The sequence below is a fragment of the Macaca mulatta genome, chromosome 15, assembly GCF_049350105.2.
Source record: "Macaca mulatta isolate MMU2019108-1 chromosome 15, T2T-MMU8v2.0, whole genome shotgun sequence".
NCBI classification, from domain to species: domain Eukaryota; kingdom Metazoa; phylum Chordata; class Mammalia; order Primates; family Cercopithecidae; genus Macaca; species Macaca mulatta.
Window position 1 is genome coordinate 92,594,191 of NC_133420.1, and position 235,337 is coordinate 92,829,527.

Genomic DNA, 235,337 nt, shown 5'->3' on the forward strand with positions numbered 1-235,337 from the left:
AAAAAAAGAGGTTTAATGAACTTACAGTTCCAAATGGCTAAGGAGGCCTCGCAGTCTTGGCAGAAGGCAAGGAGGAGCAAGTCACGTCTCACGTGGATGGCGGCATGAAAAATGAGAGAGCTTGTGCAGGAAAACTCTGGTTTTTAAAACCATCAGATCTCATGAGAGTCATTCACTATCAGGAGAACAGTGCAGGAAAGCCCTGATCCATAATTCAATCACCTCCCAACAGGTTCCCCCCATGACATGTGGGAATTATGGGAGTTACAATTCAAGATGAGATTTGGGTGGGGACACAGCCAAAGTATATCACTGCTGTCAAACAAAGCTGAGAGATTTAATTGATAAAGAAACAACAAGCCCTTTTTAGATTCAGGCAGTTTATTACTGACAGAAATAGCAGATTGGCAAAGGTGCCAGCGCCCTGTGCCCATTTTCCCACCAGACAACACCAAAACAAAAGAGACCAGGTGATAATGCAACATGGGTGATGGGAGCTCTGTTTCTGCAGAGCCAGTTTCACACTAAGCAGTTTGATGGGTTGCTGGGGGTGGGGTAGGGACAGATATAGCCTCTTTGCCTAATTGTGCCCTAGCATTGCCCAGTCATTGCATAGGCTGCTGGAGCCATGAAGATTTGAACTTTAGAGCATCTCTTTGACCACCCATGAGAAACTGTTACAATAGCTGCAATGCAGAAATACCCAAACCCTATGAACTTGAGTGTAGTTGGAGTTGATGTATTAGACAGACATACAGATCCCTCTGAAAAGTTGCGCAGCCACAGACTTAGCACAAATTGGGAACTACCTTCCATTGTGAAGTTTCTTATTGGTGCAAGAAACAACACATTTGTGTAAGAACATTTGGTAGTTGATCCTGTAGAGAAAACAGTGGAACAGAAATCTACCAATATTTCATTTACAAACATATTTTAAGTAGGTGAGAGGCTTATATACAAGTCACATCCTCAGGACCCAGAAAAAATCCTATTTTGACTCAGGAAGCCATAAGCACTGTGAAAGGAGTCAGCCTCGGCAATTACTTTGCAGGACTGATGGCAAGTATGTTATCTCCAAATGCTAATAAAGGGCAAGAAACAGAGGAATGCAGGCCAGGCGTGGTGGCTCACGCCTGTAATCCCAGCATTTTGGGAGGCCGAGGCAGGTGGATCACCTGAAATCAGGAGTTGAAGACCAGCTTGGCCAACATGGTGAAACCTCGTCTCTAATAAAAAGACAAAAATCTGCCAGGCGTGGCAGAACATGCCTGTAATCCCAGCTACTCAGGAAGCTGAGGCAGGAGAATCACTTGAACCCAGGAGGCGGAGGTTGTAGTGAGCCAAGATCATGCCATTGCACTCCAGCCTGGGCAACAGAGTGAGACTCCATCTCAAAAACAAACAAACAAACAAAAAAGGGCGGGTGCAGTGGCTCACACCTGTAATCCCAGCACTTTGGGAGGCTGAGACGGGCGAGTCACCTGAGGTCGGGAGTTTGAGACCAGCCTGGCCAACATGGAGAAACCCCATGTCTACCAAAAATACAAGCCGGGCGTGGTGGCCGGTGCCTGTCGTCCCAGCGACTCGGGAGGCTGAGGCAGGAGAATGCCGTGAACCCAAGAGGCAGAACTTGCAGTGAGCTGAGATCACACCACTGCACTCCAGCCTGGGTGACAGAGTGAGACTCCATCTCAAAAAAAAAAAAAGAAGAAGAAGAAGAAGCAGCAGCAGAAGAAGCAGCAGCAGCAGAGGAAGGACTGGGTAATATATAAATTAAATTCTGAGACTGGTCAGGCTGGCTGGGCACAGTGGCTCACACCTGTAATCCCATCAGTTTGGGAGGCTGAGGCGGGTGGATCACCTGAGGTCAGGAGTTTGACACCAGCCTGGCTAACATGGAGAAACCCCATCTCTACTAACAATAGAAAATCAACTGGGTATGGTGGCACATGCCTGTAATCTCAACTATTTGGGAGGCTGAGGCAGGAGAATCGCTTGAACCTGGGAGGCGGAGGTTGCAGTGAGCTTAGATCGTGCATTGCACTCCAGCCTGGGCGACAAGAGCAAAACTCCATCTCAAAAAAAAAAAAAAAAAAATTCTGAGACTGAAGAATCGATGGCCTTAGCAAGAGGAAGCATAAGGACTCTGATGGCAGCAGCAGCATATGTGGAGAAATGATAATGAAAGTTGCCCAGCAGTTTGAGGATTTCATGCTAAACGGTTTTATAGTAGTTTTATACCTTCAAGTATCAGAAAGAGGGGCATTTCAGGGTAGAAACTCTTCCATCTCACCATAGCCTCTGAGGAAGACAGGGAGATGGGAGAAATGGCCTCGCAGTATCTCCTCACAAGCCTCTCACTGTCTCATGTGCTGGGAGCATCATGAGGCAGTTTACCAAGACTTAGATCAACCTAGGTTAAGTCCTTTCTATGCGGTCTATATGGATACATGCAAGGTCATTAGGACACCTCACAGAGCAGTTTCCCTACTACTGCACTTCCTGACCTTTCTAAAAAAAATTAATTTATTTTTTTCTTTGAGATGGAGTCTTGCTGTGTCACCCAGGCTGGAACGTAGTGACACGATCTCGGCTCACTGCAACCTCCACCTCCCAGGTGCAAGTGATTCTCCTGCCTTAGCCTACGGAGTAGCTGAGATTACAGGCATGCGCCACCACACCTTGCTAATTTTTGTATTCTTAGTGGAGGGGGCGTTTCACCATGTTGGCCAGACTGGTTTTGAACTCCTGACCTCAGGCCAACCTCAGCCTCCCTAAGTGCTGGGATTATAGATATGAGCCACCGTGCCCAGCGTGACCTTTTTTTTTTTGAGATGGAATGTCACTCTGTTGCCCAGGCTGGAGTGCAGTGGCATGATCTCGGGTCACTGCAAGCTCTGCCTCCCAGGTTCATGCCATTCTTCTGCCTCAACCTCCCAAGTAGCTGGGACTACAGGCGCCTGCCACCACGCCCAGCTAATTTTTTTGTATTTTTAGTAGAGATGGGGTTTCACCATGTTAGCCAGGATGGTCTCGATCTCCTGACCTCATGATCCGCCTGCCTCAGCCTGCCAAAGTGCTGGGATTACAGGCGTGAGCCTCCGCGCCCGGCTGTGACCTTTTTTTTTTTTTACAGCCAGTTAAGAACTCTTTTCAAAATACAGTCCACCCCATCAGATGCTTTAATTAAACAATTTTTTTTTTTTTTTGGAGACAGGGTCTTGCTCTATTGCCCAGGCTGGAGTGCAGTGGTGCAATCTGGGCCCCCCACAACCTCTGCCTCCCAAGTTCAAGTGCCAAGATTCTTGTGCCTCAGCCTCCCAAGTATCTGGGATTACAGGCACACACCACCACTACTGGCTACTTTTTGTATTTTTAGTAGAGACGGGTTTTCACCGTGTTAGCCAGGCTGGTCTTAAACTCCTGCCCTCAAATGATCCACCTGCCCCAGCCTCCCAAAGTGCTGGGATTATAGGCATGAGCCACCCCGCCCAGCCTTATACAATTTTCTTAAATTTGTTCTAGGCAACGTAGATCCAACAGTTACATTTAGAGCAATCGCTAATTGAGAATTCTCAGATGAAGATTCCCTGCTGGTCAAGCTGAAGGTGGCTATAGCAGTCTGCAGACAAGAGCTGAGAGAGATCAATGGTCCCTCCCTGGCTTTTGTCTTCCCCAGCGGCCAAGGTTGCTGCTGTCCTGCCACAGCCGTGCTTGGCATGAGCAGTACCCCTGACAATTATGTCATCCTTTACCAGTCCTCCCCATGTCTCGCTCACACCATATGCCCAGATTTGTTCCCAGGTGGCTCAGCAGTTTCTTCCTAACATAACTGGAGCCACCCTAAAACATCTCCCACCGCCTGACATGTGGGCCACACTAGGAACACTTTAGAGCTGTCATCTCATATTCATGATTCTTATCATCATTATCTATAACTGCCCAAATCCAGAAAACTTAGCTGGACAGCAAAATAAACTCTATGTTAGCGTCTCCCATTCCCTGGCTCTTCTTTGCTGCTCACAAATTCCAGTGGCCCAGTTTCCCACGGGAGAGCTGGAAGAGCAGAGGATTGAGGAGGTTTAATTACATAGCTGATTTGCCAAGACTGGCCAGGGCCGGTGGCCTAACTATGAGTCCCTGCATTCCCTTTGTTACTCAACTATGTAGTTAGCAGTTCAGGCACATGTGGTACGTTCCCTTGGCCTCATGTCCTAGAATTGCTAGAGCTAATTTGTAGACCCAGTCTTGACTTGTAGATGGATTGCCATGCCCTGTGCAATGGTGTATCCAGGTGGCTATGATCCTTACCTAGGAAGCTCAGGTCAAATCAGCTCATTGATTCCATTGATGTTTATTCTCAAAGGACTTTTTTCCACAGGCATCACATGGGTCATGAATGGAAGACATGGGTCTTGTGTAATTTGTTGCCATAATGTTTGTCTCCACAAAGCTTGAGACTTGATCATCCAGTTTTTCTGCAACCAGCCACCAGACTATAATGTCCACTCATTGGTTAATGTCATCAGTCAATGAAAATAAAACAAGGTACATTTTGGAAGCCTCTTTTAGAGCAAGCACCATAACTCACAACTCTACCCAGTGAGCAAAAGTTCCTTTTTCTGTGTATAGTTTTAAGTAGTTTTCTTTGAAGCTGCACAGCTGTAGTAGCCAAGTGCACCTCTGTATTTAGGACCCCAAGACCGCTCCCAGGTTTGATTATCCACTGAAAGGACTGACAATACTCGGCATACAGGCATACTCACAACTAAGATTTATTACAATGAAACGATACAAAACACAGTCTGCAAAGGGAAAAGGCATGTGGGCAAAGTATGGGGAATAACGTCTGCAAGATTCCAAGAGTCTTCTCCAGTGGAATCGCATAGGACAAGCATAAGTCTCCCATCAACAATTTGCGGCCTTTTACTATGGGCCCTCTCACTCTAGGTTCTCACTGAACTCACCAAGGCAGTTCAGTCCTTGGTTTCAGAGGCACTACCTGGGACAGTCAGTCCCAAACAGTTTGATTTACCTATGACATCAGCTTCATGAGTATGGACAGCATCTGTAGGCATTCTGCAGGAAAGGGCAGGTGGCAGGTTACTTACCCCCTCCTAGGCAGTGTGGTCAGGTTGAGCATAGGCTCAATAGTTAGTTTGAATTCAAAGCATTCACAGCAGCTTGAAAAGGCAGCACAATGGAGTTTTCTTTCAGGAAGCGGGAAGGCTTTGTTCTGAAAAACAAAGACCATTAACACCCTTCACCAGCCCATCTCCCCAGGTGCCCGGATTTTGTTTTTTCCCCCATTGTTACAAAATCAGTTGCGTTCCATTCAACAATCAAGACATTTAAAAAATCATCTCCCACTCTTTTTTTTTTTTTCTTTTTTGAGACAGAGTTTCACTCTTGTTGTCCAGGCTGCAGTGCAGTGGCACCATCTCGGCCCACCGCAACCTCCGCCTCCTGGGTTCAAGCGATTCTCCTGCCTCAGCCTTCCCAAGTAGCTCACCTCGGCCTCCCAAAGTGCTGGGATTACAGGCATAAGCCACTGCGCCCGGCCATTAAAATCATCATCTACTCTTATCCAGACTTTTCATCTGAAAGGGTTGTATGCAACAGCCACAAAAGCATTTTCACAGAAAAACATTTTAATACAGTTTAACCAGAAAGACACATCATGTTCAGAATTATTCAGTAAAAAAATTCTTAAATTAAAAATTTTTTAAAAATTTTTTTAATTTTTTTTTTTTTTTTTTAAGTACAATTTCCATTTTATTTTTCTCCAGAGAATAGTCTGTCTCAGTCTTTAAGGACTCAGCTCCTTACATGGGCTTTGGTGGGGGACGTGGGGCAGCACCCGCAGGTCTAAATCGGGGAGGGGGTGTTCGGTCCTTGCGGGCTTCACGAGATCGATTCCTGACTACTTTGCTGTGAATTGCACAACTCACACAGTAATGCAGCTTCACATACAGCTTGGGAAGCACATAGGCATCAAAGACGCTCGCTTCAGAAATGTCCCTGACCGCTGCGGCCTCCACTATGTTTCGAATGACGAATTTCTTAATGGCCTTGTCCTTGGGCACGCATCAGGCACAGTTAGTGCAGCGAATAGGCTGCACATGGCCGCGGCCCTTTTTGGCACGACCATTGTTCCTTCTTTTCTTTGTCATTTTGGACGTACGGACCGAAGAAAGGAGAAAAAAATTTTTAATTTTTAAACATTTAAAAAACAGGGGCCGGGCACAGTGGCTCATGCCTGTAATCCCAGCACTTGGGGAGGCTGAGGCGGGCAGATCACCTGAGGTCGGGGGTTCGAGACCAGCGAACATGGAGAAACCCCATCTCTACTAAAAATACAAAATTAGCCGGGCGTGGTGGCGCATGCCTGTAATCCCAGCTACTCAGGAGGCTAAGGCAGGAGAATCACTTGAACTCAGGAGGCAGAGGTTGCAGTGAGCCGAGATTGCACCATTGTACTCCAGCCTGGGCAACAAGAGCAAAACTCTGTCTAAAACAAACAACAAAAAAAATTGGGTTTACACAACTTTCCACTTCTTTTTCATCCTGATCACTTATCCAGGTAGCAGCCTTGAAGTGATCAATCACTTTCTCGGGACAGCTGCATTTAATCACTAAATTAAGGTGCCTTAGTAAGTTGTGTGTGTCAGAGGCATTTGAACCAGACCAACTCCATGTTGAATAGGGGCTGGTAAAATAAGGCTGAGACCTACTGGGCTGCATTCTCAGAGAGTTAACGCATCCTAAGTCACAGGATAACATAGGAGGTCAGCACAAGATATAGGTCATAAAGACCTTGCTGATAAAACAGGCTACAGCAAAGACGCCGGCTAAAACGCACCAAAACCAAGATGGCAATGAATGTGACCTCTGGTCGTCCTCACTGCTACACTCTCACCAGCGCCATGACAGTTTACAAATGCCATGGCAACATCAGGAAGTTACCCTATATGGTCTAAAAAGGGGAAGCATAATCCACTCCTTGTTTAGCATATCATGAAGAAACAACCATAAAAATGGGCAACCAGCAGCCCTTGGGGCTGTTCTGTCTATGGGGTAGCCATTCTTTTATTCCTTTACTTTCTTAATAAACTTGCTTTCACTTTATGGACTCGCCCTCAATTCTTTCTTGCGCGAGATCCAACAACCCTCTCTTGGGGTCTGGACTTGGACCCCTTTCCTGTAACACGTATACCAGGAGAACGGAAGTAGAGACAAGGTATCAGTTCACTGTTGCAAACTGCATCTAATACCAAAAGCCAAATGCAAGAAGCCAGCAGCAGTAAGATGGCCCTGAGACAGGGTCCAGAGTCTGATCTCTCAGTACTGGGTGGAAGGGTCACACTTGCCGAGATGTGCCCTCCCACAGTGTGCAGCTTTAGCAGGAATCATTACTTAGAAATGCAAACAGTCTCTGTAACAGAAACAAAGAGCCAATGAGCAGATCAATTTCAGATGGTCCCATCAGAAATAAACCCTTTTCTGTAGGCAATTGTGACCCAGCTGGTCTGGCCAGCATCCATGATGTTTTCCCAACTTTGTCTTTCGAGTCTTAAATCTGCAACTGTCCCGAGCCTGAGTTTTGTTTGTTTGTTTGTTTGTTTGTTTTTGAGACGGAGTCTCGCTCTGCCGCCCAGGCTGGAGTGCAGTGGCCGGATCTCAGCTCACTGCAAGCTCCGCCTCCCGGGTTCACACCATTCTCCTGCCTCAGCCTCCCGAGTAGCTGGGACTACAGGCGCCGCCACCTCGCCCGGCTAGTTTTTTGTATTTTTAAAGTAGAGACGGGGTTTCACCGTGTCAGCCAGGATGGTCTTGATCTCCTGACCTCGTGATCTGCCCATCTCGGCCTCCCAAAGTGCTGGGATTACAGGCTTGAGCCACCGCGCCCGGCCTGAGTTTTGTTTTTTAAGCAGAGCAACTTTGTCAAATTTGGTTTGTCTTAGCTAACTAACAGGCAAGCCAGCCCAGAAAACTGGTCAGTTACAAACTTTCTCTGAAAATAAAACAAAACTGGATGAGGTCTCTATCTTCTTTTATGTCCTTGGGAGCGTGACCTTGTAACCATGTGGTGGTACTTTCTTCTTTTTTTTTTTTTTTTTGGGAGACGGAGTCTTACTCTGTCACTCAGGCTGGAGTGCAATGGTGGGATCTCAGCTTACTGCGACCTCTGCCTCCTGGTTTCAATCTATTCTCCTGCCTCAGCCTCCCCAGTAGCTGGGACTACAGGTGTGTGCCACCATGTCCAGCTAATTTTTGTATTTTTAGTAGAGACAGGGTTTCACAATGTTGGCCAGACTGGTCTCGAACTCCTGACCTCAAATGATCCGCTCATCTCAGCCTCCCAAAGTGCTGCAATTACAGGCATGAGCCATCATGCCCAGCCACCACGTGGTGGTACTTTCTTTTGGTCTCTGCCATTTTACAATAGTGGGCCGGGTTCAATCCTGGCTTAGGAAATGAGTACTTTCTGATTGATATCTGTGTGACCTTTACCATTTGTTGATTCTCTTCCCCTGTATGAACAATGTCTGGCTTCCCTTCTTAACCTTCTTAAATTTTCCTTTCTGGCTGGGTACGGTGGCTCACGCCTGTAATCCCAGTACTTTGGGAGGCTGGTCTCCAACTCCTGACCTCAGGTGATCTACCCACATCGGCCTCCCAAAGTGCTGGGATTACAGGCGTGAGCCACAACCCCTGGCCTCATTCTTTTTTTTTTTTTTGTATGAACAATGTCTGGCTTCCCTTCTTAACCTTCTTAAATTTTCCTTTCTGGCTGGGTACGGTGGCTCACGCCTGTAATCCCAGTACTTTGGGAGGCTGGTCTCCAACTCCTGACCTCAGGTGATCCACCCACATCGGCCTCCCAAAGTGCTGGCATTACAGGCGTGAGCCACAACCCCTGGCCTCATTCTTTTTTTTTTTTTTTGAGATGGAGTCTTGCTCTGTCACCTGGGCTGGAGTGCAGGGGCATGATCTCGGCTTACTGCAAGCTCCACCCCCCAGGTTCACGCCATTCTCCTGCCTCAGCCTCCCGAGTAGCTGGGACTACAGGTGACTGCCACCACACCTGGCTAATTTTTTGTATTTTTAGTAGAGATGGGGTTTCACCATGTTAACCAGGATGGTCTTGATCTCTTGACCTCATGATCCTCTCACCTTGATCTCCCAAGTGCGGGGATTACAGATGTGAGCCACCATGCCCGGCCCTGGCCTCATGCGTTGATCTATTTGATTTTAGGTGGTTTGGTTTATGGGGACCCTGGGTGAAGAGCATACTCCAAACTGTTAGTATTGTCCTCCTGATAGTAATAATAATAGTCTCCCTGGTGCACTGTATTGTCCCAAAGGTTTTAGATGTTTACATGCAGCCATCTCTAGAATGTCAAATTGTCTCTGTTCAACTAGAATGACAAGAGCTGAAAGAAATGTGTGACCATGAGGACACCGTAACCTATAAATGACACACTGAGACCGGAAACCCAAAATGATGGTAACAGAAAGTGGTGCTAAGGCCCTAAGTTTTGGTCACACTGTCACCTAAGTGAGAACCTGACCAAAAAGGGGTAATTTTTTTAAACAAAATTATGGCAGGCCATTGTTTTGGACTGAGCTCATGCGCTAGGCCCCAACAAACCAAACCAAACAAAAATGGAGTTGCTCGTGTTAAATGTGACATAATCAAATTAAGACTTTAAGGAAACACATAGATCCTAGAACAGACCAGGTTTTGTTTTTCTCCTGTAAACAGGATGTTCCAGTGTAAGGAGGCACCCTCTACTGAGTCCTTGTTCCCACCTTGCAAAGCCCACAGTGTTCTGTTTCCCAGTGAGTTTCAATACCAAATAAGTACATTTATGATGGTGATAGTGACATCAATGACTCAAGTTTTGGTCAATCTCTAAAAATTGAGAAAATGACCAAAAGGGGGTAATTGTTAAAGCAAACTAAAGATGGCCTGAGAAGGACTCTGTACTTCTGTATTTGAGTCCTTGTGGTCAAACTGCAACCTAACTAAACAGGTAGACAAGATTGAAAACTAGCCTTGGCCTATCCCAGCAACCACACTTCAACCACTCATACACTGCAGAGTGTTCAAATTGTGTTCAACTAAGACAAACGCAGAGCTGTAACCAATCCACTTAAGGACCTCACCTCTGATTTCTGTAGTCACTTCTCTTTTTTGTCTGTAAATTTGTTCTGACCATGAGGCATCCCTGGAGTCTCTCTGAATTTCTGCTGTGATTCTGGGGACTACCCGATTCATGAATCATTCATTGCTCAATTAAATTATTATTACTTTTTTTTTTTTTTTTTTGAGACGGAGTCTTGCTCTGTCGCCCAGGCTGGAATGCAGGGACGTGATCTCGGCTCACCACACCCGACCTTCTCTTTTATTTATTTATTTATTGATACGAAGTTTTGCTCTTGTTGCCCAGGTTAGAGTGCAATTTCAGCTCACTGCAACCTCTACCTCCCAGGTTCAAGCGATTTTCCTGCCTCAGCCTCCCATGTAGCTGGGATTACGTGCCTGGCTAATTTTTGTATTTTTAGTAGAGATGGGGGTTTCTCCATGATGGCCAGGCTGGTCTCGAACTCCTGACCTCAGGTGATCCACCCACCTCGGGCCTTCCAAAGGTCTGAGATTACAGGCATGAGCCACCATGCTCGGCCATGTACTACCATCTGATATGTGTAAAGGACAGGTGTGAGCCACTGCCCTGGCTGCAAATTGATATACTTCTAAATAATAGTCTAATTTTGAATATATTGAAGTACATTATGCTTTTTACAAATATAAAGAATCGGCCGGGCGCGGTGGCTCAAGCCTGTAATCCCAGCACTTGGGGAGGCCGAGACGGGCGGATCACAAGGTCAGGAGATCGAGACCATCCTGGCTAACACGGTGAAACCCCGTCTCTACTAAAAAATACAAAAAACTAGCCGGGTGAGGTGGCGGGCGCCTGTAGTCCCAGCTACTCGGGAGGCTGAGGCAGGAGAATGGCGTAAACCCGGGAGGCGGAGCTTGCAGTGAGCCGAGATCACGCCACTGCACTCCAGCCTGGGTGACAGAGCCAGACTCCGTCTCAAAAAAAAAAAAAACAAATATAAAGAATCGGACTAGGCGCAGTGGCTCACACCTATAATCCCAGCACTTTGGGAGGCCGAGGTAGGAGGACCAGCTGAGGTCAGGAGTTTGAGACCAGCCTGGCCAACATGGCGAAATCCCGTCTCTACTAAAAATACAAAATTAGTCAGGTGTGGTGGTGCATGCCTGTAATCCCAGCTACTCAGGAGGCTGAGGCAGGAGAATTGCTTGAACCTGGGAGGCAGAGGTTGCAGTGAGTCCAGATTGAGCCACTGCACTCCAGCCTGGGAGACAGAACAAGACTCCATCTCAAAAAAGAAACCCAAAAACCCATAGGTGGATAAAAAGATTAAGGCAATTCTTTTAGTAGTGCGAACATGATTGTCAGTGATGAATGGCACCTTGGGAGGTAACCTCAGAGGAGGAGAAGGTATTGATGGGACCACTTGCCTAAGAGTGGAGGAAAGCAGTGCGAAGGGTGACCATGGTAACCAAAGAGAAGCAGAGAAGGCGAAGGTGTTTCCAAGACAGGAGAGCACTGTGGTCTTGAAGCATTCCCTGGTGAAAGTGGTTGAGGAGACAGCTTTGAGCTGCTGGCAGCCAGATGTGTTATCACTGACTTAGCTGGCCAGAAGGACAGGGAAAGAGAACTTGCTGACAGTGGGATTGCTTGAGCGAGCAGTCTCGGGGGGCACAAAACTATTAGAGATTCTTGATTACATTGAGTCAGCCAAGAAAACCTTCAAAACATTTACACTTCAGACAAATAGAGAATCTCGGAAGTCTCTCTGAACCTATTCTGGTTTGAGGGGCTGACCAGTTTTAAAAACAGAATCTGGGCCGGGCGCGGTGGTTCACACCTGTAGTCCCAGCACTTTGGGAGGCCGAGGTGGGCAAATTGCCTGAGGAGTTCCAGACCAATCTGGCCAACATGGTGAAACCCCATCTCTGCCGGGCGCAGTGGCTCACGCCTGTAATCCCAGCGCTTTGGGAGGCCGAGGCGGGCGGATCACAAGGTCAGGAGATCGAGACCACGGTGAAACCCCGTCTCTACTAAAAATACAAAAAATTAGCCAGGCGCGGTTGTGGGTGCCTGTAGTCCCAGCTACTCGGGAGGCTGAGGCAGGAGAATGGCGTGAACCCGGGAGGCGGAGCTTGCAGTGAGCCGAGATCGCGCCGCTACACTCCAGCCTGGGCGACAGAGCGAGACTCCGTCTCAAAAAAAAAAAAAAAAAAAAAAAAAAGAAACCCCATCTCTATTAAATATACAAAAAAATAGCTGGGTGTGGTGGTGTGCGCCTGTAATCCCAGCTACTTGGGAGGCTGATGCAGGGGAAGTGCTTGAACCAGGGAGGTGGAGGTTGCAGTGAGCCGGAATCGTGCCACTGCACCTCAGTCTGGGCAACAGATTGAGACTCTGTCTCAAGGAAAAAAAAAAAAAAAATCTGTACTAAAAATATTTTTTAAATTAGCCAGATGTGGTGACAGGTGCCTGTAATCCCAGCTACTTGGGAGGTTGAGGCAGGAGAATTGCCTGATCTGGGAAGACAGAGGTTGTGGTGAGCCAAGATGATGCCATTGTACTCCAGCCTGGGCAAAAAGAACAAAACTCGTCTCAGAAAATAAATATAGCCGGGCGCGGTGGCTCAAGCCTGTAATCCCAGCACTTTGGGAGGCCGAGACGGGCGGATCACGAGGTCAGGAGATCGAGACCATCCTGGCTAACACAGTGAAACTCCGTCTCTACTAAAAATACAAAAACTTAGCCGGGCGAGGTGGCAGGCGCCTGTAGTCCCAGCTACTCGGGAGGCTGAGGCAGGAGAATGGCGTAAACCCGGGAGGCGGAGCTTGCAGTGAGCTGAGATCCGGCCACTACACTCCAGACTGGGTGACAGAGCGAGACTCCGTCTCAAAAAAAATAAATAAATAAATAAATAAATAAATAAATAAATAAATAAATATAAAAAAGAGAGAATCTGTGACATACGACAGAGAAGATGGATAATTAGTCAACAAAAGAAACATTATACAAGGCAATTACCACTATCCAGAAAAATATCATAAAGGTTGATAGGCAAATCTCTGATACTAGAGCAGAAACAGAGAAAGTCACACATACACTAGATGCACTCCAGCAAGAGCCCAGTGTATTCACCCTCAGTTGCTACAAGTCAAGGTCGTCCCTTCTGCACCACCTCCAAACACACTGCTCTATCCCTCCAACATGCTACCTGGTGGAACATAGTCACAACAGCCTTGGCCTCGATCTTCCTCAAGGATAAGTGGATCACATTAGATTTTTTAAAACAAAGAGGCATAGGGAGATTTGACTCCAAAAGAGGAAGTAGGAGATGTGATGATGAAAGCAAAAGATTAAAACAATGTGAGGAAGGTGTCATGACCCAAGAAATGAGGAGAGCCTCCAGAAACTCGAAAAGGCAAGGAAATTGATCCTCCCCCACAGCCTCTGGAGGGAGTGCAGTCCTGCCAACACCTTGATTTCGGCCCAGTGAAACTCATTTTGGACTTCTTTCAGAACTGCAAGACAATAAATTTATGTCATTTTAAGTCACTAAATTTGTAACAGTGACAATAAGAAAGTAATACACCCAGTGGCCAGACGCTGTGGCTCACGCCTATAATCCCAGCACTTTGGGAGGCCAAGGTGGGCGGATCACGAGGTCAAGAGATCGAGACCATCCTGTTCAACATGGTGAAACCCCATCTCTACTAAGAATACAAAAATTAACTGGGAGTGGTAGCACATGCCTGTAGTCCCAGCTGCTCAGGAGGCTGAGGCAAGAGAATCGCTTGAACCTGGGAGGTGGAGGTTGCAGTGAGCCAAGATCACACCATTGCACTCCAGCCTGGGCGACAGAGCAAGACTCCATCTCAAAAAAAAAAGTAATATATCCAGTTTACTTCTTTCTTGGATATACCATTTCCATTAAAAAATGATGCTTGCTGAACATTACCTCCTTTGTTGATGTTTTCATTTTTGATCCATCGAAAAATGGACATGTCAGAATATAACAATACCTGCTGATGCTTTGTTAGCTTCTAAGTGTCCAAAAGCACTCACTAACAAGCCAACAACTGCTGCTTAAATGGAGTATACCAGGCAGCAGTGTCAGGCAAATGCTGTGCCCAAAACCCCATATGGCACTTACTGCCTATTGCCACAGGCTCCAGTCAGCATAACTGTCAGTCACCATCACTTGCAGATGAAAAGGCTCATTAAAACTGTTTCAGGCTGGGCGCGGTGGCTCAAGCCTGTAATCCCAGCACTTTGGGAGGCTGAGACGGGCGGATCACGAGGTCAGGAGATCGAGACCATCCTGGCTAACCCGGTGAAACCCCGTCTCTACTAAAAAATACAAAAAACTAGCCGGGCGAAGTGGCGGGCGCCTGTGGTCCCAGCTACTCGGGAGGCTGAGGCAGGAGAATGGCGGGAACCCGGGAGGCGGAGCTTGCAGTGAGCTGAGATCCGGCCACTGCACTCCAGCCTGGGCGACAGAGCCAGACTCAGTCTCAAAAAAAAAAAAAAAAAAAAAAAAAAACTGTTTCAAATGAGAGGTCAGTCTCAACAGCCTGCTGGATAGTCTCCTTAAGCACTCCTCTTTCTTCTAGCTCCTTCATCAGTATAGTGATATTATCCCCTCTCCTCCCTTCCTTCTGGCATCCTGTACTGTTTTATTAGCATGAAGGTAAGCTCTTCATACTAATATTCATCCCACAATCACTGTTTTGATTATGGCATTTCCCCACTGGGAACATTCCTTACAATCAAAAGAAGTGTTATACATACTTAACACTTCTGTTCTTACAATATATTCAGCAGTATCAGTTACAACCATTTGGGTATGTGAACTGTTCACCAAATAAAACGTAATACAGTAAGTTTCAAGGGCCACAATGGTATGGCCTCTTCTACTACAGACAAAAATATTAATTTTGGCAGGAGTTGGAAATCTGGCAGGTCATGGTAGCTTCATCAGAAACATGCAGTCCTTTCCTTTGTAAGAGGCGTCAGTTCTTAGACTGCTGGGGGGCTTCAGTGTAGTAAATCTATCCACCTAGTCCCCATTCTTTTTTTTTTTTTTTTTTTTTTTTGAGACGGAGTCTCGCTCTGTTGCCCAGGCTCTCTTCAGGGAGTGCAAGGCAGTGCAGAAGACACCAGCAGTGGGGTTGACTGGAGCAGAGTGGACATTTCTTTCCTTAACGGAACAGAGGTCAGGGGAAGAGAGAGGAAGAGATCAGGGGGTGTGACAGGAGCAGTTCCACACCAGTAAGCACAGTGTTGGACTTACATTCAGATTTAAGTTGCCTTCTGCTCAGCATCTACAAACTTTTTTTTTTCTTCTTTTTTTTTTTTGAGGAGTTTTGCTCTTGTTGCTCAGGCTGGAGTCCACTGGCGTGATCTTGGCTCACTGCAAGCTCCGCCTCCCGGGTTCACGCCATTCTCCTGCCTCGGCCTCCCGAGTAGCTGGGATTACAGGCGCCCACCACCACACCTGGCTAATATTTTGTATTTTTAGTAGAGACGGGGTTTCTCCATGTTGGGCAGGCTGGTCTCGAAATCCTGATCTCAGGTAATCCACCCACCTCAGCCTCCCAAAGTGTACGGCACCCGGCCAAGCATCTACAAACTTTTACAACTAAGACACCATCAGGCAGCTGCTTCAATCCTACCACTGTAAATCTCTTGTTTTTTGAGTTTTGTTGTTTTTGTTTTTATTTTTGTTTTTGAGACAGTGTATTACTCTGTTGTATATCACTCTGTTGCCCAGGCTGGAGTGCAGTGGTGCGATCTCAACTCACTGCAACCTCAACCTCCTGGGCTCAAGCGATCCTCCCACCTCAGCCTCCGAAGTAGCTGAGACCACAGGTGTGTGCCACTACACCCAGCTAATTTTTAAAAAAAATTTTTGTAGGCCAGGTGCAGTGGCTCATGCCTGTAATTCCAGCATTTTGGAATGTGGAGGCAGGCAGATCACCTGAGGTCGAGAGTTCGAGACCAGCCTGACCAACATGGAGAAACCCCATCTCTACTAAAAATACAAAATTAGCTGGGCACGGTGGTGCATGTCTGTAATCCCAGCTACTCTGGAGGCTGAGGCAGGAGAATCGCTTCAACCTGGGAGTCGGAGGTTGCAGTGAGCCGAGATCGCACCATTGCACTCCAGCCTGGGAAACAAGAGCGAAACTCCATCTCAAAAAAAAAAAAAAAAAAAAACTTGTAGAGATAGTGTTTTGCCATGTTGCCCAGGCTTGTGTCAAACTCCCGGGCTCAAGTGATCTGCCCGCCTCAGCCTCCCAAAGTGCGAGGAATACAGGTGTGAGCCACCGACCCCAGCCTCTAAATCTCCAAATATTCACTGACGGGTAGTATGTACTATCAGATCCTGGGAAATCTTTTCATTTCATCTAACCCAGCCCACACAGTCTAGTAACAACTAGGACACTGGGAAGAAACTTAATCCTCCCAATTCACTGCTTGGACAAGAGCATGCACTACAAGATCCCAGGGAGTCTTATCATGGCCCTTAATCTGGCCCGCATCCCTCTTTCTTCCAAAAAGTCTTCGTGACCTTACCAGGCTCAGGTGAAAGGAGCTGGGCACATTCCTCAGCCCCCGGGCTCGAAACTCCCCGAGCCCAGTACAAACACCACCTGGAAAGTCTCCGATAAGGAGACAGCCATTCAAGGTTACTGAAAGCGCGGGAGCCAAAAGAATTTCTTTGTTCCCCTGCAACTTTTGGGCTATAAAAAGCAAACGCTCGCATTGATCGGGGCCCTCTTGTATACTGTGTAAAGGAGGGACCAGGTTCGAACTTGTAGTAAAGATCCTTGCCGCTTGGCTTTGACTCTGGACTCTGGTGGTCTTCTTTGGGGAACAAACGGTCTGGGCATAACATCTGGGGGCTCGTCCGGGATTCCCCAAGCCCACCAGACCCCTGGTCAACGGATCTGCTAAGATCGATCTACTGATAGGTGAGCTGACTCGTCTCCGTTTGTCTGTCTGTGTCTGTGTGTCTGTTCTGAATCTGAATCTGTGACTCACGAGGTCTGAAACTGAGGCTGGCACAGTCCTGGCAGACGCGCTATAGGACGGCCAGTGGAGACCGGTGGGAGACGTCCCCTGGCTCTCTTCTGATTTAAATTGCGATCTGAGTTGCCGGAGCGCGTTCGCGATCCAGGCAACAGCTGACTCTGACCCCGGTCCCCGGGTGCGCGCTTGCGGTCTGAATTGCCCCGGTCCCCGGGTGCGCGCTTGCGGTCTGAATTGCCCCGGTCCCCGGGTGCGCGCTTGCGGTCTGAATTGCCCCGGTCCCCGGGTGCGCGCTTGCGGTCTGAATTGCCCCGGTCCCCGGGTGCGCGCTTGCGGTCTGAATTGCCCCGGTCCCCGGGTGCGCGCTTGCGGTCTGAATTGCCCCGGTCCCTGGGGCTCCCGGCTTCTGGCGCCGCGCTCCCGGCCCCGGTCCCCGGTCCCCCGGCTTCCGGCGCCGCACTCCCGGCCCCGGGCTCCCGGCTTCCGGCGCCGCGCTTCCGGCCCCGGTCCCGGGCTGCCGAGGCGCGCCTGCCACTAGCTATCATTAACAAGTCAGATCAGATTTCCTCTATAGGGATTCTAACCCACATTCCTTTACAGGAAGAGACACAGAAAGTGAGACTGGGGAGAGGGAGAAAGTGAGAAGGGAAATCGGAAAGAGAAAGGGGAGGAAACAGCAGACGTGGAGAGTCAGAGAGAGAGACAGAAAGAAAAAGAGACTGAGTGTGAAGGAGAAAGGACACGGGATGACAGAGAGAAAGAGAGCGCACGCAAATGAAATAGCGGGAGAGAGCAGGCGGAGGGGAGGCGGCCGGCACTCACGGGCCCGCTGATAGGGAAAATAACTTTGAAGGGCCGGCAGGGCGGACGCGAGGGTGCACTTCGCGGACTAGCCCCCCCCAGCCGCCTGACTCCACGGTGGCTTTACCCCTTCGGGAAATAGGACCCCCAGATGACACAGGAATCCCCAGGCTCCAGTACTGGCCATTCTCCACCAGTGATCTGTATAACTGGAAGACTCAGAGTGCTCGGTTTTCAGACAACCCCAAAGATTTACTGGCTTTACTGGATAGTGTCATGTTCACCCACCAGCCCACTTGGGATGATTGTCAGCAGCTCCTCCGAATCTTGTTTACCACGGAGGAGCGAGAGAGAATACAGGTAGAAGCTAGAAAGCTGGTCCCGGGGGACGACGGTCAACCGACTGCCAACCCCGACCTCATAAACGCAACCTTTCCTCTGACCAGGCCGGCGTGGGACTACAACATGGCAGAAGGTAGGGGACGGCTACACCTTTATCGCCAGACTCTAATGGCAGGTCTCCGGGCAGCTGCTCGCAAGCCCACTAATTTGGCTAAAGTATATTCTATTCTGCAAGAAAAGACAGAGAGCCCAGCCACCTACTTAGAAAGATTAATGGAAGCTTTTAGACAATACACCCCCATAGATCCAGAGGCTCCAGGAAGTCAGGCAGCTGTTGTAATGTCTTTCGTAAATCAGGCAGCCCCAGATATTAAAAGAAAACTCCAAAAATTAGAAGACTTAGAAGGAAAGCGGATCCAAGACCTCCTTCAGATAGCCCAGCGGGTTTACAATAACAGAGATACTCCAGAGGAAAGGCAATTTAAGGCCACTGAAAAAATGACCAAGGTCCTGGCAGCAGTGGTACAGAAAGAGCATCTACAGCCAGAGTACACCCAACCCAGACGGCCCCCCAGGCATGATAATCTGAGAAAAGACCAATGTGCCTACTGCAAGGAGGCTGGCCACTGGGTAAGAGACTGCCCCAAAAAGAAACAACGAGGACAGGGACCCCCTAGGTCTACACCCGTGCTAGTCACTCAAGATGAAGACTAGGGAAGACGGGGTTCGGATCCCCTCCCCGAACCTAGGGTAACTTTGCAAGTGGAGGGGTCCCCGGTCCAGTTCTTGGTCGATACGGGGACACAGCACTCAGTCTTAGTTAAAACTAATGGAAAATTATCTCCAGGTCCTCGTGGGTACAAGGGGCCACAGGAGTTAAGAAATACCCATGGACCACACAAAGAACAGTAAACCTCGGAGCCAAGAATGTAACCCATTCTTTCCTGGTCATCCCTGAGAGCCCCTGTCCCCTATTAGGGAGAGACCTGCTAACTAAAATGGGAGCACAGATCCATTTCCTCCCTGAGGGACCCGTCGTGACAAACTCCCACAATCAACCCATGTCCATCCTGACTATAACCCTAGAAGATGAATACCGGCTCCACCAGGAGCAAACGGCCCCTGACCAGGACATAGCAACCTGGCTCCAGCAATATCCAGAAGCTTGGGCGGAAACGGTGGGCTTAGGACTAGCAAAACACCGTCCTGCTTTATTTGTTGAACTTAAACCTGGGGCAGACCCCATGCGGGTACGCCAATACCCGATGCCCCTAGAGGCCAAGAAAGGAATTGCCCCGCATATCCGCCAGCTCCTTGACCAAGGGGTCCTTCACTCATGCCACTCACCCTGGAATACTCCGTTGTTGCCAGTACGAAAACCTAATAGTGGAGAATACAGACCTGTACAAGACTTAAGAGAAATCAATAAGAGGGTTGTGGATATACATCCAACTGTGCCTAACCCATATACCCTCCTGAGTACCCTAAACCCTAAACATCAATGGTACACCGTTTTAGATTTAAAAGATGCTTTCTTCAGTTTGCCTTTAGCCCCTCAGAGCCAAAAGCTCTTCGCCTTCGAGTGGAATGACCCTGATAGAGGCATAAGTGGCCAACTGACATGGACCAGACTGCCGCAAGGATTCAAAAACTCTCCTACCCTGTTCGATGAGGCCCTCCATGAAGACCTGGGATAACTTTCCTGCCCCCAACGACCTTAAACCCTGCCTCGCTGCTGCCCAACCCGGACCTGGACGCCCCACTCCACGACTGCACTGAGATACTAGCTCAGGTGCACGGAGTTCGAGAAGACCTGCAGGACCGCCCACTTCCTGACGCCGACTTCGTCTGGTTCACTGATGGGAGCAGCTTCATGCATCAGGGCCAGAGGTACGCTGGAGCGGCAGTGACTTCAGAGACTGAGGTAATCTGGGCGGAACCCCTGCCCCCGGGGACATCGGCCCAGAAGGCCGAACTGATAGCGCTCACCCAAGCTCTTACCTTAGGGGTGGGGAAAAAGCTGACGGTATATACAAACAGCCGATATGCTTTTGCAACAGCGCATATACATGGGGCCATTTACAGGGAGCGGGGGTTACTGACGGCTGAAGGAAAAGAGATAAAAAAAACAAGCAAGAAATCCTAGCCCTGCTAACAGCCCTATGGAGGCCAGAAAAGTTAGCCATTGTGCATTGCCCAGGGCATCAGAAACTAACTACTCCAACTGCTCAAGGCAACTTTCTGGCGGACCAAACTGCAAGAAAGGTGGCGAAGGCTCCCAGCCAACTCCTTGCACTCCAGCTCCCTGACCCGGGCCCCCGGGACTTGCCATATTTCCCTGATTATTCAGAACAAGATCTCCAGTGGATTGACAAGCTTCCCCTGAAACAGATCCAGAATGGGTGGTGGACTGATACTAATGACCAAACCATCCTACCAGAGAAATTAGGACAACAAGTGTTAGAACACATCCACCGAACCACCCACCTGGGTGCTCGGCGGATGATAGACCTGATCAGACGCTCTAAGCTCAAATTCAGACATACAGCCGAGATGGCCAGCAACATCGTGACAAGTTGCAAAGTCTGCCAGCTTAACAACGCCTACCCCCAATCCCAGGCTGCAACGGGAACAAGGCTCAGGGGAACCAGGCCCGGTATCTAATGGGAAGTAGATTTTACTGAGATAAAGCCAGGAAAATACGGGTATCGGTACTTACTTGTCTTTGTAGATACTTTTTCAGGGTGGACTGAAGCATTCCCCACCAAGAAAGAAACTGCTCAGGTTGTAGCAAAGAAAATCCTGGAAGATATCCTCCCCAGGTATGGCTTCCCCGTCCAGATAGGGTCAGATAATGGGCCGGCCTTCGTCGCTAAGGTAAGTCAGGATTTGGCTTCCATCCTTGGGGCAAATTGAAAACTACATTGCGCTTACAGGCCCCAGAGTTCAGGACAGGTAGAGAGAATGAATCGGACCTTAAAAAAGACCTTAACTAAATTAACTATGGAGACTGGCGCTAATTGGGTGGTCCTTCTCCCCTACGCTCTGTTCCGGGCCCGTAATACCCCTTACAGACTGGGCCTTACTCCTTATGAAATTATGTATGGCAGACCCCCACCCTTAGTTCCCGGCCTAAAAGATGATCTGCTCAAGTCTGAAACAGAAAATGTCTCTGAACTCTTATTTTCCCTACAAGCCTTGCAGAAAATTCATCAAGAAATCTGGCCCAAGCTGAAGGAACTATACGAGACCGGTCCCCCGCCGACACCCCATCCGTACCAGCCGGGAGACTGGGTCCTGGTCAAGTGACACCGACAAGAGACCCTAAAACCCAGGTGGAAAGGACCACTCCAGGTACTCCTAACCACACCCACCACCCTGAAGGTAGAAGGCGTCACATCGTGGATCCACTACTCCCACGTCAAGCCAGTGGACCCAACCTCCGATCTTCTGGGACCAATCACGGCGGTGGCTGAAGCACCGGACACGTGGATTGTGGACAGAGCTAGGAACAACCCCTTAAAACTCACCCTGCGCCGGCAGCATAGCTCACTGCAAACATGCAGTTAGGTAGTCTAACCCTAACATTAGTCGTCCTAGTGGCCGCTGGAGAAATCACAAAACCAGCTCATAATCCCTTTGTCTGGAGATTCTGGCTTTATGAAAACCGAACCCACCCTGGGCAACCTCATAAGCCCGGAAAATTATTGGCCAGTGCTGATTGCCCTTCCTCAGGGTGCAACAGCCCAATTCTACTAAATTTTACTGGTTTTCAAATAGCCAAACCTATGACACCAATAATATGCTTTGAGTTTGATCAGACTAAATACAATTGTAAACACTATTGGTGGCACCAAAATGCCGGCTGTCCTTATAACTATTGTAACATCCATAGACCCTGTTATTGGGGAGAGAGAAAACAGTTAGACCCTAAGTGGCCCTTCCATCGTAGACGGGATAGAGACTTTTCATATACATGAATAGTTAGAGACCCCTGGAACTCCCGCTGGACCACGCCTCAACATGGGGCTGTATACTACTCCCCCTCCTCCACATGGCCTAGCAGTCACCTCTATCTGTGGCGAGGCCTAGTGCAAGTACTGCCCCTGGTCCACGGGAATATCCAACGACAGGAAAACAGACTAACACAAGACTTACGTCCTTTCTCCTGGTTAAAGTTATTACAAGAAGGACTAGAACTTGCTAACCTTACAGGACTTCATAGCCTGTCTGGCTGCTTTCTGTGCGCCACTCTAGGGCATCCACCGCTAACCGCTGTCCCTCTGCCATGGGGATCCTCTACCTTTGCCCAAGCTAACAACCTCCGAAACCTCTCGTATGCTCCTATCCTGAACGTGCCCCTATACCTAAACCCCAGTCAGGAGAAGTTTCCCTACTGTTTCTCAGGAACCAATTCCAGCCTCTGCAGCATCACTGCAACGCCCCCTAATATCACCTTAAGGGCTCCATCAGGCATATTCTTCTGGTGTAATGGAACCTTATCTAAGAACCTACCTAGTCCTTCTGTTAATAACCTACTGTGTCTCCCTGTCACATTAGTTCCCCGGTTGACTCTACTAACTGCTGGCGAGTTCCTAGGGTATACCGGTAACTGGACTAGTGCTGTTATTCACCCAGACCCTAGACCAAGACCTGCACGAGCCATATTTCTCTCCCTCATTGCAGGAATCTCCCTTACCGCATCCTTCATTGCGGCCAGACTGGTGGGGGGAGCCCTAGGTCACACCCTCATAGAAAGTAACAAGCTGTACCAACAATTTGCCGTTGCTATGGAGGAGTCGGCTGAGTTCCTTGCCTCCCTTCAGCGGCAGCTCACGTCCCTAGCTCAGGTAACCTTGCAGAACCGGAGAGCCCTAGACCTACTCACTGCAGAAAAAGGTGGTACATGTATATTTCTAAAAGAAGACTGTTGTTTCTACATAAATGAATCAGGACTTGTAGAGGACCGGGTCCAACAGTTACGCAAGTTAATCACTGAAGTAAAAACACGGCAGTTTGCTTCAGCTGCAGACCAATGGTGGAATTCCTCTATGTTTTCTCTGTTAGCCCCCTTCCTTGGACCCCTGCTAAGTCTACTATTTCTGCTTACCGTAGGACCTTGTGTTGTTAACAGAATTTTACAATTTGTTAGGGAGAGATTTGACACCGTACAACTCATGGTCCTCAGAGCCCAATACCAACCTGTAAACGCTGAAACAGAATCAGACTTATAAGACCCAAGATTGGCTCTAAAGATACCTGAAAAGAAGGGGGGAATGAAAGGAGCTGGGCACATTCCTCAGCCCCCGGGCTCGAAACTCCCCGAGCCCAGTACAAACACCACCTGGAAAGTCTCCGATAAGGAGACAGCCATTCAAGGTTACTGAAAGCGCGGGAGCCAAAAGAATTTCTTTGTTCCCCTGCAACTTTTGGGCTATAAAAAGCAAACGCTCGCATTGATCGGGGCCCTCTTGTATACTGTGTAAAGGAGGGACCAGGTTCGAACTTGTAGTAAAGATCCTTGCCGCTTGGCTTTGACTCTGGACTCTGGTGGTCTTCTTTGGGGAACAAACGGTCTGGGCATAACACAGGTTGGATGCCAAATTTGTCAAGGCGACCAGAGTTGTCCAGTAATAATATCTAGGTTGTTGGGGAACCAGCATGGAGCAGTTCCTCTATAACTACAAAAACAAATTCTAATTTGTAATTGGATTTAAACATTCCTTTTAGGCCAGGCACAGAGGCTCATGCCTATAACTCCAGATCTTTGGGAGGTCAAGGCAATAGGATTGCTTGAGCCCAGGAGCTCAAGACCAACCAGGGCAGCATAGTGAGACCCAATGTCTACAAAAATTAAAAAATGGACCAGGCACAGTGGCTCACTCCTGTAATCCCAGCATTTTGGCAGGCCAAGGTGGGCAGATCACAAGGTCAGGAGTTTGAGACCAGCCTGGCCAACATGATGAAGCTCAGTCTCTACTAAAAATACAAAAAAGTAGCCGGGTGTGGTGGCAGGCACCTGTAATCCCAACTACTCAGGCAGCTGAGGCAGGAGAATTGCTTGAACCTGGGAGGCGGAGGTTGCAGTGAGCCGAGACCATGCCACTGAGCTACAGCCTGGGCAAAAGAGAGAGACTCTGTCTCAGGAAAGAAAGAAAAAAAAAAAGAGGGCCGGGCATGGTGGCTCATACCTGTAATCGCAGCACTTTGGGAGGCCGAGGTGGGCAGGTAGCTTGAGGCCAGGAGTTCGAGACCAGCCTGCCCAACATGGCAAAACCCTGTCTCTACTAAAAATACAAAAATTAGGTTGGTGGCGCATGCCTGTGGTCCCAGCTACTTGGGAGGCAGAGGCACAAGAATCGCTTGAACCTGAGAGGTGAAGGTTGCAGTGAGCCCAGATTGCGCCACTGCCCTCTGTCCTGGGCAGGAGAGAGAGAGAGAGACTCTGTCTCATAAAAAAAAAAAAAAAAAAAAAAGAAAAAAAAATTATTAATTTAAAATTAAGAAAAAAAAAAAAAAAAAAAAAAAGGCCATGCACTGGTAATCCCAGCTACTTGTGAAAGGACACAAAGATAGATGTGTACCCGCCCCCCACCCGCTACACCCTTGTTCTGCTCTCTAATCTTTGCACGTACCAGAGGTTTCGTAAGTTCTGTAAGTACATGTTTCTCTTTCTGAGGCCAGGTCACAAGGAATGTTTAAGTAAGATAGCCAGGTCACAAGGTGTGTTTAAGCAAGATAGCCATAAACTGGTCGTGCAACCTGATGCAATATAATTAACTGCCTTTGTGTAAAACTGCTCTTCCGCCTCAAGGGTTGTACTGAAATATCAGAAATGGCGGGAACCAATCATAGTTTGCCAAATCGCTTTGTTCAAACTCCAGCCAATCATACCTCTAATTTGTATAATGATTCTATGCCTACTTTCCTTAGACTATATAACATTGTTCGGAGCTCAGTAGGGGAGCTCTCCTGCCCGTCTCGTTTCACGAGCAAGTGAGAGCTCCAGGTTCGAACCTGTAATAAAGATCCTTGCTGCTTAGCTTTGACTCTGGACTCTGGTGGTCTTCTTCGGGGAATAAACGGTCTGGGCATAACAAATGGGGGCTCGTCCGGGATTTCCCCCAAGCCCACCAGACCCCCAAGTCAACGGATCTTAATCTGTAGGTAAGCCGGCTTTGTCACTGTCTCTGTCTTTGTCTCTGTCTGTCTCCCTGAAATTTCGCGAAATCCATAATCTGTAATCTGTATTGGTCTGTTCTGTAAGTGGCACGGTCTTGGCGGACGCGCTAGAAGACAGCCACTCGGGACTGGTGGGAGACGTTCCCCAGTGCCCATCTGGGGGCCTCCATCCTTGGTTGCCCCGTCTGACTCAGGTCGGAAGTCCGACACGCGCTCGCGAATGCTCATCGTTATTACTGTCTGTCCGTTATTGTTAAGTGTTAAGTGTAAGCCCAAAACGAAACATAAAACCTTTTCTTCCCCCTCCAGGACCGGACCTGTCGGATACTCCCCTCTGCTTCACACTCATTTTCGTCCCCCCTTCTCTTTGTAGGAGCAGTCCAAAGATGGGCAACAACCAGAGCACGCCGCTCTCACTCCTTGTTACCAATTTTAAGGATGTGAAGGCTCGGGGGCGTAACTTAAGCGTAGAACTAAAGAAGGGAAAGCTAGTTACTTTCTGCCGTTCGGAGTGGCCCTCTTTCGGCGTAGGGTGGCCCTCTGAAGGAACTTTCTGTCTCTCTATTATTACTAAGGTAAAAACTAAGATTTTCCTGCCAGGGCAGTCAGGACATCCTGATCAAATTCCTTATATTCTAGTGTGGCAGGATCTTGTGGAAAACCCACCACCCTGGATAACTCCATTCATCCTTGAGCCCTGCAAAGTCCTAGTAACGCGACCTACAAGACAAAAGACTCCCTCTGCTCCCTCGGCCCCTGTGCTGCCGGACAGCCAGGACCCCCTAACGTTAGAACCCACATTTCCCCCACCATATCAGCACCTTATCCCGCAGGACCCAGTCCCCCAGGGTGGTGCTTCCGTAGAGGGAAACCGAGAAGCGGAAGCAGCCGAGAGTGAAAGTAACCTGGGGGGGCCGGCCGGCCGAACACGAGGCCGCGTACAGCGGGACCAAGCTTCCCGACTCCCTGACTCCACTGTAGCCCTGCCTCTCAGAGAAATAGGATCGCTCGATGATACCGGGCTCTCCCGTCTCATGTATTGGCCTTTTTCCACCAGTGATTTATACAATTGGAAGTCCCAAAATGCTCGGTTCTCAGATAATCCCAAAGATCTAACCTCGTTGTTAGACAGTGTCATGTTTACTCACCAGCCGACCTGGGATGACTGTCAACAGCTCCTCCGAATCCTATTCACAACGGAGGAGCGGGAAAGAATCCAAGTTGAGGCCAGAAAACTGGTTCCAGGAGATGACGGCCAGCCAACTGCAAATCCTGACCTCATTAATGCGGCTTTCCCTTTGACCCGGCCCAGATGGGACTACAACACGGCAGAAGGTAGGGGACGACTGCTCATTTATCGCCAGACTCTAATGGCGGGTCTCCGGGCTGCAGCTCGCAAGCCCACCAATTTGGCTAAAGTATATTCTGTGTTACAAGGTAAGACAGAAAGCCCCACTGTGTATTTAGAGAGATTAATGGAAGCCTTCAGACAGTTTACCCCTATGGACCCGGAAGCACCGGAAAATCAGGCAGCGGTAGTAATGTCCTTTGTAAACCAGGCAACACCAGATATTAAAAGAAAACTCCAGAAATTAGAAGGTTTAGAGGGAAAGCAGATTCAGGACCTCCTTCAGATGGCCCAGCGAGTTTATAATAATAGGGATACTCCAGAAGAAAAACAGTTCAAGGCAACCAAAGAAATGACCAAAGTCTTAGTAGCAGCTTTCCCCCAGGCAGGAAATGGCCAAAACAGAAAGCAGAAAAAGCAAGGCCCTAGGCAAGGATTAGAAAAAGATCAGTGTGCTTATTGCAAGGAACGTGGCCACTGGATTAAAGACTGCCCAAAGAAACGGAGACCAGCTAACCCTACCTCCGTACTCGTTACCCAGGACTCTGACTAGGGAGGACGGGGTTCGGACCCCCTCCCCGAACCCAGGGTAACTTTGCAAGTGGAGGGGTCCCCAGTTCGCTTCTTGGTCGATACTGGGGCGGAACGCTCAGTCCTAACCAAACCAATTGGAAAAATGTCTAAGAAAACATCCTGGGTGCACGGGGCCACAGGCATCAAAAAATACCCCTGGACAACCCAGAGGACTGTAGACTTAGGAACGGGAAAAGTCTCCCATTCCTTCCTAGTCATCCCAGAGAGCCCCTGCCCTCTACTAGGGAGGGACTTGCTGACAAAGATGGGGGCCCAAATCCACTTTGAGCCAGAAGGGCCCAAGATAACTGATTCCCAAAACAGGCCAATATCTATCCTGACTGTCACCTTAGAAGATGAGTACCGACTCCATCAAGAGCAAAAGCCCCCCGATCAGGGAATTGACTCTTGGCTCCAGCGTTTCCCTGAAGCGTGGGCAGAAACTGGGGGCTTGGGGCTAGCTAAACATCGACCTGCCATATTTGTGGAAGTTAAGCCAGGGACGGACCCCGTTCGGGTTCGGCAATATCCTATGCCCCTGGAGGCAAGAGAAGGAATTACGCCCCATATCCGCCGACTCCTAGACCAGGGAGTCCTACGGGCTTGCCACTCATCCTGGAATACTCCACTGTTACCTGTTCGTAAACCCAACAGTACGGACTACAGGCCAGTACAGGATTTAAGAGAAGTTAATAAAAGGGTCATGGACATACATCCCACTGTGCCCAATCCATACACCCTTCTGAGTGCCTTACATCCCAAAAAACAGTGGTATACCGTTCTTGATCTAAAAGACGCTTTCTTCAGCCTTCCTCTGGCTCCCAAAAGTCAAGAACTCTTTGCATTTCAATGGACGGATCCTGAGAGGGGCATCAACGGTCAGCTAACATGGACCAGACTGCCACAAGGGTTCAAGAACTCGCCAACTCTGTTCGATGAAGCCCTTCATGAAGATCTGGGTGAGTACCGGCGGCAACACCCTGAAATAACTCTTTTGCAATATGTTGATGATCTCTTAATAGCGGCCAGGTCCCCGGAAACTTGTGTTCGAGGGACTGAGGACCTCCTGAAGACTCTGGGGGAGCTAGGCTACCGAGCCTCAGCAACAAAGGCTCAGATCTGCAAGTCGGAGGTAACTTATCTGGGGTACCTATTAAAAGGGGGGCAACGCTGGCTAACCAAAGCCCGAAAGGAAACAGTCCTACGCATCCCTAGACCCCAGTCAACACGGCAAGTGAGAGAATTCCTGGGGTCAGCAGGGTTCTGTAGGTTATGGATACCCGGATTTGCTGAGTTAGCCAAGCCCCTATACCAGGCAACAAAGGAACGGCAGCCCTTCAATTGGACGGAAGAGGCTGAGCTGGCCTTTCAGCAAATCAAAACTGCCTTGTTATCAGCCCCCGCGCTGGGGCTCCCTGATGTCTCCAAACCCTTCCACTTATACGTGGATGAAAGTAAGGGTGTTGCAAAAGCCGTGTTAACACAGTACCTAGGCCCCTGGCAGAGGCCAGTTGCCTATTTGTCAAAAAAATTAGATTCAGTGGCTGCTGGCTGGCCACCCTGCCTCCGGATAATCGCGGCGACCGCCCTAATGGTCCGAGACGCTGATAAACTTATCATGGGGCAAGAGTTGCGCGTTATAACCCCGCATGCCATTGAAGGCGTCCTCCGGCAGCCGCCGGACCGATGGATGAGTAACGCCCGGCTCACCCACTATCAAGGACTGCTGTTAAACCCCCTCAGAATAACTTTTCTGCCCCCAACCTCTTTAAACCCTGCTTCACTGCTGCCAAATCCAGACTTGGACGCCCCGTCCCATGAGTGCACTGAGATACTGGCTCAGGTGCATGGGGTGCGGGAGGACCTGCAAGATCGTCCGCTCCCCGACACAGAACTCACCTGGTTCACTGATGGCAGCAGCTATGTCCACCAAGGCCAGCGGTATGCAGGAGCGGCTGTAACGTCAGAGACTGAGGTAATCTGGGCGGAACCCTTGCCTCCAGGGACATCGGCCCAAAGAGCCGAACTGATAGCCCTTACACAGGCCCTCACCCTAGGGGCAGAGAAAAAACTAACAGTATACACGGATAGCCGCTATGCTTTCGCTACTGCGCACATACATGGGGCCATCTACAGAGAAAGGGGACTATTAACAGCCGAAGGCAAAGAAATAAAAAACAAGCAAGAGATCCTAGCTCTATTAACTGCTTTGTGGAAACCAAAGAAATTGGCTATTGTACATTGCCCTGGGCATCAGAAACCAACTACGCCAATTGCTCGAGGCAACTTCTTAGCCGACCAAACCGCAAGGAGCATAGCAAAAGCTCCCAGTCAGCTCCTCGCGCTCCAGCTCCCCGATCCTGGCCCGCAAAATTTGCCATGTTTTCCCGACTATACCGAACAGGATCGCGAATGGATGAACACGCTTCCACTAAAACAGGTTAAAAATGGGTGGTGGACTGATATAAATGACCAAACCATCCTACCAGAAAAATTAGGACGGCAGGTGTTGGAACACATCCACCGGACAACCCACCTGGGTGCCCGGCGAATGATGGACTTAATCAGGCACGCCAAGTTTAGAATCAGGCGCATAGCTGAACTGGCCAGCGATGTCACAACAAATTGCAAAGCCTGCCAACTAAACAACGCTTGCCCCCAAACCCAGACCACCACAGGAATTAGGTGTAGAGGAACTAGGCCTGGTATCTATTGGGAAATAGACTTTACTGAGATAAAGCCTGGAAAATATGGGTATCAGTACTTACTTGTCTTTGTAGATACTTTTTCAGGATGGACAGAAGCGTTCCCAACTAAGAGAGAAACTGCTCAGGTTGTAGCAAAGAAAATTTTGGAAGAAATCCTCCCCAGGTATGGCTTTCCCGTCCAAATAGGGTCAGACAATGGACCAGCCTTCGTTGCTAAGGTAAGTCAGGATTTGGCTTCCATTCTGGGGGCAAATTGGAAATTACATTGTGCTTATAGGCCCCAAAGCTCAGGACAGGTAGAAAGGATGAATCGGACTCTGAAGGAGACCTTAACTAAATTGACCATGGAGACTGGCGCTAATTGGGTAGTACTTCTCCCCTACGCTCTGTTCCGGGCCCGAAATACCCCTTACAGACTAGGCCTCACACCATATGAAATCATGTATGGCAGACCCCCACCCCTGGTCCCCAGTCTAAAAGATGACTTACTCAAACCTGAAACTGAAAATGTCTCTGAGCTCCTGTTCTCCTTACAAGCCTTACAGAAAATTCACCAGGAAATTTGGCCCAGACTACGAGAACTGTACGAGGCAGGACCTCCGCCGACGCCTCATCCGTTCCAGCCGGGAGACTGGGTCCTAGTCAAGCGCCACCGGCAAGAAACTCTTCAACCCAGGTGGAAAGGACCACTGCAAGTACTCCTGACTACTCCCACCGCTCTCAAAGTAGAAGGCATCGCTTCGTGGATCCACTACACACACGTCAAACCAGTGGACCCAACATCCGACCTTCTCGAGCCGTCTGGAGCACCGGTTACATGGACTGTAGACAAAGCTAAGAACAATCCCTTAAAGCTAACCCTGCGCCGTCATCCCCATAGCCGTAACCATGTCTAGCTTACCTATGCTTTTATGCCTTATGCATCTGACTCTCCTCACTGCTGCGCCGTCTAATCCCTATGTCTGGAGGTTCTGGCTCTATGAAAACAAAACTCACCCCGGGGAAACCCCCCAAGCGGGTAAACTGCTAGCTAGCACAGACTGCCCCCCCCTCCGGGTGTAATACTATAGTTTACCTCAATTTCACTAGGTTCCAGATTGCCCAACCAGCAACACCCATGATCTGTTTTGAATATGATCAAACTGAATATAATTGTAAAAATTATTGGTGGCACCAGAGTGCAGGTTGCCCATATAGCTACTGTAAGACGCACTCTCTCCGATACTGGAGAGAACGACAAGGGTGGTATTTTTACAAAACTGAGTCTCCCGTCACTTACACTTGGATAATTAGAGACCCATGGGACTCTCGGTGGACAACCCCACAACATGGGGGAGTATATTACTCATCAACTAGTACCTGGCCCAGTAGCCATTTATATCTGTGGAGAAGTCTAGTCCAGATTCAACCCTTAATCCACACACAAATCCACAGGCAAGAAACCAAGTTATCACAAGACTTGCAGCCCTTCTCCTGGCTAACTCTATTACGGGAAGGGCTAGCATTCGCCAACCTCACTGGTTTAGGCGACCTGTCCTCTTGCTTTATGTGTGCAACCCTAGGAAGACCACCATTAACGGCTGTTCCTCTATCCTCCCCTCCCACAAACTATACAGGTTTTAACTCATCGATAGTCACGATACCCGATGTAGCCCTGTACCGTGACCCATACCAAGAGAAATACCCCTATTGTTATTCGGCATTTAGCAACAGCCTCTGCAACCAATCGGCTACATACCCTAATAGTCCCATATATGCTCCCCCTGGTGTGTTCTTCTGGTGTAATATGACTCTGTTAAAAACTCTGTCCAAAAGCATCTCTGACGGACAGTTGTGTATCCCTGTTACCCTAGTTCCCCGACTGACACTGCTAACCCCGGCAGAGTTCATAGGCTGGGCAGGGACCGCCCCAACTAAAACTGCGCGACATAGACGAGCAGTTTTTCTACCACTAATTGCCGGAATATCCTTAACCACCTCTGTCGTCGCAGCGGGGTTAGCAGGAGGGGCCCTACAACACTCCATGATAGAAAACGACAAGCTGTTACAACAATTCTCTGTTGCTATGGAAGACTCCGCCTATTCCCTAGCCTCCCTTCAGCGGCAGCTCACCTCCCTAGCACAGGTCACCCTTCAAAACCGCAGAGCCTTAGACTTACTCACGGCTGAGAAAGGAGGTACCTGTATGTTCCTCAAAGAAGAATGCTGTTTCTATATAAATGAGTCAGGGTTAGTTGAGGAAAGAGTCCAACGCCTACACGAACTAAGCTTAGAAATGAAAAAGCAACAATTCACTACAGCCGCTAACAATTGGTGGAGCTCTTCAATGTTTTCCCTTCTGGCACCCCTTTTAGGCCCCCTAATGTCTTTACTACTTCTATTCACTATAGGCCCCTGTGTGGTAAATAAAATTTTACAATTTGTCAGAGAAAGGTTTGATACCATCCAACTAATGGTCCTCCGTAGCCATCACCAGCCTCTCCTGCACCCAGAAAGTGAGGCTATATTATAAGACTCTGGAAATCCAAGATTGGACATCCAGTTACTTATGAGAAGGGAGAAATGAAAGGACACAAAGATAGATGTGTACCCGCCCCCCACTCGCTACACCCTTGTTCTGCTCTCTAATCTTTGCACGTACCAGAGGTTTCGTAAGTTCTGTAAGTACATGTTTCTCTTTCTGAGGCCAGGTCACAAGGAATGTTTAAGTAAGATAGCCAGGTCACAAGGTGTGTTTAAGCAAGATAGCCATAAACTGGTCGTGCAACCTGATGCAATATAATTAACTGCCTTTGTGTAAAACTGCTCTTCCGCCTCAAGGGTTGTACTGAAATATCAGAAATGGCGGGAACCAATCATAGTTTGCCAAATCGCTTTGTTCAAACTCCAGCCAATCATACCTCTAATTTGTATAATGATTCTATGCCTACTTTCCTTAGACTATATAACATTGTTCGGAGCTCAGTAGGGGAGCTCTCCTGCCCGTCTCGTTTCACGAGCAAGTGAGAGCTCCAGGTTCGAACCTGTAATAAAGATCCTTGCTGCTTAGCTTTGACTCTGGACTCTGGTGGTCTTCTTCGGGGAATAAACGGTCTGGGCATAACACTTGGAAGACTGGAGTGGGAGAATCACCTGAGCCTGGGATGTTGAGGGCGCAGCGAGCTGTGATTGCACTGCTGCCCTCCAGCCTGGGCAACAGAGATCTTGATTCTAAAAAAATAAAAATAAAGAAATTAACATTGTTTTAAGTGTGACAGAACCACCAACTATGCAGAAAGTGCCCTGGATTATGTTCAGAGCAGCACTCACCTGCAGCTGCTTCTTCAGTCCTCTTCCAGGGCAGCCCATGGTGCTTCATCAAACATCCTTTAGCCTCTTCCACATGAATGCAGAACACTCCAACTGTTCAATAACCTTCAGGTCACAGACCATCATGTCAGCTGTCTGTGGAGTGAAGGGATTGTATTTGTCCTTGGTTAAGTTTCTCAGTAGTGCAGGGGTATACTTCTGAGATCGATGTCGGTTCCAAGAAACAATGAATCTTCAAAATGGTGAATTATCTCAGGTACCCACTTTTCACATTTTCAAATGAGGACTGAAGACCACTAGAAGATAAACTATAAGGCCAGGGGCAGTGGCTCACGCCTGTAACCCCAGCACTTTGGGAGGCTGAGGTGGGCAGATCACCTGCGGTTGGCAGTTCGAGACCAGCCTGACCAACATGGAGAAACCCGGTCTCCACTAAAAATAGAAAATAATCGGCCGGGCGCGGTGGCTCAAGCCTGTAATCCCAGCACTTTGGGAGGCCGAGATGGGCGGATCACGAGGTCAGGAGATCGAGACCATCCTGGCTAACATGTTGAAACCCTGTCTCTACTCAAAAAAATACAAAAAACTAGCCGGGCGATGTGGTGGGCGCCTGTAGTACCAGCTACTCAGGAGGCTGAGGCAGGAGAATGGTGTAAACCCGGGAGACGGAGCTTGCAGTGAGCTGAGATCCGGCCACTGTACTCCAGCCTGGGCGACAGAGCCAGACTCGGTCTCAAAAAAAAAAAAAAAAAAAAAAAAAGAAAATTATTTGGGCATGGTGGAGCATGCCTATAATCCCAGCTACTTGGAAGGCTGAGGCAGGAGAATTGCTTGAACCCAGGAGGCAGAGGTTGCCGTGAGCCAAGGTTGCAGTGAGCCAAGATCCCGCCATTGCACTCCAGCCTGGGCAAAAAGAGCAAAACTCGGTTTCAAAAAAAAAAAAAAAAAAGATAAACTATAAATATTAATACATCTGGCTGGGCATGGTGGCTCATGCCTATAATTCCAACACTTCGGGAGGCTGAGGCGGGCAGATTGCCTGAGGTCAGGAGTTCGAGACCAGCCTGGCCAGCGTGGTGAAACCCCATCTCTACTAAAAATACAAACATTAGCTGGGCGTAGTGGCAGGCAGCTGTAATCCCAGCTACTTGGGAAGCTGAGGCAGGAGAATCGCTTCAACCAGGGAGGCGGAGGTTGCAGTGAACCGAGATGGTGCCATTGCATTCCAGCCTAGGCATTAGAGCAGACTCCGTCTCAAAAAAAAAAAAATTAATACATCTGATTGTGGATAGCTGTGGGGGTCATTCTGTCATAATCTTTTTGCCCTGCAGGACTGAAAAGTGCAAGATTATATGGCTCTCACCAATAACTGTGACTGCATAGTTGTCAAAAATCACTGGTACATCTGTCAGGGCAAACTGTTAGTAATGAAAAATAAGAAAAAAGGACCGGGTGCAGTGGCTCATGCCTGTAATGCCAGCACTTTGGGAGGCCGAGGTGGGCAGATCACCTGAGATCAGGAGTTCGAGACCAGCCTGGCCAACATGCTGAAACTCCATCTCTACTGAAAATACAAAATTAGGCCAGGCGCGGTGGCTCAAGCCTGTAATCCCAGCACTTTGGGAGGCCGAGACGGGCGGATCACTAGGTCAGGAGATGGAGACCATCCTGGCTAACACGGTGAAACCCCGTCTCTACTAAAAAATACAAAAAACTAGCCGGGCGCGGTGGCGGGCGCCTGTAGTCCCAGCTACTCAGGAGGCTGAGACAGGAGAATGGCCCGAACCCGGGAGGCGGAGCTTGCAGTGAGCTGAGATCTGGCCACTGCACTCCAGCCTGGGCGACAGAGCGAGACTCCGTCTCAAAAAAAAAAAAAAAAAAAAAAAAGAAAAAGAAAATACAAAATTAGCTAGGCATGGTGGCAGGCGCCTGTAATCCCAGCTACTCGGGAGGCTGAGGAAGGAGAATTGCTTGAACCCGGGTTGCAATGAGCCGAGATTGTGCCATTGCACTCTAGCCTGGGCAACAAGAGCTAAACTCCCGTCTCAAAAAAAATTAATAAAACAAGAAAAAAAAATCATTCGTACATATTCAATTTGTTTATTGTATAGGATATCAAGACATATATTACCAATAGCTTCATTATTCACAATTGTCTGCATGCTGAAATATTTTTCAATCCATTTTAAATATTCCAAATTTGATTTTGACTTGGCATTTCCAATCAGCTTTAAAGACCTAAGTATTTTTCTCAGCTTGAGGGGTGCTAGCAGGAAAGGGAGTGAAGGAGTGTTTAGGCCCTCATAGTTGGGCTCTCACAGTTGAGATGGTTCAAATTGACTAGATGGCGGTAGTGGGTAAGATCGCCTGCCAGGAAGTACTGTAACCCAGGGTCCCCAGGTTTTCAGGTTTTTGGGTATACAACGCGGAAATATTGTAACCCAGGGTCCCCAGGTTTTCAGGTTTTTGGGTATGAAAAATACCCACTTGAAACTGTTGAAACTTGAGTGTTGTTTCAAAAAGTTCCAGGAAGAAGCCGAGCCTCAGCAAAACAAAAACCAGCTGGATCCAGAGATGCCTGAGACGGATATGAAATGTGGCTCTTATTACCATACTAAAAACCCTCGCCCAGGTGCTATAACTGGGGTCCGCTCACCTGCCTGACACAGTGAGGTTGTGCAGCAGTAGAAAGGAAGGCATGTATTTCTTTTTTGTTATTATATTTTTGGAGATGGAGTCTTGCTCTGTTGCCCAGGCTGGAGTGCAGTGGTATGATCTTGGCTCACTTCAACCTTCACCTCCTGGGTTCAAGTGATTCTTCTGCCTCAGCCTCCAGAGTAGCTGGGACTAGAGTTGCCAGCCACCACTCTCAGCTAATTTTTGTACTTTTAGTAGAGACAGGGTTTCGCCATGTTGGCCAGGCTGGTCATGAACTCTTGGCCTCAAGTGATCCGCCCACCTTGGTCTCCCAAAGTGCTGGGATTGCAGGTGTGAGCCACTGCACCTGGCCTTGTTTTTTTTTAATGTTTTGTTTTGTTTTGTTTTGTTTTGAGACAGGGTCTCATTCTGTTTCCCAGGCTGGCGTGCAATGGCATGATCATTGCTCACTGTGACCTCAACCTCTTGGGCTCAAGCAATCTGCCGGCCTCTGCCTCCCAAGTAGCTGGGACTACAGAAGTGCACCATCATGCCCAGCTAATTTTTAAATTTTTTGTAGAGGCAGGGTTTTGGCATTTTGCCCCGATCTCAAACTCTTGGGATGGAGTAATCCTCCCCCCTTGGGCTCCCAAAGTGCTTGGGATGAGAGGTGTGAGCCATCATGCCCAGCTGAAGGCATCTATTTGCAAAGATGCACACCAAGGAGGACAAGGCAGCTCATGCTCAAATCCTGACCTCGCTGATGCCTTGCAGTTTTCTTTTCTTTTTCTTTTTTTTTTTTTTAAAGGGTGGGGTAAATTTCAGGAAAGCCAAAGTTACATGCAAAATTGTAAATCAATAGATGGAGGTTACACTGTGGTTTTGGCCTAAAAAGGCAGGATATCTTGAAATAAGGGCTTACAGTCATAGGTAGATTCAAAGATTTTTTTTTAAAAAGGCAGGATATCTTGAAATAAGGGCTTACAGTCATAGGTAGATTCAAAGATTTTTTTTTTTAAAAGGCAGGATACCTTGAAATAAGGGCTTACAGTCATAGGTAGATTCAAAGATTTTTCTCATTTGCAGTGGCTTAAGAAAGAGAAGCTTTGTTTAAATTTTGGGGTCCGCAGAAGAGAATGTTAGCTCAGGATTGTAGATGTGACTGCCTCCAGGCCCCTCAGAAAGAAATTTTCAACAAAGAACAGTGGTCAGAGTTCAGTCTTCAGTTCCCCCTTCTCTGAGATCTAGGTACCAGCAGATCCATTCAGTAGGGGTCCAGGTTTCTGAAAAACAACTGAAGGACCTATGTTAAAATGTTATTTTTCGTCTCTACAGAAAACCAAATATCCCGTGATTTTAACTTCCTTGGCTATCATTTTAAGCTACTATTACCTTTTTATTAAGTTACTTATTTACTCTCAGGGCTAGTTATGTGCCAGTAATTTCTCTTGAAAGAACTCAAGACTTTGCTTTATTTCTATGCTTAGATACTCAGCAAGCTCTTAAGAGGGGGTCCGCCGGGCGCGGTGGCTCAAGCCTGTAATCCCAGCACTTTGGGAGGCCGAGAAGGGCGGATCACAAGGTCAGGAGATCGAGGACCATCCTGGCTAACACAGTGAAACCCCGTCTCTACTAAAAAATACAAAAAAACTAGCCGAGCGAGGTGGCGGGCGCCTGTAGTCCCAGCTACTCGGGAGGCTGAGGCAGGAGAATGGCGTAAACCTGGGAGGCGGAGCTTGCTGTGAGCTGAGATCCGGCCACTGCACTCCAGCCTGGGCGACAGAGTGAGACTCCGTCTCAAAAAAAAAAAAAAAGAGGGGGTCCCTGCCCTGTCTCACAAGGAGGAGCTTCTTTTTCGCCATTTTCTTTCTCTCTCTCTCTTTTTTTTTTTTTAAATAGGGTGGGTCTCCCTATGTTGCCTAGGCTGGTCTTGGGTTCCTGGCCTTTAGCCACCCTCCCTCATCAGCCTTCCCAAGTGCTGGGATTACAGGCGTGAGCCGTCCCTCCTTCCCTGCCCTCCCCACCCCTTCCCTCTCCTTTCCTTTCCCTTTCTTTCTCTCTGTCTCTCTTTTTTTTTTTTTTTCTTTTATGAGATGGAGTTTCGCTCTTGTTGCCGAGGCTGGAGTGCAATGGCGCAGTCTCGGCTCACAGCAACCTCCGTCTCCCGGATTGAAGCGATTCTCCTGCCTCAGCCTCCCTAGTAGCTGTGATTACAGGCATGCGCCACTACGCCCAGCTACCTTTGTATTTTTAGTGGAGACCGGGTTTCTCTCCATGTTGGTCAGTTTGTTCTCGAACTCCCTACCTCAGGTGATCCGCCTGCCTCAGCCTCCCAAAGTGCTAGGATTACAGGCATGAAACACTGCACCCGGCCTTATTCGCTATTTTCTATGCATGCGAGGTATGTAGAAACATGATGGAAAACTGCACCAGCACGACTTTTGCTCCACCTCTACATACGACTCGACCTAATAAAAGCAATGTTTTCACCTTTGTTCAGGGAGGCACTGCTTTAAGAATTACCCCCAGTGTTTTCCTTACTTGTTGCAAGTAGTAAGATCCCCTTGTCAAATCCTTGGTTGTGGTCACTGTACTGTCACCGACCAAGTAAGCAAACTCATCCACTGGGTGAGGAATAGTCCTGCAAGAAAGTCTTGGCAGGAGGGACAAAGGTCAGCCAAAGGCTCACTCCACCACACCCACAGTCTCAACAAGAATAGGGAACACAAGAGGAAACTGCCTTACTAGCCCTTGCTTTCCCTAACTGTGGCCTCCGGAATCCGGTGTGGAAGACTCGTGCAGAAACTGCTGAGACCCTTCCCTATTCCCCGTCGCGGTCCACCTTACCCCAATGGCAACTTTCTGGCCGGGCAGGTCAAGAGCCCGGCTAAAAAGGTGAGAGAATGAGAGTGTAAACCGCCAGATTACTACTGTCAGTTACGAAAAAAAATGGTCCTCTGGAAGCGACGTTCTCTGTGCGTCAGGTAACACGCTGCAGTAAAGGTACACTAGGGCGTATCACGTGATCGTCAACCGCTGGGGCTAGCGGGCGCCTAGAACCCGGCGGTCGTCCATGGCCAGGAAGGTTCCAGTCACCTTCCTCTCTCTAATGCCATCCTTCGCGCCTCACCTAAGCAAGCGCCACCTTCTCGCAGCTTCCAGCCCCCTAAAGCCTGGGAAGTCCTGGCCTTTCCAAGGTGGGGAAACCGAGGAACAGACGTGAAGGGTGTTGTGGGACGCGCGGCCGTGGAGCTGGATTGCACCGAGTCCCAGCGCGCATCCGGGCTCCGGGAGTCAGAGACGGCGCGGAGCACTGGGCGACATCCGAGCTCAGGGCTCCGCGGGTCCGGTGGCCTCTTGTTTCACCTTCTTGCTCTTGGGCCATCTTCCCTAAGTGGGAAGACCTGGGTTTTGCTAATCGGTTACCCGAGACCTTGGAGCAACGGCCGCCTTTGTTTGCAAAACGCGCCTCATTTTGTGGCACCCGCCCTGCGCAGGTGGAGCCTTTAGATGGGGACAACTGGACGAGGCTCCGATGGGCAATGGGGGCTGGAAGTTTGTCAGGAGCACGGACATAGGTCGCCCTTCGGCCTGAATTTGGCGTAACTAGGACTGTGGGTACCTCCTGGCCCCAGACTGTTTATCAAAGCAAGCTTGCTGCAAGCTGTTGTAGATGAGCTTTAACCTCCGCTGGTCGGAGGTGCTCTGAAGACCTTTGGCTTTTTATTTTATTTTATTTCATTTCATTTTTTGAAACAGAATTTCGTTGTCGCCCAGGTTGGAGTGCAGTGGCGCCATCTCGGCTCACTGCAACTGCAGCCTCCTGGGTTCAAGTGATTCTCATGCCTCAGCCTCCTGAGTAGCTGGGATTACAGGCATGTGCCATCACGCCCACCTAATTTTTGCATTTTTTGGTAGGAACGGGGTTTCCCCATGTCCAGGCTGGTCTCAAACTCCTGGCCTCCTGTGATCCACCCGCCTCCGCCTCCCAAAGTGTTGGGATTACAGGCGTGAGCCACCGCGTGAAGGGGTGGCCTGCCCCTCCACACCTGTGGGCGTTTCTCATTAGGTGGAAGGAGAGACTTGAGAAAAGAAATGAGACACGAGACAAAGTATAGAGAAAGAAAAAGTGGGCCCAGGGGACCCGCGCTCAGCTTACAGAGGACCCAAGCCAGCACCGGTCTCTGAGTTACCTTAGTATTTATTGATAATCATCTTTACCATCTTAAAGATAAGGGAGTGGCAGGACAATAGGATCATTTTAGGGAGAAAATTAGCAGTAAGACATATGGACAAAGATCTCTGTGACATGAATAAGTTCAAAGGAAAATGTTGTGCCTTGATACGCATATGCAAACATCTCCATAAACCTCTCAGCAGCATTGCTCCAGCCAGTCCCGCCAGCAAGTCCCACCTTATGCCCTAAGGCAGTTTTCTCCTATCTCTGTAAACAGAGCATACAATCGGGTCTCACACCGAGATGTTCCATTGCCCAGGGACGGGCAGGATTTTTAACCAGCAAGCTGCCTTCAGGCACTTGTTTAACAAGGACACATCCTGCACAGCCCAAAATCCATTAAACCTTGAGTCACCACAGCACATGTCTCTTGCAAGGACAAGGTTGGGGGTAGGGTCACAGATTAACAGCATCTCAAATACAGAACCAAATGGAGTCTCTTATGTCTGCTTCTTTCTATATAGACACAGTAACAGGCTGATCTCTCTTTCTTTTCCCCACAACTGCGCCCAGTCTGGAAACTTTTTTGTTTTTTTTTTTTTTTTGAGATGGAGTCTCACTCTGTCACCCAGACTGGAGTGCACTGGCGCTCCAGCGGGTGCGATCCTGGCCCATTGCAATCTCCGCTTCCCGGATTCAAGCATTTCCCCTGTCTCAGCCTCCTGAGTAGCTGGGACTACACGTGACTGCCACCACACCCGGCTAATTTTTGCATTAGATCACCTCAGGTGATCCACCCACCTCGGCCAGCGCGCCTGGCCTTCAAAACACTTTTTTTTTTTTTTTTGTTGAGACAGAGTCTCGCTTTGTCGCCCAGACTGGAGTGCAGTGGCCGGATCTCAGCTCACTGCAAGCTCCGCCTCCCGGGTTCACGCCATTCTCCTGCCTCAGCCTCATGAGTAGCTGGGACTACAGACGCCCGCCACCTCGCCCAGCTAGGTTTTTGTATTTTTTAGTAGAGACGGGGTTTCACCGTGTTAGCCAGGATGGTCTCCATCTCCCGACCTCGTGATCCGCCCATCTCGGCCTCCCAAAGTGCTGGGATTACAGGCTTGAGCCACAGCGCCCGGCCTTTTTTTTTTTTTTTTTTTGAGGCGGAGTCTTGCTCTGTTGCCCAGGCTGAAGTGCAGTGGCAAGATCTCCACTCATTGCAAGCTCCGCCTCCCGGGTTCACGCCATTCTCCTGCCTCAGTCTCCCGAGTAGCTGGGACTACAGGCGCCCTTCACCACGCCCGGCTAATTTTTTTGTATTTTTAGTAGAGACGGGGTTTCACCATGTTAGCCAGGATGGTCTTGATCTCCTGACTTCGTGATTTGCCCGCCTCAGCCTCCCAAAGTGCTGGGATTACAGGCGTGAGCCACTGTGCCCAGCCCCTATTTTTTAAATGTTTAAAAATTTAAGATTTTTTCCTAAATAATTCTGAACATGATGTGTCTTTCTGGTTAAACTGCATTAAAATGTTTTTCTGTGAAAATGCTTTTGTGCCTGTTGCATACAACCGTTTCAGATGAAAAGTCTGGATAAGAGTAGGAGATGATTTCAACGGCCGGGCGACATGTTTACTTTGTTGGAAGGACACGTGGGAATATAATGAAGCCAAAAATATGGGGATATTGTAAGTTAAAAATATGGTTTGCCCTCTATTCTTTCAATATCCACAAAACTTCTGAAACACGCCCTACATGTGTCCTTGAGTGTATTACTAATAAAGTATACAATATAATGCTTCAATTTAAAGTGGTATAGCATTGCCAACATTTATACAGAACTTAGTATTTGTCAAGCACTGTTCTAAGTGCTCCACAGGTTTTAGCACCTATTACCCTCAGTGAAGTTATTACCCAGTGAATAGTCCCATATTACAGATAAACTACCTCACCATGAGACTGAGTAATTTGCTCAAAGTCACACAGAGCCAGGATCAGCTTCTCTATTTTTTTTCTTTGTTGTTGTTTGTTTGTTTTCAAATAGGTGGGGTGACTATGTTGCCCAAGCTGGTCTCCAGCTCCTAGGCTCAGATCCTTTGGCCTCAGCCTCCCTGAAGTAGCTGGGGACTAGAGGCACACGCCACCACACTGGGCAAGATCTGCTTTTTTAAGTAGTCTTCTGTATTCTTAATGCAAAGGAGAACTGGACTGGAAGTCTGGAGGCCTGTACTTCAGACCTAGCTCTACTATTTACCCAGTTGTTTGACTTATTGATTGATTGATTGATTGATTGATTGAGACAGAGTTTCGCTCTTATTGCCCAGGCTGGAGTGCAATGACGCGACCTCGGCTCACTGCAACCTCCACCTCTCAGGTTCAAGTGATTCTTCTGCCTCAGCCTCCTGAGTAGCTGGGATTACAGGTATGCACCACCACACCCTGCTAATTTTTGGTAGTTTTAGTAGAAACGAGGTTTCACCATGTTGGCCAGGCTGGTCTCGAACTCCTGACTTCAGGTGATCCACCTGCCTCAGCCTCCCAAAGTGCTGGGATTACAGGCGTGAACCACCGAGCCCAGCCTGGGTTGACTCTTGAATAACATGGGTTTGAATTGCATGGGTCCACTTATACACTGCATTTTTTCAACCAAATGCAGATTGAACATACAGTATTCACGGGATGTGAAACCGTGTATGGGGAGGGCTCACTTTTCGTATACTCTTATTCCTCAGGGCCAGCTGTGGGACTTTGGTATGCTTGGATTTTGCTATACTTGGGGGTCCTATAGTGGTTATAAGACCAATAACTAATCCTCTGTGTATACTGAGAGACAACTGTACTGTAAAGCTGTGTCTCAAGTTTCTTCACCTGAAAAATAAGGATTCTACATCAGTGCTATTGACTTCTCAAGAGTTATGAACATCAATACAATGAGTTTTAAAAGTAGAAGCATTTGGCTGGGTGTGGTGGCTCACGCCTGTAATCCTAGCACTTTGGGAGGCTGAGGTGGGTGGATTACCTGAGGTTGGGAGTTCAAGACCAGCCTGGCCAACGTGGTAAAACCCTGTCTTTACCAAAAATACAAAAAATTAACCAGGTGCAGTGGCGCACACCTGTAATCCCAGCTACTTGGGAAGCTGAGGAAGGAGAATTGCTTGAACCTGGGAGGTGCAGGTTGTGGTAAGCCTAGATTGTGCCACTGCATTCCAGCCTGGCCTACAGAGTAAGACTTCATCTCAAAAAACAAAAAAAAAAAACAAAAACCACAAAAAAAGTAGAAGGATTTTTAAAGCAGTAAAACACTGTATGAAACAGATGTTATATTGCAATTGTTTTATAGTCTTGGCTATTGAAGTAGGCCAATTAGGCAATTTACTGTTATGACCCAGATGACTATATTTATGTCCCTGAAGTATAATTATCTTTAAATTTGAATTGTAATTAACATTTTTTTTTTGCCAGATGAAATAATTCATTCGGTTCTGATAATAAACCACATTTGCACAATAGCTGTATCCTTGTAAAGTCAATTATGTAGATAATAACCTTAGAAATCACCTCAGAAACACTAATTACTAGTAAAAAATGAGTTTCTCAATTGTTTATAATACTAATAATATAGCAAATTATAGAGTGAAATTTTGATGTTTTAAAGTCCAGTGGACTCTGAAATATATAGACATAGAATGACAGTAATCACTGAATTTTTTTTTTTTTTTTTTTTTGAGATGGAGTCTTGCTCTGTCACCAGGCTGGAGTACAGTGGCACAATCTTGGCTCACTGCAACCTCTGCCTCTCGGGTTCAAGCAATTTTCCTGCCTCAGTCTCCCAAGTAGCTGGGACTACAGGCATGCGCCACCACACCCAGCTAATTTTTGTATTTTTAGTAGAGACGGAGGGTTCACTATGTTGGCCAGGATGGTCTTGATCTCCTGACTTCGTGATTCACCCACCTCAGCCTCCCAAAGTGCTGGGATTGCAGGTGTGAGCCACCACACCTGGCCTAATCATTGATTTTTAAAAATGATTCTATATTGACAATAATTTCGCATTTTTATGAGCCAATAAATCCTTATTGTTTATGAATGTTTATATTTAGTTATATTACTTGCATCAGATGAGTACTAGTAGTTACACTGAACTATGCTATGGCCACAGCCTCTTCTCCTGCTTAGCTTGGAACTCTAAATACCAACCCCAGCTGACATGGAATAGGGCTCTGTATCTGGTGGATGCTCATTAACAGTTGTTAGCCAACTCTGAAAGGTGTCTTCTTAGCATGCAAATACTTGTAAAAATTTTACAGAAGGGTGACAAATTTTAACAGTCTACCTTCAGTTGATTTCTTTTTTTTTTTTAGACGGAGACTTGCTCTGTTGCCCAGGCTAGAGTGCAGTGGCTCACTGCAACCTCCGCCTCCCGGATTCAAGTGATTTTCCTGCCTCAGCCTCCCAAGTAGCTGGGATTACAGGTGCCTGCCACCATGCCCAGCTAATTTTTTGTATTTTTAGCAGAGACGGGGTGTCACCCAGTTGGCCAGGTTGGTCTTGAACCCCTGACCTCAAGTGCTCCACCTGCCTCGGCCTCCCAAAGTGCTGGGATTACAGGTGTGAGCCACTGTGCCCAGCCTAGTTGATATATTTTAATCTCCCTTGATTCTCTGGAGAAGAAATGCCCTGTATATTTTCTCTTTTGCTTTCTTTTTGGAGGCTGGCTGTTGTGTTTCTGAACATGCTCTGTACTTCTTGTGGTCTCCTAATGAATTTTAAGTGAGTATTATCAAGATAGTTTACATTAATTTGGGCTGACTCACTATCTGTGTGTGCCTGTTTGCTTCATATTTTATCATCAGCAAAAAACTGGTGCAGCCGGGCGCGGTGACTCACGCCTGTAATCCCAGCACTTTGGGAGGCCGAGGCGGGCGGATCACAAGGTCAGGAGATCCAGACCACGGTGAAACCCCGTCTCTACTAAAAATACAAAAAATTAGCCGGGCGCGGTGGCGGGCGCCTGTAGTCCCAGCTACTCAGGAGGCTGAGGCAGGAGAATGGCGTGAACCCGGGAGGTGGAGCTTGCAGTGAGCCGAGATCGCACCACTGCACTCCAGCCTGGGTGACAGAGCTAGACTCCGTCTCAAAAAAAAAAAAAAAAAAAAAAAAACTGGTGCAAATGCATGGTTGGGGCACATGATATAAAACACCAGTCTCTAACTTGTATTATGGCTTTAATTTTCTCTCTGTTCTTGCTTTATGATCAAAAGCAGAGTGCATTTTCTGCCTGCTTTTTATTGGAATGTTGGGGAGTGATTAAAGAACTAAGACATATTTTGAAAAAATGTGCCTTTGATGTGAAGTGATACTTATCGTGAATTAGTCAATATTGTACACTTATACAATTAAACAACCTATGGATTTAACTTATAAATGCCTTCAAGAATCACTGTTGCAATTCAACACATTATATATATAACATATATATAACATATAATTATAATTATATAATATACAATATATAATTATTATGTATTTTATATTATATAATAAATAATATATATCACTACCTATTATTATATATTATATATTATATATATATATTGTGTGTGTGTGAGACAGGGTCTGGACAGGTCTGCCCAGGCTGGAGTGCAGTGTCACCATCTCGGCTTACTGCAGCTTCAACTTCCCAGGTTCAAGCAGTCTTCCCACTTCAGCTTCCCAAGTATCTGGGACTACAGGCATGCACCACCAGGCCTGGCTAATTTTTGTATTTTTAGTAGAGACAGGGTTTTTGCCATGTTGCCCAGGCTTGTCTCAAACTCCTGAGCTCAAGCGATCCACCTGCCTCGGCCTCCCAATGTGCTGGGATTACAGGTGTGAGCCACAGCGCCTGGCCTGAAATGTGTACACTTTTTAATTTAAGTGTAGCAGGATGAGCGGCAGACAAAACCTCTCAGACACGGAGTTGTAGGAGGAAGGGCTTTATTCAGCTGGGAGCATCGGCAAGCTACTGCCTTAAAATCCGAGCTCCCTGAGTGCACAATTTCTGTCCCTTTTAAGGGCTCACAACACTAAAGATTTCACATGAAAAGGTAGTGATTGATTTGAGCAAGCAGTGGGTATGTGACAGGGGCTGCATGCACCGGTGGTCAGAGAGAAACAGAACAGAGCAGGGAGTTTCACAATGTTCTTTTTTTTTTTTTTTTGAGACGGAGTTTCACTCTTGTTGCCCAGGGTGAAGTGCAATGGCATGATCTCGGCTCACCAAAACCTCTGCCTCCCAGGTTCAAGCGATTCTCTTGCCTCAGCCTCCCTAGTAGCTGGGATTATAGGCATGTGCCACCACGCCTGGCCAATTTTGTATTTTTAGTAAAGACAGGGTTTCTCCATGTTGGTCAGGCTGGTTTTGAACTCCTGACCTCAGGTGATCCGCTCGCCTTGGCCTCCCAAAGTGCTGGGATTACAGGCGTGAGCCACCGCCCCTGGCCCACAATGTTCTTTTATACGACGCGGGGAATCTAAGGACAACATCGGTTTTTAAGTCATGAGTTGATTTTTAACTACTAGGTTTAGGCCAGGCAGGTCCAGGTCCGGTTTGGGGCCTGGCGCCGGGCTGCCTGTCTTTGGTTTCACTTCCTTGTTTTGTTTTGTTTTGTTTTTTAAACAGGTACTGAGTATAAAACAATATGAGAGGGTCTCTCTCTTGCCTCATAAGAATGAAAGAAGACTGGCTGCACCGCCCACTCCAGAGCGTTGCGAGGATGGGGATCAAACACTCAGCGGACCGGGCAGGCTGTCAGTGTCCGCAAGCCGCTCAACACGACGTGGGCATATGGCAGCGAACAGGAGAGGAGATGTCGCGGTCCCAGCAGTCTGTCTCCGCCGCTCTTGGCTGCTGGTCCCGGCCCCGGTGCAGGGGCAGGACGATTACTTGGGAACTTGGATCCGGACTAGGAGGGCAAGGTAGAAGAGCAAAGCGGGCCAGTACTGAGGGTGCGATTTGCGACCGTTCTGCCTAAACGACAGCAGATGCTCGCGCTCGCGCACGCGCAGAAAGAGTTGGCTGCCACGCTCCCTGCTGCGCCCGAGGACCTCACGTCACACCGAGGGCCTCATGTGACCTCGCAGCAGCCAGCGAAGCGGGGTAGTCAGCATCTCCGCAACTAACCTGGGTCAGCTGGCCGTCGGGACCAGGTTCTTTCCCGGGGCTCAGCGCAGTCGCTGAGCTAACGCCACAGTCTGGAAGTTGCCTGTTTCGTCAGAGCGGGGGGAATACTTGGGCAGGAAAGAGGAACTGAGGCCCAAGCATCCGCGGGACTCCTTTAGAGCGGGACCTGCCAGTGTCCACGCGCCCCACTTAGTAATAGGTTTCCACGCCAGTCTGGGACCTTCCGGAGCGGTGACCTCAGAGGCGCATCCATGGAGGGGCCCGTGAAGGTGTCGCCAGCCTCTGGGCTGTCCTTAAGGATTTTTTTTTTTTTTTTTTTTGAGACGGAGTCTCGCTTTGTTATCCAGGCTGGAGTGCAGTGGCGCGATCTCGTCTCACTGCAACTCCCTCCTCCTGGGTTCAAGCGATGCTCCTACCTCAGCCTCTCGAGTAGCTGGGACTCCACGAGCGCGCCACCACGCCCAGCTACTTCGAGGGGAACACTTCAACAATGACCATGTCGTAAGCTTCCGGGAGCGCAAGTTCCGTGTGCTGGAGGCACCCGTGTGGAGTGTGTTCTGCTCCCGCAGGTGTGAGCCTTCAGATGGGGAACGTGCGCTGGAAATTTCTGAGAAATGCTTGAACCAGGCCGGCTCTGGGCTGAAACTGAAAAAAATTAGAAGTGCAGGTGCATCCTGGTTCTTCTCAGTGTATCGGAGTCGGGCTGTTTCAACCTTCGTTTTTGCACTTCAACGTTAGCTCTTCAGGGTATTAAATTTAGGGCTTTTGTGCTGTCAGAGGCAGATGACCAAACCTATCAAACATTCCGCAGAGGTGAAATGAATTTTCTTAACTGGCTAAAGTGTCTCAACTGCCAGGCCCTTGCGGGCCTTTGTTCCGTAACGTTCTTAGCTAAGAAAGATTACACGATCAATGAATTTGGGCAGAGTAATTGCTAAGTTTCCTCTTTCAAATTATACTTTGGTGTAAAGACTCAATTTCAATGCTACAAAACTCTAATTTCAGCTTATTTGAAACATTCTACGAGCTCTACACGCAGATGTTTTCTTGGTTTTGAGGGACACGGTGAGGATAAAGGGAATATGATATTCATGGTGGTAATGGCAAAAATGTTTACTCCACACACAAGACGAATTTTTCCTATACTAGAAGACAATTGAGTATATTCCTAATAAGGTGTACAATATCGAGCTTCCAAGTCTACTTAGGAGACAAGGTGATGAGAGATTATGATAAGAACAACAAGTCATAAACATAATGGTGACTGAATTATCTATAATCACCAAAGACTCAATGACTCATCTCCCATGCTATCTCAAAGACATTTCACCCAGTTTTTTCCTCCATTGGTTCAAAATAAGATCACTGTCTTCTCCCCGACATGCCTTTTTTTTTTTTAAATTTAGATGGGGTCTCACTCTGTCACCCAGGCTGCAGTGTAGTGACCTGATCTTGGCTCACTGCAGCCTCCACTTCCCACCTCACCCCCCTGAGTAGATGGGACTACAGGCACAGGCCATCATGCCTGGGTATAACATGCTTTTTAAATTTGACTTCTAGGAAACCCATTCTCTTGGTTTTCCCCTACTTCTATGTCTGCTCCTTCTCAGTGTTTTTTTTTTTTTTTTTTCTAATTCTCTCTTCTCATCACCTTTTCATTTGGAGTGTCTCCAAGTGTAATTTATGGTCCTCTTCTGTATCTAACCCTCACTTTCTTGGTGATCTTGCTGATCTTACCATGTCTCATGGGTTTAAATTTTATCTCCTATGCACCTCTGGTTATACATTTATCAAATGCCATACTTTTACATCCAACTACCTTCTTTTTTTTTTTTTGAGACGGAGTCTTGCTCTGTCACCCAATCTGGAGTGCAGTGGCGTGATCTCAGCTCACTGCAAGCTCCACCTCCCGGGTTCACACCATTCTCCTGCCTCAGCCTCCCAAGTAGCTGGGACTACAGGTGCCCGCCACCATGCCCGGCTAATTTTTTGTATTTGTAGTAGAGACGGGGTTTCACCGTGTTAGCCAGGATGGTCTCGATATCCTGACCTTGTGATCCGTTCACCTCCGCCTCCCAAAGTGCTGGGATTACAGGTGTGAGCCACCACGCCTAGCCCCAACTGCCTTCTTGACATCTCCTCACAGATGTCCAATAAATATCTGAAAATTGATGTGTCAATACTGAACTCATGATCTTCCTCTCTATACGTGCTCCACTATGGCCTTTCCCATTGTAAATGACAGCAATTCCATCCTTTTAGTTGTTTATGCCAAAGCCTGCTTTCTTCCACTGCACCAGTCATCAGGACGTCATGTTGGCTCTACCTTCAAAACATGTCCCAAATCTGACCTTTTCTCAACTGCCTCCACAGTGAACACCTTAGTTAGCTGTATTATCATTGCAGGAGCCCCCTAACAGGTGTCTCTGCCTCTACCCTACTACCCTCCCCGCCCCAGCCCCCTAGTCTCAACACAGCAGCCGGAGTGAGTGTTTTAAAAGCTAAGTCGGATCACATCACCCTTCTGTAGAAAACACTCTCATGGCTTCTGGTTTCATTCAGAGTAAAATCCAAAATCCTTAGAATAGCCTTCAAGGCCTGAAATGACCGAATTCTGTTAGTCATGGTTCTAGCAGGAAACAGCTGGCATGTTCAAATTAGGATAGTTTAAGGAGAATTTTAAAAAGGGGTTATTCTAAAAGGTGTGAGCAGAGGAAAGGGAATGATTGTACAGCAATCTTGGGTCTAGTAACAGCAGGGCTTTTACAGCATCCCTATGCTGGAAGGGGCAAGGAACGGAGTGGTACCAGATCCCCCAAACAGAGAGGACTAAAGCGATAGCCACCTGTCAGGAGTTGAATCCCTTCAGTTGAGGGATAGGGATGCAGCCAGCCAGTGGGCATCTTGCTTAGAGGGAGCAAGAGTAATGAATACCCAGATGCCACTCTCCTCACTCGCTCTCTTTTGTGGGTGCCCTGTTAGGAGATCCAACAGAAAGCCAGATGGCAAGGGTGTAGTCCCTAGAGGGCACCTCCCTGGACTCACAGCAGGATGGAAGAAGGTGAAGGGTGGTCTGGAGGGCCACATATGGGATACTGAGCACCCTCTCTAAGCTCAGCCTGGCCCTCCCCTTCCATTCATTCCCTCAAACCACACTGGCCTTGTTATCCTGTAAGATTCTCATGCTTCTCTCTTAGGGCCTGTTTTAGGTACCCCCTCTGCCTGGAATATTCTTTCTCACATATTTTTTGGGCTAATGTCCTCATCTCCTTTGGCCTTTGCTCAACTCTCATTATCCTCTCAAATAGGACATCTTGGCTGGGCATGGTGGTTCATGCCTGTAATCCTAGCACTTTGGGAGGCCGAGGCAGGTGGATCACCTGAGATCAGGAGTTTGAGACCAGCCTAGCCAACATGGTGAAACCCCGTCTCTACTAAAAATACAAAAATTAGCCAGGCGTGGTGGCATGTGCCTGTAATCCCAGCTACTCAGGAGGCTACTCCTAGCTACTCAGGAGACTGAGGCAGGAGAATCCCTGGAACCCAGGAGGTGGAGGCTGCATTGAGCCGAGATTGTACCACCACACTCCAGTCTGGGTGACAGAGCGAGACTCCATCTCAAAAAAAAAAAATACCCAAAAAGGACACCTTGATCACCCATTCAGCACTGCCACCCACCACCCAGCACTCCTGACCCTGCTACACTGCTGTACTTTTTCTTTCATCCATAGCACTTAACTTCCTGCATACTCTAACCTTCACTTATTTATTGTGCACTGTTTATTTCCTCCATCCCTCCACTAAGATTGAGCTCCGCAAGTGAAAGGATCTTTGTCAGCTTAGTTGATTGATGTATTCTAAGTGACTAGATCACATAATGTTTGTTGAATGAATTAACAGTCCTTTAGTACTTACCGGGCGTGGTGGCGGATGCCTGTAGTCCCAGCTACTCAGGAGGCTGAGGCAGGAGAATGGCATGAACCTGGGAGGCGGAGCTTGCAGTGAGCCGAGATCCTGCCACTGCACTCCAGCCTGGGCGACAGAGCGAGGCTCCATCTCAAAAAAAAAAAAAAGAGGTTCACCATGGCAATGCAAAAAAAATTTTTTTTTTTTTTCTTGAGACGGAGTCTCACTCTGTGTCGCCCGGGCTGGAGTGCAGTGGCAGGATCTCAGCTCACTGCGAGCTCCGCCTCCTGGGTTCATGCCACTCTCCTGCCTCAGCCTCCCGAGTAGCTGGGATTACAGGTGCCCACCACCACACCTGGCTAATTTTTTTTTTTTTGGTATTTTTAGTAGAGACCGGGTTTCACCACCTTGGCCAGGTTGGTCTCAAACTCCCAGCCTCAGGTGATCCACCTGCCTCAGCCTCCCAAAGTACTGGGATTACAGGCGTGTGCCACTGTGCCCAGCCAACAATGCAAATTGATAGCTTATCTTTACAGGTGCAGTCACCCCAGCCCACCAGACACAAATGTATACCTGATTGTTCCCCTACCCCATTTTGTCCGTATTGTCTTATGTAAAATGCAGATTCCCCACATTTTTTCCCAGCCTCTTTTGTTTATGTAAAAACTGTGTGCTTCTCAATATCCTGCCCTTTCCCCTTTAAATTTGGAACCCTCAAAATCATCTTCGGAGAAACCACAGACCAGTCTCCTGGGCGCTTTCTTCACTTTGGCAAATAAATCTCCTAAAATGATTGAGACTTGTCTCATCATTTTCCTCCATTGACATCTGGTAATCAGGAAGGGATCCTAGATGAAAGTGGCCCAGCCTGCAGCAGTTCGCCTCTCGGTGCTTGGTGTTGGCTTGGGCACCTTATAGCCCAAACTGACAAGACAATTTGCCAAAGTCCAGGACCTCTTTCCTCCAGGAATTTCTGATCTTCCAGCATTTTTCAGCTGGGGGTCTGAGGTTTATTTGCTGTTTAAAAAAAAAAAAAAAAACTCCCTTTTTGTGGGAGTTTTTCCACTCACTTCCACCAAGGAAGGCGAATTCATCTGCTTCTGCATCAGTGGAGAGCGGTCTCCAGCTTGGGCTCCATCACTAGGTAAGAAACTGGTTTGGGATTCTGTCTTCCTGCAAATTCTCTTAAATAACTAAAATTAGCATGAACAACCAGCTGGTGTTAGCTTCTGCTTACACTTAGAGCGCTCAGAAATAGTATAATTTGTGTCATCATTGTTAGTTGTGCTTAACTGTTTTGTTGTTTGTTTCTGTCTTGGTCAAATCAGAAGGGGAATCCTAAATTACTGGGAACAAGGCCTCTGAAGTGGGAGGAAAACAGCCAACAAGAGGGAAAAAAGTAAGAGAAAAGAAAAGATTTTTAATTTTAACTATTAAAGGGGCTTTATGTACATAACAAGGCCACCTTTTTGCCAGCCGAGACCAAACTGAAAGAGCAATGGCTGTATTTCTGAAATAACAGCATTTTGTCCTAGCTGAAATATGGTAATAAGATTTTAAAAAGGCCGGATGTAATAACTCACACTTGTAATCCCACCACTTTGGGAGGCCAAGGCAAGTGGATCATGAGGTCAGGAGTTCAAGACCAGCCTGACTAACATGGTGAAACCCTGTCACTACTAAAAATACAAAAATTAGCCAGCCGTGGTGGTGCACACCTGTAGTCCCAGCTACTTGGGAGGCTGAGGCAGGAGAATTGCTTGAACCCAGGAGGCAGAGGTTGCAGTGAGCCGAGATTGCACCACTGCACTCCAGCCTAGGTGACAAAGCAAGACTCTGTTTCAGAAATAAATAAATGAAATAAAAATAGCTAGGCATGGTGGCATGCCTGTAGTCCCAGCCACTCAAGAGGCTGAGGAAGGATTCTCTGAGCCCAAGAGTTCAAGGCCGCAGTGAACTATGATTGTGCCACTGTACTCCAGTCTGGGAGACAGAGTGAAATCCTGTCTCTAAGAAAAAAAAGAAAGGCCTGAAAACTTTTTTTTTTTTTTTTTTTTGAGACAGAGTTTCATTCTGTCACCCAGACTGGAGTGCAGTGGTGCGATTTCGGCTTACTGAAACTTCCACCTCCCGTGTTCAAGTGATTCTCATGCCTTACCCTCCCAAGTAGCTGGAATTACAGATGTGTGTCATTATGCCCGGCTAATTTTTGTATTTTTAGTAGAGACGCAGTTTCACCATATTGCCCAGGCTGATCTTGAACTCCTGACCTCAAGTGATTCACCCGCTTTGGCCTCCCAAAGTGCTAGGATTACAGGAATGAGCCACTGTGCTCAGTCAATAATTAAAAATTTTAAAAAGAACACACACACAGACACACACACACACACTAAAAAGAGCCTGGAATGCTACAAGTGTATTATAGTTTATTGAAGTAAAATTATATTTATGACATCATGAACAATTGTCTTATGACTCAGTGACAAGGCTTGAAATTTAAAAAAGCAAAAAAGGGAACAATTGACTGTTTGCCAGTCCATTAAAATACATACTGCTGGCCGGGCATGGTGGCTCATGCCTGTAATCCGAGCACTGTTAAACCAATTATCTCTTTTTTTGATAAATTAATAAATCAAATTTATTCATTCCAGCTACTTGGGAGGCTGAGGCATGAGAATTATTAATGAATAAATGTGATTTATTAATGAATCACATTCTCTAAAATATTCCAAATCAGAAAATGTTGTGTTAAATACTTGTCAAGTTTCACAAGGTGATTAAACATACAATTGTGGGGTCCCACTCAGAACACCGGAGTTAGTATAAAGATTATTTTAAGCTGAAGACATCTGAGATGGAACAGATGCACAAAGAAGCTTCCTTGGGACTTCCCTTATTTGATTAAAAGTAGAAACTTCTGAGAAATGAGGACTGACATAAATTTCCTGTTTGGGGTGGCTTCTACTCCCAGGGGAGAGACCAAGAGTAAACCTACCATAAATCCCCTCTCTGGCCGTGTTTTATGACCCTGAAAAAGACCACTCACAGCTATATAAGAAAGTTTGTGATAATGTTTGCATGTCTTCCATTTGTTCTTCTAAAAATACATTTGTCTTTTTTAGAGAAACCTATTTGTCCTTCCTATAAAAGTCCTTTTTTTGGCTAGGCGCATCGGCTCACGCATGTAATCTCAGCACTTTGGAAGGCTGAGGCAGGCAGATCACCTGAGGTCAGGCGTTCAAGACCAGCCTGGCCAACATGGTGAAACCCCGTCTCTACTAAAAATACAAAAATTAACTAAGCATGGTGGCGGGCACCTGTAGTCCCAGCTATTCGGGAGGCTGCGGCAGGAGAATTGCTTGAACTTGGGAGGCAGAGGTTGCAGTGAGCTGAGATTGTGCCACTGTACTCCAGCCTGGGCAACATAGTGAGACCCTGTCTCAAAAAAAAAGAAGTCCAGGCCGGGCATGGTGGCTCATGCCTGTAATCCCAGCACTTTGGGAAGCTGAGGCGAGAGGATCACAAGGTCAAGAGATTGAGACCATCCTGGCCAACATGCTGAAACCCATCTCTACTAAAAATATAAAAATTTGCTGAGCGTGGTGGTGTGCACCTGTAATCCCAGCTACTTAGGGGGCTGAAGCAGGAAAACTGCTTGAACCTGGGAGGCAGAGGTTGCAGGGAGACGAGATGGTACCACTGCACTCCATCCTGGTGACAGAGTGAGACTCCGTATCATTAAAAAAAAAATTAGTAGGCCGTGGTGGTACGTGCCTGTAGTCCCAGCTACTTGGGGGGCTGAGGTGAGAGGATCACTTGAGCCCTGGCAGTCGAGGCTGCAGTGAGCCAAGATCACACTACTGCACTCCAGCCTAGGTGCCAGAACAAGAGCCTGTTTAAAAAAAAAAGATAAAAAATAATTTAAAAAGAGAGAGAGAGGGTTCCCACTCTCTTGCCCAGGCTGGTCTCATGTGGTCCTCCTGCCCCAGCCTCCCAAAGTGCTAGGATTACAGGCGTGAGCCACCATGCTGGGCTGTGAGACTCTTGTTTTTACAGAAAATTAAAAATTAGCCAGCGTGGTGGCATGTACCTATAGTCCCAGCTATTTGGGAGGCTGAGGTGGGAGGATTGGCCAGGCCCAGGAGGTCAAGGCTGCGGGGAGCTGAGATTGCACAAGTGCACTCCACCCTGGGCAACAAAGCAAGACCCTTCCCAAAAAATAAAATAAAAATAAAAATGAAAAATAAATTGGAGTCAGGCAAGGTGGCACATGCTTGAAATCCCAGCACTTTAGATGGCTGAGGCAGGAGGATCCTTTGAGCCTGGGAATTTGAGACCAGCCTGGGCAGCATAGTGAGACCCTGTCTCTATAAAAATAAATTTAAAAAGTTAGCCGGCCACGATGGTGCAGGCCTATGGCCTCAGCTACTCGGTAGGCTGAGGTGAGAGGATTGCTTGAGCCCAGGAGATCTAGGCCGTGGTGAGCCATGACTGTGCCACTGCAAAATCAGACCTGGGTGACAAAGTGAGATTCTATCTCAAATAAAATAATTGCTGGCTGGGTGCAGTAGCTCACGCCTGTAATCCCAGCACTTTGGGAGGCTGAGGCAGGTGAATCACCTGAAGTCAGGAGTTCGAGAACAGCCTGGCCAACATGGTGAAACCCCATCTCTACTAAAAATACAAACTTAGCCAGGCCTGGTGGCGTGTGCCTACACTCCCAGCTACTTGGGAGGCTGAGGCAGGAGAATAGCTTGAACCCGGGAGGCGGAGGTTGCAGTGAGCTGAGATTGTGCCATTGCACTCCAACCTGGGCAACAGAGTGAGGCTCTGTCTCAAAAACAAATAAATAAATAAAATGAAATAAAATAAAATAATAGTAACTGCTATCATGTCTCTTGATCCAAAGTTCTATTTTGGCAGTATTATATGTCTTGTGATTAAAACAAAGTGAAAACCATAATTATTTTCTAAGTTGTGCTTCTTTGGGTAGTCAAAAGTTCTTGAAATCTGGTGCGTTACAGTAAGATCAATAAAAACAGTTCTTGGGATAGAAAACCTCAGGATTAGTGTGTCAGGACATATTTTCAGAAATGAACACTAGATGTCAGCTTTCAGGCAAGCTTTTCTGAGTCACTGACCCATTTTTCCCTCCTGACAAAACCCAAGCCAAGTCTTTTCTGAACGTAGAAACTTTCCTCCCCAGGGAAACCCACTTCCCCAGGGCTCTCCCACTGACACCCCTGTTAGGGTAACAGTTGAGCTATTAAAGTTAGCAGGAACTAAACTAGAAAGTGAAGCACCATAGAGATTTCCGGGGAGACATTAACTAAAAAACAGAGAAACAAATAAAAAATCTAACCTGCAATTCCCTCCCTCTCCCTCTACTTTACTATCCTTTAAAAGAATAAACACAGGGTGGGTGCATCGGCTCATGCCTGTAATCCCAGCAATTTGGGAGGCTGAGGCTGGAGGATCACTTGAAGCCAGGAGTTCAAGACCAGCCTGGGCAACATGGAGAGACCCCATCTCTACAAAACAGAAAAATTAGGCAGGTGTGGTGTTGTGTGCCTGTAATCCCAGCTACTCGGGAGGGTAAAGCACGAGAATTGCTTGATGCCAGGAGGCAGAGGTTGCAGTGAGCCAAGATCATGCCACTGCACTCCAGCCTGGGTGACAGAGCAAGACCCTGTCTCAAAAAAAAAAAAAAAAAAACTTAAAAAATACACTCCTGTAATCTCAGCACTTTGGAATGCCAAGGCGGGCAGATCATGAGGTCAAGAGGCTGAGACCATCCTGGCCAACATGGGGAAACCCTGTCTCTACTAAAAAAAAAAAATTACCTGGGCGTGGTGGTGGGCGCCTGTAATCCCAGCTACTCCGAAGGCTGAGGCAGGAGAATCGCTTGTACCTGGGAGGTGGAGGTTGCAGTGAGACGAGATAGCGCCGCTGCACTCCAGCCTGGCAACAGAGCAAGACTCTATCTCAATAATAATAATCATCATCATCATCATCATCATCATCATCGGCCATAGCTGGGCATGGTGGCTCAAGCCTGTAATCCTAGCACTTTGGGAGGCCAAGGTGGGTGGATCACCTGAGGTCAGGAGTTCGAGACCAGCCTGACCAATATGGTGAAATATGGTGAAACTTTACTAAAAATACAAAAAATTAGCCGGGTGTGGTGGCGGGTGCCTGTAGTCCCAGCTATTCAGGAGGCTGAGACAGAAGAATTGCTTGAACCTGGGAGGAAGAGGTTGCAGTGAGTGAAGATCACATGACATTACACTCCAGGCTGGGCAACAGAGCGAGGGTCTGTCTCAAAAAACAAACAAAAAGGCCGGGCGCGGTGGCTCAAGCCTGTAATCCCAGCACTTTGGGAGGCCGAGGCGGGTGGATCACGAGGTCAGGAGATCGAGACTATCCTGGCTAACATGGTGAAACCCCGTCTCTACTAAAAATACAAAAAGCTAGCCGGGCGTGGTGGCGGGCGCCTGTAGTCTCAGCTACTTGGGAGGCTGAGGCGGGAGAATGGCGTGAACCCGGGAGGCGGAGCTTGCAGTGAGCCGAGATCACGCCACTGCACTCCAGCCTGGGAGACACAGCGAGACTCCGTCTCAAAAAAAAAACCAACCAACAAACAAAAAAAAGCCTAGGTGCAGTGGCTCACGCCTATAACCCCAACACTTTGGGAAGGCAAAGGCGGGTGGATCACCTGCGGTCAGCAGTTTGAGACCAGCCTGACCAACATGGCAAAACCCCATCTCTACTAAAAATACAAAATTAGCCAGGCATGGTGGTGCACGCCTGTAATACCAGCTACTTGGAAGGCTAGGCAGAAGAATTGCTTGAACCCAGGAGATGGAGGTTGCAGTGAACCAAGATCATGTCATTGCACTTCAGACTGGGTAACAAGAGCAAAACTCCATCTCAATCAATAAATAAATATTCGACACAAAAATAATTTCATCTTTGTAATGAAGAGGGTGGAGCATGGGAAGAAGGAAATCTTCCTGAACCAATTCCAAAGACCTCATGTCGTGTGTGCATGGTAACAGCAAGTTTTTTCAGCATTTGCTCTTTTTTGTTAAAAAAACAAAACAAGGCCGGGAGCGGTGGCTCAAGCCTGTAATCCCAGCACTTTGGGAGGCCGAGCCAGGTGGATCACGAGGTCAGGAGATCAAGACCATCCTGCCTAACATGGTGAAACCCCGTCTCTACTAAAAAATACAAAAAAAACTAGCCGGGCGAGGTGGTGGGCACCTGTAGTCCCAGCTACTCGGGAGGCTGAGGCAGGAGAATGGCGTAAACCCAGGAGGCGGAGCTTGCAGTGAGCCGAGATCTGACCACTGCACTCCAGCCTGGGCGACAGAGTGAGACTCCGTCTCAAAAAAAACAAAAACAAAAACAAAACAAAACAAAAACTCTACTCTCTGCCGATTTATGCCTTAAATAACTATTTTTGAAGTATTTACAGGGTACAACTTAGTACATGTGTCAGTCTGTGGCAGATGGTGGAAGGCTAGAAAACACATTTGGTCAAGGTCAAACCTCTACACTTCAGACCACTGCAGTCTCATGGAGGAAATAAGACAGTTACATAAAATGCCATAGTGTAAAGTACAGTTTCTGGCATGCACATTTTTTTGGTGGCACAGCACAAATTAAGTATTTTTTTAATTTTTTATTTTTTTATTTTTTTGAGATGGATTTTTGCTGTGTCACCCAGCCTGGAGTGCAGTGGCGCAATCTCAGTTCACTGCAACCTCCACCTCCTGGATTCAACTGATTCTCATGCCTCAGCCACCCGAGTAGCTGGGATTACAGGCACCACCACCACACCTGGCTAATGTTTTTTGTATTTTTATTAGAGATGGCGTTTCACCATGTTGGTCAGGCTGGTTTCGAACTCCTGACCTCAAGTAATCCACCCGCCTCAGCCTCTCAAAGTGTTGGGGTTACAGGCGTGAACCACTGTGCCCAGACAGAAATTAAGTCTTACTAAGAGGCCGGGCGCAGTGGCTCACACCTGCAATCCCAGCACTTTGGGAGGTCAAGATGGGTAGATTGCCTGAAGTCAGGAGTTTGAGACCAGCCTGGCCAACATGGTGAAACCCCCTCTCTAATAAAAATGCAAAAAAATTAGCCAGGCATGGTGGCAGGCGCCTGTAATTCCAGCTACTCTGGAGGCAAAAGCAGGAGAATTGCTTGAACCTGGGAGGTGGAGGTTGCAGTGAGCCTAGATCACACCACTGCACTCCAGCCTGGGCGATAAAGCAAGACTCTATCTCAGGAAAAAAAGAGAAAAAAAAAAGAGGCATTTTACTATTTTATATTGGGTAAGCATGGAAAAGGAGGCAAACTAATTTATTTGAGTGTGTAGAGAAGAAAAAGCAAGTTTTCCTTACTTAAGGCTCATGGCTGAGACTCCTATAACAAAATACAGATTAACAAGAGAAAAGCATATACATTTATGTAATATAAGTTTTACATGATGGGGAGTTTTCCTAAGGAAATAAAGACCCAAAGAAAAGCCTGTGTACTTTTATGCATAGGGTTGAGAAAGTGGATAGTTGTGCAGAAGTATGATTGAACAAACTGGGTATGATCTCACGGTAATAAATTGGGGACATGAGATTAGCAAGACCTGTTTGTTCAGATTCTTCTTGGCAGCCCTGTATGACATTCTTTCCACCCTGATACAGGGCAGGACACCTGTCACATGAGGGTTTTCAAAGGAGATAAGAGGATGACCTTCCTAGGCTTTATGGCCTGCTTCAGAGAAGGATGAGGGAGATGTGACAGTGGCCTTCCAGTGTATGCTGTTTTCTCAACTTCCAAGGTGCTATGCTTGGGGGTTGGGTTTCCTATGCCATATCAGTGCTTACAGTATGACAAGCAGCGTGATGAGTGCTTTACAAAGCCTGCACTACGTATCAGGTAGTTTTTACCCATTTGTAAGATGAGCAATCTTCATATCTTCATTTTAGAAAGACTGACCAAAGGCCCATAGTCATACAGACAGATGGTAGAATCCGGAATTGAAACTAGTTTCCTATGCTACCATGGAGTGAAGCAAAAAAAGGAACTAAAACTAGGTCTAGGCTCGTAGGCTGGGTGTAGTGGCTCACGCCTGTAATCACAGCACTTTGAGAGGCCTAGGCGGGTAGATCACCTGAGGTCAGGAGTTCAAGACCAGCCTGGCCAAGATGGTGAAACCCCATTTCTACTAAAAATACAAAAATTAGCCAGGTATGGTTGTGTGCACCTGTAACCTCGGCTACTCAGGTGGCTGCGGCGCGAGAATCACTTGAACCTGGGAGATAGAGGCTTCAGTGAGCTGAGATCGGGCCACTGTATTCCAGCCTGGGCAGCAGAGTAAGACTGTCTCAAAAGCAAAGAACAGAAAAGAAAAAAAGAAGAGAAAAGAAACTAGGTCTAATGCTTCCTAAGACTTATTAATGTTCTTTGTTTTTATTTTTTGAAGAGTTTATTTTTTCTTTTTCTTTTTATATATATATGTTTTTTGAGACGGAGTTTTGCTCTTGTTGCCAAGGCTGGAGTGCAATGGCACGATCTCAGCTGAGCCTCTCAAGTAGCTGGGATTACAGGTGCCCGCCATCATGTCCGGCTAATTTTTGTATTTTTAGTAGAGACAGGGTTTCATCATGTTGGCCAGGCTGGTCTTGCCTCAGGCAGTCCACCCGCGTTGGCCTTCCAAAATGCCGGTATTACAGACGTGAGCCACTGCTCCCGGACATGACCCTTATGAAAAAATAAACTCTTGTCCGGGCACAGTGGCTCATGCCTGTAATCCCAGCACTTTGAGGAAAAAAAAAAAAAGTCTTAAGTGTTTGTTTTAGGACACAGGTCACAGGTATTTGTGTGTGTGTGTGTGTGTGTGTGTGTGTGTGTGTGTGTGTGTGTGTGTGTGTGTTTTGAGAGAAGGAGTCTCGGCCAGGTGCAGTGGCTAATGCCTGTAATCCCAGCACTTTGGGAGGCTGAGGCAGGCGGATCACGAGGTTAGGAGTTTGAGACCATCCTGGCCAACATGGTGAAATCCTGTCTCTACTAAAAATACAAAAATTAGGCCGGGCGCGGTGGCTCAAGCCTGTAATCCCAGCACTTTGGGAGGCCGAGACGGGCGGATCACGAGGTCAGGAGATCGAAACCATCCTGGCTGACACAGTGAAACCCCGTCTCTACTAAAAAATACAAAAAACTAGCCGGGCGAGGTGGCGGGCGCCTATAGTCCCAGCTACTCAGGAGGCTGAGGCAGGAGAATGGCGTGAACCCGGGAGGCAGAGCTTGCAGTGAGCCGAGATCCGGCCACTGCACTCCAGCCTGGGCGGCAGAGCGAGACTCCGTCTCAAAAAAATAAATAAATAAAAATAAAAAAAAAAATACAAAAATTAGCCAGGCATGGTGGCACGTGCCTGTAATCCCAGCTACTTAGGAGGCTGAGGCAGGAGAATCGCTTGCACCAGGCAGTCAGAGGTTGCAGTGAGCTGAGATCGTGCCACTGCACTCCAGCCTGGCAACAGAGTGAGACTCCGTCACAAAAAACAAAACAAAACAGAAAAAACAGAGAGAGAGAAGGAGTCTTACTGTGTTGCTCAGGCTGGAATTCAGTGGCTCGATCTCAGCTCACTGCAACCTCCGCTTCCCGGGTTCAAGAGATTCTCCCACCTCAACTTCCCGAGTAGCCGTGACTACAGGTGTGCACCACCGTGCCTGGTTCATTTTTGTATTTTTAGTACAGACAGGGTTTTGGCACGTTGGTCAGGCTGGTCTCAAACTCCTGACCTTGTGATCCACCTGCCTTGGCTTCCCAAAGTGCTGGGATTACAGGCACGAGCCACTGCACCCTGCAGTCACACAGACTTTATTCAATACTATCTTGATAGATCTAGGGACGACTGCAATGGGATTTTGCAATGGAGAGAGAGAGAGACAGGCTCCCCCTTGTAATCCCAGCACTTTGGGAGGCAGAGGTGAGTGGATCACCTGAGATTGGGAGTTCAGGCCAGCCTGGCCAACATGGTAAACCCCGTCTCTACTAAAAATACAAAAATTAGCCAGGCACAGAGGCTCACGCCTGTAATCCCAGCACTTCGGGAGGCCGAGGCAGGTGGATCACCTGAGGTCAGGAGTTCAAGACCAGCGTGACCAACATGGTATAACCCTCTCTCTACCAAAAAATACAAAAATTGGCAAGGCATGGTGGCGGGTGTTTGTAATCCCAGCTACTTGGGAGGCTGAGGTAGGAGAATCACTTGAACCTGGGAGGCAGAAGTTTCAGTGAGCCGAGATCACGCCATTGCACTCTAGCCTGGGTGAAAGAGCAAGACTCTGTCTGAAAAAAAAAAAAAAAAAATAGCCGGGTGTGGTGGTGGGCCACTGTAATCACATTTACTTGGGAGGCTGAGGCAGGAGAATCACTTAAACCTGGTAGGTGGAGGTTGCAGTGAGCTGAGACCATGACATTGCACTCAACATTGCACTCTAGCCTGGGCAATAAGAGCGAAACTCCATCTCAAAAAAAAAAGAAAGAAGTCTTGGCTGGGCATGGTGGCTCATGCCTGTAATCCCAGTATTTTGGGAGGCTGAGGTTGGGGGATCACCTGAGGTCAGGAGTTTGCCTGAAATAATTAAGTTCCGCTTCAAATTCCCTTGTTCCTTGTAACCGCTAGTGTCCTTTCACACTGCTAAAAACAATAAGTTCTTTTTCTGTAAACAACCCTTCATGCCTTTGCCGAGCCCAAACATGCCTTCCCAGCTAATTGGTAACAGACAGTCTCTCCCTCCCCTCCTCTCTTCGCAAATTATGCTTTTACCCTATTTGGAAAAATGTAAGTCTTAGCTAATCGGGTTAACTTGGATTGTGGGTTCCAACTCCAGCCAATGGGGAGAGGACACAGAAACTGGAGCTGCGTTAGGGATAAAAATCCTTCTCTCCTTTGTTTGGTGTGTTCTTGCAATCATGACAGACGCAGGCAGCAGCCTTCTGCAGAAGTAAGTTTGCCTTGCTGAGAAACTTTCTAAGTGCTGATTTTCTTTGTGGCATCGAGCACTTGTTCCTAACAAGTTAGAGACCAGCCTGGCCAACATGGTGAAACCCTGTCTCTACTAAAAATACAAAAATTAGCTGGGCGTGGTGGCAGGGTCCTGTAATCCCAGCTTCTTGGGAGGCTGAAGCAGGAGAATAACTTGAACCTGGGAGGTAGATGTTGCAGTGAGCCGAGATGGTGCCATTGCACTCCAGGCTGGGTGACAACAGCAAAACTCTGCCTCAAAAAAAAGAAATAAGTCTTGGCAGGGCACAGTGGCTTGCCCCTGTAATCCCAGCGCTTTGGGAGGCCAAGGTGGGAGGATCACTTGAAGTCAGGAGTTTGAGACCAGCCTGGCCAACATGGCGAAACCCAGCTCTACAAAAAACACAAAAATTAGCCAGGCATGGTGGTGTGTATCTTTAATCCCAGCTACTTGGGAGGCTGAGGCACGAGAATCGCTTGAACCCGGGAAGTGGAGGTTGCAGAGAGCTGCACACCAGCCGGGATGATAGAGACGCCATCTCAAAAAAAAAGAAGAAGAAAAGAAAAACCTATGGCATTTATTTATCTAATGTGAAATATAACACACATAGCAAAACTCCATAGAACAATATGAACCATAATAATTATAAAATATCACCCTCATAAACACTATTTATGTATATACCAGTTTTGTGAGCAGCCCCAAAATGCGCCCCCTCCTCCCAGGATCACACTCCATTTCTCTCCTCTAGAGGGAGGTAAACGCCACCCTGACTTTCTCACAAATTACTTTCTTGCTTCACTACACCCATTTTTTTCGGCATCTTCACTTTAATGTGCATACCTAAACAATGTGGTTTTGGTTTGACTGTTTTTTTGTTTGTTTGTTTTTTGTTTTTAATAACAAAAGACAGGGGTTTGCCATGTTGACCAGGCTGGTCCCACTCAGCCTCCCAAAGTCCTGTGATTACAGGCATGAGCCAGTGAGCCTGGCCTGTTTTGTCTGTTTTTGAAGTTTACATATTTAGACTTATACTCTATGTATTTTCTTTATGTATTGCTCTTTCCCTGAACATTGTGATATTTATGCACGCTGTATTCAGCTGTAATTTGTTACTTTCTATTGATATTCTATTACATGAACACAGCAGACTTTATCTCTTATGTTCATGGATAATGGGTTTCTGTTTGGGGCTATCAAGAATGTTCTTGTCCACCTATCCTGGGGCACAGGTGCTTCTTAAATATTAGTGTATATATGTATCACATAGGGATCTTGTTGAGATACAGATTCTAATTCAGATGGTCTGCTGCTGGGCCCATGGAATTATTTCCTTTGCCCAATTCTCTCTGTTGCCCAGGAATGCCTGCCTTCCTGCCTGCCTTTCTGCCTGCCTTCCTTCCCTCTCTGTTGCCCAGGCTGCAGTGCAGTGGCTCACTGCCAACTTCCACCTCCCAGGTGCGTGCGTGCCTGCCTACCTGCCTTCCCTCCCTCTCTGTTGCCCAGGCTGCAGTGCAGTGGCTCACTGCCAACCTCCACCTCCCAGGTTCAAGCAGTTCTCCTTACTCAGTCTCCAGAGTAGCTAGGATTATAGAAGCCCACCACCTCACCCGGCCAGATTTTTTATTTGTTTGTTTGTTTTTAGATGGAGTTTTGCTCTTGTTGCCCAGGCTGGAGTGCAGTGGCACCATCTCAGCTCACTGCAACCTCTGCCTCCCAGATTCAAGTGATTCTCCTGCCTCAGCCTCCCGAGTAACTGGGACTACAGGCGCCCGCCACCATGTTTGGCTAATTTTCATATTTTTAGTAGAGATGGGGTTTCGTCATGTTGGCCAGGCTGGTCTCAAACTCCTGACCTCACGTGATCCACTTGCCTCAGTCTCCCAAAGTTCTGGGATTACAGGCATGAGCCACTGTGCCTTGCCAAGATTCTTAATATTTGTTATCCACGGGGGTAATCTTAATTTGTATTTTTTGGGGTATTTATGAGATTGCAAGGCTTTTTATATATTAGCCATTTGGAGTCTCCCTCCCCCCACCCCTTTTTTTGAGTCTTGCTCTGTCACCTAGGCTGGAGTGCAGTGGTGCTGATCATGGCTCACTGCAGTCTTGGCCTCCCAGGCTCAAGCGATCCTCCCACTTCAGCCTGTAGGCAGGACTACAGGCGTGTGCCACACTGCGCCTAATTTTTATTTATTTATTTAGAGTCAGAGTCTTGCTCTTGTCACCCAGGCTGGAGTGTAATGGCACGACCTTGGCTCACTGAAACCTCTGTCTCTTAGGTTCAGGTGATTCTCTTGTCTCAGCTTCCCAAGTAGCTGGGATTACAGGTGCCCGCCACCATACCCGCCTAATTTTCTACTAAAATAGAGATGGGGTTTTCCCATGTTGGCCAGACTGGACTCGAACTCCTGACCTCAGGTGATCACATGCCTTGGCCTCCCAAAGTGCTGGGATTACAGGCATGAGCCACCATACCTGGCCTTGAATTTCCTCTTTTTGGAAAATGTTTGAGGTCCTCCTCCTTCCCACCTCAGTTTTCTTTGAAAAACTGTTGTGCCTTTTACCATTGTGGCAGAGGAAAAACCTTTCCTTTATCGTCTTAGGTTCCTACTACGAGGGCTTGTGAATTAAACTGACAAAAGACAGATTCATAGAAGATTAAAAGTCTATTCATATGCATAGAAGATATAATAAGACAAATCGCTAGCTTACCAAATGTTGAAAGCTGGAGTGTAAATGCCTAATTCAGAAGGTGAGAGAGAGGAGAGAAAATTTACTGAGATGAACAAATAGGTTTCTCTAGGCAGTACAAATTGTAGCAGGACGAGCTGCAGACAAAACCCCTCAGACACCTGAGTTAAAGAAGGAAGGGCTTTATTCGGCCCGAAGCTGGGCAAGACTGACATCTCAAAAACCAAGCTCCTGGCCGGGCGCGGTGGCTCAAGCCTGTAATCCCAGCACTTTGGAAGGCTGAGGCGGGTGGATCACGAGGTCAGGAGATCGAGACTATTCTGGCTAACATGGTGAAACCCCGTCTCTACTAAAAATACAAAAAACTAGCCGGGCGTGGTGGCGGGCGCCTGTAGTCCCAGCTACTTGGGAGGCTGAGGCGGGAGAATGGCGTGAACCCGGGAGGCGAAGCTTGCAGTGAGCCGAGATCACGCCACTGCACTCCAGCCTGGGAGACACAGCGAGACTCCATCTCAAAAAAAAAAAAAAAAAAAAAAAAACCAAGCTCCCCAAGTAAGCAATTCCTGTCCCTTTTAAGAGCTTACAACTCTAACAGGGTCCGTGTGAGAGGATCCTGATCGATCGAGCAAGCAGGGGGTATGTGACTCGGGGCTGCATGAACCAGTAATAAGAACAGAACAGAACAGGACAGGGATTTTCACAGTGCTTTTCCATACAATGACTGTAATCTATAGATAACATAACCAATTACATCAGGAGTCCATCTTTAACTACCAGGCCCAGGGTATGGCGCCGGGCAGTCTGCCTGTGCATTTCATTTCTGCCTTTTAGTTTTCACTTCTTTCTTTGGAGGCAGAAATTGGGCATAAGACAATATAAGGGGTGGTCTCCTCCCTTAAAATGAGTTTTCTGGAGAACCAATGGTTGATAAGAAAGTTTGTGATGTATGGTGGCACAATTTGGGCTCACTGCAACCTCTGATGCTCTGGCTAAAGTGATCCTCTCACCTAAGCCTCCCCAGTAGCTGGGACTACAGGCGTGTGCCACCATGCCCCGCTAATTTTTTGTATTTTTTTGTAGTGATGATGTAACCACCCAAGGGGTTCACCTTGCCCACTGCCTAGACAGAGCCGATTTCTCAAGACGGGAATTGGAATAGAAAAGGAGTAATTCACACAGTGAGAGCCAGCTGTGCTGGAGACTGGAGTTTTATTATTACTCAAATCAGTCTCCTCGAGCATTAGGGGAGCAGAGTTTTTAAGGATAACTTGGTGGGTGAAGGGAAGCCAGTGAGACAGGAGTGTCACTGGTCAACGGTGAAATCATAGGGAGTTGAAGCTGTCTCCTTGTGCTGAGTCAGTTCCTGGGTGGGAGTCCCAAGATCAGATGAGCCAGTTAATAGATCTGGGGGTGCCAGCTGATCCATCAAGTGCAGGGTCTGCAAAATATCTCAAGCACTGATCTTACAAGCAGATTAGGGAGGGTAAGAATCTTGTAGCCTCCAGGTGCAAGACTCCTAAACAGTAATTTCTAATCTTGTGACTAATGTTAGTCCCACAGAGGCTATCTAGTCCTCAGGCAAGAAGAAATCTGCTTTGGGAAAGGGCTATCATCATCTTTGTTTTAAACTAAAAACTAAGTTTCCCCCAAAGTTAGTTCAGCCTAAACCCAGGAATGAATAAGGACACCTTGGAGGTTAGAAGCAAGATTAAGTTAGAGTCGGTTAAGTTAGATCTCTTTCACTGTCTCAGTCATAATTTTGCAAATGGGGTTTTGCCATGTTGCCTAGGGTGGGCAAGTGGTCCTTTTGTCTTCCACATGGCCATGAAACTCCCCTGGAGATGGGATTTACAGTAGGTTTGGTCTGTCTTCTGGGAACAGACCCACCTCAATTTTCAGAAGTTTCTGCTTTTAGTCAGATAAGGGAAGCTACGAGAAGACCTCTTTCTGCATCAGTTTATTGTCAAATGTCTTCAGTTTAAAGTAATCTTCATGGCTGGGCACGGTGGCTCACATCTGTAATCCTAGCACTTTGGAAGGCTGAGGCAGGTGGATCACCTGCGGTCAGGAGTTCGAGAACAGCCTGGCCAACATGGCAAAACCCCATCTCTACTGAAAATACAAAAATTAGCCAGGTGTGGTGGCAGGTGCCTGTAATCCCAGCTACTCAGGAGACTGAGACAGGAGAATCGCTTGAACCTGGGAGACTGAGATTGCAGTGGGCCAAGATCGCGCCACTGCACTCTAGCCTGGGCGATGGAGCAAGACTCTGCCTCAAAAAAAAAAAAAAAAAAAAAAAACCTTCACAGCAACTTTGGGTTCTGAGTAGGTCCCTATACCATCATGAAAATTTCCCAGGTATTATTTATTTGAGACAGAGTCTTGCTCTGTCGCCAGGCTGGAGTGCAGTGGCTTGATCTTGGCTCACTGCAACCTCTGCCTCCCAGGTTCAAGGGATTCTCATGCCTCAGCCTCCCAAGTAGCTGGGACTACAGCTGCCCACCACCATGCCTGGCTAATATTTTTGTATTTTTAGTAGAGATGGGGTTTCACCATGTTGGCCAGGCTGGTTTCGAACTCCTGAGCTCAAGCGATCCACCTGCCTTGGCCTCTCTAAGTGCTGGGATTACAGGCATAAGCCACCTTGCCCGGCCTGCAAATCCTTTTAATAGGAGGCAGAATTAGTATTTAAAACTAATCTATAGGCTGGGCACAGTGGCTCATGCCTGTAATCCCAGTACTTTGGGAGGCCGAGGCAGGTGGATCGCCTGAAATCAGGAGTTCGAGACCAGCCTGGCTAACATGGTGAAACCCCCTCTCTACTAAAAATACAAAAAAATTAGCCAGGCATAGTAGTGGGCACCTGTAATCCCAGCTACTCTGGAGGCTAAAGCAGGAGAATTGCTTGAACCTGGGAGGTGGAGGTTGCAGTGAGCCTAGATCACGCCATTGCACTCCAGCCTGGGCGACAGAGCAAGACCCATCTCAAAAAATCAAAACAAGCACAAAAACCTAATGTATAAAACAAATGCATAGGTGGGCACCCTTGTAGCCTCAGCTACTCTGGAGACTGAAGCAAGAGGACTGATTGAGCTTAGGAGCTCGAGGTTGTAATGGGTGATGATGACACCCATGAATAACCACTGCACTCCAGCATGAGTAACACAGCAAGACCCTGTCTCTAAATAAAAAAAAAAGAGAGAGAAAAATAAATGTAGTTATGTTTCCTTGATCATGCATAAACTGACTCGAAATAGTTGCCTCTGGGTGCATTGGGAAGTGGGCAAATGGGTTACGATTTTTCACTATAAGCTCCTGAGTGGCTGGGATAATAGGCGCCTGCCACTGCACCTGGCTAATTTTTGTATTTTTAGTAGAGACGGAGTTTCTCCATCTTGGCCAGGCTGGTCTTGAACTCCAAACCTCAGACAATCCGCACACCTCGGCCTCTCAGAGTGCTGGGATTACAGGCGTGAGCCACCCAGCCCGGCATCAAAGTCTTATCTGTACTGTTAACATAGGAATTTCGCTGTTGCACATCTGAAACGGAGACAACTTTGCTTTGAAATACTTGTGCAGCTAATAAAAACATTCTTGCGGCTGGGTGTGGTAGCTCATGCTTGTAATACCAGCACTTTGGGGGGCGGGCAGACCACCTGAGGTCAGAAGTTCAAGACCAGCCTGGCCAACATGGAGAAACCCCGGCTCTACTAAAAACACAAAAAATGAACCTGGAAAGCAGAGGCTGCAGTGATCCGAGATCACATTCCTGCACCGCAGCCTGGGTGACAGAGCAAGACTCTGTCTCAAAAGAAAAGAAAAATTATTGCTCTTGTTAGGGATACGTTTGAATTGTTGAAAATGACAGGGTAGCGAAGGGAAAAGTATGTGCTAATAAAATGGCAAGCCTAATTACCAGGGTAAATATTTTTAAGATTTTGAAGCATGTGTTTGAACAGCGCAGCTGGAGAAAATTATGTCAAATGTCTTGAGGATATGGAATGCCAAACACAAGGATCTAAAAATGGTAGTAGTGCTTTAATCCCACTGCCTTGGGACAGTGACAGAAATCAGGGACAAGAAGAAACACATTTCTTGAATTGGGCAGCTGAAAACCTAAACAAATCACTATCAAGTCCGTTTATTTGTGTGTGTACATTCAGTTATTTGTATTATTATTTGAGACGGAGTTTCGCTCTTTTTGCCCAGGCTGGAGTGCAATGGCTCAGTCTCGACTCACTGTAACCTCCGTCTCCCGGGTTCAAGCGATTCTCCTGCCTCAGCCTCCCGAATAGCTGAGACTACAGGCATGAACCACCACGCCCAACTAATCGTATTTTTAGTAGAGGTGGGGTTTCTCCATGTTGGTCAGGCTGGTCTCGAACTCCCGACCTCAGGTGATCCGCCCACCTTGGCCTCAGGAAGTGTTCGGATTACAGGTGTGAGCCACTACGCCCGGCATTATTATTTTTTAACGAGACGGGGGTCTCACTATGTTGCCCAGGTTGGTCACGAACTCCTGGGCTCAAGCAATCCTCCTGCCTCGGCCTCCCAAGTGCCATTTGTATTTTATATACTCTTAAGGACCATGGGGCAGATACAGCACAGGTGGAAAGTCAGCTCTGAGTTAAGCCTGTTGGAGATGTAGCAACACCACGCAGAAACACAGAAAGATGGGGGGTAGGGCTGGGTGCAGGGGCTCACTCCTGTAATCCCAGCATTTTGGAAGGCCAAGGCGGGCGGATCACTTGAGACCAGTAGTTGAGACCAGCCTGGGCAACAAGGCGAAACCCCGTCTCTACCAAAAATATAAAATTAGCCGGGCACGCACCTGTAGTCCCAGCTACTCAGGAGGCTGAAGTGAGACGATCGCTTGAGCCCGGGAGGCGGAGGTTACGGTGGGCCGAGATCGCGCCACTGCACTCCAGCCTGGGTGACAGAGTGAGCCCCTGTCTCACGAAGGGAAGGGGAAGGGAAAGGGAAAGGAAGAAAGAAATGGAAGCGGTGTAAGACCGAAGGAATCTGGGACGGAAGCTCACCCCCTGGAAGGCCTAGGGAGAGAGGCGCCGGCGACGTGTCTCCACCACGCGTCACCGGCATGCGCGGTCCACACTCCAGCGCCGGCTCTCGCGAGAGCCCCGAGCAAGAAACCGAATCTGCAGGTGCGCCACCCTTTGCCTGCGGCACCCTTCCTCCCGCTGTCAGGGTGATGGTCGCGATAGTTGCACCAGCAGAGGAGCGCGAAAACCTCTTATGCTGCCTCCCAGTGACCGCCAGTTCCCGGACCACGTTCTCCCTAGGAGCCCAAGAAGGGCGGACAACCAGGCGCGCTTGGCCGGTCTCGGGAGGAAGAAGTGGCGGAAGTGGGATTTGGGAGACAATCCTGGAGTCGGTGTGCTACGCATGCGCCAATGGAAGCGGCCAGGCGGGTGGAGGCGGTGACCGCGCGCAGGCACCAGCGTCCCAGAGGCCTATCGTCTCGCGCGCAGAGCCGCGCGGTACGCGGCGTCACAGCACATCCGAGCTAGAGTCCAGTCACGTGACCCGCTCGTGGCGGTCCATGTGGGGCGTTGTAGTAGCATTTAGTGAGTCAAGCGAACCTAGCGGGCTGCAGCCCTAGATCAGTTTCTCCGTCAGATTCCATTTCCTCCAGCGGCACCTGAACCGGCGCGGCCCTCTGCGTCTTCTTGCTCCCTGGGGATGGGGCGCGTAGCCCCCTTCTTCACAGAAGGGAAAGATATTTGAGCAGGTGGAAGAAACAGGTGCCTGGGACGCTGTCCCGACGCCCACACGATGCGCTGAGACCTGAGCTTACCCTCGCGTGTCCCATTGTGCCGTGATTCTGTCGCGGCCCTATGGGGACTCTGCGCCTTTTGCGGTTTTCCTTAGTCCTGTGGCCCGAGACCTTTGCAGTCTCCCTGCCGCAATGGAGACGTCCTAGGAGGGTCTTCTGTTTCCATGTTTAGGGAAATGGAAAACCTACATAGTTTAGTAACGAATTGAAAGAGTAGTCCAAAGTCTTCCCACAAAGACGACTCCAAGCCACCATGGCTACCATAGCAAATTGAACGATATATAAGAGGAAAACATAATTCCAGTCTTAAATAGTTCCAGAATAAAAGGGGGAAGGAAGACGAAAGCGGGAAACACTTTTTAACTTTTTAATGGCCTAGCATAACCCTGATAGGAAAACCTGACAAAAAACAGCAAACGGAAGGAAAAGTGTATGCAAGTTTTGCTCATGAGTGTAGACGGAAAAATCTGTAAGCAAAATATTAGCAAAATCTAGTATTATGTGAAAGGAATAATACCATACCCAAGTTAAGTGATGTTTTGTTTTGTTTTTTTGAGATGGAGTCTTGCTCTCTCTTGAGGCTGGAGTGCAGTGGCGCGATCTCGGCTCACTGAAACCCCCACCTCCTGGGTTCAAGTGATTCTCCTGCCTCAGCCTCCCGAGTGGCTGGGATTACAGGTGTGCATCACCACGCCCGGCTAATGTTTTTGTATTTTTAGTAGAGACGGTGGAGGGGTTTCACCATATTGGCCAGGCTGGTCTGGAACTCCTGACCTCAAGTGATCCAACCGCCTGGGCGTCCCAAAGCGGTGGAATTACAGGCGTGAGCCACCTCGTCCAACCAAATTAGGTTGTTTTAACATTAGAAGACAAATTACTGTAATTCAAGATATTAATTAATGGAGAAAATATCATCTTAGTAAATGTAGAATAAATTATTAAATTTAACACTTATTCATGATAAACACGGAAAACCAGGACTAGAAGAGAAATTAATCTTATAGAGGGTATCTGCAAAACACCATACACCAAACATCCTACTTAATGGTAAAGGATTGAAAGGGTTTATCTTTAAGAACGTGGGGCCGGGCGCGGTGGCTCAAGCCTGAAATCCCAGCACTTTGGGAGGCCGAAGCAGGCAGATCACGAGGTCAGGAGATCGAGACCACCCCTGGCTAACATGGTGAAACCCCGTCTCTACTAAAAATACAAAAAACTAGCCGGGCGTGGTGGCGGGCGCCTGTAGTCCCAGCTACTCGGAGGCTGAGGCAGGAGAATGGCGTGAACCCAGGAGGCAGAGCTTGCAGTGAGCCAAGATCGCGCCACTGCACTCGAGCCTGGGTGACACAGCGAGACTCCATCTCAAAATAAATAAATAAATAAAAAATAAAGAACTTGGGGCCTTTAACTCTACAGTTTCCCCCAGTTGTTGCTGATTCCATATACATAGACCATTTCAACATGTTTCTCTGTCCTGTTTCCTGCTAATTGGTATGGTTGGATTATTTTATTCCTTGAACATAGTAATCATAATTATTTTGTAATCTGTATTATGATAATTCCAGTGTCTGAATTTTTTTCAAGTTTCTTTTTTTTTTTTTTTTTTGAGACAGAATCTCACTCTGTCACTCAGACTAGAGTGCAGTGGTGTAATCTTGGCTCACTGCAACTTCCCTCTCCAAGGTTCAAGCAATTTTTGTGCCTCAGCCTCCTGAGTAGCTGGGACTACAGGTGTGCACCATCACAGCTGGCTAATTTTTTTTTTTTTCTTGAGACGGAGTTTTGCTCTGTTGCCCAGGCTGGAGTGCCGGAGTGCAATGGCATGAACTCGGCTGACTGCAACTTCTGCCTCCTGGGTTCAAGTGATTCTCCTACCTCTGCCTCTCAAGTAGCTGGGATTACAGGCGCCTGCCACCACACCTGGTTAATTTTTGTATTTTTAGTAGCGATGAGGTTTCACCATGTTGGCCAGGCTGGTCGTGAACTCCTGACATCAGGTGATCCACCCATCTCAGCCTCCCAAAATGCTGGGATTACAGGCGTGAGCCACCATGCCCGGCCTTTTTCAAGTTCTTTTTTTCTGCTGCCTGATGTTTATGTTGTGTATCATCCATGGTGTCTTTTCATTTTGCCCAAGCTGGACTCAATCTCCCAGGACTCAAGAGATCCTCTTTAGCTTCTCAAGTAGCTGGGACTACAGGTGCATGCCAGCACACCCATAGTGTCTTGTTTCTTTGTGTGTTTACTTTTTGTTCTTGAAAAAGTATTTATGAGAAAAAGTACTTGTGGCTTCTTTTGGAGAAGATCTTTGTTTGCTTCTGCTAGGTGCCTTGAAGCCCTTTCAGTCTGAGACTAGCTTTCATGGGTTGAAGTTCGTTGGGTCAAAGCAAATGCAGGTTACAAACATGGGCGAAAGCTGCCCAATGACCACATCTACTCAAAGATGGGATTTTATTTATTTATTTATTTGTTGAGACAAAGTCTCACTCTTTTGCCCAATCTGGAGTGCAGTGGTGCAATCTCGGCTCACTGCAACCTCCCAGGTTCAAGCGATTCTGCTGCCTCAGCCTCCTGAATAGCTGGGACTACAGGCATGCTCCACCATGCCTGGCTAATTTTTGTATTTTTAGTACAGATGGGGTTTCATTAGTTGGCCAGGCTTGTCTTGAACTCCTGACCTCATGATCCGCCTGCCTCGGCCTCCTAACGTGCTGGGATTACAGGCGTGAGCCACCACACCCGACCAAAGATGGAATTTTAAAAATGTTCTTTGCCTCCTCCCCACTCCCATTATAGTCAATGCAAAAGCAACCTTTCCCAATGTTCTGAGATGCTGGTCCACCTTCACTCTTAGGGCATAGCCTATGGAGTCCCAACTTAATATAGAAAGGGTCATCTAGTAGCGTTTTTGCCATGGAAAGCCCTAGACATTGGATGCTGTTTCCATGGATGCTGTTTCCATGCCCTGTGAGGCTACCAAAAACAACTAGATGTTGCCTGACTGGCAGATATCCTCAGGGCAAGAGTAGCTTTTGTGCTCTTCTGTTCCATTTGCTTCTCTGGGTTCTCACATTCTCTTAGCCTTTACCCTAATAATTTTTTACTATCAACAACTTGATGTTTTGGGAAATGTGCCTTATATTTTATTCAGTATCTTTATTTTATTTTATTTTACTTTTTTGTTTTGTTTTGAGATGGAGTCTCACTCTCTCACGCAGTCTGGAGTGCAGTGGCGCAATCTCCGCTCACTGCAACCTCCGCCTCCTGGGTTCAACAGATAATGCTGCCTCAGCGTCCTGAATAGCTGGGATTATAGGTGCCCGCCACCACGCCTGGCTAATTTTTGTACTGTTAGTTGACACGAGGTTTCACTGTGTTGGCCAGGCTGGTGCTGAATTCCTGACCTCAGGTGATCTGCCCGCCTCGGCCTGCCAAAGTGCTTGGATTACAGGTGCAAGCCACCGTGCGCAGCCTGTTCAGCACCTTTAGTCATTATCATTGGGCACATTGGTTGAATAAACCAGCCTATCATAACTGGAAATAGATGTTTGACATTTCACTCATTTTCTTCAGTCTGTTTATTTTATATCTGAAGATACATTACTGAAGGCTAAGTTCCTATATCTTTTTTTGGTTTTTGTTTTGTTTTTTGAGATGGAGTCTCGCTCTGTGACCCAGGCTGGGTGCAGTGGCACGATCTCAGCTCACTGCAACCTCCGCCTCCCTGGTTCAAGCAATTTTCCTGCCTCAGCCTCCTAAGTAGCTGGAATTACAGGCACATGCCACCACACCTGGCTGATTTTTGTATTTTTAATAGAATTGGGGTTTCACCATGTTGGTCATTGAATTTTGATAGAGAGATAGCCAAAGTCAGACTGATTTTCCTTATCTTTTTTAGTTGACACGTTCTTTTTATATGGATAGGCCATTTTTTTCAGGGTCAGACATGGAGAAGATTTACTGTAATTAGTCTCTTAGCTATTGGGTCCCTCTCCCACTAGCTAAGTAGGAAAAGAACAACCCCCAACTTCCAGGGAGAATGCAGGAAATCAGCTAATTTTTTTGTGTTCTAGTTTTCTATGTTTTAGTGTTCACATGTTGCATATACACATAGACATGATTGACGATGCAATATGGGTGATTATGGACATGCATTATTTACCATGTCCCCACTATGTGCCTTAAACTCTGCTGTGTGCTTGATTTATACCTTTGGATATAAGTTCTTGGACTTATGAAGCATATAGTCAATTAAAGAGCTAGATTTTCGAGAATAGTGAAGCAACCTATTTTTTTCTTTTTAAGAGAGGGTCTGGTTCTGTCACTTAGTCTGGAGTGCAGTGGTGCCAATCATGGCTCACTGCACCCTCGACCTCCTGGGCTCAAGTGACCCACCCGGGCCTCCCAAAGTGATAGGCATGAGCCACCACACATGGCCAAGCAACTGTTATTTAATTAGAATTGTCATAAGTGCAGCCGTGACAAAGTACAGAGTGTTATAAAAGTATAAAACAGAAAGACATAACCTAATTTGGGAGATTTGGGTAGGTTTCAATGAATAAGTTACAAATTAATGAGAGAACTGAAGGAGGAACTGGCTAGGTGAAAAGTTGTGAAGTGAGCCTTGTGGGCAGAGGGAATGTAATGTGCAAAGGTCCTGAGATTGAACAGAGCTCGAAAACTTACAGGAATTGAAAAAAGGTTAGTGCTGTTGCAGCATTCTGAGCAAAGAGGAGAGTTGCCAAGATGAATCTGGCCACATCATATAGGACTTTGTGGGCAATGTTAAAGAACTGTGACATTGGCTGGGCACGGTGGCTGATGCCTGTAATCCCAGCACTTTGGGAGGCCCAGGCGGGTGGTTCACATGAGGTCAGGAGTTCGAGACTAGCCTGACCAACATGGTGAAACCCTGTCTCTACTAAAAATACAAAAAAATTAGCGGGATGTGGTGGCTCATACCTGTAGTCCCAGCTACTCAGGAGGCTGAGACAGGAGAGTTGCTTGAACCCAGCAGGCAGAGGTGGTAGTGAGCTGAGATTGCGCCACTGCACTCCAGCCTGAGTGACAGAGCAGGACTCCCTCTCAGAAAAAAAAAAAAAAAAAAAAAAAAGGAATTGTGACCACATCATCCTGATAATATAATTATTAGAATTTTTTTTACAGTAGTAAGTTTTTTAATCCACTGAAAAATACAAGAGCACAGGCCAGGTGTGGTGGCTCATGCCTATAATCCCAACACTTTGGGAGGCCGAGGCAGGTGGATCACGAGGTCAGGAGTTTGAAACCAGCCTGACCAGCATGGTGAAACCCCATCTCTCCGAAAATACAAAAAAATTAGCCGGGCATGGTGGCGCGTGCCTGTAATTCCAGCTACTCAGGAGGTTGAGCAGGAGAATTGCTTGAACCCGGGAGGCGGAGGTTGCAGTGAGCCAAGATCGTGCCACTGCACTCTAGCCTGGGTGACAGAGCTAGACACCCTCTCAAAAAAAAACAAAACAACAAAAAAAACAAGAACACAAATCTACATTTATTTATTGACTTTTCATTAGTTTAAAACCTTGAGGGATCCAGCAGCACTCGGATTCTGTGTCCAATAGCCTTAGCAGGGAGATTGCTTCGGAATTTGCCACGAATCAGGTCACTGTTTCCGTGGGCCCAAGTTACCTTCTCCCAGATTACTCTGGTTTTGTTTGGTTTGCCGCCAGGAGTCAATGTATTGTTCTTTGCTTTGTATACATAAGTGCATCTCTTGCCCAAACAGAATTCTGTTTCATCACAGGCATAAACATCTTCAATTTTAAGAAGAGCTGTCTGCTCCCTTTGGTTCTGGAGACACCGCTTATAGCCGGCAAAAATGACCTTGGACCACAGCTTTCCAGACATAGTTCCTTTTAGAAGTCCTGTTCCCAGCAGACCTCCACAGGAACCAAGATGGTGGGAAGAAAATTATTAGAAATTTTTTAAGCCAGGGGGAGATGTGCTCAAATTATGTTTTTTTTGGTGGTGTTTTTTTGAGATGGAGTTTTGCTCCTGTTGTCCAGTCTGGAGTGCAATGGTGCAGTCTCGGCTCACTGCAACCTCCTCCTCACGGGTTCAAGCGATTCTCCTGCTTCAGCCTCCCAAGTAGCTGGGATTACAGTCATGCACCACCATGCCAAGCTATTTTTGTATTTTTAGTAGAAGTGGGGTTTCTCCATGTCGAACTCCTGACCTCAAGTGATCCACCCACCTCAGCCTCCCAAAGTGCTAGGATTACAGGCATGAACCACAGTGCCCAGTCAAATTTTGGTTTTTATAATGCAGTATTACTTAGCTGAAAATGGAGGATGGGCATGGGCACAAGTGGAAATGCAGACCCCAGTGAGATGACTGAGAGTCTAGCAAAAGATGAAGGCATTTGATGGTGAAGTCTAAAGAAGTGTATAGATTCACAAAGCATTTAAAACGTAGCATCAGGCCAGGCGTGGTGGCTTATGACTATAATCCTAACACTTGGGGAGGCTGAGGTAGGAAGATTACCTGAGTCCATGAGTTTGAGAATAGCCTGGGCAACATAGGGAGACCCCCGTCTCTACAAAAAAATAAAAATATTAGCCAGGTGTGGTGGTGTGTGCCTGTACTCCCAGCTACCCAGGAGGCTGAGGTGAGAGGATCACTTGAGCATGGGAGGTTGAGGCTGCAGTGAGCCATGATTGTGCCACTGCACTCCAGCCTGGGTGATGCAGTGAGACCCTATTTCAAAATAAAATAAAATAAATTAAAAGGTAGGATCCTGGGAGTATGGGGATAAATTTGATATGATGAGATGATCAAGAGAGCTGCCGTACTTTTCTGAAGGAATCTAGGTTCCTCTTACTCCTCCCAGGAAAACAAAAGATTTATATTTTCTTTCTGGAATAAGGCTTTATACTATTCAGGAAGCAGAAAGTAAACATTGAAAGTTTGGTCAACATGACACATAATCTAGGCAAACATAGTTGGAGGAAAGAGGGAAATGCCTATAAAAGGAGCTAAGTAAAAGCTGTACAGCTCTGGGGGGCTTTTTGGGGGAATCAAAGGAATTAGAGGAGTTTCTGTTGAGGATCTACTTTTTGGACTCAACCCATGGCTGTGCTCCCCTGTGTCCTCTCACCCTTCCTGGGTCTCATGGGTCACCCTGGTTTCTGAGACCTAGCCTCCCATGGTCTGACCCTCACCACTGTCACCTACATCCCCTTTGTGAACCTTGGGATTGAGGTCTATCTAGTTTCAGCCTCTGAGGCCAAACCACAGTGCCTCTTGTGTTTCCTGGTTAATAGCTATCAGTTATTGAACACCACACTCCATACCATCCGCTTTACTCTGCATGGAAGCTATCCCATATCACGTTTAATCCTTCTAACAACTTTGAGGAAGATTTATTATCATTCTGCATTTTAAGATGAGGAAATGTGGAAAAATGAAGGTCAAGGAGTTTAAATGTCTGGCCCAAGTTAATAATTCCTGTAATTGGCAGATCTGAGATTCCAACGCTGATCCACCCCACTCCACAGCCCTGACTTTACAGGGTACTGTGTCTGGTTTATCCTCTCTGCTTCACCTCAATCTTAACTCTGCCTAAGATTTGTGAGCCTGTCTGGAAACATCACTTGAATTTCTGATCATTTCGTTTGCCTGGCAGTGTTGAGAAGTGGGGCCTATAAGAAGTGATTGTGTCATGAGGGCTGTACTCATGAATGGATTAATGCCATTATCTCTGGAGTGGGTTAGTTATCAAGGGGGTGGGCTTCTGATATAAAAAATTGAGTTGGGGCCAGGCACGGTGGCTCACGCCTATAATCTCAGTACTTTGGGAGGCCGAGGTGGGTGGATCACCTGAGGTCAGGAGGATATGGTGACCAATATGGTGAAACTCCCGTCTCTACTAAAAATACAAAAGTTAGCCAGGCATGGTGGCGTGTGCCTGTAGTCCCAGCTACTAGGGAGGCTGAGACAGGAGAATTGCTTGAACTCGGGAAGAAGAGGTTGCAGTGAGCCGAGATTGTGCCACTGCACTCCAGCCTAGGCGACAGAGAGATATTCTGTCTCAAAAAAAAAAGAGTTGACACCACTTCCTCTCCCTATCTCTTGCCCATCCAACAAGGCCCTCATTGGCACCTTGATATTGAACTTCCCAGCCTCTGGAACTGTGAGAAATAAATTTCTTTTTAAAATAAATTACCAGTTGGTGGCATTCTGTTATAACAATACAAAGCAGACTAAGAGAGCTTGCCATTCTTGTACTGCGTCCTGATTCCTTCTAACTTTGCCATGATGGCACACAGGAAGAGCCAGAGTCCAGTCTCTGAGAAAACAATTTCTGTCAATGTAACTTTGATTGGGACATTTAGGGCAAGAGGATTAATTATTGGGCAGCTTTACTGCTTAGTTTACTTTTCTTTTTAAGACAGAGTCTCGCTCTGTCACTCAGGCTGGAGTGCAGTGGCGTGATACTGGCTCACTGCAACCTCCACCTCCTGCCACCTAATCCCGGTCCTGCTTAGTCTGCTTGATTATTCATTATTTTTCTCTTCACTGCAACCTCCACCTCCTGCCACCTAATCCCGGTCCTGCTTAGTCTGCTTGATTATTCATTATTTTTCTCTTAAGTCTTTTCCTGTATGCTTGGTTTTCTTCAATACCGTTTTGATTAAAGCCACTTTTTGTTTCACTGCTGTTTTTCTCTGAATGTGAACGCAGAAATATGTGTTAGGTTTATATATGCAGCTGTTTATTCCTGCATTATCTTGTATTGGTAAAAATCTGAAATAAACTACATGTCCATATTGAGTCTGGTTAAATAAAAGATGATAACATATAGCCCAGAGTGGTGGCTCACGCCTGTAATCCTACCACTTTGGGAGGCTGAGGTGGGCTGATCACTTGAGCTCAGGAGTTCAAGACCAACCAGGCCAACATGGTGAAATCCCATCTCTACTAAAAATACAAATATTAGCCGGGCATAATGGTGCATGCCTGTAATCCCAGCTACTCTGGAGGTTGAGGTAGAAGAATCGCTTGAACTCGGGAGGTGGAGGTGAGCCGAGATTGCGCCACTGCACTCCAGCCTGGGCGACAGAGTGGGACTCCATCTCAAAAACAAACAAACAAAAAAAATTAGCCGGGTGTGGTGGTGTGTGCCTGTAGTCTCAGCTACTCCAGAGGCTGAGGTAGGAGGATTGCTTGAGCCCTGGAGGCAGAGGTTGTGGTGAGCCAGGATTGCATCGCTGTACTCCAGCCTGGGCAACAAAGCAAGGCCCTGTTTCCAAAGAGAGAGAGAGGTTATTGGACTTTAGATTGATTGGAGCTTCGAGATTTTTGTTATTTTTTTTTAGTTTTCTTTACCACTTAAAAAAAATATTACCATTGAGAGCAAGCTTATTTTAAAATTAGATTTGTTTGTTTTTGTTTTTGTCTTGAGACGGAGTTTTGCTCTCGTCACCCAGGCTGAAGTGCAATGGTGCAATCTCAGCTAATTGTAACCTTCATCTCCTGGGTTTGCGAGATTCTCTTGCCGCAGCCTCCCAAGTAGCTGGGATTATGGGCGCCTGCCACTACGTCCGGATACTTTTTTTTTTTTTTTTTTGAGACTCTGTCTCGCTCCGTCTTGAGACAGAGTTTTGCTTTTGTCACCCAGGCTGAAGTGCAATGGTGCAATCTCAGCTCACTGCAACCTCTGCATCCTGGGTTTAAGTGATGCTCCTGCCTCAGCCTCCCGAGTAGCTGAGATTACAGGCACGCATCACCACGGCCAGCTAATTTTGTATTTTTAGTAGAGAGGGGGTTTCTCCATGTTGGTCAGGCTGGTCTCGAGCTCCTGACCTCAGATGATCCGCCCATCTTGGCCTCCCAAAGTGCTGAGATTACAGGCGTGAGCCACTGCACCCGCCTGCCACTACTTTCATTGCCGAAAACCACAATTACTTTTGCACCGACTACACCTAGCAGCTACTGTTTCTAACTTACATATCTAAAAGTATTGGTTCAGGTCTCAATGGTACAGTTTATTCAATGACATTAATATGCAAAGGGTTTTGTGTTTCTGTAGTGCAGTGGGTTCTCAAAGGACATTGTCAAAATCTCTAAGGAGATTAACCCAAGTTTGTGGGCTGTTTCTGGGATTTCCAAAATTTAACAGGCACTGGGGTACAGAAGAAAAAGCATAAAGGTTGAAGCTGATAGACGTGGGTACAAACCCTAATTCGTCTCTCAGCTAGTTTCAAAACAGAAGCAAAGTTAAACTGTCTAGGCTTTATTTTCTCATCTTTAAAATGGGGAAAGAAATATTAACTCAGAGGGTTGTGGGGAGACCTGAACTAGAGTATGCCGGTGGAGCAGCTGGTGAATGGAAGGTGCTCAAGTCCGCAGGTGTGTCCTCACTCCCTCCAGTAACAAAACAGTGCAGTAGGCCTGCCACACTTGCAGTTTACATCCTAGATCCGACCAACTGCAGATCAAAAATGTTCAGAAAAAATAAAAATAAAAAGCAAGAATACAACAATAAAAATTATACAAATAAAAAAACAGTATCACAACCATTTAAATAGCACTTACATTGTATTAAGGTATTATAAATAACCTAGAGATTTAGAGTATTTGGGACATACAAATTTGACACCATAGTATACGCACCAGAGTATATTAGGGACTTGGACATGGGCAGATTTTGGTATCCGTAGGGAAAGAGGCGGGTGTCCTGAAACCCTGGAGGCTTGTGTTAAAATGCTGTTTGCGGCTGGCCATATTGTGCGGCGGCGCCTGCGGCCGCGGCGGCTGACAGTCGAGTCTCGCTCTGGCTTCGGCCAGCGGAGCCCCGGGCTGAGGCAGGAGCCTCAATGTCTCAGGCTGTGCAGACAAACGGAACTCAACCATTAAGCAAAACATGGGAACTCAGTTTATATGAGTTACAATGAACACCCCAGTGACTCTCTTACAGGAGACAGTAACACATGGCTTAGAAATTGTGGTTTCAGCTGGGCGCGGTGGCTCACGCCTTTAGTAATCCCAGCACTTTGTGGGGCCGAGGCGAGCGGATCACGAGGTCAGGAGATCAGGACCATCCTGGCTAACACGGTGAAACCACGTCTCTACTAAATATACAAAAAATAAGCCGGGCATAGTGGCGGGCGCCTATAGTCTCAGCTACTTGGAACGCTGAGGCAGGAGAATGGCGTGAACCCACGGGGCGGAGCTTGCAGTGAGCAGATATCGCCACTGCACTCCCACTTGGGCGACAGAGTGAGACTCTGTCTCAAAAAAAGAAAAGAAAAGAAAAGAAAAACAGAAATTGTGGTTTCACCTCGAAGTCTACACAGTGAATTAACGTGCCCAATTTGTTTGGAAATGTTGAAGAACACCATGACTACAAAGGAGTGTTTACATCCTTTCTGTGCAGACTGCATCATCATAGCCCTTAGAAGTGGCAACAGAGAATGTCTTACCTGTCGGAAAAAACTAGTTTCCAAAAGATCACTAAGGCCAGACCCAGACTTTGATGCCCTCATCAGCACAATTTATCCAAGTCATGATGAGTATGAAACTCATCAAGATAGAGTATTAGCCAGGATCAGCAAGCACAATAATCAGCAAGCACTCAGTCACAGCATTGAGGAAGGACTGAAGATACAGGCTATGAACAGACTGCAGCGACGCAAGAAACAACAGATTGAAAATGATAGTGAAGCAGAAGATAATGGTGACACTTCACACTGTAGTAATGCCTCCACACATAGCAATCAGGAAGCAGGCCCTAGTAACAAACGGACCAAAACAACTGATGATTCTGGGCTTGAGCTTGATAATAACAATGCAGCAATGGAAATTGATCCAGTAATGGATGGCACTAGTGAAACTGAATTAGTATTTAGGCCTCATCCCACACTTACAGAAAAAGATGACAGTGCACAGACAAGACACATAAAGACTTCTGGTAACGCCACTGTAGATGACTTATCCAAGTATCTGGCTGTGAGGTTAGCTTTTAAAGAACTTCGAAGCAGGGCTGGGCATGATGGCTCACGCCTGTAATCCCAGCACTTTGGGAGGCTGAGGCAGGTGGATCACCTGAGGTCGGGAGTTCAAGACCAGCTTGACCAACATGGAGAAACCCTGTCTCTACTAAAAATACAAAATTAGCTTGACGTAGTGGTGCATGCCTGTAATCCCAGCTACTTGGGAGGCTGAGGCAGGAGAATCGCTTGAACCCAGGAGGCGGAGGTTGCAGTGAGCCGAGATCGCATTATTGCACTCCAGCCTGGGCAACAAGAGTGAAACTCCGTCTCCAAAAAACAAAAAAACTTCGAAGCAAAGGTGAATCAAACCAGATGAACCTTGATACAGCCAGTGAGAAGCAGTATAACATTTATATAGCAAGAGCCAGTGGCCAGTTCACTCTATTAAATGGCTCTTTTTCTTTGGAATTGGTCAGTGAGAAATACTGGAAAGTGAACAAACCCATGAAACTTTACTACGCACATACAAAGGAGCACAAATGAGCTTTTAAAAACCAATTGTAAGGCTGAACTTTTTTATAGCCCATTTATTTAATATTAAAGATGTACTAGCATTACTTTTATGGACAGATCTTGGATATGTTGTTCAGTTTTCTTTCTGAGCCAGACTTGTTTACGCTATTCAAAAATTTTCCCCTTAAGATTTCCTTTTTGGAAGGGACTACAATTATTCAGTACTTTTTTCTTTTCCTTAAAAAAAAAAAAATTTAAAGTTTCTTGTGGTTTTTTTCCCCACAAAGTGTGGTTCCATTTTGAGCACCCTTTGATCCAGGAATTTTTCATAGTTCTGGATCAATCTGTATTCTTAAAGATTCAGTTAGCTGTCCTTTTCTCGCTCCCCTCAAAAGATTTTTAGTCATACAGAATGTTAAATATTATGTATTCTGACTCCCCTCCCCCCCGCCGCCGCCGGAGTCTTGTATATTTGTAGTTTTCTATATAAACTGTAGTATCTTCATGAAGACCCAAGGCTCAAATTTACTGCCTGAAAAACAATTCTCATAGGATTATTCTTTTCATGGTATTTTCTTCCATAATATCTAATTTTAAAAAGAAGTTCCTTATGAACTTAGTGTCCATTGTCATGCAATGTTATTTTTTTTTTTTCCATTCTTTTTCCCCGTAATTTTGGAATTTCTGGTCCTGGAAAGAATCAAACAAAATCTTAAGTCCCATGAGAACTTGGTTCAGTGGCAGATTTTGCTGAAGAAAGAAAAATTAAATTGGTAGTAAAATATAGTCTTCAAGTATTAAAAAAATGCTCTTTGCTGAGGGAAAACCCTGGATTAGTTTGTTAGGGTGCATCTAATTTTTTAATGTGACCATTAGATGGCAGCATTCAGGCGGGATTTCCTGTATCAGACCAAACAGGCTTCTCCCCTCTCCCCACTTCTACCAAAAACACAAAAACAAGCTATCCTTCTGAATGCCTCAGTTGGAACAGCAATTGAGGGATACTGTTTAGGAATGCAATTGCCAGGGGCAAAACTAAAAGAATTCTACTAGGTAGAGGAGGGGAATAATAATAAGAGTTGATAGTATTTACATATACTAGGCATTCACTGTTCTAAGCCCTTTTACATATGGTAACATAAAGAGTAGGTAAACACATTAACAAACCTCCAGTTCGCAACCCCCCTCTGATATAGAGGGGAACTATAGATTTTTTGTTGTTGTACAGACAGGTCTCACTCTCACCTGGGCTGCAGTGCAGTGACATGTGATCGTAGCTCATTGCAGCCTCCAACATTTGGGCTCAAGCAATCCTCTTGCCTCAGCCTGCTGAGTAGCTGGGACTACACCGTGCTGGCTATTTTTTATTTTATAATAAAATAATAAAGTACATAATATATATTTCATATTGTTAAATATAATATTTATATTATATATAAATATAACATTTATATATACATATAATGTAATATTAACGTTTAATATAATTAAAATATAATATTTACATAATTATAATATAATATAATATAATAAGGCTGGTCATGGTGGCTTATTCTTTTTTTTTTTTTTTTTTTTTTTTTTTTTTTTTTTTTTTGAGACGGAGTCTCGCTCTGTCGCCCAGGCTGGAGTGCAGTGGCCAGATCTCAGCTCACTGCAAGCTCCGCCTCCCGGGTTCCCGCCATTCTCCTGCCTCAGCCTCCCGAGTAGCTGGGACCACAGGCGCCGCCACCTCGCCCGGCTAATTTTTTGTGTTTTTAGTAGAGACGGGGTTTCGCCGTGTTAGCCAGGATGGTCTCGATCTCCTGACCTTGTGATCCGCCCGTCTCGGCCTCCCAAAGTGCTGGGATTACAGGCTTGAGCCACCGCGCCCGGCCGGCTTATTCTTGTAATCCCACCACTTTGGGAGGCCGAGGCGGGTGGATCACTTAAGGTCAGGAGTTCGAGACCAGCCAGGCCAACATGGTGAAACCCTGTCTCTACTAAAAATACAAAAAATAGCTGGGTGTGGTGGCAGGCACCTGTAATCCCAGCTACTCTGGAGGCTTAGGTAGGAGAATCACTTGAACCCAGGAGGTGGAGGTTGCAGTGAGCCGAGATCGCGCCACAGCACTCCAACCTGGGTGACAGAGCAAGACTCCATTTCAATAATCATAATAATAACAGCCATCATGGCCGGGTGCGGTGGCTCATGCCTGTAATCCCAGCACTTTGGGAGGCCGAGGCAGGCGGATCACGAGGTCAGGAGTTCAAGACCAGCCTGGCCAACATGGTGAAATGCCATGTCTACTAATAATACAAAAATTAGCTGGGCATGGTGGTGCACATCTGTAATCCCAGCTACTGGGACAGCTGAGCCAGGAGAATGGCTTGAACCCAGGAGGCGGAGGTTGCAGTGACCTGAGATTGTGCCACTGCACTCCAGTCTGGGTGACAGAGCAAGCCTCATAAATAAATAAATAAGTAAAATAGCTATCATAGTGCCAGGCACACTGTAGTCCCAGCTACTCAGGAGGCTGGGCAACCACCTTTGGGAAAAAGCTATCTAGTCACAACTGCTTTTTTTTTTTTTTTTTTTAAATAGAGAGAGTTTTGCCATGTTGCCCAGACTGGTCTTAAACTCCTGGGCTCAACCCATCTGCTCGCTATGGCCTCCCCAAAGTGCTGGAATTATAGGCTTGAGCCACTGTGCCCGGCCTACAAATTTTTTTTTTTTTTTTTTTGAGGCAGAGTTTTGCTCTTGTTGCCCAGGCTGGAGTGCAATGGCATGATCTAGGCTCACTGCAACCTCCACCTCCCGGGTTCAAGCGATTCTCCTGCCTCAGCCTCCCGAGTAGCTGGGACTACAGGTGCGTGCCACGACGCCCAGCTAATTTTTGTATTTTTAGTATAGACGGGGTTTCACCATGTTGGCCAGGCTGGTCTCGACCTCCTGACCTTAGGTGATCTTCCTGCTTCAGACTCCCAAAGTGCTGGGATTGCAGGCATGAGCCACTGCACCCAGCATGAAAGAGTGACCTTCGGAAACTGACTGAGTCTGTTCCTCTTCTTGGGAGCTGTTTCTTTCTTTCTTTTTTTTTTTTTTTGACATGGAGTCTTGCTATGTCGCCCAGGCTGGAATGAAGTGGCATGATCTTGGCTCACTGCAACCTCTGCCTCCCAGGTTTGAGCAATTTTCCCCTCTCAGCCTCCTGAGTAGCTGATATTAAGGACACCCGCCACCATGCCCAGCTAATTTTGTGTATTTTTGTAGAGATGAGGGTTCCACCACGTTGGCCAGTTTGGTCTTGAACTCCTGACCTTAGGTGATCCAACCACCTCAGCCTCCCAAAGTGCTGGGATTACAGGTGTCAGCCACAGCGCCTGGCCATTGCAGTGTCTTTATATCCAATGCACTCACTTTCTAAAATGCATGGAGGATGTTCTATGTGCTATTTCCAGAGGTCATTTTTGCAGAGATAATGGCATTTGAGATAAAAACACCCGTGGTTTATTTGCTCTTTTCACAAGCTGGCCACTGAGTGAACTTTGGAATTGACTCTGATACCTGTTGGTGTAAAGCTCTGTCCAGGCAGTGCTGGATTACAGCAACGCCAGGTAACTCCATGTGGAAGGGAAAGGCCTCTAGTGAGGTGACCCTCTTAAGTGTATTGCCCAATGCCACAAGGGGGGTCAAAGTCTGACCGTTCCGAAAACTTGTTCCTGTTCCCTTGAGCCACTGTGGGATTTCTTCCCGTCTTTAATCACTGGCCATCATAAGCAGTGATTGGAATTGGGTGCATCCCTTCCTTGTCATTCACTTTGTAGCCTTGCACGAATGGGCTGAGCTGTGGGTAGTTGCTATCTCAGAGGTCACAGGGATCTCCTGGACACACATTCCATGGAGTCTTTTCCTGTTTCCCTTCCCTCTGACCTCACCGGGTTGTCTGGTCACAGTGTTCCCACCCCATTTATGACATTTTCTCCTCTTTGGTCTCCAGGACTCTATGCTGTCCTGCCTCCTCTCTCTCAAGACTTCTTTGCTTCCTTAAGGAGCTTTTGCTCTCTCTCCTCAAATATAGGTGACCCTCAAGGTTTGGTTGGATCTGTGTGGTTGAATCCTTTCCCAAATAGCCTGCTTGAACACTGTATACTAACTCACTTCCCCTCACCCCACCCCTGGGGATAGCTCTGGAGCTCAGATCCCTCAACCTGACCTCTGACCTCCACCACACAGTAGCACTGGCCTGCTCTGTCCTTCCCCTTCTGTGCTCCCACCAACCCCCAAGCTCGCCTTTCTAGAGGTAGTCAGCTTCCCACACCCTGGACCCACTCTCTTCATGGACAGCCCTGTTTCCATTATGGCAGCCAAAACCCTCCCATTTGTTCGACTCAAATCTCAGGAATGACCTTTGATCATTCACCTGTAAGTAGTAGTAAGGGTCTTCATTGCATTTTACTAATATCAAGTAACTGTTTTTTGTTTTGTTTTGTTTTGTTTTAGACAGAGTCTCACTCTGTTGCCCAAGCGAGAGTGCAGTGGTACAATCATAGCTCACTGCACCCTTGAACCCCTGGGCTCAAGTGATCCCCCACCTCAGCCTCTCAAGTAGCTGAGACCACAGGTGCATGTCACCACATTTTGCTAATTTTTTCTTTTTCTTTTCTTTTCTTTTTTTTTTTTTTTTTGAGACGGAGTTTCACTGTTGATGCCCAGGCTGGAGTGCAAGGGCATGATCTTGGCTCACTGCAATCCCCACCTCCCAGGTTCGAGCAATTCTCTTGCCTCAGCCTCCCAAGTAGCTGGGATTACAGGCACCCACCACCACACCTGGCTATTTTTTGTATTTTTTAGTAGAGACAGGGTTTAGCCATGTTGGTCAGGCTGGCCTTGATTTCCTGACCTCAGGCAGTCCGCCCACCTTGGCCTCCCAAAGTAATGAGATTACAGGCATAAGCCACCACACCAAGCCAATTTTTTCTTTTTTGTAGAGATGGGGGTCTTTCTATATTGCCCAGGCTGGTCTCCAACTCCTGGCATCCAGCAGCTGCCCTGCCTCAGAGTCTCAAAGTGCTGGGTACAAGCATGGGCCACCATGCCTGATCAATCTCTCCTTTTTAAAATGATTGAATTATTAGCATTTAAATATATAACCATATTAACTTATTCTGACCTAAGAGAGTCCCAACTTTCTTCTCCTTGACCTATCTGTAAATACAAAGGCTAGAAAAGTACAACCCGAGGCCAGGTGTGGTGGTTCATGCTTGTAATCTGAGCACTTTGGGAGGCTGAGGTGAGCAGATACCTGAGGTCAGGAGTTCAAGACCAGCCTGACTAACATGGAGAAACACTGTCTCTACTAAAAATATAAAATTAGCCGGCGTGGTGATGCATGCCTGTAATCCCAGCTACTCTAGAGGCCAAGGCAGGAGAATCGCTTGAACCTGGGAGGCGGAGGTTGCAGTGAGCTGAGATTGCACCACTGCACTCTAGCCTGGGCAACAAGAGCAAAATTCCGCTCCAAAAAAAAAAAAAAAAGAAAAGCAGAACCTCCCCGGCATGTAGGTGTGTAAGTAGGTCTTTTTGAAAACCTGTGTAAAAGGATGCCTAAGTGCTGGCTTGTTTTTTCCTCATGGTCCAACCTCTAGGATTCGTGCTCAGGCTAGGGTTTGAGTGGCTCCTCCTGACCTGGATCTTGCAGGAGGAGTTTGCGGAGGTTACACAACTTGCTCAATACCTAGGTGACTGGCATCAAATCAGCTTGGGGCTGCCCATCAATGATGTTTAATATAAAGATATGTATCAGAGATTCAGGGGTGGCTAAAGTACCCCCTAATTCTCTTATTCTGTACCAGACATTACTCTGGATTTATAATACTCAGATCTTTTGAATGATATAGTTTTTGCCATTTGATATCTTGTGAGCATTTATTACAAGATTTCAGCCCAGTAAATGACCAAAGAGGTCTTGATCTTATTGCATCATGTTGATTTACCCAAGTTAGGACACTGTGATAAAAACAAATAAAAATAGCAGACTCTTTAAATATTTGGGTTTGCAAAGACTAACACTCTGGTAGTATAAGAAGTAGAAGGGAAGGAAATGATGACTTATTCAAAACTCACAATGACTGTATTTTACAAATGAGAAACAGAGGCAGAATAAAGTTAAGTAATCTGTTACAACGCACATTTTCAATAAGTGGCAGAGCCCGGACTCATCCACAGGGATCTTGGTCAGGACCGAGATCCAGCTCCCATTCCCACAGCAAATCGCCATTTACTTGGGGTAGTCCCCTGGCTTGGCCAGGGCATGAATGTCTTCTGTGTGATTCTTTTTTTTTTCCCATTAAAAAACACATTGGGCCAGGTGCAGTGGCTCACACCTGTCATCCCAGCACTTTGGGAAGTCAAGGTGGGCTGACTGCTTGAGGCCAGGAGTTTGAGACCAGCCTGGGGAACATGGTGAAACTCCATCTCTACAAAAAATACAAAAATTATCTGGGCATGGTGGTGAGCACCTGTAGTCCCAGCTTCCCGGTGGGGAGGGCAGGTGCTGCTGAGATCAGAGGATTGCTTGAGTCCGGAAAGGCAAGGTTGTGGTGAGCCAAGATCGCACCACTGCACTCCAGCTTGGGCAATGGAGCAAGACCCTGTCTCAAAACAAAACAAAACTAAAAAACCCATTACATTTAAAAAAGTTTTATTAAAACAACAACAACAAACTTCAAAGCTGGGAGTGGTGGCATGTGCCTGTATTCCCAGCTACTTGTAAGGCTGAAATGGGAATATCTTTTTGAGCCTAGGAGTCAGAGGCTACAATAAGCTATGATCATGTCACTGTACTCCAGCCCGAGTGACGGAGGGAGACCCTATCTTTAAAACCACACAAAAGGCCGGGCGCGGTGGCTCAAGCCTGTAATCCCAGCACTTTGGGAGGCCGAGACGGGTGGATCACGACGTCAGGAGATCGAGACCATCCTGGCTAACACGGTGAAACCCCGTCTCTACTAAAAAATACAAAAAACTAGCCGGGCGAGGTGGCCGGCGCCTGTAGTCCCAGCTACTCGGGAGGCTGAGGCAGGAGAATGGCATGAACCCGGGAAGCGGAGCTTGCAGTGAGCTGAGATCCGGCCACTGCACTGCAGCCTGGGTGACAGAGCGAGACTCCGTCTCAAAAAAAAATAAAAAATAAAAAAAAATAAAACCACACAAAAAAAATTGGTTGGGCGTGGTGGCTCACACCTGTAATCCCAGCACTTTTGGAGGCCGAGGCGAGTGGATCACCTGAGGTCAGGAGTTTGAGATCAGCCTGGCCAACACAGTGAAACCCTGTCTCTACTAAAATACAAAAATTAGCCAGGTGTGGTGGCTTGGGCCTGTAGTCCCAGCTACTCAGGAGGCTCAGGCAGGAGAATCTTTTGAAACCGGGAGGCAGAGGTTGCAGTGAGCCGAGATCACGCCACTGCACTCCAGCCTGGGCAACAGTATTTTTTTTTTTTTTTGAGACACAGTCTTGCTCTATCACCCAGGCTGGAGTGCAATGGTGCGATCTCAGCTCACTGGAACCTTCGCCTCCCAGGTTCAAGTGATTCTTCTGCCTCAGCCTCCTGAGTAGTTGGGATTACAGGCGCCCACCACCATGCCCAGCTAGTTTTTGTATTTTTAGTAGAGATGGGATTTCACCACGTTGGTCAGGCTGGTCTCGAACTCCAGGCCTCAGGTGATCCACCCGCCTTGGCCTCCCAAAGTGCTGGGATCACAGGCATGAGCCACCAAGCCTGGTGCTAAAAAATTTAAATGTAAATAAAGTTTCAAGGAAAAGAGCTAGAACCAAAAAAAAAAAAAAAAGTATATTTTCTATGGGATGTATAGAAAGAGCAGTACCTATTACTTATGCAGTGAAACTTACAATTTGAATGAGACAGTTCAGAGCCAGAGGGTTGTGTTGAGCCACTGGCCAGCTGCGCATTAGAATCCTGATACACAGACACACACAAACACACAAAATAATAGCCAGGTGTGGAAGCAAATGCTCTATGCACATTGCCTGTGTGTCCTTAACAGTACATTAGTGGCGTCTGGGCTTTGAATCAGTCTTTGACTTTCTGTCCTTTCACAATCCTGTGCTGGTCAATGAGATACTTGAAGGCGGGTCCTCCTCTAGTGCATTTTCTCTACCACCTATGACCACAGTCATCTTTTCGAATCTGCCTTCCCTCTTTAATTGTAATAAATGAAGACGTATCTACTTTGTAAATTTGCTCTTCGGTAAATCCAAGGACTCTAGCTGGACCCTCACAGGGCCAGTTAAGAGCTGAGTGGATTGTCTGTTTAAAGGAAGTCATACTGAGTTGTTAATGAGGCTTGAGAAGGCAGTAATTGCTTTCAAAGGAGAAACTAGTTAACACAAATGTATCTTTAATTAACTTACAGTGGGAAGTGATATTTTTGGACAGGGCCCCTGGTATCCCTACATTCCCTTCTTCCCCACTTCACACTTAGCCAGCCAGGGAAGAAAATTAAGGTACCGATCTTGCATCTAAATCTTTTGTAATTCTGCTTCTCTTGGGAAAGAAAGTATCACCTGGGAGCCAGTCCTGCTTGACTGTTTTATTAGGAATCTAGAATCTATATATGTCATATATCATCTTTAGTAAAAGAATCCAAGAGGTCACAGAGTGGCATTAAACCTAGTGCAATAACATTGACATTCATGTAGAAACTTCACTTCTGGCTGAGTGCGGTGGCTCACGCCTGTAATTCCAGCACTGTGGGAGGCCGAAGCAGGCAGATCACTTGAGGTCAGGAGTTTGAGACCAGCCTGGCCAACATGGTGAAACCCCGTCTCTACTAAAAATATAAAAATAAGGCCAGGTGCGGTGGCTCACACCTGTAATCCCAGCACTTAAAGGAGGCCGAGGCTGGTGGATCACCTGAAGTTGGGAGTTCAAGACTAGCCTGACTAACATGTAGAAACCCTGTCTCTACTAAAAATACAAAATTAGCTGGGTGTGGTGGCAGATGCCTGTAATCCCAGCCACTCGGGAGGCTGAGGCAGGTTGATCACTTAAACCCCGGAGGCAGAGGTTGCAGTGAGCTGAGATTGCACCACTGCACTCCAGCCTGGGAGACAGAGCGAGACTCCACCTCAAAACATGAAAAAAAAGAAGCTTCTTCACTTCTGCCTGGTATCTCACACTCATTTAGGAGCACTCTTGGAAAAATAAAAAAGGATAATGTGACAGAAATTGTAGGGCTTGGGATCTACATGCTAAATCCTGGCTTCCACCCCTCCTTCCTGGCCTTATGGTCTCAGAATCTTAGGCAAGTCACTTCACTGATCTGGAATTTATTAATGTGTTTGAAAGTACTGGGCACATAGTAGGCCCTTTGTAAATATTAGTTTTTTTCTGCCTATCACTGGGATCTGCCAGGAAATACATGCTAAACTCAGGAAGGGAAATTGGATTAAGAGTCCTTGTTGAGTGCTGTAGGGGAGGAAAAGTAATTTTCTCTCAGCATTTCACTGTTCTTAGTTGGAATGAACCCCTGTAAACAAAAACCAGATGAATGAGAGAAAAACAGAAGTTCATTAACCTGAATATTTTCTGTATATAGGGGAGACATGCAGGGAAAAATGAGTAAATCTCCCATAGTAAAAAACAATCTCAAAGAGGTGGCTTTGAGTTCAGGCTTCAATACTTGAGACAAAGAAAGAAAGGTGTGGGTACAGTCCTGGGGGAGGTGACCAGGAAAATCAGCTAAAGGGTAAGGTTTGTTACACAGATTTAAGTTGATGCATTCTCCATCGATTAGTTTCTAGAGGGTGCTGTGGCCCATGCCAGTAATCCCAGCTCCTCTGGAGGCTGAGTGGGAGGATCTCTTGAGGCCAGGAGTTTGAGACTGGGCCGGTGAGGATGGTGAGATTTACCCCCACTACTACACAAAAGACAACATGGATCAACAGATGTTTTCTTCTAGCCATAAGACAATGACAATCTCTAATGAGGTAAAATAGTGGTACATGAAAAGTATATGTAATTTTATAAGAAACTCATGTCAGCTAACTATATGGTAAAGTTAGGCTACCTTCTTTCTTCTAGATTCTCAGATACGGAAGAGCTCAACCTAAAGATTCTTAAGTTATTAGAATTTAAACAGTTCAAGCCAGCTGTGCAGAGGGGATTTTTGAAACTTGTGGAGAAACTATCAACTAATAGGAATTACTCCCCAAATCATGGCTGTAATGAGCTTTAGATGTGTTCATTTGACATAAGAGAGGAAATCCGTCAGAGTTCAAGCTGGAAAACAGAAATCACTCTGGGTATTTCAAGCAGAGGGTTTGAACTGGGGAATCAGGTGTTTATAACAAGGTTGAAGAACAGGATGTCAAGGGAAGCTTCTAGGTTTACAGTGTTGCTGTGGTGCTGGACGTCAGTCAGTTGTGGCCGTCACACAAGAAAAAAAACCCCCCAAAACATAAAACAACTAAACTGATATTTCAACCACAGCCCACAAGAGTGGGCCAGGACATGTATCCTGAGCCTAAACAGTTTGACTGTTGGGAAAAACACTCTTCCCTGTACACTTTTTTTTTTTTTTTTTCAGACGGGGTTTTGCTCTGTCGCCCAGGCTGGAATGTAGCGGCACGATCTTGGCTCACTGCGACCTCTGCCTCCTGGATTCAAGTGATTCTTCTACCTCAGCCTCCTGAGTAGCTGGGATTACAGGCACCTGCCACCATGCCCGTTTCATTTTTGTATTTTTAGTAGAGACAGGGTTTCACCATGTTGGCAGGCTGGTCTTGAACTCCTTACCTCAGGTGATCCACCTACCTCGGCCTCCCAAAGTGTTGGGGTTACAGGCGTGAGCCACCGTGCCCGGCCTCTTTCCTGTATTCTTTCACACAATACTTGTGATATCAGATGTGTGGGGGTTTTTACCACCACACCAGGCAATTCTATGGCAAACACCAACTGGGTGGCCACTTCAATTCTGATACTATCTAACTGGGGATAGTGTCAGATCCCACAAGTTAAGGGCTCAGTCCCACAAGCTGCCTCCACTTCAGACACCAATTACAAGTCCCACTTTCGACCTACTGGCTATAAATTGGGGGTCCCACGATCCCCTTCTAAGGTTCAATAATTTGCTAGCATAACCCATATAACTCAGGAAAACACTTTATTATATTGACTGGTTTATTGCATAGGGTATTATAAAGGATATGGATGAATAACTGGATGAAGAGGTACCTAAAGCAAGGTCCAGAAGGGTCCCAAGCACAGGATCGTCTGTCCCTGTGTACTTGGGGTGCACCACCCTCTCATCACCTCCACCTGTTCAACAACGTGGAAGCTCATAAAATCTTGTCTTTCAGGGTGTTGTGGAGCTTAATCTCTAGCTCCCTTCCCCTCCACTCTTTCCTGGAGGTTGGTGGGTGGGCTGAAAGTTTCGACCCTCTAATCACTTGGTCCTTCTGGTGACCAGCCCCATCTTGAGGCTATCTAAGGGCACCCATCTTAAGCCACCTTATTAGCATAAACTCAATTGTGATCAAAAGTGGCTCCTTATAAATAACAAAAGACAATCCTAGCACTCAGGAAATTCCAAGGGTTTTAGAAACTTTGTACCAGGAACCAGGTACAATATTTCTTATTATACCAGAATTCCCTTCTAAACTAGATATTTAAATAAGAACCAGAGTGTCACAGTACTCAGAATCATATCAAGGGCCAGGTACCATGGCTCATGCCTGTAATCCCAGTACTTTAGGAGGCCCAAGTAGGAAGGTCACTTGAGGCCAGGAGTTCAAGACCAGCCTGGGCAACAAAGCAAGACCCCTGTCTCTACAAAAATATAAAACAAAATAAAATAAAAACAAAACCCAAAGAAACAAAAAACAAAATTGTATGAAAAATCAACTCAAATGAGAAAGAAGAACAGATGGAAATTTTAGAACTGAAAAATATAGTCATATAAATAATTAAAAATCCAAATCTATGACTGGGTTTAACAGTAGAATGTAAAGGACAGAGGAAAGAATCAGTGAATGCATATGTAAAGCAATAGCAATTACCCAATCCGAACAAGAGAGAGAAAACAGAAAAAAATGAAGAGCTCTTCAGGGACATGTGGGACTACAACAAAAGATCTAACATTCATGCTACCGAAGTCTCAGAACAGAGGACAAAGAGAGCAAGGCTGAAAAAGTAATCAAGAAATAATGATTGAGACTGGGCGCTATAGCTCATGCCTGTAATTCCAGCACTTTAGGAGGCCCAGGTGGGCAGATTGCTTGAGCCCAGGAGTTCAAGACCAGCCTCTGTCTCTAAGAAAAAAAAAAAAAAAAAGCAAAACCAAAGATGAAAACAAGTCAGGTGTGGTGGCATGTGCCTGTAGTCCTTGAAACTGGAGAGGTTGAGGTGGGAGGATTGCTTGAGCCCAGGAGTTTGAGGCTGCAGTGAGCCACAATCACACTACTGCACTTTAGCCTAGTGACGGAGCAAGACCCTGTCTCCTAATGTAAGAAAACAACAACAACAACAACAAAAGGCCAGGCACAGTGACTCACACCTGTAATCTCAGTGCTTTGGGAGGCCAAGGTGGGCAGATCACCTGAGGTCAGGAGTTTGAGACTAGCCTGGCCAACATGGTGAAATCTCGTCTCTACTAAAAATACAAAAATTAGTCGGGCATGGTGGTGCATGCCTGTAATCCCAACTACTCTGGAGGCTGAGGCAGGAGACTCACTTGAACCCAGGAGGTGGAGGTTGCAGTGAGCCAAGTTCATGCCACTGCACTCCAGCCTGGGAGGCAGAGTGAGACTTTGTCTCCAAAAAAGAGAGAGAGAGAAGAAATAATGGTTGAAAATGTCTGAAATTTGGCAAAAAATAAATAAATGTACAGATTTAAAAGCTCTAAATGAACATCAGACAACATAAGCCTAATGAAATCCATGCTAAGTCACATCACAGTCAAACTTGGCATGAAGGCCGGGCGCGGTGGCTCAAGCCTGTAATCCCAGCACTTTGGGAGGCCGAGACGGGCGGATCACAGTGCTGGGTCAGGAGATAGAGACCATCCTGGTTAACACGGTGAAACCCCGTCTCTACTAAAAAATACAAAAAACTAGCCGGGCGAGGTGGCGGGCGCCTGTAGTCCCAGCTACTCGGGAGGCTGAGGCAGGAGAATGGCGTAAACCCGGGAGGCGGAGCTTGCAGTGAGCTGAGATCTGGCCACTGCACTCCAGCCTGGGTGACAGAGCTAGACTCCGTCTCAAAAAAAAAAAAAACAAAAAAACAAAAAAAACTTGGCATGAACTTCAAACTCTTGAATACCAAAGACAGGAAGAAAATCCTGAAAGAAGCGAAAGAGAACTGATATCTATAGAGGTTAAACTATTTGAGTGACAACACATTTCTCATTGAAACAATGGAGGCCAAAAGGAGGTGGCACGGCATTTTTGAAGTGCTGAAAGAAAATAACTGTCAACTCAGAATTCTATATCCCACAAAAATATCCTTCAATAATGAAGGGAAATTGAATCATTCTCAGTTGGTCGCCAACTTTTAAAAAAATGTCTAAAAGAATTTCTCTAGCTGGGTGAGGTGGCTCACGCTTGTAATCCCAACACTTGGGGAGGCTGAGGCGGGTGGATCACCTGAGGTTGAGAGTTTGAGACCAGCCTGACCAACATGGAGAAACCCGGTCTCTACCAAAAATAGAAAATTAGCCGGGCGTGGTGGCGCATGCCTGTAATCCCAGCTACACAGGAGGCTGAGGCAGGAGAATTGCTTGAACCTGGGAGGCAGAGGTTGCAGTGAGCCAAGATCGTGCCATTACACTCCCGCCTGGGCAACAAGCATGAAACTCTGTCTCAAAAAAAAAGAAAGAAAAGAAATTTGTCTAGACAAAAAGCAAATGACAAAAGAAGGACTCTTGGAACATCAGAAAAGACTAAGAAACAATAGTGAAAAAAAGTATAAATACAATCAACTTTCCTTCTCTTGCATTTTCTAAATGCATCCTTAAGGGATGCATTCCAATATCCCTAGTCAATGCCTGAAACCTTGAATAGTACTAAACTCCATATATACTATTTTTGTTTTTCTTTTTATTACTTCTTTTTATTATACTTTAAGTTCTGGGATACATGTGCTGACCGTGCAGGTTTGTTACACAGGTATACATGTGCCATGGTGGTTTGCTGCATCCATCAACCTGTCATCTAGGGTTGTTTTTTTTTTTTGAGACGGTGTCTTGCTCTTGTTGCCCAGGCTGGAGTGCAGTGGCACAATCTTGGCTCACTGCAACCTCTGCCTCCCAGGTTCAAGCGATCTTCCTGCCTCAAGCCCCCTAGAAGCTGGGATTACAGGCACACACCACCACACCCAGCTAATTTTTGTATTTTTAATAGAGACGGGGTTTCACCATGTTGGCCAGGCAGGTCTTGAACTCCTGACCTCAGGTGATCCTGCCACCTTGGCCTCCCAAAGTGCTGGGATTACAGGCGTGGGCCACCGAGCCCAGCCCCATCATCTAGGTTTTTTTTTTTTTTTTTTTAGACGGAGTCTCGCTCTGTCGCCCAGGCTGGAGTGCAATGGCGCAATCTCGGCTCACTGCAAGCTCCGCCTCCTGGGTTCATGCCATTCTCCTGCCTCAGCCTCCCAAGTAGCCGGGACTACAGACGCCTGCCACCACGCCCAGCTTATTTTTTGTATTTTTAGTAGAGACGGGGTTCACCATGTCAGTCAGGATGGTCTTGACCTCCTGACCTCGTGATCTGCCTGCCTAGGCCTCCCAAAGGGCTGGGATTACAGACATGCCCATCATCTAGGTTTTAAGCCCTGCATGCATTAGATATTTGTCCTCATGCTATCCCTCCCCTTGCCCCCACTCCCTAACAGACCCCAGTGTGTGATGTTCCCCTCCCTGTGTCCATGTGTTCTCATTGCTCAACTCCCACTCACTTATGATTGAGAACATGCAGTGTTTGGTTTTCTGTTCCTGTGTTAGTTTGCTGAGAAAGATGGTTTCCAGTTTTATCCATGTCCTTGCAAAGGACATGAACTCATTCTTTTTTATGGCTGCATAGTATTCCATGGTGTACATATTATTAAGTCAAGGACTTTCACCTTTTCATTTAAAGGAAGTGCTTTACAGCTTCTCTGTGGCATATCCAAATTGCTAGCATCACTATTCTGAAATTTTGGGCCATTATTAAGTAAAACACAACACTGCAATATCCTGACGGTCAATCTGAGAATGGGACAACTGAGAAGGCTGCAAAGCGATTGAGGGTGCACAGCATAAGGAGCATGGATACACTGGACGAAGGGATGAATCACATCCCAGGCACGATGGGGCAGGACAGTGCGAGATTTTGTCATGCTCCTTGGAACAGCGCGTAGCTTAAAACTTATGAACTGTTGGCCGTGCACGGTGGCTCATGCCTGTAATCCCAGCACTTTGGGAGGCTGAGGTGGGTGGGTCACCTGAGGTCAGGAGTTCAAGACCAGCCTGACCAACATGGAGAAGCCCCGTCTCTACTACAAACACAAAATTAGCTGGGCATGGTGGCACATGCCTGTAATCCCAGCTACTCAGGAGGCTGAGGCAGGAGAATCGCTTGAATCCGGGAGTTGGAGGTTGCGGTGAGCTGGGCTCATGCCACTATACTCCAGCCTGGGCAACAAAAGCAAAACTTAGTCTCAAAAAAAAAAAAAAAAAAAAAGGAGGAAGAAAAAAAACGACTTATGAACTGTTTATTTCTGGAATTTTCCATTTATGGTTTCAGAAGGTGGTTGACTGCAGGTAACTGAAACCATGAAAAGCGAACCCACAAATGAGGGGGTCTACTGCACTCTTCTTCAGGGGCAGTCTGTGTATTGCAGCACCTTTAGTTGTTACTCTGAAAGCCCTGCTGGTGCTGTGGCACATTTTGGAAACAGGGTGTGTTCTATAATGTTCCAATTAAATATTGGTATTTTCATAGCCCTCTGTCTTGGGCTATGAACTTCACAAGCGTTTTTCCAGTGATACAGTTCCTTTCTTTTCTGCCCTGTACTCTCTCTCTGGCTGCAGAGTCGACGGTTGATTTCCTCTAAGCCCTGACCCCTGTTTATTCTGCTTTGTTTTATTTTTCCTTCATTATGTAAAACAAGAAGGCTGGAGGAGGCTAGAGTAGGAGGCATTCCATTCCTCAGCTGGGATAAAGCTCTGGCAAAGTCCTTCCCTTCGGAGAGTAGGCTTTTGCTATGAAGAAAGCTCTGGATATGCTCCTCAAACCTGTCCACACTCAGCCTTCCTTAATTTATCAAAAATATTACCATTAACGTGTTCCTACCTAATGTGTCAAAAAATTTTATTGATTATCAATCTGTTCATTTTTTTTTTTTTTGAGATGGACTCTTGTTCTGTCGCCCAGGTTGGAGTGCTGTGGTGCCATCTCAGCTCACTGAAACCTCCATCTAGTAGCTTCAAGCGTTTCTCATGCCTCAGCCTCCTGAGTAGCTGGGACTACAGGCACAAGCCACCATGCCCAACTAAGTTTTGTATTTTTAGTAGAGATGGGGTTTCACCATATTGGCCAGGTTGGTCTCGAACTCCTGACCTCAAGTGATCCACCCACATTGGCCTCCCAAAGTGTTGGGATTACATGCGTGAGCCTAGCCTTTATTATTATGTATTTATTCTTAAGACAGGGTCTTGCTCTGTCACCCAAGTTGGAGTGCAGTGTCAAAATCATAGCTTGCCAAAGCCTCAAAATCCTGGGCTGAAGTGCTCCTCCTGCCTCAGCCTCCTGTGTCCAGCCCAGAGTGGTTTTAGATATGTAGGGTTTACCATTATCTTAGAGTCAGGTTCTAGTAATCCACCCAATGCCTGGGTATTTTTGTTTCCTTAGTAAATGGCCACAGGTATCTTTGGGGAGTTCAGGAGGAAGATTTATAGTATATACTCATAGCGGGGTAAGATCTTTTTTCAAGAGTCCTTCTTCAACATCCCCTTCATCTGGGTCTATGAACTGTTTGAAGTCAGGGAATTGGTTGAGAAGCTGGGTCTCTCAATTTTGGTGACTTATATCAAGTTTTTGTTCACCAGATCAAATTGTGTCTTTAGTAGTCTACCCATCAATTTGTGAACACCAAAGATCCCCGTGGATCATCTGACAGGTTACCCTTCTGATCCACTGCCCATTATGACAACGTTGCTCATCTTTCTCTATTGACTAGTGCTGCCACTTGGCTTCTACCACCCCAGGATTCCACCGTTAACATTAGAATCAAGGAGCCCATCTCAACAGTTCCATTATGTAACACCATCTTATACCTGTAGAGGACAGCAGCCACAGAACTGTTCAAAAACACTGGTGCTCCTCTTACCAAAGGACTTCTCAATACTCTGGTGAAGGGATTGTCCTCTGGTTTCTTCTGAGGAATACACTGAAAGGGTGGAAGAGTGTGTTACTCATGACAAATCTACTCCAACATTCCTTTCTCACCAAGACTTAGATCCTTCTCTATTATTCCAAGAAACTTCTAGTATCTTTTTTTTTTTTTTTTTTGGAGACAAGGTCTTGCTCTGTCACTCAGGCTGGAGTGCAGTGGCACAATCATGACTCATTACAGCCTCAACCTCACAGACTCAAGCAGTCCTCCTTCCTCAGCCTCCAGAGTAGCTAGGACCACAGGGGCGTGCCACCACACCCAGCGAAGTTACATATTTTTTTGTAGAGACAGAGGTCTCATCATGTTGCTCAGGCTGGTCTGGAATTCCTGGGTCCAAGAGATCCACCCTCCCCAGCCTCCCAAAGTACTGGGATTACAGGTGCAAGCCACTATGTGCCCAGACAGAAGTCGTAGTATCTTAACCTAATTTAATGAAGGCCACTGTTAAGTATGGTTTCATCAACCAACTCAGCAAACTAAAAAGCCACTCCCGGCTGATTGAGCTAACACACTGAAACCAGAATCTCTCGTACTACAAATAAATCAATAATTTCAACTTTACATTCCTTTTTGTCAGGTTTAGAATCCACTCCCACATAGAAATCCTCTGGTGATAATATATATTAGCAACATTTTGCAATTCTTTTCTTGTATAAGCTTCTCCTCTGGTGTCAAATGTTCTACTCATCTTCTAGGGGTATGCTAAGATCTGATTCTGGTTGTGGATCTGAAAGCAAAGAAGCATTGACATTCCAGTGCAAGGTTAGTGCTTTTAGCCAAGTCATTACAGGATCTTCATGCAAGGTATGGCCAGTTTATGAAAGAGGGCAGGAGGAATGGGTTTACCTATCAAAGGAGACTCAGTGGGATTTGGGGTTTCAAGACAATAGAATTCATTCCAAGCTATAAAAATGTTCCCATTCCAAGTTCAAGGATTTCTTTTCCTTCTCTTTCTTTCTCTTTCCCTCCCTCCCTCCCGCCCCCCTCTCTCTCTTTCTTTGAAACGGAGTCTTGCTCTGTTGCCCATGTTGGAGTGCAGTGTCTCAATCTGGGCTGACTGCAACCTCCACCTCCCAGGTTCAAGCAATTCTCCTGCCTCAGCCTCCTGAGTAGCTGGGATTACAGGCGCCTGCCACCAAGCCCAGCTAATGTTTGTATTTTTAGTAGAGATGGGGTTTCACCATGTTGCCCAGGCTGGTCTCGAACTCCTGACCTCAAGAAATCCACTCACCTCGGCCTCCCAAAGTGTTGGGATTATACACATGAGCCACTGCACCTGGCCATTTCTTTCTCATTTAAGAGATGGAGTCTAACTGTTGCCCAGAATGGAATGCAGTGGTGTGATTATAGCTAGGACCACAGATATGTGTCACAACACCTGGCTTTTTTTTTTTTTTGAGATGGATTCCCACTCTGCCACCCAGACTGGAGTGCAGTGGTGTGATCTGGGCTCACCACAACCTCTACTTCCCAGGTTCAAGTGATTCTCCTGCCTCAGCCTCCCGAGTAGCTGGGATTACAGACACCTGCCAGCATGCCTGGCTAATTTTTGTATTTTTAGTAGAGATGACGTTTCACCATGTTGGCCAGGCTGGTCTCAAACTCCTGACCTCAGGTGATCCACCTACCTTGGCCTCCCAAAGTGCTGAGGTTACAGGCGTGAGCCACCATGCCCAGTCTTGGGTAATATTTTAAATTTTTTGTAGAGACAGCCAGGCTATGCTGCCCAGGCTGGTCTCAAACTCCTGGTCTCAAGGAATGCTTCTTCCTCAGCCTCCTGAAGTGCCGAGATTATAGGACTACAGGCATGTGCCATCATGCTCAGCCCCATAAACAACTTCTGTATGTATAGCTGTGTGTAAAAAGGCGATCATCAGCTGCACATATATAAGTTCATTTATTCATTTCATCTTTTTTTATTCGAGACAGAGTCTCACTCTGTTGCCCAAGCCTTTTTTTTTTTTTTTTTAAATTTTTAAATAGCTGTGACTCCTGGAACAGTACTCCCAAGAACTCATGGATACCAAGGGTTTCCAATTAATTCCAAAATTTCACATATGGTCCAATTTCATCACAGTGCCCAAGAAGTTCATCTGAATTTGTGCCATGTTACCCATAGCCAGAATTCAGAGCAATTCTGGAATCAGGCAATTTGACACCTGTAAACTGTTCAAGTCTAGGGTCTGCATCAACTCTCCCCAACTTTTTTGAGATGGGGTTTTGCTGGGCTCCCCAGGCTGGTCTAGAGAACTCCTGGGTTCAAGCAATCCTCCCACCTCAGCCTCCTGAGTGGCTAGGACTACAGGCATGTGCCATCACGCTCAGCCCCATAAACAACTTCTATATGTATAGCTCTGTGTAAAAAGACCATTGTCAACAAGGGTTTCCAATTAATTCCAAAATTTCACATATGGTCCAATTTCATCACAGTGCCCAAGAAGTTCATCTGAATTTGTACCATGTTACCCATAGCCAGAATTCAGAGCAATTCTGGAATCAGGCAATTTGACACCTGTAAACTGTTCAAGTCTAGGGTCTGCATCAACTCTCCCCAACTTTTTTGAGATGGGGTTTTGCTGGGCTCCCCAGGCTGGTCTAGAGAACTCCTGGGTTCAAGCAATCCTCCCACCTCAGCCTCCTGAGTGGCTAGGACTACAGGCATGTGCCATCACGCTCAGCCCCATAAACAACTTCTATATGTATAGCTCTGTGTAAAAAGACCATTGTCAACTGCACATATATAAGTTCATTTATTCATTTCTTTTCTTTTCTTTTTTTTTTTTAATTTGAGACAGAGTCTCACTCTGTCGCCCAGGCTGGAGTGCAGTGGTGATCTCGGCTTACTGCAACCTCCACCTCCCAGGTCTAAACGATTCTCTGCCTCAGCCTCCCAAGTAGCTGGGACTACATATGTGTGCCACCACGCCTGGATAATTTTTGTATTTTTTGGTAGAGATGGGGTTTCACCACATTGGCCAGGCTGGTCTCAAACTCTTGACCTCAGGTGATCCACCCACCTTGGCCTCCCAAAGTGCTAGGATTACAGGCGTGAGCCTCCGCGCCTGGCCCGTTTATTCATTTCAAGGGCTGTGGTTCCCGAAATGTCACCAAGTTTGTTATGTTATTGTCCACCAGATTCTAACAACCTCAAATTGGGTTTCTTTTTTTTTTTTTTTTTTTTTTGAGACGGAGTCCCGCTCTGTCGCCCAGGCTGGAGTGCAGTGGCCAGATCTCAGCTCACTGCAAGCTCCGCCTCCCGGGTTCACGCCATTCTCCTGCCTCAGCCTCCCGAGTAGCTGGGACTACAGGCGCCCGCCACCTCGCCCGGCTAGTTTTTTGTATTTTTTAGTAGAGACGGGGTTTCACCGTGTTAGCCAGGATGGTCTCGATCTCCTGACCTCGTGATCCACCCGTCTCGGCCTCCCAAAGTGCTGGGATTACAGGCTTGAGCCACCGCGCCCGGCCTCTTCTGATTTTTAAGTCTTCATTCTTTTAGACTTCACATAAGAATATTCTGATGAATGCCAGTTGTGGTGGCTCATGCCTGTAATCCCAGCCCTTTGGGAGGCCGAGGCCGGCAGATCACGAGGTTAGGAGTTTGAGACCAGCCTGGCCAACATGGTGAAACCCCATGTCTACTAAAAATACAAACAGTAGCTGGGCATGGTGGTGGGCACCTGTAATCCCAGCTACTCGGGAGGCTGAGGCAAGAGAATCGTTTGAACCCGAGAGGTGGAGGTTGCAGTGAACTGAGACCACGCCATTGCACTCCAGCCTGGGCAACAGAGCACGACTCTGTCTCAAAAAAAAAAAAAAATAGTATTCTGATGAAACTTCTGAATAAGAGGTGGAAGCTGGCTCAGGCCAAATATTTGTACTAGAGCAGAACAGGCAGGGGAGGAACAAAAGTGGAGGCAGGCCAGGTGCAGTAGCTCACGCCTGTAATCCCAGCACTTTGGGAGGCTGAGGCGGTGGATCACCTGAAGTTGGGAGTTTGAGACCAGCCTGACCAACATGGAGAAACCACATCTCTACTAAATATCCAAAAAAATTAGCCGGGCGTGGTGGTGCATGCCTGTAATCCCAGCTACTCGGGAGGCTGAGGCAGGAGAATTGCTTGAACCTGAGAGGCGGAGGTTGCAGTCAGCTGAGATCAGGCCATTGCACTCCAGCCTGGGCAACAAGAGCAAAACTCAAAAAAAAAAAAAAAAAAAAAAAAAAAATGGAGGCAAAGGAAAAAACTCCCTGAAAACTCATACAATGGCAGGGAGTGAATCTGCCTCTCAGGAATCTCTTGCCTTTTTCACCCAAACATTAAGCCCTCCTGAATCTGCTTTTGGCTTCCATTATAGCCTCTGTTTGGGTTTATTCGGAAAACGAATTGTTTTGAAAAAGCACTATATAACTGTGCTTCCTCTGGTCTCACACCATACTACAACAATCAACACAAAAGACTTCCATGATCAGGCTAGGCGTGGTGGCTCATGCCTGTAATCCCAACGCTTTTGGAGGCCAAGGCAGGTGGATCACTTGAGGTCAGGAGTTTGAGACCAGCCTGGCCAACCCCGTCTCTACTAAAAAAAAAAATGCAAAAATTAGTTGCGCGTGGTGGTATGTGCCTGTAGTCCCTGCTACTCCGGAGGCTGAAGCAGGAGAATCACTTGAAACTGTGAGGTGGAGGTCACAGTGAGCCGAGATCACACCACTGCACTCTAGCCTGGGCAACAGACCAAGACTGTCTCAATGGAATAAAAAAAGAAGATGATGACTTCCGTGATCCCAAAATATATGGGGATTTCTCCCCAGGAACAAGCAAGCCGTTGGTTCTGAGGCAGACACCAGCTGGGTGCCCTCCACTTCAATTCTGACACTCTATCTAGAGATAGTGGCAGATCCCAAGGGTTGAGGGCTCAGTCCCCAAGACACCAGTTGCAATTCTAGACCTCCAGAACTTCTAACAGATCAGCTTCAAGCTGGGGATTCCATGATGCCTTCTTTGGGTTTGATTAATTTGATAGAACAGCTTACAGAACTCAGGGAACCACTTATGTCTACTGATTTTTTTATAAAGGATATTACAAATAACACAGATGAAGAGATAAGCAGGGCGAGGTAGGTATGGGAGAAGGGGCGAGGACCTTCCATGGCCTCTCTGCATGTGCCACTCCGTGTATATTCAGCTATCCAGAAGCTCTCTGAAACCTGTCCTCTTGGGTTTTTGTGTGTGTGTTGTTTTTGTTTTTTTGAGATAGAGTCTCGCTCTGTCGTCTAGGCTGGAGTGCAGTGGCACGATCTTGGCTCATTGCAACCTCCACCTCCCGGGTTCAAGTGATTCTCCTGACTCAGCCTCTTGAGTAGCTGGGACCACAGGCGCCCATCACCATGCCCGGCTAATTTTTGTATTTTTAGTAGAGACAGGATTTCACCATGTTGGCCAGGCTGGTTTCAAACTCCCGACATCAAGTGATCCACCCGCCTTGGCCTCCCAAAGTGCTGGGATTACAGGTGTGAGCCGGCCTTTGGTTTTTATAGAGGCTTCATTAGGAGCCATCCGTCACATTAGCATACAAAAAGGCAGGAGTCTGGAGATTCCCAGGACTTTAGGAGTTGTAGGCCAGGAAATGGGATGAATACCAGATATGTATTTCACAACATCACACACACAAATAAAAAACTCTCAATGCATTTCAAGCAGAGGAGAATTAAATGTCAGGAATAGGTGCATACAAAACCACTCGAAAAACTGGAAGAGCAAAAACCGGGGAATACCAACACTATCTTCAAGTCAACCACTGAAGGTCTAGTCTAGTACACAGAAATTCCTGCTGGGGAACTGCAGGACATTCCCATTGATGGACACAGCTTCCCAGCTACGTGAAGGTGGGGTGCTGGTAAGGAAGCACATCATGTCTGCAGTGGTCTATGCATCTGTCTGCTGCAGTCAGAAAATAAGAAAACAGTTTTTACCTTTGTTGCATTTCCCAGTTCTCTCTCTCTCTCTCTCTTTTTTTTTCTTTTGAGGCAGAGTCTTGCTCTATCACCCAGGCTGGAGTGGTGCGCTCTCGGCTCACTGAAACCTCTGCCTCCCAGGTTCAAGCGATTATCGTGCCTAAGCCTCCTGAGTAGCTAGGACTACAAGCACACCCACCAAACCTGGGTACATTTTTTTCGTATTTGTAGTAGAGATGGGGTTTCACCATCTTGGCCAAGCTGGTCTTGAAGTCCTGTCCTCAAGTGACCCACCCGCCTCAGCCTCCCAAAGTGCTGGGATTACAGGAGTGAGCCACCGCATCCAGCCCCAATTCTCATTCATATATATATATATATATATATATATATATATATTTTTTTTTTTTTTTTTTTTTTTTTTTTTGGCAGTAGGCAAATAACATCCATCACCGCGGAGCCAAAGGGATCTGGGAATTATTGTTCCCTGGCTTCCAGTCCCTCTGATACATAGAAAGAACATAGACAGGAATAAGAATAAATGCAGATTACCTCCTCCCTCCAATCCTTCCCCACAACCCCCACCATCTGGCACTGAGGAGATCTCCCAACTTTTATGAAGGCTGTAATTTCAATTCCAAATGGCTGAAAATCTCTTCAGAGACATTCAGCCCAGCCCTCCTAGCTCACCACTCGCCTCCACCTGCCACACAGACATTTTACCTACTGTTCTTTGTGGTGTATTTTCCTGCCCTCTTTTCCATCTCTACTTTCCTGCCTCTCTGAATAGTCTGTGCCTCCTGGGTACAGAGCCCAGAATCTGTTAAGGGTGATTGGAGGAGGAAACTTAGCAGATAAGCAAGAACGAGAACAAGTTCTATTTTCCCCTAGTCTAAGTACAAGTAATGTTCTGATTACTCTGTCCTCTCTTCCCCATATTAGAACAACTGGAATGTTAAAAGTTCATTCTCTTGCTAAAACTGTCATGAGACAGCTGGAGATGGTACATTTACAAAAAATCCAGTTCTAGATGGCTAACTTTCAAAGTAAGATGACAGTAAAAATGTATATCTTAATATCCTTTGTACTTTTGCCGGGCACAGTGGCTCACGCCTGTAATGATGGATCACGAAGTCAGGAGATGGAGACCATCCTGCCTAACACGGTGAAATCCCGGCTCTACTAAAAATACAAAAAAAAAAAAAAAAAAAAAATTGGCCGGGCGTGGTGGCACGTGCCTGTAGTCCCAGCTACTCAGGAGCTCAGGAGCCTGAGGCAGGACGATCGCTTGAACCCGGGAGGTGGAGGTTGCAGTGAGCCAAGATCACACCACTGCACTCCAGCCTGGGCGACAGAGTGAGATTCCGTCTCAAAAACAACAACAACAAAATATCCTTTGTACTTTTACACACACACATATATGTATATACAGTATATATCAGTATATATATATGTGTATACACACACACTCTCTCTCTCTCTCTCTCTCTCTCTCTCTCTTCTTCTTCTTTTTTTCCTGAGTCTCGTTCTGTGGCCCAGGCTGGAGTGCAGTGGTGCGATCAGATCTCACTGCAGCCTGAAACTCCCGGACTCAAGCAATCCTCCCACCTAAGCCTCCAGAGTAGCTGGGACTTCAGGCGCACGCAACAACGCCCGACCAATTTTTGTATTTTTTGTAGAGACATGGTTTCACAATGTTGCCCAAGCTGATCTCGAACTCCTGGGCTCAAGCTATCCTACCGCGTGGGTTTCCGAAATTGTCGCGATGACAGGCGTGAGCCATAGCGTTACATATGGGGGCGGGGGAAGAGAGAGAGAGAAGAAAAAGAAGAGAAAAGAGAAGAGAAGAGAAGAGAAAACATATATATACAGAGGGTGTTCAAATCTACTTTCAAGTGCTTTCCGTGTACATATAATCTCTTTTTAAAATCCCATCCAGCTCCGTTGAGATGAGAAAACTGAAGCTCTGAGAGGTTGAGTAACTTGATCACGCTCCCGCAAAGATAAAAGAACCGCCATCTGCCCATATTAATTTCCCTGAGATGAAACATGACAGGGAAAGATACCTCAAAATTAAGGAAATGGAGAGCTTCGAGAATCGTCTTCCATCTCCGCGGAGTCCCCCAGGAACTTGGCCTGGAGTCTTTGGGCTGTCCCACCTGATCCTGCACCAATGCGGCTCCACACCCTGGCAGGGGGCGTACGGAGCGTCCCGGGCCCAGGCACCAGCCAGCGTTGGAGTGGGCAGGACTGGAGATGGCAGCCTCCGGTCCAGGGAAAGCGGGACTCTACGGAAGGGCTGGGAAGAGGGTAGGGAGAGGGGGCGGGGGCGGGAACTGTTCCGCCCCGTCCCCTCTGTCTACTTTCATTGGCCAAGGCTTCCTGGCCCCAACCCACCTCCCGCCTCCAGGGCGCCGCTTAAAGTGTGCGGAGCAGGTGCCTTGGGTGGAGCCACAACTTTGCGCGAGTGTCTTGGTTGAGCGCAGCGCCCATTCATTGCCCGCGAGCGTCCATCCATCTGTCCGGCCGGCGGTCCAGCGATAGGGGCTCCAGGCCGGACGCAGCAGCCAACCGGGGGACCCAGGCCAGGAAAGGGGCCGAGAACGCGGCTGAACCTTTCGGGCCGGGGCAGGGGACTGTGGCCGCGGCCATGCAGTCCTGTGCCAGGGCGTGGGGGCTGCGCCTGGGCCGCGGGGTCGGGGGCGGCCGCCGCCTGGCTGGGGGATCGGGGCCCTGCTGGGCGCCGCGGGGCCGGGACAGCAGCAGTGGCGGCGGGGACAGCGCCGCGGCTGGGGCCTCGCGCCTCCTGGAGCGCCTTCTGCCCAGACACGACGACTTCGCTCGGAGACACATCGGCCCTGGGGACAAAGACCAGAGGGAGATGCTGCAGACCTTGGGGCTGGCGGTAAGGACCTCCACCCGGCCCTCCGCGGCCTCCCCTCCGCCCTGCCCGGGTTCTGCCTGCGCGGCCTCCCGGCTCCTGCCCTGAGCTCTGCTGCGCTCCGCGTGGTCCCCGCACCCTGGGTCCCGGGCCGTGGCGTGGAAGCGAATTCGTACCTTTGGTCCTCGTGCCTTCTCACGTCTTAACTGCTTACCTTCTCCTGCACCCAGTCTTCGTGCCTCAAAAGTGTACTTTTTTAAACCACCCCCAGGCCATGTAGCCCTGTGGATGAACCTTAACTTTGCAAGAGGAGGAAGACCCCCTGGTTAAGAGTGGGCTTACCGGTTAGCTCCGGTTGCAACTGAAATCCAACCCCCAGTGGCGGAATCTCCACCCCGCTTCATGATTTTCTTTCCTCCAAGTCATTCTGGCTTGCTCAAAGTTTTCCTTTTCTCTTTAAAAAGAACCCTAATTAGGCGATTTAAATGAGGTTCCCACAAGCCTTTGTAGTTGCAAAACACAGAGGTGACTCTTTTAACTCAGAGGCGCTTTCCTCTGCCTTGCGTTTTAATTTTAGAGCATTGATGAATTGATCGAGAAGACGGTTCCTGCCAACATCCGTTTGAAAAGACCCTTGAAAATGGAAGACCCTGTTTGTAAGTGGCCGGGAGGGCTCCCTTGGACTCGGCTTATTCTGGCCTGTTTGCCTTTTGTGGTTTCCTGAAGATCCAGCTCTGGGGTTAGGATTGCTCAGGACTGGGAATGTATGGATGAAAATAAAACAGTGGCGGGTACCTCCGGAACCGTCAGAGGGTGGGATATTTGGTTCTTGGAGCAGACAGTTTTGTCTTAGGAGGGAGTCGATGTTGTGCGGTTCTTGATCTTTATCCTAGGGCCCCCGCAGGTTCCCCTGCGTTTTGTAGCAGATTCCCCACTTCCCAGGCACCCTGTCTCCGGTCAGGGTGCTCTCATACTTTGGGTTGAGAGGTGTCATCACCTGCGCAGATCTGGATAGACTCAAAGGATCTAGGAATTGCCTAAGGTTGTGCAACTGGGGAAGTGACCAGACATCTGGCCTCCCTCCCCCACGCTTCTTTAGATCGCAGTAGTTTCCAGTTGTTTTCTTATCTCACGTCCAAATTTTATTATTTACCAACTGAAAGTCAGCAGTACTTTCCGAGTCCGAATGGTTTTACTTTTCTTTCCTTTTTCTCTCTCTTTTTTTTTTTTTAAGGCAGAGTCTCTGTCGCCCAGGCTGGAGCGCTGTGGCTTGATCTCGGCTCACTGTAACCTCCGCCTCCCCGGTTCAAGCAATTCTCCTGCCTCAGCCTCTTGACTAGCTGGGATTACCGGGGCGCACCACCACACCAGGCTCATTTTTACATTTTTAGTAGAGACAGGGTTTCTTCATGTTGGCCAGGCTGGTCTCGAACTCCTGACCTCAGAAAATCGGTCCGCCTCGGCCACCCAAAGTGCTAGGATTACAGGCGCGAGTCACTGTGCCCAACCCCAAATGGTTTTTCTAGAAAAACACACAAGTAAGATTTACATTTGGTTAAGAAAGGTCAGTTTAGTCATAGAGTTTCTTAGAATTTTATTTTAGGTTTAAAATATTTTTAATGGTCCAAGATTGCTTTTCACAGGTATTTTTATGTGGGTATTTGACTTGCATGGGGTGGGGAGACAATCCATAAGTCAAGGGCACAGGCAGAGCTCTTAAAAAAAATCTCATCTGGTTATCTCACTTTCAATCATGGAGATATTTATCTCTTTTTCTTCTAGAGTAAAATGAAGAGACAGCAGCTGTTTTATTTTGTTGCTGTGATAGAAAGGATATAGCCTGCAGATGGCAAGCTTTATTTGCTTTATTTTGTGTGAAGGTGGACATTTGAGGTATGGAGTCTATCTGCTTCAGGTTGGCTGCTCAGGCTATGCTGAGGGCTGCTGCCTTTGTTGGTTTCCAATCTGATGGTCATTGAAGAAAAGCTGCATGTTTTGTTGCATTGAACTAATTGGGATGTACGGATAGCTGGAAGGAAGCCTTATCTATTTCCATTTTAGAAAATCAGAATCCTGGCTGGGCATGGTGGCTCACGCCTATAATCTCAGCATTTTGGGAGGTCTAGGCAGGTGGATTGCTTGAGGCCAGCAGTTTGAGACCAGCTTGGGCAACGTGGGGAGACCCCATCTCTACAAAAAATACAAAAATCAGCCAGGCGTGGTGGTGTGCACCTGTCATCCCAGCTACTCTGGAGGCTAATGTGGGAGGAACACTTGAGCCGGGCAGTGGAGGTTGCAGTGAGCCAAAATGGCTTCACTGCACTTCAGCCTGAGTAATAGAGTGAGACCCTGTCTCAAAAAAAAAAAAAAAAAAAAAAAAAAAAGAAAGAAAGAAAGAAAAGAAGAGAAAATCAGAATCCTAATTCATTTGATGTGTGAAGAGTGAAAAGTTGTGTATCTTTAAAGCAGGGTATTTTAGGTGAATATTTGAACAAGTGAATCGCTTCCTGAGATTTTCAAAGTCAGGGAACGTTTAGGTTAGCTATTTTTATAATATATATACTCTAAAATAAAATGTTCTTTTCAGAGCATTAGAGCCTGGGAAACATAGCGAAGTTGTGTGTCCTTTTTTAGTTTAGTTCTTGGTTCCAGCTGAATAATTTGAACATCAAGGGACTCTGATTCTTCACTGTGGAAGCGGGCTCCTGAAAAGTAATTTGCAACTTGAGTATAAACTTTATTTTTTTATTTTTTATTTTTTGAAATGGATTCTTGTTCTGTTGCCCAGGCTGGAGTGCAGTGGCATGATCTCAACTCACTACAACCTCTGCCTCCCTGGTTCAAGCTATTCTCCTACCTCAGCCTCCTGAGTAGCTGGGATTACAGACGTACACCACCACTCCTGGCTAATTTTTTGTATTTTTAGTGGAGATGGGGTTTCTCCATATTGACCAGGCTGGTCAACTCCTGACCTCAGGTGATCCACCCGCCTTGGCCTCCCAAAGTGCTGGGATTACAGGTGTGAGCCACCACGCCCATGCCATATAAACTTTAAACCTAGTAGCTTCTGTGACATTTTGGGCTCATTCCATCTCGTTTGGGATGATTCACCCAGAAAATATTGCACAATCAGAAGTCCCCCCATTCCCTGAAATGGACCAGTTCTCCAATAAAGCTTGCTTCTTGGAATAGCGAGCTGGGATGTTGGGAGAATGGAGGAGGATGCACCTGCAAAGGAGGAATTTTGACTCTGAGGTGTGAGCGTGTCACGGTGAATGAATATTCTCCAGGTAGGGAGAGCAAATCGGTGCATGTAAGTTCTGGTAGTAGCATTTCCATTTAATAGTGGAGCACCATTACTCAAACTTGGTTTCATGTGAATGCCTGTGTTCTAGTGTAGTCAGAGGAATTCTGGATTAAATATTTGTTTGCCATGTACAGAGAAAGCTGTAGTGAGAGCTAGTTATAGGAGTGTTAAATGTCCTCATTGCAGAGTAAAGATTGTGAGGGTTGTAATCAGTTAGGAAATACTTGGGTTACTTATTACACATAACTCAGTAATCTCAGACATTTACGTAATGCTTACCATGTACTGGACACTCTTTAACATGCTCTCGTGTATTAATGTATATTACAATCCTATGAGGAAAATACCATTAATACTTCTGTTTTAAAAATGAAGAAACCACATTCAGATGATACATGACTTGCCCAAGGTCATAACTGGTAAGTGGTGGAGGCCGAATTCAAACCCAGGCAGCCCAGCTCCACTGTCCACACTCCATCCACTACTTTGCTCTCTCTTCATTTTGTCCTTTGTAAGGTTGTGGGTGTACAAAGTGGAAAACTTCTGTCCTGACTCACCTGGAATGTCCAGTTTACAGATGTGCACAAACCCAGTTGCACTAGAAGCATGCTGCCATATGCCAACTGCCTCAGCAGAATTGTAGCAGCTTCCTGGCAGCACAGATGTGGGAACACTCAGGCCTGCTGCCAGGGCGAGGGAAGGGGTCACGGAAGTGCAATACTGAAGAATGAGCAGTGATGCTCTGCTAGATAAATCTGGGGGAGGCTGCTGGAGGTAGTGGGATTAACATGTATAGGACAGAATGGCCGGACAGAACCAGGGAAGGACGGGTGATTCATCAGTCATAAAGGATGCTCCCCCTCTTCTTGGACAATTCAGGAAGTGCCTTGAAAAAATACTTTGATCATGAACTGGCTGGTAAGTAAGTCATTATTCAGAGAAACAAGCAAAGCTATTCAGTTCAAAATCCTATCCTGTTCAAGTGAATCCCCCATTCCCCAACCACACGCACTCAACAACAACAAAAGACTAGAAGGATATGTGTCACTGGGAACACTGGTTTCTCTGAATGGTGCCCTTATTAGTGGTTTTAGCTTTCCCTTAATTACTTTGCAGTTTTGGAATTTTCTGCAGTGTAGGTATTCATTTTATAATTAATTCAAAGTTAAAAATTACTTTATGACCAAAGCCAGTTACTTTTAGCTGTGGTATGCCTGGCTGTGTAGTCTTTTCAGTGAATTCATCTCAAGGTAACTAGACTGAACTAGACTGAACTAATCTTAGATAAACTGCAGGGATTAAAGTTTACACAAAATTGCACATTGCTTGTGGAAGAGAGAGGAGAAACTAAACCCTCCAATGTTCACATTATTCAACTAGAGCTGAGGAGATGAGTTGTCAAAATGGTGGACTTGTGCCAGCTGAATGTTCCAGAGTGATTTCTACTAAATGGTTAATGGAGGGCAGTGAGCGGAGGGAGGGAGCATTGTGTAATGCAGCTGCAGGTGTTGGCTTTGTCACCCTCATTGGGTTGTGCACTCTCCTGAGCTGACCCCAGGGGCAACTAGGCCGGGGCAGCTGTTCCCCAGTCTGAGGCCACGACTTGTCTTTAGCCAGATGATGCCCATTGCCAGGTCCATGCCCATTGCACAGACTCCTGCCCGCAGTCTGTGACTAGGCTTTCCTTTGGCCATTCCTGGCTCATCAGTTCCCAACTTATAGGAATTATTATTTCTTTTTTAGGATGATTCCAATAAATTTCCATTAAACGACTGTGGCAGTAAAGACTAGCTAAATGAGAGAAACAAAGGCTATAATGAACTTGCTGTAGCAAGGGAGTCAGACTTCCATTTTGACAGAGGAGAGGAAAGCTTTATTGTGGAAAAAAGGAAAGGCTTTAGGTATGTTCTGATTGGAGGTTGTTTACAAGGGAAGCTGTCTGAGGGTTAACTAGAAGTCGGGCATCTGATATGATTGGTTATGGGTACATATTTGGCTTCGCCCGGTTGGTCCTATGTTGGAAGTGGGACAAAAATTAAGGAAGCTATCAGTTATTAATCAAGTTCTGGCCATTTGGGGCCAATTGTGATGGAAGTTATTGTTTGGTTTCCTGGATTGTCACTAGAGATAGCAATCTGGCTTTCTCTGTAAGTCTAATTTGTAGCAGGCTGGCTTCCTGGATTGTTTATTCTAAGTAAGTGGGTTAGTTTCCTGGACAGGTGTGGGTGAAAGTTCTATTTTTAAATATGGTCTGGTATATGTAGTCCCTCACAGCAGAATCTGCTTTGCCCTTATATTTTTGTCATTAATTTTCAATAGGCAGATACTTGACTGATAACCTTGGACAGTCACCCTGTTGCCTAAATTGTTAAACGTTTACCGATTACTATTGGAAGACACTCTGAGGATATACTTTTTTTTTTTTTTTGAGACGGAGTCTTGCTGTGTCACCCAGGCTGGAGTGCAATGGCTAGATCTCGGCTCACTGCAAGCTCCGCCTCCCGGGTTCACGCCATTCTCCTGCCTCAGCCTCCCGAGTAGCTGAGACTACAGGTGTGCACCACCATGCTCAGCTAATTTTTATATTTTTAGTAGAGACAGGGTTTCACTATGTTGGTCAGGCTGGTCTAAAACTCCTGACTTCGTGATCTGCCTGCCTCAGCCTCCCAAAGTGCTAGGATTATAGGCATGAGCCACCGCGCCCAGTAAGGATATACATTTGAATAAACATAGTCACTGTCTCCAAGGAGCTTACATCTCACCTTCTTAATATAAATAGGTCAGACAGTTAAAAAGTTCCAGGTGCCATGAGAGCTGTGGGTAAAATGTCATGAGTGTTCAGAAATGATGTGAAATGGGACGGAAAGACAGAGTTAGGAGTTGGAATATATCTTCTCAATGTAAAGAAGCAAAGATGAAGCTGGGCCCAGTGGCTCACACCTGCAATCCTAGCACTTTGGGAGGGTGAGGCAGGTGGATCACCTGAGGTCAGGAGTTCAAAACCAGCCTGACCAACATGGTGAAGCCCTGTCTCTACTAAAAATACAAAAATTAGCTGGGCGTAGTGGCGCATGCCTGTAATCCCAGCTACTTGGAACGCTGAGGCCAAGGCAGAAGAATCGCTTGAAACCAGGAGGTGGAGATTGCAGTGAGCTAAGTCACGCCATTGCACTCCAACCTGGGCGACACATGGTTATTTGAGGGATGGCAACCTGGGATTACGTAGACAGATTGTTTATGTTAGGACAGAGACAAAACAGATTCTGCTGTGAGGGACTACATATACAAATGGGCAATTACCAGACCATATTTAAAAATAGAACTTTCACCCACACCTGTCCAGGAAACCAACCTACTTACTTAGAATAAACAATAATAAACTCGTCTCAAAAAAAAAAAAAAAAAAAAACCTCAAGGAAAGGCAGTACCTTCACTGAGAAAAAGGAAGTGGAAAAATGGAATGTGCAAGACATAATTCGGCAAGCACTTGAGTATTGTTGCAGGATCGTCCTTGATGGAATCTTAAATAATTATGCTATCAATTATTTGGGGGATATTCAGATAAATGTTGAAGTATATCACGGTAAAAGTGGAGGGGTGAAAATATTTGTTTTAAAAGTGATGAGGCTAGGTGTGGTGGTTCACACCTGTAATCTCAGCACTTTGGGAGGCTAAGGTGGGTGCATTGCTTGAGCCGAGTAGTTCAAAACCAGCCTGGGCAACATCCTGTCTCTTTAAAAAAAAAAAGTAACAAAAAAAATTTTTTTAATGTGTTGAGTCCTAAAATAAATTATGATCAGTTTTTCCTTTCTTATTAAAACTAGAATCCCAAACTAGAAATCTCAGTCTTGGCTGGGAGCAGTGGCTCATGCCTGTAATCTTAGCACTTTGGGAGGCTGAGGCGGGTGGATCACTTGAGGCCAGGAGTTCAACATCAGCCTGGGCAACATGGCAAAACCCTGTCTCTACTAAAAATACAAAAATTAACTGGCTGTGTTGGTGCATGCCTGTTGTCCCAGCTGCTCAGGAGGCTGAGGCAGGAGAATCGCTTGAACCTGGGAGGTGGAGATTGCAGGGAAGAGAAGGTTGCAGTGAGCCATGATTGCGCCCCTGCACTCCAGCCTGGGCGACAGAATAAGGCTTCATCTCAAAAAACAAAAAACAAAACAAAATTAAACCCTCAATCTTGATAAAGTAATAAAGCATCTTTTTTGTTTGTTTGTTTGTTTGTTCGAGAGAAGTCTCGCTCTTATCCCCCAGGTTTGAGTGCAATGGCTCCATCTCGGCTCACTGCAACCTCCACCTCCTGGATTCAAGTAATTCTCCTGCCTTAGCCTCCCGAGTAGTTGGGTTTACAGGCACCCACCACCACGCCTAACTAATTTTTGTATTTTTAGTTGAGATGGGGTTTCAACATGTTGGTCAGGCTGGCCTTGAACTCCTGATCTCAAGTGATCTGTCCACCTCAGCCTAAAAGTGCTAGGATTACAATCATGAGCCACTGTGCCTGGCCAATTTTGGGTTTTTTAATTTTATTTTTGAGACAGTGTCTCACTCTGTTGCCCAGGCTGGAGTGCAGTGGTGCTATCACAGCTCACTGCAGCCTCAACCTCCTGGGTTCAAGTGATCTCACACCTCAGCCTCCCAAGCAGCTGGGACTACAGGCGCATGCCACCATGCCCAGCTAATTTTTGTAATTTTTCTAGAGACAGCCTTACTGTATTGCCCATGCTGGTCTCAAACTCCCAGGCTCAAGAAATGCTTCCGATTCTACCTCCCAAAATACTAGGATCATAGGCGTGAGCCACCTTGCCCGACCAACTTTATTTTTTAGAGCAGTTTTAGGTTCATAGCAAAACTGAGTGAACGTACAAAGATTTCCCATTAAACCCGCTGCCCCCACACAAGCGTGGAGTCTCCCATTATCAGCATTGCCTACCAGAGCATTTGCTACAATTGAACCTATGTTAATGCACCATTATCACCCAAAGTTTTTATTTATTTATTTATTTATTTTTTGAGATGGAGTCTCACTCTGTCACCCAGGCTGGAGTGCAGTGGTGCAGGCGCGATCTTGGATCACTGCAACCTCCACCTCCTGGGTTCATGCGATTCTTCTGCCTCAGCCTCCCGAGTAGCAGAGACTACAGGCATGAACCACCAGGCCTCGCTAATTTTTGTATTTTTAGTAGAGATGGGAGTTTCACCATGTTGGCCAGGCTGGTCTTGAACTCCTGACCTCAGGTGATCCACCCACCTTGGCCTCCCAAAGTGCTGGGATTACAGGTGAGCCACTGCGCCCGGCCTCACCCAAAGTGAAGATTGTTTGTGTTAGGATTCAGTCTTGGTGTTGTACATTCTAGGGGTTTAGACAACTGTAGTGTAACATCTATTCATTATTATCTTTTTTATTTTAAAATATTTTATTTTTATTTAATTTTATTTATTTTATTTGAGACAGTATCTTACTATGTCACCCAGGCTTGACTACAGTGGCATGATCACAGCTCTGTGCAACCTCGACCTCCCTGGCTCAGGCAATCCTCTTACCTCAGCCTTCCAAGTAGCTTAGACCACAAGGAGGACCACCACACCCAGCTAATTTTTTAAATTTTTTGTAAAGATGGGGGTCTCAAGCCCAGGCTGGTCTCAAGCTCCTGGGCTTAAGTGATTCTCTCATTTTGGTCTCCCAACATGCTGGAATTATAAGTGTGAGCCACCATGCCCAGATCCTATTATTATTATTATTATATTATTATTATTATTATTATTATTATTTAGAGACAGAGTCTTGCACTGTTACCCAGACTAGAGTGCTGTGGTGTGACTATAACTCACTCTAACCTCAAAACGTATTCAGTGCTATCGAACTGAAATCATTTATACTGTATTATAAATATAGTGCTATTCTTGAGGACTCTTATGGTACATAGGACCATTTGCCCATACATAAAGTGCCCTAGACTACTCAGCTTTTGGTTTTTGGATTGGTGTTTGCTATCACCTTTGTTATCAGTGGGTTATTAAGCTGCTATTGCCAAATCTCCTTCTACAGCTTCCTCCATCTGCTTCCATTCTGCACTTATTGAGAGTCAGTTGTAGAAGATAAGATACTGCTTTAGGCACTTGGTGTACAAAAGTCAGGAGGTAAAAGACGATAAAGATATCCCCAGCTATAGGTTATAACTTATAAGGAAATAGATATTGAATAATTTGATGGGTCTGTGAATAGGATGGAGACTTAGTCTGAAGTTATGGCACGAGCAGAGGCATGAAAGTGTGGAAATACATGGTTGTTTGAGGGATGGTGAATAGACCATGTGGTTAGAATGTTAGATTGCAGAGGCACATGGAAAACAAGGTGTGGGGCCACAATATGGAGGGCTCAGAGCCAAAAGGGATTTATTTTTCCCCCTCTAAGTAATGGGTAGACAGGAAAAGTTACTATAGGGAGAAGTGGAAGGATTGATCCTGTGTTTTGCAGAGTGCCTCTGAGATCAGAGGCAGTGAAACCAACTGGGAGACTATTGGAGACTTTACATGTGAGATGTCAATGTGCATTAGTTCAGGTCCACCAGGTAGCAGACACCAAAATGATGTGAGATACACAAGACATTTTCTTTGGGGGTAGAAGCAGGAGAGGGCAGGGGAGCCTCCAAACTAATGCAGGTCTAACTTTGGTGGAAAGGGAGAGAAGTAGAATGAAGACCGGGTAGAAAGAGTCTTACAGTACAGAACAGATCTAAGAGAGTTTCCATCAGGCCCACATGGAGTCCTGGAGCTACAGCTGCCCGTGGGAGGAGTCTCATATCTCTAGAGAATGAATGAGTCTGCATTAGTTTTCCTGCAGAGCTTAGTCACTGGCTTGGGGCAGCCCAGGAGAAGCATGGCGGTTTTTTTGTTTTTGTTTTTTTGAGACAGGGTCTGGCCATGTCACCTAGGCTCAAGTGCAGTGGTATGATCTTGGTTCACTGCAACCTCTGCCTCCCAGGCTCAAGCGATCCTCCCTCCTCAGCCTCCCTAGTAGCTGGGACTGTTGGTGTGAGCCACCATGCCCGGCTAAATTTCGTATTTTTTGTAGAGACAGAGTTTCACCATGTTTCCCAGGCTGGTCTTGAACTTCTGAGCTCAAGCAACCTGCCTGCCTCGGCGTCTCAAAGTGCTGGAATTAGAGGCGTGAGGAGCATGGTTTTGGGTTTGTTTGTTTTTTTCTTTTTGAGACAGAGTCTTACTCTGTTGCCCAGGCTGGAGTACAGTGGCATGATCCCAGCTCACTGCAGCCTCCACCTCCCAGGTTCAAGCGATTCTCCTGCCTCAGCCTCCCAAGTAGCTAGGATTACACACCTAGCTCATTTTTGTATTTTCAGTAGAGATGGAATTTTGCTGTGTTGGCCAGGCTGGTCTCCAACTCCTGACCTCAGGTGATCCACCCTCCTCAGCCTCCCAAGTGCTGGGATTATAGGTGTGAGCCACCATGCCTGGCCAGGAGCATGGTTTTTGTATAGACATGGTGGTTGATCCAGAGAGGCAGGAGGTGCGGTGTCAGTCAGTTTCTAGATGGGGTAGTGATGTTGATGTCATTCATTAACAGAGGGGTAACAGGGAGAAGAGGAAGGAGAGATTGGGTCTTGAGCAGAATTGGGTTTGAGATATTCGTGGAATATGCATTTGGAAAAATTGAAGCAAGAGTTGGAAAGTAGAGTCTAGAGATCCAGAAAGAGAAGAGATGGAGTTGCAGATTTAGTGAGTTTTCTGAATAAATTCTTGAGAATTAGTGAAATTTCCCAGGGATGGAGTGTGGGGAAGAAAGCAGAAACCAGGATATAGGGAAATAAAACATGCAGAAGAAGAGAGGCAGGGCAGTCTGAGATGAAGTCATCAGAGGCAGGAGGATATATTTTCAGGCAGTGAGTTGTGGACCCCTGTGTCATATTCTGGACCTTTCTTAGGCAGAAGAGGGAAGAAAGTCTGCATAAAGACATAAGGATCCTCCGAGGTGGGAGGAGTTGAGGGGCTACGGGTCTGAGGGTCTGACGATCTCTCTGCATGAGAGACAGGAAGCTGAGATTGAGCACTAGGGAAAAGTGAATTTCAGAAGAGCTATTGTGTGCAGCTGGGTGGCGAGGACCCTCGATCGGCCTGCAAGCAGGGTCTGCTGAGAGCATCTGGGTGGTGAGGACCCCCGATCGCCCAGCAGACAAGGTCTGCTGAGATTAAATGGTGGGAATTTGTAAGGCCTGTTTGAGTGTCCTCCACCCCACCATCGGTCAGTGATCTGGAAGTAGGAACAGAGAAATGTGGTGACTGAGTTCAGCCAAGGGGAGGACTTCAAGGTCCGTTAGTCAGCTCAGTGAGGTTGAGAGAGAGGTGGGGCAGTCCCACCCACATTCTGCCTGGAAGCTCAGTGACCCAGCCTCAGGAGGCTGGGAGTGAGGGCCCAGGCTGCACGAGGGCGGGTGCTAGAGAACAGGGACGTGAGCTGCTGTGGGTGAATCTGTGTTGTGACTTCCATTCTTTATGTCCTCTTCCCACCCCACTAAATAGCACTGTGCCTTGTTTTAACAAGTGTCAGTTATATGATGTACGAATAACTTTGATCTCATTTTGACTCAAATTTGCTTTACTTTTTGTAAGTCCAGAGTATTTATACAAAAATGCAAACTGAGAATTTTAGTAAGAATTCTCAATGCCTGTATCATCAACATGCTAACTGACTGAACAAGGAAGAAATAAAATTTTGGAAAATCTGAAATTATTGTAGACACTGCATTATTTTATACAACTTTCTTAATAGCTGCAGGTTTCCACTGATAAATGTTTCTCTGAGGCTCATGCACTTTGAGATGTAGTTGAACCAAATGTGGGAACAATTTGTGCATTATTTATCATCATGATTCTGTAACGGGTGAGTTCCTGGGAATATTGAGCTAGCTGTATGTGGAAGTTTAGGTGAATTTTCATTGCAACATGTTGATTCACCTGTATTTTCTGAGCATTTACTATAAAAGATTACAATTCACTTGGTGTGATTCTGGGTTGGACCACAAATTTCTCCATATGCCTTTTTTTTGAGACGGAGTCTCGCTCTGTCACCAGGCTGGAGTGCAGTGGCACAATCTTGGCTCACTGCAGCCTCCAACTCCCTGGTTCAAGCTATTCTCCTGCCTCAGCCTCCTGAGTAGCTGGGATTACAGGCACGCGCCACCGCACCCAGCTAATTTTTGTATTTTTAGCAGACATGGGGTTTCACCATATTGGCCAGGATGGTCTTGATCTCCTGACCTTGTGATCCACCCGCCTCGGCCTCCCAAAGTGCTGGGATTACAGGCATGAGCCACTGCGCCCGGCCCCATATGCCTTTTTTTTTTTTTTTTTTTTTTGAGGCAGGGTCTCACTTTGTCACTCAGGTTGGAGTGCAGTGGCATGATCATGGCTCACTGCAGCCTCAACCTCCTGGGCCCAAGAGATCCTCCCACTTCAGCCTCCCAAGTAACTGGACTACAGGCATGTGCCACCACATGGACTAATTTATTTTATTTTGTAGAGATGGGGGTCTTGCTGTGTTGCCTAGACTGGTCTCAAACTCCTGGGTTCAAACCATCCTCCCTGCTTAGCCTCCCAAAGTGCTGGGATTACAGGCATGAGCCACCATGCCTGGCCCATATGCCTTTGATCTATAAAAAATTATCTTTTTCTCAAGCATGATACATTGTTTGAGTTGGATTCTTAGGACATAGCCTTCCCTTCTTGTTCTTGCTCTGCAGGCCATGACAATGTACCTTTGGGGCAGCAAAGAGAGAAAACAAATCCTCTGGGACTTCCACTGATTCTCATTTCAAACTCAGCATTTGGCCTCATTACATAGGTCAGTTGGTATTCCAGATAAATTCTATGAATTGCAATGTTTCTCTGTATATTTCTTTAAAAAACATTTGTAGATTAAATGAAAAGGGGCCTCCCACAGGAAGGAGTATGATCCAAGTTCAAGGAGTAAAATAACAGACATAGCATCACTTGTCCCACTCCCCACTGTGAATGTTGTTTTGGTTTTGCTACAGCTAGTAGGGTCTGAAGTTGTGCATCTCTCGGGTGATCAGGAATAGCTGCAGAGACTGCTCACTCCTACAGAGACAAGGAACCATGGAGTCATCAGAAACACAGATGGGACACGCCTCAGCTCCTTTTGAGTGGAGATGTCCTGAGGAGGGCGGTAACCCCTGAAGGTCATGAAGGACTGAAGGAGGTGTGGTATTAATTGGCTGAGCAAGAAGACAGGGAAGAGCCTGGCAGGATTAGAGCAAGGAGCTCAGAGCCCCAGGTTGGGCCAGCGTGCTGCTGCCCTGACCACATCCTCACACATGGCACAGCTCTGCCGGTCTGCAAGGATTTTAGGTTCAGTTTCCTCTGTACACTGTGCAGAGTGTATGGATTGGCTTGGCTTCCTGGAATGATTCAACACATTCTGTGATTCAGCTGACTTAGGTAGTGAAACCCTCCTCTGCCCAGGGAGGAAACTTGACAAGTAATAGGGAGTTGGGTCTATGGACTGGGTAAGTGGGCTTGATCCAGGTGGCTATAGGGGAGAGAAAGGAGTGCTATAAATGACTGGATGATGTTGGGGAAAGGCTCAGCATGCAGATGGAATTTGCATCCAAATTCTGAATTCCCTTCAGAAAGAAGAGAAAGTCCTGCTGTGCTGTCATTCATGGTTTGTTTATCTTGATTGACACCTAGCCCCATGCCATGGTTCCTGCACAGATTTACAGCCAAGGATTAAGATGTTGGCAAGAACAATCTGCCCAGGCAGTCTCTGTCCTCACATTCCGGCCCCAGCTTTCCCCTTACCCTCTAGCAGAGAAAGGCCTTTCTCAAATTGGTGACATTGGGCAAATTCAAATATGAGTGTGTTGGTTTTCAGTCCTGATGACTTCCTTGGAGACCTTTTCCTAGTGTCTTGCCAAGCACATGGAGGGCGAAGAGTGAGGGAGGCTCTCACGCAGTTAGTGGCTGCTGTGTGTGAGGTGCTGCTGGCTGGGCCCCCCAGAACCATGCTTTGTGGATGGCCTGCCGAAGCCCAGGACTGATGGTGTATACACTCACATACCCATGTATTTTACAAGGAGGATTTCATTCTACATGCAACATTTTAATGTTAATTTCAAATAAACAATATAGACACATTGTTCAAAACTCAAAAGCACAAAAATATCTACAGGGAGACCAGGCGGCGTGGCTCATGCCTGTAATCCCAGCACTTTGGGAGGCTGAGACTGGAAGATTGCTTGAGGCCAGGATTTGAAACCAGCCTGGGAAACATCACGGGACCTTGTCTCTCTTAAAAAAAAGAAAAAAAAAAAGATATACAGTGAAAAGCAAGCCTCCCTCCCACATCTATTATCTTCTATTTATTCTCAATTTCTTGTGAATCATCGCAAAGATGTTCTGCTAATATATAAACATATGCATATATAATTATTTTAAAAATATAAATGATAACATAATATTGTATGTGTATATGTATATATATAGTGTAAAACTTTAGGTATAGCAATTTTAGATTGTCAAAGAAGCAAAAACCAAAACCTGAATACATTTTCCCTTATAATTGAGGCCAAAAGAAATTGTAGGGTTGTGTTTGGGGTAATGGGTTAAGGATGGGAAACAATGTGTGTATGTGTGTGTGTGTTTAGTTGTAGCAGGTATCTTGACTCATACAGATTGACTGTCCATGTTAATGACACTTTTCCAGTTCTTGTGGAAATTTACATAAATAGGATATTAAAACCTAGTCCTAGTAATGTATTGAAAATTTAACAGCTATTGGGGGCTGAGGCGGGCAGATCACCTGAGGTCAGGAGTTCAAGACCAGCCTGTCCAATATGCTGAAACCCCATGTCCACTAAAAATACAAAAATTAGCTGGGCGTGATGGTGGGCGCCTCTAATCCCAGCTACTCAGGAGGCTGAGGCAGGAGAATCGCTTGAACCCAGGAGGCGGAGGTTGCAGTGAGCCGAGATCGTGCCATTGCATTCCAGCCTGGGCGACAGAGTAAGACTTCATCTCGAAAAAAGAAAATTTAACAGCAAAATCATCTTATTGCTATTGGAAAGCATTTATTTGGTGCATTGGTTAGTGCAAAACTGTTGCTATTTTAGGCGCAATGGCAAGGGAGTTGCTATAGCAAGGCTCTTATGTGGAATGATGTAAAGACAAAATTCTGAGAAGCAGCAGCAGTGCAAGTTCTTACCTGCAGTTCTTAGGAAGTGATACCTAGAGGCCACTGAACTCTGTTCTTGGTACATTAGGACCAGGAGATTATGCAATGCTCTGAGGCAGAAGAATAAACAAGGTCAGAAGCAGGCATTTATTCTGCAAGAAAAGTACTTACTGTGTAGGTTCCTGAAGGATTGCCTGAATTCCTTCATGGCCGAGAGTGCAAAATAATGCACAGTTGCTGGCTGCCCTGCATAGCTGTAGGCAAGCATCTGGAAGATGACGTCTTGTCTCCAAGTGTTTCTTTTTCTTTAGGCAGGGTCTCACTCTGTCACCCAGGTGGGAGTGCATTGGCGCAATCACAGCTCACTGCAGCCTTGACCTCCTGGGCTCAACCAATCCCCCTACCTCATTCTTTGATTTTTTTTGGTAGAGACAAGGTCTCACTATGTTGGTCAGGCTTACACTCCTGGGCTCAAACAATCCTTCTGCCTCAGCCTCCCAAAGTGCTGGGATTACAGGCGTGAGCCACTGTCCCCGGCCTTCAATCATTTCTTAATGGACGCCCCCCTTTCTCATTTGGTCTCTTTCCCTGCTGGTTAGTTTCGTTTTAGTTCATGTTCAGGAATTAGGCTTGTGCACAGGAGCAAGCTGGTTTTGTCCAGTTGAAAGGAAAAGTGTGAGGAATGTGCTCTGCTGTGAGCTTTGCTCTGGTGGGAAAATCTAGTTTTCTTTTTCCCTTTCCCATCTGCTGCCCAAGGTTTGGATGGCACAATCATTTCTCAGAATGCTTCTTTTGCTACGCAGGAGGAAAAGGCTGCCACTTTGGGATTTAAGGACCCCATACAGTTTCCTCTAGAAAGGGAGCTCTTTTCCACAGCAGAAGAGGTGTGAATTGTGTGCTTAGTTAGGATTTGGGGTTTTATTTAGACATCATCATGTCCCTTAATTTGGACTTAAAGACTGGATTCTGTGAAGTTCAATTTCAGGTTGGTTCAGCAGGTAGATCTCTGAACATGGACTTTTCTGTCTTCTCTCCTTTTCTCTGCATCTATTGCTGTCTTGACATCAAAGTAACTCAAACTCTGGGCTTCTAGGTACACTGGGCTGGCTCTCCTGCAGATCTGGCATTTCATGAGTGGGTCTGAGAAATGGCAACCAGTGAACAAACATTTGAAACAATTCAGACACTAACTAGGCTGTATGTTTGGGGAATTATTTTTATTATATGTGGCTGTGGAAGCCTGAGGTCTTAGATTTTATCACAGTAAGCTTACCCCTCTGTTCATCAAGTCACAGACAGTCTTGGCTTCTAGCTGGGAATTTTTCCTTGGGAAATTTTGTAGCGTTGGGTGATGGATGAGTGAATGGAAAGAAGCATGACTAGGGACCTGCCCTTAATGGCTCAAAAGTGTCCATTAACTTGTTGTATAGGGGACAGCTCATTCTATTAACTCACTTTGTTCTCAACAGAAGGTAAAATTGGGCATAACTACCAGGCTATCATGAGAACCAATCCAGGAAAACTCATTAGTCCCAAGCTGGATAGGGACAGAGTTCACAGGTACTTGAGAAGTTTGGCTAGTCCTGTAGAGACTAGAGTATGTATTTATCGCCTTAGAAACTTCTTTGTCTCATGTTTGACATCTTTTATGCTTCTGGGTCTTATAGATGTTTTGTTCTTTATTTAAGCTAGTTTGCCTTTTTTTTTTTTTTTTCCTAGATGGAGTCTTGCTCTGTCGCCCAGGTTGGAGTGCAGCGGCACGATCTCGGCTCACTGTAACCTCCCTCTCCCGGGTTCATGCCGTTCTCCTGCCTCAGCCTCCTGAGTAGCTGGGACTACAGGCACCTGCCACCACGCCTGGCTAATTTTTAAAATATTTTTAGTAGAGGTGGGGTTTCACTGTGTTAGCCAGGATGGTCTTGATCTCCTGACCTTGTGATCCACCTGCCTCGGCCTCCCAAAGTGCTGGGATTGCAGGCATGAGCTACTGCACCTGGCCCACTAGTTTGCCTTTTAAAATTTTCAGGTGTTTGATTCAAGTGTGTAAGACATCAGTGGCTGCTCTGCAGGATGCTGATTTGTATCTGGAGACCCGGAACTCATGTGGATCGGGCCAGTGGGTTCCTGGCTGGTCTAATGTGACATCTTCTCTTCCTTAACTGTTTGAGGACATGGGGCAGGGCAGGAACACTGCCTGAGTGGCAGGTGGAGACTGAAGGGAGGGAGATGGGAACTGGGCTGTACTCAGGGCTCTCTCACAAGGGGCTTGACCTTTACCTATTACCTCCTGGACAGCTCTGCAGAGAGGTATGAGGGAACGGGTTTTCTTGTGAAAGGAAAATTCAAATCTCTCTTCTACTTGAGAGTCTAGGGACTCCAGACATCACCATCCCCCATAGTAGCTCTGATGATTTTCACATTTGAATGAAACACTTGAAATTTTTAAAAGGCCAATTAATATAAATGAAGAACAAAACAATTAATTATAAAGACCCAGCAGCATAAAAGTGGTCAATCTTGAAACACAGTGGCAGGCACCATCTTAGTTCTTGTGTTCCTTCTTCTGTCAAGTGAAAAAATAAACTACCATTTTCACCTTCCACAACACTCGTGTTCAATTGAGCTGCTTCTTTTTATTTTTTATCTTTTATTTCAATCCTGCTCCTTCTGTAGTCAATTGAGCTTCTTGACTGGTCTCCCGGAGCTAATTGTCAGGACTAGAGCGGTGCCCCACCCCCTTCGTGGGATCCTAGCCTCCCCCTTCCTTTGGGTGAGATCCTATCTACTCCTTCCCAGGAGGTGGCCTCTGCTGACCTGTAAAACTTTAACCCCACCTTTCCTATCAGTGGGAATGAACGTAACAGCTGGGGCTACTATCACAGGAGTGGAAAATAAAACCATAGTAAAAAGACCTCCAAAAGTCTACAAGCAAAATCTAAACACATTTGAGCACCTCTATATGGGGCGACAGTGCAGATTTTTGCTGAAGGCAGGCAGAGGGGTGGCATTTTGTGTTCTCAGAGGGAAGCGATCTGGAGTTTGGTTTAGTTTAGGATTCTTCTCAGCTTCTAGCCCCGAGCTCCAGGCCTTCTGTCACCTCCATGACTTTCCTGAATCTGAGTCCTTGAAGTGCATTTTTCAGAAAACGTGGATCCTACTCTTCCCCTTCCTTTGGGTGGGAGCCTATCTACTCCTTCCCAGGAGGCGGCCTCTGCTGCAGACCCATACAACTTTAACCCCACCTTTCCTATCAGTGGGAAGTCACCTAACAGCGAGGGCTACTATCACAGGAGTGGAAAATAAAACCACGGTAAAAAGACCTTCCAAAAGTCTACAAGCAAAATCAAAACAACACATTTGAGCACCTCTATACGGGGCGAGAGCTAGATTTTTGCTACAGTCCCTCACTAGGGATTGTGGCTCTTGGCACAATAGCCAAATTCCTATCTCTCTAATCCTATTTTGTCTCCTGGGGCTGGGTATGAGGAAGGAGAGTCCTGCACTGGAAGAATTACGTTAGCAGTTTCACTCACTATGGGGACTGTTGGTTTAAATAACCCTTTTGGCTCCCACCAATGTCCATTTAGCTATTTCTAATTATTTCAACTACTATTATATTAGTTTTCTCCAGGTATGCAGCCAATTAACAGTCAGCCATTGAGTTGGTTCTCTCAGCCATGCTGCTTGTGGAACAACCTGACTGCGAGGCTATACTGCTTTCCTTTCCCATGCCAGGCCATGTGAGTGAGAGAGCAATCAGTGCAAATCTTTGGGCTAGATAACTGGTGGTGCTGGTTTGGCCTGCTGGTTTGACCTCTGGCCGCGTCACTCTGAGGGACTGTGGGGGAGGTTGCTGCACCCCTCTGCACAGACTTCCAACACATTCCAGTACCCTAGCACCAGCTCTCTTACGCCAGTGGATGATGTTGGTTAGTAAAGAGAATGGTACTATGGGAGTCGATTACTTCCACTAGTAGAATCTTAATGATGTGTGGGAAACCGTGTCTGGCAAAGTGCTGGAGTTCACCTGAGCCTTTTTTTTTTTTTTTGGAGACAGTGTCTCGCTCTGTCGCCCAGGCTGGAGTGCATTGGCGTGATCTCGGTTCACTGCAACCTCCACCTCCCGGGCTCAAGCAATTCTCCTGCTCCAGCCTCTGAAGTAGCTGGGATTACAGGCGCACGCCACCAGGCCCAGCTGATTTTTGTGTTTTTAGTAGAGACGGGGTTTCACCATGTTGGCCAGGCTGGTCTTGAACTCCTTGACCTCAAGTGATCCTCCTGCCTCAGCCTCCCAAAGTGCTGGGATTACAGGTGTGAACCACTGCGCCCGGCCAACCCGAGACTTTTTTTTTTTTTTTTTTCTTTGAGACGGAGTCTCGCTCTGTCACCCAGGCTGGAGTGCAGTGGCCGGATCTCAGCTCACTGCAAGCTCCGCCTCCCGGGTTCACGCCATTCTCCGGCCTCAGCCTCCCAAGTAGCTGGGACTACAGGCGCCCGCCACCTCGCCCGGCTAGTTTTTTGTATTTAATAGAGACGGGGTTTCACCGTGTTTGCCAGGATGGTCTCGATCTCCTGACCTCGTGATCCGCCCGTCTCGGCCTCCCAAAGTGCTGGGATTACAGGCTTGAGCCACCGCGCCCGGCCCCCGAGACTTTTTTAACTGGTCAGCTGGGCCCAAGAGTATTACCATGTCTCTTAAAAATGACTGATACAGTTTCTTTATTCGTTTTCTGTGGCTGCCACGTACTATAGTACCACAAACTAGGTGGCTTAAACAACAGGAGCCTGTTCGCTCCCAGTTCCGTAGTCAGAAATCAAGATGTTGGCAGGGTTGGCTCCTTTCTGGGAGCTCTGAAGGAGGATCAGTTCCCTGCCTCTCTCCCAGCTTCTGGGGGTTGCTAGCAGTCCGTGGCACTCCTCGGCCTGTGGATGCATTGCTCCAACCTCTGCTGCCTTCAAATATGGCGTTCTTCTTGCGTGTGTGTCTGCATGTCCCAATTTTGCTCTTCTTATAAGGACACCAATCATTGGATTAGGGCTGACCCTAATCCAGCATGATCTCATTTTAACTTGATTACATCAGTGGAGACCCTATTTTCAAGTAAGGTTGTAGTCAGAGGTACCATGGGGTTAGGATTTGAAAGTATCATTTTTGGGAACACAGTTCAACTCATAACACTCTTCTTACCCATCTCTCTCCTGAACTATAGTGCTGGCCTCTTACCGTATCTCCCTGGGCCAGGGTCTCCCCTCAGTGACCTTTCCACACCATCAGTAGAATTATCTTCTTATATTGTAAAAAGAATCATATTCTCCAGCTTGATTTCCAAAGGCTAAACTCAGTTTGACAGACAGAGCCCTTCACAGGCTGTTGTCATTGGAGAGCTGGACCGGTGTGGAACAGGGACCTGTCCCCCCTGCACAGGATCATAATTGAAGCCGGACTCGCCTACAAGGCACCGCTAATTAATCTTTCCTCCTACTGGGCTTCTGAATCATTCTGCCCCTAAGAAGATTATTTGGGAGGTGACTGGACTTCTTGCATGATTGTTCCTAGGGATGCTATCCTTGCCTATTTTCTCAGATGTGGGTTTATTGCATTTTTACTTATTTCCTAAACTTTCAGTGGAAGAAGGCAAGATCATCTTCCATAAGGTAGTTAGATTATATTACTCATGGAACTAATACCTTCAAGACTATCCACTCTTTTCTTTCTTACTCTACTCTGGCAAAGTACCATATCTCCTGTGAATTTATTTCCTGGGAAAGCATGTGGAGTGGGGAGTGTGTGTATGTGTGTGTGTGTGTGTGGTGGAGGGTGAAAGTATTTTACCTGAGGATAAAGATTGATGCAAATAATATTCAGATAGAGTTCAGTAGGGTTAAAACATGTTAAGTGGGCCGGGCGCGGTGGCTCAAGCCTGTAATCCCAGCACTTTGGGAGGCCGAGACGGGCGGATCACGAGGTCAGGAGATCGAGACCATCCTGGCTAACCCCGTGAAACCCCGTCTCTACTAAAAAATACAAAAAACTAGCCGGGCGAGGTGGCGGACGCCTGCAGTCCCAGCTACTCGGGAGGCTGAGGCAGGAGAATGGCGTAAACCCGGGAGGCGGAGCTTGCAGTGAGCTGAGATCCGGCCACTGCACTCCAGCCTGGGCGACAGAGCGAGACTCTGTCTCAAAAAAAAAAAAAAAAAAAAAAAAAAAAAAAAAAAAAAAAAAAACATGTTAAGTGTCTTCTTGCCAGTTTGCTGTCTTGGATTTTGCTGTATCTACATTTTTCTCTGATAAGGGAACAATAAAATAAATCATTTCCCAGAGTTAAGTGACTGAGTCCCTAAGAAGATCTTAAAGGAGACAGACATTTGCCTAAGTAGTTAAATCCCAGTTAAATTTTAGTAACACAATCTATCTCTATGCAGAGAGGCAAATAAAGAACCATATGATGTCATTTGTATCTAAAAAGTACCCTTCAGTGGCTGGGCACGGTGGCTCACGCCTGTAATCCCAGCACTTTGGGAGGCTGAGGTGAGTGGATCACAAGGTCAGGAGTTTGAGACCAGCCTGGCCAATATGGTGAAACCCTGTCTCTACTAAAAATACAAAAATTAGTCGGGTGTGGTGGTGTGCACCTGTAGTCCCACCTACTCAGGAGGCTGAGGCAGAAGAATCACTTGAACCTGGGAGGCAGAGGTTGCAGTGAGCCAAGATCAAGCCACTGCACTCCAGCCTGGGTGACAGAGCAAGACTCCCTCTCAAAAAAAAAAAAAAAAAAAAAAGGGGTACCCTTCAGTGTAAGAGCTGTCCATGTAGCAACTCTCAATGTAGTCCAGTGGATTAAAGTGTGAGACTGGATTAGTAATCCTTTAATTTAAAGTTGTGTGACCCCGGCCAAATGACTGTCTTCAATCCTCAGTGTCCCAGGCCGCATGAAAAGCATATGGTACAATTCCTGGCAGAATAATGTTCAATAAATATCAAATGCTATTATTATTTTGTTATTATACGAATGACCCGAGAAAGGGTCCCACCTGCATTCAAGTACGTTTATACTTCTTAATTACCAAAGTGCCTTCATGAGAATGCTGGTAGAAACTGCATGAGGGTGTTTTTGGTTTTTGTTTTTGTTTTTGAGATGGGGGTCTCACTCTGTCACCCAGGTTTGAGTGCAGTGGCGCCATCTTAGCTCACTACAACCTCCACCTCCCAGGCTCATGTGATCCTCCCACCTCAGCCTCCCAAGAATCCCGGACCACAGGTGTGAACCACCACGCCTGGCTAATTTTTTGCATTTTTGGTGGAGACGGGGTTTCACCGTGTTGCCCAGGCTGGACTTGAACTCCTGAGCACAAGCGATCCGCCCACCTCAGCCTCTCAAAGTTCTGGGATTACAGGTGTGAGCCACTGTCCCCAGCTTTGCATGAGGGTCTTTGATTACAACTGATATTTTCTATTTTTGGGTGATGGCCTTTTTATAAGTTGCCGTTTCAGTGACACAAAGGAGGAATGTGTAACTGAGTAGAACAGTTTTAGAGAAAATGTAGGTTATGTGTTAATTAGACTGAAGCCGTGTCTACTTCCAGAGAGTATAAGGCAGTTTAGAAGGTAAAACACAGTATTTTACTGGGAGTAAGACAGAATTTTTATTTAGCGTATATACAGCAGAAACAGAAAGGGAACAGAAAAAGCCTGGAATGAGGCAAGTGTAAAAATGGGCAATTCTAGCAAACAGAACTGAATAAGGAAGAGTCAAAACAATGACGAGGGGCCAACCTTGAGGAGAAATTGAGTGTTGTTTGGGAATTTTTTTTTTTGAGATATCGCATACAGTACTTAGTGTTGGTTGGATGGAAGACTCTTAACATTTTCCATATAGTTATTCTCTCATAAATATTCAAACAAAGTGAGGGTTTTAAACTGTAATTAGAGCTCCTTTCTGAGACATCTTCTCTCTGTAACATTTCTCTTTTTCCCACAATCAGGTGAAAATGAAATCCTTGCAACTCTGCATGCCATTTCAAGCAAAAACCAGATCTGGAGATCATATATTGGCATGGGCTATTATAACTGCTCAGTGCCACAGACGATTTTGCGGAACTTACTGGAGAACTCAGGATGGTAATGTATTTCTCGGTTCAGGAACAGGACTACTATGATTTGCATAATTCTCTCCATCCTCCATCTGTCCCCTGGCAGTCTCAGAGACTCCACACTGACACCCACCCCCCAGTGCTGTCTCCAACCTCCGGGAGCCTACCAGGTTTCTCCGGATTGGGAAATGTTCTTGCTCAAATGTTGAGGAAATAGAAGTTTCTTCCTACTTCTAGTCCCATAAAATCTGCTAGGATGCTAAATTGTGGATCTGGTCATCTCTTCCTCTTCTCCAACTTAATTTCTGTGCTGTATTTGTAAGATGTGAAACCTGCAGGTGGGTAGATTCAGGGCTTTACTCCTCCTTGGAGACCCTGGGACTTAGGCTACTTCTGAGCTGTCTCAGTGAGTCAGTGGTGGAGTCTGGGAGAGAATCTTGGTCCACTGTCTTCTGTTCACCTGACCACCCTGCCCAGATGGAGTCTTGCTGTGTATCCCAGTCTGGAGTACAGTGGCGTGATCTTGGCTCATTGCAACCTCTGCCTCCCAGGTTCAAGCAATTCTCCTGCCTCAGCCTCCCAAGTAGCTGGGATTACAGGTGCACGCCATATGCTGGACTAATTTTGTATTTTTAGTAGAGACGGGGTTTCACCATGTTGGTCTTGAACTCCTGACCTCAGGTGATCTGCCCACCTCGGCCTCCCAAAGTGTTGGGATTACAGGCATGAGCCACCACACCCGGCTCTTCTGTCAGGATTTTTTTTTTTTTTTTTTTTTTTTTTTTTTTTTGAGACTGAGTCTGGCTCTGTCGCCCAGGCTGGAGTGCAGTGGCCGGATCTCAGCTCACTGCAAGCTCCACCTCCCGGGTTTACGCCATTCTCCTGCCTCAGCCTCCCGAGTAGCTGGGACCACAGGCGCCCGCCACTTCGCCCGGCTAGTTTTTTGTATTTTTTAGTAGAGATGGGGTTTCACCGTGTTAGCCAGGATGGTCTCGATCTCCTGACCTCGTGATCCGCCCGTCTCGGCCTCCCAAAGTGCTGGGATTACAGGCTTGAGCCACCGCGCCCGGCTTCTGTCAGGATTTTTAAGGGGGACAGATAATCGTGTTCCCTTCCCCTTCCACCCCCAAAATTTCTGATTCACAACTGACTGACAAAAAGACATAGTGTTGGAGATCATAATATCAGCTTTATTGCTAGCACTTTCTAGAGAAAGAGAACATGTGCATTCTGTAGACAGGCTCTTCTAGAAAAGATAAGAGAGAGGCCTGAGCTATGCATGCTCAGTTACTTATTCCAGTCTCACCTCAACAGTTAGATAAGTCACTCCTTTTTTTTTTTCTCCCTGAGACAGAGTCTCACTCTGTCGCCCAGGCTGGAGTGCAGTGGCACAATCTCAGCTCACTGCAACCTCTGCCCTCCGAGTTCAAGCGATTCTCCTGCCTCAGTCTCCAGAGTAACTGGGAATATAGGCGCCAGCCACAGCGCCTGGCTAATTTTTTGCATTTTTAGTAGAGACAGGGTTTCACCATCTTGGCCAGGCTGGTCTTGAACTCCTGACCTCGTGATCCACCCACCTCGGCCCCCAAAGTACTGGAATTACAGGCATGAGCCACCGCGCCCGGCCATCACTCCTACTTCTAGGGGGGTGTGTGTGTGTGTGTGTGTGTGTGTGTGTGTATGTCCATCTGTGTCTGTCTCCTGTCCACTCTGGTCCTCACTGATGGTGGGGTGTGTGTGTGTGTGTGTGTGTGTGTGTGTCTGTCCATCCATGTTTATGTCTCCTGCCCACTCCAGCCCTCACTGATAGAACAACACTGAAAGCATTTCTCCTGCATTTGAGAAAATACTTCTAGTCCACTTCCATGCTATTTCATTGTTTTCCATTGCTGTTTGCTGTATGATGTAAATAATCAAATAGGCCAGGCGCGGGGGCTCATGCCTGTAATCCCAGCACTTTGGGAGCCTGAGGCGGGTGGATCACCTGAGGTCAGGAGTTTGAGACCAGCCTGACCAACATGGAGAAACCCCGTCTCTACTAAAAATACAAAATTAGTCGGGCATGGTGGCACATGCCTATAATCCCAGCTACTTGGGAGGCTGAGGCAGAAGAATCGCTTGAACCTGGGAGGCGGAGGTTGTGGTGAGCCGAGATTGCAGCATTGCACTCCAGCCTGGGGAGTTCAGGACATCTGCCTCTTCTGTTCATTGGGAAATAATGTCTAACTGTGGAGGAGGAAAGGTGGGGACTCCTAAGCCTTTCTTTCCCATCTTTTTGGATTGGTGCCATTTTAGACACCAGAAACATTGAGTTAAAATTTTATTTCAAATGAAATTTTAAGACTTAAAATTTTTAGTCTTAAAAGGAAGACATCTTGTTTGAAAATATAGGTGTACACTTTTCATTTCCAACATGGAAACAAATCAAATATAGATGAAGTATGATGATAATTCCCAGGTGATTTTTTAAAAGTTAGTTTGTGGAAGAGATAACTTTAATTTCTAGCGGGATCATCATGATATGAGGACAGAGTAAGTTGTTGCCTCTGCAATTCAAAGGTATTCCTAGCAAGGGGCACATACTGGCTTTCAGATTAACATATGTAAAAACCAACTTTCCTAAAGGCAATTCAGGTTTCACTAATGGGAAATCATAAGTTGCATCAACAGGAGCTTTTGAAATACCCAAGTACATGCTCCCAATCAATGAGTGTTAACAATTTGATCAACACTTTGCATCTTTGTCTGCTTTTCCATCATTCCAAACATAATCCTGGTGCGTGCATGTGCTTTGTCCTAGATGCAATTATTTTTATCATTATAGGAGCCAGATGTCTCAGCACAATCATTCCTGTATTGCTGTCTCTGTACATAACTCCTAGTTTCAGTATGTTCCACTTTATTAATAAGGGGACAGGAAAATCAAAGAACTAATTTCTCTGTAGTGTATGTGAATGCATTTGCATTCACGAAGGCTTCTTTTTCATTGTGGTATTGGTAAAAAAAATTGAATGGTAAACTCCAAGGTTAATTTCAAAAGAAAATGGCCTGTTTCTCTTCCCCCTTAAGAAAAGCCTCAAAAGTACATGAACGGGCTGTAGCATTCCAGCCGTCTGAATACTGGCCAGCAGCCTTTACTCTTGGTGACTATACAGAATATTCACCATATTGCTTTCTGGCTGTGGGCGGATGTTAATTTACTGTAGGAGCAGCCAATGTTTTGAGAAGGAGATGATGTTGTCCTATACTTTTCATTTGTTTTTCGGGTGCATTCTAAATACTGTTTCTTTCTATTCTCTGAAAGCTGATCTGAACCAGAGAGTGATACTGCACCCCACCAGTGCTGATAGGGAGGGCTGTGCATATGTGGGTGGTAGACTTCACATTATCATCCTTCTGAATGGTTTCCATAGAGATGGAACCAACAAATTCCGGTGACGTGAGGGGAAAATAAATGGATGACATAGCCTCGAAAGAAAACAAACATTTGGGCTCTTGAAAGACAATTTACGTCAGGTCTAGAATTTATTTTACGGGGTTCACTATTCCAAATTTTCTTTTTTTTTTTTTGAGACGGAGTCTCGCTCTGTCGCCCAGGCTGGAGTGCAGTGGCGCGATCTCGGCTCACTGCAAGCTCCGCCTCTCGGGTTCACGCCATTCTCCTGCCTCAGCCTCCCGAGTAGCTGGGACTACAGGCGCCCACAACCGCGCCCGGCTAATTTTTTGTATTTTTAGTAGAGACGGGGTTTCACCGTGGTCTCGATCTCCTGACCTTGTGATCCGCCCGCCTCGGCCTCCCAAAGTGCTGGGATTACAGGCGTGAGCCACCGCGCCCGGCCCCAAATTTTCAACTACTGATAACATCAGAACATTTACATTTTCCTTGTAGCTATTTCTGTTTGGTATAATTTTGTCAGCAGGGTTAAAATGAGAGAATCTCAGGAGTGTTTGTCCTGCAAACCCCCATGACCCCCTTTCCCAATTAATTCCAAAAGACAGTCAAAATGATAGAGAACACTGAATATTTTGGGTGAAATGTTAATGCCATGTTGAATATATCAAGCCTCCTGTTTGAGCTGAGCTAAATGCCTTCTTGGATGTGCAGATACCTTTTTATATGTTAAAATATATTTAGGAACAAACCAGTTGAGTTAGTCAGTTGGAACATAGACTTTATAGATCACAGACACATTTTCTTAATCACTATGTTTTACCTAATTGAGTCAAACTCTTGTAAACATGATGGCAGGCCTTTTGATAGCATTTTTCTCCTGAAATGAGGGTTATTTATCATCCCTCAGATCCGAGGCTTACTGTCCTTTAATAGATCATTGTTAAGAGCATTAATACCTGTTTTATTTCAGTAGTGCCAAAAACCTATAGACTAATACAAGAAGTTTACAGTGAAAGGAGTGAGATTACATATTTGGCATCTTTGCAAAACAACAATTTTAAAGGTCTCTACCTTTAGCAGTGCTAAATAACATTAACCTCACCTTGGACTTATAAAAGGGTTGAGAGAGAAATATTACATAAGGGATGAAAAAGATGTAACTAATTAGAATAAATAGTTTTTAAGTGGAAATATGTAATAATATCTAAATAGAATTCTGGGGAAGTCCTTTTGGGAAAGGTCTATCAGCATATGCTTTAAACATTTTTTTGAAGATGAAAATGAAAAAAAACTCCAACTTTTCAAGAGCCAGTGGGTCACTGAAAATACTGATCTTAAGCCAGGCGTGGTGGCTTGTGCCTGTGGTTCCAGCTCCTTGGGAGGCCGAGGCAGGAAGATCACATGAGTCCAGAAGTTTGAGGCTGTAGTGCCCAATCATTGCACCTGTGAACAGCCACTGCACTCCAGCCTGGGTAGCATAGCACAAGCCTGTATACAAACAACAGAAAAGAAAATACTGATTAGGCCAAGTGCGGTGGCTCACACCTGTATCCCAGCACTTTGGGAGGCCGAGGTGGGCAGATCAGTTGAGGTCAGGTGTTTGAGACCAGCCTGGCCAACATGGCGAAACCGTCTCTCTACAAAAAATACAAAAAAAATGTAGCCAGGCATAGTGGTGGGCACCTGTAATCTTGGCACCTGTAATACTCGAGAGGCTGAAGGAGGAGAATCACTTGAACCCAGGAGGAGGAGGCTACAGTGAGTGGAGATTGCACCACTGCACTCTAGCCTGGGTGACAGTAGACTCCGTTTCAAAAAAAAAAAAAAAAGAAAAAGGAAAAGAAAATACTGGTTAAATACTAAGTTGTTTTTTTTTTAGACAGGGTCTCTGTCTGTCACCTGGACTAGCACACAGTGGTGCTCTAATAGCTCACTGTAAACTGGAACTCCTTGGCTCACCTAATCCTCCCACCTCAGCCTCCTGAGTAGGTGGGGCTTACAGGTTTCTCGGCAGGCTAATTTTTTTTTTTTTTTTAAATTTTTAATAGAGACAAGGTTTCTCTATGTTGCCCAGGCTGATCTTGAACTACTTGCCCCAAGAGATTTTCCTCCCAAAGTGCTGACAGGTGTGAGCCACCACACCTAGCCTGTATACTGAGTCTTAAAACACATAGACACATATAGACAGAAAACTAGGGATTTTAAAAGTTTTTGAGTGTTCTTATAAATTCAAAATAACTTACAGATGCTAATTTACGGTTGCTATTATTCACTTGAGTAATCTTTGGCAGTACATTAGTCTGATTTGAGCGTTAAGAAAAATCTCTCATATAGACGATGTTATTTCCACTGAGAGCCAAGAGATACTGGCTAGAGCGAGGTTTAGTTATTTGTCCCCATTCACAAGTACACTCATGCCCTGTGTAGTGATATTTTGGTCACTGACAGATTGTGTATATGACAGTGGTCCCATAAAATTGTATTTCTGTATTTTTACTGTAACTTTTCTGTATTTAGAAACACAAATACTTAACCATTGTTTTACAATTGCCTATAGTATTCAGTACAGTTACGTGCTGTACATGTTGGTAGCCTGGGAGTGATAGGCTATGCCATGTAGCCTAGGTGTGTAGTAGGCTATACCTTCTAAGTACGTGTAAGTACACTCTTTGAGGTTCACACAACAATGACTAAATCACCTAATGATGGATTTCTCAGAACACGTTTCTGTTAAGCCATGCATGACTGTAGAAAATTAGTAAGATTAAGCCTTGGCACAGTGGCTCACTCCTGTTATCCCAGAAATTTGTGAGGCTGAGATGGAAGGATCACTTGAGCCCAGGAATTTGAGACCAGCCTGGACAACATAGTAATACCCTGTCTCTATTAAAAAAAAAAAAAAAAAAAAGATTAAAACCCAGGGCTTCAGCTGGGTGTGGTGGCTCACACCTATAATCCCAACATTTTGGGAGGCCAAGGTGGGCGGGGTCGTTGAGCCCAGGAGTTTGAGACCAGCCTGGCCAACATGGTGAAACTCCATCTCTACAAAAAAATATAAAAATTAGCTGGGCGTGGTGGTACATACCTGTAGTCCCAGCCACTCGGGAGGCTGAGGTGCGAGGATTGCTTAAGCCCAGGAGGTGGAGGTTGCAGCGAGCCAGGATCAGGCCACTGCACCCTAGCCTGTGTGACAGAGCAAGACTCTGTCTCAAAAAACAAAACAAAAACAAAAACTCAGTGCTTCTTAATACTTAGTAGTTTTCAAGATGCAGGGATACTGTAAATCACTGTACTGTTTAAGAGAATGCAGACAGATATGCTCTTTCTGAAGAGGAACATGGCACTATGCACTGGGAGCCTCAGAACTAATGATCAGACTCGGCGTGATAATTACGCGTGACTCACACCTGTAATCCCAGCACTTTGGGAGGCCAAGGTGGGCGGATCATCTGAGTCGGGAGTTCGAGACCAGCCTGGCCAACATGGTGAAACTCTATCTCAACTAAAAATACAAAATTTAGCTGGGTGTGGTGTCGCAAACCTGTAATCCCAGCTACTCAGGAGGCTGAGGCAAGAGAATGGCTTGAACCCAAGAGGTGGAGGTTGCACTGAACCGAGATCGCGCCACTGCACTCCAGCCTGGATGACCGAGCAAGACCCCATCTAAAAAACAAAAGCCCCAAAAAACTAATTATCACATATAATTTGGAATTCTACTTCTAAGAATGTATCCTTAGGAAATAAGACAGAGATAAGGATCTTCACTATTATGCCATTTCTAATATTTGAAATCAAAAGTAGTATTCAACTGGAAGGAATGCATTAAATAAATTAAGATTTACATGAAGAAATTATAACTTAAATAATTTATTTCATAAATTATTTAAAACCATAGAGCAGTTAAAATTATGTTTTTGAATTGTATTTAAAGATGTTAGACATTGTTCATGGAATAATGTTAACTGAAAAAAGTTAAGGTACAAAAACTTCTTTTATTTTTAGTAGAGACAGAGTCTTGCTATGTTGCCCAGGCTGGTCTTGAACTCCTGGTGCAAGTGATCCTCCCACCGTGGCTTCCCAAAATGTTGTTATTACAGTTGTAAGCCTCCATGCCTGGCCAATACTACTTTTAGTATAAATAGTTTATGATGTAGAAAAGAGATTGGAAAAAATGCACCTGAATGTTAACTGTAGTTATGTTAAAGTTTGGAAACTGAGTGATTTTATTTCTCAATAGTTAACTGGGTTCTTTTGTTACAAAGAACATGTATAATATAATCATAAAAAAGGTAGTAAATGTGTTCCTGACACATAAGAGATGGTTAATGAATGGTAGCTGGTTTCTTTAACATTTGAAACACACAATAAAAAAAAAAATTGTGTTAATCATCTCACCACCCAGAGAAAACCAGCTTACATTTTGGTTCATCTACTTGTTCTTACAAACTTATAAAAACAAGATCATTTTGTATTTTACGAATTTATTTTTTGAGACAGGGTCTCACTCCCGTCACCCAGGTGGGAGTGCAGTGGTGTGATCGCAGCTCGTGTGATGGCGGCTCATTGTAGCCTCAACCTATCCTCCAGCCTCATGTGGTTTTTTTTGGTTGTTTGTGTTTTGAGATGGAGTCTTGCTCTGTCACCCAGGCTGGAGTGCAGTGGCTTGATCTTGGCTCACTGCAACCTCTGCCTCCTGGTTTCAAGCGATTTTTCTGCCTCAGCCTCACAAGTAGCTGGGACTATAAGCACGCACCACCATGCCTAGCTAATTTTTGTATTTTTAGTAGAGACAGGGTTTCACCATGTTGGCCAGGCTGGTCTTGAACGCCTGACCTCGTGATCCGCCCGCCTCTGCCTTCCAACGTGCTGGGATTACAGGCACGAGCCACCGTACCCAGCCTTAGTTTTTTGTAGGGGTGAGGTTTCATATATTGCCCCGGCTGGTCTCGAACTCCTGGGCTCAAGTGATTGCCCACCTCAGTCTCCCTAAGTGCAAGGATTACAGGTGTGAGCCACCGCACCCAGCCTCCATCTACTTTTCTTTCTTTCTTTTTTGAAAGCTTTGAAACTAACATCTTCTTATCTTTGACAGGCAGTGTGGTGGGGAGGTTGCCTTTCCAAGCAGTACAATATCAGGACTTCGAAATAATTTCCTGAGACTTGTATTGGGGTGTTGGTGTGTGGGTGTGTGTATGTGTGTGTGTGAGAAAGAGAGTATGTGCGTGACAGAGAGTGTGTGTTTGTGTGTGTGGAGAGAGAGAGACTCTGTGTGTGTGTGTGTGTGTGTGTGTGTGTGTGTGTGTGTACAACAGAATGGATTTTTGCTTGAACAGACTGGCTCAGCAACTGTAAATTAGTTTGCCAAATTCTAAGGGGGTGGTGAACTGGAATGAATGAGGCACACAATACATGGTGCAGGCAAATAGAAAGGGAAATCTGAACAGAAATGGGGTCATATAAAAGGCATAGACAACAGGCAGGCAGTTGTGATCTCGAATCAGACAAGAGCTACACACATGGCTTGACACCATGAAGACAGATGTGGCACTACTCCAGCCAAGTGCTTAGATTGCTTGACTAATAAAAAACTTTCATTTTACTCGGAATCATTATTTGCTGTGTAGAAATACGTACACTCGCAGGTATACACACATACAAGTTAGTCCATCTGATGAACAGGAAAGACTTAGTGTATCCATAAAGACAGGCACAGGATGTACAATAGGAAGAGAGAGAACAATACTCCAAAGAATTCATCACAGCACAGAAGAGAACAGGAAAAACAAGCAGTGTCTGCTAAAAGGAAATGATAATTAGACAATATGAATATAATACTATGCACTCATTGAAAATGATGCTGTAAAAAATATTTGCTGATGCGAGAGATATTCATAATATACTAATTTTTTTTTTTTTTGAGATGGAGAGTCTTGCTCTGTCACCTAGGCTGGAGTGCAGTGGCGCGATCTCAGCTCACTGCAACCTCTGCACCCCCAGGTTCAAGTGATTCTTCTGCCTCAGCCTCCCGAGTAGCTGGAACTACAGGCGTGTGCCACCATGCCCGGCTAATTTTTTGTGTTTTTAGTAGAGATGGGGTTTCACCGTGTTAGCCAGGATGGTCTCCATCTCCTGACTTCGTGATCTGCCCACCTCAGCCTTCCAAGTAAAATAGGTCAGGCGTGGTGGCTCTCACCTGTAAGGATGAAGGAACTCAATTGGCTAACTCACATATCCAAAGCCACATTCTTGGCTAATAATTGAAGGAGATAAAGTTAGAATCCATGTTTATGTTGCCTTCTAAACATTTCCATCCTGGAATTTCAATAGCCATAGAGTTAACTGCCATGGACTCTTAGTAACTGGATAATGAGTATTCTTAAGTAGACCTCTATTAATTTCTTAGCATGTAGAACTTCTCCTGGTTAACATAAAACAAATATCCTAATAAATATATAAATAAAATATTTGAGTATTACATGTTAGATTCTTGGATGCTTTCCTATTGTAAACTGTGAATGAGGTCTTTTATCTAGGGGAAAGATAATAGCAAATAAAATTTGTGTTTATAATATTATAGGTAGCCTCAAGTGCAGTGGCTCATGCCTGTAATCCCAGCACATTGGCAGGCCGAGGCAGGTGGATTGCTTGAGCTCAGGAGTTTAAGACCAGCTTGGGCAACATGGTAAAACCCTGGCTCTACAAAGAATACAAACATTAGCCGAGCGTGATGGCATGTGCTTGTTGTCCCAGCCACTTTGGAGACTTAGGCCAGAGGATCTCTTGAGCCTTGTACATTGAGGCTCAGGGAGTCGTGATCATGCTATTGCACTCCAGCCTGGGTGACAGAGTGAGACCCTGTCTCAAAAAAAAAAAAAGAAAGAAAAAAGAAAACCAGAGACACAAAAATAAGTACTGCTTATCCCCAAACAAAGGGTAATATTGTTACTGTGATTTAATTCTAAGCTTCTTTACAAAGGCCAAAAAGAAGCTTACTGATGTGTTATGTAATTCTCTTTAAGACAGGCTAATTATTTTCAGGTACTGACTCCTAAAACGAAGGTATTTTGTGTGCTTCTCTAAACAGCAGAGTCAGAGTTTGGACAAGACCTTTTGTTTCCCTTGCAGGATCACCCAGTATACTCCATACCAGCCTGAGGTGTCTCAGGGAAGGCTGGAGAGTTTACTCAACTACCAGACCATGGTGTGTGACATCACAGGCCTGGACATGGCCAATGCATCCCTGCTGGATGAGGGGACTGCAGCCGCAGAGGCGCTGCAGCTGTGCCACAGGTGAGAGGCCTCCCAAAGTGCTGGGATTCCAGGTGTGGGCCACCTCATTCGGCCTTGTTTTCTTTTTATAGTATATTGTGAATATTACTTTAGTCAGCTTTCTAGAGTATGACTTTCTAAAGAAACTGAAAAACTCAAGAGGTTCAAAAACCTAGAAGTTGGATATTTCCTCCCAGGGTCCTTCTTGGTGTCTCCGCCCGGATTTTGGTTGGGGTTGGGGAAGATTAGACGGGAGGGCTGAGGTTGGCAGGCGAGGGGTGAAGACATCTGCACGTTTGGTGAGGGTACCATTTTTGGGAGGAAGGACAAGGAGCCGGTGCCAGGTCCCCCACTGGGAAGTGCTGGCATGGGGAAGCAGCCAAGCGCATGCCTGGGGGCTGCAAGGGTGGCTCCAGGGGCCAGCGGGGTTGTTTGGGGAACAGGGCGAGGTCTCTCAAGGCAAGGCAGTGAGGTTAGGGTGGCAACGTGACCTTAAACAGCTGACTCGGCACCTTGTTTTGGGAGGGCAGAGGGCGGGAGCAGGGGAGGGGGAAGCTCAATTAGAAGTGGACTTTGGATAGATGTGGCTGGGGGTGGGGGTGAGGGTGCTGCTTTGAGGGCGAGTGTGGGTTAGTCGTGAGGATCCCCCCATAACACACACACATGACTGAGCACTTGGGAGCCTCTCCATTGTTCCAAACCTTGACAGCATAGCTGAGTGGAAAGGTGTGAGGGCCTCCGTTTGGTGGGGTTGTAAGAGGGTAGCAACAAAGGTCATGGCACTGTGGTCGAGGGTGGATTTTCAGGCCCATAGAGTAGGACTTCCATTATCTCCATGGCACTTGCATGGAAGTGCCATAATTTATTTAATCTCTTGTCTATTACACATTTAGTTTATTTCCATCTTTTACTGTTGTTAATAGTGCTTCGTGTGCATCCTTATAATAAATCTTTGTCAAAACTTCTGATTATTTCCTGAAGAGACATTTCTAGAAGTGGAGTTACTGAATCAGGATGGACAATTCACAGTGGTTCTCCAGCTCATCCCCTTCCCTCATTTGCCTTGCCAGTACTTAGGAGCCTCCCTTCCTGGTGGAATTCTCATGTAGATGGTCATCTGGTTGGGAAAGGTGCACACATTCACGCTGTCTTAGGTCTCGTGCCCCTAGCTCTGAATGCCCATGTAAGCCTCTTTTTTGGCTTCTGCAGACTTGGGGTGGGGAGTGAGCTCCATACTTGTTCAGCAGGTTTGGGGACCTCTGGTACATTCCAGCCATCAGCCTTTCTGATTCCTGAGCAGCCGTTGGGGGTGAGTTCAGGTTCTACCTGTGTCAGGGACACACAGCAACAAAGGGGTGCCGTCCACATGCCTCTCTGGTTATTATTCTTAGCTTTTCACTAATTTTCATCTTCCCTCTTTTTTAAAAAAAAAAAATTGCTTTTTATTTCATTTATTTATTTATTTTAATTTTTTTTTTTTCCCCCAAGGCGGAGTCTTGCTCTGTTGCCCAGGCTGGAGTGCAGTGGTGCGATCTCGGCTCACTGCAAGCTCTACCTTGCGGGTTCACGCTATTCTCCTGCCTCAGCCTCCCGTGTAGCTGGGACTACAGGTGCCTACCACCACACCTGGCTAAGTTTTATTATTATTATTTTTAGTAGAGATGGAGTTTCACTGTGTTAGCCAGGAGGGTCTCGATCTCCTGACCTCATGATCCACCCACCTCTGCCTCCCAAAGTCCTGGGATTACAGATGTGAGCCACCACATCTGGCCTTCATTTATTTTTTTAAGGCAGGATTTGACTTTGTCACCCAGGCTGGGGTGCACAATCTCAGCTCACTGCAGCCTTGACTTCGCCAGTTCAAGTGATCCTCTTGCCTCATCCCCCCAAGTAGCTGGGACTGTAGGCCTGTGCCACCATGCCCAGCTAATTTTTGTATTTTTTGTGGAGATGGGGTTTTGCCATGTTGCCTAAGCTGGTCTTGAACTCCTGAGCTCGAGCAATCCACTCGCCTCAGCCTCCCAAAGTACAAGGATTACAGGCATGAGCCACCATGACTGGCCAATTTTATTTTTTTAATACAAAAATTGGCTGGGCATGGTGGCACATGCCTGTAGTCCCAACTATGTGGGGGCAGTGTGCTGAGGTGGAAGGATCACTTGAGCCTGGGAGGTTGAGGTTGCAATGGGCTGTGATTGCACCACTACACTCCGGCCTGGGCGACAAAGTGAGACCCTGTTCCCTCCATGAAAAAATAAAATAAGGCCAGGCATGGTGGCTCATGCCTGTAATCCCAGCACTTTGGGAGGCTGAGACGGGTGGATCACAAGATCAGGAGATCGAGACCTTCCTGACTAACATGGTGAAACCCCTTAGCCGGGTGTGGTGGTGGGCGCCTGTAGTCCCTGCTACTCAGGAGGCTGAGGCAGGAGAATGGCGTGAACCTGGGAGGCGGAGCTGCACTCCAGCCTGGGCAACAGAGCGAGACTCCACCTCAAAAAAATAATAATAAAAATAAAATAAAATAAAAATAAATAAACTATTTTATTTATTAATTTATGTATGTATGTATTTATTTATTTAAGACGGAGTCTCACTCTGTGGCCTAGGCTGGCGTGCAGTGATGCGATCTCAGCTCACTGCAATCTCTGCCTCCCAGGTTCAAGCAATTCTCCTGCCTCAGCCTCCCGAGTAGCTGGGATTACAGGCACGCACCACCATGCCTGGCTAAGTTTTGTAGTTTTAGTAGAGCTGGGGTTTCGCTATGTTGGCCAGGCTGATCTTGAACTCCTGACCTCAGGTGATCCACCTGCCTCGGCCTCCTGTAGTACTGGGATTACAGGTGTGAGCCACCACACCTGTCCAATTTACAGTTGTATCTAATCACTGTCCTTTGCTTTATTTTCTTTTTCCTCGTGGTATATTTTTAAAATTTTGAACCATTATTAAATAATTGTTATTGAATAAACATAGAAATTGAACCATCTTAAGACTGACTTTCTAAATGGGGTTAGAATGGGAATTGGATCTATGAGCAATGCTAATCAGTAAATGCCATTAGTTATTGATGGCTCAGTGTTTTTTGTTGTTGCTGTTGTTGTTGTTTTGAGACAGAGTTTCGCTCTTCTTGCGCAGGATGGAGTGCAGCAGTGGTGCGATCTTGGCTCACTGCAACCTCCACCTCCCTGGTTCAAGCAATTCTCCGGCCTCAGCCTCCCAAGTAGCTGGGATTACAGGCATGCACCATCATACCCAGCTAATTTTGTATTTTTAGTAGAGGTGGGGTTTTATCATGTTGGCCAGGCTGGTCTCGAACTCCTGACCTCAGGTAATCTGCCCACCTCGGGCTCCCAAAGTGCTGGGACTACAGGTGTGAGCCACCGCACCTGGCCTACTCAGTATTTTTTATACTGTGCTTAGACTTACTCTCGGTACCATGTTTGCTTTGCATTCTTAGAAGATAGTCTGATTTATTTAATGTTCATATTGGAATGTGCTTTTTCTTTTCAATAGACACAACAAGAGGAGGAAGTTCTTTGTTGACCCCCGTTGCCACCCACAGACAATAGCTGTTGTCCAGACTCGAGCCAAGTAATTAATTTTATTCGTGTTTTAAACTCAGGATAATGTCATGTTCATCTCTGCTGTTTCTTTCTCTTTCTTACTTCCAAAATGATTGGAGGTGAATCTGAAACAGGCTTTTTTGTGGTTTAAATTGGGGTTCTGAGTTTTGCCTTCCCTCTTACTTTCTTCCGGGGATCTCTCTGGTAAGTAAGCTGTGTCAGAATTGAGTGGGGAAATACACAGTTGCCATTGCTTTACAGTAAGTTGTTGTGTTGTGTTTTCTTTTTGTGAAAAGAAAATAAAAATATTGTTTTGATTAGGTTTTGGAAAGTTTGAAAAAAAAATGGGACTCACATACAACTGTTATGATTTTGTGTGTATTCCTCGCAAACGTAGTTTACAGACGATGCACAGAGTCTCTAGGTGAGATGCGATATAGTTTAAAGTGTGGTGCCTTTCGTTTGTGCTGTAATCAGGTAAAACAAACCTCGCAACGACCGCTATTTGTAGGTATTTGCTTTCTCCTTTGTAAAAGTTGAGCATTCTTTCCTCTACCCATACCACCATCCCTTCAGAGGAGGGTTTCCGACATATAATTGGCATTAGTTTCAGCAATCTAAGGAAGTTCTTCCTCCTTGTCTTTTTTTTTTTTTTGAGACTCTGTCGCCCAGGCTGGAGTGCAGTGGTGCGACTTCTGCTCACTGCAATCTCCACCTCCCCGGTTCATGCCATTCTCTTGCCTCAGCTTCCTGAGTAGCTGGGACTACAGGCGCCCGCCACCACGCCTGGCTAATTTTTTTGTATTTTTAGTAGAGACGGGGTTTCACTGTGTTAGCTGGGATGGTCTTGATCTCCTGACCTCATGATCCACTCGCCTCAGCCTCCCAAAGTGCTGGGATTACAGGTGTGAGCCACTGCACCCGCTCCGCTCCCTCCTTGTCTTACTGATGGTTTTCTATTCACTTGAGAGTGATCCCAGGTGAAAGAGGCGATGGCTCTGTTGTTACAAATATTGGCTCATTAGCCCTAGGAAGCAATACTCCTGGGTCTCTCTCAGGAAGAGATTGTGACAGGAAAAGGCAAAGGGGAGTCATAGGATGGAAGAGAGGAACAGAAGCAGAGCTGTCAGATGCTCTTGAGTTGCTGTGACACGGTTACCACTGAAGGGCCTGGTGTGGGATGGGATGGGGCAGGGGTGGGAGGACACTGTGGGAGGGCACAGAAAATGAATGCTGTCTTACTGAAAAAGAAGCGTTAGTTAATTAATTTTCCCTTGTAAACCAAAAGCACAATTGTTCTTTGTTGTCTGTCTTTCCAGATACACTGGAGTCCTCACTGAGCTGAAGTTACCCTGTGAAATGGACTTCAGTGGAAAAGATGTCAGCGGAGTGTTGTTCCAGTACCCAGACACGGAGGGGAAGGTGGAAGACTTTACGGAACTCGTGGAGAGAGCTCATCAGAGTGGGGTAGGCATACCTTTCTTGTGGGGGTCCATGGAGGTGTATCCCAACTTGTATCTGTCTGTCTACCTGTCTCTCTCTCTGTCTTTTCATGTGCCTTAATTTCTTTACCATTATCACATGCGATGGTAAAACTCTCCTTCCTGCCTCCTTGCTGCAACTTTGTTCTGTTCACTGATTCCTGGCACATCATGGGCACTCAGTACATATTTACTGAATGAATGAATGAATGAGCAAATGGAGTTCACAGGATGTGAACATACTCTGCCAGTCTTCCTGTAGTTAAGGTAATTTGCTACTCTCCCACTACTCTCAGGGAAAGGTAGCGATCTTACGCCTTTTCTCTTTTCTCTCATTTCCTTTCTAGAGCCTGGCCTGCTGTGCTACTGACCTTTTAGCTCTGTGCATCTTGAGGCCACCTGGAGAATTTGGGGTAGACATCGCCCTGGGCAGCTCACAGAGATTTGGAGTGCCACTGGGCTATGGTGGACCCCATGCAGCCTTTTTTGCTGTCCGTGAAAGCTTGGTGAGAATGATGCCTGGAAGAATGGTGGGGGTGACAAGGTAAAGGGGCTCATGTTTCTCTCCTTTTATTGTGATTATGATTTCCCTGATTCCTTCTGACCACAGATGTTGATTTCTATCTGAATTCAACTGGGCCATGTTGAGTCAGTTAAGGAAATATACAACATAGATTCAGAAGAACAATTCTGTTTGGGGTATGAGCTAGTACTTCTCAAATCCCGTAAATTTGTAAAGTTTTGAAAAATTTTGTGTATAATTTATAACGTATCGAAGTCATATAACGCATTTGCTTAGGTTGATGGAAGCCTTGAAAGGCTAAATATTTTAGGCATGTTTTGTGTTTAGACAGTTTTGTTCTCAAAAGCATTATGCCACACGGCTCTGTAAAGACAAATGCACTGAAAGACTACAAAGCACACACTGAGTTTGCTCTGCGTTCCTTCCTAGAGGCTTCCGCCACATGTCCATTTGAGTAATTTCCAGATTTCCAAATGTACTTTCCTGATTGCTTCTCATTGGTGAAACTTCTCAGATTAAAAACGTAGGTGTTCAGAAGTAGTCTTTGTTCCTTAAAAAAAAAGAAAAGAAAAAAAAGGGCCGGGTGCAGTGGCTCACACCTGTAATCCCAGCATTCTGGGAGGCCGAGTTGGGCAGATCACAAGGTCAGGAGTTTGAGACCGGCCTGGCCAATATGGTGAAACCCTGTCTCTACTAAAAACACAAAAACTAGCTGGCCGTGGTGGCAGGTGCCACTACTGGGAGTAGTGCCAGCTACTCGGGAGACTGAGCCAGGAGAATCACTTGAACCCTGGTGGTGGAGGTTGCAGTGAGCCAAGATGGCGCCGCTGCACTTCAGCTTGGGCGACAGAGCGAAACTCCATCTCAAAAAAAAAAAGGAAGGAAAAAAAAGGAGCGGGGGACCTAGATGCATTCCAGGATTATTACTGGGGAAATTTAGAGAAAAGATTATCTTTTTGACCTTTTATAAAAGCTGGAGTTTAACGTGAGTAGCCTGAATTAGTGAATGATGTGATGATAATGTGAAGTGTGTGTTTTTTTAAATTTTATTTATTTACTTATTTATTTTGAGACCAAATCTCACTCTGTCACCCAGGCTGGAGTGCAGTGGTATAAACATGGCCACTGTATCCAACTAATTTTTAAAATTTTTTGTAAAAACAGGGTTTTACCATATTGCTCAGGGTGGTCTTAGGACCCAAGTGATCTGCCCACCCCAGCCTCCCAAAATGCTGGGATTTACAGGTGTGAGCCACCATGCCTGGCCCCTGTATACTTTAAATCATCTTGTAACACTAATGTTATGCTCTAGTTGTTACACTGTATTGTTTTTAAAAATTTGTGTGATTTTTTTTTTTTTTTGAGACGAAATCTCACTGTCACCCAGGTTGGAGTACAGTGATATGATCTTGGCTCACTGCAACCTCCGCCTCCCAGGTTCAAGTGATTCCCGAGCCTCAGCCTCCTGAGTAACTGGGATTACAGGTGCCTGTCACCATGTCTGGCTAATTTTTGTATTTTTAGTAGAAATGGGGTTTCATCATGTTGGTCAGGCTGGTCTCGAACTCTGGACCTCAGGTAATCTGCCCGCCTTGGCCCCGCAAAGTGCTGAGATTATAGGCGTGAGCCACCATGCCCGGCTCATAAAATTTGTGTGAGTTTTAATTGTTGTATTATTTTTTAGTTTTTCAAATGTTTTCAGTCTGTGATTGGTTGAATCTGTGGTGCAGAATCCACAGAGAGCCAACTCTTTTCAATTTCGTCAGCTATTTCCACTTTTCCTGCGTCTCCTGAGAAGTTCAGAGTGAAACTTAATCCTCCCAGTCACCATTATTATATTCATCTGGGATATTCCTGCAAAATTTTCTTTCAAAATTCCTAGACTTATTGTATATATCTTGGTGTCTCCGAGTACAATCTAAAAATCAGTAATCCTGCTGGGCACAGTGGCTCATGCCTGTAATCTCAGCACTTTGGGAGGCTGAGGCGGGTGGATCACCTGAGGTCAGGAGTTTGAGACCAGCCTGGCCAACATGGTGAAACCCTTTCTCTACTAAAAATACAAAAATTAGCCGGGCGTGGTTTCAGGAGGCTGAGGTAGGAGAATTGCTTGAAACCAGAAGACGGAGGTTGCAGTGAGCCGAGATCACGCCATTGCACTCCAGCCTGGGCAAAAGAGTGAAACTGTCTCAAAAAAAAAAAAAAAAAAAAAAAATCAGTAATCCTGTTTAGACGAGGAATGTTTAGAAATTGTTTCTTTATGAACTTGCACCCAAGTGCATTTGCTGAATTAACTTCAAGCTGGGAAGGAAAGAAGTAATTCTATTTATAGCAGCCCCTAGTGCTGTGATTATCTGTGCTAACTGGATGCCTTATTCTTGGTGTAGAGACACCACTGGGAAAGAAGTGTATCGTCTTGCTCTTCAAACCAGGGAGCAACACATCCGGAGAGACAAAGCTACCAGCAACATCTGTACAGCTCAGGTAAATCACATGTCTGACCTGACTACTGAATGCCTTATGATATACAGAAATGAGCTACTCATTCATTCATTCATTTATTCACCATCTCCTGAGCAGTGAGCACACCAGAAATGGCAAGATCTTATTGGTGTAGAAGGCTCGTTGTCTTATGAGAACCAAAATACAGTGTTGGTTGGGTGTGGTGGCTCGTGCCTGTAATCCCAGCACTTTGTGAGGCCAAGGCAGGCAGTTTGCTGGAGCCCAGGAGTTGGAAACCCGCCTGGGTGACATGGCAAAACCCCGTCTCTATGAAAAATAAAATAAAATAAATTAGCTGGCAGTGGTGGTGTGCTCCTGTAGTTCCAGGTGCTAGGGAGGCTCAGGTAGGAGGATCACCAGAACCTGGGAGGTTGAGGCTGCAGTGAGCCATGATCATGCCACTGCACTCCAGCCTGAGTGACAGAGGGAGACTATGTCCCCAACTCCTGCCCCCCACAAAAAAAGTTGAAAAAAATACACTATGTTTTACTGGTGTTCTTTCTATGCACACCCTTTGCCTATGCATTCTCTTCACCATAAATGTTTTAATATTTTAAAAAAAGGGCATTATTGGTTTCATTTTACCCATAATCACATCTTCATATCCTGAGTAGGCTAAGCTTAAGAAAGGACAAAAGAGGCTACTCTTCACTTTTATATACACACTTAAAATATGTGTAAATAGAAAGATGGATATCAGGGTCTCTAGTGTTCTTAGCATCTGGCCAGGTTTGTTGTGGGTGACAGTTGAGACACCCTGTCTTAGGGCTGAGAAGGAGCCTCTCCAGGAATGGGTTGAGGAAGGCAAAGTGAGGGCATTTGAGATGACTGCTTGAGGGGATGGTGGTAGTCACGAGGCACTCTTACTTGGAGATTATGACTGGCATTCTTTTTTTTGAGACAGAGTCTCACTCGGTCGCCCAGGCTGGAGTGCAGTGGTGCAATCTCAGCTCACTGCAACCTCTGCTACCCGTGTTCAAGCAATTCTCCTGCCTCAGCCTCCTGAGTAACTGGGATTACAGGTGCCTGCCACCACATCATGCTAGTTTTTGTATTTTTAGTACAGACAGGGTTTCACTGTCTTGGCCAGGTTGGTCTTGAACCCCTGACGTCGTGATCCACCCACCTCAGCCTTCCAAAGTACTGGGATTACAGATGTGAGCCACTGCACCCAGCCATGTCTGGCATTCTTTAAAAGGATGGGATAAAGCAGGAAGAGCTTCCTGGTTCTGACCAGGGTTCTGGGCTCTGCTCCTTGAAGTTGCTCTAGGGCTTAGGTCGACGTGTTTGTGAAACCCAGCCAACCCCTAGGATCAGTTGGAGGCCCACTCCTGAGCACAGGATCCATTCTAAGTACATCTCTCTCTCTCTCTTTTTTTTTTTTTGCTTTGAGACAGAGTCTTGTTCCTCCGTCACCCAGGCTGGAGTGGGGTGGCGCAATCTTGGCTCACTGCAACCTCTGCCTCCTGGGTTCAAGTGATTCTTGTGCGTCAGCCTCCTGAATAGCTGGAATTGCAGGCACATGCCATCACACTCAGATAATTTTTGTATTTTTAGTAGAGGCGGGTTTCATCATGTTGGCCAGGTTGATCTCAAACTCCTGACCTCAAGTGATGGTCCTGCCTGGGCCTCCCAAAGTCCTGGGATTATAAGTGTGAGCCATGGCACCTGGCCTCTTTTTTTTTTTTTTTCTTGAAACAGATTCTTGCTCTGTTGCCCATTCTGAAGTGCAGTGGCATGGTCATAGCTCACTGCAGCCTCAACCCTCAACCTCCAGGGCTCAAATTATTCTCCGGCCTCAGCCTCCTAAGTAGCTGGGACTGTGGGTACATTCCACCACACCCAGCTGATTTTCAAAAAAATGTTTTGTAGAGACGAGGTCTCGCTTTGTTGCTCAGGTTGGTCTCAAACTCCTGAGCTCAAGTGATCCTATCTTGGCCTCCCATAGTGATAGGATTACAGGCATGAGCCACCATGCGTGGCCATTGTAATTGCATCTCTTCTATGAAGTGTCAGAAAGAGATATCACAGATACTTCAATGGGAGGCGTAGTGCTCTTTCGTCTCAGGGCTTTGGCATCTAGAACCACCTCTGAAAAGCTTCTCCAGGAAAGCAGTGGTCAATAAGATCTTCTTATAGTTGGTTCTGCAGTCACGGGTCTTTGGAGCCATTTCCTCAGTTGGTCCTTTTGTATTGTGTTTTGCCTCAGGAAAGTGCCACCTCTTTTCAAATAAGAGCTCTTCCAGTATCGTAGGAAGGAAAGCTGGTTGGCACAAGCTTTTCCTCTGTTACACAGCAAGCTGATCTTTATTTATTTATTTGTTTTTGTTTTTTGGTTTGTTTGTTTGTTTTTTGAGATAGACTTTTGCTCTGTCACCCAGGCTGGAGTGCAGTAGTGCGATCTCAGCTCACTGAAACCTCCGCCTCCCGGGTTCAAGCGATTCTTCTGCCTCAGTCTCCTGAGTAGCTGGGATTACAGGCACCCACCACCATGCCTGACTAATATTTTTTGTATTTTTAGAAGAGATGGGGTTTCACCATGCTGGCCAGGCTGGTCTCGAACTCCTGGCCTCAGGTGATCCACCCACCTCAGCCTCCCAAAGTGCTGGGATTACAGGGATGAGTCAGTGTGCCCAGCCTTATGTTCCTGTAGCTTAATTTCTTCCAGTTCATGTATAGCTGATAATTTATTATTTAACTTGGGTTGAAAGGTCTGTATCTTTTCCAGCAATTGTTAAAATGTTTGCCCTGGAGATGGCCATACTCCAGCTTGTGTGATTTTCATCCTCTTATTTTGATGATCTTCTAACTCTTCGTTGTCTAATTCACTGCATATGTGTCTTTTCATAATTGATTGCATAAAAGAATTACTCATAACTGCAGTTTCACTCTTTGTAAGCATGCAAGTCTCCCTGTTTTGTCAGGAGATGACTGGTGTCTTTTGAGTTGCTCCTTTTGTGCTGTAGGTCTTTGACCCACGCATTCTGTTGTAGCAGCTGTTCCACATTCTTCTCACTCTTGTTCTTCTGTCTTGGCACTGGGGGATCCACTCTTAGTTTTGTATCATTGATGGGGTATAACTCTTTTTTACTCTGAAAGTGTGTTAATGAATTCTTTTTTAAATAAAATTTTCTCTAGGGAGTCTCTCTGAGACTATTCTGGCTCAACAGGCTCCATTCTAAAACAAAACCAAAAAAACAGGGTGTGGTGGCTCACGCCTGTAATCTCAACACTTTGGGAGGCCAAGGCAGGAGGACTGCTTGAGTCCAGGAGTTCATATCTATCCCAGGCAACATAGTGAGACTGCTGTCTTTACAAAAAAGTACAAAAATTAGCCAGGCATTGTGGTGCACACCTGTATCCCAGCTACTCAGGAGGCTGAGGTGGAAGGATTGCTTGACCCTGGAAGGTCCAGGCTGCAGTGAGCTGTGATCATGCCACTGCACTCCAGCCTGGGTGACAGAACCAGACCCCACCTCTACAAAACAAAAAGGAAAAGAAACAATTTTTCTATAAATTTGTGGCATTACTACAGATGTCTGAATTTTCATTATGTTCTGTTCTTTATATTCTCTTATTTCTTAGCTTCTACCACAATGAGCAGCCCTTTGATTAGCTGTTCTTATTTTTAACATAAAAATCTTTCTAAAATAGAGATGGGAGTCTTACTTTGTTGCCCAGGCTAGTCTTGACCTCCAGGCCTCAAGCGATCCTCCTGCCTCAGCCTCCCAAAGTGTTGGGATCACTGGTGTGAGCCACTGCGTCCAGCCTTGTTGGCTTTTCTAAAGTCAGGTGTAGTAAGGAATAATTTACGCTTTATTAGTTTTTTTATTGAGATGTAACTCACCATAAGTTTCACCCATTGCAAGTATGCAGCTCAATGGCTTTTATTATATTTACAAGGTTGTGCAACTATCACCAGTATTTAATTTCAGAATATTTTTGTTACCCCAAAAATAAATTTTAGTCCTATGAAGTAATCACTCCTTATCCCTCTCCCTTTCCTATAGCCCCTGGCAACTGCTATTCTACTTTCTGTCTCCCTAGATTTGCCTATTCTGAATATTCACATAAATGGGATCGTACAACGTGTGGCCTTTTGTACCTGGCTTCTTTGGTATAAGGTTTTCAAGGTTCATCCATATTGTAGCATGAATGTGTACTTAATTCTTTTCTATGGCTGGGTAACATCCCATTGTTTGGACATGCCACATTTTGTTTATCCATTCATCAATTGGTAAACATTTGGAGTGTTTTAAATAAGCCTGCTGTGAACATTTCTGTGTAAATTTTTGTGTGGATGTAATGTTTTCAGTTCTCTTGGGTATATTCCTAGCAGTGAAATTGCTGGGTCATATAACTCTACATTTAACATTTTGAGGAACTTCCAGACATTTTCCAAAGTGGCTGCATTATTTTACTTTCCTACCAGCAGCATATGAACATTCTAATTTGTCCGTATTTTCACCAATGTTTATTACTGCCTATCCTTTGGTTATAGCCATCCTATTGGATGTGAAGTGATAATCTCATTGTGGTTTTGTTTTGCATTTCCCTAAAAACTAATAATTTTGAACATTCATTAGCTTTTGATGCTTTTAAGTACCTTAATTGTATTATTGTTATTTTATTTATTTATTTTAGAGATGGGGTCTTGCTATGTTCTTCTTTCTCATCTTGAACTCCTGGGCTAAAGCAATTCTCCTACCTTAGCCTCCCAAAGTCTTGGAATTACAGGCGTGAGCCACCGATTCAAGCCCATTGTATTTTTAAGTTTGTCCAATTTGTGGAAGAAATTGTCATTTTCTTGGTCTCTATGTTAATTTCTTGGTTCTTCTTTTGATATTCTAATGCCCTTTGAAGTTTTTAAAAAGTGGTTTTACACTTCTCATCAATGTGTTGTTCAGCCGTGTGATATAGCCTTCTGATTATGGAAGGAATCATCTCTAGATTAAAAAAAGACATGAACCAACCTCTACAATATTGTGGTGGAGGCTTCCAGGGCATTCTGTGAATGTCAGGCCTGGGTTTCTGTTCCCCAGCAACACAGCCATGAGCATTTGGGCACAGTGTGTCATAGAATCTTTACCTCAGCCTTTCCTTCTCCACAGTTGTAAAGTGCTGTGGATTTTCTGTATTTATTTCTGATTTTTTTGTTTGTTTGTTTGTTTTAGACGAGTCTCGCTCTGTACCCCAGGCTGGATTGCAGTGGCGCGATCTCGGCTCCCTGCAAGCTCTGCTTCCCAGGTTCAAGCAATTCTCTACCTCAGCCTCCTGAGTGGCTGGGACTACAGGCACCCGCCACCACGCCCAGCTAATTTTTTTGTGTTTTTAGTAGAGATGGGGTTTCAGCATCTTGGCCAGTCTGGTCTTGAACTCCTGACCTCGTGATCCACCCGCCTCGGTCTCCCAAAGTGCTGGGAATACAGGCGTGAGCCACCGCACCCAGCCTATTCTGATTGTTGTAAGCAGTTCACAAGAGTGTTTACACTTTGTCTAAGACTTTTAGTACAAGAAGTACAAGAACATCTATTTCCGTGTTTTCTGATGTTTCTATCTCCTCATTTACTTCATTGTCTGCCGACTTCACCTTTGGAAACTGTTTCTTATTTTGCATTGGCTCCATAGAGATTTCCTCTAGCAGTCTAGCAGAAAAAAAGATGTACCTAACAAAATGGACTCAGTATTGAACATCAACTGTATTGTGCAGAGACATGGTTTCGCGTTGTCAACAAGGCTGGAGTCCAGTGGCGCAATCATAGGTCACTGTAACCTCAAAATCCTGGGTTCAAGTGATCCATCTCGGCTTCTGGAGTCACTGGGACTACAATTGCACACCACCCTGCTCGCAGCTGAAGTGCACATTTCCATTTTTGCCAGTCCTTTGCCACAAATTCTCCATTCAACTCTTGGTTGGCAGAAGTTCAACCTCTAGTGTTTTATTTAAGGTCTTAGGAGAATTTTATTCCCAAAGTTCTTGAATGTTTGAAAATTGCTTGTTCCTTTTTATTCTTGAAGAATTGCCTGATTGAGTGTAAAATTCTCAGATCTCACTTTTTCTCCGTGAGATCTTTATTGCTTCATTGTCTTCCAACATTAAATATTGCTTCTCAATATCTGATGGTAGTGTGATCTTTGCCCTTAAGGGTGACATGATTTCTTTGCATGGAAGAAGCCCTTTGTAATGGTCAAATGTGAAGGTTTAGTACAGTAATAACTCCAGGGTATCTTGGATGCTGGTTCCCTTCAGGTAGTCAGGCAGGTTATACATTAATTGTCCACAACTATCAAAGAATGTAGGCAATCTCATCATTTTGTTTTGTCCCTGTCTTCAGTTTTGGCATCCCAAGTCAGGTAATTACTCCCTCCCACTAATTGTCTTCCATCACGTGATTCTTTAAATGATTCTTTAAATGTTCTTATCTTTTAGGCCCTCTTGGCGAATATGGCTGCCATGTTTGCAATCTACCATGGTTCCCATGGGCTGGAGCATATTGCTAGGAGGGTACATAATGCCACTTTGATTTTGTCAGAAGGTGAGTTGGTAATCTGTCTAAAACGTTTGGGCATAATAAAATTGATAAAGTTGAGTAAGTAAAATTGAAAATATTGTATATCCAATACTGTATGCAAAATTAAGTCAAATGAGAATCCAGGAAAAATACTTTCAACACCTATGATTGAGTATTTTGTTGTTGTTTTCTTTCTTTCTTTCTTTCTTTCTCCTTCCTTCCTTCCTTCCTTCCTTCCTTCCTTCCTTCCTTCCTTCCTTCCTTCCTTCCTTCCTTCCTTCCTTTCTTTCTTTCTTTCTTTCTTTCTTTCTTTCTTTCTTTCTTTCTTTCTTTCTTTCTCTCTCTCTCTCTCTCTCTCTCTCTCTCTCTCTCTCTCTCTTTCTTTCTTTCTTTCTTTCTTTTTTACTTGCTTGCTTGCTTTCTTGTTTTCTTGCTTGCTTGCTTGCTTGCTTCATGGAGTCTTGCTCTGTCTGTCTCCCAGGCTGGAGTGCAGTGGCACGATCTCGGCTTGCTGTAACCTCCGCCTTCTGGATTCAAGTGATTGTCCTGCCTCAGCCTCTCAGGTAACTGGGATTACCCGAGGTACACGCCACCGCATCTGGCTAATTTTTGTATTTTTGGTAGAGACAGGGCTTTGCCATGTTTTCCAGGCTGGTCTCGAACTCCTGACCTCAGGTGATCCACCCACCTCAGCCTCTCAAAGTGCTAGGATTACAGGCGTGAGCCACCATGCCTGGCCTAGACTAAGTGTTAACATTTTTTTCTCTTTTACTCCTGGCAAGCTGTGATATTTTTAATATATCGGACTCTTACTCTCCCACCAGCCCCAAACATAGAAGGATGAACACCTTAATAGAAAAATAGGCAAAAGACATTAAATGTAATTTTAAAAGAAATAAGTATACAAATAAATGGTCAATAGACATAGAATTTTAGCCTCACTATTAATGAAAGAGATATAAAATAAAGCAATAAACTAGTATTTATCCCATTACATTGATAATCAGAAGAATGCTGCTGTGTAGTGAGTTGGACATGGTTACTCGTGTCTGTAATTTCAGCTAGTCTGGAGGCTAAGCCAGGAGGATTGCTTGAGGCCAGGAGTTCAAGACCAGCGTGGGCAAGAGCGAGACCACATCTCTATAAAAAACAAAAATAGTCCAGGCACAGTGGCTCACATCTGTAATCCTAGCACTCTGGGAGGCTGAGGCAGGTGGATCACTTGAGATCAGGAGTTCAAGAGCAGCCTGGCCAACATAGTGAAACCCTGTCTCTACTGAAAATACAAAAATCAGCTCGGTGTGGTGGCAAACACCTGTAGTCCCAGCTACTCGGAAGGCTGAGGCAGGAGAATCGCTTGAACCTGGGAGGTGGAGGTTGCAGTGAGCTGAGATCACTCCACTGTACTCCATCCTGGGGGACAGAGTGAGACTCCATCTCTCAAAAAAAAAAAAAAAAAGTGATTCAATCATGGTGCATCCATATGTTTGACTATTATACAGCCATTAAAAATGATTTAAGATAGTAATCTATAGGAAAGCATAGATGAGACCAGGTGTGGTTGTTCACACCTATAATCCCATCATTTCCGGAGGCTGAGGTGGGAGAATTGCTTGAGTCCCAGAGTTCAAGGCCAGCCTGGGCAACATGGCAAGATCACTATCTTCAAAAATTTAAAAAAATTATTAGCCGGGTGTGGTGGCATGAGCCCTTGATCCCAGTTACTTGGGAGGCTGAGGCAAGGGGATTGCATGAGCTTGAGCCCAGGAGTTTGAGGATGCAATCAGCTATGATCGTACCACTGCGTTTCACCCTGGACAACTGAGTGAGACCCTATCTCTAAAAAAAAAAAAAAAAAAAAAGGCCGGGCGCGGTAGCTCACGCCTGTAATCCTGGCACTTTGGGAGGCCGAGGCAGGCAGATCATGAGGTCAGGAGATCAAGACCATCCTGGCCAACACGGAGAAACCCCGTCTCTACTAAAAAAATTAGCTGAGCGTAGTGGCGGGCGCCTGTAGTCCCAGCTACTTGGGGGGCTGAGGCAGGAGAATGGCGTGAACCCGGGAGGCGGGGCTTGCAGTGAGCTGAGATCATGCCACTGTACTCCAGCCTGGGCAACAGAGCGAGACTCCATCTCCATCTCAAGAAAAAAAAAAAAGGTATATATATCTGGTATTACCTGCTCCCCCATTTCTTGAGAAATAATACACCAAAATGTAAGCAATAATGCAATGGTATGGTGATTTTCCTTACTCTTTGATATGTATTTCATAATTTTCTACAGCGTAATAATAAACATGTTTAGTTTTTTAAAAAGCAGTCACCAAAGCACTCCCCAGGACCAGCAAGAGTCTAGTAGAATTTATCTCTATTATTCTGTGACATGTCAATGGCTGAGGAGCAGGTTTCTCTATCAGAGATTGGGGTTCTCCTATCTTGTGTAGGTCTCAAGCGAGCAGGGCATCAACTCCAGCATGACCTGTTCTTTGATACCTTGAAGATTCAGTGTGGCTGCTCAGTGAAGGAGGTCTTGGGCAGGGCTGCTCAGCGGCAGATCAATTTTCGGCTCTTTGAGGATGGCACGGTAAGTCAAATTTTCAGTATTTTTACCAGTTTTTCAAATTTTCACATCCCTTCTCATTAAAAGCTTTTCTCTTTGTTTTTAAAAAGTCAAAAGTAAAACTTTAGGCACAGTCTATTTTTTCATGAACAAGTGTTATTTACAATATGCAATACTGTGATCTTTTCAGTAAAGGATCATTCACCCTTTGCTTTCTTTTAGACTTTGTGTTTTCATATGTGGGACTGAAATGCACATATTTTGCTTATAATTGAAGGGGTGGCTCTGCCCCTCCACACCTGTGGGCATTTCTCGTTAGGTGGAATGAGAGACTTGAGAAAAGAAAGGAGACACAGAGACAAATAAAGAGAAAGAAAAAGTGGGCCCAGGGGACCAGCGCTCAGCTTACAGAGGACCCACGCCGGCACCAGTCTCTGAGTTCCCTCAGTATTTATTGATCATTATCTTTACCATCTTAGAAAAAGGGAAGTGGCAGGATAATAGGATCATCTTAGGGAGAAGGTCAGCAGTAAGACAAATGAATAAAGATCTCTGTGACATGAATGAGTTTAAGGAAAAATGCTATGCCTTGATATGCATATGCAAACATCTCCATAAACCTTTTTAGTGCATAAAGAGCAGCATTGCACTAGCAAGTCCCACCTTTCGCCCTAAGGCGGTTTTCTCCCATCTTAGTAAATAGAACATACAATCGGATTTTACACCGAGATGTTCCATAGCCCAGGGACGGGCAGGAGACAGATGCTTTTCTCTATCTCAACTGCCAAGAGGCCTTCTTTCCACTTATACTAGTCTTCCTCAGCACAGACCCTTCACAGGTGTCAGGCTGGGGGATGATCAGGCCTTTCCCTTCCCACGAGGCCATATTTCAGACTATCACACATGGGGAGAAACCTTGGACAATACCTAGCTTTCCTAGGCAGAGGTCCCTGCGACCTTTGGTAGTGTACATGTCCCTGGGTACTTGAGATTAAGAGAATGGTGATGACTTTTCACAAGCATACTGCCTTCAGGCACTTGTTTAACAAAACACACCCTGCACAGCCCCAAATCCTTTAAACCTTGAGTCACCACAGCACACGTCTCTTGCAAGGACAAGGTTGGGGGTAGGGTCACAGATTAACAGCATCTCAAATACAGAACAAAATGGAGTCTCTTATGTCTACTTCTTTCTATATAGACACAGTAACAGTCTGATCTCTCTTTCTTTTCCCCACAATAATACTCCTCTCTTCACAGTGTGACTGACTTTAAGATAAAGACTCTGATAACTGATACGGTAAAGTAGATTAAGGGAAGAAAAAGATAAGCATGTCTAGCTTCAAAAGGAGTGTCCTGAAGCCATGGAATGTTAGAGTTCAGAGGTGGCTGGCAAAACTCGAAGCCTTGGGAAGCCTGGGACTGGTCTAGCCACCTTCCTCTAAGCCTTAGCTTGGATTATAATTGTACCCTGATATTTTGGAATGACGGGATTTCTCCCCTTTGACCTCTCTTGGGATTCCTCTTGGAGTTTAGAGTTGATGTTTTCCATTTTGTTTTTGTTTCTGTAGCTTGGTATTTCTCTTGATGAAACAGTCAATGAAAAAGATCTGGACGATTTGTTGTGGATCTTTGGTTGTGAGTCATCAGCAGTAAGTAAAATAAAAGCACACATTCCCCATCATGGCTATTAGAGGTGGTAGTGAAGGTAGCTTATCCCCTGAGTGTGAGGGAGAAGGGGCCCAAGTGTGACAGTGGTAGCTTGTTGTTAAAATTATTCCACTGACTGTCACTTGCTGGTCACTGCTGACAGCTGGAGGCCACTGCTATAGGGCTTCAGCCAGTAATATGCAGCCAGGCTAGTTGGAAAGATGGTTAATGGTGTTTCACTGAACATGCCTCTAGGCTGGGCACGGTGGCTTATGCCTGTAATCCCAGCACTTTGGGAGATCAAGGGGGGATGGATCACCTGAGGTCAGGAGTTCGAGACCAGCCTGACCAACATGGAGAAACCCCATCTCTGCTGAAAATACAAAATTATCCAGGCGTGGTGGTGCATACCTGTAATCCCAACTACTCAGGAGGCTGAGGCGGGAGAATCACTTGAACCCGGGAGGTGGAGGTTGCAGTGAGCTGAGATTGCACCATTGCACTCTAGCCTGGGCAACAAGAGCAAAACTCCATCTCAGAAAAAAAAAGAAAAAAGAAAGAAACTGCCTCTAATATAAAGATGCAAGACATTGGTATCTTGGTTATGTCATTCATTGGAAAACTATGATATTCATTTAATACATATTTATTGAAGACCCAATATGTGTCAGGTGCTATGCTAGGCCCTGAGGACACAGTGGTGAATTAGACATGCTTCTTGTCCTCATGGAGCTTACAGTTTATTAGGGATTCAGACAAGCTTAAGATTAGAATCCAGGTGGGTGATGTGTGAAGATGTTCTGGGAGCTCACAGGATGAGCTCCTTACTAACAAGATGAGCAGGAGTTATCTAGGCCAAGATGGCACAATAGAGGGAAAGGAAGATGGGGTCCCAGTGTTCTAGACACTGGAGAAAGCAGTCACAAAGGCTGGGAGAGGGAGTACATGAAAGTTATAAGCAGTTCAGTGTAATGAGTTACTTTCTAAAATATGAAGAAGCGGGGACAAGCAAGAGAAGAGTTACTATTCCGTGGGATGAGAGTGAAAGAGAGCAGACAGTAGCTACCTAGACCTATGGCAAGGTGTTAATCACAACAGCCTACACTGCCTGGTGTGTATTAATCACTAAGTAAATATTTGTTAAATGGATAGATGAAAGGAAGTAGAAATACCTTCCAGAGTGCCAAGTGGTGCTGTCTTGCTTATCTGCGTTCTCTTTGAGAGAGGACTTCAAAGGGTTATAACAGAGAACATTCATAAATCATCAAAGAAGCATCACGGTGTTCTCTTTTAAAGCTCAATTAATAAACAGGACTGAGTTAGCTCCTTCTCTGTAGAACTCTGCACTAAATTTAATCAGTGGTTAAATTTGGTTCATGCATTTCAGAAATGTTTCTGGAGCATCACTAAGGAGTCAACAGGGCCATTGTTTTAGTTCATTTGCATTGGAGTACCTGAGGCTAAGTAATTTATAAATAAAAGAGGTTTATTTTGCTCACGGTGCTGCAGGGTGTGCTGTGCAAGAAGCGTCTGTTTCTGGTGAGGGTTTCAGGAAGCTTCCTCTCGTGGAAGAAGGGGAAGGGGAGCAGGTATCACATGGTGAAAGAAAAAGGAAAAGAGAGAGGAGGGAGGTGCCAGGCTCTTTTTAGCAATCATTTCTCATCAGTTCTCATGGGAACTAGTAGAGTGAGAACTCACTCATTACTGTGAAGACAGCACCAAGCCCATCTTCAACACTGGGGATCACATTTCACCTTGAGATCTGGAGGGGACAAGTATTCAATCTGTATTAGTCATGTTATTAGCCTGGCGAGGAATGAGGATCAAGCCATGTATTAATTATATATTCTGGATATTCAACCCTTATCAGATATATGACTTACATATATTTTCTTCCATTCTGTGGGTAGTCTCTTAACTTTCTTGATAATGTTCTTTGACGCACACACATTTCAAATTTTACAGAAATTCAATTTATCTAATTTTTTTTGTATGTTTATTGTTTATTCCTTTGGTGTCAATTTAAGAAACCATTGCCAGATCCAAGGTCATGCAGATTAGCGCCTGTATTTTCTTTTTTTTGAGTTGGAGTCTTGCTCTATTGCCCAGGCTGGAGTGCAGTGTTGTGATCTCAGCTCATTGCAAGCTCCGCCTCTCAGGTTCACGCCATTCTCCTGCCTCAGCCTTCCAAGTAGCTGGGACCCCAGGTGCCCGCCAACAAGCCCGGCTAATTTTTTTGTATTTTTAGTAAAGACAGGGTTTCACTGTGTTAGCCAGGATGGCCTTGATCTCCTGACCTCATGATCTGCCTGCCTCGGCCTCCCAAAATGCTGGGATTACAGGCGTGAGCCACCGCACCGGCCTATTTTCTTCTAAGCTTTAGTAGTTTTAGCTTTTAAATTTACATCTTTGGGCCGGGCGCGGTGGCTCAAGCCTGTAATCCCAGCACTTTGGGAGGCTGAGATGGGCGGATCACGAGGTCAGGAGATTGAGACCATCCTGGCTAACACGGTGAAACCCCGTCTCTACTAAGAAATACAAAAAATAGCCGGGCGAGGTGGCGGGCGCCTGTAGTCCCAGCTACTCGGGAGGCTGAGGCAGGAGAATGGCGTGAACCCGGGAGGCGGAGCTTGCAGTGAGCTGAGATCCGGCCACTGCACTCCAGCCTGGGCTACAGAGCGAGACTCCGTCTCAAAAAAAAAAAAAAAAAAAAAAAATTTACATCTTTGGCCAGGCACAGTGGCCCATGACTGTAATCCCAGTACTTTGGGAAGCCAAGGCAGGCAGATTGCTTGAGCCAGGAGTTCGTGACCAGCCTGGACAGCATGGTGAAACCTTGTCTCTAGAAAAATACAAAAATCAGCCAGGTGTGGTGGCATGCACCTGTAGCCCCAGCTCCTCAGGAGACTGAGGTAGGAGGATCGAGCCCAGTAAGGCCGAGGCTACAGTGAGTTGAGATTGTGACACTGCACTCCAGCCTGGGTGCTAGAGCAAGACCCTGTCTTTAAAAAAATAATAGTAAGTAAATAAATGAGTACAATTATATATTTGATCCATTTTGAATGCTTTGTGGCCCAGCCACCCAGAAGCCTGGATGTCCACATGTGGCTCCAGGCACAGCTCTGGCCCTGTCATCTCTGTGTTTCTCCTTCAGGAACTGGTTGCTGAAAGCATGGGAGAGGAGTGCAGAGGTATTCCAGGGTCCGTGTTCAAGAGGACCAGCCCATTCCTCACTCATCAAGTGTTCAACAGGTTTGTGTGTCTTGTGTGACTTCTGCGTTTTGTGCTTTGGCAATCAGCTAGGGAGCTCGGCAGGGTGCTGCTGCTGACTTCGCCTGCTGTGGCCTGGTTATCGTGGCTCAGCCGTGGCTCACAAGTGTCTCATCCTCGTAAGCATCCCGTTCCTGACTTGGGAAAAGCACACTTTGTTTCCTGGTGGCTCTGCTCCCTTGGCACAGTCAAGAAGCAGGGATGTGGGATGAATAATTGCCAGGCTGAAGTTCATTCCCAAGAGCCCTATATCCTCTTCTTCCCAACCTTCGACTCATACCCACAGTCAGCTTATTGTCCCAGGCATCCTCTGAGGTTTGTGGGGGTCTGTGCCCTTCTCTCTGAGTGTAGTTGACATATTGTCCATGGCCAAAATTGATCTGCATTTTGAAGGTAGATTTTGGTGTGTCTTATATTTCAGGAGGATGTGCATGGCCTCATACCTACTTTTAGGGCCCCTAATTCTATGTTTTGTGTTCACAGTTACCACTCTGAAACAAATATTGTCCGGTATATGAAGAAACTGGAAAATAAAGACATTTCCCTTGTTCACAGCATGATTCCACTGGTAGTTATTTGTGGCCTTTTTTCTCATTTCCAAGCTACCCCAGTCCCACCTCTCTTGGTCCTACCTAATATGCTCCAAGAGCAACAAAGGGGTGGCCATGCTGGGAGAATGGAGGGTTGATTGATGGACTATAGAAAATCACTAATGTGATACATTTTGGATGTGCTTCTTAAAGGGATCCTGCACCATGAAACTGAACAGTTCGTCTGAACTCGCAGTAAGTGGCTCACCTCTATAAGTGGATGCTCAGCAAAGGGCTGTGTTCTGGCTTCCAGCTAAGCCCAGAACTAGTGAAATCTACTGGGACTGTGATTCTGTGATTGAAGAACTATTTTAATAATTCTTCACCTTGCTATTCACCAATCTTGGGAGAATCCCTGTATTTCTCACTTCATCATTTAAATGTATGAGTAAACTTATTTTTTCAGTAAGATTAATTAAATATATATGGTATTTATGCCTTTCTATCCTATCCCTCACCTACCCCCACCCCCTTTAAACCTGTCATATTAAAACCTTTTTGAAAAAAATTGTTTATAGTTCTAAATCTCAGGTAGAATTAAGAACCTTAAGCCTTCTTTCTAGAAATCCATTCCTGTATCAGAAAGATAGGGGTTCAAGTCAACAGAAGATCTGTGCAACTCGCTGTTGTGGTTGGCAAGTATCTCTACTAGGCCAGGATCCATTTTAGCAAAGCTTTTTTTTTTTTTCCTTTCATTTCTTATGTTTATTCTGATGTGACAAATCATATCAGACAAAAGAAATCATTTTATATCGTGATAAGATTTCCCTCTCCATTCATTTTTAAAAAAAAAAATAGAATCAGGGTCATGCTATGTTGGCCAGTCTGATCTCAGACTCCTGGCCTCAAGCAGTCCTCCCACCTCGGCCTCCCAAAGTTCTGGAATTATAGGTGTGAACCACTGCACCTGGCCTACCCATTTACTTTTGTGTTTGTTTCTTGTTCCACTTAGTGAAGAAAGAGAACAATATATTGCTATATAAGAGTTTATGCCAAGCATACCTGAAGCAACTCATTGTGTTTCATGGAAAGAAATCTATTTGGAGGGCTTTTATTTCCCTGAAAAGCTAGCAAAACATTGCATTTTTGTATAAGTTCCCTTTCTGGGCAACTATGTCCCACTTTTAAATGAAGACAGTAATGGTACTTACCTTATAAGGTTGTGGTGGAACTTAAATAAATTAACATATGTTTAGCACTTACAACAGTGCCTGGCACATAGCTTTTCTCATCATCATCATTATTATTAAAGTTATGATTGCTATTGCTATTATCATATGTATATATGCATTTTTGTTCTCTTTTCAGCCTATCACATGGAAAGAATTTGCAAACATCCACCCCTTTGTGCCTCTGGACCAAGCTCAAGGATATCAGCAGCTTTTCCGAGAGCTTGAGAAGGATTTGTGTGAACTCACAGGTTATGACCAGATCTGTTTCCAGCCAAACAGGTAAGGGCATTTCTTTTCTTGTTGTTTCAGCAACCTATTGTTTTATAGCATACACCCCAAAACCTAAAGGCTTCGAACAACAACTTGTTATTTATGTTATTCTATGACTTGCTAGACAGTTCCACTACACTGGGGAGGGCATGGCTAGAAGGTGCACCGTGTTCTCCCTCACATAGCTGGTGAGGAGCTGTGGGCTAGGAGTGCATTTGAGGATGTTCACTAGGGCCTTGGTTTTTCTCCATATGGGGCTCTCCTTGTAGGTCCTTGAGCTTCCTTGTTCCTTACAGCACAATGTCAGGGTTCAAAATGCGTGTTCCCAGATGAAGCATGCAGAAGCTGCGAATCTCTAATGGCCCAACCTCCTAAGTTACACTGCATTCCTTCCAGATTAGTCTATCTATTAAAGCAAGTCACAGGGCAAGCCCAGATTGAATCAGGGAGGGGGCAACACCTGGGTGTGAATGTTGGGAGATGTGGTTCATTGTGGGCCATCTTTGGAAGCTAGCTTACTGCACCTGTCAGTGACACAGCATAAGAAGAAGAATCAAGCACACATGCTGAATTCCCACAAGTGTCTCAGTTTAGCAGGGCCAGGAGAACCTGGATCCTGCTTTGGTAATGTCACTAACTTTGAAAGGTCCTGTCTCCTCTTCCAGCCTCAATTTCTTTGTAAAGGAAAAACTTTGAAGAAGAAAAGTGATTTTCAAAAGCAACAGCCTCCAGCAAAATCTCCTGGGCACTTGTTAAAAATACAAATCCAGGCCCCACTGCAGAGGTACTGATCATAACCTCCAGGGGTTGAGACTAAGAATCTTTATTTTTATTTTTAAATTTATTTTTATTTTTATTCATTCATTTATTTTTTGAGATGGGGTTTTGCTCTTATTGCCCAGGTTGGAGTACAATGGCATGATCTTGGCTCACCACAACCTCCGCCTCCCACATTCAAGCAATTCTCCTGCCTCAGCCTCCCAAGTAGCTGGGATTACAGGCATGCGCCCCCACACCCAGCTAATTTTGCATTTTTGGTAGAAATGGGGTTTCTCTATGTTGGTCAGGCTGGTCTCTAACTCCTAACCTCAGGTGATGTGCCTGGCTTGGCCTCCCAAAGTGCTGGGATTAGAGGCATGAGCCACCACGCCTGGCCTAGAATCTTTATTTTTAAGACAAAACCAAGTGATTCTAATACCAGGTCAATTTGGAATCCCCTGGATTTGCGGTCTCTCTGCCTTCATGATGATAGATGACAGATAGACAGATGATAGATTGATAGATACATAGATAGATGAATGATAGATGGGCAGGAAACATATTATCAGTGTGTGAGTTTGCATGTTAGAACATCTTCAGAAAATGAATTATGGTATCTGCCCCTAGGTTTTCCACCTACTACTGCTTAAAGTGTAGTTCTCTACCAGCAGCCTCAGAGTTGATCCCTCTGGGAGCTGGTTAGTAACACAAAATTTCTGTTTCAAGATGCCCTTCCTCCTGTTTTGTAACATAGACTACACAGCAAAGCCATGTACTTTGTAAAAACAATACACCCTATAAAATACAAACCCTTTGGGAAGAGGGTATGTGGCAATGAAAGGATACAGTGCTCTCAATTGTGTCTTAAAGTCTCACTTCATAAATAGGTAGGAGCTGATAGCATGAAAGTCAGGCTTTAGTATACCTTCGTTAGAACTTCATTACTCATTTTTGTTTTGTTTTGTTTAAAGAGAGGAACCTCAGTGAATTCTTAGCCTTGAGGCAATGATAGTTATTAAATGTTGAAAATTAAGAAATTTCGCCCTCTAGTGACGGAATATAATCACATCTTCACTGTCATATTGGAGAGTGTTTTTTCAAGACTATTTTAATTCTGGTTATTAGCTCTTGCAGTAAATTATGATTCCAGCCAGGGTCCCAGAAGACTGACCTAAGAATCAGGAAATTTGTCTTTTTAAAGCAGTGGTTTACAACCTTGGCTAGGAATTAGATCCCATGGTGACTTTATAACATTCCTGATGCCTGTATCACGATCCCAGATTGAATCATAATCTCAATGGAGAATGACTGGAGTGATGGAAGGGACCCAGGCATGAGTATTTCTTTACAATTCCCTACATGATTGCAACTGGCAGCCAAGGTTGAGAACTAGTGTCTTAGACATTTCTCCGTTGCTTTTCCTTACATACCTGGTGTTCTTTCTTTGTCCTAATTTTTCTCATTTGTATGATGGACAGTGAGACTCCACACCCTATCCCAGTCTTGCAGAGGGCAAGAGATCTTTATCACAATGTCATTCCTGGTAATGATGTCTTCTCCGGTTCCTGAGATTCCCAGCTATAACATCCATTCCCAAGAGCTGATTTGAGCATGGCAGGGGCTTTGCATAAGGTTTAGGCTTAGATGAAGGAATGAAGGATGTTTCTGGTCATCAGCAGAAGCTACTGTGACAGATGGGAAAATGCCTTATTCTTTGTTGAGAAAGTACAAGGGCCATGCTTCTAGTGAGTAAAAGCAATTTGGTGTCTTAAGTTGCAGAAAAAAAAAAAGGAATACACCACCTATTCCATATATAAGTGATTTCTTTTTGACCTTGTTTCAACTCCTATTTTGGCTTCTTTGTGCTAATCGCTGCACAAGTGCATGACAAGTTCCTTGTCTTATAATTATTCTGTGTCTACAACAGGGCTTATATGTTGGCTAATTTGTCATGATGTACTGCTGGCTAGAGTCCAGTGAAATCTAGGGGACCTATACGCACTTCACGTTTTTTGTAAGAAGAAACACAGGCTTCTTGACTACTCTGCACAGAGGAAGAATTTCAAATACCATGTCAGCCACTGACATTATACTCAAAATAGCAGGCGCAGTCACAGGTATCATCATGGAACCATTTCCTGGTAATTTCATTTATACCTGACTAATTAGAGTCAGTCAGTGTGTCTGTAGAGTTCTGTAGTAACAAAAAGTTTTGAATTTGAATGTTTCCTTTCCTTTTCATTATTGTATGATATTTCAGATATAAGCACGACGTATTTTTAGGAGGTAGCCTTAGTAGTATTTCACAACTCTAAAGAATTTTTTATTGTGGTAAAATATACATAACACAAAATTTACTGTTTTAAGTATTTTTAAGTGTACAGTTCAGAGGCATTAAGTATATTCACATTGTTGTACAACCATCACCATTATCCATCTGAGAGCTTTTTAATTTTCTCAAATTCAAGCTCAGGACCTGTTAAACAGTAACTCTACATTTCCTCTTTCCCCTTTTCCCTGGCCCCTGGCGGCCACCGTTCTACTTTCTGGCTCCATGAATTTGATTACTTTAGGAATCTCATATAACTGGATCATACAATATTTGTCCTTTTGTGTCTGGCTTATTTTACTTAGCATAACGTCTTCAAGGTTCATCAATGTTGTGGCGTGTGTCAGAATTTACTTCCTTTATTCTTTTTTTCGGATAGGGTCTCATTCTTTTGCCCAGGCTGGAGTGCAGTAGCAGGATCTTGGCTCATTGCAACTGTGGCCTCCCAGGCTCAAGTGATCTTCCTGCCTCACTTAGCTTCCTCCCACTTAGCTCGGACTACTGGCATGCACCATTATGACTGGCTATTTTTAAACATTTTTGTAGAGACAGGGGTCTCGCTATGTTGCCCAGGCTGGTCTGGAACTCCTGACCTGAAGTAGTCCTTCTGCCTTGGCCTCCCAAAGTCCTGGGATTACAAGCATGATCTCCTGCGCCTGGCCTACTTCCTTTTAAGGAGGAATATTTCATTGCATATATAGAGCACATTTTGTTTATCCATTTATCCATCGAGGGACACTAGGGTTGTTCCATCCTTTCGGCTATAGTGAATAATGCCACTTTACATTGATGTGCAAGTATCTAGTTGAGGCCCTGCTTTCTGTTTTTGTTTTGGTATATATCCAGAAGTGGAGTTGTTGGATATAGGGCAATTTTATGTTTAATTTTTTGAGGAATAGCCGTTCCCCCCAGCAGTGCACAAAGGTTCTGATTTCTCCATATCCCCCACCAACATTTGTTATTTTCTGTTTCTTCAAGTAATAGCAATTGTGAGAGGTGTGAAGTGGTATCTCATTGTGGTTTTGATGGCCATTTCCCCAATGATCGGCGATGTTGAGCATCTTTTCATATGCTTACCATGCATTTGTACATCTTCTTTTTTTTTTTTTTTTTTTTTTGAGACGGAGTCTCACGCTGTTGCCCAGGCTGGAGTGCAGTGGCGCGAGCTCGGCTCACTGCAAGCTCCGCCTCCTGGGTTCACGCCATTCTCCTGCCTCAGCCTCCTGAGTAGCTGGGACTACAGGCGCCCGCCACCGCTCCCGGCTAATTTTTTGTATTTTTAGTAGAGACGGGGTTTCACTGTGGTCTCGATCTCCTGACCTTGTGATCCGCCCGCCTCGGCCTCCCAAAGTGCTGGGATTACAGGCTTGATCCACCGCGCCCGGCCGCATTTGTACATCTTCTGTGGAGAAATGTGTATTTAAGTCCTTTGCCCTTTTTAAAATTGGGTTTCTTAGGAGATTTGTTGTTGAGTTATAGCAGTTCTTTATATCCTTTTTTTTTTTTTTTTTTTGTGATGGAGTCCCACTCTGTTGCCCAGGCTGGAGCGCAGTGACACCATCTCGGCTCACTGGAACCTCCACCTCCCAGGTTCAAGCAATTCTCGTGCCTCAGCCTCCCGAGTAGCTGGGACTACAGGCGCCTGCCCCCGTGGCCAGCGAATTTTTTTGTATTTTTAGTAGAGACAGGGTTTCGCCATGTTGGCCATGCTGGTCTCAAACTCCTGATCTCAGGTGGTCCGCCCACCTCATCCTCCCAAAGTGCTGGGATTACAGGTGTGAGATACCATGCCTAGCTTTTTTTTTTTTTTTTTTTGAGATGAAGTCTGGCTCTGTCGCCCAGGCTGGAGTGCAGTGGAGCGATCTTGGCTCACCGCAACCTCCACCTCCCAGGTTCAAACGATTCTCCTGCCTCAGCCTCCCAAGTAGCTGGGATTACAGGTGCCCGCTATCACACCTGACTAGTTTTTGTATTTTTAGTAGAGATGGGGTTTCACTATGTTGGCCAGGCTGGTCTCCAACTCCTGATCTCAGGTGATCCTCTCACCTCGGCCTCCCAAAGTGCTGGGATTACAGGCGTGAGCACCATGCCCAGCCTATGTATTCTTAATTCCTTATCAGATATATGATTTACAAACATCACCTCTCATTCCATGAGTTTCCTTTTCACTGTTTTTTGATGCACGAAGGCAACTCTAAATCTACAATAAACATAAAGGATTTGCACCTTATCTAGCACAATGTCTGTGGCCTTCTCTGGTAAATATTATCTTTTGGTCAACCCAGATAGTCTAACATTTACCCACTCTTAGTCCTTTTTATTTACATTAACTTTTTCATTCCTACTATCCATGATCTACCATGGTGCAATTTAGATTTATATTCTGTATTATTTGCATTGACCTGACCCATGAAGGAGACATAGACCCTGACTGGAGAGAAGGGCCCTGCACTGGAAATGCTATGTTATTGACCCAGATGCCAGTTGGCCCTGAATGCTGGCAACTGTCTGTAAGAGATGCCACTATGCCTCTGGTATGTTGTGTCTTATTTGGGGTTTCCCAAAGTCAGACCCTGAAACAGGGACTTCAGTACAAGAAGTTTATCTGGTTGCTGATCCCAGACAGCACAGTGGAGAAGTACAGAGGTGAGACAGGGAAGTGAGGAAATCTGGAAAAGGTTGTATTAGTGACCAGGTTATCACCATCACTGTGTGGGGTTCTAGAGCTAGGTCCCATTGGGGACACTGTGGGAGACTGGATGGAACATGCCTTCGGTTTGTCCCAGTGAAGAGCTGAGGAAACCAGAATATTTAAACTGCTCCTTCGTTGCCCAGGAAGGACTGAGAGGCCGGAGTCAGCAATACTTGTTCTTCATTTGTTGAGGGCCTCTCCCCGGGGGCCTTAACCCCTCAATACTTGAGGCTTGGTAGTTATGGCCTGTCTTTTAACTAAGAACATGCCTGGCAGAGAATGTCCTCAGGTGGAGAGACACAGATGCTTGAGTTCAGATACAGTCATTTCATATGGGAACTGTCCACAGAAGCTGGAAGTGAGCTTCAGGATGAAACAAAGACCTCTGAGCAGGACAATGATCCTGTCTGCTACAGGTTGCCTATAGTAGGCATGGCTTTTGGCAAATGGATAATAAGTATTATATAACTAGACTAAGGAAGGAGAAGAGATGCCAGTGCCTTTCAGGGGAAGATGGCAGCCTGAATGGGTCCTGAATGGAGAAGTGGACTGACAGGAAGGTAGGATCAGGAAGTGTTATTGAGCAAATGGGCTTGCTGCCTGATGTGCACAGAAGCCAATAACTATGGCACCAGCTTTTGAGAAAAGAAGGGCTTTATTTATTGCAAAACCAGCCCGCAAAGAGACAGAAGTCAGCTGAAATTTCTCTCCCCAGTTTGGGGTCTGGGGCAAGTTTTAAGGGATCAGAAGGCAGAGGAAGGGATTTGGGAATGCTGGCTTGGCAAGGTGTAATTAGAGTGCTTCAGATTTGACAGCTTATGGTAAGGTATTCTTCCAGGTCTGTAGACCCCTCACTTCTGAAGAAGTTCTGGCATGCAGGGTCTGGTTCTGTTCCAGTCTTGTTGGTTCCAAGGGGAGGAATCCCTGGTTCTGGGTGTTGTTAGAAGTCAAAGCTTTTTCTATTGCACATGCCCAGGCTACACGACTTGCAGCTGTGGACCCTGTTATACGGTAACTCAACATTTTGTTATCAACAGAATAGGCCCAGTGTGGGCTGGTCCTGCGATTATAGAAGCAGAGAGCCTGCAGGAGTCAGGGAGCCCTAAGGTGAGGGCAGGAGTTCTTTGGGGCCTGAAGAGAACTTGGCTTATGGAGATCCACAAAGCCTGAGAGGAAAGGCAGTTGTCTGAAGGAATGTTCCTGGGTTGAAGGTCTCTCTGGCCCTCAGAGTACTTCAGGGGGAAGGAAGAGTGGGGAAGGAAGAGTGGGGCCAGGTCTTCTGTAGTTCTGGGACTGTGGATTCTAGCCTTTGTAGGTGAGGAGATTCTCCCAGGGATGCTCCCATAGCCCCCAACAGAGCACTGACAGCTTGCAGACTGGTTCTGCTGCTTAAGATATTGCAACAACCTGAACTCAGCCCTAAGGGTGAATGGAGCCATAGCCAGCAAAGGGAAAATAGCTGCGCACCTCAGTGGACCCAGCAACAGAGAGGAATCACAGGGAGAGTGCTCAGAACAGGTTGCCCGGGCAGCCAACACTATAGGCACTGGCGTGAGGCAAAGTCAACTAGTTATAGCAGTACAATTTTGATCTCAGAGCTGGCTGACATTCAGTATTAAGTAAAAAGCACATTCTGGAACTAAAATCATGAGTTTTAATTTTAAACAATCAGGACTGGGCACAGTGGCTCACAATCCCAGCACTTTGGGAGGCTGAGATAGGAGGATCACATAAGGCCAGGAGTTTGAGACCAGCCTGGGTGACATAGGAAGACCCCATCTACAAAAAAATAATAAAATTATCCAATAAATAATCAGGATGGGATACTCTTGAAAACAAAATTAGTGACTTGGAAAATTACTTAGAGGAAATATTCCAAAACAAAAACCCAAAATACAGATTAAAGCTATGAGGGAAATGTTAGGGAACTCAGAAGACAGATTCAGAAGACCCAGCATTTGGGGATGAGAACATGGAAGAGTTAATTAATACTCATCTGAAGAAGTGAGAAAAAAATCATATAACCAAAATGATGGTAAAAAATGAAATGATTAAAGATAAAAGCTAGAATGAATGACCTAGAAGATAAAATAGTCACAAGGATTAATAAATACAAAAACTGATTATTGGAAAAATCCAGTGAAATCAGTTAACTTTTTTCTTGCCTAAGGAAAAAATATGTATATACAAATAAGAAATGAGAGAGAACATACTCAGATATAGATAAGATCAAAAGAATTATAAAAGAAGAGCATATGCTACCCAACATTTTTAAAAACAAATTTTAAAACATAGAGAAATAAATGATTTCTTAACAAACATTTAGGAACATAAGGGCATGTTGAAAACAGATTAACAGAGGCTGATCACATGGAGTGAAACTAGAAATAACAGAAAGATGAGCAAAATTCACAAATATGTGGAAATTAAATAACACCCGCATAAATAACCAGTGGAACAAAGAGGAATCACAAGGAAAACTAGAAAGTACTTTGAAGCCAGGTGCAGTAGCTCATGCTTATAATTGCAGCACTTTGGGAGGCTGAGGCAGGAGGATCACTTGAGCCCAGGAGTTCAAGACTAGCCTGGGCAACATAGCAAGACCTCGTCTCTCCAAAATAATAGCCTAGCGTGGTGGCAAGCACCTGTGGTCCCAGCTACTCTGGGGGCTGAGATGGGAGGATCGCTTGAGTCCAGGAGGTTGAGGCTGCAGTGAGTCATGATCACACCACTGTACTCTGGCCTGGACAACAGAGTGAGACCCTGTTTCTAAGAGAAGAAAAAGAGAGAGGAAGTACTTTCCAATGAATCAGAATGAAGATACAACATATCAAACATCATGGGCTGTAGCTAAAACAGTGCTAACAGGAAAGTTTATAGCTGTAAATGACTACATTAAAAAAGAAGAAAGAGCTGGGTGCCATGGTTCATGCCTGTAATCCCAACACTTTGGGAGTCTGAGGTGAGAGGATCACTTGAGCCCAGGAGTTCAAGACCAACATAGTGGGACCCTGTTTCCACAAATTAAAAAATTAGCCAGGCATGGTGGCATGCATCTGTGGTCCCAGCTATTTGGGAGGCTGAAGTGGGAGGATCACTTACACCCAGAGGTCTAGGCTGCAGTGAGCCATGATCACACCATTGCACCCCAGCCTGTGACAGAGCAAGATCCTGTCTTAAATAAAAAAGAAAAGAAGAAGAAGAAGTCTGGACCAGATAGTGAGACTTAGTCTCTACAAAAAATTAAAAAAGTAGCCAGGCACGGTGGCGAGTTTCTGCAGTCCCAGCTACTCGAGAGGCCAAGGCCAGAGGATTGCTTGAGCCCAGGAGGTTGAGGCTGCAGTGAACTGTGATGGTGCCACTGCACTCCAGCCTGGGTGACCCTGTTTTAAAAAAAGAAAAAAGAAGAAAGATATTAAACCAACCTAATCTTCCACCCTATGACAACAGAGAAAGAAGTAAATTAAGCTCAAAGCAAGCAGAAAGAAGGAAAGAATCAGGATTCAAGCAAAAAAGCCAATAACATAGAGACGAGGAGCAGGAGAGGAGGGGAATTATAAGAAAATAAAATATAGTGAAATAAAATTTAGAATAACAGATCTTAGCTGTGTGAAACTGCGTATGTGTGTGTCCACAGGAGCACAGGTGGAAAGATATGTGAAAAGATGGGACTCAAACAGTTGTCTCTAGGTGGTAGAATATCAGGTGATTTTACTTTTTGTCCTTATGTTTTTAGATTATTTAAATTTTTTAGAGCCTTGATCATATGTTATTTAGTCAATTCAAAAAAGAGATATTTTTATGGTGGGGAACATGCATATTGTGAAACAACTAAATGCATAGTAAGTTGGTTATAGGCTCATTTGCACCTGGTTCTCCTGAGCTCAGAGGGTTTCTCCATCAGCTGATGGATGTGTGATAAATTTGGCTTTGAAGCTTGCCCTGGGGCTGAAGGCAAAACGTACCACCTCCATCTACCTTACCAGCCCTCCATCCTAATAAATACAGTGAGGAAGTCTCCCAAGGCTCCCAGTTCAAACTCTGCAGAATAGGATAACATTTAACATCAAGTGGACTCCAAATACAACTCCCTGGTTCTCAAATGACCAAGTAGCAGAATGAAATGTAACTTTCAGGCCTGCATCTGGATTTCTCTGCGTGTGGCCCTGCTGGCTCAGCCTCATCCTTGCTGCTGCGCCTTTCCGCGCTGTCTTCTCATCCAGGGCGTTTCTGTTATGCGCACAGAAGGCTTTTGTTCTTTCTGCAGTCATTCCCTGCCCACATATATACTGCAGCAGGGACCTTTCTCGTCAGTGAATTTTCTTTCTAAGAGATAATTCATCAGCTCAAGGGAAAGGTTAAGATCTAGAAAACGGGCCGGGCGCGGTGGCTCACGCCTGTAATCCCAGCACTTTGGGAGGCCGAGGCGGGCGGATCACAAGGTCAGGAGATCGAGACCACGGTGAAACCCCGTCTCTACTAAAAATACAAAAAATTAGCCGGGCGCGGTTGTGGGCGCCTGTAGTCCCAGCTACTCGGGAGGCTGAGGCAGGAGAATGGCGTGAACCCGGGAGGCGGAGCTTGCAGTGAGCCGAGATCGCGCCACTGCACTCCAGCCTGGGCGACAGAGCGAGACTCCGTCTCAAAAAAAAAAAAGATCTAGAAAACGTGAGGTTTTTGAAGAGTCTGTTATGTGGCTTCCTACCGAGTCATGTTGTAGGTTTCTCTCCTAGCAACAGAAAAGTGAATGAGATTTAATTCAGGAATAGACAGTCAATATGGATCATAAAAAGGTTTTATAAGTGCTATAGGTTGAATGTTTGCATTCCTTCAAAATTCGCCTATTGAAATCCTAACTCCAGGCCAGGCGTGGTGGCTTAAGCCTGTAATCCCAGCACTTTGGGAGGCTGAAGCAGGCAGATCACCTGAGGTCAGGAGTTTGAGACCAGCCTGGCCAACATAGTGAAACCCCATCTCTGCTGCAAATACAAAAATTAGCCAGGTGTGGTGGCAGGTGCCTGTAATCCCAGCTACTCGGGAGGCTGAGGAAGGACAATTGCTTGAATCCGGGAGGCAGAGGTTTCAGTGAGCCAAGATCACGCCACTGCACCCCAGCCTGGGGGACAAGAGCGAAACCCCATCTCAAAAAAAGAAAGAAGAAGAAAAATTCTAACTCCAAGGTGATGGCATTAGGAGGTGAGAGCTTTGGCAGGTAATTAGGTCATGAGGGTTGTATACTCCTGAATGGGATTACTGTCCTTATTTTAAGAAAGACCCCAGAGAGCTCCTTACCCCTTCTACCACGTGAGGACACAGCAAGACCACAGCCATCTATGAACCAGGAAGTGCGTCCTCACTAGACACTAAGTCTGCTGGCTTCTAGGATCTTCGACATCTCGGCCTCTAGAACAACGGGAAATAGCTTTCTGTTGTTTATAAGCCACCCAGTTTTTGGCGTTTTGTTATAGCACCTGGATGGATTAAGACAATAACCATAAATTTTGTCAAGAAACTTTGCTTGATATAGCCAAGTCTTCACAGGTCTTCCTAGTTTCCTTAGGACATTTTGATCCCAAGGGTGTTTGAAGGGCCTGAAAGAAAAAATGTCAAGAAGCTTATCCCTATTTTCTCCTGTTTATTTGTTCAACCCATAAACCCCAGGGAGGATTTCCAGCTTGGTGTAGAAAACAGCCAAATAATATTTAATTACCTTTTCATTTCCCACTGAGCCCAGCGGGGCTTGCTTCAGCTTTTTCTCCATAACACTTTGCCACTCTTTAAATCATTCAGCATCTCACAAGTACATTCTAGGAATTGCTCGTTTAGAATTGTGATGTGATGTTTAAGGCAGACAGAAAGAGTAATTAACACCTCCCATGGATATGTAAAGTGAAAGACAAGTTGGAATTATTATTAGCTCACTTGGCTTAAAAAATTGAGGTAGTTGTTTTTGTCCTTAAAAACTGCAAACTGTGATTGTGAATGTAGACGGAGCTGGCCATTGCTTTTCTCAGAATCTCCTTCATGGGAAGATTCTTAAATTGAGGTGTGAACAGGGCTCTCAATGGCTGTCAGAATTAATTGTGCATGAGAATCACCTGGAGGGCTTCTGCAATTACTAAGCCTCGCCTTGCAGAGTTTCTGATTCAGGAAGTCTGGAGTAGGGCCCCAGAATTTGCATTTTTAACAAATTCCCAGCTGATGCTGAGGCTGCTGGTTTGGCCACCAGCCTGTGAAAACCACTGGGTTTACAGAGGTTCTTGGACCTGGCTGCGTGTTAGAGTTACCTGGGGAGACTTTGAAGAACTCAGATGCTCTACCTACTGCACAAACCAATTACCTCAGAATCTTTGCTGGGGGTGGAGCTCGTGTGGGAGAGTTTTGGGATTTTTTTTTTTGCTTTTTTTGAGACGGAGTCTCACTCTGTCACCCAGGCTGGAGTGCAGTGGCACGAGCTCATCTCACTGCAACCTCTGACTCCTGGATTCAAGTGATTTTCCTGCCTTAGCCTCCCAAGTAGTTAACTGGCACTACAGGTGCCCGCCACCACACCTGGCTAAGAAGTGAGAGAGTTTTCAAGCAAAAAAAACTCTCTAATTCTAATGTGCATCACTGGGTTGGAGAGCAATTTGACCTGGAGGAACACCAAAGAGAGTTTTAGCAAGATGGAGGTGGCTATCATGTGCATATCACAAATAATTTAGAGCAGGGAGGGTCAAAAGCCTGCTATTTGCCGTCTCCCTCCCCTCCCTTCCTGAGCTCATGGTTGACGTCTTTGATCATTTCTGGTAAGTTTTCCACCAAGCCTAGTGCAACTTCAGAAACAGAGTGCTCTGGGGGCCAAATACGAGAGACCTGTGAGTCTTCCCTGATTTCCCAAAGAAATACTCAGAATGCCAGGAAGGAGAGAAAGCAGGGTGAGGGATGAGGAGAGCCATCTTTGGGGAAATGTAAAGCAGTCAGAAGGAGCTCCTTTCCCCCAGTTTCCTTAACTCTCAAGAGTATATTTTGATTTTTGAAGTTTGTTAGACTTTAGGGCAGTGGTTCTAACATTGGACTGCACCCCAGAATTTCTTTTTCTTTTTCTTTTTTCTTTTTTTGACAAAGCCTCACTCTGTCGCCCAGTCTGGAGTGCAGTGGTGCGATCTCAGCTCACTGCAAGCTCCGCCTCCCGGGTTCATGCCATTCTCCTGCCTCAGCGTCCTGAGTAGCTGGGACTACAGGCCCCCGCCACCACGCCCGGCTAATTTTTTGTATTTTCAGTACAGATGGGGTTTCACTGTGTTAGCCAGGATGGTCTCGATCTCCTGACCTCGTGATCCACCCGCCTCAGTCTCCCAAAGTGCTGGGATTACAGGCGTGAGCCACCACGCCCGGCCATACAGAGTTTCACCATGTTGACCAGGCTGGTCTCGAACTCCTGGCCTCAGGTGATCTACCCACCTCGGCCTTGCAAAGTGCTGGGATTACAGGCGTGAGCCACCGCTCTCGGCCTCAGAATTTCTGATTCAGTATTCCTGGAGTGGAGCCTACGAATTTGCATTTGTTTTCTTTTCTTTTTTCTTGAGATGGAGTCTTGCTGTGTCACCCAGGCTGGAGTGTAGTGGAGCGTGGTGCCGGCTCACTGCAACCTCCACCTCCCAGGTTCAAGCCATCCTCTTGCCTCAGCCTCCCAAGTACTGGAATTACAGGCAGCCGCCACCACGCCCAGCTAATTTTTGAATTTTAGTAAAGATGGGGCTTCACTATGTTAGCCAGGCTGATCTTGAACTCCTGACCTCAGGTGATCTGCCTCCCAAAGTGCTGACCCGAATTTGCATTTCTAACAAGTTCCCAGCTGATGCTGATGCTCTCTATTGTCTGGGGACTAGACTGAGCGTGAGAACCACTGCTCTGAGGCGCTCTTCTGATACCAGCTGATTGATCTATGTTTTTTGACTAGATAGCAAAGGTTAATAATGGAACTAAACTTAAGGCAAATTGATACAGGTTGGTAAGAACATTACAGAATGACGTGTTGAGGGGTTTTGATTTTAAACCTGTAGAGATAGAGACCTGGGTAACGTTAGGGTGCTTGAGACATGCAATACATGGAGTTTCACTGGTTAAAATCATACTGTTTCCAAGGTATTTGTACTGTTAAATTGTTAGTCACCTGTTTTTTCCACCTGGAAGATAGGAATCTGCACCTATTTTTACCTTATTTTCTTGAGAGTGGTCCTCTGAAGTTGCCGTGAACTGAAGTGGGTCATTTCAACAGTGGTTGTTAGGATCATTTTACTGCCGTCATTTTTACCGTATCAGTTTTCTTAGCTGATGTTTCACTTGCATCACTTTTGTTTCTCAAAGTAAAGGAGAGTTTGGATGAGGGGAGTTTGACATCAAAGATGTCCAATACCAAAACCCTTACGTATCACAAGAAATTGTGAGGTATTTCCTTCTGGGGGGTGACACTGGGCAGGATGGATGGGGGTTGCTTTTTTGCTTTATAACCCTTCTACACTGATGATGGATTTTTTTTTTAATCACATAAATGTATTCTTTTATTTATTTATTTTTAAGATAGAGTCTTGCTGTGTTACCCAGGCTGGAGTACAGTGGCATGATCTCAGCTCACTGCAATGTCCGCCTGCTGGACTCAAGCAATTCTTGAGTCTCAGCTTCTGAGTAGCTGGGATTACAGGTGTGCACCACCACACCTGGCTAATTTTTGTATTTTTATTAGAGATGGAGTTTCTCCATGTTGGCCAGGCTGATCTTGAACTCCTGACCTCAGGTAATCCACCTGCCTCCACCTGCCTCAGCCTCTCAAAGTGCTGGGATTACAGCGATTCTTGTGTCTCAGCCTCCCGAGTAGCTGGGATTACAGGCGTGAGCCACCATGCCCAGCCCACATAAATGTATTCTATCATAAAAATTTTAAGTTCACCTGTGAAATAGGTAGCATTATGTGCATGTGACAGATGAGATGCAGAGGAATAATTTGCTTGGAGCCAAACAACTTTGAAAAGGGGCAGCAAATAAAAAACAACTTTGATATTAGAGGCAAGAGAAACTCCAGGGTGGCTGCAGGAACTATCTGTTTGTGAGATCTGCCTGGGAATGAGTGACTTTAACATGATCTTGTTGTAGGAAACATTTAACAATAAATGCCACCTAAGGGCTCCTGTTTGCAAACAACAGAAAATGGCTTGTGTTAACTTCAGCAGAAGAATAATTTACAGGGAAGTTATTGGGCAGTTAACAGAGTTGATGGAAAAGCTGGAGAATAAGACTTCAGCAGTGAGCAAGACCCAAGAGAGGCTGGCAGCAGAGAACAAAATGGAGTCTCACCATGGGAAGAGTCACCATCCTCACTGTGGAAAATCTTTAACTGTCCCATTCCTTCCGTCTGCCCATCCAGATTCATAACGTCCTGGGTGGAGTATTTTGCAGGCTGTTTCACACCTCCATGTCTTATTAGTGTTTAGTGACTGGGAATGTCTAATCCTTTTTGCTTTCTTAGGGGAGTGTAGGACCCTGTCTCTCCTATAGGCTCACACAAAGAGGGAATTCCCCCAGATAATAAAGCCACTGAAAGGCTCTGCACTCCCACACACACCTCTAAACTCAGCACCAATGAAAACCCAGTGGATTTTCAACATCCTAAGGTAACCCTCCTTTGTACTTCTAAGCACATTGACAACATGTCCACATGTCATCTTCCCAGCATCATTTTCTGAATTGCATTCGTCCTTACTGTTTGTTGGCTATGGTAGTTTGCAGATACTTTCTCCCATTCTGTAGCTTGTCCTTGTATCCCTAATGGGAGCAAAAATCTTTAATTATGATGGAGTTCAATTTATCAATCAATTTTTTTCTTTTATGAATTGTGCTTTTGGTTTCCAATCTACCCTAGATCCCAGTAAGTTTTATTGTTTTTTGTTTTTCCCAGAAGTTTCATAGTTTTATGTTTTACATTTAAGTCCATGATCCATTTACAGGTGACTTTTATATAAGCTGTGAGACTTAGATTGTACCTATGGATGTCCAAGTGTTTCAGTTTCATTTATTGAAAAGGCGATCTTTCCTCCATTGAATTGCTTTTGCAACTTTGTCAAAAATAGTTGGGTATATTTGTGTGGCTCTATTTCTGGATTCTATATTCTGTTCCACTGATGTGTGTGTGATCTATGTGTACCTAGGCTTGATTATTGTAGCTATATATGATAGTCCCCACTTATTTGCAGTTTCAGTTACCCATGGTCAACTGGCTCAAAAATATTAAATGGAAAATTCCAGAAATAAGCAATTCATCCTAAGTTTTAAATTGTGCACCATTCTGAGTAGTGTGATGAAACCTTGCAGCATCTTGTTCCATCCCACCTGGGATGTGAATCAGCCCTTTGTCCAGCATATCCACTGTGTATATGCTACCTACCCGTCAGTCACTTAGTAGTGCCTTGGTTATCAGATCAACTGCTATGCTGTCACAGTGCTTGTTTTCAAGTAACCCTTATTTTATTTAGTGGTGGACCCAAAGCACAAGAGTAGTGATAATGGTATAGTGTTATAGTTGTTCTATTTATTCTCAGTTATTGTTGTTAATCTCTAACTGTGCCTAATTTATAAGTTAGATTTTATCATACATATGTATGTATAGGAAAATTCGTAGTATACGTGGTGTTGGGTGCCATCCGTGGTTTCAGGCACCCACTGGGTGTCCTGGAAGATATTTCCTGCAGATAAGAGGGGGCTACTGTTAATAAGCCTTGACATCAGATAAATTGATTTGTGCCAGTTTCTTTCTTTCTTTTTTTTTTTTTTAAGTAGCTATTCCAGTTACTTTGCCTTTACATATGCATTTTAGAATAATCTTGCTTATGTCTACAAGAAAATCATTCTTTTGGGGGAGGATGATGTATATTTTAGCTTCTAAATGTTACATTTTGTACAAAGGGCTGTGTGCTAGATGCTATAGATATTATAGGTAGTTGAAGGGAACAAATTCACCTCATATTTAAACTTATAATTTATCACTTATAAAATAAATATTTTTTCATGAAAAAATATCTTTTTAAATGTAATAAAATATTTTTGAAAAAAATATACCAGTAATAAAATATTTTTTTAAAAAACATACCCTGAGAAACTTCTTTTTTTTTTCTGAGACTGAGTTTTGCTCTTGTTGCCCAGGCTGGAGTGCAATGGTGCAATCTCAGCTCACTGGAACTTCCACCTGCTGGGTTCAAGTGATTATCTTGGCTCACCCTCCTGAGTAGCTGGGATTACAGGCACCCGCCACCATGCCCAGCTAATTTTTGTGTTTTTAGTAGAGAAGAGGTTTTGCCATTTGGGCCAGATTGGCCTTGAACTCCTGACCTCAGGTGATCCGCCCGCCTCGGCCTCCCAAATCGTTGGGATTACAGGCGTGAGCCACTACGCCTAGTCAAGAAACTTCTTAAGAAGTTCAAATATAAGAAGTAAAATAGGTCCACTGCTTATAAATAACTTCAATGGGACCTTCACTGAAATCACACACTAAAGGTGGCCATCCGTGCACAAACTATAATGGTGTGTTAAAAACTATAAAATGATTTTCAGAATATTTAGGGAAAATTAAAACAAAAATAGATATGGCCAATCTAGATATTTGGTAATTCAAAAATATATAAATCTTAATTTCTTGGTACTATAATTTTTAAAACTTTAGAATCCAAGCATGGTCTTTTCTTTATGGCACATTTTTGACATCTTTTGACTTGTATAAAAACACAACATTCTATTTGAGAACACAAATACTGTTTTCTCCATATAATTACAATGTGATTCAGTGGGAGTTTTGGTGACTGCTGGTGTTCACCATAAATTATTACTTTGGTGCATTCTGCAATCTTGCAAAATGGGTTTCATGTTTTTTGCATATATAAAAAGCATGCAGCTATAGTGACCCATCTCCAAATATTCCAAAGCAGTCACCATCTGAGAAATGGCTTATGGTGTCTATAAAGTTAGCCACGATGTTCTTCTTTTTTCCCCCCATGAGACTGAGTCTCACTCTGTCGCCCAGGCTGGAGTGCAGTGGCGCAATATTGGATCACTGCAGCTTCGACCTCCTTGGTTTAAGCGATTCTCCTGCCTCAGCCTCCCAAATAGCTGGGATTACAGATGCGCACCACCACACCTGGCTAATTTTTGTATTTTTAGTAGAGACAGGATTTTGCCATGTTGGCCAGGCTGGTGTCGATCTTCTGACCTCAGGTAATCCGCTCGGCTCGGCCTCCCAAAGTGCTGTGATTACAGGCGTGCAGGCATGAGCCACTGCGCCTGGTCTGCAACGTCCATTTCTTTTTTGTTTGTTTGTTTGTTTGTTTGTTTTTGAGGTGGAGGCTTACTCTGTCCAGGCTAGAGTGCAGTGGTACGATCTCGGCTCACTGCAACCTCTGCCTTCCGGATTCAAGTGATTCTCCCACCTCAGCTTCCCGAGTTGCTGGGACTACAGGTGCCCGCCACCACGCCCAGCTAATTTTTATACTTTTAGTAGAGATGGGGTTTCACCATATTGTCCAGTCTGGTCTCAAACTCCTGACCTTGTGATCTGCCCACCTCGGCCTCCCAAAGTGCTGGGATTACAGGCATGAGCCACTTCACCCAGCCACAACATCCATTTCTAATTCTCAATATGTTTGGCTAGGGTTCTTAGTAAAAGGAAAGAGAAATTAATTTTTAAAATCTTTAAAATTTGTTTTTTCTTTGAACTCCTGTTCTAACCTTGCTAAATAACTTTTAGCTCTTCTGAACTATCACCCTCACCCTATCTCTGCCGTGTCATCTACAAATTCTTTTTTTTCTAAGTTTACATTGAGTATTTCTCCTGAACTTGCACACCTATGATGATACACTGATACTGAAAGGGCCTAGGTTATAGTCATCACAATAGTGTTGAATTCCATCAACTCCAACTGTTTTCACCTTGTGAGTTCTTAATACCTGTTATTCAGTTGTTCTACTTTTTCTAGTCTATTGAATTTCTTGTGGATTCTTTGTAGAATGAATCTGAGTTTTGGAAGAAGTTGTCTGCTCAATTTTCCTGTTCTGCATTAAACAGCAGCTCCTTCATCAACCTGAGTGAATGCCATGCACTGGAGAGTCCTGTTGTTTTTCTTGTCTTCTTTTTTTTCTTGAGGTGAAGTCTCACCCTGTGGCCCAGGCTGGAGTGCAGTGGCGTGGTGCTGGCTCACTGCAACCTCCGCCTCCCAGGTTCAAGCGATTCTCCCACCTCAGCCTCCCAAGTAGCTGGGATTACAGGCATGCACCACCATGCCCAGCTAATTGTTTGTGTTTTTAGTAGAAACGGGGTTTTACCATGTTGGCCAGGCTGGTCTCGAACTCCTGACCTCAGGTGATCCACCTGCCTTGGCCTCCCAAAGTGTTGGGATTACAGGTTTGAGCCACCATGCGCCAGCCCGGAGGGCCTTGTTTTTCTAAGACAGTTCAAGCTGTGTTCACATAAACTTGGTGTTTCTGAGGCTCCCCGTCCACTGGCCAGCCCTGCAGCTCTAGACCATTCACTACTTCATTTTAAACAGATGTCGGAAAAGCACTGACCTAGCCTCTCCTCCGTATGTAATAGTTTGTTGTTGGTTGCTTAGTCTGGGTTATGTAGAAAAGCAATTATTTTTTCATAATACTTTTCTGCCAACAGGTGGCACTAACAATTTGTTTTAATAATCCCCCAGTAGTAATCCTTGTGTCACATTTGAATATATCACCTGCACTTTTTGAGTTTTTGAAACATAGCTGATTTTATAGATGTTTAAGGCCAGAGAGAGAGAGAAAAATCCAGCATTTCTGATCAAGTCTTTAGCATGTTGCCTTTCTCCTACACTACTGGCTCAGCCAATAATCTGCCTCTTCCTTCATTCCTAGTCTACACCTTGATTGGCCTTTCAAGAAAGTCAGATGAACAGAATTCATAAGAAAAACATAGGGATAAATATAAAATGTTTTTCTTGAGGTTCCTTACTGTAGGGGAAAGGATGACATTCATATTGATTGCCTGTGCTGGAGGAATTCAATTTTTAAAATATTTACTAAATACTTATTGTAGAACTACTACATGCAGAGTACCGTTCTATATATTCCCTGTTGGAGAATATACAGAACTCTGAGAATTAGACCCTACTTTCAGACCTTATGCTCTAATTGAGATAAGACAGGCACACAAAGTAAATGTGAAATTGGTAATAATTTTCTATGTCCACTACATGTATATGATGGTAATGTCAGATAAGATTGTAGAGTAAAACGCTATGAGAATTTGGATGAGGTAGAGGATTATTTCTTTAATAAATCTATCAAATATTCTTTATGTCAGTGTTCTTGGAATAGAGAATACAGTTGTGAACAAGGTTGACAAGATTCTTGCCTTCAGGGAAGGCCTCTCTGAGGAAGTGACAAAGAGCTGGATTGGTGGCTTTGGGGAAGGCTTGGCAGAGAGTTGTAGCCAGTTGAAGAATGGGCAGGATTTGGCTGAGAAGCATTTGACATCAATGATCTCACTACTCATCACCTCTACCCTGTGCGATGGGTACCATTACTATCCCCATTTTACACATCTCTCAGGCACATAGGCACAGGGAGATGAAGTTACCAGTGATGTGAGTGGTTTCCTGAAGCACAGCATATTCATTTTCTTGTTCTCAAAATAAAGAAACCTCAAATAGGCTAGGACTTGTTTTTCAGAAGCCAGGAAAACAGAAGAGCAGTCTTTGCCTTTCTTCTTGGAAGAGAGCAGAGAGAGCTACAGCTGACTCAGTGCGGGTGACGAGGAACAGGGTGACTCAGGTCTTGTAAGACAGGCTGGCTGGCTTTCTTTCTTTCTTTCTTTCTTTCTTTCTTTCTTTCTTTCTTTCTTTCTTTCTTTCTTTCTTTCTCTCTCTCTCTCTCTTTCCTTCTTTCTTTCTTTCTTTCTTTCTTTCTTTCTTTCTTTCTTTCTTTCTTTCTTTCTCCTTCCTTCCTCCCTCCCTCCCTCCCTCCCTCCCTCCCTCCCTCCTTTCTTTCTTTCTTTCTTTCTTTCTTTCTTTCTTTCTTTCTTTCTTTCTTTCTTTCTTTCTTTCTTTCTTTCTTTCTTTTTTTGCTTTTAGCTAAACCCCCCAGTTCTATCAATCAGACAAGAATTCTGCTGTGAAAGAAAATCAGCATTTGCTCCCACAACTTTCTGTCCTTGGAGAGCACAGTGTGCTCAGAAGAGCAGCACTGCTAGCAAAGGGAGCCCGTAGCTCTGGGAGGCAGGCTGACTCCATACCCAAGCCTTCATCTGTCATTGTTGGCCATTTGGCATGTAGCACTCTGACCTCAGTTTCTTTGTGTGCAAAATGGGGGTGATGGCATGGAGAACATACACATTTTTTAAAATTCTCACCTATTTCCTGTGGGTAACATTTTAAAAAGTTATTTTATTTTTAAATTTTCATTTGTTTAAAGTTTAAATTTTTGTTTCTTTTTTTAGTATTTAATTTTTTCCTTCAGCTTCTGCAGACATACACATTTTGAATGGGACTGATACATCTATTACTCATTTCCCTTCCCTTTCTGCACGGGGTACTGGGAACATTAAATAACAGTCTACGATTGAGTCAGCATTGCTCACCGGAATGTTAGTCATTGCATATGCCCTGAAAGTGGCGCCTTCCAGGACCGTTGAGATGAGGATGGCCAGCCCCTAACAACCATCTGCATCCAAGGCCTGGGAGATCTGACTTTGAGACTGCCAGGAATGGTGTCACATTAAAAGTGCCTCATTCTTTTGGGGCTAATCAGGCACTTGACTCAATATTTGGTGATACTAAGAAATTATAAAGAGTGATGATTGGTTTTCATGCTCATGTATGAGATGTGCCTTCCTCGAACCTTGTTAAAATGTTGACACATTACCCATTTAAAGGGGGAAAGAAAAGGGGAAAAAAAGGAAAAAATTGAAGTTCATTGTTTTAGGTGTGACCACTGTGTTTGTAGTTATTTATTTATTTTTTTGAGATGGGATCTCACTCTGTTACCCAGGTTGAAGTGCAGTGGCGCCATCTTGGCTTATTGCAATCTCCACCTCACAGATTCAAGTGATCCTTCCATGTCAGCCTCCCCAGTAGCTGGTACTACAGATGCATGCTACCGCACCAGGCTAATTTTTTGTTCTTTTAGTGGAGACACTGTTCCTCCATGTTGCCCAGGCTGGTCTTGAACTCCTGAGCTCAAATAATCTGCGCACATCGGCTTCCCAAAGTGCTAGGATTACAGACATGAGCCACTGCACCCAGCCTGTAGTTATATTTTTAAAAACAATACTTATCTTTGAAGGCTGCATATTGACATTTGAACTAATGGTAGGATGTTTGAAGTTTGCTTCAAAATATAGTTCAGCATGAAAGTGGTTAGGGAGGAATATAATTGGAAACAAGATTGACCATAAACCAAATTGTTACAGCTGGCTGACACACACATGGTGGTTCCTTTTGTTCTCCTCTGTATTTTGGTATAGTTTTGAAATTTTTCATAATAACAAAAGGCTATTTTCAATGCGTGATCCTGAGCAAGGGTATAGAAAGCTCCACTCCTGGGTAGGAGTGGTTGAGCTGTAGTGCACAAACTGGATGCTGTTGCTTTGATTGTTTTGATTGTTCAAGACCTTTTGACTCCGGCAGAGCTCCTTGATGAGCTTCTCTCAGTGTCTGACAGTGACCACGTGTCACATGCTAGTGAAGCCCTGGCCAGGGCCCAGTAAATACTGAATGAGTAAATGAAAGCCAGAAGACCTAACTGTGATCTTTTTCTTTTTATCTTTGCAAGCGGAGCCCAGGGAGAATATGCTGGACTGGCCACTATCCGAGCCTACTTAGACCAGAAAGGAGAGGGGCACAGAACGGTGAGTATGGCAGAAGGTGGCGCTTGCTCACCATGGGGCACAGAAGTCCTAGCTCTCAGGGTTCCTTTGTGGGACACTCCCTCCAAGCCTTCTTGGAAGCAGATGAGGGAGCATATAGTCAAGAAACAAACTTCTGTGAACTAGCCATTATGATCCTTGCTTCCAAGACATCCCACTTGACCATTTTGAGGGAAAACATTCAGAGATAAAAGACTTTTGCTCCAACCCAGAATGCAAACGTCAGCCAGTTGGCTGTGGAACTGCTCTCTAGGGAGCAGAGGGAGGAAGAGGGCAGGAATGTTGCCATTGCAAGCATCCTCTCCTTGGCTCAGCCCCGGCCCTGGGCCTAGATGAAGGGCAGAGACCACGCTTTTATTTCTTCAGTAACCCCTGTTGTGCTGAAGCCCAGTTCTGGTCATACATATGCTCAAAAAATATTTGTTGAATAAATAAATTCTCCATTAGATGATTCTCAACTTCAAGCGCCTAAAAAGGCATAAAGCAGAGTTCACAGTCCTGCTTCATTGTTTGCTTTGGATATGAGAACCTGGTCTCCAGGATCCCAACCGCCTCTTGGGGATCACTATGGGGACCAGCAGGTACTAATGGGCACCACTCACCCCCCTGGGGCAGTGCCTATAGCAGTGACCTAACTTAGGCCTCAGCTTGTGCCAGAGGAGGCCTGTGTTCCTGGTTCCTTCATTTTGATGGCCAGTACTATGCTAGAGTTTCTACTGAGCTGTCGAGTGGGAGTCCTTAGTAGGAGCATCGCCTAGGAGCTGAGAGCAGGGCAAAAGCATCTACTGGTACCAGCGAGTTAGAGACAAAGTATGTAGGGTAGTGCTGGCTGCCTAAGTAAGTAGGGTGGAGTGGTAGTGGCCCGGTCTTAGTCCATTTCTGGTTTTATTACCACTGGAAGGTTACTTATGGCTAGTTGTCTGGAACTGGCAATAAAGAATGCTGAAAGTGTTTCACTTCCCTTTCATAACAGGGAAAAGAAGCAACATTTTTTCCCTCCTTCCCTTGCGTAGGTCATCCTGATTCCACAGGTGTGTCTTTTCAGGCCTTCATCTTGATTGGGGAATAGAATTTTTTTTAGACAGAGTCTCGCCCTGTCCCCCAGGCTGGAGTGCAATGGCCCAATCTTGGCTCACTGCAATCTCTGCCTCCTGGGTTCAAGCGATTCTCCTGCCTCAGCCTCCTGAGTAACTGGGATTACAGGTACATGCCAACATGCCCGGCTAATTTTTGTATTTTTAGTAGAAACAGGGTTTCACCATGTTGGTCAGGCTAGTCTCGAACTCCTGACCTCGGGTGTTCCACCTGCCTCGACCTCCCAAAGTGCTGGGATTATAGGCGTGAGCCACTGCGCCTGGCCCTTTTTTTTCGAGCTCCCTGCAGCCTTGAACTCATGGGCTCAAGGAAGCCTCCCAAAGTGCTAGGGAGACCAGGATTACAGGCATGACCCTCTGCACCTGGCCCTAGAATTCATGTCTAAAGATCTTTGAAAAACAGACCACTTAAGAATTGAATAAATGATTAAACCCTGGTCATGGTCAAGGACTGCTTGCCAGTCCAGAGAGAAGTGAAGTGGCCAACCAGACAGACACAGACCCTGAAATTCCCCCACAGTTTATTCATTTGTGGTTCTGAATTCTCAGCTTTCTAAGGAATGATTTGTTTAGAACTATAATTGCTCTTGGGACCTGAGAGTCTCGGCACTGTCACTGAATCAGAAAGGAAACTTTGGAGCTCCGAGTGTCCAGCCAGTAAAACAATGCAAGATTTTCTCTTGTCTGTTTTTCCCTCATGGCTTCCATGTGCCAAGGTCGTCCCTGGAGTTCCTCTTCATTAGCATCTTTCACCTCGAGGTGCCCAGGAACCTGGGGATGCTGGAAAGGGGCAGCCTGTCCTGTGTGACATCTCCACCCCACTCCTCCACTGCTTAGCGGACAGGCTGCAGAAAGCGGTGTTTGGAGAAGGCAGGTGACTAGCTAATGGCAAAGGGCCAGCTAAAATCCAGATTCTTTCCACGCAGTGATGCTTCCCACCCCTCGCCATTTCCCAAATTCCCCAGTCTGACACCAGGAAGTAGCTGTGAATGTCCAGCAGCTGGGGACCAAACTGGAAAGGCCAAGGAGAAAGAATGAAGGGCCTTTGGGTTTGGCCTGGACGGGGTTCTTCCGTGACTTGTGGATTCTTTCTGGTTCCTGTTCCCTCTCTTTGTGTCTTCCTGTCCTCCTTCCCTTCTCCACCCACTGTGTGTGATGTTTCTCCTGGCCCCATTGCCCATCCTGCCATCACCGAGTGTCATGAGAGGCCATTTCATTCTGCAGTGGGGAGAGGGGCTGGGTGCTGTGCTTCAGGGAGAGGGGGAAAGGGAGAGGCAGGGAAGCCCCCCAGCCACTGAGCTGGTAGAAATACAAAGCTCATAACCCTGGAAATGTTGGCATCCTTCTGGATCAGAAATTTTAATTAGCTCGGGCATGGTAGCTCATGCCTGTAATCCCAGCACATTGAGAGGCTAAGACGGGCAGATCACATAAGGTCAGGAGTTCAAGATCAGCCTGGCCAACATAGCGAAGCCCTGTCTCTACTAAAAACACAAAAATTAGCCAGGCATGGTGGTGCATGCCTGTAATCCTAGCTACTGGGGAGGCTGAGGCAGGAGAATCACTTGAATCCAGGAGGCAGAGGTTGCTGTGAGCTGAGATTGCGCCACGGCACTCTAGCCTGGGCAACAGAGTGAGACTCCCTCTCAAAAAAAATTTTTTTTAATTTAAAGCCAACTTTCTTAGCTAGAGAAGAAAATGATTTAGTATTCACTAATCAGGGAAGATGTTTTTCACATCACTGATGTCTGAGGCAGCTGCTCCCACACAATAGATTCTAATGGAATCCAGCAAAATATATCCTTCTTTTTTGAAAGGGAGTGTGGGGAAATCATGTGCTGCAGAAGTGCCTGGGCTCCTGATGGGTCTTTTCCTTTCAAACTGCTTTTTGAAGTTATTTTCACATTTTCTCTTAGGTTAAATTTCAGAGGTTCCCAAAATGGAATGCCTAACTTCTTGATTTATGAGTTTACTTTGGGAGAATACAAATTTATTTAGCAAACACTTATATGGCAATTACCATGTGCCAGGCATGGCCTTTAACACTTTATAATTAATATTTCAATTTGTTAGTCAAATACTAACTTATTCAGCAGACCTCCTTATGAAAAAATAAAAACTCTAAAGAAAAACAATTAAGTTTGCTGTTCAGAGTCTGAGTTTCCTATACAAAGGGAAAACATTGTTCAAAGGAAACAAATTATGTGTATATGTACATCACCAAAGAAAGCTCAAAACCTGTATAGGAATATTTTTTTCTTCCCAGCTGCCTGAGACAAAGTAGTGGCCTTTGGTTGTTAGATTTTACCAGTAGTAAGACATCAGTTTCCCTTGCACAGGAGAACTCCTTAATCCTTCGCTCATTCAGCAAGTCTAAGGATGACCTATGCCTGTTCTATGCCACGCACCCTGGGGAGTCTAGAAAACATAGCACCCCCCTAAATGGGCATCAATGCACCAAAAGCTGGACTTGCTTTGGATAAACCAAAGCTTCAAATCTGGGTCCTGTTACTTCCATATCCCTCACAACAATACAACTCTTTTTCCCCCAAGACAGAGGCTCGCTCTGTCGCCCAGGCTGGAGTGCAGTGGCATGATCTTGGCTTACTGCAACCTCCGCCTCCTGGGTTCAAGTGATTCTCATGCCTCAGCCTCCCGAGTAGGTGGGACTATAGGCATGCATCACCATGCCTAGCTAATTTTTGTATTTTTAGTAGAGAAGGAGTTTCACCATGTTGGCTAGGCTGGTCTTGAACTCCTGGCCTCAAGTGAACCGCCTGCCTCAGCCTCCCGAAGTGCTGGGATTACAGGCTTGAGCCACTTCGCCCAGCCAACACTACAATTTTAAACTGAGGAAAAAATTAACATTATAAAGAATAATTAAAGTCCTCTAAATCCTCATAGAAAACCAGAACTGTCTGACAGGAACATGTAAATGAGTCCTTGACAAAGCCACTGAGACTTCTCTTTCCATCACTTCTTGCACCAGGATGTGTGTTAGTTTCTTATGGCTGCTATGATAAATATCTACATACTTAGTGGCCTAAAACAACACACATTAATTTTCTTATAGTTGCAGAGGCCAGGTGTCAGAAGGTTTCACTGGGCTAAAGTCAAAGTGTTGGTAGGGCTGATTCCTTCTGGGGGAGACAGGGAAGAATCTGTTTCCTTGCCTTTCCTGGCGTCTGCAGGCCCCCTGCGTTCCTTGGCTCGAGCTTCCTGCTTCAGTCAGCACATCTCCTGCTCCCTCTGTGGTCCCATCTCCCTCTGCTTCCCTCTGATGAGGACACTTAAGAATATATTTAGGGCCCAGCCCAAAATCCAGAATAATTTTTCCATCTCAAGATCTTTCCTTACCCTAATCCCATCTTCAAGTCCCCCTTGCCATATAAAGAAACACCCACAGGTTCCGAGGATTAGGACAGGGGTGTCTTTGGGAGCCTGTTATTCAGTGTACCAGAGGGTGGTTAACTTTTTTACATGTTTGTGTTTCAGCAGAACTCACCTGGTATGAATTCTTCATTTTGGTTTTCTATGAATATTTTATATTTATTTTTAATATTCACCTTTCTCCTTCTTATCAATATTCTGCCCTGAAGGGATCCTTTCATCCAACGATCCTTTTGTAGACTAACAATACCTGTGAGAGAGGACAGTGCCTCCAGCTTGGGTCCTGAGAAATTAAAGAAAAACATTAACTACAAAAGGGAAGCATCCAAACAAGAAAACGATTTCAGGACAATGTGACACAACCAGTATGAGACCAACAGCCATTCTAAAGGGGCACAAACCTGACAGTAGAAGAGTGTAACGTAGTCCATGTTTGCCTTTGGCTAACGTTTTCTTTTTGTACACGTGTATTTTTCTTAAGTAGACTCCTTTGCTGTTTTTGAGGAAAGAGCTGGAAGCTAAGATTTAACTTCATAGCCTATTTTTAATAATGCCCAACCCATGTATCTTCAAAGGGGTTGCAATATTGGCTGTGGGATACAATATAGGAGGATGATTTTCAGGGTAATCATGGCTTCTCCTTGATGCTTTTTGCTGGGGAAAACCTTGTGACTTACTTTCCCACTGGGATACATCATCATCAGTTCTGCAAGAGCCTGCCTCCACATGGTGGTTTGGAGGAAATGAAGGATGATTTGAGTCTGAGAATTCTAGCATTGCACCTACTGTCCAGCTTCCATAAAAATTCAGTGCAGCTGTCAGCTCTAACTTAGGCTCAGCTCTTGAGGCACTTTCCCTTGATTTCCTTAACCTGAAGGCACATCCTCTTCTCCATGTTTCTGCTGCATCTCTGGACTCTAGACAGTCATTCATAGGCCACCATTGTTAGTGAGTCAGTTGTGTGAACCCAGGGCAGCGGCTGCTCATTTTTATATTTATTTATTTATTTATTTATTTATTTATTTATTTATTTATTTCTGAGACGCACTGTCGCTCTGTTGCCCAGGCTGGAGTGCAATGGCATGATCTTGGCTCACTGCAACCTCCACCTACCAGGTTCAAGCAATTCTCCTGTCTCAGCCTCCTGAGTAGCTGGGACTACAGGCGTGCGTCACCATGCCTGGCTAATTGTTGTATTTTTAATAGAGAGAGCGTTTCACCATGTTGGCCAGGCTGGTCTTGAACTCCTGACTTCAGCCTCCCAAAGTGTTGGGATTACAGGTGTGAGCCACCATGCCCGGCCAAGTTGATCTTTTTTAAAAAAAAAAAAAAAAAACGGAGTTTTACTCTTGCCCAGGCTGGAGTGCAATGGCGCGATCTCGGCTCACTGCAACCTACACCTCCTGGTTTCAACCAATTCTCCTGCCTCAGTCTCTCGAGTAACTGGGATTACAGACGCCTACCACCACACCCAGCTATTTTTTGTATTTTTACTAGAGACAGGATTTCACCATGTTGGCTAGGCTGGTCTCGAACTCCTGACCTCAGGTGATCCACGCACATCGGCCTCCCAAAGTGCTAGGATTACATGCATGAGCCACCGCACCTGGCTCAGTTGATCATTTTTAATGCTTATGTTATGGTTCTTATAGAAACTAATAATTTATTACAGAGTAAGCATCCAATAAATATTGATATAATTGGTGTATTGATACTGGGAGGCCTTGGAATTACATCTATCATTATCATCTGTCCTGGATAAGCCAAGTAGAGCACTGAAGCTGTAATGTGGGCACTGAGTCCTTGAGTTTAACTTCCAATCTCATGTTCTTCTAAGGTGCTTTCTGTGTATCCTAACTGAGACAAGGTTAGAATAAGCCCAGGCCTATTTTTAGTGTATTGGGATAAGGGAAGAGTTTATTGATTTCCTGAGCATCTTTAGGCAACAATATTTAGGGATTCAAATGGAAACTTTTTTTTTGGACATTGTTTTGCAATGACAAATAATTAAATTGTAGCAGATTTTAAAGCACTAGTGTTCAGCTTAAATAAAAACAGGTGGTTTCTAATTTGTGCTACAGGCATGTTGTAGTACTTTTCTCTCATTATTCACAGCCTGATGATGATTTTTCTCTTTCTTTGCTTCCTTTCTATTCTGCAGGTTTGCCTCATTCCGAAATCAGCACATGGGACCAACCCAGCAAGTGCCCACATGGCAGGCATGAAGATTCAGCCTGTGGAGGTGGATAAATATGGGAATATTGATGCAGTTCACCTCAAGGCCATGGTACTTGTCTTCTCCTTAGTAGATGGGAGAGGCCGGGGTGGGGAGCGGTGGTGGGTGGGGATCAGGGGCTTGATGGATTATGTAAACGTCTTCTCTTGCATTCTAATGAAAAGTCTGCAGTTCTTCCTTTGACCAGAGTCTACTCTGCCCTTCCCACCACCAACATTCTCTAATTCCAGCTTGTGTAAAAAACTGAATGAATTATTCATGGTGGTCGTAAGAGTACTCCTTGCAGGACCTGCCTGCCTCTTTCTGCCCAATCTTCCATCTCCTTCTCCCCTTCCCCACTTAATAATCAAAATGGCAGTCACACACTTAATCTTTGTGTCAGGAATTGTAACACAAATGTCAGCTTTGCAAATATCCATGACTGTGCCCGCCCCAGCGTGCTGAATTTCAGGCAGCATGCAGCTTGGTTTCCACCAACCCCCACTCTCAACCTCCCAACCTCCAGGAAGAAGTTGCTTAGCAACCATATCTGCTTCCCACCAGCGGACTGGCGGCTGCATCTTAAGAGGGAAGGAAATCAGTTGAATAGCAATGTGATTTTGATGGTGGTGTTATTAGGCATGGAGACTGGGAACTCTGTGCAGTTGCCTTCTGAAGGAAGCTGAAAATCTACAACGCTGCACCTCTCTTCGATCCACCCCTACCCTTCCATTGCCCCATAAAGTTTTTTTCCAACAAGTGTTCCGGACCAGTAGTTGAAAGTATTAAGTCCCTCCATTATGGTAATATAGGACATGACTTCCCTGGCCACCCATGTTTTCAAACATGCTTGCTCTGATATGCTGGCCAGGAAAATAAACAGGGACATGACTTTTATATATGCTTGCCTTCTGTAAAAGGAAAGAATGAAGGAGACTTTTATTTAAGCAGAAACACTCCTTGTGGGAATTCTTTTTTTTTTTTTTTCAATTCCTTTTCTTTATCTTTTTGTTTGTTTTGAGATGGAGTCTCACCTTGTCGCCCAGGCTGGAGTACAGTGGCATGATCTCGGCTCACTGCAACCTCAGCCTCCTGGGTTCAAGTGATTCTCCTGCCTCAGCCTCCTGAGTAGCTGGGACTACAGGCTCCCGCCACCACGCCCAGCTAATTTTTTGTATTTTTAGTAGAGACCAGGGTTTCACTGTTGTTGGCCAGGATGATCTCAATCTCCTGACCTCGTGATCCGCCCGCCTTGGCCTACCAAAGTGCTGAGATTACAGGCATGAGCTACTGTGCCTGGCCTCTGTTCTTTATCTTTTTAAATGACAATAGTTGTACATAGTCATGGGATACATAGTGGTGTTTCTGTACATAAAATGTGTAGAGATCAGATCAGGGTAATCAGCATATCCATTATCTCAAACATGTATCATTTCTTCAGGTTGAGGGAACGTTCAATATCCTCCTTCTAACTATTTGAAATTATATATTGTTAAAGATAGTCATCCTGCAGTGGTATAGAACTCTACAACTTACTCCTTTTATCTAGCTGTAATTTGGGAATTCTAACTTCAACAGAAGGCAAGGGAAAGGAATGGATATGAGAAGATGAGCAGAGAGATTAACTATGAGAATGGATACGCCTAGAACCACGAACGTCTGAAATCATTATTGAGATGACTTGAGCCAAGTGAAAACCACCTTAGAGAATTGGGCCCAAAATATCCAAAAATCTTGTGAATAGCCCTTTTCTTCTGGACCATAGAGACCTAGACTGAAAAGATCTTATTATTTCTCTCTCTTTTTTTTTTTTTTTTTTGACCTGGAGTCTCGCTCTGTTGCCCAAGCTGGAGTTCAGTGGTGTGATCTTGGCTCACTGCAACCTCCACCTCCCCGGTTCAAGCAATTGTCCCTGCCTCAGCCTCCTGAGTAGCTGGGATTACAGGCACCCGCCACCATGCCCGGCTAATTTTTGTATTTTTAGTAGAGATGAAGTTTCACCATGTTGGCCAGGCTGGTCTCGAACTCTTGACCTCAGGTGATCTGCCCACCTCGGCTTCCCAAAGTGCTGGGATTATGGGCTTGAGCCACCACACCCAGCCAGAATCTTATTATTTCTTTGGAATGATTTATGAAGGGAGTAATGGCTGTGGTTTTTTTATTGCTGTCATTGTACTTTGAGACAGTTCCAGGAATGTAAAGACCAAGACTTCATCTTTCTTCATCCTTTAAAATAAAAGGCGAGGATTTGGCCAAGAAAGAAACATATCCTCCCTCCATGTCCTTCTTTACCCCTTTTCTTTCACAGGTGGATAAGCACAAGGAGAACCTAGCAGCCATCATGATTACATACCCATCCACCAATGGGGTGTTTGAAGAGAACATCAGTGACGTGTGTGACCTCATCCATCAACATGGAGGACAGGTCTACCTAGACGGGGCAAATATGAATGCTCAGGTGGGAACTGGAGAGGCCTGCCCTTAGTTCCCACTGAGAAAAAGGATAAGTGAAAAAAAAAAAATTCTGACTTCTTGAGAGGCTTCCTGCCTGAGGGAACTCAGACCCGTGACCTGACCACTGGTGGTTGTTGATCTCTCATGGCCTTGGAAAGTCATTTATCCTGGCATCAGCTTTATCACTGTGAAACGGGGGCTCAGAGGGCCCAATCCTGATTACTTGGGGGACAGAGGGTCTATGTATTGTGAACCTCTGAAGAAATGCTGTTGGGAGGCCCTGCAGGAGAGGAGTGATATAATCTTTTTGTGACTCTTATTGCTGTTTGCTTTTTTCCTCTTTCTTTCTCTCTTTCTCTCTCTCTGTCTCTTTCTTTCTTTCATTTGACAGAGTCTCACTCTGTCACCAAGGCTAGAGTGCAGTGGCACAATCTCTGCTCACTGCCACCTCCACCTCCTAGGTTCAAGCAATTCTCCTGCCTCAGCCTCCTGAGTAGCTGGGACTACAGGTGCACACCGCCACACTGGCTAATTTTATTTATTTTTATTTATTTATTTTAATTTTAGTAGAGATGGTGTTTCACTGTGTTGCCCAGGCTGGTCTTGAACTCCTGAGCTCAGGCAATCCACCTGCCTTGGCCTCCCAAAGTGCTAGGATTACAGGCATGATCCACCACGCCTGGCCTCTTTTTTTTTTTCCCCCCTACCATTTTAGACTCTGTCTTTGGTTCTGATTCATTTCACAAGTGTAATCCAGGGATTGTCTGTTGGTTCTGTAGCATAAATGAATTCTGTATCTTTGGCCACCATCAAAACTAGTCCTAACACCCAAGTGGTGGGAAGGCTAGTGGGATATTGTGTCTGGTATCTGGATCATGTCAGGAAAACTGCCAGTCTTGCTTTCTCTCTCTCAGTTCAGCCTCCTCTCTGGTGCCCCTGCAGCCCCTGCCATCATTGTGCCCAATGGGGCCATTCGGTAACATACATCATACCAAAGCCGACCATGCAGGGGAAGGTAGCACTGCTCAGGGAAGAGTTGCCTATTTCAACAACATGGAGGTTCTGCTCCTTCTTGTGTTACAGATACTTCTCTTCCATTGTGGTGTGGATAATTAGGAAGAGACGGTGTATTTAAATCCATATTTTAAAATCTAAATTGGGCTAAATGGTCAATCGCTGTTTCCATAGCAACCGCAAGCACTCTGCCTATAGGATGCCAGGTTGTGACTACAGAACTGGGCCAGATAGAGGACATTTCTGTGAACACCATGGATGTGGCTCTGCCTGCTTTTCCCCTGAGGGGAGAAGGCAGCACCAGCCAGTCATGGCCTTCACACTGGAGGGTGCTTCCAAGCTCTTGACTTTTGCTTTTGGCCCTTGCCTTTGTGGTAGGTGGGAATCTGTCGCCCTGGAGACTTTGGGTCTGATGTCTCGCACCTAAATCTTCACAAGACCTTCTGCATTCCCCACGGAGGAGGTGGTCCTGGCATGGGGCCCATCGGAGTGTGAGTTCTGGGCTGCTGGTTTCAGGATGGCTTTGGAGACAGAATGAAGGAGTGGCCCCAAATAGACTACTCGTCCCATCAAAGTCCTCATGTATTGAGGATACCCTCATTGGTGTAGTGCACTTGTAGGGTCTGGGGGAGGAGCAGTGAAATGGGTGCTTTTAGGGGATGTCCAAAGAAAAGTGTAATTAGATTTTATTAACCATTACATCTGGCCTCACTGAGCTTCCAGTTGCACATAGACAGCAGGTTTATTAACAGAATAATGAATAGGGAACTTTTCCTGAGCATATGTATTGTAACTGGAATATTGGCACTAGAAAGTGCCTTTTGGACTTTTGGATTTCCAAGCATTTTTTTTTTCTTTTTTAAAGTCAGCTAATGGTTCCATTGAAAGTGAATTAGATGTAAAGTGTTAAGATAAGTAACACATAAGTAAGGAAGAAACAAACCTTGTTACTAGAAATAATTGGATGAAGCCAGAGTAGTACTGAAGGAATGTTTCTTAGCTGTTGATAACTTTTCACACTGAAATCAAATCATCTTGGGAAAATGATGATGAGAGCAGCTGTTTCCTGAGCTGCTTCAGTCTCCCCAAAATATGCTAAAGAAGCCAGTTTTCAGAGTTGCTGGAAGCTTGGCCTTCTTACTTTTTTCTTCTTTTCTTTCTTTCTTGTTTTGTTTTGTTTGACTGCTGTTAAAGTGACATTCATTTTGATGATGATGATTTCTAGTAAGGGTGTGAGCTCCACTGCTTCGGCCGTCAGGGAGGTGGGGACAATGATGTTCGTGTCAGCCCATGGGGCATCTTCTCATCAGCCCGTCCTCTGTCCACCTTGGGAAAGTGTATAGGGGTGAGGGAATGGGGCTGGGAGGGCGAGGGAGGGGCATGGAACTCCACTGTTTCATGACTGCCTGCCTCTATCAAGTCCTCCACCACAGTTCTTGGGTGAGGCCTGGGACACTGATGGCTGGTGGCCCTCCAGCAGAGGAGGAAGGAAGGAAGGATCGCTTCTTGAACATCTGCCTCCCAGCAGGTGGAGGGTCCCTATCACTGTCAGAGCTCTTCTGCTAAGAACAGGGCTTCCTGGGAGGGCCCAGAACCTTCCCATTAGATTAAACTGAATCGTTTACGTTTTCTGAATTTGCACTTAAAAAAAAAATACAGGAAGAAACATCTTGCCCCGTTTTTGCCCAATCATCCCATCATTTCACTGAAGCGGAATGAGAATGCCTGCCCTGTGGGAACCGTCAGCGCGGCCCCATGGGGCTCCAGTTCCATCTTGCCCATTTCCTGGGCTTATATCAAGGTGAGGCCTGGGAGTATGTACAGGTGGGCAGGGGCGTCAGCTATGGGTGGGGACCAGAGACTGCAGACTTCTTTCTTGGCTTAAAAACAAATAAATTCATGATCTGAGATGTGGTTCAAAGAATATTGCTGATCACCTGGGTGGAAGAAACCTTCCTAAAGAGATGAGCTAAAAATCATTTCATCTCTTCTTCATTACACTACTTCCTTTGGGTTCTCAGACTGGGTTTAACATCAGAGAAACTGAAGCGCCAGATATATTTTTCCAGACACAGCTAAGTTCCATGAGTCATATGGATGTTCTGGCCGCGTCCTTTGGTTTCCTGCAGGATTTATATAGCCCCTTCTGAGTGAAAAGCAGTGCATGTACTAATTATTCCATTTTGCTGAGATCCTGCTATATATCTCACTTCGCTATATATTTCTTGAGGGGGCCGGAGGAGAAGATGAAAAGTAGCAGTAATTTGCTTCTCTAGTGGTTTCCCAGAGCTCTTCGGCCTTTAGGGCTTGTGGTGCTGTGCTCTCTGCATAATTAGTCAGAGAACAGGCTTCCTTCCTTTGTCTTATCCCAAAAAACACCAGAGCCAGAGTTGATTTTCTACAGTTCTTGTTCAGACTGGCCTACCCACCTCCTGAACCAACAAGACTCTGAATAGGAACACTTGTTCGGCTGCTAATTAGAGCAGTCTCCCCAAAGCAGTGCCCCTCTTTAAAGGAAGGGGGGCTCCCACTGAAACAGCACCCCCAAAACGCATCTATGCAAATCATGCCAGAGGACTCTGTGGAACTGGCTGTTTATTTCTGGAACAGTATGGCATTTATGATTCTTCACAAAAAGTTTCTTGGAAGCCAGAACAATTCTGTACCTCGGAGACTGACACTTGCTTTTAAAAATGATACTCAAGTTGTTTTGCAAACAACACAAGCAATCAGAATAAAGGTCTGCTTCTTTGTAAGCAGAATCAAATTCCCACTTCCCTTTTGATCTCTGGGTTCTGTAAATCTGGGTTATTTGTATGAGCATATTTGGGTTGGAGATGACTTCCCACATATAGAAAATAAATGCCCCAAGGTTGGTTTGGCTACATGCCTGGAACACCAGCCGGTGCCTCAGTTTAAAAACTAAATAAATAAAGTAGGGTTTAAGCTGCCCCCTCTGGCCTTGGGCCTTCTCTTATTTCAGGCTGTTGTTACTAATCCCCTGGACTCTAGCTTTAGCTGCTTCTCTCCCTGCTGCATTTCCACAGGCGCACCTACAGGACTGCCAGACTCACCCTAGGCACCCACATACCTCTCCTGGCTTCCTATTGCTTTACCTGGTTCTCACTAGCCTGCACGAAATCCTTAAGGGATTCTTTCAGAATGCACATGCCTAGGCCCCATTCCAGGGAGAACCAAATTGAGCATATGTAGGGTTGGACTTGAGCCGTCTGCATTTTAAAAAAATTCCCCCATGAGACATAGGTTGAGAACCAGGGGTTGGCTGGACAAAGTCAAAGTCCTTCCTAGAGAAGGTTTGGGCTTAAAAATGGAGTCACAATTCACCTTGCCCTACATCCACTCCCAGATGACAGTCATGTGCCCTCCCCTTCTATGCCTTGACTTCTGCCATTCTTCTCACCTGATATGCCTTCTCCTTTCTCTTCCCTATCCAAATTCTACTTATTTCTAAGTTTCTAGCCAAGTTCTGGCTCTTAATCTAGGAAACCTTCTTTGATTAGCCTGGAGCAACGTGGCCCCTTTTAACTTTGCCCCCCTTAATGATACCAAAGTACTACTGTTGTTTTATTTGGTGTTCTCTCATTCTCTTTACATTAGTTATGTATTTAATATATATGCCAACTCCATCACATGTGAGGCACTCTGGGAAGAAAGCAGGCCATCAGAATTGGTACAGTCTTGATTTGAAGCTCTTTGCAGTGATGACATGTATCCCTTATGATCACAGGGACTATTAACTACCAGTACAATACTGAGCAGTTTTTAAACATAAGCAGCCTCTACTAGGGACAATGGGAAAATAAACCATACAAAATTGCTTCAGTGGAGGTATTATTGGCCCAGATCCCATGAGATTCCTGGCAATTATCAAGATCTCTCAAATTCATAGTAAACAAAAAACTCCAAAACACATGTAATATGAGAACAATTCTTTTCTCTCTTTAGATAACACAGTAGTCAGTAGTCAACTTGCTCTGTTGTAGACTTTGCTACTATAATAAAAAACATAAAACTACTATTAAAAGAGGAAAACAAAAATGTATTACAGGCTTAGAGGGATCTGACAGATGTCCTTGTTGGAATTTTCCACTCATCTTTACTCCAGAGTCATTGTGGGCTGCCTTCCTTTGTGGGTGGAATTTATCTGGGGGTGTCTTTTGGTTGGTGTCTTGACCTTTGTGTTTGCCCGTTCAATGGCTAATGGCTCTTTTTCCCTCTGTTGCAGATGATGGGAGGCAAGGGCCTTAAACAGGCCACGGAAACTGCGATATTAAATGCCAACTACATGGCCAAGCGATTAGAAAAACACTACAGAATTCTTTTCAGGGGTGCAAGAGGCAAGTATCAACTTTAATCTATCATTACTTTGGTTTTTTCTTGGCCAAACTAAGTGTGATCTAGATGTGCTTTTCTGACCTGGGTAAGAGACTTCTGTTTCTTAGCACATATCAGACAATAGTAGAGAGTTCTTGGAAATAACTCTGGTTAATTTTATTTTATTTTATTTTTTTATTTTTATTTTATTTTTTTAAATTTTTATTTATTTTTTTTGAGACGGAGTCTCGCTCTGTCGCCCAGGCTGGAGTGCAGTGGCCGGATCTCAGCTCACTGCAAGCTCCGCCTCCCGGGTTTATGCCATTCTCCTGCCTCAGCCTCCCGAGTAGCTGGGACTACAGGTGCCCGCCACCTCGCCCGGCTAGTTTTTGTATTTTTTTTTAGTAGAGACGGAGTTTCACCGTGTTAGCCAGGATGGTCTCGATCTCCTGACCTCGTGATCCGCCCGTCTCAGCCTCCCAAAGTGCTGGGATTACAGGCTTGAGCCACCACACCCGGCCTATTTTTTTATTTTTGAGATGGAGTCTTGCTCTGTCACCCAGGCTGGAGTCCAGTGGCAGGATCTTGGCTCACTGCAACTTCTGCCTCCTGGGTTCAAGTGATTCTCCTGCCTCAGCCTCCTGAGTAGCTGGGACTACACGTGTGCACCACCATGCCCGGCTAATTTTTATATTTTCAGTAGACACGGGGTTTCACCATGTTGGCCAGGCCGGTCTCGAACTCCTGACCTCAGGTGATCCACCTGTATTGGCCTCCCAAAGTGCTGGGATTATAGGCGTGAGCCACTGCGCCCAGCCATAACTCCACTGTAGTTAACAGTTTAGGGACATTACTATATGCAAGTTTCTCCTAGGCTCCTAGTCCACACAGCAGCCTGGGTCAATAAAGAGTCCACAACACTGAAATGTGTATGTAAATACTATGAGCTAATTATTTACAAAGTACTATGGATATGCTTCGAAAGAGTAGAGTAACTCAGACTGGGTAGAGGCAGGATGGAATGGTTGAGAGTGACTTCTCGCTGGAGCCATTTGAGATGGGCCCGGAAGCCAGTGTAGCCAATGAGAGCCTGAGTAAGCAGAGACACAGGAGCAAACCAGAGAAAAGGAAGCTGTCTGGTCTGGAGTGAAGGATGGATGATGGAGAGGGAGCAAATGACGATGAGGCTGCAAAGGTAGCGTGGGGCCTTGAAGGTCTTGGAAGGCTCTGGACTTCACCCTTGAGCCGGACAATAACCATTAATGGTTTTTGAGCAGGAGAGTGTAGGGATTCATGAAGAGACTGTTACAATCATTAAGACAGCACAAGGGGGAAACATGCCTTAGAGGCAGCAAGCAGCTGGGGTGGTGGCTCACACCCTCAATCCTGTAATCACACCTGTGATTTAAGGTTAGCCTCTAGGGCTTACAACAGAGGGAATAATAGGCAGGGGAACAAAGTCACCCTGGAAGTGATGGGAGGGAACTAAAAACCAGGCAGCCTTTTACACACTGGGCTGTGGGCTCAGAACCTCATAGCTGAGTCTTGGAAGCGGTGAGGCCCCAGGAAAGAATATTGAAGGTGAGAAGCCAGAACAAAACACCTCAAGTAGATGGCTACATTAAGAGGGAGGCAGAAGTTGGGTGCCTGGTGAGGGGCACTCCACACCTGAGGCGGCTTTAGAACCCTGGCAGCACTTGGCACAGTGCGTCTCCCTCCCCACCCCTGCCTGGCCCTCCTGCTGCCATGTGGCTCCACCTCCTCCCTGCAGCCTCCACTCCTTCCTCTTGCCCACTCCCGACCCCACCCCGGAGCAGCTGCTCTCCCACTCGGTATTGTCTGGCTCTGTCCATCTGACTCCAGGGTCCAGGAGAGGGTGGAGGCTGCGCCTGCTTTGTTTCTCTAGCAGTCAACAGACAAATGCACGTGATGACGCATAGTAAGGAGAGACACTGTAAAGGGCAGGTGGCTGATTTAATCTTACCTAAGTGTATTTATTTAGATTTTTTCCACTTTTACTGAGGTATGATTGACATCTGATTTTAAATTATGAGTCTTAAAAGGAACCTTTGTCTGTAACAATTAGGAAGCCTTTGGTAGCCTTTGAAAGTAGTTTGGGCACAATGGTGAGGCAGACGCTGGATGGAAATAGGCCGAGATATGGATGGAGGTCGGGAAGGAGAGGGGAGAAGGATTCCATGTTTGCGGGGAGTTTGGTAGTGAGGGAGGAGGGGGCTGCTTCAGTAGGTTGTAGTTATATTTTCCTTTTAGCTATAAAAACAACATGATTTTAAGCTGTGAGAAGGGAGAGTGAAGATACCTTTAAGAGAAAAACAGATGGGGGAACAAAGTCTCCCTGGAAGGGAAAGGCTGGAACTGAGAACCAGATACGAGTCCTTGCTATGGGCCCAGAGTGGGAGCAGGACAGACATCGGGACTTGGAGCTTGGATCAGAGAGACAGACATCAGGAACCAGCACACCCACCTGCACCTTGGCAACAGCAACAAGGTGCTTATGGGATCTTGGTTTCTCTGGTCCAGGTGGAATATACCTCTATAGCTGTGATCTTTAATTTAATGGCTGGTCTTACCTCATAAATCTGTATCCAAAGGGGTGGTTCCACAGTTTGAAAAAGAATAGGACCAAATAACCAGAAGCGCTGGTTGAGAATGCTTCCCAGAGAGCAGAAAACACAGTTGTGGGCAACACGTCTCTAAGCAACACAATAAAATGCTTCTGTGAAGTGGGTACTAAAGAAGTGACAAGAGTTACTAATTAATTCAAACCTAGCTTAGCTCCTGCTCCATGAAATGTATCCTGCTTGTGTGTTGGCTTTAAGGAATAGCTTCAATATTTATTCTGTCTGATTATATAAATAATGTATATATGCTCAGCATGGAAATTTTGGAAAATAATAAAGCATGACGAAGAAAATGTAAATGGCCCATGGTTCCATCAATCAGTTATAGCCATTACTAGTATTTTCTGTATTTCTTCTCCTCTTTTGTTTGTACAATTGATCATACTACAGATAGTTTTATTAGTTTGTTGTCCGGGCTGAAGTGCAGTGGTGCCATGGTAGCTCACTGCAGTCTTGAGCTCCTGGGTTCAAGTGATCCTCCTAACTCATCCTCCCAAGTAGCTGGGACCACAGGCACACACCCCCACACCTGGCTAATTTATTTATATATATTTTTCTGTAGAGATGGGGTCTTGCTCTGTTGCCCAGGTTGGTCTTGAACTTCTCTGCTCAAGTGATCCTCCCACCTTGGCCTCCCAAAGTGCTGGAGTTATAGGCGTGAGCCACTGCACCCACCCTAAAAATACAATTTTTAGCCTGTTTTTTAACTGTATATTATGAGCATTTTCCCCTGTCACTAAATAATCTTTGAAAGCGGCACTGTCGCCGGGCGCGGTGGCTCAAGCCTGTAATCCCAGCACTTTGGGAGGCCGAGACGGGCGGATCACGAGGTCAGGAGATCGAGATCATCCTGGCAAACACAATGAAACCCTGTCTTTACTAAAAAAATACAAAAAACTAGCTGGGTGAGGTGGCGGGCGCCTGTAGTCCCAGCTACTCGGGAGGCTGAGGCAGGAGAATGGCATAAACCCGGGAAGTGGAGCTTGCAGTGAGCTGAGATCCGGCCACTGCACTCCAGCCTAGGTGACAGAGCGAGACTCTGTCTCAAAAAAAAAAAAAAAAAAAAGAAAGTGGCACTGTCAATTCCGTTGTATAGATGTGCCATGATTTAACCAATTGTGTAGTTTTTGTTCCCTTTGTTTGCATTTATTACAATGTGGCAATGAGTATCCTTTGCTTGAAATTTTAAAGAATCTTGCCTGATAATTTCCTTAGGAGAGAGTCATAGAAAAAAAATTATTATCTCAGAGGATATGAATGCACTGAAGCTCTTGACACGTATGGCTTCAATTTTTTTCCCAGAGACTTTGTGCCAATTTATCTCTCAGTGATAACATATGAGAGTGGCCATCACACGGGGGCCTAGTGAGGACTGAGAACTAGACAGAAGAACAAGAAAACAATATATCGTTGCCAATTTGATAGGTGAAAATGACCTTATTGTTTTAGTATATGTAGCCAATGCTCTCAATGTTTCCCCAGTTCTTAGTGCTAACCTTGCCCATCCAGGGAAACTGTGTTCCCCCATCTGTTGTCTACTTCACTCTCTTTCACAGCCGGCTCTCTGATTTCACAGCTTAAAATCATGTTGTTTCCATATTTTAAAAAGATATATAACTGCATCCTATTGGTTTTTTCCCTAATTGCTTATTTGTTCATATTTTAAACTTCCTTATGTTTAATTTTATTTAGTAGTGGCCAGGTGCAGTGGTTCACACCTGTCATCCAAGCACTTTGGGAGGCTGAGATGGGTTGTCTAAAAGTATGACACTTACATTTACATATAGCACCTAATACTTAATAATGATAAAGACTATGCTGCTGGTTTATGTACTTACTACATAATGCTTATTATTATTATTATTTTTTTTTTTTTTAAGACAGAGTCTCGCTTGGTCACCCAGGCTGGAGTGCAGTGGCGCGATCTTGGCTCACTGCAACCTCACCTCCCAGGTTCAAGCAATTCTCCTGCCTCAGCTTCCCCAGTAGCTGGGACTACAGGTGTTCATCACTACGCTCGGCTGATTTTTGTATTTTTAGTAGAGATGGGGTTTCGCCATGTTGCTCGGGCTGGCCTCAAACTCCTGACCTCAGGTGATCCTCCCACCTTGGACTCCCAAAATGCTGGGATTACAGGTGTGAGCCACTGCGCCTGGCCCCCATCATTATTTTAGAGTGTGTTCCTTCTACTGTAAAAAAAAATGTTAACTGTAAAACAGCCTCAGGGCAGTCACTTCAGGAGGTATTCCAGAAGAAGGCATGGTCATCACAAGAGATAGCAGCTCCGTGTGTGTTAGTGTCCCTGAACACATTCCAGAGGGATAAGATGTCGGAGGTGGGGCAAAGTGCTGTGGCTCATGCCTGCAATCCCAGCAGTTTGGGAGGCCAAGGCAGGAGGATTGTTTGAGCCCAGGAGTTTGAGACCAGCCTGGGAAACATCATGAGACCCATCTCTTCAAAAAAAAAAAAAAAATTAACCGCCATCGTGGCACACACCTGTAGTCCCAGCTAGTTGGAAGGTTGAGGCAGGAGGATTGCTTGAGCCTGGGAAGTTGAGGCTGCAGTGAGTTGTAATGGTGCCACTGCACTCCAGCCTGGGGCACAGAGTGAGACCCTGTCTCAAAAAAAAAAGATGTGGAGGTGGAAGACAGTGATATTGAGCATCCTGAATCTTTAGGCCTAGACAAAGGTGTGTGTTTGTGTCTTAGTTTTTAACAAAAAAGTTTAAAAAGTAAAAAGAAATTAAATGTAGAAGAAAGCATATAGGATAAGGATATCGAGAAAGAAAATATTTTTGTACAGCTATACAATTGTGTTTTAAGTGTTATTACAAAAGCATCAGAAAGTTTTTAAAAATTTAAAAGTTTATAAAGTAAAAAAGTTACAGTAGGCCAGGCGCAGTGGCTCACGCCTGTAATTCCAGCACTTTGGGAGGCCGAGGCGGGCAGATCACTTGAACTCAGGAGTTCGAGACCAGCCTGGCCAAATGGTGAAACCCTGTCTCTACTAAAAATACAAAAATGAGCCAGGCATGGTGGTGTGCGCCTGTAATCCCAGCTACTCGGGTGGCTGAGGCATGAGAATCGCTTGAACCCAGGAAGCGGAGGCTGCAGTGAGCCAAGATTGTGCCACTGCACTCCAGCCTGGGCCACAGATTGAGATTCTGCCTCAAAAAAGTTACAGTAAGCTAAGGTTAATTTATTATTGAAGAAAAAATTTTTTTTTTAAAAGTTACTATAGCCTAAGTGTACAGTGTTTACAAAGTCTATGATAGTACACAGGAATGTCCTAGACCTTCCCGTTCACTCACCTCTCACTCACTGACTCATCCAGAGCAACTTCCAGTCCTGCAAGCTCCGTTCATGGTAAGTGCCCTACACAGGTGTACCATTTTTTAGCTTTTATGTCGTATTTTTGCTCTATCTTTTCTATGTTGAGATATGTTTAGATACACAGATTCGGACCACTGTGTTACAATTGCCTACAGTATTCAGTACAGTAGGAGCAAGAGGCTGTACCATGTAGCCTAGGTATATATAGTAGACTTTACCAACTAGTTTATGTAAGCACACAATGCTGTTTGCACAATGACAAAGTCATCTCACAATGTACTTCTCAGAACATATTCCCTTCATTAAGTGATGCATGACGTATTCTGCTAGAATGAGGAAAGAGAGGAATTACCCAGGTAAGATGATACTTTTTTTTTTTTTTTTTGGAGACAGTTTCGCTCTTGTTGCCCAGACCGGATTGTAATGGCGCCTTCTCGGCTCACCTCAACCTCTGCCTCCCGGGTTCAAGTGATTCTCCTACCTCAGCCCCCTGAATAGCTGGGATTACAGGCATGCGCTACCATGCCTGGCTAATTTTGTATTTTTAGTAGAGATGGGGTTTCTCTATGTTGGTCAGGCTGGTCTCGAACTCCTGATCTCAGGTTATCTGCCCACCTTGGCCTCCCAAAGTACTGGGATTACAGGTGTGAGCCACTGCACCAGGCAAGAGGATACATTTTAAAGGAAGAATTGCAAAAATCCATAGCTGTCTACTTTGGGAGGCAAAGGTCACTGTTTGATCTGAATGGAGTTCCCATTAGTAGGAGGAGATGACTTTGTTAGTATCCCAATGTTTTCTTTATGTTTTAATTTCTTATAAGCCTATCTTTTTTTTTGAGACAGAGTCTTGCTCTGTCACCCAAGCTAGAGTCCAGTGGTGCAATCTCGGCTCACTGCAACCTCCGCCTCCTGGGCTCAAGCGATTCTCCTGCCTCAGCCTCCCACTGTGAATACAGGCTCCCGCCACTGCACCTGGCTAATTTTTGTATTTTTAGTAGAGACAAGGTTTCGCCATGTTGGCCAGGCTTATTTTGATCTCTTGACCTCAGGTCATCTGCCTTTTTTTTTTTTTTTTTTAAATCAGACAAACCCACCTCTGCCTGCAAATACTTGCCCCTGCAGAGGTTTCCAGGTGACCCTTGCTGTATGGGTGGGCAGGGGCCTGAGGGGCTGGGCCCTCACGTCCTTGGCTCACAAGTGACCCTGCTCAGTCCCACTTACCTGAACTCATTCTCAGGGAAACCTCATTCTAGCTTGAACTACAAGGAAACAGCCAGGAGGTTTGATTCTGTTAGTCATGGTCTGTGGATTGCAGCTAAAAGGCTTGACCAAGCATTGATTGCCCAGCAGAGCTTTCCAGAGTAGTTACCGAGTGAGTTCATTTTTTCCTCGGCAGCCACCTTGAGGATGGGGGATAAGTAAGGTCTGGTCCCTTCTCTCAAGGAGAGTTTTGAGAAGCCCTGTTTTTCCATAGCACATTCCCATATTGTTCTTACCCTCAGAAGACAATCAATATATGGGGGCGGTGGTTCCCACTTAGCCGCCCAATGTTTACCTTGCTTTTCCTTCATCCCACCCGCTCCTGTCCTCCTTGCCCCTTTCACATAGTACCTTCTCAGCTATAGTCATGGTTAGGTCCAGCAGAAACACCTACTCTGTGAACACTGAAACTTGGTTCTGAGTGGTTTATTCAATTTCCACTTGATATTGCCCCGGCATTGCCCTATAGCAGGTTTGTGTGTCCTAAAAGCTTCAAAGAACATCTTAGGATCTGGCTTCCGACAGCCACCAAGTTGAAATTTCATCCTGGCCGGGCGCAGTGGCTCAAGCCTGTAATCCCAGCACTCTGGGAGGCCGAGACGGGCGGATCACGAGGTCAGGAGATCGAGACCATCCTGGCTAACACGGTGAAACCCCGTCTCTACTAAAAATACAAAAAATTAGCTGGGCGTGGTGGCGGGCGCCTGTAGTCCCAGCTACTCGGGAGGCTGAGGCAGGAGAATGGCGCGAACCCGAGAGGCGGAGCTTGCAGTGAGCTGAGATCCGGCCACTGCACTCCAGCCTGGGCGACAAAGCGAGACTCCGTTTCAAAAAAAAAAAAAAAAAAAAAAAGAAAAGAAATTTCATCCCTTTCAGGGCTCACGTAGAGATGGAGAGAGATGCTGGAATTCCACTGCAGTTTCTATTTGAACGCAATAGAATATGGATTTAGAAACTAACATCTGAACTTCATTTAGAAAATGGAGCCCTTCCTAAACCTCTTGGCTGTGGTGGGGCCCTCTTCAGATGGCACTGTGGTATTAGCAGTGCTGTGTTGGGCTTGGCTTGATGGTGCCTTTCAGCTATTACTGAACCTCTGCTTGGAAGACTCTCCTCTTGTGCTGCCAGCAAGAGTGACTCCTCCCCCACTATGTCCCTCCCTTCCTCCCCTCCCTGCTGTCTGGTGTCATTCTGAGCAGCGAGCTTCCATTAGCTTTCGTCCTCCAATCATTGTCACAATCATGGCATTTTGTTTTATTTTGTTTAAGAGACGGTCTTGCTCTGTTACCCAGGCTGGAGTGTAGTCACATTATCATAGCTCACTGCAGCCTCAGCCTCCTGGGATCAAGCGATTCTCCCACCTCAGCCTTACACGTAGCTGGTACTACAGGCAGGCACACCTGCACCTAATTTTTTGGTTTTTTTGTAGAAACAAGTTCTCACTATGCTGCCCAGGCTGGTTTCAAACTCCTGAGCTCAAGCGATCTTCCTGCCTCGGTCTCCTGAAATGCTGGGATTACAAGTGTGAGCTACCATGCCTGGCTGAATTTTCTGCTTTTGAATCACACTCCTTACAATTTATTCTCCATCACTGTTAGAAAGCATATTTTGGCTGGGCGCAGTGGCTCATGCCTGTAATCCCAGCACTTTGGGAGGCTGAGATGGGGGGATCACTTGAGCCCAGGAGTTTGAGACCAACCTTGCCATAGTGAGACCCCATCTCTACAAAAAATACAAAAATTAGCTGGGCATGGTGGTGCATACCTGTAGTCCCAGCTACTCTCAGGAGGCTGAACTAGGAGGATTGGTTGGGCTCAGGAGGTCAAGGCTGCAGTGAGCTGTGATGGCACTACTGCACTCCAGCCTGAGTGACAGAGCACTCAACCCTGTCTCAATTTCTTTTTTCTTTGAGACAGAGTCTCGCTCTGTCACCAGGCTGGAGTGCAGTGGCGTGATCTTGGCTTACTACAACTTCTGACTCCCGGGTTCAAGCGATTCTCCTGTCTAAGCCTCCCAAGTAGCTGGGACTGCAGGCGTGTGCTACTGCGCCCAGCTAATTTTTGTATTTTTCGTAGAGACGGGGTTTCACCACGTTGGCCAGGATGGTCTTGATCTCTTGACCTCATGATCCACCTCGCAAAGTGCTGGGATTACAGGCTTGAGCCACCGCGCCTGGCCCCTGTCTCAATTTTTTTAAAGTTTTTTTTTTTTTTTTTTTTTTCCTTAAAGCGTGGTTTAAAAGTATGCAGTTTCAACATATTCAGAGTCTTAGGCTCTTTATAGTTTTATTTTCAAACAAAACCACTTCTTTTATTTATTTATTTATTTTCGGGAGGATGAAGTCTCGCTTTGTCTCCCAGGCTTGAGTGCAGTGGTGCCATCTCAGCTCACTGCAACCACCACTTCCCAGGTTCAAATGATTCTGTCACTCAGTCTCCCAAGTAGCTGGAACTACAGGCACCTGCCCCTACACCTGGCTAATTTTTGTAATTTTTTTTTTTTTTTTTCCCCCGTAGAGACAGGGTTTCACCATATTGGCCAGGCTGGTTTCTAACTCCTGACCTCAAGTGATCTGCCTGCCTCAGCCTCCCAAAGTGCTGGGATTATAGGTGTGACTTCTTTCATATTTATTCATTCTATGAGAAGCATAGCAGTTCGTAGACCGTTTTCAGGGGCTATTAATTACTGGATCTATTCTTCACAGGCTTGAGAAGTTATGCTTGCTCTGAGTCTCTGTAAATGGATTCATTTTTGCTGAGAGTGAGGAAAGTGGGTTAAGAAGAAGGAGTACATCATTATCTCATGAGTAGATACTTTCCTGGAAGGAAATTCATGAGTTGATGGACCGTGGAATTTGGGAGGCCCCGGAGGAATATTGGTCTATTTATTAAAACGCTGACTTAATGGTTTATTCCTGATGATGGTTGTGTGGTCAGTAGCTCATTCTGGGGAGCTACTGGCGGCCTGGACCTAGAGAAGAAGTCTGTTTATGAACTACAGGTTGCATATCCCTAATCTGGATATCTAAAAGTTTTTCTAAAAATTTGTATTTATTTTTTTGAGACAGGGTCTCGCTCCTATTGCCCAGGCTGGAGTGCAGTCGTGTGATCACGGCTCACGGCAGCCTCGATTTCCTAGGCTCAGGTGATTCTATTTTTAGTAGGGATAGGGTTTTGCCATGTTGCCCTGGCTGGTCTGGAACTTCTGATCTAAAATGATCTGCCCACCTCAGCCTCCCAAAGTGCCGGGATTACCGGCATGAGTCACTGTGCCTGGCCTGAAAATCCAAAACTTTTGGGTGCCAACATGAGACTCAAATAAAGATCTACAATTTCAAATAAGGGATATGTCATTGGTAGAACAAAGTGAACTGGGTTGCACAGACTTTGGCCTCATTAACTCCTTGTTACTTACAGTATATTGTTTGACATCACATATTCCTAATTCTTTGTTTGCAGCCTGAAACCAAAACATCAAAAGGTCCTTCAAAGAAACATAAAATTCTGTATGTGTCTTATGGATATTATCTTTGATATATCCATATCTATATACACGCGAAAGTAATTATTTGATATTGAGGGTAAAGTTGCTGAAAAGTGTCAATGGCTCTAGAAATATTTTGTATAAAAGGATCAGGACTATGTGACGCATTTAACTGTTGCCAGTAGATTTTACGTCCTCAGAATAGAAATAATCTCATCCCCAGACACCTCCAGTCAAATGTTCCAGTAATGCCTCCCACCTGCCATTAGCCATAATCAGGTTCACAGGTATGTAGTAAGCTGAAGATCAGACACATTGGCCCAATGTGCTAAACATTTTTATTTGTAATAAGACTTAAATCGTTATTGCCAACAATAAACTTACCCAGTGCCCATGGCTTCTTGGTCCTCACTGATACACGTAAAAAGCCGACACACTTATTCATTAAATTACTTATTCATTTGTTTGGGTAAAACAATAAGCTGATGCTAATCTTGGGCTGAAACAACTTTCCTGAACAGGTTATGTGGGTCATGAATTTATTTTGGACACGAGACCCTTCAAAAAGTCTGCAAATATTGAGGCTGTGGATGTGGCCAAGAGACTCCAGGATTATGGTAAGTGGCTTTTGACATTCATGCCGCCGCCCATGCTGGCTGTGGACAACTTCCTAATGCACAAATGGAAAGTGCAGGCACCACAGTAAACTGATCTGGGGGATAAATGGGGAGCTCAGGATTCTTGGCAACCTCCAAAATAATAGAGAAAAAAGTTTCCTTATGACTGCATTGGTCCTGCCCTTCAGAAGATATTAAAATATGCATCTTGAATCCATTAACAGCCAAGAAAAGAAGTGTTTATGATTAAAATTGAAACCCCAGTGAGTTGTAGTGAGTGTAGTGGTGAAGGAAGCAGAGCAAGTAACCCATCGAAGTGGTAGAGACAAATGGCATTGGAGTTTTATAGCCACCTCCGTCATGGCCTAGCTGTTTCAGCTGCTTCTGGAGATGAAGAAATAAGTGTAGCAGTTTTCACAAAGAAAATGCCACTTTCTTTGAAGCATTTTGAAAGACATGGATCCTTCACCTGTGCATTAGTGGGTGTTCATTCAACTCAGCTCACTACATTTTCCTAGTGAACAATGTTATTAATATTATAATATTAAGATCGTATTGCTTTTTAGGGGGTTGGGAAGACAGAGTCTCACTCTGTTGCCCAGGTTGGAGTGCAGTGGTGCGATCTCAGCTCACTGCAACCTCCACCTCCCAGGTTCAAGTGATTCTCGTGCCTCAGCCTCCCAAGTAGCTGAACTACAGGTGCCCACCACCATACCCAGCTTTTTTTTTTGTATTTTTAGTAGAGACGGGGTTTCACCATGTTGGCCAGGCTGGTCTCGGACTCCTGAGCTCAGGCAGTCCACCTGCCTCGGTCTCCAAAAGTGCTGGGATTACAATGTGAGCCAGCACGCACAGCCAATATTACTATTATAATAATATGAAAATGATATTAATGGTATCAAGGATCTTTCAATTCTCAGAAAGGCTAAGTTGGGGAGAACTTTGCCATTCGATGGATATGGAGTCCTATCTGAGTTTTAATGACTTGTTTTGGGAAGAAAAGAGAAAAATCTTTTAAATTTAATAGTTTCGGCCGGGCGCGGTGGCTCAAGCCTGTAATCCCAGCACTTTGGGAGGCCGAGACGGGCGGATCACGAGGTCAGGAGATCGAGACCATCCTGGTTAACACGGTGAAACCCCGTCTCTACTAAAAAAATACAAAAAATTAGCCGGGCGCGGTGGTGGGCGCCTGTAGTCCCAGCTACTCGGGAGGCTGAGGCAGGAGAATGGCGTGAACCTGGGAGGCGGAGCTTGCAGTGAGCTGAGATCCGGCCACTGCACTCCAGCCCGGGCGACAGAGCGAGACTCTGTCTCAAAAAAAAAAAAAAAAAAAAAAAAATAGTTTCACTAATGCATCGTAATGGGAATCCCACGTGTGTGACTCACTCTCAAATGATCTTATTATGCAGTTACACTGATAATAGATGGGAAAGCCAGAGAAAGGCTTCATTAATGAAATTACCAATCCCATCCTCAAGATCTCCGCTTGACACCTCTTGTAACCTGACAGTAGAACTCCTTTCTCCTGACAGCCTCCCGGCTAGTGATTGGGTAATGGCCGATTCAGGATAAGACACTCACTTTGTGGATGCCTTGCCTACTTCACACATATAACTGCAACAGCATTTGCAAGGAGAGGAGGGGCTCACAGGGAAATGGTAACTGAAGTTACCACCCAGTGTTTCCAAATCATGTTGTCTCCCGACCTCAGTGTTATTTTGATGATTGATAGAACCGTTTCCACACTTGTCCAAAAGCCCAGAATTGTCCAGGTGCCTGGCATACAGTAGGCACTCAACACCTAGCGTTAATAAATGGGAGACCAAATGAATAGCTAAGTCAAAAAGCAAGGAACATGACAACACAGTTTCCAGGTCTTAAGCATAACTGCTGAATGTGAATTTTTAAGGAAGAGAGCTAATAATCTGTATATTTAACACACAGCTCCTGTATGAGTCTTTCAGGCAAGTTGGAGGCATTACTGCCTTAGACAGCAGTTCCAGGCTAATTATCAGACCTATTATCAGAATCACCTGGCATGTTTTATGACTCATAGATTTTTGGGCCCTACCTTGGATTTCCTGAATCAGGGTCCAGATGCAGGAATTTTTTTTGCAAGAACTCAGGTGGTTCAAAATATGGGAACCACTACAGCAGAATATGTTGGACTAAATTTGCTCACACAGGGAATTAAGGGCAGACATGATAGGTAATCAGCTTGTTCTCTTAAAAAAAATCCCAGTCTGGTTTGAGTGACAAAGGTATATGTATTTACCAAAACTCATTAAGTGGTACAGTTAGGATTTGTGCATTTCACTGTAAGTTTTATCACAAAAATATGTGAACAGATACTGAATTCTAGTCATGATATGTATGCTGAAGGGTTTAAGAGTGAAGTGTACTAATGACTGCAGTGTACTTTGAAATGCATCAGAAAGTAAGGCAGATAGCTGGATGAGTAGATATGTGATAAAGCAAACAACGGCATTGTAGAATCTAGGTGGCGGGTATATGGGTGCTCACCTACAGTCCTTTCAACTCATCTGAATGTTAGTGGGGTTTTTTTGTTTTTTGTTTTGTTTTGTTTTTAAATAGAGACAGGGTCTCACTCTGTCACCCAGGCTGGAGTGCAGTGTTGTGATCTTGACTCACTGCAGGCTCAACTCCTGGGTTCAAGTGATCCTCCCAACTCAGCTTTCTAAGTAGCTGGGACTACAGGCACATACCACTACACCTGGCTAATTTTTGTATTTTTTGTAGAGACGGGGTTTTGCCATATTGCCCAGGCAAGTCTCAAACTGCTGGGCTTAAGCAATCCGCTGGCTTTGGCCTCCCAAAGTGCTGGGATTATAGGTGTGTGAGCCACAGCGCCTGGCCTGAACATTTTTAAATAAAATGTTGGTAGAGAATTTTTTAAATCATGCAGATGTGACTCGAAAGTACCCCATGTAATTATGATGCTCACCAGAATTTGAGAACCACTGCACATTGGGGCAAGATTAGTTCAGAGGTGTCTCAACTTGGGAGTTGTTCTTCAGCTTTTAAAAGTTTCATAGGGCCGGTGCGGTGGCTCATGCCTGTTATCCCTGCATGTTGGGAGGCAGAGACAGGCAGATCAGTTGACCTCGGTAGCTGGAGACCAGCCTGGACAACATGGCAAAACCCTGTCTCTGCAACAACAAAAAAATTAGCCGGCTATGGTGGCGTGCACCTGTAGTCTCAGTTACTTGGAAGGCTTAGGTGGGAGGATCATTTGAGCCCAGAAGGTTGAGGCTGCAGTGAGCCGTGAGTGTGCCAGTGTACTCTAGCCTGAGCAATAGAGCAAGACTCTGTCTCAAAAACAAACAAACAAACAAACAAACAAACAAAAACTTCATAGAAAAAATACAAGAAATGGAAAATGTTGTTTTTGATTTTTGTCCTGGAAATCTCTCTCTTGACTATGTGTCTTGTTGCATCACCTTACATGCAAACCTTTGGAAACAGAAACACACTGAGCCTGTGTTCAATGTAAAGGCAAAGGCTTTCCACATAGTGGCCAAACTTCAGTTTCCTTATCGTACAAAATGGGGACAATAAGATTTGCTCCAGAGTCCTTAGCTCTTGTTATCTCATTATTTAACCTTTGATAAGCTATATTTTTATTTCTCTTAATTATAAGTAATACATGATAATTACTGAAAGATTCTAAAGTATAATCGAAGTGAAATAAAAATCCCAGTCTCATTTTCTGGCCATAGTTACAGTTAACATTTTATATTTTCTTCAAGGCATCTTCCCTCATAAAATGTGCATATATTATATAAGTACTTTGTTCTTTTATTTATATATAGACATGGAATATCATTATGTGGCTTGCTTTTTTTACTTAATATTTTTGAATGTTTAGCCAGTTTAACAAATTGACATACTTTTGAATGGTTGTCTATTTACTGTATGGGCGCTCTGTAAAATTTGCTTATTTGATCCTCTATTGTTGGATATTAGGTTGTTTCCTAAATTTTTCTTCTATAAACAGTGCTGAGATGAATCCCCATATACATACATTTGCAAATGTATCTGATGATTTTCTTAGGATAAAGTATAAAAGGGGATAGGAACTTTTCTTCCAAACTGGGTAGGCCACTAACGTTCAGTGAGGCAATTTCTCCTGTCTCCCTTTGCAGGATTTCACGCCCCTACCATGTCCTGGCCTGTGGCAGGGACCCTCATGGTTGAGCCCACTGAGTCGGAGGACAAGGCAGAGCTGGACAGATTCTGTGATGCCATGATCAGCATTCGGCAGGAAATTGCTGACATTGAGGAGGGCCGCATCGACCCCAGGGTCAATCCGCTGAAGGTGCGTAGGCCCTGGAACTTTGCTTGAAATGTTCCTTAAACTAGAAAATGATGTCTGGACAGTGTACCAGCACCTCCTGAACTCTCAACTGAGGATGATACTCTTCCCTAGAATAAGGTAATTCTTCTGAGAAGACGCAGTTGTTACTCTGAAGTTTGCATCGTCTTGAACAGCATAGCAGTTACTCAAGGATGATGTGGTTGTGGAAACTGTCCACAACTGTCTAGTTGGAGAATTTGTAACATTCTGTGTCTCTGTTTGATGTACTGTAGTGAGATTATGGCATAAATAAAATTTACATATTCACATCACAAACTCTGCACAAGCACACATTCTTATATTAGAGCAGTTATCTCTGAGAAAACTGTATTGGCATTTGGACTGGATGTTACAATGTTTATGCTCCATGTTGGGGAAAAGTTGGTTGGGCATTACTCTGCCTCTTCTAAAACATGTTAATTGTATATGTGGTCAGAGTCCTAAGTTTCTTGTTAGTCCAGATATTAAGCTGGAAGATCAGGAATGGAGAATACCATGAAGGCTGTGGTTGTGTCTTCATGGCTATAACCCAGAGAACAAGTCTGATATGCTGCAGCAGCTGGGGCAGGTTCCCAAACTGCCTGCCTGCAGGAGAGGGCAGGGACCAGTGACTTGCAGAAGGCAGGCACCTCTCTAGAGGTGAGTTCACAGAGTCATGGAGGCATACAAGATGATTATGCTTACCACCATTTATTTCTCTTTTCTCTCTGAAGACTCCTGCTTCTTTCAGGATTTAGGCGATTTAGGCTATTCTTTCAATGGCAATAAACATTTCAAAGAGCATAATAGTTATAATACAAGTGGGTAATACTGCTCATAGGATGATATCAGATTTTAAAATGAGCCAAATTATGTTATATGCTGTTTATCAACATACGCAGTAATAGTATAAAAGCATGATGAGAATGGTAAACACCAAATTCAGAAGAGTGGTTAGCACTGGGAAGGGGATATACAGGCAACTCCAAACGTGTAGGTAATTTTTTCTAAAAGGTGAAGCAAATATGACAGAATGTTCATTAGACTCTGCTGGGTGGTAGATGTGATGATTATTACCATAACATTCTGATATTTAAAATATTTCACAATTACAAATCACATTCTACCCCCTAAATTGAAAGAAAACCACAGCTTTCTCTGCCTGGGCTCCTGTCAGAAGCTTGAGGGTTGAGGTGCAGGGTGGGAGGAAAAGAGAGTGTATTGCTCTGACCCCTCCCCTGTCCATATCTCTGTCTCAGATGTCTCCGCACTCCCTGACCTGCGTTACCTCCTCCCACTGGGACCGGCCTTATTCCAGAGAGGTGGCAGCGTTCCCACTCGTAAGTTCTCTGAACCTGAATGTGCCAGCTGGGAAGGCACGGGCCAGCTCCTATCCTGAGGGGTGTACACTCTTAGCCTCCTCATTATAGAAACTGTATGTGGCGCACCTTGTGAAATAAGGGCCTTGACGAGGAACGAGGAGCAAAGAAATTGGCTTTCAGAGGCGAGGTCATACAGTATCAACTACAGGTCTGGGAACTCATAGGGAACACAGTGGGGGAAAACTGAATACCAGTCCTGCCCAGTGGACCGATGTGCTTCCCTCCACCGTGGGACAGGGAGATGGCGCCCAATGCAACCTTCCTTTCCTTTCTGATTCTTAAATGGAGGAGAAGGTTCTGTGTAGTCTGTTTGAGTGAGATAGGGAGAAAGTTCAAAATGTGCCAAATTATGCTATGTGCGGTTTACGGATCTGTGCAGTAATAGTATAAAAACATAATGAGAATGGTAAATCCTGTATTCAGGATAATGGTTGTCATTGGAGAGGAGGGCAAACAAAATGATGCTTTTTTTTTTTTTTTTTTTTTTGAGACAGACAGAGTCTTGCTCTGTCACCCAGGCTGGAGTGCAGTGGCATGATCTCGGCTCACTGCAAGCTGCACCTCCCGGGTTCACGCCATTCTCCTGCCTCAGCCTCCCAAGTAGCTGGGACCACAGGCGCCTGCCACCACACCTACCTAATTTTTTGTATTTCTAGTAGAGACAGGGTTTCACCATGTTAGCCAAGATGGTCTTGATCTCCTGACCTCGTGATCCACCCACCTCGGCCTCCCAAAGTGCTGGGATTGCAGGCGTGAGCCACCGCGCCCAGCTGATGCTTTTTTTTTTTTAATTGTTCAAACTTTTATTTTATGCACAGTATGAGAAATTAACTTCTTTTTTTTTGAGACATAGTTTCTCTCTTGTTGCCCAGGCTGGAGTGCAATGGCACAATCTCGGCTCACCGCAACCTCTACCTCCCGGGTTAAAGCAATTCTCCTACCTCAGCCTCCCAAGTAGCTGGAATTACAGGCATGCGCCACCATGCCCAGCTAATTTTGTATTTTTAGTAGAGATGGGGTTTCTCCATGGTCAGGCTGGTCTCGAACTCCTTGACCTTAGATGATTCGCCCACCTCGGCCTCCCAAAGTGTTGGGATTAAAGGCGTGAGCCACCGTGCCTGGCAGAGAAATTAACTTTTAAATAAACTGAATGTATGGAAAATGACATGGCAAATAAATTAGACATATGTTAAAAGAGAAGGTCAGCTAAATATCCAAACTTAAGGATATAATGGGCATAGATAAACGTAGATTCCAAAGTCTTCTTTAAGAGGTTGAAGTCCTTCAAACACAACTTTGCTATAAACGATCCAGAGATCAACAGCACATGGGGATGCTTAGCAGGGGTGGTGATCAGGGATGTTTCCTGGGAGATGCCTCGTTTTTTTCACTGGTAATGTAGGGTTGGATTTTAGGTTCTCAGAACATTTGTTGGGCTGATGGTGTCTTAGGCTGTGGGAATAGCATTGCCCACTCCTTTTCCCTAAGAGAAACCTCTCAGAACATCTCACAGCATTTCCATCTTTTGTCCTTTGCAGCCCTTCGTGAAACCAGAGAACAAATTCTGGCCAACAATTGCCCGGATTGATGACATATATGGAGATCAGCACCTGGTTTGTACCTGCCCACCCATGGAAGTTTATGAGTCTCCATTTTCTGAGCAAAAGAGGGCCTCTTCTTAGTCCTAAGTTTAAGGGACTGATTTGATGCCTCTCCCCAGATGATTTGATAAGCAAGAAAGATTTCATCTCCCACCCCAGCCTCAAGTAGGAGTTTTATATACTGTGTATATCTCTGTAATCTCTGTCAAGGTAAATGTAAATACAGTAGCTGGAGGGAGTCGAAGCTGCTGGTTGGAAGATGGATTTGCTTTGGTATTCTGCTTCCACATGTGCCAGCTGCCTGGATTGGGAGCCACTTTGTTTTTTGCATAGAAAGTTTTAGGAATTTTAACTTTTAGTGTGGCAAGTTTGCAGACATCATAGAGGCTAGCCTGGAGACTTAATAGACATATATTTGTTCCAAAAAAGTCCGCATGGACTGTGCCATCTGTGGGAAATCCCAGGGCAAATGTTTACATTTTGTATACCCTGAAGAACTCTTTTTCTCCTAATATGCCTAATCTGTAATCACATTTCTGAGTGTCTTCCTCTTTTTCTGTTTTTTTTTTATCTGCATTTATTAGTATTCTAATAAAAGCATTTTGATTGGAAGAATGCCTTTTTCTTGGTCTGCTTTATAGTGTTACCACCATTATACCCTAGGTTCAGTGGGAGCTGAAGGGCAATGAGACCAACCAACCCAATAGCCATTGTTACATCATCAGTTTTGCCTTTGATGGCTGAAAAAACAGTTGTCGTCTTGGTCAACAGTGAAGGCCACTTTGGCCCTTTTTGTTAGAATTGAGTTAGACTGCATGTAACTGTACTCCAGCTATGGAAGTTCAATCAAATAGCAATTTATCTTTTCTCATTTAAGTCCAGAGGTAATAAGCCAAGCACTGGTTCTCCTTCAGTTTTCCTGCTTTGCCTTCCTTTGCATATAGTTTTCATCCGCATGATCTCAAGATGGCTATTGCAGTTTCAGGCATCACATACCCATTCTAGTCAGGATTAAAAGAGAAGAGCAAAGACCATGCGCAATGGCTTACGCCTGTAATCCCAGCACTTTGGGAGGCTGAGGCGGGAGGATCACCTGAGGTCAGGAGTTAGAGACCAGCCTGGCCAACATAGTGAAACCCCATCTCTACTAAAAATACAAAAAATTAGCTGGGCATGGTGGGGCACACCTGTAGTCCCAGCTATTTGGGAGGCTGAAGTGGGAGAATTTCTTGAACCCAGGAGGCAGAGGTTGCAGTGAGCTGAGATTGCACCACTGCACTCCAGCCTGGGCAACAGAGTGAGATCTTGCCTCAAAAAAAAAAAAAAAAAAAAAAGAGCAAAAGGCAGATTCCATCCAAGTCTGCTTCTTTTGAAATGTTTTCCAATAGGTTCCACTCAGTAACTGCTGCAGCTGGCCAAAACCGGTTCAAATCTCACTCCCAGCTACAAAGAAGTGTGGGGAAGTATTTTACCTGGGCATGTTACTGCCCCAAACAAAATCAGGAGTATGTTAATTTTTAAAAAGCGGGGGGAGAATGGGTTTTAGGTCGGCAACTAGCATGCCTGTCACAAATGACTTTCCCCTAGAAGTAGCAAATGCTCTAATCCTGACTACTTGGTTCCTTGCATGGCAGCTTCCTCCAGCATTACTCAGTATCCCTAGGCTTTAATGCTAGTGGTCTGGACATAAGGTCTGGGTGCTCTATTGAATTATCTGCAAGTATTCCACTTATTTTTATATTTAAAAAGTTTATACAACAATTTAGCCTAACAATGCAGTACAAAAGTGATAGGCCTTTTTAACATAATAATTAAATGATATCTATTAAATAGTGCACCTCAGGTATCAGACAATTTTTTTTTTTTTTTTCTCAGACAGAGTTTCACTCTTGTCACCCAGGCTGGAGTGCATTGGTGCAATCTCGGCTCACTGCAACCTCTGCCTCCCAGGTTCAAATGATTCTCCTGCCTCAGTCTCCAAAGTAGCTGGGATTACAGGTGCCCAAAACCACGCCCGGCTAATTTTTGTATTTTTATAGAGTTGGGGTTTTGCCATGTTTGCCAGGCTGGTCTCGAACTCCTGACCTCAGGCCTCCAAATGCTGACCTCAGCCTCTCAAGTGCTGGGATTACAGGCGTGAGTCACTGTGCCCGGCTTGATATTCTTTTAAGTGTTTGAAATGTACTACCTCATTTGACCCTCACAATGTTCCACTCTTACGCATGTGGGGAAGGGTATGAAGAGATGCCTAAAGTCCCACTACCAGTCAGTAAGAGGGAGGGGCAGAATTTGGACCCAGCCTGACTGCCTCCAGTACCTATCGGCCAAAACAGGATACCCTGCTGCCATGGGAACTGCAGACCTGGGGACTCTGCCCTTCCTGAGTTGGAAACCATGCTAGTGCAAGCTAGCCATCAGGGCCTGGAGCTGCCCCTTCTTAGGAAGGACAAGTGTATGACAGTAAATAATGTTAATTTGTGAAAGAATGAAAGCAAACAGCAATGCTTTTCTACTTACTTTACACAGTGTTTATCGTTGAGTGCCAAGGTTGTTTCCATGGCTATTATCCATTACTTACCCCTAGAACATAGCAGAGCCAAACACAGGCGATTAAGAGTCAAGTGAATCACTTGTTCTTCACTATTAATTGCTCATGTATTACCTAATGCTTGTGCCAGTCCTTCTCTGCCCCGGTTCTCATCCTGAAAGGCACCGCCCCTTGGAACCCTGTCCCCAGCCACCTTGCTTTGCTAGTCGTTCTCTGTATTTCATCCTAGCCATTCTCTGTATTTCATTTCAAAAATGTGTTCTTCACATCCCCATGAAATAGGCTTTCCCTGTTATCTTCTATCTTGGCCCTTGGTTTGCTTCCTCCTGTACCCTGGGCACAATCATAATTAATTTTTTAATGTTCACTCAGTTTTTGTCTCTATGTTTTGGTCTCTCTAGCATATCTTACCCATTGTTGGATTCTCAGTGCTGAGCCAGGGCCTTCCAAGTAGTATGTGTTCAACAAATAAAGAGAAATATGGGCCAGTCGTGATGATTCATGCCTGTAATCCAGCACTTTGGGAGGCCAAGGCCGGTAGATTGCCTGAGCTCAGGAGTTCGAGACCAGCCTGGCCAACATGGTGAAACCTCGTCTCTACTAAAAATACAAAAAACTAGCAGGACATGGTGGTCCCAGCTACTCAGGAGGCTGAAGCACAAGAATCGCTTGAACCTGGGAGGCAGAGTTTGCAGTGAGCAGAGATCACTGCAGTCCACCCTGGGTGACAGAGCAAGACTCTGTCTCAAAAAAAAAGGAAAAGAAATATGGTGGGCTGGGCACAGTGGCTCACCCCTATAATCTCAGCGCTTTGACAGGCTGAGGTGGGTGGATCACTTGAGGTCAGGAGTTCAAGACCAGCCTGGCCAACATGGTGAAACCCTGTCTCTACTAAACATATAAAAATTAGCTGGGTGTGGCAGCATGTGCCTGTAATCCCAGCTACTAGGGAGGCTGAGGCAGGAGAATCACTCGAACCTGGGAGGCAGAGGTTGCAGTGAGCCAATATCGTACCACTGCACTCCAGCCTGGGCGACAGAGCGAGACTCCGTCTCAAAAAAAAAAAAAAATTATAAGGTTTTTGCTTTTTTTTTCTTTTAAGCTCATCAGCTATCATTAGTGTATGTTACGTGTGCCCAAGACAATTCTTCCAATGTGGCCCAGTGAAGCCAAAAGATTGGATACTCCTGCATATTATTGTTCCTATGGGAAGTATCCATACAAATTCATACAAACAAATGATTATTTTCAACCTACATCAAGAAAAAGATCATGGCTTTCACTCTTTCACAAATTAACTTCTGGAACAAAGCTAGGGATTGCATGCAATTTCTTCTGAATTCAGCAGAATCTATGGAGGATTGAAAAAAAAACCTACAAATTCCTTTTTGAGTGGAACTGCATGAAAGGAAACAACTCTGGTTGCTGTAAGAGGTCTAGGGTTTTCAGAACTGACCCAAGTGAAATTTTAGTGTGCTTTTCATTTGTTTGTTGCATTGTTGCATTTAGTTTAACCTCACTAGTAAAGTATTTGTACAGTTCTGGGTGTAACATTTTAAATTTCCTACAAAAGAGTTGTGAAGAAAATTTGAAAAATCAAAACAAAATACTCACTGAGACTCAGAAGATTTAAGTGCATTAAATAACAACCAAAGTCATAAACTCCCAAAAAGCAGGGTGGAATCCAACAGCTCCAGGAGTGAGGTCAGTCATCCTAAAAAAATGCAGACTTCCCCCACCGGTGTTGTCACTGGGAACTTGATCTAAAACTGCTAGTCGCAGCAGAAGCAGCAAGCAGCCAAAGTTGAACTAGATGCAGATTCTTTCTTGAAAAGTCTGGCATAAAGAATGGGGAAGAAAAAAAGACAACTTGCTTGTGTTCAAGACATTTCATCCAATATGAACTACAAAGGAATATCAATGTTATGCAAAATACAAACTCTAGATGTTTTTATTGGTTAAAAGAAGCTTACTGGTTATATGCATTCCAAAATACAGTGAAGAAAATTCTATCCACGGACAAGGCAGTTGGGGTAGGCTATTAAATAAACTTGCAAATAGCAAAAGAGTGAGTATAGTCTCTGGCATCAGACATGTTGGAGGGTGGGAATGGAGGGTTAGCTAGCAACATTTTTTTTTTTTTAAAGACTGCCACCCAGGTTGGAGTACAGTGGCACAATAAGGGCTAACTGCAGCCTTAACCTTCCTGGCTCAAGCGATCCTTCTTCCTCACCCTCACAAGTAGCTGAGACTACAGGTGCATGCCACCATGCCCAGCTAATTTTTTTTTGAATTTTAGAAGAGATGAGGTCTTACTATGTTGCCCAGGCTGGTCTCAAACTCCTGAGCTTAAGCAATCCTCCCGCCTTGGCCTCCCAAAGTGCTGGGATTACAAGTGTAAACTACTGCATTGGTCCAGCATCACTATTTCTGTATTTTGTCACAAAGACAGCTGTTAGTCTGGGACAGTGTCTGCCATTCATAGAAGTGCTGTCAATCTGAAGCCTAATGCAACTAAGCATAAGGCTATTTTGGGAGAAGAGGCTGAACGAAGGTGCTATAGTTTCACAGGCTCAATATAGTCCTTAAGCAATTATTTCCCAGAAGTAAGTTGCATTTAAGAATGAAGCTTGGCCAGGTGTGGTGGCTCATGCCTGTAATCCCAGCACTTTGCGAGGCCGAGGTGGGTGGATCAGTTGAGGTCAGGAGTTCAAGACCAGCCTGGCCAACATGTTGAAACTCCATCTCTGCCAAAAATACCACACACACAAAAAGTAGCTGGTCATGGTGGTGCACACCTATAGTCCCAGCTACTCAGGAGGCTAAGGCAGGAGACTCGTTTGAATCCGGAAGGTGGAGATTGCAGTGAGCCAAGATCGCACTACTGCACTCCAGCCTGGGCGACAAGAGCAAGACTCGGTGCCCCACAAAAAAAAAAAAAAAAAAAAAAAAAGGAAATAAAGAAAAATAAAAAAGATCATGGTAATTATAGTATGAAAATAAGGGGAGTCTTTAAAAGAAATATGCATCACACAACAATCATTGTCAGGTATTTTCAGATGAAATTTAGTCAGGTTGCATATCAGTTCTTTGTTTCTTTTGTAGCAAGGAGGTCTCCCTATGTTGCCTAGGCCGGTCTCAACTCCTGGTCTCAGCAGATTTTCCCACCTCGGCCTCCCAAAGTGCTGGGATTATAGGCGTGAGCCACCATACCTGGCCAGGTCTCTTTGGAATACTGTCCAAACCTGATGTCAAGGGCAAAAGGACATAAGATAAATTAAAAGTAAATTCTTGAGTAAATAATTGAACAACAGTGAGGCAGAAAAAATAGTGAAAACTAACCTATAGATTTGAATTTAAATTCTAGCCCCACTAATGACTAACTGTGACTTAGGGAAAGTAACTAACTCTCTGAAACTGCTTCCTTGTCTGTAAAATGGTGATAACTACATTTACCTGAGTGCTGTTGGTATTGTTCAGACATTATTTCAGTTACAGAGGTGAATAATACCAAAAGCACTCACTTCTCTTTTTAGATACAGACTGAATATGTATGGGAAATATTCCCATCCCTACTTCAAAGACATGTACATGCTGGTGAAATATTCCTGTTTTCCTCACTTAAATTTCCTCAGGAAATATTCCTCTTTACCTATTTTCCATAGAAAAAATAGGTTCTAAAGGAAGAAAAGGAAGTCTGCAGGTGGTAGAAATAAAGAGAGAACACACAGAACTTGAAACCACATGGCCCATAGAGGTCCCTAGACTGGATACGTTGTGCCTTAGGAATTAGGGGGTTTCGATAACACTGGGGAAGGCCAAGCATGATGGCTCACGCCTGTAATCCCAGCACTTTGGGAGGATGAGGCGGGAGGATCGTGAGGTCAGGAGTTTGAGACCAGCCTGGCCAATACGGTGAAACCCCATCTCTACTAAAAATACAAAAATTAGCCAGGTGTGGTGGCGCATGCCTGTAGTCCCAGCTACTCAGGAGGCTGAGGCAGAAGAATTGCTTGACCTGGGAGGCAGAGGTTGCAGTGAGCCAAGATTGCACCTCTGAACTCCAGCCTGGGTGACAGAGCGAGACTCCATCTCAAAAAAAAAAAAAAAAAAAAAGAGTGGGAAATGAATATTAGAAATTGAGGCTGCAGTCACATTGGATATTAAGGAGCAGAAATGGGCACATTCAGAATTGGGAAAGCCCTGTTCCAATATGAGGACTGAAAAATAAGTGTCCCCATCTCAGGTCATGGGTTGAAACAAAGTCATCCAACAAGAGGCTTGGCTGCATGTGAATACAGAAGCCAATTCATACAATCTGCATGGTGAAGGAGCCCCATTTAACAAAACATAACATTTGGTTCAGGTTCAGAAAACCATATAAGGCCCCAGCAGAAATAATCTAAAAATTTCTCCAAAGGAAGTAGTTGCATCCATAACCAAGCCATGAACAAAACCCTCTCAGAAGAAAAGTCCTGTAGAAGACAAGCTTGCAGATACAAATTTATTTATTTTTAAATGAAATTCAATGTTATGGACCAACAAATGGCAAAATTCTTACTTAAAGAATCAGAAATGAAAGATTAAAAGAACTCTGAAAGAAGTATGTTTTAAAAAATGCTCAAAGAGATCATGAACTAAAATCCATAAATAAGAGCAGGAGTTTATGAAACAAGAACAGATAAACTTGAAAACAAGCTTAAAATATTTCTCGAAAAAAAATTATTTAGATCTTATTTAGACACGTTAAACTGTGGTCTAGACACAATGAGAAAATATAAGGAATTGGAAGAAAGAAAACTAATGAAGTGGGGAAATCCCTAGAACACAGCACAGAAAGAGGATTTAATAGGATTTAATAGATGTTAAGTTGTGTAGCATAGAAGAAAAACTTATAAGACATAGAGAAGGAGATAGAATGGGAAAGGAGAAATATATTTAAAAGGTAACAAAAAATGTCCAGAACTAAAGATAAGCACTCTCAACTTAAAGGGGCACAATGACCAAACAGAACAAATAGATATTAATACACATCTAGATACCTTTTAGTGAAACTCAGAAGTTACTAGAAAACACATAGCCTTCAAAGAAAAGACAGTCAAACTGACATTCAACTTTTTCAGCAACAATAGATGCCAAAACAGTGGTATATCTACAAGATGCTGAAGAAAGATAACTAGCAACCTAGAATTCTAAACCCAGCCAATTTAACTTTCTAAAACTAGTGTAAAAAATGAAGACATTTTCAGACCTGATAAGATTGAGAATATTTACTGTTCAAAGACTGTCACTGAGAGGCCGGGCATGGAGGCTCACTCCTGTAATCCCAGCATTTTGGGAGGCTGAGGCGGACGGATCACGAGGTCAGGAGATTGAGACCATCCTGGCTAACACGGTGAAACCCATCTCCACTAAAAATACAAAAAAATTAGCTGGGCGTGGTGGCGGGCGCCTGTGGTCCCAGCTACTCGGGAGGCTGAGGCAGGAGAATGGTGTGAGCCTGGGAGGCGGAGCATGCAGTGAGCCGAGATCGCGCCACTGCATTTCGGCCTGGGTGACAGAGCGAGACTCCGTCTCAAAAAAAAAAAAAACAAAAAAAAAACCCAAACAAACAACAAAAAAAATTAGCCAAGCATGGTGGCACACGCCTGTAATCCCAGTTGCTTGGGAGGTTGAGGCATGAGAATTGCTTGAATCTAGGAGGTGGAGGGTGCAGTGAGCTATCATGCCACATTGCACTCCAGCCTGGGCAACAGAGCAAGACTCTGTCTCAAAAAAAAAAAAAAAAAAAAAAAGACTGTCACTGAAAGGTCTAAGGGTACAAAAACATCTTGAAGTATTCAACAAGCAATAGTGAGCAAAGAAACAGATAAAATGTGTCAGTAAATCAGTAAGTCATATATTTTAAAAATAACTTGGGATTTTAAAAATAAGCTATAACTAAAATTCTAAACACTAACATGGCAAATAGATCAGAAAAGATAATTTGGAGGGAAGTAAAACTAGTGTGAGCTACTTGTCTTAAAGGTAAAGAGACTTCTTACCTATTAAAAAAGAAGACTATCCTAAAGGATAAAGTGAATGAAAAAAGCTTAGAATACATGCAATATATCATTTGTATATGTTTTCATTGTAACACTTGAAATACCTACATTTTGTTTATTGTGACCTATACGTAGGTGCATTAAGTACAAAAAAATAGACTGAAAAGGTATCAAGATTTTTGCAGTAATTTCTTGGGTACGCAGGGGAATGGGAAGTGTGACTGTATGCCAGCTTCATTTGTATTATTTTATTCTTTTTTTTTTTTTTTTTTGAGATGGAGTTTCGCTCTTGTAGCCCATGCTGGAGTGCAGTGACACGATCTTGGCTCACTGCAACCTCTGCCTCCAGAGTTCAAGTGATTCTCTTGCCTTGGCCTCTTGGGTGCCCACCACCATGCCCGGCTAATTTTTGTATTTTTAGTAGAGACAGGGTTTCACCATATTGGTCAGGCTGGTCTCGAACTCCTGACCTAGGTGATCCACCCACTTCGGCCTCCCAAAGTGCTGGGATTACAGGCGTGAGCCACCACGCCTGGCCTTATTCTTTTATTTAAGAAACAAATATGTAACAAAGACCAATACTGAATAGTCTGCATGCTACAGTATTTGTCGTTTCCATATTTTAAAAACAAAAACCTCAATAAGCATAGAGCATAGCATAGATGTTCCTTTCCTTCTGCTGACTTTGTTTAGCTATAACAAAAAAAGAAATAGCTTCTTTGTTGGGAAGTTTGTCAAATACTATAGACACATAGGTGTTTAATAAATATTATTTTTCTTAGGCCAGGTGCAGTGGCTCACACCTGTAATCCCAGCACTTTGGGAGGCCAAGGCGGGTGGATCATGAGGTCAGAAGATCAAGACCATTCTGGCTAACACGGTGAAACCCCATCTGTACTAAAAATACAAAAAATTAGTCGGGCATGGTGGTGCGCACCTGTAATCCCAGCTACTTGGGAGACTGAGGCAGGAGAATCACTTGAACCCTGGAGGCGGAGGTTGCAGTGAGCCAAGATCGCACCACTGCACTCCAGCTTCGGCGACAGAGTGAGACTCAGTTTCAAATATAAATAAATACACAAATAAAATGAAATATTAGTTTTCTCTGAAATAGAGTTCATTTGTGGTAAAGTGTTATGGTTTCTTAGATTAAAAATCTGTCTTTGAAAGGCTACTTTGGGCACTTCAAATTCCACCCAAGATGGAGCCAAGTATATTCCACCCTATTCCTCTTGCTAATTATAAATAAAATCTAGGATATGTGAAATATCCTGGGAGTAAGCTTCCTGGGGTCTTTCCTATACTTACTTTTTGCTTTCTTTTGGCTTGGGTGCCATGGTCTACAATTAGAAAACATCAATGGATACAGACAAAGAAAATAAGTCAAATGAATTGGAAAAGGAGTAACTGTGCAGGAAAAAAAAAAAAAAAACCATGCCTACTCCACCTGAACACCATGGGAGAAAACCACACCCATTCTTCCTGGTCACTCGGTCTGGCCAAGACTGTGGAGTGGACCCTTGTAGACTATGCCTGCCCTGCACTGACTGACCGGCTGCGAAAAGGCAGCACCCCAACCACCCCAAGTAGAGATTGAGGTGGGATTGAAGAGAAAAGGGAGTCAGAGAAACGAATTATTTAAATCCTTGCAGAAACTCCTGGGCAGACCCTCAAGTAGACCATGCATCACACCAACCATAATTCAACACAGCAAAATGAACTATGAGTGGCTAAAGTTCAGGTTTCAGATTAGCTTCTAGGTAGCACCCAAGCAAGGCTGACTAGAAAAGCACTGCAAAGGCTTTGAAAACTAAATTTACATTGAAACACAGTCTATAAAAGTGGTCCAGAACATGTACTCTGAACCTAAACTGCTTGATTTCCTTATAAAATAGAAGATTTAAATAGAAATTAGAGTCTCATAGTACTCAAAATGTCCAGTA

The 235,337-nt window shown here is 45.4% G+C and overlaps 1 protein-coding gene, 2 long non-coding RNA genes, 1 other non-coding gene and 5 pseudogenes across 7 annotated transcripts; 4 read left to right on the plus strand and 5 right to left on the minus strand.

Moving 5' to 3' along the window:
- The first annotated feature begins 628 nt into the window (after nucleotides 1-628).
- On the plus strand, nucleotides 629-2,064 carry LOC100429060 (PRELI domain containing protein 3B pseudogene; annotated as a pseudogene).
- A 2,687-nt stretch (nucleotides 2,065-4,751) lies between these two features.
- LOC144334701 (small ribosomal subunit protein eS26 pseudogene) lies at nucleotides 4,752-6,188 on the minus strand (annotated as a pseudogene). Its single transcript, XR_013404843.1, has one exon. The product of XR_013404843.1 is annotated as a small ribosomal subunit protein eS26 pseudogene (transcript).
- LOC114672793 (uncharacterized) lies at nucleotides 4,752-71,387 on the minus strand. 3 transcript variants are annotated; one of them, XR_013404846.1, is made up of 6 exons: nucleotides 71,062-71,387; nucleotides 57,136-57,253; nucleotides 36,079-37,353; nucleotides 33,423-33,557; nucleotides 33,246-33,323; nucleotides 4,752-5,236 (listed from the first exon to the last, which is right to left on the minus strand). It is a non-coding gene; the product is annotated as an uncharacterized LOC114672793 (long non-coding RNA). The 3 variants fall into 3 exon arrangements; XR_013404845.1 differs by lacking the exon at nucleotides 33,246-33,323 and having other exon boundaries at nucleotides 37,109-37,353; XR_013404844.1 differs by lacking the exon at nucleotides 33,246-33,323.
- Nucleotides 71,388-77,335: 5,948 nt separating this feature from the next.
- Nucleotides 77,336-77,840, minus strand: LOC715460 (large ribosomal subunit protein eL33 pseudogene; annotated as a pseudogene).
- A 4,329-nt stretch (nucleotides 77,841-82,169) lies between these two features.
- LOC114672795 (uncharacterized) lies at nucleotides 82,170-109,877 on the minus strand. Its single transcript, XR_013404847.1, has 4 exons — nucleotides 109,744-109,877; nucleotides 101,613-101,725; nucleotides 85,547-85,658; nucleotides 82,170-82,284 (listed from the first exon to the last, which is right to left on the minus strand). It is a non-coding gene; the product is annotated as an uncharacterized LOC114672795 (long non-coding RNA).
- Nucleotides 82,579-84,437, plus strand: LOC717184 (E3 ubiquitin-protein ligase RING2-like; annotated as a pseudogene).
- A 247-nt stretch (nucleotides 109,878-110,124) lies between the features above and the next one.
- On the plus strand, nucleotides 110,125-225,414 carry GLDC (glycine decarboxylase). Its single transcript, XM_001112651.5, has 25 exons — nucleotides 110,125-110,582; nucleotides 111,136-111,214; nucleotides 134,066-134,201; nucleotides 144,693-144,857; nucleotides 148,350-148,427; nucleotides 149,719-149,866; nucleotides 150,228-150,424; nucleotides 152,791-152,887; nucleotides 159,336-159,441; nucleotides 161,861-162,000; nucleotides 163,548-163,628; nucleotides 166,781-166,878; nucleotides 167,380-167,464; nucleotides 167,640-167,681; nucleotides 168,795-168,937; nucleotides 191,533-191,608; nucleotides 198,272-198,397; nucleotides 200,634-200,783; nucleotides 202,172-202,284; nucleotides 203,453-203,594; nucleotides 206,040-206,151; nucleotides 217,367-217,462; nucleotides 221,629-221,801; nucleotides 223,079-223,159; nucleotides 224,740-225,414. Exons 1-25 carry the CDS (start codon nucleotides 110,328-110,330, stop codon nucleotides 224,881-224,883), a joined length of 3,063 nt encoding a protein of 1,020 aa, XP_001112651.1. The 5' UTR covers nucleotides 110,125-110,327; the 3' UTR covers nucleotides 224,884-225,414.
- LOC144334878 (zinc finger protein ENSP00000375192 pseudogene) lies at nucleotides 136,212-140,780 on the minus strand (annotated as a pseudogene).
- Nucleotides 190,532-190,633, plus strand: LOC114672936 (small nucleolar RNA U13). Its single transcript, XR_003723459.1, has one exon. It is a non-coding gene; the product is annotated as a small nucleolar RNA U13 (small nucleolar RNA).
- Nucleotides 225,415-235,337: the final 9,923 nt, after the last annotated feature.

Coding starts and splice junctions, on each gene's coding strand:
- GLDC (XM_001112651.5), top strand. CDS start 110,328: ATGCAGTCCTGTGCCAGGGCGTGGGGGCTGCGCCTGGGCCGCGGGGTC. Junction 206,152..217,366: donor TCTTTTCAGGGGTGCAAGAG/GCAAGTATCAAC, acceptor TTTCCTGAACAG/GTTATGTGGGTCATGAATTT. Junction 223,160..224,739: donor AGGTGGCAGCGTTCCCACTC/GTAAGTTCTCTG, acceptor TGTCCTTTGCAG/CCCTTCGTGAAACCAGAGAA.